The sequence below is a fragment of the Dromiciops gliroides genome, chromosome 3 (genome assembly GCF_019393635.1).
Source record: "Dromiciops gliroides isolate mDroGli1 chromosome 3, mDroGli1.pri, whole genome shotgun sequence".
In the NCBI taxonomy this organism is placed as follows: Eukaryota; Metazoa; Chordata; class Mammalia; order Microbiotheria; family Microbiotheriidae; genus Dromiciops; species Dromiciops gliroides.
In genome coordinates, this window is record NC_057863.1 from 30,992,626 (window position 1) to 31,265,007 (window position 272,382).

The 272,382-nt window shown below is 41.5% G+C and overlaps 6 protein-coding genes and 1 non-coding gene across 12 annotated transcripts; 4 read left to right on the plus strand and 3 right to left on the minus strand.

The window, feature by feature from the left end:
* Positions 1 to 13,970: 13,970 nt before the first annotated feature.
* On the minus strand, positions 13,971 to 19,984 carry ACTRT3 (actin related protein T3). Its single transcript, XM_043991276.1, has 2 exons — positions 19,782 to 19,984; positions 13,971 to 14,889 (listed from the first exon to the last, which is right to left on the minus strand). The coding sequence occupies exons 1-2, from the start codon at positions 19,982 to 19,984 to the stop codon at positions 13,971 to 13,973; spliced, it is 1,122 nt and encodes a 373-aa protein (XP_043847211.1).
* A 10,968-nt stretch (positions 19,985 to 30,952) lies between these two features.
* On the plus strand, positions 30,953 to 31,025 carry TRNAV-AAC. The gene has a single exon. It is a non-coding gene; the product is annotated as a tRNA-Val (tRNA).
* A 5,304-nt stretch (positions 31,026 to 36,329) lies between these two features.
* Positions 36,330 to 74,351, plus strand: MYNN (myoneurin). 5 transcript variants are annotated; one of them, XM_043991507.1, is made up of 9 exons: positions 36,330 to 36,478; positions 37,448 to 37,748; positions 45,212 to 46,011; positions 46,686 to 46,845; positions 49,735 to 49,913; positions 50,898 to 50,981; positions 51,710 to 51,796; positions 62,988 to 63,207; positions 70,802 to 74,351. In XM_043991507.1, exons 2-9 carry the CDS (start codon positions 37,483 to 37,485, stop codon positions 70,833 to 70,835), a joined length of 1,830 nt encoding a protein of 609 aa, XP_043847442.1. In that variant the 5' UTR covers positions 36,330 to 36,478; positions 37,448 to 37,482; the 3' UTR covers positions 70,836 to 74,351. The 5 variants fall into 5 exon arrangements, with proteins under 5 accessions (XP_043847442.1, XP_043847439.1, XP_043847443.1 ...); XM_043991504.1 differs by lacking the exon at positions 70,802 to 74,351 and having other exon boundaries at positions 36,332 to 36,478; positions 62,988 to 63,298; XM_043991505.1 differs by lacking the exon at positions 70,802 to 74,351 and having other exon boundaries at positions 36,385 to 36,478; positions 37,407 to 37,748; positions 62,988 to 63,298.
* LRRC34 (leucine rich repeat containing 34) lies at positions 70,894 to 101,407 on the minus strand. 2 transcript variants are annotated; one of them, XM_043991511.1, is made up of 12 exons: positions 101,323 to 101,407; positions 97,875 to 98,004; positions 96,802 to 96,923; positions 96,648 to 96,712; positions 95,079 to 95,162; positions 93,658 to 93,786; positions 92,806 to 92,901; positions 91,235 to 91,389; positions 89,981 to 90,136; positions 88,692 to 88,818; positions 84,131 to 84,348; positions 70,894 to 71,032 (listed from the first exon to the last, which is right to left on the minus strand). In XM_043991511.1, exons 1-11 carry the CDS (start codon positions 101,405 to 101,407, stop codon positions 84,145 to 84,147), a joined length of 1,353 nt encoding a protein of 450 aa, XP_043847446.1. In that variant the 3' UTR covers positions 70,894 to 71,032; positions 84,131 to 84,144. The 2 variants fall into 2 exon arrangements, with proteins under 2 accessions (XP_043847446.1, XP_043847447.1); XM_043991512.1 differs by lacking the exon at positions 70,894 to 71,032 and adding an exon at positions 77,263 to 77,380.
* Positions 101,408 to 102,006: 599 nt separating this feature from the next.
* On the plus strand, positions 102,007 to 138,530 carry LRRIQ4 (leucine rich repeats and IQ motif containing 4). Its single transcript, XM_043991509.1, has 7 exons — positions 102,007 to 102,095; positions 105,928 to 107,002; positions 112,418 to 112,591; positions 119,561 to 119,699; positions 121,625 to 121,821; positions 124,063 to 124,318; positions 138,466 to 138,530. Exons 2-6 carry the CDS (start codon positions 105,965 to 105,967, stop codon positions 124,216 to 124,218), a joined length of 1,704 nt encoding a protein of 567 aa, XP_043847444.1. The 5' UTR covers positions 102,007 to 102,095; positions 105,928 to 105,964; the 3' UTR covers positions 124,219 to 124,318; positions 138,466 to 138,530.
* LRRC31 (leucine rich repeat containing 31) lies at positions 128,303 to 150,361 on the minus strand. The gene is made up of 10 exons (XM_043991510.1): positions 150,321 to 150,361; positions 146,618 to 146,908; positions 142,614 to 142,733; positions 138,482 to 138,649; positions 137,002 to 137,169; positions 136,658 to 136,825; positions 134,098 to 134,265; positions 132,619 to 132,786; positions 130,628 to 130,795; positions 128,303 to 128,634 (listed from the first exon to the last, which is right to left on the minus strand). Exons 1-10 carry the CDS (start codon positions 150,328 to 150,330, stop codon positions 128,303 to 128,305), a joined length of 1,761 nt encoding a protein of 586 aa, XP_043847445.1. The 5' UTR covers positions 150,331 to 150,361.
* Positions 150,362 to 213,436: 63,075 nt separating this feature from the next.
* Positions 213,437 to 250,517, plus strand: SAMD7 (sterile alpha motif domain containing 7). The gene is made up of 8 exons (XM_043993323.1): positions 213,437 to 213,537; positions 216,218 to 216,348; positions 217,996 to 218,074; positions 219,524 to 220,154; positions 228,276 to 228,342; positions 228,916 to 229,037; positions 232,027 to 232,137; positions 250,422 to 250,517. Exons 1-8 carry the CDS (start codon positions 213,437 to 213,439, stop codon positions 250,515 to 250,517), a joined length of 1,338 nt encoding a protein of 445 aa, XP_043849258.1.
* Positions 250,518 to 272,382: the final 21,865 nt, after the last annotated feature.

Consider the following 272,382-nt stretch of genomic DNA (forward strand, 5'->3'; position numbering starts at 1 on the left):
TGGGAGATGCCCCCACAGATACTTAAATGATATCTGAATGAAGATTAATAGTCTCGGACATCATTATCATATTAATTTAGGAAATATACGCTGCCTTTTTATGGAATGGAAAACTATTAAAGTCTAAGTTCACATGTGTAAATATTAAGTCTTACTTTTTGGTGATCATACACCCTTGGGAGTACTTGGGGTGGCTATAGGATGTGTTGAGACAAAATACATTTTGGGGGGGGGATTATTTGGCAGCTAGGTGGTTCAGTGGATAGAGCACCAGGCATGGAGTCAGGAAGACCTAAGTTCAAATCCAGCCTCAGACACTAGTTCTGTGACTTTGAACAAGTCACTTCACCCTGTTTGCCTCAGTTTCCTCATCTGTAAAATAATCTAGTATCTTTGCCAACAAAACCCCAAATGGGGGTCAGAGTTGGACAAGAACAAGGAGAAATGATAGTTGTGTTTGAGTCTTAGAAGGACCCCCTAATGTGAGGGTTAGACCTGTTCCATTTGTCCCTAAAAGGGTGGCAAGTTCAGAGGCTTGAGAACAGGAAAAACTAATCCCGAATTTGGGATGGGCTTGCAGGTTCCCTCCATGGAAAAGTCTCCAAATGATACCTGGGTGACCACTTGTTATAGTATTTAGATAGTACCTGTGTGTCAAGCACTCTGCAGGTGTCACATGTGATCCTCACACCTGCTGCTTGAGGCAGACCATAATATTACCCTCATTTTATAGATGAAACTGAGATGGACTGGTTTAGTGACTTGCCTGGGGTCACACAGCTGAGAAGTGTCTGACGGTAGATTTGAACTCAGGTCTTCCTGATTCCAAGTTTGTGCCCTGTCCACTGGGCAACCCTATTGTAACATTTCTTTTTGGTATGGGGTAGACTAGATGGCCCTTGAAAAGCCTTCATTTTACAGAGGAACAGCTTCTCAACAGTGAACAGTGATCTGCTTCTATCATCCTCTGTAACTGGAGGTGGGCAGCATGTTTCATAAATTCTCTATGAAAGTGTTGGGGGCAGTTAGGTGGCTCAGTGGATAGAGCATCAGCCCTGGATTCAGGAGGACCCGAGTTCAAATCCGGCTTCAGACACTTGACACTAGCTGTGTGAACTTGGGCAAGTCACTTAACCCTCATTGCCCTGCAAAAAACCAAAACAAGACAAACAAAAAGAAAAAAGAAAGTGTTGGGTCTGTCTAAGACCAGCTCACTTCCAAACCTTTGTAAAGCTCAGTGCTACTGTGGGCTGATTCAATCCCCCAATGACAAGACTTCATCATTCATCCTGAATGAAGCACAGGTGAGTTATGACTACTATGGCCAAGGGCATTCCAGAGGAGAAATCGTTGACCTTGATTACCTCAGTTTCTTAGAAGAAGACAGGGTTGAACTAGGTGTTCACCAAACCCACTTTTGGGTCTATGATCCAAATCTCAGGGTGAACCAATCAACCAACCTTTCTGTAGGCAGGTGTAATAAAAAGTTCCAAGCAAATACATGTCCTTTAAACACAGATAGCATGATGCACCTACAATTCGCCAGGCATTCCTAAGTCGTAGATAAAGAGGAAGACAAAGAGACAGTCCTTGCTTGAGTTCATAGTTTTTTAGGGGAGTCAAAAATGAATTCCTTTCTATGACTAATACAGAGATATATCAGAAATCACTTCTCACCTCAGAGTCTGAGCTGTGGGGGGCTGGGGGAACAAGATCCCTTTCAGGACTTCTACTGACCAGATCACAGAGAAAGGTTCTGGAGTATAGATTCTAGAATGTTCTCCCACTATAGTGTCTTTTACAAAAGAATAGATACTGAGAAACTATAATAAAGAATAGAAGCAGGGGGGGGGGCAGCTAGGTGGCACAGTGGATAAAGCACTGGCCCTGGATTCAGGAGAACCTGAGTTCAAATCCAGTTTAGACACTTACTAGCTGTGTGACCTTGGGCAAGTCACTTAACCCCAAATGCCTCACCCCCCCCCAAAAAAAAATAGAAGTACATACATTTCCCCAACTGTCAGAACCAGCTTATAAGGTAAGCTTTGAAAAGGAGGCAACAGTGAGCTTTCAAAGTGCAGTGGTGAGATTCTGGCTAGGGTTTGCTACTAGGCTAGCACCCAGTATAGTCCATAAGGCTAAGAGCTAGGTCTAGAGGGTAACTGAGACACTCACCCTTCTACTATATTGAGAAGTAAACATGGTGGGGAGAATGCACCCTCTTCCCTATATTGTTTCCATCTTTGGGAAGGGTAGGTTCAAATTTAAAGTATTTTTTTTTTCTTTTTAAACCTGTAGTATCACTCTGAGGGCAGCTTAAAGCATTCTCTCCAAGTTTAGTGGAAGTTTCTGGAAGCTCACTGGTCCCTTTTTTTTTTTTTTTACTGTTCCCTTTTTTTCAAAGCTGACTTTATAAGCTGGGTCTAACAGTCCAGGGCTCGGGAAGTTTTAGGTTTGATGTGGAAACAAAATGAGACCTGCCAGTCAATTCAACATTTAACAAAAAGAGGATTGTTTAGCCACAGCAGGAAGGCATTCAACTGAAACAGCCAATGAGGACACCTCAAATTGGTCAGCTGCCCTAAACCTAGCCAGCTTTATCCCCCTTTTTCTACCAACCAAACCTCTGCACCCCCACCCCCAGCTCTTCAGTGAATGAGGAAGGAATGTCAACAATCTGAGTCTTTTGTCCCCTGATCCCATTAAGAATTGTCTTATTGTCTCTTAAGGAAAAATTCCCAAACTACGGGTAAAGTAGTTAAGACACTGTTCCTACCACTGCTTGACAAGGTAGCAACAGTCTCCTGTACTATTTCCCCAATGCAAGAATGAACAAATAAAAAGCAAAAGACAGAGGCGTGTGTTCACAATCCCTGTGTTGCCTTCTGATCTGGAGGACCAAAGCCTTGCCTCATCTCTGAGTCTCTGATGCAGCCAGGAAGGAAAGAAAAGGCTTACTCCTTCACTTGGATTTTTGTTTGTTTTTGAGCAGTTGGTTGGAGTGTCACAGGCCCTTCACAGACCCAATCACTATTAACTGACAACAGCTGTCACCTGGGTCCCTTCACTCCCCAGGCAGACCGTTCTATTATTGTGTCTTTGGCAGGAGGTAATTAATGGACGTCATCTTCAGTCTTCTGGATACATCCAGATGTTTCTGGATACGAATTTGTGCCTTGATCAGAGTTCTGGTGTCTATCAAGCTTGTTTTTCTCCATGTGAGCGTATTCACTCGCTTCACTCATTTCAAAGGCCTTCCCACTTTCCTCTGAACTGTGCATTTTGTCATTTCTTTTCTTTTTTTTTTTTTAGTGAGGCAATTGGGGTTAAGTGACTTGCCCAGGGTCACACAGCTAGTAAAGTGTCAAGTGCCTGAGGCCAGATTTGAACTCAGGTACTCCTGACTCCAGGGCTGGTGCTCTATCCACTGCGCCACCTAGCTGCCCCTCATTTTGTCATTTCTCATGGAAGAACATTCCATCATATTCACGTGTAATTTGTTTAGCCATTCCCAACAGGAAGAAGCTCCCTTAATTTCCAATTTGGGGCTACTACAAAAATAGTTATGATGTATCTGGACATATGGATCTCTTTGGGTAGGGTCCCAAGAGTGGTATTGCTCAGAAGTAAGTAACTTTGGGGGCTTTAGAGTTTGCTTTCCAGAATGGGAAACTAGACCATTTCACAGCCCCTCTGACACTGATCATTTTCTACTTTTGTCCTCTGCCAGTGTGATAGGTGGAAATAAAGCCTCAGTGTTGTTTTAATTTCCATTTCTCTAATTATAAAGCCTCAGTGTTGTTTTAATTTCCATTTCTCTAATTATTAGTGATGCATCCAAATATGAAGATGCTGTTGTTCCGGCTTTAGAACTCAGCATATGTGGCCCACAACTCTCCCCAGTTCAGCCTGAATCAGATTAAAAATGTGGTTGGGAAATGTTTAATGAATAAAAATACAAGAAAACATGTCTATATGTGACTTTCTCTGTCCATCAATATGCAGCCCAGAGGGATCTTTAACGTAGAGGTCACTGGTCCCATTTCTGTTTGAGTTTGACCCCACTGCTTTAGAATATTCACACAAGTGCTAAGGCAAGGAAGGCAAAATAATTAATTTTTTAGGTTTTCCTTAGATGGGAAACATGTATTTAACCAGTGGTAGAAAGGGGAGGCCTAAGTACCAATGGTTCTTGAGCATGATGTTCTTGGAATCTGGCTCTAAGACACCTATCAAGGTAGTCTGCCAACAGAAGCCTTCGAAAAGATGCCTGGGCCCTCAGAGGGCTACCCAGACAAGCAGAAGGGTGTAGCTCAGGGACCTCAAGGACTCATTAAGGGAATCTCCCAAGCATTCTGTTCTTTTCTATTAGCTTTTCCTCCCTCCTTGGCTCTTCCCACATTCATGTGCAGCCTAGTCCCTGTTCCCAGCCTCACATCCCCACTGAATACAATTGTATTCCCCACTGAATACAATTACCCCCTAGAATCTTGACAGCTCCATGTTTCTCTCCCCACACACATACACCCAAATTGGGATGACTGCCAATCCTTTTTTTGTTTTTGTTTTTGTGAAGTAATTGGGGTTAAGTGACTTGCCTAGGGTCACACAGCTAGTAAGTGTTAAGTGTTTGAGGCCGGATTTGAACTCAGGTCCTCCTGACTCCAGGGCCAGTGCTCTATCCACTGCACCATCTAGCTGCCCCAATGACTCCAATTCTAAGAGCAGCTCAAACACAAACACAAACACCCTCCAGCTCTTACACACAGAACCCGAGGGATTTCCTAACTCTCCGGTCTAGAACAACCCTACTTTGATCTCTTCCCCCTAGGCAATTTCAGACACACTAAAATTCTCTTATCTCCCCCTCGGCCCCCAATCCAGCTTTCTATAGACCTTCCCTATGACTTCTACATACAACATACCCATCAGTTACCAACTCTGGGAGGTAGGTGCTATTATCCCCATTTTACAGTTGAGAAAACTGGAGCCAAGATGAAGTGACTTGGGGGCATCTAGGTGGCACAGTGGATAAAGCACTGACCCTGGATTCAGGAGGACCTGAATTCAAATTTGACCTCAAACACTTGACACTAGCTGTGTGACCCTGGGCAAGTCACTTAACCCTCTTTGCCCCACCAAAAAAAAAAAAAAGATTAAGTGACTTCCCCAGGGTCACACAGCTAGTCTGAGGCCACATTTGAACTCAGGTGCTCTTAACTCCAGGACGCATGACTTATCTTAGCTGCCCCAATGGCCACTCTATCTTGAAAGCTGTCTCCACCATCTTAGAGATTTATAACCAATACAAGATAATTTGATAAAACTATCAGAAGAGATACATTTTCCCATAGGAAAAAAAAAACCCAACCCAACTGTTAGCAACTCCTCTGCCAACGATTGGCTATATACTCTTCAGAGATCTAAAAAGTTATAAAGACCCAAATTATTATACCCCAAGAAGTTGAACCCACCACCCCAAACGATTTTCCTTAGGGTGCTAATAAATATTTTCCTCCATTCTAAATGCCCGCTTTTAGTCTCCCAGACTTCATGCTGGGCGAGACCAGCCCAGGAAAGGCACACAGAAGAGGCATCTGAAACCAGCTTATTAGATTCCCAAGCCCTATCAAATACACACTTATTTGGCACTTGATGCCTTGGCAAGATGGCTTCAACTTACTTTCTAGGCTCATTACAAGTGTCAAACTAGCTTTCTGGGTATCCTCCCCACCCCCATCCCCTTTAAAATACATTCCTTTACTTATGATGGAAAATGTTCTCCAGAAAAAAGAACTGAGGAATCTGAATGCAGATTAAACCATACTATTTCTACTTTGTTTTTCTTTTATGAGGTTTTCCCCTTTTGTTCTGATTCTTCTTTCACAACATGACTAATATGGAAATACGCGTAATGTGATTGTGTGTGTGTGTGTGTGTGTGTATATATTGGATTTCTTTCTGTCTTGGGGAGGGAGGGAAGGAAGGGAGAAAAATTTGGGACTCAAAATATTATAAAAGCAAATGTTGAAAATTATCTTTACATGTAATTGGAAAAAATACTATTAAGACTGAAAATAAAATACCTTCCTTTTCATCACAGACTCCTAAAAGCTGTATTTTTTTCTAAAGCTCCACTCAAAACTCCATCTTTTACAAGTAGTTTTTCCTGATCCCAACAGTTGCAAGTGCCTCCTTCCCTCTTCTCCCCAAATAATTACCCTGTTTCTGTGTATGCTAATATATCTTCTGCCCCACGGAATAAAAGCTCCTAGTGGGTAGAGACAAGTTTCCCCCTGGTAGTCTGGTATCTCAGAACCCACCCACTAGTAGGCACTTAATAGTGATGCCTCCCACACAAAAAAGGGAATTCTCGGGCCTCGGCTGTGGCCATTTAGCCCTCACAACAAACACCCGGACACCCTCCAGCTCCTCCCCACACTTGGCACACCCTCCAAGGGCTTACTTGGCCCTCCTGACCTGGGCCCAGGGCCCCATTCCGAACCCCCATCCCTTAGGGGCTTCCAGCTGTCCAGTGATCCCAAAGCCAGCTGGTCCAACCATCCCACGTACACCTGGGGGAAGAGATTTCTTAGTTCTTCAGCTCTGGGAAAGTGACTCCCGAGGTCGCCGAGACAGAGTCACGCCCTCGCCACCATAAGGGATGTGAGAGGTTCCCTGGGAAGTCACGCATTTGTCCGCCTCTGCCTCGTGTGTTAGGGATGCCCAGGAGGCAGCTCCCACTGGGTTCCACGGGCAAATGCAAGATCAGCTGGGGGCGTCCCCGGTGGGTTCGGGCAGTGGCTGGGCAGTGACGAGGCCGAGGGGCCACAAGCTGGGCTGTGACTGACGTTTTTAGCACGCTCCTGCGACTCGGACCCTGCCTCCTCCTGCCCGCTGAAAGTCAGCCACAAAAACAGCGAGCCCGGGCAGCCGGGACTTTCGCTACGTTGGAACCGAACTGAAAACGACAGAGGCTACTCGTCGGACAATCCCCAGGAGGGCTGGCCACCTCCCACCATGCCAGTTCGCCCCCTTGCTGAGCGTTGGGGGCGAGGTGGGAGGGAAGGAGGGAGGGAGAACCGGAGGAAGGGAGGGAGGAAGGAAGGAAGGAAGGGACGGAGGGAGGGAACGAGACACCTGGAGCAAGGGTACTCGGTGTTCCATTGCCTGCCAAAGAGTGCAACGCAAGGTCGGAGGGAAAGATGCTTGGGGTTCGTCCTACCCGGAATTATCGCACTTGGGACGCACCTTGTTGCAAATTGAAGAAAGGTTCAAAGCCCCACCCCTCAGTTTGCTTATCTGTAAAATGACAGGGTTGGGCTAGAGGATCTCTAATGTTCTTTCCAGCCCCACCTCCTCCGTCCTAGGATATATTTCACCAGGGTCAAGGGCTCCTCACCCAAGAGGGGAATGCAAAATACAAAAAATAACAGAAATGAAGGCAAAACCCCCCCAGCTCTCCCAGAGGTTCCTTCATACAATAAATCTATAATCCTGGAATTCTGAATTCATTGATTGGGATCATTCACATCTTTGCAGGCTGACCTTCCTAAAATAGCTCTTTCTTCAGATACCGCTCCAGCTCAAGAACTTTAAATGACTCTCCGGTGCTTTCAGTCTAAATCTAAACGTTTTTGCCTGAAGTGAAGACTTCCTAATCTGACTTCAATTGATATTTCTACTCATAATTCTCACTTTAGGAATGAAATACTTTATGTAAAGTGAGAGAAATGAAATTATGTCACACCAGAAAAATGTTATCTCAGAAAATGAGACAGCGATGGGAATCCGAGTAAGAAAGGAGGATTGCAGAAAGAGGACCTCCAGGCTAAAAAAGACAGTCTTGCAGGTGTCTGAAAGTGATGTGGGATGGCATTTGGGGTCAAATTGATGGTGAGTCATCCCAAAAGAATTACAAGACTCAGTGACTCAGTTTCCCAAGTTTTATTGCAATACTCTGGGTGACCACAGGGAGAGAACCAGAAAAGTGGAAAGGTATCTCTCGAATAGTGAAAGAAAAGACAGTTATGTTTATAGTATGGATAAATTGATTATCAGTCTCATAATAATCTCCACCTTGGAGAGGTATAGAGGAGGGCTTATCCTAATTTGGAGTTCCTGGGGTCGGTCCTAAGTCAACCCCGGAGATGAATACTTTTTTTAGTGGAGGTGTGTTTTGGGGGTTTGCTTGCCATAAGGGGAATCTGGGGACAAATTTGGCCTTTTCTGGGCATGTCTCTTTCTGGTTCCCATGACTAGTTTCAAAACATAATCATTTTTCTTTAGAATTTCTATACCCTTGTCATTTCCTTTATTGTTATTTGACCTGACCCATTATGGTCCCATTATGGGTACTGATCACTGTGGGTAGGATAACCTAGCATAAGTTATCCATTAACTGGTGTCTAACTCCCTGTTAGAGCTAATATCTGAATTAGAGCTTGGATCTTAGGTTTTTCTATTAACCCGTTTTTCCTCCTACATCAAAAGTAGATATTTTTGTTTTTGTTTTTGTTTTGTGGGGTAATGAGGATTAAGTGACTTGCCCAGGGTTACACAGTTTATAAATCTCAAGTGTCTAAGGCCGGATTTGAACTCATGTCCTCTATGAATCCAGGGTGGGTGCTGTATCCACTTCACTGAGTAGATGCCCCCTAGAAGTGGATCTACTAGAGAGCTTTAAAGCTAGTAGTCTAGCTAGTCCAAGTATGCCAAAGGTTAAAGCTAATTTATAATTCGTTTGTTTAATTAGCTCATGCATATTAACTGCCAACACCTCAAAGTCGGAGACTGCAGACATTTTCAAACATGTGACGTATGTAATAGGAGCGGGAACATGTTAAGGGGAAATATGTAGAGGTGTTCCAGGAAGATTGTACACCTTTTAGTCCTCAACCAATGAGATGAAGAGGGGAGGGACCTTTGCAATAGGATTAGGGATTAAAAAGAGTAGTTTGCTGTGACAAAGCTTGCCACTCTTCTGTAGTGTGTGCCCATTCTTGCAAGAATGTAATAAAGCCTTCATATATTCACCAAAAAGGGAAACTCCAATATTTTAATTTCTGACATAAAGTGCTTTACATAAGTACTTTATAAAGCACCACATCAATGCAAATTTTTATTACTTGCATATAAGAACCTTAGGGTCAGCATGGTATAATGTAGTGGTCTCCAAACTTTTGGTCAGTTAGACCTCGTCACTTGTGCATATTAATTACATATTTATAAATTACATATAAATACAATTGTACTAATTTATGAAGTACATTACAAAACCAGATTAAAATGGGCATCTCAAGTGATGAGATAAAGATGAAATTATTTAAATTTTTAATTTTCTTTGTAGATTATAAAAAAACCCCTTTTTTGCTCTAGCAATATTTTAATTAATAACTTTTAGCGAGAGCAACATGCCTGAATATGCTTTTTGTCATTTCCTTGTGAAAGTCCTGAGGAATAGGGAAAATTTGTAGTAACAGGAAAAATAGCTCGTTATTAATTCATTAAATATAATCAATGTAGTTTAGCCGGAAAGTTTGTCAGAGGTTCTTTCAGGTGAGTTTTATTGAAAGTCGTGCCATGTAACAATCAAATAGGTTGCTAAGTCAGTGAAAATCCAAGGTTTTCACTTTGAATTATGTGTCTATTTGTAGAAAAATTAATCATTTATCTTGTATTTCTTGCCCTCTCCATTGGTAGAAGAGAAGCAGGAGAGAGAGAGAGAGAGAGAGAGAGAATTTGGAACTGAAAATAAAAATTATAATTAAAATATATTCATCACATACAGTGCCAAAACAAGCAAAGGTGAAGTTTCTCTGATTTTTAACTCAAGAAGAGTCTCGGGGAAATACGGGGAAATGTATATGAACTGATAAAACGTACAGTAGACTAAACCAGGGGAGGAAATTATATGCCTAATGATTCCAACGTAAATGCAAAAAACAAAAATTGGAAATCAATGCTGTAATTATAATAGCAGCATTTATATAGCTCATTAAGATTCACCAAGTGTTCTCTTCTTATCTCATTTGATCTTGGCAACAGCCTCTTAAGGTAGGGGCTATTATGTCCATTTTTTCAGACAAAGTGACTTGCCCTACCCCGGGTCACTCATCCAATTAAGTGGATAAACTTAGGATCTGAACACAGACTTTCTGGATTTGAAATCCAGGGCTCTAACTACTCCACTACCTAGCTAATTATAGACGTGGAACACAGATTATATTGTCACTTTATTGATTTTAATTTGATTGAACTGTCATTTCTCCCCCTTTTACTTTTGTTCTTTTGATCGATTGTGATGGAGGGAGAAGGGATCTACTAGCAAATGAAAGTAACATCAGAACAAAAGGGAGCGATGATTTTTTTTTAAATGAACATTACTCAGAAGTTCGATAGACAGTGTGGTTTCCCTCTTCATTTGGAGATATTGGAGCAGAGGCTAGACGACCACTTGTCAGGGAGGTTTAAGAAGGGATGTTCAGCCAGGTAGGTGACCTCTGAGTCATCCCATAGGTCTTTATCAACACTGACCTCCAAATCCTCTGCTCTTACCCAGACACCATGACACCTTCACACTAGGGCCCCTGGCTAGCAGTGAGGTCAAGGTTATGAAGGTCTCCCCCAGGGGTTCAGGCCACAATCAGGGCCACGGTGTAGGAGACTTAAGATGTGAGGCAGACCCTGCTTTGAAGTCTGTCCTACCTTCCAGGGCCCGGGGGCTCCACCTGAAGATTGATTTGGAATTGATTGGATCGGGTGAGACTGAGAGACTGACTGAGAACCTACTTAAGAATGATTAAATCAACAAAAAACCCATAGGGGCAGCTAGGTGGCACAGTGGATAAAGCACCGGCCCTGGAGTCAGGAGGACCTGAGTTCAAATCAGTCCTCAGACCCTAGACACTTACTAGTTGTGTGACCCTGGGCAAGTCACTTAACCCCAATTGCCTCACTAAAAATAAATAAACAAGAATGATTAAATCCAGACCACACCTGGCTGGCCCTGAGTGGCCTGTTGTTCTCAGAGACTGGAGTACACCATCAACAGGAGACCACCCTCAACCAATCAGCTTGAAGGACCTCCCCTTTTGGGGAGGGAGACAGGAAACAGGAAGGTGAGGCTTGCTCACTGGATCAGCCTCAAAGCCCAGGTTTTCTCTCTGGCTATCCCGCATAGATCTAAGCTAGGGTTTTCCATTATATAAGAGATCTGTTCTCACACTCTCTCTTCACTAACTTCTAATACACTTTAATAAATACTTAAAAGCCTAAACTCTTGCTGAATTTATCAGTAAATCTTAGCTAGTTTTCCCCCAAAAAAAACAGGGTGGGGGGAGGGAAGGACCCACATTAGATTTTTTTTTTTTTAGTGAGGCAATTGGGGTTAAGTGACTTGCCCAGGGTCACACAGCTAGTAAGTGTTAAGTGTCTAAGGCCGGATTTGAACTCAGGTACTCCTGACTCCAGGGCCGGTGCTTTATCCACTGCACCACCTAGCCGCCCCCCCACATTAGATTTTAAACATCACAGTGGTTAGAATTTATAAAGTGTTTTAATCACTTTACAAATACCTCATTTGGTCCTCACAACCACTCTGGGAGGTAGGTGCTATTATTATCCTCATTTTCTACAAATGAGGAAACTGAAGCAGACAGTAGTTAAGTGACCTTCCTCATCATACAGTAAGTATCTGAGGCTGGATCTGAGCTCAGGTCTTCCTGACTCCAGGTCCAACACATTCTCCACTGCTCCACCCAGCTTCTGCCCATGGCTTTTATTACATTATTATAACAGGGGGCAGCTAGGTGGCGCAGTGGATAAAGCACCGGCCCTGGATTCAGGAGGACCTGAGTTCAAATCCGGCCTCAGACACTAGACACTTACTAGCTGTGTGACCCTGGGCAAGTCACTTAACCCCCACTGCCCCCGCAAAAAACAAACAAAAAACCCCATTATTATAACAGTTTGTTGCAAGGTGGCCTGGAATCTTAGTGGATTCTGAGCATTAGTAACCTAGAACTGTACTAAGACTTTGGACATACCCTGTTTTTTTTTTAAATAATAAGTTATTTCGGAACTTGTCATATTGGACAAGCTGGTTCATCCAATAATATCCTGGACCTGGAGATAGGAAGACTTGAGTTCCAATTTGGCTTCAGACAATTACTTGAGGCGTAAGTGCAAATACAAGAGTGTTGGGGAAGCAGGAACACAGATCTGCCAAAGATTCAGGGAGAGATCCAAAGTGAGCTGAATGAAGACCAGACCCCATAGAGTGTCAACTCCTTAAGGATGGAGATTTTCTGTGCTTTTTCTTTTTTTTTTTTTCATGCTGTGTATAAGACTTCCAAGAGATTCTCAACTCTTGAGGTAGGACTATGAGTCTAAACTATTATATTATCCTTAGGGAGAAGGAGACTCACAGAAGGGGAAATGAGGATTGTTTTCTTTTTTCAGTTGTAAAAGGGTATTATGAGCCCTTTATATTGTATAATTGTGGTTGTTTATCCTTCATTCATTCTCCCCCCCCCCTCAGGGCAATAAGGGTTAAGTGACTTGCCCAGGGTCACACAGCTAGTAAGTGTCAAGTGTCTGAGGCCGGATTTGAACTCAGGTCCTCCTGAATCCAGGGCTGGTGCTTTATCCACTGCGCCATCTAGCCGCCCCCATTCATTCTTAAATAGGACCATGACATCTGGGTGATGTTATGACTAGCACTTAGCTGGATTTAGGTGAGGGAAGGCTGTGCAAGGTCACCATTCTCTCTCTCCTCCAGAGCCATCTGGGGTCAGTGGCAAGATATATATCAGGATGACTGGAGATGGCCCTGGATGTTTAAGACAATTGGGGTTAAGTGACTTGCCCAGGGTTACACAGCTAATAAGTGTCTGAGGTGAAACTTGAACTTGGGTCCTCCCAACTTCAGGGTCAGTTCTCTATCCACTGCATTCCCGAACTGCCCCATATGATATAATAGTCCCTGAGGTAAAAATCAATGCTGTTCTCTGTCCCAAATACATGATTTGGGTACATACATACCAGCTGAGATTATTTTAATGGCCCCTGGGAAGACCTAGGTTTAAGCTAAACTCTGACATTCTCAGGGAAACCTGGGATGGAGGAAAATGACCCAAAAAGTAACTTGGAGACAGTTCCCCATGCTTGAAATTATACATCCATGTAAACCCAGAGCTTGGAGTGTTGGACTATCAATTACATGTTGGACTCATATTTGCAGCCTGAAGTTCTAGCCGTGATGTCTAAAATCTGAGTAGTCGCCTTAAATTAGAAGCTTTAGCAAGAGCTTAGCCTTCTAAGTATTTATTAAAGTGCATTAGATGTTAGTGAAGAGGGAGAGAGAGAGAGAGAGAGAGAGAGAGAGAGAGAGAGAGAGAGAGAGAGGCGTAAAACAGCCTTCGTCTAGCTTTCTCTAAGAGCCTGCCTCCGACCTCCCTCCTCTGTGGCTTCTCCCAGAAGCCTCCTGTGAAAAAGAAAACTGGGACATCCACACTTAAAGCTCTAAGCTAATTGGCTGGTAACACTGATTGACAGGACCCATGGGCAGTAGACGTCACTTCCTGACGCCAATCTAACCTTCCAAACCCCAGAAAAGTCACTTCCCTTCACTAAGTCACAGGCGTTCTTTTCATGGTGGAGCTTCCCTGCAATATCTTTCTCAGCAGGTTGGTGGCGCTCTAATCTTCACACAGAGTAGGTGCCCAATAACTATTTGCTGATTAATTATTCAATAAATAGTCATTATTTTTCCCTTTTAGTGTTTTATTGTGGAACTGGAGCAAAAACACAGCTAAAATGTGTTCTGTTCTTCCATAAAAAATTAGTAAAATCTCTCCTCTCTCCCCTCCCTTCCTCTCTCTCTCCTTTCATCTTTCTTTTTCACATATCCTTTCTTCCATGCACACACACACATATTTTCCCCCAGGCATCTTATCAGTAATGGATCTTCAGAAGCATCGCTGATGTACTATATTGGCTCCAACCTCTTTAAATTCTGCCATGGTGATCCACATATCCTGAAAGGCAGACAGGGAAGCGAGAATGGAACCTCCCATCCACACGGATATTTTCCTGTCTGGTGGGGTAGAAACCCTCACAGAAGTGTTGGCAGGCACCATGAGGGCCAGTTCCTTTACTAGCCTCTTGTCTAAACCAGGAAAACAGGTCGATCCTCCAGCAAGGACAATATTGGAGAAGAAGGTACTCTTTAAATCTGTGTCACACTTCATTATGCTATTGAAACAGAGCTTGTCAATGCCAGGAGCCTCCAGATTCAGGTGCCCTGGAAGAAAAAGGCTCTCTGGGCATCGGAACATCTCATCGTGGAGTTTGATGATCTTCCCATCAGGCAGTTTGTAAGTTTTCTCCAATGTGGCGGGATTCTTGGTCAGTTCCTCTTCAAAGTTGGCAGCCAAGTAACAGTAGTTTTCCTTGATGTTATTGACAACCTTTTTGTCCGATTGGCTGAGCAGCAAGATGCCGTGGTCTTGGAGGAGTTTCGTAAGGTACTGGGTGAGATCTCGTCCAGCCAGGTCCAGTCGAAGGACGCCATGAGGCAGGCAGTAACCATCAAAGATGGGCGCACACTGGGATACACCAGCGCCTGAATCCAGCACACACCCAGTCGTATAGCCCGAGGCAAAGAGAGCCAGGACAGGCTGGATGGAAACATAAAGAGCCGGCACCTCAAAACCCTCAAAGAATAACTCGGTCATCCTTTTCCTGTTAGTCAGAGGGTTGAGTGCTGGCTCTGTGAGCATGACTGGGCTCTCGTAGGCTTTCATTTTCAAGTTCTTTTCATAAACATTCCTCCACACGGCCTCCATATCTCCCCAGGAGGTGACAAGGCCCCGTTCCACCGGATAGCTGCAGAGAGGACAGTAAAGAGTGGCCCCTTGGTTTTCAACTCCTTTCCCTCCACCCCTGAAGAGTTCACCTTTCCCCAAGAACACAAACCCAACTTGAAGGCACTGGGATCCCATGTAGGGAATACCCTGTCTCACTGAAGCCCTTTGTTACCAGCCACTAGTGCCCCTAAGATCTCTTCTCTTTCTTTGGCCCTTCCCATCTTGCTCTGTCTTATTTCCCCCAGCTTCTGGATTTTCTTCCCTCCCTCCAAGAGAGATGGTAGTGAGGGAGAAAGAGCATCACATCCCCTGGGTAGAAGTCTACCACTTACTATCATCCGTTCCACCTTAGGCAAGGAGAAGGCAATAGCTAATGTTGATATAGTGCCTATTGTGTGCCAGGCACTAAATCCTTTACAATTATTATCTCATTTGTTAAAATATTAGAGGGAGCACTAATAGTAGCCAGAATTTATATAATATGTTTTGTTTGTTTTGTTTTGGTTTTGGTGGGCAATGGGGGTTAAATGACTTGCCCAGGGTCACACAGCTAGTAAGTGTCAAGTGTCTGAGGCCAGATTTGAATTCAGGTCCTCCTGAATCCAGGGCCAGTGCTTTATCCACTGCGCCACCTAGCTATCCCTGAATTAAGTTCTTAAATGCCCGCTTTATCCAAGACCCAATGCTGGACCCTGGAGAGTAGAAGTATAAGAATAAAGGGGATCCCAGAAGGCTTGGCAGAGGAGGTGAGGTTAAAAACAGAACTTTCAGAGGAAAGTAGAGGGTCACATGCATCCCAGCCTGAGGCCAGTTTGTCCTAATGCAAAGAGATGGCAGATGGAATGCCAAACTCTGGGACCATCCAATAGTCCTTCTGATGGGACTGGAAGAAACACTACATGTGACAGAGTGATGGGAAATGAGGGAAGATCTTTGACATAGATAAATGTATGTTTTGGCAGCCATGGGGAGTGCAGATTGAAGAAGGAAATGAGTGGCAAATTAGAAGGCTATCACAATAGAATAGGTGAGAAGGGTTCTAGCTAGGGAGATGGCCATGTGATTTGAGAGGTAATAGATGCTAGTAATATAGGACAGCTAGGTGGCACCTTAGATAGAGCCCCAGCCCTGGAGTCAGGAAGACCCAAATACAAATCTGATTTCAGACACTTACTAGCTGTGTGACCCTGGGCAAGTCATTTAACTCTGTTTGCCTCATTTTCCTCATCTGTAAAATAAACTGGAGAAGGAAATGGTAACCCACTCCAGTATCTTTGCCAAGAAAGAAGAGTCAGATATGGCTGAAACGACTCAAAAACAACACAGATGCTAGTGCTATTATCAAGACAAAATCCACAGGACTTAGCATGCCCTATAATTAGGATGGGAAAGTCCCAGAAATACTCCAAGATCATGAACCTGGATGAATTTGAGATCCTGGTGGGGGGAATCTAGGAGGAGTTCTCCAGCAGGTGGTAAAGTGGATGTGGGGGTCACTGTGAGGGCTAAATATAAAACTTTGAGAAATATCTGCATAGCAGAAATATCTGAACCTCATGAGATGACCAAAGAAAGAGTATAGAGTCACAAGGGACCAGAAAAGAGCATCAAGGGGGCAGTAGATGGATGATGAACAAGTAAAGGAAACCAGAGAAGGCTTCGTTAAACATGTAAGAGGAGAACCAGACAGCCTGGAAGCAAAAGGAAGGGAAAGTAACCAGAATGTGTAAGGTCAGTTATCTGCACCTAAAACTTCAGAGATTCAAACTTCTTTCAGTACTATAGACTATGGTCAAGGCTCAAGATAAAAAAATGGACTTCAGCAAAGGTCTGCTTCATCCACAGTACAGTAAGTGTGGTTTCGTGATGAAGAATTAAGGAATATGTGCCTAAGAAGTCAAATAGGATGAAGATTAAAGAAAGACCATAAAATCTGGCAATGAAAAGATCCCTGGTGAGCTTAAAGTTATTTATTTTTCCACATTCTTTTCTTTTCAAATTTCGAGTTCCAAATTCTCTCTCCCTTCCTTGGCATCCCCTAAGCATTGAGAAGGTGAGCAACATAGTATCAATTATATACATGAAATCAACCTCTGAGAGCGCACTTTCTGTGGGGTGGTGAAGTCAGAAGTCAGACTGCCAAGTGGCAAGGAGGGACAGGTAAATACAGTCTGACTGACGCTAAGAAGGGGGCAGTAGAAGATGGAAGGCATATAAGGCTACAGTAGGTACTTGGACCCAGATATTCTGGTTCCAGGGCCAGCAAGCATTCTTTGCATACATTCTTACTTTTTTTTTTTTTTGGCAGGGCAATGGGGGTTAAGTGACTTGCCCAGGGTCACACAGCCAGTAAGTGTCAAGTGTCTGAGGCTGCATTTGAACTCAGGAACTCCTGAATCCAGGGCTGGTGCTTTATCCACTGCGCCACCTAGCCGCCCCCCTTTGCATACATTCTTGCTGCATCCAAGTTGCTTGGTTTCAAGGTGTTCATCATCTCTAAGCCTTTGAGCCTCATCAACTGCAAAGTGAATCATGGATTAGGAGCTAAGAGGAAATTTAGGGGCCACTGAGTCTAGTACCCCTATTTCACAGATGAGGAAACTGAGGCTGAGAGAAGTTAAATAATTTGCATGGTATCACATAGCTAACAAGTGTCTGAGGCACAATTTGGACTTGGGTCTTTCTTTCTTTTTTTTTTTTTCCTTAGTGAGGCAATTGGGGTTAAGCGACTTGCCCAGGGTCACACAGCTAGTAAGTGTTAAGTGTCTGAGGCCAGATTTGAACTCAGGTATTCCTGACTCCAGGGCCGGTGCTCTATCCACTGCGCCACCTAGCTGCCCCAACTTGGGTCTTTCTGATTCTAAGGCTAATGCTTTACCTGCTGCCCTAGCAACCTGTCTAATCTTTGGTGCCTAGTCCCATCCATAAATGACATGTGTTAAAGTGTTTTATGTGAGATTTTATTTCATGCCCATCAGGAGTCATTAGGTGATAGAGGGGATAGAATATCAGGAAGATCTGAGTTCAAATCTGGCCTCACAGACTTATTAGCTATGTGACCTTGGGCAAGTCACTTAACCTTATTTGCCTCAGTTTCCTCAACTGTAAAGTGAATTGGAGAAGGAAAAGGAAAAACACTTCAGTGTCTTTGCCAAGAAAACCTCAAATGGGGTCACAAAGAGTCCAACACAATTAAACAACAATAACAATTTCACACCATCAAATTATTGAGATGATAATGAAGGAGCTACAAGAAAAGGAATATCTTAATGCTATGTAGGTGGAACTGTGAATTGATCTAACTAGTCTAGAAAGCAATTGGGAACTATGTCTAAAAAGCTATGCATACCCTTTGATTGACCAACACTCCTCCCAGGCCTATACCTAAAAGGGATCAAAGAAAGAAGAAAAAGAAGTATATGTTTGCCCCGTTTTGTATTGGTAAAGAACTGGTGACTAAGGAGATGCCCATCAATTGGGGAAGGGCTGAACAAATTATGATATATAATGTTGCACCATAATAAAGGGACTGATTCAGAGGAACCTAGGAAGACTAGTATGAACTGATACAGGCTATGAAGACCATTATTTGAGTAACAAACAATTTTGAAAGATTTAAGAATTCTGATCAATGCAGTGGCCAACCTCCCTCCATTGGATAATGAAGTATGCTACTTATCTCTTGACAAAGAGGTGATGATGGACTCAGGGTATAAGAGGAAACATATTTTTGGACAAGTCCAATTCAGGGATTTCTTTAACTTAACTATGCATATTTGTTACAAAGGTTTTTTCCCCTCTTTTTTCCCAATGGGGAGAGGAAATAGGAAGGAGAGAAATTTGTTTTTTGTTTTTTTGTTTTTTTAGTGAGGCAATTGGGGTTAAGTGACTTGCCCAGGGTCACACAGCTAGTAAGTGTTAAGTGTCTGAGGCCGGATTTGAACTCAGGTACTCCTGACTCCAGGGCTGATGCTCTATCCACTGCGCCACCTAGCTGCCCCGAAGTATCTCTCTTGCCTTTTTTTTTTCTTTTTAAGGGGCAATGAGGGTTAAGTGACTTGCCCAGGGTCACACAGCTAGTGTCAAGTGTCTGAGGCTGGATTTGAACTCAGGTTCTCCCAAATCGAAGGCCAGTGCTTTATCCACTGTGCCACCTAGCTGCCCCGAAATTTTTTATTAAAAAAATAAATGAATTGTAAAAAGAAAAACTTTTATAAAGGGTAAATATGTCATGGGGTTATTTGTTTCTCTATTCCTTTATTTTGCTTAATTCCACTACCTTTATTCTCCACCCCCCCAAAAAAATAAGGAAACATTCTCCTTACTATCATTTCTGATTTTTCTCCTGACTTTTTGTTCCTCTAATTCTAAGTTTCTTTTCATAGGCTTATAGGATTTAGAGGTAGCACTTAGAGATCATGTAGTTCAAGACAAGGCAGCTAGGTGGCACCATGGATGGTGCTGGGTCTGAAGACAGAAAGATTTAAGCTTTGTAGACACTTCCTAGCTGTGTGACCCTGTACAAGTCACTTGATCCTATTTGCCTCCATTCCCTGTATATAAAATGACCTGGAGAAGGAAATGACAAACCCTTGCGGTATCTTTACCAGGAAGATTCAGACAAGACTGAACAACCACAAAAGTTCAAGGCTCTTTGTTTTATGGTTAAGTAGGCTGAGGTCCAGAGAGGGTGGCCAGGTCAAAGTCACTCCAGGTAGTAAAAGCAAGGTTGGAATCTGAACTCGGGGCACATGCTGAGATTTGGACCCAAGTGCACAAACTTAAAATCCAATTTCCTTTCCATATTTTGCTAAGCCTCAACTCCCTTTATCCTTTCCCTTCTATCTCCAATCATCTTCTCTCCTTTTTACACCCTGACCCTGCCCCCCTGAAACAGAAAAAGTTGTTTACCTGATGGAAAGGGAACTTCTCCTGGTCTGAGCTTCCTCACCCACAAAGAGATCCCTCGGGGAGCTTTCCGAGGCCCCCACTTTGCCCTTGGCCCGGCCTGTGATGTTGGCATAGATGAACTGGGGTTCCTTGTTCCCTGCCAAGCCTGCCTTCAGCACCGCAGAGCCATTGTCTATCACCACAGCAGGGGGGTAGTTACTCATCCTTTTGGCCCTAACACCTCCTTCCTTGTCAATGGTGGGGCCGCTAGCATGCTCCCTAGACCCCACTGGCTTCTCTTTGGCACCAGTCAACTCTTCCCTCACTTCGTTGTCCTCTTTAAGGTCTCCCCGCTAGGCCAAGGCCCCTTAAAGTATGTATAACAATGTTCCCTTTATGATGTCACCTAGAGGGTCTGGTTAAAACCCCTCCACCCTTTCTTTCTGTGTGTGTGTGTAGTCTGAACACCGCATGCACATAAACTAGGACAAAGTAAAACAAATTATTGACTTACAGGAACCCTTACAACTTCTTACAGCTTAAAACAATATTCATTCTATTATTTTGCCACATTTATTTGTTTTACATGATTTTGCATTGAATTCCCCAAACTTTGACACATATTGCTCAATTCTTCATCATGAAACCACGCATCCCATTGTATGTTATGTACACCTTTGGTGGACGCTTCATTTTTCTATCCCTGATGATAACCTGTAGGTTTTCAATGGGATTTAAATCAGGTGGGGTCACAAGCCATTCAGGCATGGTTAGCTCTATCTTTTGAACACACACACACACACACACACACACACACACACACACACACACACATGGGGGGGGGCAATGAGGGTTAAGGGACTTGCCCAGGGTCACACAGCTAGTGTCAAATGTCTGAGGCCGGATTTGAAATCAGGTCCTCCTGAATCCAAGGTCAGTGCTTTATCCACTGCGCCACCTAGCTGTTCCCAAATACATTTTTAACCTTTCATAATGTGATACAAGGTTGGGTTACAGTATTCCATCTCCACTTGGAGATTCTGCAATAGTTCTGCTTCTCAGTATATAAAAATATTCTCTCCATGGGGACTGTGAGAATATCATTATTAATAATGAATTTCCTGTGGGAACTCAGAGATCAGTTTCGATCCCTTCTCTCCACCATTGCAGCCCTACTCCAGAAAGTCCAGAAACTTCAGTAAATCTTGCTTGGGACAAGCCCAAGGGAACCAAAAGAGGTGGAGATTGATTCTTTTGTTTAGCTAAGTGAACTTATGGGATCAAACTACATCTAGATACTAGATTTCACCTTTGCCCTTCTCAAGGGAAGGGTCTATTTGCATACTTTTCCCTTATGTCATCATAGAGTTCATTTTAATTTGGACCACCCTCAAGTAGTGTCAACAAATGGAATTAAATGTTGCTAACCAATTACGTTGGATCAATGAATAATGACCCACCTCTATCAAAAGAGGATAAAAACCCTTGACCACCGCAGGGCAGGGGCTCTTTTGATGCCGGTTCTTCCTCAGATCTGGGTATGTTTTATAAGGTCTTCTGAACTCCCTTTGAGACCTTGTTCTGTCTGAGGACTTTTTTCCTGCTTGTGCTAATTGCCACACTGTCAATTCTTTACTGGTATATATGATATGATATGATATTAATTGTGATATTAATTAATAAATGCTTATTGACAAAACAGGTGCAATAGCCATTAATATATAAATAGCAATAATTAAAAAAAACACAGCAGTAGCAAATAATTTTTAAAAACACAGGACATGACATCCAGGCCTACTAGAAATAAAAGACCATTAAACATTTTGGGGGGTGAAATTTTACACGTCACAAAGAAGCCCAGATTTTATTGAGTCACCTGAACTTTTTCTGACAATATTTTTGGTAGAGCCTTGAATGTAAAAGTGAGTTTCATCAGTGAAAATCACCTTTTCTACACTTCAGTCTTCTAGTCTTTATATTGTCTTGACCATGAAAAAGTTTTTCTTAAAAGCTAAAGATTTTAAAAACTGGTTTTTCTTTCTTTTTTGGAGGGGGGGGGCAATGAGGGTTAAGTGACTAGCCCAGGGTCACACAGCTAGTAAGTGTCAAGTGTCTGAGGCCACATTTGAACTCAGGTCCTCCTGAATCCAGGGTCAGTGCTTTATCTACTACGCCACCTAGCTGCCCCCTGATTTTTCCTTTTTTAAAAAATATTTTTTCAGTTACATGTAAAATTTTTTTAACATCATTTTTTAAAAATAATTTTTGAGGTCCAAATTCTCTCCCTCCTTCCCCTTCCCCTTCCCTCATTGAGAAGGCAAGTAATTTGATTTTGGTTATACATGTGCAGTCATATAAAATATATTTCTATATTAGGTTATAAAAGAAAATAATTCGGGGGCAACTAACTAGGTGGAGCAGTGGATAAAGCACCAGCCCTGGATTCAGGAGGACCTGAGTTCAAATGTGGCCTCAGACACTTAACACTTACTAGCTGTGTGACCTTGGGCAAGTCGCTTAATCCTCATTGCCCCACGCCAAAAAAAAAAAAAGAAAAGAAAATAATTCACAATCATAGTACAATATTACTGTGTACAGTGTTCTCCTGGTTCTGCATAAGTTCATGTAAGTTTGTTTGGTTTTTTTTCCAGGAGTTAGAGAGAAAATTTATTTTATTTTTTAAATTAAAAAAAATTTTTTTTAAGCAATAAACATTTTTATTTATAGTTTTGGGTTCCAATTTTTATCTCTTCTTCCCTCCCTCCCCTCCCCCTTTCCTTCCTCCCTGAGGTGGTAAGCAATCAGATATAGGTTATACATGTACTATTATGTAAAATATTACTCTGTTAGTAATTTTGTATAAGAAAACTTGAATAAAAGAAAACAAATGAAAAAAAGTGAAAAAATAGCATGCTTCAGTCTGTGTTCCATCAGTATCAGTTCTTTCTCTGGAGATGGATAGTATGGTTCAACAGTCCTTTGGGATTGTCTTGGATCATTGTATTGTTGACATTAGTTAAGTCATTCACGGTTCTTCATCAAACAGTATTGCTGTCTCTGTGTACAATGTCTAGTAAAAGTCAAATATTGGGACAGCTAGATGGCTCAGTGGATAGAACACTGGCCCTGGAGTCAGGAGTACCTGAGTTCAAATCCGGCCTCAGACATTTAACACTTACTAGCTGTGTGACCCTGAGCAAGTCACTTAACCCCAATTGCCTCACTTAAAAAAAAAAAAGTCAAATATTAGTCAATCTAATGTCAGTAGAAGCACAAATTCATGATTGCCGCTGTAACAAAAATGAAAACATATCAAAATTATTGCTTGGCTCAAGTCATTTGAACACATCTATAGTCTATTAAATGTCAAGGGGTGCAGTGTCCCTTAAAATGGAGAATGAGTGTTTTCTTGCCATATTCTGGAGAATACAAATGTAGTATCCTACAGGTAATTCCCCCAACTAGGTATAGGCTTAGTAATGGTATTTCTGGGTCAAATAGTATGCTCAATTTAGTATCTTTTGTGGCAAAGTTCCAAATTATTTTCCAAAATGGCTGACCTAATCCACAGCTCCACCAATAGCACCTAACATTCCATAGCCCCACCAACATTTGCCATTTTGGTGGGGTAAATTATGTCAAACTGATGGGTGTATGGTAGAACCTCAGAGTTGCTCTAATCTGCATTTGTCTAATTATTAATTATCCTGAGCATTTTAAAATATGCTTATAGATAGCTTGTATTTCTTCTCTTGAAAGCTGCTTGTCCATGTCCTTTGACCATTATTATCAATTGGATATGAAGCTATTTTAAAAAATGTATTGATAAGAATAGAAAGATCAGGAAAATAACAGGCAATCAGGACAGCTTTGAAAGTCACATGTTGAATTTATCATATATTTGTTGTATTTATGTAACATTTCTATATTTAATGTATATTTAACATTATATTTGTATACCATATACAATCATATGTGATATATAATACATAATATAGAAATATATAATACACAATATAGGTTATATTTAACATCTATATAAAACATATATTTATATATTTAATATATATTATAAACATGTATTTATATATCTTCAATAATAAAGCAAACTATACATAATCAAGACTGAATTTCCTCTACAGTCTTTTTCTGGTCTACTGTGTTGTATAAGTGCCACAAAATCCAGTCCAATTCCCTACATTGTTCCTTGTGAGGAAAAATCACTCCTCAATAATTTCTGGAACTCAGCAGTGGTGATGTGTCAAAGGCTCATTTATTGTCATTCTCGTCAGAATGGGCCACCCTGTGTCCAGCTGGTGGGTGACCAATGTAACGATTGGAATGACGCCACCTGCTGGATACTTACTGTAGAAGAGTTCTGCCCATGAAGCGAAGGTCTTTGAGGGCAAGACCAGGAGTCTTTTCTTTGGTGGGAGGAAGTGAGCGGAGCTAGAAATGTGCTCTCCCTTTAATAGATAGGAATCTAGGCCTTTCTCTCTCTTTACCAAATTCTTGTTTTCCTTAATAAATGCTTAAAAGCCTAACTCTTGCTAAAGTTTATAATTTATTGGCGACCACTCATTAGATATTTTAGACAGTTTAGCTAGAATTTTAGCCCTTAACAGATGGCGACCATGAAGGGATCTGTTAAGGGCTAAAATTCTAGCTAAACTGTTTAAAATATCTAATGAGTGGTCGCCAATAAATTATAAGCTTTAGCAAGAGTTAGACTTTTAAGCATTTATTAAGGAGAATAAGAATTTGGTAAAGAGAGAGAGAAAGGCCTAGATTCCTATCTATTAAAGGGAGAGCACATTTCTAGCTCCGCTCTCCACCAGAGTCCAAAGGAAAGAGTCCCAGAGTCAGCGCCAGTCTCTTCCTTCCTCCTCCCACTAGTCCGCGTCACTTCCTCCCGCCAAAGAAAAGACTCCTGGTCTTGCCCTCAAAGACCTTCGCTTCATGGGCAGAACTCTTCTACAGTAAGTATCCAGCAGGTGGCGTCATTCCAATCGTTACACCAAAAAAATGGAGGCTCTCAGACCTTTTATCTCCTAATCCCTAAAGCAAAATGGCCCCTCCCCTTTTTCATCATTGGTCTGATTACTCAAGGGTTACAATCTACACACAAAAACTAGCTAATCAGAATGCAGTATTTCTTAGCCAATGGGGTAGCTGATACAGGGACAATTCTTCAATTCCTCCCTTATATGGACATAGCTCAGGAGTGGACTTAATCTGGACCAGCTCGGGGTTTCCCTGAACCATGTGATTTTGTTTGTTTGCCATGGGGGTGGTGGTGGAGGAGACCTTTTTCCTGAAACAGGTCTGGATTAAGAGGAGATCAATCCCTATTTCCTCACATTCCCCCCATCCCCCATCTTTCTTTTTTTTTAATTAAAAATTTTTTTTTTGGTGAGGCAATTGGGGTTAAGTGACTTGCCTAGGGTCATACAGCTAGTAAGTGTTAAGTGTCTGAGGCTGGATTTGGACTCAGGGCTTACTCCAGGGCTGGTGCTCTATCCACTGTGCCACCTAGCTGCCCCAATCCCCCATCTTTCTAATGCAGTAGAGCCCCCAACTCCAGGCTTTGAAGTCACCCAGTAGGGCAGATGCCAGTCCTGCAGGAGCAAAAGCCTGCTGGGAGCCACAACCCTGTCGCACCAACATCATCCAGCTCTGAACTGTTGATGCTAGACCTGAGAATTGAGCAGCATTGGAAGTGGAACAGGACACTGGGTGAGGACACCATCTTGGGGCATGGGGTGGGGGTGGGGTTGGAGTGGTGCTGTGACACAGCCTGAGGGCACAACATTCGGCTTGGGCCAGTTCTGATCACCCAAAAGTCACTTGGGGCAGAGATCTAGGCTTCTGAACCATAAATTACCCAGTGAGAGAAGGGGGCCAAGATGCTTTGAGATTCAGCCCCCAAAGAAACTACCATTAGAGCCAGAGTCAGAGAGCGAATAGGGGGAAAGGGCTGGGGGTGGGAGTGGGGAGTACATTTACCAAAGATCCCAGGAAGAAGAAAATTCAAAGACTTTGAACGGGAGCAGATAGATAATTATGAGCAATTTCATCGCATAAAATAGAGTAGTGGAGGGTTAAACCTTTCTTTCTTTCTTTTTGCAGGGTAATGAGGGTTAAGTGACTTGCCCAAGGTCACACAGTAAATGCAAAGTGCCTGAGGTCAGATTTGAACGCAGGTCCCCTTGAATTCAGGGCTGATGCTTTATCTACTGTGCCACCTAGATGCCCTGGGTTAAACCATTCTAAAGAAAGCCTGGCAAAATATCCCAGTATGAAAAGAGACCATTGTGGGTACTGGGCCCATCATCCCGTCACTGGATAATTCCCTCTTACCTTCCCATCACCCCCCCTCTCCATTGCAACTATTGTGCCCCCTGACATGATTCCTGATTGAAAAGGTGAGCTGCTTTGAAGATGTCAATAGGTCTTTTTGATTGACTGAAAATCTCCCTATTCATTTCCTGGGTGTGCCTTTTAAATACAGACTATATAGGTAGTCTTAAAACCTCTATTCACCTCCTAATATTTTGTTCTTAACAATTGGAAACAGAATAAGACCCAAATAAGATTTTATGCTGATTAAGGAAATACTAATAACCACAGACCTATATACCCACTTTCTCATCTACACAAAATCTTTATGAAGGTCATGCATCCATGACTTCAGGGTATCTCAATTAGGGTATTAGCTGTGAACAAGAAGACTTTCATAAACAATATTTAACAATGGACCAAATGGACCATCTAATGGACCACCAAAACTCTTATTGTTTTGTCCCTTTTTTTGTAGTTGTGGTCTTTGTCTGTAATGTTTTTCCTGGTTCTGCTCTCTCCTCTTTGTATCATTTCTGTGATAAAATAATGGGATTTGGCAGACACCCAGAGGCCCCACCTGAGGATTGATTTAGTGCTGTTTGAATTGGGTGAGACTGAGAAACTGACTAAGTACCTACTTAAGGGTGATTGGATGGAGACCACACCTGACCAGCCCTGAGTGATGTGTTATTTTCAGAGGCAGTGTACTACTGACACCAGTAAGAGACCGCTCTCAACCAATCAGCTTGAAGGATGTCCCCTTTCAGGGAGGGAGAGAGAAACTAGGAAGCAGAGGTTAGGGTGTTGCCTCTTCCTTTTTTTTGTTGAGGAACTGGTGTGTCGGGAGATGGAGAACAGGAGGGCCCCTCTTGGTCTTTCAGACATCAGCTTGGTGGTGAGGGATTTCACATGGGCTGCTAGGAAAGGAAGAAGGTTTCTTTCTCTCTGGCTATACCCCATAGATCCAAGCTAGGATTTCCATGCTATAAGGAATCTGTTCTCAATCTCTCTCTCTTCACTAACTTCTAATATATTTTAATACATCCTTAAAAGCCTAAACTCTTGCTGAACTTATCAGTGATTTTAGCCAGTTTCCCCCCCCCAAAAAAAATTGGGGAGGGCAGATTAGGACCCACAATTTAGATTTTAAACAACACAATTCATATAAGTCTTTTCCTGTTTCTCTGTATTATTCACAGTCATTTCTTACAACACAGGAACACTCTCTTTCATACAAGTAAGTAGTCACAGTATTTTTAAGCTATTCTATATTAGGAATACATTGTGTCTAATTCTTTGCTATTGAAAAAAGTACTGCCAAAAATATTTTGGTTTATATGAAGTGTTGCTTTTTTGGTCATTGACCTCCTTGGGATACATGCCAAACAATGACAAGGTATGGTTATTTTAGTAATTTTCTTAAGAAAGGGGTTTTTGGCCTTGTAATCTGGTGAAGCCTTTGAATGCCTTCTCAGAATAATGCCATTAAACACATAAAACAAAATGCATAGAAATAGACAGGAAGTCAATTATTTTGAATAGGTTTTTTTTGTTGTTTGTTTTTTTTTTTTGGTGAGGCAATTGGGGTTAAGTGACTTGCGCAGGGTCACACAGCTAGTAAGTGTTAAGTGTCTGAGGCCAGATTTGAACTCAGGTCCTCCTGACTCCAGGGCCGGTGCTCTATCCACTGCGCCACCTAGCTGCCCTTGAATAGTTATTAATATATTTTTAAAAACCAAGTTCATGGACCCTAGGTTAAGAATCCCTGCTCTGAGACTATTGGTAAGGGTAGGGATCAATTGGATAAATAAATCAAATCACCCTGTTTGGGGGAGACTTGCTACCTGGACCGGGGTGTGGGGGCTAGTTCACCCAAAGAATTGGAGGTTGATCACAAATCTTGTAAAATAAAAAGAGATTTATCAGGAGAGAGAAATATAAGGGGCAGCTAGGTGGCACAGTGGATAAAGCACCGGCCCTGGATTCTAGCTGTGTGACCCTGGGCAAGTCACTTAACCCCAATTGCCTCACACACACACAAAAAAGAACATAATCGTCACCATTCAAATTATACTCCTCCAGACCTGTTTGAGGAAAAAGGTCTCCTTCTCCTCCCCCCACTCCAACAAACAAAATCACATGGTTCAGGGAAGCCCTGAGCTGGTCTCAATTAGGTTTGCTCCTGAACTATGTCCACATAAGGGAAGATTGAAGAATTGTCCCTGTATCACCTCCCCCATTGGCTAAGAAATACTGCTTTCCAATTAGCTAGTTTTTGAGTGTAGATTGTAACCCTTGAGTAATTGGACCAATGATGAAAAGGGGAAGGGTCCATTTGAGTTAGGGTCTAGGGGATAAACTGGGCCTGTGAGCCTCCATTCTTTGCACCCACCAGCTGTACACTGGGTGACCATTCTCAGGAGAATGACAATAAATGATCCTTTGACACGTCACTGACACTGAATTCCAGAGAATTATTTACATTATATGATAAATTAATGAGGTAAGAACATGTTTCAATCAATAAATCAAAGACTTTAGATTATGTTTGGCAAATGACACTGTGCAAGAGCCTATTCATATTGACTGAAGAAACTTATGGTTGCCTAAAAAATACCAAGCCAGTTTGGCCAGAGAGATTGGAGTGAAGTAGAGCCAAGAAAGAATATTTTAACAAAACCATTTGGGGGGGTGGGGGAAGCTCTCAGCTTTATCTGGATCCTTCCTGCCCTCCTTTCCCTCTTTGCCTTAAGGAATACTTTTTTGAACTTTAAAGAATCTGGAAGAGTTTGGACTTTCCATCTTCCCATCATCCCCCAGAAGAACTCAGCAAAGCAATTATACCATGTCAAAGGGGAACTTCTTCAGCATCCCACCAAGAGGAGAAAAGACTACCACTAACCTGGAGTTAAATTATCCCCTTGCCACATGTGTTGTCTAAGCTTAAGCCCTCTTTTTCTGGACTCTGTATATATTTGTGTGTGTGTGTGTGTGTTTTTCTCAGGGCAATGAGGGTTAAATAACTTGCCCAGGGTCACACAGCTAGTAATCTAGTAATTGTACTAAGTGTCAAGTGCCTGAGATCAGATTTGAACTCAGGTCCTCCTGAATCCAGGAGCCCCCAGGAATAAATCAAGAAAAAAAGGTTTCTTGGAAAACCACCAAGCCTTTTCCTGTTGGTTGTAGGAAAGGAAAGGGAAATGCAAAAATAAATGAAAATTGAGGGAATTTCTCCTGATCACATCAGTGATCTTAGTTGCAGGTGTAGCTTATTAAGTTTGGGGAGGGGGTTGGAGCCACAAAAAGCTGAGTTCAAGTTTTGCCTTTGACACCCCTGGCTGTGACCTGAAACTGCTGCCTTCCTTATCCAGAAAGTTCCTTTACAGGAAGGAAATTGAAATGCAATCCATCCCCCTTCTGTATCCATTAATGCACTTTAATTTTGTGGTCCCTTTTCATATTGCAGATAACGGATATTGCAGATAAACTGCTGGCCAGAGAAGTTAAGCAACTTGCCCAAGGTCACCCAAGGAGGAGTAGTTGTACGTGGTGCAGAACTGGGTCCTGCCACAATTTTCCCGGCACCACGGCGGCTAAACTTAAAAAGAAGTGGCCTCAGTTGTTTGTTTAAATGTCCCAAGATACTGTGTATCTTTGAAAAGGGCAGTTTATCACCACCCCCCTCCCCTCGCCTTTCCTTGTAGGCAGGCTGACACTCTGCTCCTTCTGGGATCCGCTTGCTTGGGGGCCACAATGGAAGTAGCCCAAGCTGGCCTGAATCCCTAGTGGGCTTCCCATCAGCCCACGGGTGTTTTAGTGGCATCCATGGGTCAGCAGATGGCATGGACTGTATTGGAGGGGGAGAGGGGAGGAAAAGGAACAGAAGGAGAAGCGAAAGGGGGGGATGGAGAAGAAAAGGGACCAGATGGAGGAAGAGTAGGAGGAGCAATTGGGGGGGAGGGGAAAAGGATGGAGGAAGGAGAAAGGATGAGGAGTGGGGGAGGGGTAAATGATGAGGAGTGGGGGAGGGGCAGAGGAGTGGGGAGATGAAAGAGGAGACTTGGGGACGGGGAAAGAATGTGGGAGGAAGAGGCTCATAGCTCTTCTCTGCTTCCTTATCTTTGCATCAGCTGGGATGAGATTTATCCTTTTAATTTTAAAAATTATTTAAAAAAATTAACAGGCATTTATTTTCTCTCCCTCTTCCAGCCCTCCCCCCACCAGAAAAAAAGAGAGAAAGAAAAGCAAAGCCCTTGTAGCAAACATCCTTAGTTTAAAAAAATAATAATAAAATAAAAAATCGCCTCTTTGGCCACGTCCAAAAATGTGAGTCTGATTCTTCATAATTTTTTTAAATTAATAAGGTATTTAATTTTTTTCCCGTTACATGTAAAGATAGTTTTCAACTTTTGTTTATTCAAGCTTTCCAATTTCAGATTTTTCTCCCTCCCTCCCTCCCTCCCTCCCTCCTCCCCTAGACAGCAGGTAATCTGATATAGGTTTTATATATATACATAATAACATTAAACATATTTCTGCATTAGTCATGTTATAAGAGAAAAATCAGAGCAATGACGAAAAACCTCAAAATAGAAAAACATCAGCACCAAAAACAAAAGAAATAGTACGGTTCATTCTGATTCTGCATAATTTTTGAGAGTCGTGACCCCATCCCGTCTCCCTAAAATCCCTTCCGGCTTTTCGCGTTCTCCCAGGGCTCTCAGAGGCCCGGAAGGAAGGACGAATCAGTTTCATTTCTATTGGTTTAATTGAAAAAAGGCAAGACCAAAGCCTTGGGAACGCATTGCGACCTTATTATCAGGGCCTTTCCAAAAGCTCGCGGCAGGCAAGTTTCCGTAGTGTAGTGGTTATCACGTTCGCCTAACACGCGAAAGGTCCCCGGTTCGAAACCGGGCGGAAACACTTTTAAAAAATTTCTTTGTTTCCTCAAATTTCGCTATTTATTCCTGCATTTCAGAAGAAATTCATTCACTCGTACACATATTTTACAATTTTTTGAGAAAGATCTTCAACCTCTTTCCCTGTGTGTCTATTTTTGCCTTTGGCCTCAGATATTGCTTCTAGAGGTTAAAGGCATTTAAAAATTTTCTCTAAAATCAGTAGGTTTAAAAAGTACGTTTTTCTTCCTTCACACCAGGTAACACTGATTGCGGTTGTGCTACCCCGCCCAACAGCTTTGATGCCAGCGATGCTGCTGTAGAGTACGGGCTGATAATGTCTCTGATACCCCCTTTGCTCAGCTGGGACTCAGGATGGAAGGTGAGGCAGGGGACCAGCCCAGGTTGATGAGAGTGGAGTAAAAGAGAGGACAGAAGAAAGGGGGAAGGGGAAGCCTCAAAATCGGCTTGCTGGTGCCAGGAAACAATGTATACACTAACAGCAACATTATACAGACACTGACGATGTCAAGCGCTTTGAGAGCCTTAGGCTCCCTGACAAACGCAAAGGCCAGCCGGAGTGCTGATGATGAAAAGGATGCTACCCCAGATCCTGATGGGGAGGTGAGGGACTCCCGATGCTGAATGAAATATTTATGTTTGGACAAGGCTAATGTGGGAATTTGCTTTGTTTGTGAATATTTTCCACAAGAGCTTTGTTGTTATTGTGTTCAGTGGTTGGGGGGGGGGGAGTGTGGGAGAAAGAGAAAATAAATGCTTAATAATTTTTTTTAATTATGGGGGCAGCTAGGTGGCGCAGTGGATAGAGCACTGGCCCTAGATTCAGGGGGACCTGAGTTCAAATGTGGCCTCAGACACTTAACACTTACTAGCTGTGTGACTCTGGGCAAGTCACTTAACCCCAATTGCCTCACACACACAAAAAAAGTACAAAAAAAATTGTGCCCACTGAAGGAGACTGAAAATAAAAGAATCTACGGGCCTTTTTGCTTAGTACACACATGTTACTTTGAAGAGGGACAGGGAAAGGAAAGAATGAAGGAAGAGACGTGACCCAGGAAAGCAAAAATCTTTCTTTGCCTAGCACAGTCCTGATTGGTCGATTGATTGATGTGCCCTGGTGAGGGCCCGATGGATAAAATCTATTTAATCTGTTTTAGCCTCAGTTTCCTCATCTGTAGAAGGGCGATAATTGCACGTGTGTTCCAGGGTTTTTGTGAAGGTCAAATGGGATAAATACTTTGCAACCTTAAATTGCTAAATAAATGCTTGGATATTCCAGTTGTCAGAACAAAAATAAAACTCAGGTGTTCAGTCGAGAAACATTGATTAAGCAACTACTAAGAGCAAGGCAGTATGCAAAGCTCTGGGGATACAAAAAGAAGCAAAAAGTCCTCTCTGCCCCCTAGGAGCTCACAGTCTAATGGGGGAGAAGTAAGCAAACAAATACATATAAACAAATTACATACCAGATAAATAGAAAATAACAGAGGGAAGGCACTAGCATTAGGAGAGGCTGGGAAAGACTTCCTGCATTCTAGATGGGCCTTAAAGAAAGTCAGGAAAGGCAGTAGGCAGGGATAAGGAGGGAGAGCATGCAGGGGGACTGACAGAGGAAATGTCCAGAACCAAGAGATGGAGTATCTCGTTTATGGAACAGCCAGGATGCCAGTGTCACTGGATCAAAGACTACGGGTTAGGAAGTAAGGTACAAGAGGACTGGAAAAAGGTACAAAGGGGATTTGAACAACAGAGCATTTTGTATTTCTTCCTGGAGGCAATAGGGAGCCACTAAATAACAGCTAGATTAAGAGCCTGAGGGACTGGCAGCTTGGTCTTGCCCTCTACAGTAACAGGGAAGGTAGGAGAGGGGGAGGGTTTAGGGAAAAAGATGAGTTCAGTTTGGGACATGTTGAGGTCCCCCCCCTTTTTTGTTTCTTTTTACCCCTTTTAAACAGTATTTTATTTTTTCCAATTACATGGACAAGCAATTTTTTTTAGTGAGGCAATTGGGGTTAAGTGACTTGCCCAGGGTCACACAGCTAGTGTGTTAAGTGTCTGAGCCAACATTTGAACTCAGGTACTCCTGACTCCAAGGCCAGTGCTCTATCTACCGTGCCATCTAGCTGTCCCCACAAGCAATTTTTAACATTCTTTTTTAAAATAAAATTTTGAGTTCCAAATTTTCTTCCTCCCTCTCTTCCCTCCCCCTCCCTAAGATGGTAAACAGTTTGATATGTTATATATGTACACAATCATGTAAAACATACTGTATTTCCATATTAGTCATGTTGTGAAAGAAACAGAACAAAAGGGAAAAAGCATGAAAAAATAAAGTGACAATACCATCCTTCGATCTGCATTCAGACTCCTTCTGTTCTTTCTCAGGATGTGGACAGCATTTTCCATCATGAATCTTTTGGAATTCTCTTAGATCATTGTATTGCTGAGAAGAGCTAAGTTAATTATAGTTGATAATTGCACAATATTGTTGTTACTGTGTACAATGTTCTCCTGGTTCTGCTTACATCATCAGTTTGTGTGAGTCCTTCTAGGTTTTTCTGAAATCTGCCTGCTGATGATTTCTTATTGCACAACAGTGTCACATTCACTTGTTCAGCCATTCCCCAATTGATGGGCATCCCCTCAATTTCCAAATCTTTGCCACTGCATAAAGAGCTGCTATAAATATTTTTGTACAGGTAGGTCCTTTCCCCCTTTTTATGATCTCTTTGGGATATAGATCTAGCAGTGATATTGATGGATCAAAGGGTATACACAGTTTGATTGCCCTTTGGGCATGATTTCAAATTGCTCTCCATAATAGTTGGATCAGATCACAACTCTACCAACAGTGCATTAGTGGGACATGTTGAGTTTAAGATGTCTACTGGACATATAGTTTGAGATGCCTGAAAGACAGTTGGAAATGTAAGATTGGAGATCAGCAGAGAGGTTAGGACCAGTGTAGTAAAAATTATTGGTGGTAAAAAATTATTGGAGTTTTAGCTGACTCAATTGGGTGGGGCCACACCTGGTCCACCGTGAAGTTATGTATGCTACTGAAGTCAGAAGAAGAACTCTCCATAGGCAGTTTTTGAAGGACCTCCCCTTTTGGGGGAGGAAGATTGAACACTCCCTGAGGGCAGGCTGAGGCACTTCCAGATGCTAGCTCTCTCTCTGGCTTCTGCCTTTCCAGTGGCGTGAGCAACTGTAGACTTTCCAAGTTTTGGCGAGTGAACACAGAAAACCCTAAATTCCTTTGAATTAGCTTAATTGGAAATGATCTGGGGATTGCATAGGCTAAGTTTAGAGTTAAGAGAATTTTTCTGCATTTCTTTTCCCTATTTCCTTATCTTTGATTTTTATTAATTTCACCTCTGTTGTTTAATTAATTTCCAAGTAATAAAATCTGATCCTTTTCTGAATTAAGGCTGTAAGGCTCCGTTCTTGTTGGTCTGAGAGAAATATCTAAAAGGGCAGTTCAGAGAGGAGGGAGCTTTGAACCTAAAGGTCCCTCATATTTCTGTGACCCCAATATTTCGGTGAATCACCCAATTAATGCTCTGTATATTAAATTTCGGCCCTCACATCAGATAGGAATATTTAAGAATCCTCAACATACAGATTAATCCACAAGAGCTGAAGTAGTATAGGGGAAAAAGAGAAGAATGCTCAGGCCAGAATTCTGAGAGACACCTACAGTTAGAGGTTCCAGCAAAGAAGAAAGTCAAGCAGGAGAACCAGTAGAGAGTGATGTCCAGAAAACCCAGAGAGAAGACAGTATCAAGGAGTGACCAATGGTGGCAAAGGCTAGAGGTTGAGAAGAATGAAGATTGAAAAAAAAATCCACTGGATTTGGCAATTAGATCTCTGGTAACTTTCATTGGAAGGATGAGATTCCACACCAGGCTGTAAGGGGTAAAGAGGATAGTGATAGCAAAGGTAACTGTTGTATAAGGGCCTTTTCAAGAAGTCTAGCTGCAAAGTTAGTGGGGATGGAAGGATCAACTGAGAATTGTGTGTGTGTGTGTGTGTGTGTGTGTGTGTGTGTGTGGCAATTGGGGTTAAGTGACTTGCCCAGGGTCACACAGCTATTAAGTGTTAAGTGTTTGAGGCCAGATTTGAACTCAGCAACTGAGAATTTTTTGAGGGTGAGAGAGACATAGGCATGTTTATAAGCAGTAGGGAAGGTGCCAGTAGACAGGGAGAGATAGAAGATGAATAAAAGAGTGGGGGTGACAGAGAGGGGCAATCTGTTGGAGAAAATGAGATCACTTAAGGGGGGGGGCTTAGCCTTGGTAAGGAGTGAGGCTGACTCATGTGAGACAGGGGTGAAGGAGATGGTGGCAGAAGGCATCTGAGTGATAGAAGATGAGGAAGAGGGGGCTCACAGTGAAGGACTTCATTCATTCATTTATGGTAAAATATAAGACAAGAATCTCTGCTGAGTGGGAGGGTAAGAGGGGGGAACCACAGAAGGTGTGAGGAGGGTTAAGAATTTTCAGAAGGCTCAGTGTATAGAGCATGAGGCTTGGAGTAAGGATAGACCTCAGTTCAAATTTGACCTCAGATATTTATTAGCTGTCTGTCCTTGGGCAAGTTACTTGACCTCGTTGCTTTAGTTTCCTCATCTCTAAATTAGGGATGATAATACTTACCTACGTCCCGAGGTTGTTGCAAGGCTCATATGAAATATTTGTATGTAAATAATGTTATAAATAAGAGGATGTCCCAAGAGTCAGTTATCTATCCATCCATTTTCTTATATCTATATACAGGACACCCCCCTATATATGAAGTAAGTTTTGGGGGAAAGGAAAGTAGCAACTGTGGGGATTTTTTTTCCTCTTTATTGTTTCCAAACACGGATTGCTGCCATGGGCTATGAATTCTTCCCCGTACCACTTTGTATTAGAGTGCATCCATAGAGATACAAATAGTCTCCTCCCAGTTAGAATGTGTGGACCACAAATCCCAGCATGCACTGCTCTATCTGAGGACCCTCGCCTTCCGGCCCGCGGGCAGTACCGTGCCCAGCCTCTGTCGAGAGAGGCAGGCCAGTGTCTGGGACCCTCAGGCCGGGAAAAGAACCGCTTGCCGTGGAGCAGGAGCGGCCGAGGTAGGGCCCGAGACTGGCTGCGGACGGACTACAATTCCCAGAAGGCAGAGGGGCCGCAGTGGCGAAGGGCCGCCGGGCGCAGGGCATGCTGGGATCCGTAGTCTTGCTGGCGGGCGGGGAGGCTCGGTCGGCTCCAAGGCCCCGCGGCCTGGGCCAGGCCAGGGCCCGGACCGCTGGGGGCCCCGGACGTTGCTAGGGAACGCCCGCAGACCGGAAGTGAGCTCGGCAGGCGCGGAAGCCGGGGGCCGGGGCGCCGGAGCACGGCGGGCGCGGTGACGTCCCCCGACATGGCGTCGAACGAGTGAAGAAAGTGCCTCCCGGGTGGGTGCCGCCAGGTGAGCAAGTGCCCGCGCGACCCGCCCCACGCCCCGCGCCCGGCCTGTAGGCGGGGGAGGGATGGAGCAGGGCCCGCGGGGCGGGGCGGGCCTCAGTTTCTCCCTCCTTGGAAGCCCCTCTGCGGGCCGGCCCTTTAAAGTCGGCCCCCTGGCCGGTGTAGACGCGTCCTTCGGCCTGACGGGGCCCAGAGCGTTTCTCCCCTAGGGCTCCGGTGGAAGAGGCGGCCGCGGCGGCCCCTCGGTGCCGGGGCGGGGGCGGGGGTCCCTCCTACACCTGGGCCGGCCCCGGGGGCCCCTCAGGTCGCATCCATTGGTCTCACCCTCCCTCCTCCCCTCCCCCGCAGGGGTCCGGCTCGCAGACCCCCCCCCCCAGCCCCGCGGCCAATGCAGTGGGACTCCCGTGCCCCCTCCCCCGCCCCCCCCCGACGCCCCCTCCCCTGCCCCGTGCCAGCCCCCGGAGCCTCTCGGGCCGCGTCCAGGGGGTCTGACCCCCGCTCCCCTGCCCCGTGCCAGCCCCCGGAGCCCCTCGGGCCGCGTCCAGGGGGTCTGACCCCCGAGCTTCCCCTCCTTCCTCCTGGAGGCTGGGTCCTGTGGGTCTGACCCCCACTCCCCTGCCCCGTGCCAGCCCCCGGTGCCCCTCGGGCCGCGTCCAGGGGGTCTGACCCCCGCTCCCCTGCCCCGTGCCAGCTCCCGGAGCCCCTCGGGCTTCGTCCTGTGGGTCTGACCCCCGCTCCCCTGCCCCGTGCCAGCTCCCGGAGCCCCTCGGGCTTCGTCCTGTGGGTCTGACCCCCGCTCCCCGTGCCAGTCCCCGGAGCCCCTCGGGCCGCGTCCAGGGGGTCTGACTCCCTTGCTCCCCTCCCTTCTCCCCGGGAGGTCCGGCTCGCAGACCCTCCCCCTCTGACCCCCGAGCTTCCCCTCCTTCCTCCAGGGGGCCGGGTTCGGTGGGTGTGACCCCGAGGCCCTCCCCAGGCAGCCCGGCTCGCAGCCCCCCGCCCGCCCCCAGGATGCGGCCGTCGCACCACTGCGGGCACCTCCTGGAGCGGCTGAACGCGCAGCGGGAGGCCGGCTTCCTGTGCGACTGCACGGTGGTCATCGGCGAGCAGCAGTTCCGCGCCCACCGCAACGTGCTGGCCTCGTTCAGCGAGTACTTCGGGGCCGTGTACCGAGACTCCCCGCACGGCGACGTCTTCCTGGACCAGAGCCAGGTGAAGGCCGATGGCTTCCAGAAGCTCCTCGAGTTCATCTACACGGGCACGCTGCACCTGGACAGGTAGGGCGCCCCTCCCGGAGGCCCCGCCCTCCCTCGGCCTCTAACTCTAACCCCATTGCTCCCCATCTTCCCTTTGCGCCGGAGTCATCTTCCCAAGACCTCCCGCCCCCAGGGGGAAGGGTGAATCAGGGTTCTCATCTGAGACTGCGTCAGGCTTTGGGGCGCATGTGGCATCTTTAGTCCATGAAGTCCCCTGGCTTCTGCTCTGTGCACTGATGTCTGGCTGGGGTCCCTTGGGCACAAGAGCGGGTCTCTGCATTTAGCAGCACTGCATTTCTTCATATTTGATTTGGCCTCTTTTCCCAACTGTTTGAAATCTTTTTTCACCCCAGTTTGTATTTCCAGACTCTTGTCATCTGGAAATTTGATAAGTATGACTCACATGAGGCAGAAGAAAGAAGGGGTTCAGCAGTATGCCAGCCCAAAGGAACACAAAGACCGAATATCTCATAAGTTTAGCCTGGAATTAAGTTTGTTTCTGACTCTGCTCTGTCAACAGAAATGAGCCAATATAAATTTTAATGTAAATAATGGGAGAGCACAGACAAAATCCAATTGAGCCCCAGATTTCTCTCTTTCTTTTCTCCCTTTGGGACAGAATCAGTCGGTGCTTTTGGATGGTTTTTGTTCTTCCGGGCTCCCTGTGTCTGTGCTGCCCGGAAATGCTTTCTGTACGTGGTGTTCTAGAGCTTGGCACAGGATTGCCCTTAGTGCCCACTCCTGCCACCTTTGTGTCCACTGACAAATGTTAAGTGTCAGAAACAAGGACAAAGAATGAAGCAATCCCCGTCCCAAATTAACTGACATTCTGTCGGGGGAGATTTTTTCTCATAAATATAAAGGTAACAAGTGTGCACGTGTGTATATACGTGCGTGCACACACGCACGCACACACACACACAGAGATAGCAGTTGGGGTCAGCAAAGGCTTCCAGCAGAACAGACTGCAGGCCTCTCCGAGGAGGAGCAGGACTCTGGCTGGGCCTCAGGCCAGTGCCTAGGAGATGGGCAGTGGGAATGGTGAGAGCGAGGAGCTGAGAGACGGCCAGTTGGGCTGGAGTGCAGGTGGAAGGGGGGTGACAAAGTTCAGTGAGATGGGGGTGGGAGGTTGAGGCCAATCTTGTAGGACAGAGAAATGTGTGTTTTGTTCTTGGAGTACCAGGGAACCCCCGGGGTTGGCACTCCTCTGGTAGTAGCCTGGAGGAGGCTGCTACCGCCTCAGCAAAAGTAAGGGCCTGTGAGTGAGTGGGGAAAGGGGACTACGGGAGCAAGGCCTTGTGAAGGGCCCACTGATGGGGTATGTGGGGGTGAAGAAGAGGGCCAGGGGCCTGAGGCCCTAGAACCATGCAGGGAGCTTGGGCAGAAACAGGAAAGTTTGGTTTTGCTTTCATTTTTTCTTTTGGCAGGGCAATGAAGGTTAAGTGACTTGCCCAGGGTCACACAGCTAGTAAGTGTCAAGTGGCTGAGGCTGGATTTGAACTCAGATCCTCCTGACTCCAGGGCTGGTGCTTTATCCACTGCGCCACCTAGCCGCCCCATAGTGGCATAGTGCCTCCTGTTTGCTGGGTGCTGTACCAAGCCCTCTACAAAGAACATCTCATTTGCTTGTAGACAGGTTGAGTTTATGATCTCTGAGACATCTGGTTTGAAATGCGACTGGGCCGGGGTGGGCTGGGGAGCCGCCCACAATGAAACTGCTGTCAAACCCATGGGGGTTGGGGGAAGAAAAGATGCCTAGGATGGAATGGAGGGAGGTTCTGAGGATGAGGGCCTGGGAGGGGGCCGTGCGGGCGCCGGGGGAGGGAGCCAGCAGAAGCCAGTATTGAATTGCCTCCATTTCTTCAGTAAAGTGGACGAGGTCCTGATTGGGGGGGGGGGGGTTGGGGAGGCTTCTGAGGGGAGTGAGATTGGGAATCAATTTGGGAGGCCCTGGGGGGATTGGAGAAGGTGAATTTCTGATGTGCCCGGGCAGCTTGTGAGGAGGGGGAGTAGAGGAGGCCGATTTGGGGACACCGACCTTGGGACTCCAATGGGGGGGCCCAGATTGCGGACAGTGGCGAGTTGAAGCGTCTCATTGTCAGGGTGAGGTATAAGGGAGGGTGTAAGGTGTGGGAATGTGGCAGCAGGTGTGGGAAGGAGGTAAAGATCAGAGTAAGGAAAGTGCTAATGGCTGGGCCTGCTGTGGGGCTGAGCCAGTGAGAAGGCCTAGGCCATGGGGCTTAAGGCAGTTGGGGAGGCGGGAGGTCGGGGAGCTAGAGGGAGTGTCCCTGAATCTGTTCCCGGTAAAAGGGCAGGAGTTGCGGGGAGGGGAGAAGGTGGTGAGAAAAGAGGAAGGATGTCCCAGAGACAGGGTGTATGGTTGTGGGGGGAGGTCAGCAGTCTATGGCAGCCATAATCTTGAGTGAGTGGACTTCAAAGGAGGAGGGATTACTGAGGGAAAGGACAAAGGACGGAGGAGTATTCGACTCTCGCTCTGAGACCAGGGTGGGGGTGGGGAGGCTGTGTGTGAAAGAGAAGGGCTGGGCAGTTTAGCCAGGGGTAGGGGCTGGGGCCTGGGCGTCACCACTTCAGTCTGTTTGAAAGATGCTCATATTCTTTGTGTTGTCTGCTCCTTCACCAGTCGCAGAATGTGGATCGTAGTTCTTGGAATCTGCCTCTGTCCCTTTCTCCTTTTGCCACCTGTTGATTCTAAAAGAGTTTCTTTCCTCCAGGGTTTATTGAAGGAAAGAATACAGTTTCAGGTTGTTGTTTTTGTTTTGTTTTTCTTTCTTTACGATCCCTGAAACAAACCCTGGAAGTTTGCTAACATTTTTGGTGGTTTTGTTTGTTCGTTTGTTTTTAGTGGTGGTTGTTAAATATGTTAAAAAGGAGGTTTCTCCGTTAATGCACTCGTCTGTAGGAAAAATTGTACCTCTGTGCTCATATAGAGTCTTAGGGTAGAGGAGGAATCAAAGGAGAGGGTAAATATCTTTTGATTTCATGTGAAAAGCCAATCTGTGCTATACTGGGTATTTCAGCATTATATAAACTAGCTGCGTTTAAAAGAAAACCTTTTGTAAAGTAAATTTTCATTTATCTTGTTTTGTATAGTTGGATTTTTGTATGTGTCAATTTGTGATCACCACCAGCCTTAGATAGGAGTGATGGCAAGGGTTATAACCAAATTATAGAAAATTAAAGGGGCAGCTAGATGGCGCAGTGGATAGAGCACCGGCCCTGGAGTCAGGAGGACCTGAGTTCAAATTCGGCCTCAGACACTTAACACTTACTAGCTGTGTGACCCTAGGCAAGTCAGTTAACCCCAATTGCCTCACCACAAAAAAAAAGAAAATTAAAATTAATTTACACTTGAATTTAGAACTTATTTTAGATTGAAGGTTTGATATTAAATATGCCTCATATAGGAATTGATGATGCTTCCCAGAAAGGATTCTTAGCTAACCTTTGTATAAAACTTGAAGGTTTACAACTTGCTTTACATTAGATATGATCTCATTTGAATTTTACAACAGCCCTATGTGGCATTACAAGTCTTTATTTGATAACTGAGAAGAGTGTCCTCTAATTGAGGAAGACAGTGCCATCTACTGGAGTGAGTCAGGGAGATCTGGATTCCAGTCTTGCCTCAAACACATACTGCTTGTGTGACCCTGGCTGGCTAAGTCCTCCCATTAACCTCTCCATATCCCCAGTCAACTCTCTAGGACACCAAGTTGCAAAACAGGTGTAGATCTGTTTTGGTAGAGGGATTTTTCTCATCTGGAGTTCCTAGATGAATGAATTACAGGACTGATCTAAAAAAAAGCCCAAACTCTGTCTCTCTCTGTGCCTGTCTCTTTTTCCATCTTTGTCCTGTGCGAGCATGTGTTTACACACACACACACACACACACACACACACACCCAAGATTTTGTGGCGTGATCCTCAGTCTTATACTTTTTCCACGAGACCACACTTCTCAGTAATAAAGAGCATTGAAGGCCTCACTGTCCTTCACCCAGCTGCTCTAGGTTCCCTCTCCAGTCTTGTAATAGAATGTTAATACCATAGTTTGTTCCAGAAAACAAACAAGCAGCCCAAAAAAGCCAGCCCTCAAAAACTGAAAACATGAATGTAGAGAGATGTACTTTCTTCTAACTTAGTGTTTTGTGCCTTTCCAGGGTCAAAGAATAAGTTGTTTATTTTGGTTCAACGCAAGCTCTAAGAAAATATTTTTTAAAAACTCATAGGGTGGCTAGGTGGTGCAGTGGATAAAGCACTGGCCCTGGGTTCAGTAGTACCTGAGTTCAAATCCAGCCTCAGACACTTGACACTTACTAGTTGTGTGACCCTGGGCAAGTCACTTAACCCCCATTGCCCCGAAAAAACCCAAACCAAACCAAAACCTCCTAATAGTTCTTTTTGTGTAGTTAGGGTGGGTCATCATCCCAAAGTGGAAACAAGATTGTCCAGAAGAGAAATGACTTAGACTAATAACTATGAAAGTAGAGGATCCATAAGAATGGCGTGAATGAATTGTGTAAACTTTTATTTTTGAATATCCAAAATTTCAGCATAGCAGAGGCTGGGATCATGGCATTTCACACTGATCTTCAAGGCTGCCTGCATCAGATTAGCCATCCTGTGGTTCATTTGGTAGGATGTGCAGGTATAATTTTGTCTGTCATAGGAAGTCTGACAAATGAATCATATTTTCATTCACCCGACCACTAACTTACTTTGCTGCTTGGATAAGAGGAAATTCACCAAGCCTGAAAGTGACGATGATGATTTGTGAATCTAAGTGTTACTTAACAAAGGGCTGCATACGTATTAAGATAGTTTACGTTAAAAGTACACAATTTTTAAAATGTCTTTGGCATCTCTACTGTTTTAAAGCTTACAATTACTTTACGTACAATAATTTTTTTTTTTTTTGCGTGGCAGTGGGGGTTAAGTGACTTCCCCAAGGTCACACAGCTAGTAAGTGTCAAGTGTCCGAAGCCGGATTTGAACTCAGGTACCTGAATCCAGGGCCAGTGCTCTATCCACTGTGCTATCTAGCCGCCCCCCCCAAACGTACAATAATTTTTCATTTTAAGTTCCAGAGGCCTAACCCTAGTCCATAAGGAGAAATGAGTTACCTTATATAGTCTTTCTGCTTCCACAGAAAATCTCCAACTTGCACAAATATATTGGAATGTCATAGCATCCTCGCCTTAGAGCCCATTGAGTCCAGCCCAGTCATTTTACAAACAGAGAAAGTGAGGCAGCGAGGCCTGAGGTGGCTTGCCCAGGGTCCACAGCTAGTAACTATCTGAGGCAGATATAGGCCCCCGTCCTTGACTCCAGAAGTAACACTCTCAACTGTAGGGGGCTCAAATTCTAGCTAGTCTATCTAAAATATCTAATAAGTGGTTGCCAATAAATTATAAGCTTTAGCAAGAATTAGACTTTTAAGCATTTATTAAGGAGAATAAGAATTTGGTGAAGAGAGAGAGAAAAGCCTAGATTCATCTATCTATCAAAGGGAGAGCGCATTTCTAGCTCCACTTTCCACCAGCGTCCTGATGAAAAAAAAAGTGAGGGAGCAGCTAGGTGGCACAGTGGGGTAGAGCACTGGCCCTGGATTTAGGAGGACCTGAGTTCAAATTCGGCCTCATTATTAGCTGTGTGACCCTGGGCAAGTCACTTAACCCCAATTGCCTCACCAAAAAAAAAAAAAGGCGAGAGAGCCAGCCTCCCCCTTCTTCCTCCCACAAGCAAAGTCACTTCCTGACGCTAAAGAAAAGCTACAATGGCTTTGCCCTCGGAGGCCTTCTCATGGTGGAACTTTCCTACAGTAAGTCTCCAGCAGGTGGCGACATTCCAATTGTTACATGACTGCCCGCACCTTCCCTTGGGAAGTTAGAACAGATTCTGGTTTTCAGGCCATCCCACAAAAGGTTACTTAACCCATATTAGGGTGGAAATACAATATATTTATATTGAAAGAATCTTAGAAAGCAGTAAACAAAAAAGAACACATTTAATGACGGTTTGTTTTGATTACTGATTTTGAAGGAAAGTAGGTTTAATTAGAGAAAGACAAGAAGGGCAATAATTTCAAGTATTTTAGTATTTGGCACTTTAAAAAAATAAACCTAAGGATTTCTTTTTCTTTAATAATCCTGCTTATAAATGGAGAAACAAAGAGGGGGAGATTTTCCTGAGAGTTGAAAGGGGAAGGGGACCTCAGAAAACCCTAGAAAATGTTTGTGGGAAAGTGATTGTTTGAGATGTAGGGGACTTTAGAGCTTGTCTGGTCCGACCCACTGATTTTACGCTAAGGAAATAGACTATGAAAAGTTAAATGACTGTCCCAACCAAGGTCATAGAACTAGTTCATTAAATCAGGGACTACAAGGTTCCAAGGTTGTGGTGAACATGTCTAGTACCTTCTGGAAATGCTTTACACAGTGCCATTCAGTAAGTAATTGGTGAATTGGTCACCAGACCTCCAGCACACTGCTCATTCCCCTACACAGTTGCTTCTAACCACCTTGCAAGCAGTCAGAGGGAGTGCCTGACAGGTCTGTTTTCCACCCCTGTTCCCCTCCCCTTGCTCCCAAAGGGGAAGAATAAGTGCTGGGAAGACTCATGAGGCCAGATCCTTTTTGGTGCTGGCAGCCAGTGACTGACTCCAGCCGGTGGGTATGTGGCTGTAAACCTGTGAATAAGAGGGGAGACTTTCTTTGCTTGTCCCCAGAGATAGAGATAGAGCTAGAAACAGTGGGAGGCGTTTACAGAAAGAGCAGATTTAGATTCATGAAGCTGGCCCCTCCCAGCATAAGTAGGCTTTCTCAGGAAGGAGTGTGTTCCCTCATAGCAGCGGTCTTCAAGCATCGGCTGGATATGTTATACCAGGGATTCTTGGTCAGCCATGGGATCTGTTATGATCCTTGCCTTCGGTGACTCTGGGACCAGCATTTTTTTACTGTGTGAACAGGATACTGGGAGGACAATTGTTTATAACCTGGAAGGCCTGTTATGGACCCCCCCCCCCCCTTTTAAAAAAGTGCCTAGTGAAGGGGCAGCTAGGTGGCGCAGTGGATAAGGCACCAGCCTTGGATTCAGGAGGACCTGAGTTCAAACCCAGGCTCAGACACTTAGTAGCTGTGTGACCCTGGGCAAGTCACTTAACCCCCATTGCCCTGCCAAAAAAAAAAAAGTAAAAAAAAAGTGCCTAGTGAAATGCTAGTATTTGCTATACGAATTTGTGTTGTGGATAGGACCTATCTTTGCCTGTTTATTGATTTGTGTTGTCAATCCCTATAAGGTGGAGGTTATGATTTTGTATTTGTACCTTGTTTTAAATTAATTTACTGATATATTTATTGATCTGTGTGTTTGTTCTTCTATGTCTATAGATTACCTGGCCTATTATCAAAAATAAAAGGTTTTCTTTGATCAGAATATTGTCATTTAGCCTTGTTTCCTTGCAGTTGGAATGTTAAAGAAATTCACCAGGCTGCAGACTTTCTCAAAGTGGAAGAGGTGGTCACTAAATGTAAAATAAAGATGGAAGATTTTGCTTTTATTGCTAATCCCTCTTCTTCAGAGGTATCTAGTATTACTGGCAACATTGAGTTGAACCAACAGACTTGCCTCCTTACCCTTCGAGATTTTACCCCCCGGGAAAAACCAGAAACTTCTATTGATTTGGTTCAGGTACATGCTAAAAAGGTAACTTTAGAAACGAAGCCCCCTCAAACTAAAAAGAAGAAGAAGACTTTCAATTCCCAGAAAAACGTGCAGAATAAACCAGTGCAATATTCCAATGACATTTTAGAGAATTCATCTGTTGACATGTTCTTAGATATAAATAAATTGCCTTCACCAGTAACAGAACAAGTTGCACAAGGAAATGATACCTCGGAACTCCAGCTGACTTCAGTTGTGGGAAAGGATAATTTTACAACACAAGATATCATTTTGCAAACAGTGGCAATGAAACAGAAACGGGGAAAACCCCAGCCAAACTGTGCTTTGAAAGAGCACTGTATGTCTAATATAGCCAGTGTCCCAAACACTTATGAGCTGGAAGCCTCTGGAGAAGACCTCGATCCAAGGTACTCGAAGAACAAGCCGATGTGCAACACTTGTGGCAAAGTGTTTTCAGAAGCCAGCAGCCTAAGACGACACATGAGAATACACAAGGGGGTAAAGCCCTATGTCTGCCAACTGTGTGGAAAAGCATTTACCCAGTGTAACCAGCTGAAAACACATGTCAGAACTCACACAGGTGAGTGCGGTTTTTTAAAGTTACTTTTTCCTTAGGTGCTGATGATTTGCTGTTTGAAATCTGCATATTATATACAGAAAAAATGGAAAGTATAAAATTGTTGAAATATTGTTAAATGTGTATTTCATGATTTTCATGGTTTATTACTGATGCCCAGAATACACACATAATATACTAATTCTATAACTTCTCCGAATTAAAAGTTAGCTGTTCAATTTGGTTCTTAGCCTGCTAGTTATGAAAGAAGCAAAGATTTTGAGGCTGTTATAAAGGCCTTCTACAAATTTCTCTGACCTATTTCATTTGCCAAAGCTTCTCTCAGTCTACTTCTCCCTTTAGCTTGTTCAGCTTCTAGGGCTTTACTACTGTTTTCTTTGGAGTAAACCAGTGCTTGCCTTTCCTTTCTCTACATCCCTTTATCCTGCTGGTACTTGTACTGATGAATATTCACATTGCTATTTTCATGTATGTTGAATTCAGTAATTCTGAGACATAGACTTGTCCCTCAATCTTTTCATCTAATGAATCTGGAGAAAGGTCTGGTTGCTTTTTAGGCACATCCTCTGTACTGATAACTAGGGAAATGAAGAACTTGTTTACCTTTTTGTATTAAGCAGGTACAATAGAAGATTTCCTTTTAAATCTGAATGCTTTCTTTTATTGTTGTTTTTTAGGGGAGAAGCCATATAGGTGTGAGCTCTGTGACAAAGGTTTTGCTCAGAAGTGCCAGCTAGTTTTTCATAGTCGCATGCATCATGGTGAAGAAAAGCCCTATAAGTGTGATGTATGCAATTTACAGTTTGCAACTTCTAGCAATCTCAAGATTCATGCTAGGTAAGAAAAATCAATACAGGGTAGCTATCAGTGTTATTGGACATAGACTGTTTGGGGAGCTGTGGTTCACATCTGGATTCCAATCTAGACATCGACTTCATGACAGTTTCTCCAGTGTATCCATCTGAACAAATGGTCAAATGCCCAATCCCCCTCTACTAGGTCATTGTGAGGACACATGAGATAATAAGAACAGGTAAATTCAGGGTGCTCTTGTTCTTAGAGGGATATGGATAGTGCTTTGAGACTTTACATCTTTTTTTATGGACCATTCAAACTGAGTCTTTTATTCAGTCTGTTTTTCCTTCCTTCCCCTACAGCACGTAGAACCTGCAACATAGTAGGTGCTTAATAAATGTCTTGACCGACAGTGACAAAGGAGGACTTCTGACATAGCATGAGTATTTCCTAGCTATTGACATAGTTAACTGAAGCTTCCACAAAAGGAGAGTTTTTTTTGGAAAGGAGGATAATGGTCTCCAATTTCTGCTGCCATTAATCTTGATCAGCTAGTAGGCCATGAAGGGGTGAAGTGGCACACCAGTTGAGTTGTCCTCATTCCTGAGTTGGTCACTAGGCAGCACTCCCAGGTCCTCTTGGGCGAGACAATCAAATATTGCTCTGAAGAGTAAATCGTCGTGAGAATTAATTGCCAATTGAGAGGCTGCATTTTGATGTTTATTAGTAGCTGATGGGACGTAAAATTTTTTTTATTGCCTTCAAGCGTTTATTCATTTGCTCATCCATCCAATTATTTATTTGATCACTTATGTATTTATTTTTTATCTAGCTCTTTATTTCCCCGGTCTTAATGGTGTTTTATTTTTTTCCAGTTAAATGTAAAGATAGTTTTCAACTCTTTTTGTTTAAAGGAACTAAAAAAAAATTATGCTTCACTCTGTATTCAGACACCATCAGTTCTTTCTCTGGAGATGGACTGCATTTTTCATAAGTCCTTCAACATTTGTTTTTATAAGATTTCCAATTTCAAATTTTTCTCCCTCCCCTCATCCTCCCCTAGACAGCAGGTAATGTGATATAGGTTTTTTATATATATGTATATATATGAAATAACATTAAACATATTTCTGCATTAGTCATGTTATAAGAGAAGAATCAGAGCAAAAAAGAAAAACAACAGCACCAAAAACAAAAGAAATAGTATGGTTAAATCAGCATCCATATTCCACAGTTCTTTTTTTTTTTCCTTCTGGATTTGGAGAGCCTTTTCCATCATGAGTCCTTTGGAACTTTCTTGTACTGTTGTATTGGTGAGAAGAATCTAGTCCATAACAGTAGATCAACACAAAATGTTGATGATACTGTGTACAATGTTCTTTTGGTTCTGCTTATCTCATGCAAGTCCTTCCAGGTTTCTCTGAACTCTTCCTGCTCATTGTTTCTTACAGCACAGTAGAATTCCATTACATTCATATACCACAACTTGTTCAGCCATTCCCCAATTGATGGGCAGCCACTCAATTTCCAGTTCCTTGCCACCACAAAAAGAGCAGCTATAAATATTTTTGTACATGTGGGTCCTTTTCCCTTTTTTATGATCTCTTTGGGGAAAAGACCCAAAAGTGGTATTGCTGGGTCAAAGGGTATACACAGCTTTATAGCCCTTTGGGCATAATTCCAAATTGCCCTCCAGAATGGTTGGATCAATTCACAGCTCCACCAACAATGCATTAGTGCTCCAATTTTTCTAGTTTCTCCAACATTTATTATTTTCCTTTTCTTTCATCTGATAGGTGTCAGGTGGTACCTCAGAGTTGTTTTAATTTGCATCTTTCCAATCAATGGTGATTTAGAGCATTTTTTCATATGGCAATAGATAGCTTTGATTTCTTCATCAGAAAACTTGCCTGTTCATATCCTTTGATCTCAACATTTGTTTTTATAAGATTTTGAGTTCCAAATTTTTGTCCCTCATTCCCTCCCTTCCTCCCTCCCCAAGACAGAAAGCAATCTGATATAGGTTATTTATGTACAATCACATTAAACATATTTCTGTATTAGTCATGTGAAAAAAGAAGCAGAACAAAAGGGAAAAAACCTCAAAAAGGAAAAAAAAACAAAAAAGAAGTAGAAACAGTCTGGTTCAATCTGCATTCAGATTCCGCAGTTCTTTTTTCTGGATGTGGAGAGCATTTTCCATTATAAGTCCTTTGGAATTGTCTTAGATCAGACATAAATTTTATTTCTATATTTAATTCCCGCATTCATGTGCGCACAGCGTCACATAGTGTAGTTGATAGAGAGCCAGCCTTGGAGCCTGGAAGACTTGGAATCCAGTCCTGCCAGCCCCAGGACCCTGGGAAGTCATTACATGTCCCAGTGTTCTAGGCTGCTTTTGGAACCCACAAGCTTCAGAGAAGGTGCCAGTCTCCATTGATAAAGGTATTTTCCTCACCTGGGAGTTCCCTATTACTGTGGAACCCCTGGTCCAGAGCTCCTGATACACCCACACATATATTGATGTTGTACATACTATACATGGAAAGCAATGAGAAACGGGTTTATCAAGTATACAGCCTAAGCAAAGCAAGCACCATAGAATGAGGATGGCTAACCTGACTCCATATGTGGGGTTTGGGACCTTTACACTAAGAAGCCACTTGAGCGGTGCAGATTTCTGGTAACAGGACTTTTAATTTTAACTGTCATGAAAATGTTGGGCAGAGTTTTATCTTTTTCCAACCAGTACTGAAGCCACTGGAATATGGCTTCTCTTTAGAAACGCGTACCAGTCAAATGAAAGCCAATTTTGGCAACCTCTTGACCTTTGAAGCTGCTTTGGAAGCTTAACCAGGCCAGAAGGCCAGTGTCCCAGGGCTGGGCCCAAACCCTGTGCTGGTCTCTAACTGTGCATTTCTTTGTTGTCAGAAAACATAGTGGAGAAAAGCCATATGTATGTGACAGGTGTGGACAGAGATTTGCTCAGGCCAGCACGCTGACTTACCATGTTCGTCGGCACACCGGAGAAAAGCCTTATGTGTGTGATACATGTGGGAAAGCGTTTGCAGTGTCTAGTTCCCTCATAACTCACTCTCGGAAACATACAGGTGAGAATTGGATGGAAAAGTGATGTTTGAAGGAGAGGGAGCCTTGAACCAGAGGAAGGAGGAGGAGGGGAATGGGAGTAGAGAGATCAAGGCAGTGGCTCTGGGCAGAGGTGGAGACTGGTCCTGTACTAGAGGGTGGAGTGTAGACACCCAAAAAGCATTCATTCAGGTGTACACTTAAACATAAAAGCCAGATTCATCTTGGGGTCCGTTGTCTCAATAATAGGTACACGGTATTAGTTTGTCATACAACCTATAAACTGAAAAAAAATCTGTAACAGTGATGATGAGTTGATTTTTTTTTAACCCAACTTGGAATGTCAACTTATATAATTTATCTTGAATCTTACAAAGAAGGTCCTTCACATTCATAGCATTTAATTTGAAATGTTTTGCAGGGTTGCTTTCTGTAGTACTGTTTGTAATGAGTCTTAATTATGTAGTCTTATTCTCTTCTGTGGATAACCTTATTTCTAGGGCTGCTGCTTTTAATGGTTGATAAATGTAAATGAACTTTTAAAATTACATAAAAATCAAATTTAGAGGGGGCAGCTAGGTGGTGCAGTGGATAGAGCACCGGCCCTGGAGTCAGGAGTACCTGAATTCAAATCCGGCCTCAGACACTTAACACTTACTAGCTGTGTGACCCTGGGCAAGTCACTTAACCCCAATTGCCTCACTAAAAAAAAAAAAATCAAATTTAGAGCAAACTTAGGAACAACTTGTTTCTACCAAAGTTTATAGAAATGAAACTTTATATGGAAACAATCAGCTTCTATGAAACATATAAACATATACTAGTTACTAACATTCATGAGGTTGGATCACTAAAAATAAATACTTGCATACCTCTAAAATATTTTATGAGATTAGAGGTTTTGATTGAAATGTTATTATAGAATAGTTTATTTGAGGTAATCTGTAACTGACACAATATTTTACTGGTATAGTACACCACCTCGCTATCTTTTATTTTTCATCTAGGTGAAAAACCATACATATGTGGTATTTGTGGGAAAAGTTTTATTTCCTCAGGAGAACTCAACAAACACTTTCGATCCCATACAGGTCTGTGTTTAGGGAGAATGTATTATTCTTTGTTCTCTCTTTCTATAATTTCTTTTGATGTCAGTTTTAACCCAACTTTTGGTACAAAGAGTTGTAAAAATAGACTTTAAAGAGACATACTCATGTTATCATAAGCAGTTAAAATTAAATTACAATGAATATTGACTGCTGTAAAGGGTGAAATCAGTAAACCAATGAAAACAACACTGATGGTTGTTGTTTTTATTACCTGAGAATGGCTCCTTCCTTAGTACTAAGTCTAGGAAGTGCCTGATAACATTCTCCATTTGCTCATTTGTTTGACTTTAAACAGTAAGCCTACCCCCAATGCCCTTCCTTATTTAAATAGAACTTATGTATAATATTGGCAAGTAAGGACATTTTCTAACTAGTAAAAAATATCACTTTGTAGTATTATTACTTTGTTGAATCAAAATTTATGGAAGGAAAACGAGGAGAAATTTTGTGGTATTTGAAGATATTTAAGTCATTTTCCTTTTAGAAGAAAGGAGTTCCTATATGTTTTAAAATCAGACTTTGTGGAACTTTTTTGTTGTTTTAGAATTGGAAATATTTTATATATATATATATATTTATAATTATATTCAAGAGCAGTATAATATTTAATCATATTAAGTTCATATACGTGTTGATACATATATTTTTGCTTCAGCTATCAACCTATAGAAATGCTGGGATTTTTAAACTAAACTTTTTTTTCACCCCAGGGGAAAGACCATTTATCTGTGAATTATGTGGAAATTCCTATACCGATATAAAAAATTTAAAGAAGCACAAAACAAAAGTCCATTCTGGTAAGTTCTGAATGCCATATTGACATATTTATGCCCAAAGGAAATAATTTCATTATTCTCTAGGTTTGCTCCTGCCTTGAAGACTTGAGATTTATGAAGTGGCTAATGTTGAAGTCAGTGCTCCTTAGTGTGGAAATGGGAGGGTTGGCAGATGTGGCCATCCTCTTCCAGCCCCTCCTAAGGGGGTGAGGCTCACCTTGGGCTCTCAGGCCGAGCCAGCAGGGCCCAAGCCAGAGCACATTCTCCTGGACTGTGGAGGCTGCAGATCTGGTGTCAGCCTCAGGCTCTTTACCCCACTAAGGCTGCTCTGTGAGTGTGTGTATATGTTTGTGAGACAGTACCGGTAGAGAATGGATCAGAGTTCAAATAGAAGAGTCCAGCTTCTACCTCTCCCAGGGGCCCTCCTGAAACTACCCAGAAAAGGGTCACCTGCATTAGTTTGAAGATGGCTAATGAAGAAGTACTGCCTGTCTCCCCAGACAGCGTATTCCACTGTTGTGTGTCTCATTAAAGTTTTTTTTTTCAGTTAACAAGAATTCTTTCCCTTCTTTACCATAGCCTTGTAACAAATATGCATAATAAAACAAAATAAAATAAATTCCCATATTGGCCATGTCCAAAAAATGTATGTCTCATTCTTGAATGCCTTTAGTTTTTAAGTCAAGCCTAAATGAGAAGACCTGACCTACTTAATTTTTAAAAATACATTTTTGGTTGTTTGTTTTTATATCTCCTGTAGTTTGTCCTACATCCCACTTCAGTCCCTCCTGAAGAGCCGTCCTTTATGATAAAACGTTCTTTTAAAAGAGGAAGGAAAAAATCCCATAAAACTAGCCAACACTTTAAAAAGTTCTGGGATTATGTGTCGTATTCTGTACCCACGGCTCTGCAGAGAAACAAGAACACAACGTTGTTGATACTGAGTATAATGTTCTGGTTCTAGCAAAGTCTTTTAAACAGGGATAGTTGGGAGGAGGAGTATCAAATAAAGCCTAAGCCTGGGTTTGGGGCAGACGGGACAGTGACGAGAGAGACAAGGCAGAGCTCCCTTGTTCTTTTTTTTTTTTTTTTTTGTGGGGCAATGGGGTTTAAGTGATTTGCCCAGGGTCACACAGCTAGTAAGTGTCAAGTGTCTGAGGCTGGATTTGAACTCAGGTATTCTTGAATCCAGGGCCGGTGCTCTATCCACTGCGCCACCTAGCCGCCCCGCTCCCTTGTTCTAATTGGATTCTGTTCTTTCTGCCAAGGAGAGGGATCTTTGGAATGAAAAGGAGGAAATAGAATTGGCAGGTTTTTTGTTTGTTTTTTGAAGCAGAGGTGGCAGTTTGGACCTGTAGCAATAACTGTCCTTCAGCTTGCAGTATTAAAGAGTTACTTAGGGGTACTGATAGGGTGAGTAACTTGCCTAGGGTCACACAGCTGGTATGTGGTAATGGTGGAATTTGAACTCAAGCTCTTCTGATTCTAAGTCTAGCTCTGTATTCACTGTGCCACACTGCTTCCCAGAGGGAATCGATACTCACAGTAAAGAGATGCTGAGAGCTTTGTTTTTAACATGTTTATTTTTTGAAGATGTCCCTCTTCTTTCCCTACCCCCCAAACCATCATTTGTTAGAGTTTTATTTTTAAGAGGGGCAAAAAAAGTAAAAAAACAAACAGCATGGGGCAGCTAGGTGGCACAGCAGATAAAGCACCGGCCCTGGATTCAGGAGAATCTGAGTTCAAATCCGGCCTCAGACATTTGACACTTACTAGCTGTGTGATCTTGGGCAAGTCACTTAATCCTCACTGCCCCACCAAAAAAAACCCCAAAACAAACAGCATGCCAGCCAAATTTTACCCCTAGTCTCCTATTTTGGCAAAGAAGAGAGGAAGCTGATTTTGCTCTACTTTCTGTAGATAGTCTGTCTAGATTTTAGCAAACAGATTGAAAGATGCGGGCTAGGATAATCAAATAAATTGGATTCACAATTGGTTGAATAGCTAGACTTTCAGGAGTTCACCATAAGGATGAATTTAGAATGAAGTCTCTAGGGCAGTGTCCCAGAGAGTAGTTCTTCATCTTGTGTTTTTTAAATTAATTGTGTTTGCACAGGTTTTGGCAGTAAGCATTTCTTTCTTTTTTTTTTTTTTTTAGTGAGGCAATAGGGGTTAAGTGACTTGCCCAGGGTCACACAGCTAGTAAGTGTCAAGTGTCTGAGGCTGGATTTGAACTCAGGTCCTCCTGACTCCAGGACCGGTGCTCTATCCACTGCGCCACCTAGCTGCCCCTAAGCATTTATTATTAATATTAATGTTACATATCAGTAAAGGATTGATCACGTGTCTCCCAAACTTATGGTCTCAGGCCAAGTGGCAGAGAAAGAGTGTGCCCAGAGAGAGCTCGTGGCTTTTTCCAAGAGTTTTTCTCCTCTTTTGATAGTCATTATACATCTATCAAAGCTAATTGGTTAGCATCATCTAATTCCATTGGTTGACATAACTCGAGGGTGGTCTATGTTAAAATGAACTCCACAGATGACATAAGGGAGAAGAAAGTAAAAGACCCTTGCTGAAGGGCAAAGGTGAAGTCCACTATCTAGATGAGCTAGACAAAAGAATCTATCTCCATTTATTTTATTCCCTTGGGTTTGTCCTAGATCAAGGAGAACAGGACTTTCTGGAGTGGGGAGGAGGTGGGGAGGGGGAGAGAAAGCACTGAGAAGCTGATTTCTGGATCCCTCCTAAGAAATCCATTATTAATAATTATTTTCTTACAGTTTTCTGTTTTAACATTTTCATAAGTGGCTTGGATAAAGGAATTGATAACATGCTATGAGATTTGCAGATGCACATTGGGTATCAGATTAAGATGATCCCCAAAGATCTTAACAGCTTACAACTTTAATATCTAATGAAATGAAATTGGATAGGAATAAATTTATAGTCTTACAGTTGGCTTGAAATATCAAATTCATAAAATGTAGGCAAAAGCATGTGAAAAAGATTTGGGAGTTTTGGTGAACCCTAAGACTGATATAAACAAACTGTGTGATATTCAAAAAACCTTATTTGAACTTAGGCTCCTTCGAGAGGGGCAGGAAGGTGATGGCCAGACTTCATCCAGGATATTGTGTTTCACTAGGGACACCACATTTTAAGTGCCCAATGATAGGCTTAACCCAAGTTTGGAGGGTTTTATTACCCATGGTCTGGTTGCTTGTTGATTATTTGGCCATGGAAAGCCCTGTAACAAAAAGAAAATTCAAGTGGCCCACATTCTTTTGTTATTCTCTTATTCTTTAGCAGTGATGGCTAATGCTAGAAAAAGGAGGGAGAAGGTGTAAATGTTCTGTGAACATTAGCTGGGGTGTTCTGATGTGAGATCCTTGTTTTTTGAGCACTGCCTCAACACACTAGTAGAGGAACTGATTTCTGCCAATCTTGACTTAGCAGCAGGCAAAGTCAGAAGACAAAAGCAAGTTGCAGCTAAATGGAGGGATGTTGGGGCAGCTAGGTGGCGCAGTGCATAGAGCACCAGCCCTGGATTCAGGAGGACCTGAGTTCAAATCCGGCCTCAGACACTTGATACTTACTAGCTTTGTGACCCTGGGCAAGTCACTTAACCCTCATTGCTGCCCCCCCCCCCCCAATGATGGAAAATACAACTGCAGTAAGGAAGAGGTCATATATTTATACACCATACAGAAACCTCGTGTATTATTCTCTGGATTCTGGTGTTCTAGGTATTTTTGTTTGTCATAGTCTTCTAGGAGACCTAGGATCTTAAGCCTGCCTTCAAGATCAACAGTTCTGGCTTTTATAGAGATCATTTTTTTTTTTTAAGTGACTTGCCCAGGGTCACACAGCTAGTGTTAAATGTCTGAGGCCGGATTTGAACTCAGGTACTCCTGACTCCAGGGCCGGTGCTCTAATCCATTGCGCCACCTAGCTGCCCCGAGATCATATGTTTTTAATGTTGTTACCTTTTCCTTCTCTTCTGCAAGATTTTGTTCTACTTCACTATTTTTTATTCCAAATCTATTTCTTTACTTCTTTGGGGAAATTTTCTACCATGGGTTAGCTCTCTCTTATTTTTATAGTCTTCTTCTTTGAGTTTTTAATTACTGCATTGAGATTTCTAACTTCTGATTCATATTAATTTCTTTATGAATTTAATTTCTCTCTGGAACTACTCTGGAATTTCTCATTGGTCCATTTTCTTTTGGTATTTTACAGGATTCTCTGTTTCATCAGGCGTTGGTTCAGTTTGTTTTAAAATATTTTAAAAGTTTTGTAATTTCTCTGTGAGTTTAGTGCTGATCCTGCTTTTTAAAGGAGTCCCTATTAATAAACATACACAAAACACACTATTATTTGTATATAGAAACTCCTATGGATTTCTGTTGGATTTTCTTTCCCTTGAAATAATCGGTGTGCTAGTCTTTTTTTCCCTTTCTTCCGTTTATTACCCCATCACTCACTTTCAGCCTCTACCTCTTTTGCTGGTGGGTATGCCCTCAAGCCTTGACTGCAAAGCTGCCTTAGCCACCTTCCCCATTGGGGACTTTAGGCTTCACTGAGTTTGGTCCCTTTTAGTAGCCTCTGAGATGACAGGACTAGCTAGCTCCAGATGGAATTTAGTCTTATTTTTTCTTCAGGCCCAGCACAGCCACTCACTTCAGTTCCTTATCCTCGTACCTCCCTTAACTCTTATTCTTTCCTTCTCTGGATTCACTGAATCAGCTACTGTTGCTTTTTTGGAGGATACCTACAGGGTATAAGTGCCAACCATAAGGATGCAGTTCTCCAGGAAAGAAGTAGCTTGAGGGTAGAGTTTGGGTTTTTTCCATATAGGATATAGAAAACTTCTTTTCTTACCAGTTTTTCCAGGAGGTCTGACCTAAAACTTAAAATTTAATTTTATAGTCATGCTTGGGTCTGGATCTCTCAGGAGACATTACTACTTTCAAAAGGGGCAAGTATAAATCTGCTCAGTCAGGAATTTAAGGTCAGTGATGAAAAAGAAATGATTGGCCTTTTTAAAAAACCCAAAACCTTAGATTTGATGCGCACATATACATACGTGGTTCCCTCTTTTTTTTTTTTTTTAAAGTGAGGCAATAGGGGTTAAGTCACTTGCCCAAGGTCACACAGCTAGTAAGTGTTAAGTGTCTGAGGCCGGATTTGAACTCAGGTACTCCTGACTCCAGGACTGGTGCTCTATCCACTGCGCCACCTAGCTGCCCCTTCCTCTTTTTTTTTTAACTAAAATTATACAGTGTTTTCTGTATATTTATATCTGTACATATATACACATATGTACAGATATTATTATACAGACATTCATTTATATAATGTGTAGCAATCAATTTATGTTCTTTTAAGAGCTGCTTAGTAAAAATTATTTCTAAGCAAGAAGAATGATCATTTCTACTTTTCCTTACATTTTGAATCTAGACCAGTTTAACAGAAAACAAAATGAAATTTCTGTAACAAAACAAACTGAGCAAGCAGGGATTTTTTAGAGTTTTTACCTAGGGACATGATTTGATCTTACATTTACCAGCAGGGGTTTTGCATCCAAAGCAAAGTTAAATTATATACATATATACATACATGCTCACATATATTTATAACATACAGGTAGCACAGTTATTGATTTATAAAAGGGTAATGCAGTAAAGTCTTTTAATATCCCTTTCTGGGTAATAGCTGAGGATAGGTGACCACAGACTTTCAAATAAAGTGACTACTTTGTCTAGTGCTTTTCTTATAGGATAGAAAAGACTGTTGATAAACATTTCCATAATTATCTTAGAAAAGCTTGAATATCAACCCTTCTTCTTCATTATCTTATGCTATTGAAAACTGAATATGAAAGAAAGAATAGAACAAGCTACCCCCTGTACTTTTATTAAAGTGAAATAATGATTACAGTAGATTAGGCTAGATGGGTCTAGAATATGAGAGGAGGGCTTTATTTAATGACATCTTGAAATAAGTCAGATTAAGTGGGAGGCTTTTCTTAACTCATTACCTCAGTGTCTATTTTTGAGACCTGGAATGTAGAACTCAACTTGTCACCAGAATTGAAAAGTTAAAATCATGTAGAAGAGATTACACAAGGTTTATTTTAATTCTTCATGTAATAGGTTGTGTTGCATTTGTGCGAAAGATTGGCAGACAAGTACAGAAGCTAAAAAAGTACCCATCTGGCACAGTGACAGTGATGGTCATGATCAGCCAATAATAGCACAAAAAATGAAATGGATTATATCTTTACTGATAGGAAGTGTCTCAGTGCTTAGGTGGGAGTCATTCCGGTTTTATCTTTTTGTTCAGTTAGACCACTGACTTGGAGCAAAGATAGAAATACAAAGCTAGAAGGAAAAAGTAGGAATGAGAAAATGATGTGGCATACACTTAAAACAAGTTATTTAAAGAATGTCTATGTCAATTATAATTTCTTATAGAAAGTTAAGTGATATAAAACAGTTGTCATAAAAAAGATACCAAAAGAACCAAAAAACACTTTAGCAAGAACTTGACTTATTTGCTAAATGACAGCCAAGGACACCACCAATTTAGCCGGTAAGTTTGTTTGTAAAATCTTACGAAAAAGTAGAAGATTGTGATCATCAGTGTCTCATAAAACAGTAAGAAGCAGTTGAAGGAAAACCAGATTAAAGAAAACTAGATGACAGCCCCAATTAATAAAAGCCATTCTAAGGACATTTGAGGATGAAATAGGACAATGAAGAGAAAAGATGGAAAAAAATCTGCAGGGTATTTTTATAATATTGTAATCAAGGAATAATGGCAGAAGCTGAATGAAAGATGCTATCAAAGATATATGTGATTGAGGGCAGCCAGAAGGCGCAGTGGATAAAGCACTAGCCCTGGATTCAGGAGGACCTGAGTTCAAATCTAGCCTCAGACACTTGGCACTTAGTAGCTGTGTGACCCTGGGTAAGTCACTTAACCCTCAATGCCCCGCAAAAGAAAAAGAAAAAAAATAAAGACATGTGATTAAAAAATAAAAGTCTGGTTGTGTGGCAAAAGCAAGGACTTAACCTGCCTTCTCATTCTCCATTGGTGTTCTCAGGATGTCAGTGTCAAGAAAAGCTTCCCTATTGGGCCCTTTTTTAAAGACCTTAATAAAAGTTGCACAGAATTGTTAGGCATAGATATGGCGTACTCTGTATTACTGGAGGATTACGCGTGGACTTGAGTGCTGATGAGTGTCTCCAGGATGTGGAATGACACAGAGGTTATGCCACATGAGAATTAGGTGAAGCATGTTTAGCTTAAGACCTGATGATTCTTGGGGGCAGCTAGGTGGCGCAGTGGATAGAGCACCGGCCCTGGAGTCAGAAGGACCTGAGTTCAAATCCAGCCTCAGACACTTAACACTTACTAGCTGTGTGACCCTGGGCAAGTCACTTAAGCCCAATTGCCTCACTTAAAAAAAAAAAAAGAAGACCTGATGATTCTTTTCTGGCATTTGAAGGAACGACATAAGAAAGAGGCATCAGACCTGCACTTCTTGGCCACAGAGGATGATGAGTAGAAGTTTCAGTCCAGCTGATCAGACTGGACGTACACATGGCTTCAGGGAATTGATCTTTCTGTGTTGTTCCTAAAACATCTCCTGCTGACAAGTTTCGTTAATGAGTAAAACATTTTTCTTTTCAAATGGATTCGTGCGATCTCCTTAATTTGAATGCTGTGTCCTTTGATACAAATAACCCACCCATCCATTTGCCCATTTAATGTATTGTTCTATAACCATATCCCCTGCCACCCCCAGCTCTAGAAAGAAGTGAAAGAAGGTGCCTTTTCATCTCTATTCTTTGGGACTAAAGGTAGTCATTAGAATTTCACAGTGTTTAGTTGGAGTTACTTCATTTTTGTTGTTCTTTCCATTCATACTGTTATCATTCTGAAGAGTTTTCCTGGTTTAGCCTCACTTTGTGTCAGTTCATATAGGTCTTTCCATGCTTCTTATATTAATAATTTCTTATTGACTTTGTTATTCCTTTTTTTGCTATTCCCCAGTGATTTGTTTCTATGTCTTTGCTACTACAAAGAGTTCTGTTACAACTATTTTGTGGATATAAAAGGTCTTTCTTTTTGCCACTGACTTTTTGGAGGGGGGGCACGGCATATACTTATCAGTGGAATCTCTGGGTCACAGGGTATGGACAGTTGAATTAATTTTTTTGCATAATTCTGAGTTGTTAGAGCAACTCTCAGGGACACAAACAATACATAAGTGTACATGTCCTTCACAATACCCCACCATTGACTATTCTCATAATTTGTTCTCTTTGCCAATTTACTTAGTGTGGTGAAACCCCAGAGTTGTTTTAACTTGCATATCTCATTTTTTGTTTTGTTTTGTTTTGTTTTTGCGGGGCAATGGGGGTTAAGTGACTTGCCCAGGGTCACACAGCTAGTAAGTGTCAAGTGTCTGAGGCCGGATTTGAACTCAGGTACTCCTGAATCCAGGGCCGGTGCTTTATCCACTGCGCCACCTAGCCGCCCCCACATATCTCATTATTAATGACTTTTTACATGGTTGCTGATAGTGTGCACTCCTTTTCAGAAGTGTTTATTCATATCCTTTGACCACTTATTTATTGAAATGGCTTTTGGTCCTATAGATATCTGTGTAGTGTAACGATTGGAATGACGCCACCTGCTGGAGACTTACTGTATAAAAGCTCTGCCGTGAAGTGAAGGTCTCTGAGGGCAAGACCATGCGTCTTTTCTTTGGTGTCAGGAAGTGACAATTGCTTGTGGGAGGAAGAAGGGGGAGCCTGGCGCTCTGACTCGCTCTCTTTCCTGTGGACTCTGGCAGAGAGTGGAGCTAGGAATGCTCTCTCTCCCTTTAATAGATAGGTGAAGCTAGGCCTTTCTCTTTCTCTTCACCAAATTCTTATTCTCCTTAATAAATTGGCTACCACTCATTAGATTTTAGACATACTAGCGAAAATGTTAGCCCTAACAATAGATAACTATCAGAGATATTTGACACAAAGTTTTTTGCCCCCCCCCTATCTGTTTCCTCTGCTATACCAATTGGATTTATTTATGTATTTATTTTTAGTAAGGCAATTGGGGTTAAGTGACTTGCCCAGGGTCACACAGCTAGTAAGTGTTAAGTGTCTAAGGCCGGATTTGAACTCAGGTCCTCCTGAATCCAGGGCCGGTGCTCTATCCACTGCGCCATCTAGCTGCCCCTACTAATTGGATTTTGCTCATGCAAAAGGTTTTTAGTTTCCTATAGTTGAAATTCCATAATTGCCCGTATCCTTTGGGTAAGACTTCACCCCCTACACAGAGCTGCAAAAGCACTTTATCTGATTCTTTTTAAAAAATGTTTTTTACTGTATGATATTGAATATGCAGGCCTGTGATATTCCTTTTCCGTTCTTTGAAGGCTAGATGATATGACAGCATAATAACTGTAATAGTTTGCAAGCTTCTAAAATGTTAATAATAAGTTTATAAGGTACTTTCCTAAAAATAACCAGTAGCCATCAGTTTAGATGGGGAAACTGAGGCTCAGAGAAATCGCTTGTCTGTGACCACACGGTGTAAATGGCAAGAGTAGTAGGAACTTCAGTTGGGGGGACTTGGTTGGAGAGATTCTCTGGTTTTAGACTGACTGGATTTGTCCTGCTGCTACGGCAACCAGCTGGAAATAAACGTCAGGTATCAAAGATCCATTTACTAAGGTTCGATGGCTAGGAAAATAGAGGAGCCCCAGAGTGTTACTGATGAGGATTTAAAGACAAGGTTATTAGGACTTGTTCAGAGGACTCTGTTACACTCTATTTTCTACCCACTGAAACTGAAGAGCTTGGACATAAAAATCACTATGCAGACAAGTGAGAATCTCATAACAATAACAACATGAATAATAAAGTGTGACTATTCATTTCCTTATGGCAAAATACTTTACATGTATTATCTCATTTGGATCTTGCAACAACCCTTTGAGGTCGATGCTATTATGGGCTCCCTTTTACGCACTAGGAAACTAGGACCTGGGGAGATGGTGATTGGTCTTCATGGTCACACCGTATGAGTGTCTTAAGCAGGATTTGAATTCACGTCTTCCCAGGACCACTGCTCTGTTTGCTATACCACAGTGTCTGGAGAAATAATGAATAAGGCAATCTCTGCTCTCAGTGAGCATACAGGTGGGTAGTTACCAAGTACCATGAAATTAGCTGCCACTGCTGAATTGCCAGGAAGAAAAGGGTAACTTGGAAAGTGCTTTGTTGTCGTTTGGTTGTTCTGAGTTGTGCCCAACTTTTTGTGACCCCATTTGAGGTTTCCTTGGCAGAGATCCTGGAGTGGTTTGCCATTTCCTTCTTCAGCTCATTTTATAGATGAGGAAACTGAGGTCAACAGGGTTAAGTGACTTGTCTAGGGTCACACAGCTAGTACATGTCAGAGGCTGGATTTGAATTCAGGAAGATGAGTCTTCCTGGCTCCAGGCCCAGCTGCTTAGAGACCTTGTTAAAGTGGGGAGTTTGGGCTCTTTGGGCCATGGGCTTGCAAGCTATTATAGAAGTATTGCACTGTGCTAAGGAGGAAAACAGTCCCTACCCTTAAACACTTACAGTTTAGTAAGGAACATAGTTAAGTGCTAAATGAATATTGACATACATGCTAGGTATTCCTAAAAGAGATGCTGGGGGCAGCTAGGTGGCGCAGTGGATAAAGCACCATCCCTGGATTCAGGAGGACCTGAGTTCAAATCTGGCCTCAGACACTTGACACTAGCTGTGTGACCCTGGGTAAGTAACTTAACCCCCACTGCCTCGCAAAAAAAAAAAAGAGATGCCACAAGATCATGGTATAACAACACTGAAAATCAGCTAACTTTCATAGGTTGCTTTAAGGTTTGCTAAATGCTTTACACGTTACCCCATTTGATCCTTAAAACAACCTTGGGATGTGGGTGCTATGATTAACCCCATTTTATGGATAAGGAAATGGATCGTAATAAATGTCTGGGGCTGGATTTGAATTTAGCTCTTCCTGACTCCAAGAATGGGGAGCACTCAGATGAAAAAGCCACTTAGGGAGAAAGAAGAGCAGGAGCAAAAGCATGGAAGAGAAGAGGTAGATTAATTTTGGGGGCAGTGAGTAGAACTCTGAAATAAAGGCTTATTTTGTTTTTTCCTTTCAGGATCTGAAAAAACTCTAGATTCCACTATGGGGGATAACACTTTTAATGACCAAGATCCCACGCAGAAAAGTCCATTGTCAGAACCTCTAGATGTGAAACCTTCTGACATGACTTTACCATTAACTCTTCCCCTCGGAACGGAGGACCACCAGATGTTGTTGCCTGTAACGGATAATCAGTCTCCATCATCAGAAACGTTGTTGAGATCAACTGTAAATGGGTATTCAGAACCACAGTTTATTTTTCTGCAGCAATTATATTGACTTGATGAGCAATATGGAATTTACTAAATAAATAGCTCTGGTAGTGAACATAAACCTCTCTGGCAAGGTGAACAATCTCACTCACTATCATTTGGGTTGTAATCATTATTTTTTCATTCCGCTAAGTAAAGGCACCTGATCCTGTATCTTCAATGTGCACTACTGCTTGGTTTTTGTTTTTGTTTTGCTTCAGAAATCTGGAGTGTATGCACACCATTTTGGAAGAATGAATTACATAGCAAAATGGCATTTTAAAATAGAGGGGGAAAAATAATTTTTATCAGTAGTCCTGCAGACTGCGTTTTTGTTTGTTAGAACCACCCCATAATTATTCTGATAGAATTGATCATTTCACCAAAGGAAACGATGCCCTCCTGATTTTTTCCTTTTTTCCCCTGTCATTTAAAAGAATAAATTCATTAGCTTTAGATTTTATCTAAAATTAAGAGTTCATATTTCTGTCCAGAAAAAATCAAGGGGCAAAATTATACATATTTTTCTCTACTGATATTCATATCTATTTTGGGGGAAGCAGTCCTTTAATAATAAACAGAAGGAAAAAGTCTATCATTAACTGCTATAAAATTCTATTTATTTTTTCCCCTAGAATACTTCTTTTTCAGTAGTCCATCTCAAAGTAACCTAGCAATAAATGTTTTATCAAAAAGCAGTTTCACAATTTGACCCCCTTTGACATAAGCTAAGGAAAAATTGTCAAGTGCATTTTTGGTAAGGAAAGTATGCAGGCTGAGTTTTACAGTGGCAGAAAAGAAAGATACATTAATTTTGTCTATTTTTCACCTATTATATGCACAACTTTAAAAACTAAGATTAAATCCTAACAATGAAAAAAGTTGGGGGAAAAAACCCCCAAAACTACAAGTTTAAAACAGACTACAAATAACTGCAGAAATCAGCCACCAGCTATTACATATATTATTGTAAGGTGTCGGATTTCTATATTTGGAGAAAAACTAAAACTTTAAAAGCCCATTTTTTTTAGAACTACAAATGAATATAAATCTTCACCAATAAGGCATCCTTTTCAGAGTTCTCTCACTCCTCTAACCCATGGCAATAGGTTGCTTTGGTAGCTTTATAAAAGTCCTTGTCAACCTGGATGGGCAAAAGCAGATTATTTTCATATTTATTTTCCACGAGATAGCTCCTATCCTGATTCTCCGTCACCAAAATGGGTTTTTGTGGGGTTTTTTGTCTTTTTTAACTGCTCTCTGGTACCGTATGGTTAACAGCATTTCCAGCCCCACAAAGGCAGTTTGCGTCCTCCTGATTAAACACACTCTGATTCCTTGATTCTGCCAAGCAGGCCGCAGCCACAGATTTTTCTCAAACTGCTTTTGTAGTAAATCCAATGCGTTTCCTATGGATCTTGAGTTCCCAATTATATTTTTCTGTATTTGGTGCCTAGGTCACAGTGAAGCCTTGTATTGACTCTATAATACAGTATAGTACAGTAGAGGGTAGTAAAGCTTGGTAACTGATGTGAGAACATCCCTGACCTCGCCACATCCTTCAATTCAGTGACTGGGTGGACTGAATACTGAGGTCGAAATATTACTTTGGTAATTTTTTTTGGTACAAGTACTTTTGTGGAACACAAAGGCAGCATTTGATTACAAAACAAATTAATCACTAACCCTAAAACATACATTTTTGTTGCTCAGATGCATTGATTGCTCTCCATTTCACCAGTAGAGTTCAGAACAAAATGGACAGTGACTAGCCCATTCAGAGTCCATTCTTGTAAAATAACACCAGAGAGAGCCTGGGTTTTCTAATGGATCATCCTGAAATCAAACAGCACATTCTAGACTCTCTTCTCAGAGTAATGATCATCCCTCATCAAGGGTCGTGGCATGAGGTGGTAGATAGTTTTGTTCTGTGCTCCCCCTTAATGCTAGTGAGCTTCTCAGTTCAGTTACATGTTTTTGATCACATATCATTTGTTTCATCATTTAATATTTTATTTTTATTAGTCATTCTAAATTATTAAATTACTGCCTGAGCCTGTTCTTACCAGCTTTTCCAAAGCAGCAATATAAAGAGAACATAAAATCCTGCGCCTTCCTGGGAATGTTTTTTTAATAGTTGGATTCTCTTATGATATGCATATGTTTTTCTTGTAGCTGATACTATTTAGTGCTCATGTAAGACACCAGACTTAAAAGAAACTCTGCGTGTCACCCACATTGAGATGATTTTAGATTTCCTCTTTTGTGTCATTTTATGGTTTCTTTTGGCAACTGGCAATTGAAAAGTCCATCGTAAAAGACATGGCTCTGAATTTGTATCATATGGCCCACTTTTTATAGCTTGACCTACTTAGGTCATTTATTTTTTCCTAACCAAATCTACATCATCGTTTTCAATCTGTGTCCTAATTTAGTATACTGTTTCATGGTAGACCTTGCCTATCTAAAAAGAAAACATTAACCCATGTGTCAGATAATATAATTAAACATTTTGTTAAATTCCCCTTTAATTGTTAAACTAAATACATCTATGATATGCTGTTGTGGGCAGAGATGACTTGTTCTTTTTAAATGAATTGATTATTTACATTGAATTACTGAGCAAGTTACTTCTAAGAGCACACTGAGAGGTGGAATGTACTTTCTATGTGAATTTGTTTTGTACTTGTAATATTAGATTATTTCTACTGTATTCTTAGATTTCCAACTAAAAAAGCTTAGATTTATATACCAGTCATTTTAGATGTTTGTAAATAGCATTTGTTTGGTGTTCTTTATTTACAGATTATTTTTAATACTGATTTTAAAAGGTTATTTTAGCCTTTTCGGAGTCTGATATAGTTCTATTGCAGCAATAATTAAATAGTGGACCCTACAAATTTCCTTCTATATGCTCTGTTTACAGAATTCATGAAAATGACTACACTTGATATACTTAACTGTGTTACACTAAATTAATGTCATGTATACTAACTTTTAAATCATTGTTCTTCCACACATTTCTTGGCTTTTAAGCATAAGAGATGTTTTCATGTAAATTTTCCACCTACTTTATGAGATTTTTTTTACAAGTGTCTGGATATTGGCTGTAGCAGAAAAAGCTGTTTTTACATGATTTAAGTTAATGCCTTTTAAAAATAATTTTCAAATGTTACTAAAGTTTAGTCAGTGTAAGAGATTTTTTTATTTTTACTCAGGTAATTCTTTATACGTCCCTTTCTATTTAGGAGAGTTGTTAATTGAAGGAGTTTTGAACATATCAGAAAAATTATGGTATGAACAAAGAACTCTTCTAAAAATAGAGCAGTAGGGAAACTTTTTGTTACCTTCAAGAACAAGGTTGCTAAAATGGACACCATGTGACCAGTTTTTCTAATAATTACCTGCTTTTGAATATAGGCTGATTGTGGAATTCATATAGCACTCACTGCCTATAGTCATTCCTTTGAATATGACACCTGCTGAGCTTCTGGAATGATATATTAATTTCTACTTGACATTTTTGAAGCCAAGGTAGGGTGTGACATTTGGTTTCCAATAGATTGTCAGAGTTGGAACTCATGAGAGTGTTTTCTCATGGTCTGCCACACTGCAATATGGCGATTTTGTATTTATCCACATAGCTCAAAATGAAGTGATCAGCTTAAGGAAAGAAGTGGACAGAGATGGGTGACTCTCTAATCCCTGAACCAGTCAGATCACTGAGGAATCAGCAAGTAGTCCCCCCTCTCTTTAAAACTTAAAATACAGATTGACAGTTTTGACCTGAATGATGAATGTTCACTGAGTTTCAAGGGAAAAATCCTTGGCAGGTTGGGCCAGTGAGCAGTGTGCAAGCAGGGCTTTAGGAAAGGACCAGCCTGGCCGAGTCAGCCTCATCTTAAGGACATGTGGGAAAAAATGGGGGGGAAGAGTGACCCAAGACGGATCAGGAGCTGAGATGATGGATTTGGTTATTCCATCCTGTGGAGAAATGAGGCTACTTCCTTCCTTACCTCCCATAAGAGATACAGCCTGTGACTTGAATTGTGCTCAAACAAAAGCTTCTTAAAATTGAAAAGGTGAAACTCAAGCCATAATCAGTCTCCTTCATAAGAGCTATTTAGAAACAAAACTCAGTATGGAAAATGATGCGTAGACACAATCCAGTGTCTTATTCCTTGATGTAACTATTTTATTCTATAAGTTAATGGAGATTATGCAGTTCAGTCTGCATTGATCTAAAATGAAGGAGGGAAAGCCTGTTGTAGAATTGGAGGAGTAAGAAGTAAGTCAGGGGATTGATGCATATCGTAAATACTTTATTTCTGAAACACAGACAAAAACACTATTTGCTTTACCTAAACTGTGCATCCCACCTCAGTCCCTTAATGGCTTTGGGACTCAGAACAAATCACTTAATTTCTTTGTGTTCAGTTTCCTTATCTGTGGGTGGAGACTAGATAGATCAAAGGGCCATTATGAGGAAAACTTGGAAGGTCACACGGTATAACAAAGAATTCTGGGGAGGTCTGGGTGGCCTTGGAACATTCACTTAACTGCTCTAGACCTCAATTTCCTCTTCTGTGAAATCAAGGGGTTGGGCTAGACCTGTAAGTTCCATCCCAGCACAAAATCTGGATCCTTTATGTGTCAAGGTACTCGGCTAACCTTAAAGCATGATCGTATGCTTTATAATCATATGAATTCTTGTTATGATTAACACATAGTAATGAGGATATTTGCATGTATTATATATAACTTATATTTATATCCAACTTTAAAGTTTATAAAGCAATTTGTATATATTATTTCGCTTGTGTCACAATCCTTGAAATTGGTACTATAGTTAATACCTTATGAGGAAACTAAGGCTAAGAGGTTAGGAAGTGTTAAAGGTGGAATTTCAACTCTAAGTTATCATGCCATAAATAGGTCAATAACATGTATGAAAAAGGACAACTGACTTTTTCTGCAAAGGAATAATATAGTTTATGTTACTGATGTTTATCAATTGTTTAATTCTTATTGGTAAGTGTACGTATGTGTTGTTTAACTTCATACCAAAATTCATTTTAGTGTTGACATATTTTGGCACATGAAAATTTCTTGGTGTTTTATATGTATTTTTTGTATGTTGAATTCAGTAATAAGTGAATTTCTTATCATCCACTGTTATTACATGTGATCTTTTTTTTTACATACATTCTGTAACATGAGGCATTTGATAAAATCGAGGGAGAGAGATGGAGAGGCAGTTGTGAGAAATCAGCACATGCTCTCTAAAGCCCCATCTCAGGTGCTTCCCTGTGTTCCCATTTTCTGTTAAAATGTAAGCTCTTGGAGGACAGGGAGAGATTCACTCACTTATGGCTGTATCCTCCATAGTGAGCATGGGGCCTGGCACATAGTAAGTGCTTCATCACCAAATGAGTTTGTACTCATTGATGCATTTTCTGTCATGTGCTAAACCCCAGCATTTAGCCAGCTGTTGGGTTTGTGGTGTGCCAGTGTCATTGGGCAGCTATGAGTCTTAGTTTTGTTTTCTCAAGTGTTTGTGCTTTGTAAATGTTGATGCGCGTTATGTACATACATTCTCATGGTGTGTACCAGTCATCTGAATAGCTTTTGTTAGTGCGTCAATCACCTGGATGGTTTTTCTTATTTATGTGGCGGGCTAAGTTGTAAATCTCAGATGAAAGCATACTTGTCTAATTAAGAAAGCACAAGAACTCCATTTGGGTTCTAAAACAGGTGCATAGGATAAGGGTGAGTCTTGGGTCTCTCACTTATGTTAAGTCACTAGTATTAGGGTATGAACTGGCTTGATGCCTGGCTCTGTTTTTATGCTGCTCACAGTTCCTATCATTTGAAGACTCAATTCAACCAGTTGCAGTTTTTGTGTAAATATGTCAAGGATTTTCTTCCGAGTTAAAATATACCATACATTATCTAAATCTACTAGCTTTAAGACCTATTTGGTACAGTGAAGAACTGCTTTTATTACTCACCAGAAACTTGAAACAGTATCGTGATTGATTATAATCTGAGGTTCCAAAGTAGGAAACCAGCGAGGGTAGAGAGTGATTCCTCCGTGTGAAATGACTTTCTATTCTCCTTGAAAAACAAAAGCAGATCAAATGACATTGTTCACCATCCAATAGTCATACTGAACTTTTAGCTTCTAGACTGAGGGTGAAATCTCCTGCAAGAGGGCACCAAAATATGTTCCGAACAAGAATTTTCTCCCGTGAATCATTAAAGATCGCCAGTCTCCTTGGCATGGCTATGGGGGGCAAAAGATTCCTGTGCTTTGGGATTGCAGCTGGGTTTAGCACTGCTCTACTTTTGAATCAGATAACAGGAACAGGAAAAACAATGCACATCAGAAAGCACGCTTTCCTGGAAGAAAAGGACTGACTAGAAAGAAAAATGTGGTAAGGAACCACCAATTAGGTAAGAAAGGGTTCTTACCACTGATGAATAGTAAATTTGATTCAGTGAACACATTTTGTCAGGCAATGGATTCAAATGGTTATAGAGGTTGGAAAACTGCAGGGCAGAAAATGAGCAAAGATATTGTCAGAGGCTCCAAAAGCCTACAAAGTTAGGGCATGCAGCAAGTGTTCAGGATTCATTTCTTTTAATCGAATTTAGACTTCTTCCAGGAAGACCTAGGCATGGGAAACACTTCTGTTAAGATACTGCCAATGTGCAAAGTGAAACTAGGGCATGGGGAGTCCAAGTATGCTGGACACCTACTGCAGGCTGCTAGGGAGGGATGGTTCATTGGCAAGGACGACAGAAAATCATAAAGAGCCAAATTCTAGACGAATTAAATGGGCACAATTTTAATTAGCACTTTTTAAAAGTATAAAACTGATTCTTAGGAAAACATTGAGAAACAAAAACCTGAATGAAGCTATATTTGAAATAAGCACCAAAAATATGATGTTTTATTTTTACACATGTGACCCAAAATACCTTTTGTTGTCTGTTTTTAACCGGCTTTAGTTTTTTAAAAAATAAGTATTTCTTCATATCTTTTATTTTGATATGGATTAGCCCTATGATTTCATCGGTATAGGAACCTCCAGGTGACAAAATTACTTCTGCCAGTACAGAGCCATGTGGTTTTGTAACTTATTGAATTCCCTTGAATACTGAGAGGACTGAGTAACCTGTCCTGCATCATTGCAGGAAGCCAGTTCCACAGGCAGCTGCCTTTCAGTTGCCTTTGTTTTAATATTGCCTGCATTTCCCAGTCTGTTTCTCCTCCTAACCCTTCCAGGGAGCTGAGGAATAAAAAAGTTTCTGATGTTATATGTTATGTCCCAGAGGAGGGTGTTTTTCCATACACTTCTTCGGGGTATGTGTAGCTCTTACTTACCTGTAGCTGTTTTGTGCCTCTGCAGCTGTCACTTTGAGGTTAATCTGTCGACAGTGTACTTGATGGAGTCAATATATAAGACCCAAAACAGAGTTCTACATAGCCATCAAAAGAAAAGCACAATGAGTCTTAGAGTCACAATGTCTCAATCTGTAAATTGATAAAACAATTTTCTTTCATTGCCTGTAGAAAGTGGAGACGCCAGCTAAGTCTCTCGTCTTGATTGACTTTCACACAGAGGGAGGTGTTGAGGCTATAAAAGATCTTCATGATGAAAATATCCACACTTTCCTCAGATTCTGGTGTTCTCAAGAAAAGAGAAGCTTCAGGGAGGCTGAAGACCAAAGGAGTCAAGGAGCCTTGAAGGTCGGGCATTTCTTAACGAAGCTGAATTGTGTGAACAGAAGACTTGGAGAAGACCTGGAACACAAATGGGAATGCCATGATGAGCAGAGGCCCAGCCTTGGAGGCCGTGCAGGGCTGAGACCAGAGTTAGGTCTAGGTCAGAAGAGGCTGTGTTACGCCGGACAAGCCTTTTTACTTGTTTGAGCCAGTAGCAAATAAGATTGAAGTGCTTGGCTCATAGGGCTGGGATCAAATGAGGTCATTATATAAAGGGCCTTGTAAATGTCTATTATCACCCCTCTGAGGACTGCTAAGGAATGAAGGATTTCAGTAAATGCTAATTAGGTGCCAGTTCTCCGTAAGTTGGACCTAGAAGGAATCTTGACGGTCACCTGGTCCATCTCCCTTATTTTACAGATGAGTAAGTGGAGGGTTAGAGGCATTCAATAACTTCAGCTAACTGCAAGTCTAAGCTTTCTGACTCAGAATGCAAGGCTTTTCCCTCCGCATTGTACTGAATACTCTCATACAGATTAAGATGGTGCATAAGAGACTCAGTCCTGGAAGAGGGTGAGGAGAGAGAGATCCCTTTGGAGCGGGGATGGATGGGGAAAGATTTCATGGGCATGGCATTTGAGCTGGGTTTTGAAGAAACAGGGTTAGTGTTTCAGTAAGAGAAACAGAGACAAAGACAAAAAGTCGTGGAGATGAAAGCTGCAAAAGACAGTGAAAACCTGGAATATCCTCTGAGTTACAGCATGCTTAAGAGAACAATAATGAAGAAGAGTCTTTAAAAAAATTTAAAAATATATATAAGGTTGCCATCCATCCATTGATTTTATATGTGATTTCATGCACATATCTGTATATGCATATACATATACATATGCTCTTTAACAGCTCATACATTATCATATAAAGAAAATAACACTCAGCTTTAAGTCCAAAGACCTGTGTTCATAACCTGCCCTATTACCACCTGTGCCATCTAGAGCAATCATTTGGTTGCTTCCACTTAGATTTAATTGATTTCAATACCTTCCACTTATTTAATACCTATTCTTTGCCAGGAAGTGTATTGGCTGTATGGAATACAAAGACAAAAATAATAAGGGCAGACCCTTAACAGAACTTAACATAGTGGGAAGCAATTTGTGCATTAATAAGAATTTGCAAATGTATACAAGTCACTTAGCCTCTGTGGACCTCAGTTTCCTTATTTGTAAAAGGAGATGATTGGACTAGACCTCCTCCAAAGTTATTAAATTCTAAGTCCGTGATTGTATCAGTGCAGGGAAGCCACCCCCAGATTTGAAAGAATTAATCTCTTGAAGTACTGTGCTGAATTAGATAACATTTGCTCACAAAGTAAACATCAGCTGACAAAACCAGCCAAGGACCAAAGTTAAGGATCACCATTATTCTAGTACAGAGTTCTTGGACCACCTACCAGGATTTTCTTCTCCTTTGGATAGGGGTGGATGGGTCAAAGAATGATTATGGACTTCCATTCGATTTTGCTCTGTTTTAAAGGTAATCTTCAGCTTGAGATCTTAAAATGATTTGACTTGTGAAAAGGAAATTTATGAAAATTTATTTTTATTCGTTTCACCACCTAGCACGGTGCCTTGCATAAAACAACTGCTTCACAAATGTTAGTTGAATTGTCTTGATCATTTAAGGAATTATAAGCAGGAACATGATTCTGATGAAGAGGAATACCTCATAGGCCATCCATCCTTAAGTATGAATCTCTGAGATATGATATTGGTGGCAATGATGATGAGATTTTGCTTGGGTGCTTCCACTCTCCAGACATTCCTCTTCTTTTCCCATTTGTCTTCTTTGCTCTCCTTTACTAGTCGCTATCCAAGAAAATTGATGAAGGAGGAAATCGTGTCCTTTCTGAAAGTTTAGCCTAAGGGTACAAAATGTCAGGTTTTTGCTAATGAAAGCATATTCAGAAGTTTACAGATTTTGCCTGGTTCAAGGTAATATCATTGAAACTTGCTTTCACCGCATTTTCCCTACTCTGAAATATTGTAATATTGATGCAATTCCATGAAGAAATGCAACATATGACAGGAACAAACACCTTGAATCTCTTACATTTTTGATGTCTCTCAGTGAATTATGTGATTGTGAAGAGAAAAGATTTTGGGCGCAGAATCATAGAATTTTAGAGTTGGAAGGGACTTTAGAAGCTATTTAACTCAGTCCATATTTGTACTAGAACCTTCTCTAAAATGTAACCAATAAGTCATGAACAATTTTTTACTGGAAGACTCCTGATAAAGGACCTGCAGTACCTTCTGGGGCAGCCCATTCTACTTCCAGGTAGCTCTCTCACCTCTTTGCACCATTGATCTACCGCTTCTAACCTAGGACTGAACTATCCTGATTGGTGACTGAGTGAACAGGGCAAACTCACAAAGCCCGCTATTTCTAGGTGGTTTTGGATCAGACCAGCCAGACCATTCCTCACATCCTTGTCTGGCTGTCCACACAGTTAGTGTGCTGTCTGCCCTGCCGCTGCCCTCTCTAGACACCATGCCCTGGGGGGACTTGATCCAGTCATCTTTGGAACTTCTTTCTGCAGTCCATCTATCTTCTTTTTTTCTTTTTTTTTTGGCGGGGCAGTGGGGGTTAAGTGACTTGCCCTGGGTCACAAAGCTAGTAAGTGTCAAGTGTCTGAGGCCGGATTTGAACTCAGGTCCTCCTGAATCCAGGGCCAGCGCTTTAACCACTTCGACACCTAGCTGCCCCTGTCCAGTCCATCTATCTTGATTGTTGAGCTCAAACTCACATCGTGCACCACATCATAGCCACTATACCAGATCATCCAGCCTCTCTGCTTCACAGCCCAGCCACCCATTCCAGCTGTCTCCTTGACAAGACCAGCTGAGCACATGCTGCTTCTTTACCAATGGAAGGCTCTAGTGACTGCAAGAACACTCCATGACAAGAGGCAGAGGCTGTTTCTGTCCAGGTGTATGAATGAGAACAGAGGAAAGAACTACACAGGGTACTAAGCATGGGACGTAATGACTCTGAAGGAAAGGGCACTGAAACCCAACTGGAGCCAATCCTGTCTCCTTCAGAGTATTGGGCAGAAACCCAGACTACTGAACCCTGTATATCCCAATATAAGGAAGCTGAGTCTGTCTTTCAGGCTAGCCTTAAAGATCTACTCTGCAGCAAAGGAAGGTCTTGAAAGTAAGTGATGGAACAAGACCAAAAAAAAAAAAGGATTGACATACCAAAGGCATTAAGAGAAAAGTTCCACCCACTATTTGTTTTTCCGTTGCCCTTTTGAGTCACTTTAGCTATGTTTCTTTGTTCTTTTTTTTTTTTTTTTTTTTTTTTTTTTTTTTGGTGTTTGTGTGAGGCAATTGGGGTTAAATGACTTGCCCAGGGTCACACAGCTGGTAAGCGTCAAGTGTCTGAGGCCGGATTTTGAACTCAGGTCCTCCTGAATCGAGGACCAGTGCTTTATCCACTGCACCACCTAGCTGCCCCTGTATTTCTTTGAAGATGGTGATATTCCATGAATCAAGAGTCATAGTATCACTAGGGAAAGCCTATTGGTGTTGAAAAGATGAGCTTTTGCAAACAGGATGCAGCCTGGGATCACTGTAAGCATTGGATATTTTCCAAATGTATTCTATCTATTGCGGTCTCATTCTTTTTAATTCTGTATTCAACTAATGGTCTCCCATTACATAGTGTGTGCCCAAGATGTGTACTTGGACACATTCAAATCATTGTTTATCTGATGCATGTTGCACAATAAGCATTTTTTGTCAGCTTATTTTCTCCTATGTGCTGAGATATTTTTTCTCTGGCCATGGAGCTGATGTGTCCTATTAGGGCCTTCAAGCAAGAAGTACAATTCCTTCCCCAAATAGATGCATCTGGAGAATATCACCATGTAGGTTGTTAATCAGTCTTCTGTTTGATTTTTGTGCAGTATTTTTTTCTGTGGGGTACTGTAATGTGGTGAAATAAGTTACTGGACTTGTTTAAATTCCATCCCTGACATGCAGGAAATTGACCTACACTCTCTAAGCCTGTTTCTTCATCTATAAAAATAATGCCTGTTGTGTCTAACTCACAAAGTGGTTGTAAGGATAAAGTGATATCAAGCACGTCAAGTCCTTATAAACATGAAGGTGTGTCAATGTCTGTGATTATTTTCCTGACATTGGAGAATATCTTCAGCAAACATGTCTTCCTATTTTATGCCTCACTTGATGGTGATACTCAAAGATTCTGAAACAAATTCATCTCTGGTTGCAAAGATAACTGAAAGATTGTTGTTACATAAGCTGTAATTGTTTTTCTGGTGGTCTTACTACCTGTACTTACCATGAGCCCTGCAAATAAAGAAGTCAGTGTCCCATAAAACACTGGTCCTTCTTGTCTTTGGGCATACAAGGAAAGCAACTCCATTCACTAATGTAATTCTTTGAGCCTTCCTTCCTTCCTTTTTTTTTTTTTTGGTGAGGCAATTGGGGTTAAGTGACTTGCCCAGGGTCACACAGCTAGTAAGTGTCAAGTGTCTGAGGCCGAATTTGAACTCAGGTCCTCCTGAATCCAGGACCAGTGCTCTGTCCACTGTGCCATCTAGCTGCCCCTGCCTTCAATTTTGATACAATTTCTTCATTTCTTCCTTTGACTTAAAATATGAATATCAGTAGGAATATAGCTCAGTTCCTCCCATACACAGTGCATCAATGTGTTGGTAACTATAAATTCAGCTGCTCCTGTGATACAGTGCTGAACCTGCTCTTGCAATCTTATATATTTTGTACCAGCAGTTTGATGTTTGTAGGCAATCTAAAACTACAGGACTTGAAGCACCTTTTGCCCCTTGTCTGCCACTCTACTGTATTCTGAAGAAATGGCAGTGGTTCACACAGGGATTCTGTTATCTATTTTATGAATTCACAGGCAAAGATTTAGTCACCCAACAGTCAGCTGCTGGGGTGAATCCTCCCCATTTCATGTTTGTTCCCCATCTATTGCTCAAATCCTTTCTAGTTTGCAAGAGAGCTTATACTCCATTGGCATTTCTTTTGCATACTGGCATCACCTTGGTCCCCGAGGAGGGAAGCATCAAAGGAGGGCCTTAGTGGAAGATAACATGAAATTAAAACTGTGATTCAAGTAATTTACCTGGGCTTGATTTTGGAATGTATGGGTCTGTGTGTGTTTTGGAGGAGAAGGGAAATGGTGGTATTGGAACTAGTGAGAGAAGTCTATCGGTTCTACCATTGAGATAGGAAATCTTAGTTGTGATGAGGGAATGTAACTATAATTACCTGAGATAAGAGATGATAGGTAAAGCATTTATTAAGCATTTATTACATGTCAGGCACCATGTTAAGTATGAGGGGTATAAATACAAGCAAAGAGAAAATCCCTACACTCAAGGAGGTGACATTCTAGTGGGGGAGGACAACACTTCAAAGGGAGCAGAAGGGGTGAATTCCACATGGGCATAATGTGGCAATGGCCAGGTGGAGAGCAATAGTGAGGATTTCTTGTACCATTTGGATATGAAAATGTTTTTTCCAGTTACACTTGAATATTACAATAACTTGGAAGTTCACAACATTTCAAAAAAAGTAATAAAATCCTGTGGTATTAAGACTATCCAGAAAATTTGAAAATGTGTCTAGCTTCTTTCTCTTTCTGTGCTTATTTTGACTTTTGATTTCCATTTGATGCTAGAGATGGACAAACAGCCTCTGCAGAACTCCGTTAAGCCAAGCTCTACTCTTTAAACTTTCTGTATTTTTATTTAATAGTTTCCCTCGTTTAAGTAAATGCTGATTTTAAAAGTTTCCTGGAGGTGGAGGCAAGATGGCATAATATGAAGACAGGCAGCCAGGCTGCCTCATGAAACCTCCACAAAGCTCTAGAAAGTGCTCCAGACTGATCCCTCATTGGGAAATCCAAGAAAAAGTCACAGTGAATCATTTTACCTTCCCCAAGAAAGCTTAGGGAGACAAAAGAAGCCTGTGTGACATGGAACTGGGTCTGAAAAATAGCCCCAACTGGGCATCAGGACAGGAAGCTCCCTGAACAAGCACAGGATGCAGGAATGGGTATCTTCTGGCAGTTCTTTGCACCGTGGTTGTGTACTGGGCAAGGAATAAGTTCAGAAACAAATGGTCATTGTACAGGGTGGAAATCTGTAGTGGGACAAACCGAAGGGGAGCCTGCATTTCACCTGCAGGGTTTCTCAGCAGTCTCATAGTGACTGTCTTCAGCAGCAGGCTATTGAAACACCCAATCAGGGACAAACCAACAGACCCAAAGCTGAGTCAGGAACTTGTAGAGCTTGGAGAGGAAGGCAGAGAGTAGACTTCACCCCAGATCACAACACTTTGGGAGCACTGACAGCAGGCTCCTATCCTGCATTGTGAAAAAAGCAAAGGAACTAAAGGAAAAAAAGCTTAGGCTTAGAAAGACTCTCCCCCTAGAAATGTGCATAGCCCAGCACTGACACAACATCCAAAATTGGATAGAAAAATAAAACAAAACAATCCTGCCATAAAGAGATAGTGAGGTGACAAGGAAGCTCTAGCAGCAAACTCAGAAGAAGAGAATGATTTTAAAACATCTACAAACAAAGCCTCAAAGGAAAATGCATCCTGGCAACAGGTTCAAGAATTCTTAGAAGAGGGGGCAGCTAGGTGGTACAGTGGATAAAAGCACCGGCCCTGGATTCAGGAGTACCTGAGTTCAAATCCAGCCTCGGACACTTGACACTTACTAGCTGTGTGACCCTGGGCAAGTTAATTAACCCCCATTGCCCTGCAAAAAAAAAAAAAAAAGAATTCTTAGAAGAGTTAATGCAAGAATTTAAAAAGAGCTTAAAAATCTTAAGAGTCAAATGAGAACAGGAGAAGAAAAAAAAGAAAAAAGAAATGAGAGCTATGTGCAAAGAGCTTGGAATGAGGTACAAAACCTTATGCAAGAAAACAATTCCTTGAAAATTAGAATGGCCTATATATACTAGCTGTGTGACCCTGGGCAAGTCACTTAACCCTCATTGCCCCACAAAAAAAAAAAAAAAAAAGAATGGCCTATGTAGAGAAGCTACTGAGAGCATGAGATAGCAAAAAATATTAAAAAGAAAGTCAAAAGACTGAAAAAAAAGAAGAAAATGTGAGGTATCTAAAAAAAAAAAAAACAACTGACCTGGAAGATAGAATGATGAAAGAGAATTTAAGACTACCTCAAAGCTGTGACCTAGACATTGTATTTTAGGAAATCCCAAAAGAAAACTGCCCAGATCTCCTAGAACTAAAGGGCAAAGAATAAATTGAAAGACTCCAGTGGTCACCTCCTGGAAGAAACCCCCAAAAGAAAACTACCAGGAATATAATAGTTAAAATCCAAGACTCATAAGTCAAAAATATATAGAGATATTTCTATATCTGTGTGTGTGTATGTATGTATACTGCAAGGAGCTAGAAATAAAGAATTCAAGTTCTATGAAACCATAGTAAGGAACACATAGATTTTGCTGCCACTACCATTTCCATGAAAGCCTGGAATATGATAATCCAGAAGGCAAATTATCTCATCTCACAACCATGGATAATTTACCCAGAAAAAATTAATGCAATTCCACAGGAAGAAAAGTGGATTTTTTAATGAAACAGAAGACTTCCGAGTATTCTTGATTAAAATACTTGAGCTTCATAGAAACTTTACATGCAAACACAGAATCAAAAGGCATCAAAAGTTAAACATGAAGGAACAATCATGAGGGACTAAGCAATGTTTCCATTGTTTATGTAATCATGATAAACTTTATATTCTTTAATGGAGAGATGATACATATATACCATGAGAACTTTATCATTAGCAGGGACCAGAGAAGGAGTCTAATTGGATAAAGGGCTTTTGTCATGTTTTGATAATTTTTTTTTTTTTTTGGTGAGGCAATTGGGGTTAAGTGACTTGCCCAGGGTCACACAGTAAGTATCAAGTATCTGAGGCCAGATTTGAACTCAGGTACTCCTGAATCCAGGGCTGGTGCTTTATCCACTGTGCCATCTAGCTGCCCCCAAAGAGAGTAGGGAGCTTCTTTGTGTGTGTGTGTGTGTGTGTACATATATATATATATATATATATATATATATATATATATATTTTTTTTTTTTTTTGGCGTGACAGTGAGGGTTAAGTGACTTGCACACAGCTAGTGAATGTCAAAGTATCTGAGGCTAGATTTGAACTCAGGTCCTCCTGAATCCAGGGCCGGTGCCTTATTCATTGCACCACCTAGTTGCCCCCTATGTTTTGATAATCTTAAAAAGAATGAAATGGGTAGGGAAGAGTAATATTGGGAAGGGGGGAAGGAAGAGGAAGAATGGGGAGATCTATCTCATGAATGCGATGCCAAAGAAGTCAGTGCAGCAAGGAAGAGAGAGTAGAGGGGAGGCAAGCAATACTTGGCCTTTGCCGTTATCATAGGAGAGAAGAATATACACATACAGGGTTGGGTACAAAAATATACTTCATCCAACAGGGAAACAGGGAACAGTTTAAAGGAAGGGGAGAGAGAATAAGAAAACAAGTAGTGTAAATTGAGGAAGGGATTAGTCAGAAGCAAAACAAATTCTTAAACAGAGGGCAAGAAAAAGGGGAAAGGATAAGACTAGGGTGGAGGAAAATAAACAGGAATCAGAACTGAATGTGAATGGGATGAACTCACCCACAAAACACCACAATCGATTAGAATCCAACAATTCTAATGGATTAGAGAACTACTTGAAACAGAAAAATGCACATTTAAGATAAGGAGCTAGAGCAGACTCTATTATACTTCAGCTAAAATAAAAAAACCAGGAATAGTAATCATGATCTCACAGGAAGCAACAGCAAAAAATAGACCTGAATAAAAGAGAGGAACAGATACTAGATTTTGCTTAAATGTATCAATGAATTAATATTAATACTAGACATAAAATGCACCCAATGGCATAGCATCTAAATATTCAAAGGAAAAGTTAAACGAATCATAGGGAGAAATACGGTAAAGAAATACAATAGTGGGGGAATTCAGTTTATCCCCTCTGAAACCTAGATCAATCTACCGATAATAACAAACAAAAACAAGAAAGAAATTAAGGATCTAAATGGTAATTTAGAAAAGTAAGATATGCTGTCCCACAAGAGAATACTGAATGAGAAAAGAGGACTACACCTATTTTGCAGCTGTTTATGGCATCTTCACAAAAATCAACTATAGAGTAGGGCTTAAAAGCCTCAAACAAATGCAAAAATGATGAATATTAAACGTGTAATATGCCACTCATTTAATAAAAATTATATCCAGTAAAGGGCCATTGGAGGAAAGATTAAAAATTAGTTGGAAACTAATTCAGTCCGAGTGAGTGGATAGGACAAAGAAGAAATCGGAATTGATCAGTAATTTCATTAAATGTAATGAAAATAATGAGAAAACGCACCAAACTTGGGAGATGCAGCCAAAGCCATACTCAAATTTATGTTTAAATGCTTGCTTTCTTCAGGACAAGAGAAAGAGATCAATGAATTGTCTATGCAACTAAAAAAACTAGAAAACCAACAAATAAGCCTCCAATTAAACAACAAAATAGAAATCTTGAAGATCAAAGCAAGTTTAACAATATTGAAGACAAAAAAAAATAAAACCGTGAGCTTTGGAGGGAGGGGGTGGAAAGTGAATAAAGTAGGTAAGCTATTAGCTAACTTGATTTAAGAAAAAACCAAATTACTGGCATCAAAAATGAAAAAGGTGGATTCACAATCAATGAAAAAGAAATAATTAGAACTTTTTTGCCATCATGTGTTAATAAAACTGATAAGCTAAATGAAATGGGTGAATATTAACAAAATTATTAATTGCCCAGATTAACAGAACTGGACATGAGTCCTTAAATAACCCTATATTATAGAAAGAAATTGGAACAATCCATAAATGAACTCCCAAAGTGGGGGTGGGGGAGCCACTTCAGGATCACATGGATTTAAAAGGAATTCTACCAAACACTTAAAGGATTCCAATACAATTTTTTAAATTCCAGTACTACATAAACTTTCCCAAAAAAGGAAAAGGAGAGGTCCTACCACATTTTTGACATAAATCCCTAAACTAGAGTCAAAATAGAAAACCATACCAATTTCTTTTAAAATTTTTAAATTCATTCTAAACTTAAAAACAAAAAGACATAATATTTCCACATACCCAGCAAAACATCAAAAGAGGATTAAATACAAAACCATGAATTTCCATTTCACACTATTTACTTTTTTGAAAGTAAAATATAACAAAATATGTGCCATTTTCAAAGCTACACTACTTTTCTGTGCTTCCTTCTAAATTTTCTTTTGTTCTCTGTTGTGCACTCATTTTTCTTCCCTCTCTCCCCACCCCACCCTTTTTCTAAAATAGGTTTACTTAGATATTCTGTTTCCTTTTCTGCATTTGTAATTCAGGCTCCTATATCTCCCTCCATTCACAGACCCCTGTGGGCCCCTTCTTTGCACCCCCTCCCCGCCCAGCAGGAAGTAGATACAGAAGAATTGGCCATCATCCTTTTTGAAGGATAGAATGATGTAGAAGGCAGAAACCTACGGTCTAAGCTCTAATTCAGATGTGAGCTCTAAGAGGGATTCAGACCCCAGTTAATGGATAACTCACAAGTCAGCATGCTAAGCTCTCTTACCCACAGTAATCAGTACCCATAACGGGAACAGAGAGAGCTAGGCCGGGAAGGCCTAAGAATATAACAATGATAAAATTGACTCAAACTAGAAATAAATGATAAATGAAGATGTTTTGAAACTAGTCACAGAAAAGGCCAAATTTGTTCCCAGATTCACCTTATGATGTAAACCCCCAAAACATATCTCCATAGAAAAAGGTACTGCCTCAGGGGTTGGCTTAGGACCCCAGGAACTCCAAATTAGGATAAGCCCTTCCCTGTACTTCCCAAAGGTGGAGATTATTATGAGGCTGATAAATTAATTTATCTATACTATAAATATAACTGTCTTTTCTTTTATTATTTGAGAGATACCTTTCCACTTTTCTGGTTCTCTCCCTGTGGTCACCCACAGTATTGCAGTAAAACTTGGGAAACTGAGTCACTGAGTCTTGTAATTCTTTTGGGACAACTCACGATCAATTTGACTCCAAAATCGATCCCACATCAATATTTTCCATTGAGTTTTGGTCTTTTTGTCACTAAACAACTTTTTGACCCAGCAATACCATTACTAAGTCTATACACCCAAGGATATAAAAGAATGAGGAAGAGGGCTCATATGTATAAATATATTTATCATAGATATTTTGTGGTGGTAAATAATTGGAAACTAAAGTGTTATTTATCAGTTGGGGAATGGTTGAAGCAGTTATGGCATATGAAGGTAATGGAATGCTATGGTGTTAGAAGTGATGAAGAACATGGTTTCAGAGAAATCTAGCTATTTATGAACTGGTGCAAAGTTAAGCAAGCAGAACCAGGAGAACAGTTACTATTGCTGCTACTAGTAGTAGTAGTAGTAGTAGTAATAATAATAATAATAACAACAACAATATTGTAAATACAAACAATTTTGTAAAACTTAGGAACTCATCAACATAATGACCAACCAAGATTTCAGAGGACTCATGAAAAAATATGTTATCTACTTCCAGAAAGGACGGATTCAACATGAAAACAGAAGCATATTTTTTATGGGACAAGGATAACATGGGAATTTATTTTGCATGAATATGAATATTTTAATGGATTTTGTTTTTCTTGTTTTCTTAATACGTGAGGAAGGGAGGGAGGGAGGGAGGGAGTTTGGAACTGAAAATAATGTTGGATTTAAAAGGAAAAAAAAAGATTTCCTGGTGGGGCTGTGGATTCCAGCCAGTATAATAAGACCTAGTGAAATGTCTGTCAAATTTCCTTGCTGCTTTTAGCTGTCTGATGATGAGAAATCAAAGGCAAAAAAGAATTTTCTTAATCCTAGTTACTATTGCTGCTAATTCATTTAAACTTGCATGGCATATTCCAAAAAGAAAAAGCCGAATCTTTATTAACTCATGGTTCACTGAAAGCATTATTGGTCGAGTTTGTCTGTCTGTCTGTGTTGTGTGTCAACATAGTCCTTCCCTTGGATTGCTGATAACATGACAGTGCTGTAGGAAGTTACACAGCTAAAATGATTGACCATTCGTCCAAGTGAAATTATAGCTGGGTGTCGCCACATTAGAATGGCTTTTGGTTATAATTGATTAATGACATTATACAACACTTGGCCAGGCAGTGCCATGGAGGGCACGTGTTTGGACATGAATGTAGTGGGGAACTTGGTGGTTTCCCCACAGGCTGTCCATCATTTTGGATAGAGGTGCCCCTTTTCTCACCTCCAGGCTTCCAAACTCTGACCATAACCAGTGATTTCTGTAACCTTTCGAGCTTCTTTGCCTCTTAAGTGACTTGCCCAGGGTCATACAGCTAGTAAGTGTCTAGTGTCTGAGGCCGGATTTGAACTCAGAATCCAGGGCCAGTGCTTTATACACTGAGCTACCTAGTTGGCCCCTCTTGTTGGTTATAAACAGAAATTTTTATCTTCTTTTATCTCTTGCTTTGGGATCAGCATGTAGTCTATCTGTGTTTGCAGTATTTATATGTTGTATATATGTTTACAAGGGGAAGAGGTCAAGATTTTGTGGTGTGCATGTATGTATGTATCTACACACATAAATATACATACACACATACTTACATGTAGGAGTATGGGGAGAGGAGGATGGTCAGACCTGTTGCTTCATCAGTGTGAGAATACTCTCCGTGTGTTCTTTTGGATACTAATAGTTCAGGTGATTTGCCCAGTCACCAGCTAGTGTCAGAGGAGCAGTTTGAATCTGTATCTTTCCTGATTCTATGGCTGGCCTTCTTCCCAATGAGTGTTTTCTTGTGCTTATATTCATTCATTTTTTAAAACATGTTTCATTTAATATTTGTGGAAACCTAAACAACATTCATTCTATTTGTAGCCTTTTAAAGCATGATGTATATCATTTTGATCAATTACAGGAAATAAACTACCCGAAGTAACATAGTAAATCCACGACAGTGGTACAATAAAACCATAGAAATGACTTACTTAGAAACTTGTTTTCATAGATTTTTGGCTGATGGTGCAATAGCAAGACCCGCATTGGCTGAAGCACCGTCGACCTCTCCATAACTGGGTGTCCAATAATAATGTTTTTTAATGCCATGAGAGAGTTCGGCAAGGTACACAGAGTCATCCACCATGTAAGGTTCCACGTCCGTGTTTTCTTGTCTCAGACGGCCTGATGATATTAAGTTTGCAAATGCCTAGGGTTTCCAACAAATAGTGTTTTCAGGAGATTAATAGCGTGGTTCAAGTTTAAACATTTTAATTTCTACCACATTTTATATCAAAATGTAAAATTAAGACTGAAGTTTTATAGGGTTGCAGACTCTATAGGAGTAATTCCTTTACTTGTTTAGCATCATACAATCAAAGGTTCCAAATCAGACTCGTTCATGCTGGGAAAGGTATTTCTCGATATCTCACATTACTTTTCCTTCTTTATCTTTGGAACCCCTTCAGTTTGATGGTTGGTTAACAATTCTTTGCACCGTTCATTTTGGTGCATGAGCCCTTATCCCGTCATTCAGCAGCCCCAGCATTTAGGAGTCCACCGTTTGACTTCCATATTTCTTTTAAAATCCCATTAGTCACCAGATGGAGTCACCAGACCAGACTCCTCCCTTTGCCACATACCACTCTTGTGACCTTAGGCCATTGACTTGACTTCTTTGACCATAATTTCTTCATCAATAAAGGGGGTGATTTCTAAGACCCTTCCCCAGAAGGGGGGAGGGGAGAGGGGGAAGGGAGAAGAATTTGGAACTAGAAATCTTATGAAAACAAATGTTGAGGACTATCTCTACATGTAACTGGAAAATAATAAAATGCTTTTATGACTAAAAAGAAACATTGTCAGTTTCAGCCTTAGCAAAAGAACAATTACTTTTATATATTTTGAGGAGTATATATAATATCTTGGAAATCAGACCTTTATTAAAGAATCTTGAGGCAAAGATTTTTTTTCCCTAGGCAGTTTCCACTTTTAATTTGAACTAAGTGTTTTAATTTGTTTGTTTGTTTGTTTGTTTTTTGGCGGGGCAATGGGGGTTAAGTGACTTGCCCAAGGTCACACAGCTAGTAAGTGTCTGAGGCCGGATTTGAACTCAGGTACTCCTGAATCCAGGGCCGGTGCTTTATCCACTGTGCTACCTAGCAGCCCCCCTGAACTACGTTTTGATGTGTACAAAAACTTTTCAGTTTTATGTAAACAAAATTGTCCATTTTTTAGGTGCTATGATCATATTAATCCCTTTGTTTGATAAAATACTCTTCTCCTGTCTATGAATGCAAAAAGTATCGCCTGGGGGAAGCTAGGTGGTACAGTGGATAAAACACCAGCCCTGGATTCAGGAGGACCTCAGTTCAAATCCAGCTTCAGACACTTGACACTTATTAGCTGTGTGACCCTGGGCAAGTCACTTAACCCTCATTGCCCTGCAAAAAAAAAAGTATCTCCTTCCTTGCTCCTATGCTTATGATATGACTTTATATCTAAGTCATGAATCTGTTTTGAGCTTGTTGTAGAATACAGTGTGAAATGTTGGTTCTGCCAGACCACTTTCTAGTTTTTCCCAGAAGTTTTTGTTGAATAATGAGTCCTTTCTGCAGTAGTTGGGGATCTATCTCTAGGCTTATCAAATACTATGTTACTATTATCATTTAAATCTTGGTCTTATGTTCTCAATCTGTATGTATGTCGCTGTTCAATCCTTCTTTGTCCAAATCAGATGAGAGATATTTCTGTGATGCCTGCTTCCCCAAACCCTTTATTCTTATATTTTTCACATACATTTTAATTATGAAAAAGTATGTGTTAACCCCTTCATTTCTTTCTTAGCACATTCCCCTTTCTCTTTTCTTTCTTCTTTTATGGCCATAAAAATAAAACAAAGTCAATTCCAGTCCCTCTGTCTTATCAGTTCCTTCTGTGTCCCTTGACATCATTAGGGTTTAGAAGTGACATATCAGCACTTCATCATCATTTAGCCCCTTCCAATAGTTAAAATGCAATTTATCTGTATATGTTTCTCTTGACTCCTGTATTTATATTTTCAAGCTTATACTTGTCTTTGGTCTTTTCATTAGGAATTCTTCAAAGTCCTCTATTTCATTAAAGACCCATTTTTTTTCCTTATAGGATTATACTCAGACTTGCAGGGGCCATCATTCTTTTTGGTTGTAAGCCTTTTGCTTTTTGAACCATTGAATTCTTTCCTTTTGGGGGGCAGAGCAATGAGGGTTAAATGACTTGCCCAGGGTCACACAGCTAGTGTCAAGTGTCTCAGGTCAGATTTGAACTCAGGTCCTCCTGAATTCAGGGCCAGTGCTTTATTCACTGCGCCACCTAGGTGCTCCCCATTCAATTCTTTCTAATATATATATTTTTAATGCCTTTTGGGGGGGGGCGGGGCAATGGAGGTTAAGTGACTTGCCCAGGGTCACACAGCTAGTAAGTGTCAAGTGTCTGAGGCCGGATTTGAACTCAGGTACTCCTGAATCCAGGGCCAGTGCTTTATCCACTGCACTACCTAGCCGCCCCCTCCAATATTTTTTTTCCTTTACAATTGCAGCTTCTAGATCTTTTGTGATACTGACTGTAGTTTTAATGTTTGAATTCTTTCACTTTTTCTTTGATCTGGAAGATTTGGAGTTTTGCTATGACATTTCTAAGGGTTCATTTTAGAGGTTTTTTTAGGAAATAAGGCTTTTTTTTCCTGACTTACTTTGATGTCTGGTTCTAATAAATCTCATTACTTTTCATTTATGATCTCTTGAAATATGGTATACAGGCTTCTTATTTTGGTGATGTTTTTAGGGAATCTGATGATTCTTAAATTGCTTCTCCACCTATTTTCTTTTTTGTTGTTTTTGTTTTTGTTTTTGCGGGGCAATGGGGGTTAAGTGACTTGCCCAGGGTCACACAGCTAGTAAGTGTCAAGTGTCTGAGGCCAGATTTGAACTCAGGTACTCCTGAATCCAGGGCCGGTGCTTTATCCACTGCGCCACCTAGCCGCCCCTCCACCTATTTTCAAGACAGTTGTTTTTAACAGTATATACTTTATATTTTCTTCTATTTTTCCTGTTGTTTTGCTTTTGTCTTCATATATCTTGTTGTCTCATGGAATCACTGAATTCTGCTTGATCCATTCTGTTTTCATGGGTTTTCCACCTTCTGTAATAAGCTATTTATTCTTCCTTCTAGTTCTTTCCTACAGAGCTTATATGTCAGTATTCAGTTTAAAAATCTTTTATTTCTCTCAGGTATTTTTCTAGTTCTTGTGGTCAAGCCATTTTTTATTCTGATGTTCTGCATAATTATAGTGTTTGTAGAGCAGGGGTGTTAAACATGTGGTCTTCAGGCCTTATGGGGCTCACAACACTGCCAAGTATGGCCCAAATCAGATTAAAATGTAATTGGGAAATATTTAACAAAATAAACAAAAATACAGTAACACATTGATAATGTTAATGTGTGATTTTCTAAATCACTATGTGGCCCATAGGTATCCCTATGTACAGTTTCTTTGTGGAGTATAGTGGCCCCCATTTCCATTTTAGTTTGCCACCACTGTTGTAAAGTCATTCTTTTAGGTGTATCTGGACCCCTAATATTTATTGTGTTTGGTGCCTTCTTCTGTTTACTCATATGTCTACCCACAATTCCTGATCTAGGCTCTGTTCCTTCCTGTATGCTAAAATGGGGTTGGTCAGGCCCTGTTTGCTTCTGTTCTTGTTTTCCTGGGCTCTTTTCCCTCCTGTTTGTGCTGAGTTCCCTAATAGACTTCAAGTTCCCATCAGAGCTTTGCAGTCGCTTGTCCCAGGTTGGGGCATTGCCATGATCTTCTATGCCTCACGGAGCTTCCTGGTCTATTCTCTTTCATGAGGTTCCCCATCATCAGGCATACTGGGATTTTCTTTTGGTTGCTCCTTTCCCCATGGGTTTCCCCAGTCAGGGTGTTGCCACTGGCTTCTGGCTTCTTAACCAGCACCTGTGCTAGATTCTCTGCAAAGAGGCCTTCTGTGGTTTTCACAGCTTCTGTCTGTCTTGCTATGCAGTCCTAGACTGGAAAAAGCTATTTATTTCTGTCTCTCTCAGGATTTTTTGGTCATTGTTCAAACTGGTGCTCTTTTCATACATTTAGGGAGCACAAGTGGGAAGCTCTTCCATATAACCAACTTAAGCAGAAGTCTGAGATTTCTAACTTCTATTTGTTTTTTTCAATTCTTTACAAGCTTGGCATCCATAACCATTTGTTAATCGAATGTGAGGGAGGTATTGTCCTAAGTGCAGGGGAAACCTATCCTCAGGAGGAGAGACTATATGAATGCCAAAGTATGCATCAAGATCAAAGAACTCAGCTATCAGTCACAGAAGTCACCGAGATAAACAGGTTTTAGAACTTCAGATTTCTCACCACAATTTTTAAATCTCACAAAGGGAGTCAGAAACAACTCTAATGAGATGCTGGCAAAATGTGTTTGACAGGAGTATCTTCTAATAAAGAGGACCCTAAAATGCAAATAGTGAAAAAAAAATACTTACCACACATGTTTCACTATCAAATTTGTTTCCCCAGATGTAAATATTAGTAAGTGTGGTATTTGTTTTCATTGAATCTGAAAAAGCAGTAAGTCCCTTTCCAGTTATGTTATTGCTCACTATAGATAACCTAAAGAAAAAATTACAATGTATTAGGTGCATGGAAATCCAGAGATCCACGAGGAATAGCAAATTCATGATTTATGAAATCTGTTGCCAAAAAAATGTTTAATCTAATAAAATCTTAGCATTTGTCTTTAAAGTGTTTTGTAGTTTGTGGTTTATAATTTATTTCTAAAAATGTAAGAACTGAAAATCCCCCACAACTGGATGCTTCAAAATATGCCTTTTAACTTTAAGTCTAGCGTGCCAGCCTATTCTTTCAATAAACTACAAATAAGTTTAAAAAAAAACAACAAAACACCTGACCTTTTTGTTTGAGCATTATGATCGAAGAGTTATGTACAGTTAAACCTATTTTAAAGTCCTTCAGGTGAAATGAAGCAGGGACAGATGGAGGGAAGGAGTATCGTTAAGTGGGTAGGGCACTGCAAGACAAGAACTTGATCAGATGAACTGACAAACCAACCTCCTGACTTCAAGAAAGCCCAGGTGGTCACTGACCATGGGGGCGGAGCTAGAGACTGAGCCTTGAGAATAACTCAGAGTTCCTTCTGACATGGCAAATACATTCTCCTTCAATTTAGTTTAACTATGCTCCTATATAATGTTAAAGACATTCCTGGGAAGAGAGTATCTTTAAGGATACTTCTGGTTTAATTCTTGAGGAGGACTTACAACTAGAATCAAATAAAGATTAATTTAAAAAATAATCTTCAGGGGGCAACTAGATGGGACCTGAGTTCAGATCTGGCCTCAGACACTTCACACTAGTTGTGTGACCCTGGGCAAGTCACTTAATCCTCATTGCTCCACAAAAACCCCCCAAAAAACAAAACCAAAAAAACCCCTTCAAATCCAAGAACAGACTGGAATGTATTTTCATAATTTGTGAGGGGGTGGAGGAGCGTCTAAGTATTCAAAGCTATATGATAAACTTTTGGACAAAGAGGAAAACCTAACAACAGCATCGTCGTCGCTGTCGTCATCATCACCACCACCACCACCATCATCATGGTATAATGGTAATAAAAAAGTACTACCCAAAAAATTCAAACTCAGACCTAAAGTGGGCATCAACATTAGGGTCCTGTTACTATCTTCTATGAGTAACAGGTTTTTCTGAAATTAAATACATTTTAACAATTTTAAAATTTTAAATTTATACTAACGCTTTCAGACTTGTGTTGTAAAAAGCCAGGGCTTCGGTCACATACATGGAGCCCTCATCTTCAATTCTGTTTGAAGAAAGATCTATTACTTCTAATACATTATTCCTTTTTAATAGCTCTCCCATGTATTTCATAGCATCACGAGTTATTCTGTTGCTAGGAAAGAAAAAAATGAATTGTTTTTGAAATATGGTCACGATGCTTCTTATTAAACAGGTAGAAATAGGTAGGTTTAAAAAGGGCACTTACTGAGCTGATTCAACCGTTCTGTAGAGCAATTTAGGATTGTGCCCACAAGGCTTTAAAAACCATGCATACCCTTTGACCTAGCAGCACCACTACTAGATCTGTATCCAAAAAGAGATTAACAAAACAAAAAAGGAAAAGGACCTATATGTACAAAATATTTATAGCAATTCTTTTCTGGTGACAAAAAATTGGAAATTTAGGGGATGTCCATCAATTGGGGAATGGCTGAACAAATTGTGGTATATGATTATAATGGATTGTGCTATTATATAACACGTGTTGAGCAACACGCTCTCAGAAAAAACCTGGACTTATATGAGCTGATACAAAGTGAAATGTAGTATGTACAAAGTAACAGCAATATTGTAAGATGATCAGCTGTGAATGACTTAGCTATTCTCAGCAATATGATGATCCAATACAGCTCTTAAGGACTTATGAAAAATGCTATTTATCCTCAGAGAAAGAACTGATGGTGTCTGAATACAGGTTGAAGCATATTTTTCAAATTTTATTTTTCTTAAGTTTTTTGTCTGTTTTCCTTTACAACATGATTAATATGGGAATGTTTTGCATGATTGCAAAAAAAAAAAGACAATAGGTAGCAGTAGATTTTATTAGATGAATGAATGCCTTCAATTAGTTTCTGAGAAAGCTATGTAAAACTAGACTTTAAAAATTAAGTTTGTTCCCAATTTATAAAGTTTTTATGACATTATATAATTTTATAACAGTAAAAATTACCCACGTAATATCATTCTCATATGCTTCATATATTGAAATTATATCTCTAATGCCTCATGAAAATTAAGAAATGTTAAAACTTTGTAAAACATTCAAATGTTACATACAAGAGGCTATTGAACTTTCCAGGCATTAAAAAAAATAAAAATAACTGCCAAATTATTCCAAGTATTATATTTGACATACATTCTGCATAGGTTTTTCCAAGAGGAATATACTTAAGTAAATTGTTTCAGATTGTATGGCTAAATCTTCTCTTACCAGCTGACATCCAGGTAACGTAGACCAGTGTTTAGATAAAGGGCTTCACACAACTGCTGCATACCAAAATTTTTAATATCATGCTTACACATGTGTAGTTCAATAAGACTTGAGTTAACTTGCAACATGTGGCTCATATGTACAGTTGACTCTTCCTAAAAAAAGACTTTGTTTTATTTATGTTCTCCATTCAACATAAAAGCTACCAATGGCTGAATATTAACTTGTCCCGTTCTAGAGTGTCTGCTAAACAGAAACTAAGTCATTTTAATTTAGCAATCATTGACCAAGCACCTTTTACATATGGTATCTTCCAAACAGACAGTGAGTCGTTGTTTGCAAGTCTTCTTCCCCATCAGACCGTGAGCTCGCTGAGGCAAGTATCTCCAGCTCTCAGCCCATGCATTATTGAAGCAATCAGATGTACCTGTGCCTAACATTTTTTTTTTTTTTTTTGCGGGGCAATGGGGGTTAAGTGACTTGCCCAGGGTCACACAGCTAGTAAGTGTCAAGTGTCTGAGGCCGGATTTGAACTCAGGTCCTCCTGAATCCAGGGCCAGTGCTCTATCCACTGCGCCACCTAGCTGCCCCGAGAAATGATTGTTAATAACCAGTATCTTGGGGAGATTCAGAGCTTCCCCCTTCTTCCAAAGGCCTGATTTCAAGTCCAATTTTCCTTCAGGACATCACTGATGATGAGATTGCATTGACTTTTCCCCCGTCTGGGTCAGACTCCACCCAAACTTACAAGGAATTTCATATGGGGGGGGAGGGGCGGCTAGGTGGCGCAGTGGATAGAGCACCAGCCCTGGACTCAGGAGGACCTGAGTTCAAATCTGACCTCAGACACTTGACACTACCTGTGTGACCCTCACTGCCCAAAACAAAACAAAATATAGGGTGGGGAATCTCATTGTATTCTACTCAAACTTGGGTGGAGACAGACCCTTTGTCTAAATAGCTCAAGGCTGGGAGTGGTCCGGTACAGAGATATTTTCTCTTTCCAAGGGTGACAAGGTGATGAGGTAACATCAGCCCCTATTTGGAAGAGTATATAAACTCTGAGCCCGCAGCCATGGGGCCAAATGACCATCTTTTTATTAATAATCTGCTGCCTTTGTTAATAAAATGATTAAATTACCCAGAAACTATATCTAACTTTTTAATTGTAACAAGGGAAACACTTTGCTAACTTTAAATGCTATATAAATATGAGATTAAAAAAATTATAGCCAGGATTGATGTAGGATGTTTATTTTAAATAAAACTGTTGGGGGCAGCTAGGTGGCACAGTGGATAAAGCACCGGCCCTGGATTCAGGAGGACCTGAGTTCAAATTCGGCCTCAGACACTTAATACTTACTAGCTGTGTGACCCTGGGCAAGTCACTTAACCTCAATTGTCTCACCAAAAAAAAAAAGAAAACTGTTTTTCTTTGTAGCCTGGAGATAACAGAAGATAGTTTGTATTTAACCCCCAAAGCTTTTCAAGTCATTTATGAAATTAAAAAAAACCTTTTGATATTTTATTCATGTAATATTATTTGAATGAACTACTTAGCAAGTACATACCTCTTCACTCTTCAGTAGAGGGCGGTTTAAGTTGATTCCTTTGATTGATTTGTTTTTAGTTAGTACAGTTGCTATTGCTATCAAACTCTGCATCCCCTGAAAACAAGTGAATTCTTACTGAGTTACAAAGAGCAAAGACAGGTTTTTTAATTACATAAAGCATAAATGAGAATAAAAAACTGATGCTTGAGGAAAAGATTGTATCCAGGTCAAGGTGATGGCACACCCAAGCCAGCCAGTGGCCCACTTGTTTCAGGCTTAGCTCTCCACAGGCAGGACTTTCACAGGTCCTGGGGGGAATGACTCTTCTACATCCCCCCAGATTCCCATGTGTTGAGCTAGAAGATGTAGGTAGAACAGAATAAAGGTACTGGTTCGCACTGGGAGGCCCCTCATTCTTATCACAGAATAAATCCCATCTCAAGGGTGGCCCCACAATTCCCTGGCCCCCTTTCAGGTGGCCCTACTGGATCTCCTGAAACTAATATGACCTGGAGAAAATTTACCAGGCTTACAACGATCACTGATTGGGACCCAGGTAACTGAGACAACCACCAGAAGCCACATCCCAGGGACGGGAGGAGGAGGAGGTAAGAGATGGGCTCCCAGATGGGGGAAGGGACAGTCCCTCTGATACTCTGAATGCATTGCTCTCTATGGCAGCCATTAGGGAACAGGATCCAAATGACAACTGCAGAGTCAGTCCTCCCCTGTATAATCTGGAGGTGGCAAAGTTATTTTTAAATAAGTTTCTTTATTCTCCGAGATATGTTCCACTCATGGGCCAACTTTCCTAATAAGAGAATGTGGTTGTAATTTATTCTTTTGATAAATTAGTGCTATTTTACTCACCAGATCACAGTCTCCCAAATCTAACTTTTCTAACGATGAATTAATTTGAAGCATTGTGGCAAAAAACATTCCACCTTTATTTTCAATCTTGTTCCCAGTCAATCTTAGGTGTTTGAGAGTTTGATTTCTCTAAGCAGAAAAAATGTCAAAAGTTAAATGTTTAAGTTTTTTAAAGTTACATAATTCCCCTGAAAGGGTTTGGCTTGGGATTAATTATTTATTTATTAATTTAATTAATTATTTGAAAAATACAGGAATCTTTAATATAAAAATGAGCTCCTATAAAAGAGCTTGTTTAGCTAATGATTTATACTATCAGACAGCAGTTGTATGAAGTGGTCTTGGGTAAGTCACTTAAGTTCAAAGGAACATAGATTTAGGATTTTTTTTTGAGAGGCAATGGGGGTTAAGTGACTTGCCCAGGGCCACACAGCTAGTAAGTGTTAAGCATCTGAGGCTGGCTTTGAACTCAGATCCTCCTGACTCCAGGGCCGATGCTTTATCCACTGCGCCACCTAGTGGCCCCTAGATTTCGAATTGAAAGGGCCCAAGAGATCATCAAAGGCAAGTTCCTTTTATAGATGAGAGAAAACTGAGGCCAAGAGGAGGGGAGTAATTGCGCAGGATCTGAATTTAGGTTTTCCTGATCCTCAGTGGAGAGTCCTAGCAAATGGGCCCCCTGGAAGATGAGGAGTTAGACTGGACCCTCTTTAAGGCCCTGTTCAGTGATCGCACAACTTTAAGACCATCACTGTTATTTCTGTGGTCAGAAATTATGGCAGCTCCGTCACTTGTACATTTTATTTCTTTCCTTTGGGGAATTCCATCCGATCTGTTTTCCTATTTCCCTAAATACTTTGCAGGCTTGTCTCCAGGTGCTGTATAGTTTTAGCGAGTCCATTACTAAAAGCAGTGTGCTGTCCTGAACAGAGAGCTGGCCTTGGAGACACTGACACAGACGGACTTCGACTTGCTGGGCAAGTCCCTTCATCTCTGTGTCCCAGGCCATAAGTCATAGAGAACAGGCTCCTTTTATCTGCGAAATCAACAGGCCATTCTTAGCCACCTCCCTTCCTCCCACCTCCTATACACTACGGTGTAGAACGGTAAATGATTCACTGAAGAGAACGCCCAGGTGTCCAAGGAATCCGCAAGGTCTGAAGAACTAAATAACTGCCATGGTTCCCTGAAACGCAGGTACCTCGTTTTAAAAAGAGACCACGGGGGGGAGGGGGGGGCCGCTAGATGGCGCAGTGGATAAAGCACCAGCCCTGGATTCAGGAGGACCTGAGTTCAAATCCAGCCTCAGACACTTGACACTTACTAGCTGTGTGACCCTGGGTAAGTCACTTAACCCTCATTGCCCCGAAAAAAAAAAAGAGACCATGGGCCTCTGTCCTCTGGTTGGGGCAGATACTTACATGGAGTGCTTTGGCTATCACCTCTCCCCCGTCAGTCTTAATGTCATTAAACATCAGATTTAGGTAAGTGATGCTCTGGATTTCCTGGAATGAAGAGGGAAAAGGAGCTTGTCACTGGCGAGTTTTTTGGAGTTGGGCCAGGAAGGCATCTTTTTTCCTGGAAAAACCTGAGTAGATCTATTTGTTTAATAGAGATCCTGAAACATAAATAGGGCAAGAAATTCCCTACAGTCAAAGTAATTCTCTGTCCTAGGGCACTACTGGAGAAGGGTGCTCACCTTCTTTGTAATTTTGTTGCTTTTTCTGATCTTCAGAGTAAGGTCATATTTAACCTTCCATAGTCAAATGGCCTTTCTTCACTCAACTACAACAGTGTCCTTTTCCTGCTCATACAAATGGTCTTTTTTTCCCCACCTGAGGTCTGTAAAATGAGTTATTTGATCCAAGAGTCCATAATGAATTTTCCTTGGCCTTAAGTAGATCATTAAACAATGGGTTCGGATCATAACATGTCATAGTTATGATATCTACTTAATCCAAATATCCATTGGTTTTCATTATGCTAAGTTTGGAAAGCAATTTCAAAGAAGACATCTTTTTTTTTTTGTGTGTGTGTGTTTTTTTGGGGGGTGGGGGTGGGGCAATGAGGGTTAAGTGACTTGCCCAGCATCACACAGCTAATGTCAAGTGTCTGAGGCTGGATTTGAACTCAGGTCTTCCTGAATCCAGGGCTGGTGCTTTATCCACTGCACCACCTAGCTGCCCCCGCAGGCATCTTTTTAAAAAGAGGTTCACTCTGGGGCAGCTAGATGGCGCAGTGGTTAGAGCACCGGCCCTGGATTCAGGAGTGCCTGAGTTCAGGTCCGGCCTCAGATACTTGACACTTACTAGCTGTGTGACTCTGGGCAAGTCACTTAACCCCCATTGCCTTAAAAAAAAAAAAAAGAGGTTCACTCATTTTATATTATTTTTAATTTTTTTTTGTGGGGCAATGGGGGTTAAGTGACTTGCCCAGGGTCACACAGCTAGTGTCAAGTGTCTGAGGCTGGATTTGAACTCAGATACTCCTGAATCCAGGGCTGGTGCTTTATCCACTGCTCCACCTAGCTGCCCCCCACTCATTTTATTTTTAAAGGAGTTTTTCTTAAGAAAGTCTTGACAACTGAAAAGAAACGCAACTGGTACAATGCTCAGTTGAATTCCATGAAAAATGCTAAGGACATAAGAAGCTGGGCCCGTTAATTTAAACCTAATCACAGTAACTATTTGAAAGAGGAAGACTGTGGTTGTGGTTTCGATGATGATTCGGCCACTTGTATGTTATGTTTTGTTGTGGTTGTTGCCATGAGGTATAAGAAGCTTGCAAGGGGTGATTCTGATATTCTCACGGTGAGCTATGCTCTCTGAGACTAGATACACTTGAAAAGTTTCCAAATGTAATCTCAGATTGTAGATCTGGCTAAAAAGGACAAGATTCCTAGAATTCTAGAAAGACGGTGTAGTCTATTAAGGCTAAGTGGTATCACCATAAACAAAACAAACATTTGAGGAGTAAAAATATTATAATACCTCAAGTAGTTTTGCAACATGCTTTGCTCCATCATCAGTCAGGAGGTTATATCTAACATCCAAACCTACAGGACACAAATTAATACATGACTGACTACCTTATTGATACTTAAATTCTGAAGAGAGTAAGACATGATTAAGTTAAAATCAATACCTGTAACATTTTTATGTGGTTTTAAGACATAGACAAGAACTTCAAAATCGTCATCTACGAGTCTCTGCACTGGTATCAAGCGGTTATTACCAGCTATTTTTATTGTTATTTCATCTTCAAATCTGAGTAATAGAAAATATTTTAAAATACGAAGAAGCAGCTCAGTAAAGAAATCAATACAGTTTTTATTCATATACAAAGTTGAGTGGAAAAAGTCTCATCAAGGGTAGCATCTGGGGGCAAGTGTTCAGAACAAGGTACCAATCTTGCAGGGTAAAACATAAAATAAGAACAGTGATATCTAACATCTGTATCATGGTCTGCAGTTTTTAAAAAATCTCTTACATGCATTTTCTCATCTGGCCTTTACAACTGAGGGTGCCAGCATTCTTCATCTACAGACATATAAAATGAGTCTTAGAACGCTTGATCAACTTACCCAAGTTCAGAAAAACAAGAGCAGGGTTGAGATAGGGACTAGAATCCAAGCTCTGCGATGTCTTTTTTTTTTTAATTGCATTTATTTATTTATTTACTTATTTATCTATCTATCTATCTATCTATTTGCTTGTTTTTTATTTATTAATTTATTTATTTATGTGAGGCAATTGGGGCTAAGTGACTTGCCCAGGGTCACACAGCTAGTAATTGTTAAGTATCTGAGGCCACATTTGAACTCAGGTCCTCCTGAATGCAGGGCCAGTGCTTTATCCACTGCACCACCTAACTGCCTCCAAGCTCTGCAATTTCTAAGACAATACACCTTGTCTCCAAAATTTAAAACTGTCATGAACATATACCCAAAAGATGTGTCCAATTTCTAATGATTTTTTTTTTGTGGGGCAATGAGGGTCAAATGACTTGCCCAGGGTCACACAGCTAGCAAGTGTCAAGTGTCCAAGGGGGGATTGAACTCAGGTCCTCCTGCATCCAGGGTTGGTGCTTTATTTACTACACCACCTAGCTGCCCCTCTAATGAATTTTTCAACAGCTGTAGCATCTCTCCATAGTTCTTAGTTTCTATGAAGATGATTTTCAGGGAAAAGAGACACAATGCAGTATTATTTTCTTACCCTTTTTTAGTTTTTCTGTATTCTTTTTCTAGGAGCTTAAGTGTTTGATATAGAAAAGGATTGTGATTCCGACTGAACTGATTACACATGTCCAAATAATTTTGTGGGAGAGCATCAAATGTTTCTGAAACTATAAAGAAACAAATCCAGTGAGAATTCCTTGCATAAGAGCCATTCAGAAGCACATTACATGAACAGGAGGGTCTTAGACTTTGGCGGGAGGGGTGGGGGGGGGAGAGGTCCAGTTTATGTATGCATGACATAACATATATCTACATATCAATGTCTTACTATTTTAGGGAACTGGGAATCTAGTATAGGCGTAATTCCACCAATTTGGAAGCTAAAATAATTAAAATGGGAGATGAGATCAGGCTAGGGGTGTTTAACTTGGGGCCCATAGACTGAGAGATTTCAGGGGTCAGATGCACATAGGTGAGAAAGAAATTACATCTTCACTTCAATATGTTTTCTTTATCATTTTATGTATTTGAAAACAACTTTTTTTTTTTTGGGTGGGGCAATGAGGGTTAAGTGACTTGCCCAGGGTCACACAGCTAGTAAGTGTCAAGTGTCTGAGGCTGAAATTGAACTCAGGTCCTCCTGAATCCAGGACCAGTGCTTTATCCACTGCGCCACCTAGCTGCCCCTTGAAAACATTACTTAACCTTCTTTGTGTCATGGACCCATTGGGCAGTTAGTCTGGTGAAGCCCATGAACCCCTTCTCAGAACACTGTTGGAGAAGGAAGACTGGGAGTACTTATGCTCCAGACCTGGAGGGTAACATTCTCCCCATATACTTATGGCCTAAAACAAGGCTTCTTTTTTTTTTTTTTTTTTTTTGGCTATTGGGGTTAAGTGACTTGCCCAGGTTCACACAGCTAGTAAGTGTTAAGTGTCTGAGGTTGGATTTTAACTCAGGTACTCCTGACTCCAGTGCCGGTGCTCTATCCACTGCGCCACCTAGCTGCCCCTAAAACAAGGCTTCTTAAACCTTTGCCACTAGTTTTTCACCTGAGAAATTTTTATATCACCCTGGTTATATATAGGTATATAAAATAGGTATACATAACCCTTTACTGTTGCCACATTTTTCTCGACCTCCACATTCAGTTACGTGACCCCATTCAGGGTCTTGACCCACAGTTTAAGGAGATAGGGCTTAAAAGACAGTCATGAATAGCAAATATTTCTCCCAGGGAATGATAAACACTAAGAGGGAAGCCAGGAGAATACATCAGGGTAAAGGAGACCCTGCAGTTAGGGTGGGAGATAGCATCTTAGCTCAGTGACAAACTGGCTGTATTCTTCCTAGTCTCTGGGGGTCCAGATGCTGGGAGTCTAGGCACACGGTGGGGTGCTGTCTCCTCCCCACATGCTGAAGGCAACGTTTTCACCTTTTCCTCTCTGTGTCTGTTTCTCCCTATCTCCCTCCAGCCAATCAGGAGTCATGTCATGCCGCCTGGGGTGTGCACAGTGTCACTGCAGAGCTCCAACTACTCCTGCACTTTAGATACATGTGTGGGGACTGTTACTTCTTTGCATTCTTTGTATTCCCAGTACTTGGCACAGAGACTGGCATGGGCAGTAAGTGTTTGTCAAGTAATTGACTCCCTCCCTATCAACTAGGAGTGAGTGGAGTTTTCATCTTCACTTCGTGTGCTCCTTATACATGATTATCCATCGGGTAACTTTATTGAATGATCCTGATTATCTCAAGTGAGGCAGAAAACAAAACCCCATGCTTTTGCCAAAAGGGCCCACCACAAGGAGGGAAGATGGCCTCCATTGAGGCTGGGTGGAGGAGGGCTTCTCTCCCCGTGGGGCTGATTCCTCAAGGCTCATCAACGAGAACCGCAGCCTCTCCAAAGTTTGGCCTGACCAGATTCATGGGAAAAGCCAAATGGATTAGGGAGGCCTTTGTGTGGACTAGCTAGCCTCAAACTGGATGGAGAGCCCACTGAGGCAGGTGTCAGTCCAAATGTCCTAGCCAGGCCCTACAGTTGGGCACTAGTCTGTGCTGAGGACCAAAGAGGAAGCAAAACAGGCTACACTGCATTTGGAAGCTGAAGCATTTCAATGATTCCAAGTGACTCCCTGACACAAGACCCATTCATTTCTCCTTTCTCTTTCTTTCTTTCTTTCTCTTTTCTTTTTTTTAACACCCATCTTTCATGTTTTAAGAAAAATAATGAATGGACCAATGGCAGAGACTAGGAGATGGATCTGTGATTTCACTGGATTAAGGAACTTCCAGGTAACTAACTCTCTCTCCCAATTCAGGCTGGTTTAGCCTTTCTAGTCTCAGAGAATCTCAGAGTTGACTAGAGCAGTGATAGTGGTATTAGATAGCATATTGATTTAGAAAACCACATATTAACATTATCTATATTTTATTGTATCTTAATTAATTTTGTTAACTTTTTCTCAACTACATTTTTTTTCAACTACATTTTAATCTGGGGTAGGGGGAGGGTTTGGCACTGAGGTTAACAGAAGAGCCCAGTATGTGAAAGGCAGAACTTGAACCCAGGTCTTTGGGGGACATCTTTCTGACCACCATGCACGAAGAATTTTCATTCAAGTGAGTACACACTTAGCACCGTGCCTGGCACACAATGGGCAAATCACAAGTGCTTGCTCACTAAGAATGAGGGTAAGGCAGGACAATTCACCTACAGCCCAAGCTGTCCATTCCGAATTTTCTCCTTTTAAAAAGTTCTGCCTTCTTTACAATAACATATGATTAAATAATTGTAATAAACATTAAGCACTTGCTAAGTGCAAGGCCCAGCTGGTGCTGGGATACAAAAGGCTAGAAGAGATGAGGAAGAATTGTGGAGAGCCGAGGCTGGTGATGCTCTGTGGGCAGACCCCCTGGCCCTGAAGAGGCCTGGAGGGAAGACCCAAAGAGTGGCCCAGGGCGGGGGGGGGGGTAGTCCTCACGGTGAGATCACAGAGGACCAAAGACCCTTTCCCAGGAGACACGTTAGCTTCGCCCAGGGATGGCTCAGACAGAGCGGAGCTCGGTCACCTTGGAGCATGGCACAAAGTCGGGGAGAGAAGACTCATGGCATCCTGGGGTGTTAGGAGCTGCCTGGAGACACGGTGGGCTATCCGTGACCCGAGGCGGGGGCGCTGACCAGGGCGGGGCCCCGCGGTGCTCGCCGTCCAAGGCTGGACCCCGACAGAGGACCCCGGGGGTCCTCAGGGACACAGCCCCACTCCATCAAGTGCACCGGCCCTTATCAAGCACCTACAAAGTGCTCAGCCGAGGGGGGCGCAGAGGAGATGCCAGGTCTCCGCCCCCCACGACCTCACCATCTCGCTCAGGAACATTAAGGGGTTCGGCTAAGGCCAAGGTCTCCAGCTGTTCCTCCCTCCCCACCCCAAGCCCCGGTCTGGGTTTGCAGGGAAGGAGAAGGGCTGGCTTCGCACTCTACCTACCCGCTACTGGCAAAGGGCTGAAGGAGTTGAAGTTCTCCATTATTTTCTCGGTCTGCCATGGCTGGAGGGCATCGCCGGGCACCATGGCAACCGCCACAGTAACTCCGCCCCCCCCCCCCCCCCCGGCCGGAGAGGGAGAACTCTCTAGTATCCAATCGTGTCCTCGGAGCCCGTGGAGGGGCGTGGCCACGTTCGCCTAGGCGATAACTGGGGAAGACGGGCGGTTGTTATGGCAACCCGGCGTCTGCACACTTTCCTCTTCTCCGCAGCCCCCCCACAGAGGGGCGGAGCCACGTGCTCCAATGAACGTGGCCTGGACGGAAGCGGGGGTTACCAAGGCCCCAGGGCCAGGTCCTTCCGCAAGCGCGCGGGAGTCTCGCCGAAGGACGCTAGGGGCGTCCTTGCGTCCCGCCCGCCGCCCGCTGCAGAGGCTCCTCCCACGAAACACCAACACTCCGCCCTCCCCCATCCTCCCTCACCCTCAACTTGCCTCCTGAGCACTGAGCCTGCGCACCAGCCGCTTACAGCTCGGTTAGAGCCGCGGGTGGGGGGGGGGGCGGGAGGAGTGAGGAGTAGAAGAGGCGCGCGCCCCGCCTCCACCCCTCCACCCTACCCCCGCCACATCCGGGTCTGTGGCCAGAGGCCCTGGGGGAGGGGCGGAAAGGGCGCGTGCGCGGCGCCTGGCCGCCAGCAGGGAGAGCAGCAGGGACGGCCGGGCGCCCTCTAGGGGGTCGGGGGACGCAGCGCTCGCTCTCGCAACCCCCAGGCCACAGGTTCGAATTCCCGCCCCCCTCCTCCCCCCCACCCCACCCCCACCTTGGAGGACGCCTGGCCTTCCTCCTCTGGGATATGGATTAAGTAATGGAGACATATTGTATGCGGTAGGATGGCGATGGATAGGCCCCCCCTCCCCATAGAGCACCTACTATGTGCCAGGCCTAATCCTCACTACGATATTAGCCCCGTTTTATCGATGAGGAGACTGAGGCAGACAGGTTAAAGGACTTCTCAAGGTCACCCCGCTAATAGCAACAATAATGATAACAGATATAAAGCACCTACTGTGTGCCAGGGACCTCGCCATATCTCCTCCGACCCTCACAGCTCTATTAGCCCCGTTTTATAGATGAGGAAACTGAGGTAAGCAGGCTCAGTGACTTACCCAGGATCACACAGCTAACAACAACAGCCACAATAGCTAACACTTATGCACCACCTACTGCGTGCCAGGCACTTTGCTGAGTGTTCTACAATTATTATCTCCTTTAATCCTCACAACAACATTGGGAGGGAGGGGCTGTTACAATTCCCATTTACAAATGAGGAAAACCGAAGTTAGATGACTTACCCAGGGTGGCACAGAGCTAGTGAAGTGTCTGAGGTCAAATTCGAACTCACATCCTCCACATGCCAGCACTTTATCTACTGCATCTCCTAGCAGCAGCCCCGTGAAGGGGCCAACAGTGTTCTTGTCTTCTCCCCACTTCAAAACTGCTTCGCATTCATTTTGTTTATATCCTGTATCTAATCATCTGCGTGCCTGTTGTCTCCTCCATGAACGTGTAAAGTCCTTGAGGAAAGGGGCCGGGGGGTGTGTGTATAGCTTTGTGTCAGTGCTTAGCATCTTGCCTGGCATGCAGTAGATGCTTAATAAATGCTTGTTGACTTGAGTTCTGATTTGTAGGAAGAGAGACCAATGGTAATAATGATAGCTAACATTTATATAGGCTTTAAGGTTTGAAGCAGGTTAGATAATGAGAAGAACTACAAAGATAGCTAGATGAAAGATGGAGAAAGGCTATAGACAGACAGACGATTGATATAGATAGATAAATAGATATGGATGAATAGATATAGACAACGACAGGTAGATGATAGATGGAGAAAAGTATAGATACATGATTATGATGGACAGATATTCAGATGGATGGGTAGGTGGGCGAGTGGATGGATAGACGGCTATTCAGAGATAACCTTAGAGAGATGATAGATGGGTAGATAGCTGGAGCAATTATCAAGCACTTACTATTTGCCAAACACTGTACTAAGCACCCGTGATACCAACACAAGAAAGCAAGATGAGATCTTTCAGGAGTGTTAAGGAATCTCTATTCTGATGAGGGAAAACCACACATAAAGGGATTCTGGAAAAGAGAGAGCCTGGAAGGATATCTGTTCAGGGACATGGGCCAGGACATGGGTGTGGGGGCCCTTGCAAAATAAGGAAAGAGCTCACTGATTAAAGCTAGAGGACCCAGGGGCAGTCTAGATACTGGTGGAAGGAGGGGAGTGGCGCAGACAGTGGTTGGAGTAGAGCAAGGCGGGGTGCAAGAAGTGAAGTTGCTTCCCATATGCATTGATGAGGGGAAGGTGGGAAGGATAATTTCTCCATTGGTTTGCGTTCCTCTTGTCCTGTTGAAATGCGCAAATGTGGTCACTGTCTTCAAGTATTTGAAGTGCTATCAAATAAAGGGAAGAGAATTAAGGCTCCCAACACCAATCTGACCTCAGAATCTTCTGTAGCTCACTCTTGTCCTCTGGAGGAATCACAAACTCCTCCCAGGCTCTGAAAGCCATCCACAGTCTGCCTGCAACTGCTCTTCCAGGGAGGGTCTCATTTCACTCCTCTGACCTTCACACTCTCATTTCCAGCTGGCCACACTCTGGGACAGCTCTTCTTCCTCCTCAACTCTCCCTCTCCCATGTTTCTTTGTGTACACAGACATACCTTCTCTCCTCATCTCTGCCTGTTGAAGCCCTTGTCTTCCTAGGCAACAGATGACTCAGACCTGGAGTCAGGAAAATGAGAGTCCAAATGGGGCCTCAGATGTTCACTAGCTGTGTGACCCTGGACAAGTCACTTTGTTTGCCTCTGTCTTCTCTACTGTAGAATGGGGATAATGACAGTAACTCTGTCCCAGGGTTGTTGTGAGGGTGAAATGAAATAATATTTGTAAAGTGCTTAGCGAGCAGTCAGGGCTATAGAAATGTTTAATTCCTTCTCTTTAAGGCCCCGATCAGGTGTCACCAAAACTGTGTATCCTTTTTGAGGGCTTAGCTGAAAGGATTTTCTCTTCTAAAATTCTCCTAGTTCATCTGGTCTCAATGTCTCCTTTGCCCTCTTTGCTCTCTTCCTTGTTTTATACCCATCAGTATACATACTATCTCTCCTTACCCACCCCCAGTAAATTGTCTTTGGGTGCAGGGTCTGGATCACTGTTGTCTCTGTATCCCTAATACCTCACCCACCCAGGCCTTTGTACGTTGTTGTTCTTTAGTCATCTTTCAGTCACATCCAACTCTTTGTGACCTCATTTGCAGTTTTCTTGGTGAAAAAACTGGAGTGGTTTGTGAGGAAAAAAGGGTTAAGTGATTTGGCCAGGATCATTTAGCTAGGGAGTATCTGAGGCCAGATTTGAACTCAGGAGGATGAGTCTTCTTAAATCCATACCCGGCACTCTATCCACTGCACCACCCAGCTGCCCTTGTACATAAGTAGGCCTTAATAAATATTTGTTGAATTTGAATTCATTGGTCCATCATCTTTCTGCCAGCTGACCTCACAGAATCAAATTCTGTGACTTACTATGATTTTAACAATCAGCCAGTGGACTGAATTTAAATTTTTCTTTATTTAACATTTAAGTCAATGGCATTGAAGAAGCATTTATTAAGCACCTACTATATGCCAGGCAGTGTGCTAAATTCTGGGAAAAAACAAAAGCCCCCAAGGATGTTAAATTAAATTGGTTGGATATAACTTCTCCATGTATTAGGAAATACAAACTAAGCAAAAAAAAGTACAACAGAATTTGGGGGGGGGCAAAGGGCGAGATGAGTTTTAACAACTATTAGGAAGGTGTCTGGATGGAGGTGTCACTAAGCAGAACCTTGAAGGGGAAGAAGGTCCCAAGATGTGGAGATAAAAGAGAAAACATTTCAGGTGTGTGTGGGGAGTGCAGCAAGTGGCCAGGCTGGCTGAAACATGAAATCACAAGTCCTGTCCCCATTTATATAGAGTGCTTGGAGGAAAGTGCCAAGAATGCTGTATTTTTATGTTTAGATATGGAAACAGATTCTTTCAGTGTGGCTCTGGAGGTCAGGGACATTACAGATGGGTGCAAGGGATGTGGATTTTGGCCAAACAAAGCGTGCAAAAAAGGATAAACATAAGGTAGAAGTGCTTAATAATTAGAGTTCTCAAAAATTAAATTACCTGCTTTCTGAGTTTTATTATTATTATTAATAATAACAGTAATATGTTTTAAGGTAGGCAAAGCACTCTACATGTTATTTCCCTTGGTCCTGAGAGGATGAGGTGCTGTTGCAATCCCGATTTACAGATAAACTGAGTCTGAGAGAGGGGTAACTGACATGCAGAGTCACCAACTCATAAATATTTGAGGCAGAATCAAACTCAGGTCTATCCTGATTCCTCATCCAATGCTCTCTTCCATACACAATGAAATCTCTGTCTTGGGAAGGATGAGACAAGCCCAGAAAGCCTCTTTTGGGGAATGTTTTTGGATTGTTTTCTGGAGTGCAAAAGTCTACTGCAAGCTAAATTCTGGTTTTTTTTTTTCTTCTCATCTTACAATACTTTAGATTCTGAAAATTTGAACTTCATAATTCTGCTACCAAGATGTTTGCAGACCATGTCCTCAAACTTTTGTCCCATAAACAAAAAACATCTATATCAAAGACTGCAGAAACCCCACCAGAACGAGTAGGTGACAAAAAATATTTCATGGATGCTTCTAATAAAAATCTCACCTTTATTCCATCTTCCATCCTGGAACTTTGGGAACTGGAAGAATTACACTTGGAAAATAATGTGCTTGAGGGAATTGCTAGAGAAATCCGTAATCTCTCCAACCTGAGGATTCTCTACCTGAACCACAATGACATAAAACTTATTTGCAAAGACCTCGGGGAGCTCACTAATCTTCAAAGCCTGGACCTTAGCAGCAATCCCCTTGTTCCCAGCACTTTGCCTGTCCTTTCCCATCTGCGGGGACTCCGACAGCTTCGGCTGTATAAAATCCAAATGGAGAATTTCCCCATCCAGATCTGTAAGTGCCTGCACCATCTAGAACTGCTGGGACTGTCTCACAACCATCTGAAGTCTCTGCCAAAAGAAATCGTCAACCAGACCAAACTGAGAGAAATCTACCTGCAGAACAACAGATTTGAAGACTTTCCGCTGGAGCTCTGCATCCTTTACAACCTGGAGATCATAGACTTGGAGCAGAACCAAATCACTGTCATCCCAGACGAGATCAGCGCGCTCAGGAAGCTGGAGAAGTTCTTCATCGCTTCTAATTGTGTGTCGCTCCTCCCTGACACGCTGGGGAGCTGTAACAAGATGACAGTCTTGGACGTCTCCAATAACTTCCTGCACAACCTCCCCTCGACCCTCAAAGAACTGACCGAAATTACGGAGCTGGGCCTTTCGGGGAACTGCATGGAGAAGGTGCCCAGGCTGATCTGCAGGTGGACGCTGCTCCATCTCCTGTACATGAAGAACACCTGTCTGAAAACCCTGCGCCGCTCCTTCAAGCGTTTGCTGAACGTCACACTCCTAGATCTGAGTCAGAATTACTTTGATTTTTTCCCTCTCGAGATTTGTGCCTTGAAAAACCTGGAGATGCTATCCCTGGATGACAATCACATATGTCAGGTACGGATTTCTTATTTGCCTAAGACCTCCAACGGGTTCACCATGCCATGGTTGTATCCACTGGATTGTCCATTCAGGGCTAAACAGGGACCCTGGCGTCATCTAGACTCAGTCCCCCCCTCCCCGGACCCCCCCATTTCACAGAGAAGGAAGCTGAGGCCTGAACCAGGCCTCGTGACAGAGTTCAGATTGCAACCTGAGCTCTGTGACCTCCTGATATACCCCATCTCCTGTCCTTTGTTACCAGGCTGACCGTGGGCCATCAGTATAGGTGGAGGGGGATTCTGGTCAGTTTTGGCCCATGGGGTTTGGGTTGTGAGTCACATGTTCTGAGCTATGTTCCTTGCTAAAAATAATAAGATCCAAGGCGTTAAATGACTAAAATACTCAATATGAAATGATGTACTTAGAGTTTGATATTGATGTCTGTCTGAAAGGCTCTGTCTTGGATCCTCTTCTTTCCCTACAACTCTCTCACTTGGTGACCGCATCAGTGTCTGACGGATTCCATGGCGTTCTCTTTGTAAATGACCCCCAGGTCTTGGCATCCAATCCCTGTTGCTCTCTTGCCCTCCAGCCCTGAATCACCAACTGCCTCTTGGGAATCCCAGAATGTTTAAAGCTCCAAAGTTTTCAGTGTCCGTAGTGATTTCTGAGCCATCATATTATGAACCAACTACATCTTTTTTAAACCAATATCATGCATGGCATCCGGGGTGTGCTGGTAAATATTTAACAACCAGCCCCCCCCTCCCTCTGCAACATACTTTTCAGATTAATCTTCATTTTCTCTATCACTTTCTTACGTCTAGAAACCCACAAAGTGAGGACACCAGCCCTGCATTGTAGTGTTTGCTGATTTCTGAGGTGTCAGTGTTCATCCAGAACATTTAACGATCAGTTCTGAGCTGGTTGGCACCCATATCAGATCTGCTGATGGCACAGAGTTGAGGTAACCAAACACAGTATGGCAGGGTTAGGTTTCAGAAAGACTTTGGCTGGCTAGAAGAAAGCACCAAGTTGATGAATTACTAAAGATCCATGTAAGGTCCTTCCCTTGGGTTCCAAAAATCAACAAGTACGATATGGGAGAACTAGGGCAGGAGCGTACCTCCTGGGGAAGAGATCCAGGGGTTCAGAGGATTGGAAGGTCAATGGGAGCCAACAGTGCTGATGTCCACCTCCCAAAGCGGCTAATACCAAGAGACACGTGGCAGTGATGGGCACTAGGGAGTACTCTGCTCTAGGCAGAACATATCAGGAGTATTACGTTCTATTTCAGGGGCCATGTTTTAGACCAGCCATGGATCATCTGTGGTGGGGTGATCTAAGGTTGGGCGTCGTGCTGTAGGAGGACTGAGGTGGGACACTACATCTGGAGTCAGGAAGACCAAGGTCAAATCCAGGGTTAGGCACTATGTGACCTTGGGTAAGTCAATTCTGTCTCCTCATCTGTGAGATGCGACCCACCTCCCTAGGAGGGGAGGATAAAATGAGATACTATTTGTAAAGTGCTTTGCAAACCTTAAAACCTTACAATAATGTTAAGTATTGTTATCAGTTGATCTAACTAGCTATGTTTATCCTGGAAAAGAGAAGATTTGGGGTGGTATAATGGCTATTTTCATGTATTTGAAAGGTTATCTTAGAGCAGAGAGATTAGGTTTATTCTGTTTGAAGGAGGAACTTGGGCTGGGTGAAAGTTATAGGAAGGGAAGATTTGGTCTTTTTTTTTTTATGCATTTTTTTTGGGGGGGAGGGTGAGGCAATGAGGGTTAAGTGACTTGCCCAGGATCACATAGCTGGTAAGTGTCAAGTTCTGAGACTGGATTTGAACTCAGGTTGTCCTGAATCCAGGGCAGGTGCTTTATCCACTGCGCCACCTAGTTGTCCCCCTGGTTTGGTCTTAATGTAAGGGAAATCTCTGACAATTACAGCCCTCCTAAAGTAGAGCAAGCCACCATTGGGAGGTCAAGGACATCCTGTACCAGACGCCTTTAAGGGAAGGCTGGATAGCCACTTCAGAGGGGTACACTGGAGGGATTCTCAGTAAGGTCTAGGTTAGACCTTTGAGGCTCCTTCCAACTCTAATATCCTGTTCATCTGTGACTGGCACCTTGTTCCGTGTTGGTGATGGTGGTGGTAGAAACAGCGTGGGTATTTCTTCTCTCTTCACACTTGTGTGTGTATTGGGGTTGGAGGGAGGTAAACTAGCCAGTGTCAAACGCACATAAGGTTTGGGGTGGGGTATATTTATTCAAAAAGGATTAAGGCAATACCTGTAAGTTGTGCCCAGCACATAGCAGGTGCTTGTTTATTGATGGATGGATTGTGCCACCTCCTCAAATCTGTATTTAGATCTACAAACTACATTAGGAGAAGAAGGCTACACTCTATAAAGTGATCTGTTTTCTTTTTTCCTCAACTTCCTAGTAAAAATCCCTTTTAAAACATTCTAATCTTTCCTCAATTGACCTGAGAGAGAAAAATTTTTAACACTCTAGCCAGGATGAGGATCCAAAAAGAACACTAAAGTTTGAATCTAGGATTGAATCTCAGCTCTGCTCTTTGGAAGCTATAGGACCTTGGGAAGGTCACTCTCTGGGCCTTAGTTTCTTCACCTGTCAGATGAAACGATTGGACCAAATGATCTCTAGAATCTTGTAGCTATAATCTTTTGAATTTCAGGTAACTCAGGACAATGGGAAAGGTGTGGCAGGATTGTCCTTGAATAGTCAGGTAATGGGGGCAGCTAGTTGGCACAGTGGATAGAGCACCGGCCCTGGATTCAGGAGGACCTGAGTTCAAAGCCGGCCTCAGATACTCGACACTTACTTAGCTGTGTGACCCTGGGCAAGTCACTTAACCCTCATTGCCCCGCAAAAAAAAAAAAAAGAAAAGAATAGTCCGGTAATGGGATGGCAGCTATCATCACAATTCAACATCCCTGGAAGAACCCAGAAAGCTGGAGAGGGATAAAGAAGGAAAAACAGGCCAAGGGCAATCCAGGACAGCAGTCATATTTGATTTTTTCCTTCTTATCTTTTTTCCTTGCAAGCACTATTTCCCAAACGATTTTTAGCATTCATTATAAAATTCTTTGCCTAAGGCACTCGCCTTTTACAAGCTGTTTTGTAATGGGGAGTTGAGGCACATCTACAAGTTAGCTAAGGTTAGTTAGTCTTTCTTTATGAAAATGGAGTTCATCACAGAGTAGGATGGAGGAAAGGAACAGGGGGATGTTTACCTTGGGAGACCTACTGAGGCACAATAGCTGTCTTCCAGTTTAAACGAGGGTCCTTGAGATGAGGGATTTATTCGCTTTGCGCTGCTTAGCCCCACAGGGCAGAATGAGGGGCACTCAGCGCCCGTGGTGAAGAGCCAAATGGAGACTGGGAAGGAAAAAATTCCCAGTGAGCAAAACTGTCCCCAAATGGAGTCGGCTTCCTCTAAATGTGTTCTGTTTCCTCTTGTTGTAGCCTCGGATGCAGAGGGAGTTTTGTCAGTAGAGGTTGGATTGGATCAAAGCCACAGAGATCCTTGCCATCTCTGAAATTCTGTGAGCCCGAGAAATATAGAGATGGGGTAGGCAAGCTGGAGCGAGACAGCCAAAATGTAACAGGCAAAAGCCCTGGACCAGACTCTGAGCCTGAAGGTTATTAGTGGTTCTCTTTTTACCCCTCAGTTCAATAATAATAATAGCGAGGGGGTCCTCTTTCTTTCTTTCTTTCTTTCTTTCTTTCTTTCTTTCTTTCTTTCTTTCTTTCTTCCTTTCTTTCTTTCTTTCTTTCTTTCTTTCTTTCTTTCTTTCTTTCTTTCTTTCTTTCTTTCTTTCTTTCTTTCTTTCTTTCTTTCTTTCTTTCTTTCTTTCTTTCTTTCTTTCTTTCTTTCTTTCTTTCTTTCTTTTTTTTGTTGGCGGGGCAGTGAGGGTTAAGTTGACTTGCCCAGGGTCACACAGCTAAGTAAGTGTCAAGTTCTGAGGCTGGCTTTGAACTCAGGTCCTCCTGACTCCAGGGCCAGTGCTCTATTCACTGGGCCACCTAGCTGACCCAAGGGGGTCATCTGTCATAATTTTCTCCTGAACAGCAAGCATAGCACCATACACATAATAGGGGCGTGCTTAAATGTGTGTTAATTGATTTTAACTTAGTCTTTAGAAAACAGCAACAAGAAATCCTAGCTTAAGGTTAACAACAGCTGAGAGGGAAATCTTCTAGGGCAGGAATGATGGTGCCAGCACCATGCGCAGTGGATAGAGGACTGCCTAGGAGTGAGGGGACTTGAGTTCCAATACCGCCTTGGACACACACTAGCTGTATGACCTTGGGCAAGTAATGTACCCTCTCAGAGCCCCAGTTAAAATGGTGGTTATAACATTGACAAGCCACACACCACAGGCTTCTTGTGAGAAAAGGAATAAACCTTAAAGTGATATATATATATATATATATATATATATATATATATATATATATATATATAATACACACACATACATATATATGTAACCTATCTCTTCTCCATCTATCTCTCCATCCTTTCATTTATCTCTCTGTCTATCCATCAATCCTATCTATCATCTATCAATCATCTATCTACCTATCCGTTGTTCATTTATCTATCCATCCATTCATATATCCCGTCATCTATCTCTCTATTCATTTATTCATTCAACCACCACCACCACCACTACTACACCTTTTAAAAAATTGTCATTAATGCCTTTTGTTTTTATAGCAGAGTCATATTCAGAGACATATGCCATTGCCGTCAACAAATTAGCCCTCTCTTGGACCAATGAAAGACAGTCAAGAAAAACCAGCTGACACAGTGTCCATGTCTGACAGTCTATGCCCAACATTTCGATCCATAGTTCCCCAACTCACTACTGCATGTGCTTTTTACAAAATTTTTTTTTTTTAGTGAGGCAATTGGGGTTAAGTGACTTGCGCAGGGTCACACAGCTAATAAGTGTTAAGTGTCTGAGACCAGATTTGAACTCAGGTACTCCTGACTCCAGGGCCGGTGCTCTATCCACTGTGCCACCTAGCTGCCCCTGCATGTGCTTTTTTAAAAAAACATTTTTCATTCCATGATCCTCAAGCTCTTGACCATGTTAAGTTTGTTTTTGCCATCTTTTTTTTTTTTTTAACAAAATGTTTGGTGATTGACCTTTCTAGGTTACTCTCTTACAGTGCCATAAATCAACTTTCAAGACTGCTAACTTTGCATTCCCAACTCTGTCCAACTTATCCCATGGAGTTTGCAAACATGATTTACCCAGGGAGATACTGAATGGCCTCTGAATTCCATTGATTAATAATAGTTTCTTTTGAAAGTAAAGCCCTTTTGATTTTCTAATGTGTTCAAATAATGTTGACACCTTCACTCTTTTTATTTTTTTAATACCTCTAGGTCCCTTCAGAGGTGTTCAACCTGGTCAAATTGAAGGCACTTGGTCTAACTGGAAATAATTTCACTATATTTCCAGAGGAAATCTTGCAAATTGAATCTTTAGAAAAACTATATCTGGGACAGGACCAAGGAACAAAACTAACCTATCTCTCAGAAAACATCCTGAAGCTAACGGTATGAATTCAAACTTTATATGATGAAATATTCACCAAAAATACTCAAGTTTTGGGGCAGCTAGGTGGTACAGTGGATAGGGAAGGAAAATCTGAGTTTAAATCTAGTCTCAGGCACTTGTGCTATTATGTGACCTTGGGCAAGTCACTTAATCCTGATTACTTCCAAAAAAGAAAGAAAGAAATGAGAAAATACTCAAGTTTTTATTGGTAGACTTCAAAACTCAATGGATCTGTGATGTAATGGATCTGGGCACGTTTTCCATTGCTAGAGACTGATGGCCATGTCTTTCCAAAGTGCCTCCACAGAGAGCTCACCCAACATTTTGGAAACCTTTCTTTAGGTTTTGTTCCATTTTGACAGTACCAACGGAATGGTGGCACAGAGGATGATGGCTGGGCTTGGAGTCAGGATCACTCATCTTCCTGAGTTCAAATATTGCCTCAGACAGTTACTGGCAATGTGACCCTGAGCAAGTCACTTAAACCTGTTTTCTCCAGTTTCCCTTTCTGTAAAATAAGCTAGAGAAGGAAATGGCAAATCACTCCAGTATCTTTACCAAGGAAATCTCAAATGGGGTCATGAAGAGTTAGACATGACTGGAAAAAGGCTGAATGATACCACCACCAATGGAATGTTCACACTGACCAACTGTTATCCCTTTCTCATTCTTTATGGCTGGCCCACTTTGTTTTCGCAGTCCTATATTTCCTCAATAATATCCCTACTTCCACTTCTTGTGTACGGGCCAATGTTGGAAATAGTCTGCAATTTACCTGAGCCCACCATTCATCCCTCCATTGTCCCTGCATAAGCCACAACTTGAATTCTTTGGGGATTGTGGTGTTCCAAAATTCAAAACCACAGTACATCTCTGAGAGAACATTTCTGTTGAAAAGATGAATGTATTAACCTGGATCTAAAAGCAAATCAATGCTGCTTAGGTTTGGGTGAAGAAGAACAGTAGATGACTACCCTAGAAACTTACAGTCACACAGGGAATCAAATGAATTAGAAAGAAGCTAACAGTTATAGAATGAATTAGAAAGCTATACAGACTGGGCATGGGATTTGGCATCCCCTTTCATTAGTCAGTGTAATTGCAGCAGGCCCTGAAGTGGCTGCCCAAACAACCATGTCTCACCTTGGACTCCCAGGTTCCTCATTACTGGGGACATGGTGAGTCTTATTAACAAAACAACTGGGAAGTGCCCAGGAAGATCTTGGGATTGGTAGCCAATACATCAAGTGATTTGGTGCCCCTTGGGGCACGGGGTGTGTTATAGCCTAAAGGAAGACTTGGTAAGAAAAGGAATGGCAGTTTCATTCTAACATGTCTCAGGCAGTCTTTTACAAGGAAATTCAAGGGAAGATATGGGCTAGTGGGAATTTGAGAGAAATAGGAAAGGACTTTCTTCTGGAAAAAGGCTGGAGAAGGCAAGGGAATCCCTGGTAAGCAGTAACTTAAGTGACAAAGCAGAAACTTAAAGCTTTGGGGATTTGACCACAATAAGGGTAGTTGGTGGAGCTAGTTCCTGGTGCCCCCCATATGTGGGCCCCCAGTATTAAGGCAGACTATGGGGTAGCACCCACTCATGACCCCCCACTACTGGGTTTCTTCTTACCAGACAACTAGAGGAAATATTAGTTCAAAACAAAAGAGATTTAATCAATTAACAAGAAACATTAAAAAATGTTTTATCTTATTTTTCAATTAAAAGGTGTTTCTTTTCTCTCCCTCCTACTCTCCTCAGTTGAAAAAAAAATAAAGACAAAACCCTTGTAATAAATATACATAATCAAGCAAAATATATTGTTCATGTCTCATTCTACATCCTGAATCCATCCCCTTTCCATTAGAAGGTGGGTAGCGTACTTCACCACTGGGACTCTGGAATGCTAGCTGGACATTGCAGTGATCAGAACTCTTAAGTCTTTCAAAGTTGTTTATTTTTACAATGTTATTGCATAGTAAATTAAGTGATAGTAGTAGCCTCTTCCGTGCCTCGATTTGGTACACTCACTCACAGATTATCATGTCATCAATGATGTGGCACACACACAGAGAACATATGTGACCAGGGAACGTAGGTGAAGGGACACACATACCTGTGTGACCAGGGCTCATGAGTAGAGGAAACATGTATAGGAATGTGGGTGGCCAGGGAATATCCATGCTGGGGAAATTTATAACCCCTACTTTGCAGAACCACTTATGTCTTCCATTGCTGTCGTCTCACTGCTCCCTGCCAGCCATCCCATTAGGTGCCACATCTACATTCTCCACTGGGTATCAAGTAGTCATACTGCCCACTGCATCTCTGCTTCATCTTGCAGTCTCTGTTGGGCATCTCCACTGGTCCCATGATTGCTGAGCTATTCTCTGCTACCATCTGCTGGGCTTTGGCGATTCAGTCTTTCAGGCTCTCTGCTGTCATCTCCAGGGTTTAGTAAGGGAGAGAGAAAGTTCTTTTGAGGTGTAGCCTTGGGTTATGAGCCACCACACCCAGGCAGGCAACCTGAAATATAAAGTAGAGGTCCCCTGGTATCAGATCAAGTTTATTCTACTGACTCCATTTTCCTGGTGCCAACTCTACAGCCCTGGCCCAAACCAACCGTTTGATTTCAGGTAAGAAAATCCCTGTTAATTCTTGTTAAATCCTTGAGTGTCAGTCAATATTCCTAAAACTCATTCTAAGCACTGCACCCAACAAAACACAAAAAGACCTATGTAAGAAATAGGGAAACAAGGATACCTTCAGTTCTTATAATAGTCTCTGATTGAAATGCAAATAAATTTAGGAGCAAGAACATGTGAGACTAATTGCTTTTTGAAATAAAGAAGCAATTGGTGCTTGTTCTTCTTGCTCAAAGAGAGCAAAAATGATATTACTATGTCGGGGTCAAGATAGATTGTGATTGATCTGACTGGCTGCTCAGACCAACACAAGTTAGGAAGGCTCTGCTGCAATTTGGACAAAATAGTCCATATAAACATTTGGAATAGAAATGGCTCATGTTTATTTTGAGCTACTGCAATTCCGATCAAGGGGAATGATATCCTTATTCCTAGACTAAGAGATCATGGATTCATTTGCCTTTTTTTTTTTTTTTTTGTGGGCCAATGAGGGTTAAGTAACTTGCCCAGGGTCACACAGCTAGTAAGTATCAAGTGTCTGAGGCCAAATATGAACTCAGGTCCTCCTGAATCCAGAGCTGGTGCTTTATCCACGGCACCACCTAGCTGCCCCCATTGATTCATTTGCAGTACAAACTTTCATTAATCTGTTGTTGGTTTTGCTTTTTTTTTTTTTGGTGGGGCAATGAGGGTTAAGTGACTTGCCCAGGGTCACATAGCTAGTAATTGCCAAGTGTCTGAGGTCTGATTTGAACTCAGGTCCTCCTGAATCCAGGGCTGGTGCTTTATCCACTGCACCACATAGCTGCCCCAAGCTTTCATTAATTGATTCTATCATTTGTTCATTCGCTGTGCAGATTTCTCTGCTCCTCTACTGGCCTGTCCACCCCAAAATGAAAGGGATAGATAAACCCTAATAACAACAACACCTATCTCTGGATGGAAAAGGGATGAATTCAACATGCAGAATGAGACATACATAGTTGGACAAGGGAAATATGGGAATTTGTTTTGATTAATTCTGTATATTTGTTCCTTGCCAAATGGAGGGATATCTCAGCCAAGGGCAATACTCAATTTAGTATTTGTAACCCCTTTTTTTCTGCTACTCTCACACTTCGCACTTACGTTCAGAGATTGGGTCCCACAAAACATGAGTACTCTCAGGGTTCACATATGCCTCCACTGTTCTAAAACTATGGCTCGTGAGCCCCCACCAGTGTTTCCAATTAATGATTAGCCAATTGTCTCAATTAGCTCTTAGCAAAGGCATTTACTCAAATGGCACAGTAAGAATAGTTACAAAACATTCCCCCTACAAACCTGAAACCCACACTCCTACAAATACATACTATGTACAGGAGAAAAGTGGTCACAAACTTCAAATACAGTGAGAGTGAGGAATATTTGTAGGAGCACATGTAGCAAAGACAACTCACAATCTGGAAATGCAGTGCCTCACTAGATTTTCCTCATAAAAGTCTTACAATATTTATTCTTGGGAATGGGGTCTGTTTTAGATGGGACTTGACTGGGCTTGCTCCTCACAGAGTTGGGTGGGTTACTCCACTGCTAGGCTAGGCATCCCTGCTGGAAGGTGGCTCACCTGGATTTTCTCTCCCAGGTAATGGTGTCTCTGCTGTACAGGTTAATCTGCCAGACTTCTTGAGCTTGCTCCCACCTGTAGATTCAGGCTCAGCTGTAGGCCTTGGTTGTGGTACTGCCGTGCTCTTCCAGAAAGAGCAGAGATCTTAAGGCTTGGCAATCAGAGGTTTTTGGTCTTTCCTTTTGCTCCCTTTTTCCATCTGGGGACTGCATCTTTTTTTTTTTTTTCCTTCTGGTGAGGCAATTGGGGTTAAGTGACTTGCCCAGGGTCACACAGCTAGTAAGTGTCAAGGGTCTAAGACTGGATTTGAACTCAGGTCCTCCTGAATCCAGGGCCAGTGCTCTCCACTGCACCACCTAGCTGCCTCCAGACTGCATCTTTTCAATGAGAGGTGTCACCCTTGCTTATGATGACCATAAATGAGCCCATCCAGAAATTTATGTCTTTTACAAGGTATAAAATAATCCACTCCACATTTTAAAGAGAATCACCCTCTGCAAGGTAAAAATATGACTGAAGATGATTTGGCTTTCCATCTTATTTTCTCTACAATTTACCTCTTATGATCTGCACATTTGCTGAAGTCCGAAATATTACAAACATTGAGAAAGGAAATAAACATTTTCCAGGCACTGTGCTAAGTATTTGCAAATATTATATCATTTGATCCTAACAACAACCTTGCTATGTAGGTGATGTTATTATCCCCATTTTCCAGTTCAGGCAGCTAAGGCAAACAGGTTAAGTGACTTATTCAGGGTCACACAGCTAGTATGTGTCTGAGAGCACATTTGAACTCAAGTCTTCTTAACTCCAGTCTCAAGACTCTCTCAACAATGCCACCGTGCTGCCTGTAATTTATAGTAGTGACTAAAATTTTACAGATGGTTGTGAGCTAGAAATGTGCTCTCCCTTTAATAGATAGGAATCTAGGCCTTTCTCTCTCTCTTCACCAAATTCTTATTCTTCTTAATAAATGCTTAAAAGTCTAACTCTTGCTAAAGCTTATAATTTATTGGTGACCACTCATTAGATATTTTAGACAGACTAGCTAGAATTTTAGCCCCTTATAAAACAGTGAGAATCAGTGGAAGGTGGGAATTAATGAAAAAACAAGTGTAAAGATAGGCTGGCAAAAGATCCAACTTTGTAAAGTCATCCCAAGGGCACTTAAAGAAAAATATAGGAAGACAACTAAGACCAGAAAATGGAAAAATCTGCAAATATTTTTATGATAAATTCTTCCCACCTTCAAGGATCAGGGAGCCATAAACCACATTTGTACTTTAAAATTATATATGGTCCTTGAGGAAGTGGAAATAGCACTGAAGAAAACAAAGATGGTGAGAGCAGGCAATTCTTAGACCATGTTCATTCTGAGGAAATCCACACTAGGGAAGACTCAATTTTGAGAGAATTTAGGGAAGATATTAAAGATACAGAAAAAATCTTAGATCTTATTATTACCTTTTTTTGTGTGTGTGTGTGTGCGGGGCAATGGGGGTTAAGTGACTTGCCCAGAGTCACACAGCTAGTAAGTGTCAAGTGTCTGAGGCCGGATTTGAACTCAGGAACTCCCGAATCCAGGGCCGGTGCTTTATCCACTGCGCCACCTGGCCTCCCCCTTATTATTACCTTTTTGAGGATGAGATTTTTACCATTTGCATCAAATCTGGAAACATCACAGAGCCTACTGACTGACATCTACAGTCACTCAAGAGATTTTGACCTAACCATCCATACAGGAAAAACCAAGTGGATGAAGATTTATCTATTGTCCAGAAATTATTGTATGCAGTTGGATGGACAATCTAAATAATTCACCCACATATATATATATGTATCTATATACACTTACATAGATGTATGTGACATATGGATAGCTATCCATATTTATTTGTCCATCCATCTATCCATCCATCTATCTATCCCTCTATGACAGATACTACAAATGGACTATGTTCTGTACCCAGAATTGAGCCAGAAATAGAGAGAGGGCTGGATAGTCTTTGAGAAATTGCAACATTTTTTTAATGACCCCAGACTTCTCTCTAAAACAAAGGGCCATCTTTTTTAACAGCAGTAATATTATATGGCTGTAAGTCTTGGAACACTACATTCTCCAAAGAACTAAAATTTGTGATTACCCAGAGGTGAGTGGAGAAGGGCAGGGGTTTTGTAACACAGTTTTATATGCAGTTACATAGCATAAAATATATTTTTTTAAAAAAGTATGACCAGAAAAAAAGATAGGCCAGACATTGATGAAGACATTCATTCCTTTCATGGGAAGCTAAGTGGTGCAGTGGATAGAGCACTGGCCCTGGAGTCAGGAGGACCTGAGTTCAAATCTCACCTCAGACACTTAGTAGCTGTGTGATCCTAGGTAAAGCACTTGACCCCAATTGCCTTAAACATCCACGGTCATCTCCAGTTGTCCTGATACATCTTTTGCCACTGGACCCAGATAGCTCTGGAGGAGGATGGTGACCTTGCACAGCCCTCCCTCACTTAAATCCAATTCCCTGCAAGTCACATCACCTCCTGATGTCATGGTCCTTTGCATGAAGGAAGGACAAACAACAACATTCCTTTCGCACTAATCAGGTGGCAGAGCTAATGTTTGGGGTTGGGGGTTTGTTTTTTATCCGTATATAAGGGGGGAGGGACTTGTAGATGAGTCTGGGATGAATTCATCTTCCACTGAAGCTTTATTTTATTTCAGAATCTGAAAGAGCTATATTTTGAGAACAACAGCCTGGAGTATTTACCGGAGGGCATAGGGTCACTGCCAACCTTACAAATATTGGATTTTCACAACAATCAGATTAAGGAACTTCCAGACACAATATGTCAATTAAAAGGTAATAAGTCTCCTCCCTCCTGTCCTCCACTCCCCACTCCACCCTTTTGTGACAAACCTGTGATTTCACTGGTCTAGGGAATGCTCGGGGAGATGACTTCTCTCAGTAGAGGACAGTGGCACTTTCTGTGCAATGAGAGATCAGATCCAGCATCAAACAGCTACCCTATGTCAGAGCAGGACTTGAACCCAGGTCTTTCTCATTCCAAGGCCAAGGTCTTACATTTCATTGTGCCAGTGTCCAGTCCTTTCATTTGACAGATGAGGAAACTAAGACCCAGAAAGGTTCAGGGATTTGCCTGGGGTCATGGGGGTAATAAATAAGAGAGCTAGGTCTTCTGAATCCAAATCATAGGACCCTGGATTTAGAAGTGGAGACAATTAGAGTCCAACCAGCTTAGAGGGAACTGAGATCCAGAGAGGTCAAATGACTTGCTCAGGGTCACAAAGCTTATGTGTCTATGGCAGGATTTGAACCCAGGTCTCAAGTTGAGTGCCCTATCCCCTTTCCATCATGATGATTTGACCTAGTCAAGTCAGTAACCTTTTATGAAGCACTCAATGTGTCCCAGGCATGGTACTAAATGCACGAATAGTTTCTACCTTCAAGAGCTCACATTCTAATGAATCCATAGGAAAAGCTCACGTACAGTAAACATTTGGTAGAGTCAGTTTCAGGCCTGGAGTTAGGAAGACATGAATTCAAATCCAGACTCAGATACTTCTTATGTGTGACCCTGGGCAAGTCACTTCACCTCTGCTTGCTTCAGTTTCCTTGTCTATAAAATAGGAATAATAATAGTACTGACCTCCCAAGATGGTTGTGAGGATCAAATGAGATAATATCTGTAAAGACTTTGCAAAGCACTGTATAATTGCTAGCTAAATTACACATAGCCCTATAGGGTAAATTCTCTTCAGCCAATCAAAAAGTAATTCCTGTGTTGTGCCAACTGTTCTCACCCAAAGATCAAAGCATTTCACTCCTTTAATTGATTAAGGACTGCGTCCCACTTCGTTTATACCTTTGGTTAGTCAATTCTATGACGACATTTAGGTCTCAGTGTTTACACTATTTGTGGTGGGTTTCTACCCCAAATCTTACAAACTAGTCACCCACAGGAAATGAAAGGAATGACTTCTTCTGGACACTCAGTTCTACGCAAGCAACTATATGATGAGTTTATTCTCAAAGTATTTTACTTACCCCGTTTTTAGGGATCGAGAAAGGACCAGGACTCGATCCAAACATCTTCGCATAGTCTGTTTTCTTCATTGCGCGTCCTTTTTTATCCTTAGCTTAGAAACTCTCACTGGAATGAACAAAGAAGTTAGGCTTGTGTCTGTCTCTCCCATCAAAGTAAAGGGGAATATAACTCTCTCCACCCCCACCCCAAGCCCCTGCCAACACAATAGAAAGTCTTTGATTACTCTCGGTAAGAGACCTGGTAAATGCTGGTTATATTGAAAGGTAATCTTTTGGTTCCACTCCCCCACCTCCATGTCTCTTTTTTTTTTCTTTCTTTTTTTCTTTTCTTTTTTATTTTGTGTGTGAGGCAATTGGAGTTAAGTGACTTGCCCAGGGTCACACAGCTAATAAGTGTTAAGTGTCTGAGGCCAAATTTGAACTCAGGTCCTCCTGAATCCAGGGCTGGTGCTCTATCCACAGCAGCGCCACCTAGCTGCCCCACCTCCATGTCTCTTAAAGAAAGTAAGCTTCCTGAGGACAGGAGTCATCCCATTTTATCCTTGATTCCTGGCACCTGGCACAGTTCCTGGTATATAGTAGGTGCTTAATAGATGTTAAGGGAATTGAATTGAACTCATTAGGTGACAGTAAAGGAAGGTGATGTTTCAAGTGGCTGACTTTTGCCTGACTACTAGTCATTTGATTTTTGAAAAGGTCAATCCTCCCTTTTATTTTAGGGTTGAAGACATTGATTCTTGAGAACAATCAGCTGTCTGTACTTCCGGAAAGAATGGATAGTCTGCAGAACCTCCAGGTTCTCAACCTAGAAGGAAATCCCATGGAAGACCCTTCCCAAGAAGTGTGTAGAATGGGCATTCCAGAGATATGGCGCTACTTACAGGAAAAGAGATACAGGGATATTATGGCTACGAAGGTAAAACCAGTGAAAACTCCCAGGGATGCACATCTGTGTGTGCTTGTGTGTGCATTGTGTGTATCATGTGTGCGTGTGTGTGCATGTGTGTGTATGCTTGTGTGTTGTATGTGTACTTGTGTAGTGTGTGTGCTTGTGTCTGCATTGTGTGTATCATATGTGCGTGTGTGTGCTTGTGTGTATGCTTGTGTGTTGTATGTGTACTTGTGTAGTGTGTGTGCTTGCGTGTTGTACGTGTACTTGTGTAGTGTGTGCTTGTGTCTGCACTGTGTGTATCATATGTGCGTGTGTGTGCTTGTGTGTGTATGTTTGTGTGTTGTATGTGTGCTTGTGTACTGTGTGTGCTTGTGTGAGGGGAGATACTAAGCACCTCAAAGACTTGTTCAGGGCCACTTCCCTTTTTGGGTGTCTGGACTCCAGTAGAAGTCTGAGAAGCTTATGGACCCCTGCTGAAAGGAATGTTTTTAAATACATAAAATAGATAGAATTACTAAGGAAATAAATTATATTCAAACAGCCTTCAAGATATTTTTAAAAGTTTACAGACCCTCGGTGAGGTGCCTCAGCTGTTGGGGGGTGCTCGCTACTCTGGAGCATGGGGGATGTCCAAGAGTATGTGCCAACATCTTATTCAGCATTCTGCTGGCTCCTTCTCCCTGCCCACTTCGTTTCACTTTTCCTTTCTCTTGACCTGACATGTTTGTGAAATTGGAAGAAAAAAAAAAGCCCCAAACCAAAAAGAACCAATTGGGTCAAAACCCTGTAAATTCCAGAGGTGTGTGTGATGCCATTACCAAGAAGCTGGCTTCTGACATGAAAGAGTCACATTGGTCTGGGCAAGTCACTTAACCTCTGTGTGCTGTAGGCAGTTCTGCAGAACAGGGGGCCCGCAAACTTTTCTTTAATATTGTATTGCGTATAATTGGTTTCCTTTGTGATCCTATGAATTCCGTCTTCTGTGGTTAAAAACATTATTCTAAGAAGGCTCCGTGGACCCATGACAAAGAAGGTGACACGACAAAGACTTACCTACGTGGTCCTGGATAGTCTGCTGTCTGTCTAGGTGCAGGGAGCGCTCACAGCAGGATTCTTCGTGAAATAGACATGTTCAGATATAACATTATAGGCTATTCACACAAAGGCTTAATATAGGGCCCATTTGGTCAGTGGGTCAACAAGCATTTATTAAGTGTTTACCCTGCAGAGTTCTTTACTAAACGCTGGATAAGCTTAATATTGTTACACTATTTGGGCTTGCCTTGTAGAAATGGACTAGGCATCGGAATGCCTATAATGGTCCTGGACCCAGCTTTGCCCCTGACTCAAGATCTAGTTTGAGAGCATTCATTCAACTGCCCTGTTCTCACACTTGTTCCCCTGCCACATGAGCATCTTCCCTACCTTGGGGGTGGAATATTGGGAGGATAAACGGCAGCCAATGGGAAGAGCTCTGAGATCACGGAAAAGCGAGGCTCTAGGATGGACTACAAAGCACACATAAATATGAAATGTGGACTGGAGCCTCGCTTCTGGGGAGCTCAGGACTCTTCTTATCGACCATTTCATTTATCCTTAGCTGTTTTGATTTAAAGCTATGCTGCATTATGAAAAGCTTGGCCGTAGTACACAAGTAAACATTCCCCACTTGACTCCACTTCTCTACATTGCTCTTCCTTCTTCCTGCAAGATCACTTCAGCTCTCTCTGTGTGTCTCTTTCTGTCTCTGTCTCTGTCTCTGCCTCTGTCTCCCTCTCTCTGGAGCACACCTCACACGATTCCCATCTAAGGACGGTGCTCAGGTTAGCCGTCTCTTCATTCCCCACCTGGCCACACACCTCAGGGTTTCTCCATCATGCTCTCACTTTCCATACCAAGAAACTTTCCCCATTTCAGCTGCTTTTCGACTTCCTGTTGTATATTGTCTTCCCCCGTTAGATTGTAAGATTGAGGGCAGAGGTGGTATTTTGCCTTTGTGTTTCCAGCACTTAGCACAGAGCCTGCACTTAATAAATGTTTCTTGATGGCCTGATTCCAGGAGGTAGATATAAAGAAGGAGAACATTCCTGGGAAAATAATCTCTGGAAAGGCATTTGGCCGGGGGTGGAGGGGTGGGGGCTGGGGGTAGACTGTCCTATCACGGGGTCCTATTTGCCTCCCTTTGTTTCGGGGATGCGATTAGGTCAGGGCTCCTCTGCTTGGTCGTCCTACTGAGTAAGGCGGGACTCGATTTTCTCTTTCCAGCTTCAGGCTTGGTACCGAGGAATGAGGGTGAGGAAAGGGCTTGGGTCAAACGAAGAATTGTTAAAAATGCAAAAGAAAGGAAAGACATCGCCCAAAGACAAGAAGGGAAAGAAAGGGGAAAAGGGGAAAGCAGCGCCCAAGGGCAAAAAGAAATAGTCCTTTCCCTTGATGGACTTTTGCCAAACGGATCATGCGCTGAACGCGATCAGACGAGAGGAAGACACGGCTGCCGATCACTGGACTCTTGAACACGGTGGTAAGCATTAAAAGGCTTTCATACCAACCTACTTGTGCTTGTCTCCAGGATGTTTAATTAGTAAACGTCTCGTGTTAGATTGTAAGCTCTCTGAGGGCAGGGATTAATTTTCTTCTTTGTATCTGCAGGGTCTAGCACAGGGGCTTTCACAGAGTAGGCATTTCCTCAATGCTTTGGAGAAGCGTCCTGGAGTGATGGATGGCGCATTAGACTTGGAGTCAGGAGGACCTGAGTTCAAATCCAGCCTCAGACACACACGAGCTGTATGACCCTGGGCAAGTCACTTCACCTCTGCCTTAGTTTCCTCATCTATAAAATGTTGATAATAATAGCATCTACCTCCCAGAGTTGTTGTGAGGATCAAATGAGGTAATAATTGTAAAGGGCCTGGCACTATACAAGTATTAGATATTATTTTAATTATTATTATTATAAAATTTACTTGGTCCTGTTTTCATTGACAGTAGCTATAAAACCTATGGAAAGAAACTATCCCGCCCCGCCCTCTCTCCCCCCCCCCCCCCCCCCCCCCGCCCCGAAAGCAATTTTATTTTTTTTAATTTAAAAAAAAAAGGAAGGAAATTCAGTCTTTTGGTTTCATTGCCACATATCTTTGGAGGGTTGGCTACTGAAGATATCCCTGTGCTCATGGAGAAACCTGTGGTAGGGTGGGAAGAGTGTCGGACCTGGGGTTGGGGAGTCCAGGTACTTATGGGCTGTGTGACCCTGGACAAGTCACTTCCTTCTCTGTAAAATGAGGGAGGTTGAACTAGTTGACTTTTAAGGTTCTTTCTATGAACTGTGATCTAAGCTTTTAATCTATGATCTCAAGGCCTGATGTCAAATCTTAGCTCTCCACTTATTGGCTGGGTGGCTTGAATCAAGTTAATTCATCTCTCTGGGCCTCAGTTTCCTCCTTTGTAAAATGAGGGGTGGTGGTCCAGTTGACTTCTTTTGTTTTGTTTTTGCAGGACAGTGAGGGTTAAGTGACTTGCCCAAGGTCATACAGCTAGTAAGTGTCAAGTGTCTGAGGCCAGATTTGAACTCAGGTTCCCCTGAATCCAGGGCTGGTGCTTTATCCACTGCACCCCCTAGCTGCCCCTCTAGTGGACTTCTAAGGTCCATTCTAGCTCTAGATATTTATTTGATTCTAAGGCCTGGCTTTGTTTTGTATTCATTGTGTCACCTCTCTTTTCCTTTATCTTTATCTGTAAAATGGGGGTGCTCACCTATGACTTCTTTGGTTTACTATGAGACTCAAATGATAACAATAGTTGAAGTTCCCGTTTATATAGATTTCTTCATTTGAGGTTTAGAAAGTATATCCAAAACATTATTTCCTATGAGCTTCACACTTTCCCTCTGGGGTCAGTACTTGCCTAAAATGTCCCTTTTAAGAGACAAGAAAATTGAGGTTTACAGAAATCTAGAAGTTTTGTACATCCTGAAGAGTGAGTCTTCATGTAGCTCTTGACCAGTAGTACCTCATTTGATCCTAACGACAACCCTAGACAAGGGAGGTGTTGCTATTATTCCCATCTTACAGATGAAACGGAGGCAGACAGAGGCTAAGTGATTTGCCCAGGGTCATACAACTAGTTGGTGTCTGAACCCAGATTTTAACTCGGGCCTTCCCAACTCCAGGTTGGGAAGTGCTCTATTCACTGGGTCCTCAGCTGCCTGGAGAGAAGCCTAGGAGAGCAGAAAGAATTGACTCAGAAGACCTGTGTTTGAATTCTATTTCTACCACTTACTCACTTGGTGACCTTGGGGAAGTCACTCAACTTTTCTGGGACTCAGTATCTATAAATGCAGAGGGTGGACCAGATGACCTCTGAGGCCCCTTACAGTGACAAAGCTACTATGGTAAGTGTGATTCAGTGTGACTTTCCAGTGCACAGCGTAAGACTGGGGGCATTCCAGATTTCTTGGCAGAATCTCCAGGACTACCTGGTGTAACTTGTACCATGACAGGAGTCCTCTTAGAACCCCCTCCCCCCCACTCCAGTTGGTTCTATCCTACTTGAAGATATCCAGTAATGGGGTAGCCACTGCCTCCATGAGGTGGTCGTTCTAGTTTGGGACAGTTTGGTTAGTAAGGCTTTTAAATTTTTTTCTTTTTATTTTCATTACTTTTTAAAAAAATTCAATTTTGTTTTCAGTTTTGATTTTTTTCCTCCACCCATTAAAAGCTAGAAAAACAAACCCATTATAGATACATACAATTCAGCAAAGCAAGCTCCCGCTTCAGACGCATCCCAAACCACATATATGCTCAGGCTGCCCTCTGTGGTAAAATAATGGAATTTGGCAGACTGATTGGGATGGGCCACACCTGGCCTGTCCCGAGTGCTGATGTCAGCAGGAGAAACCACTCTCCACAGGCAGTTTGAAGGACCTCCCCTTTTGGGGGAGGGAGAGTAAACGCTTGCTGAGGAGAGCTCAGTCTCTTTCCAGAGTCACTTTCTTTCTGGTGGTGTGAGCTGCAGGAGCCAGCAGGAAGAGGTTTTTTCCTGGCAGTTTGTCTTGTGGGCCCTGACTACAAAGCTGTTTCCCATTGAAGCTGTGGTCCCCAGGTGGTGACTTAACATACCAGCCCTGCTCTTTTGAATTAGCTGAACTGGAAGCGAGTTCGGGGATTGTATAGACTTAGGTTAGAGTTAGGGGGATTACCCAATTTTCTTTTTCCCTATTTCCTTGTCTTTGATTTTATTAATTTCACCTTTGCTGTTTATTTTATTCCCATTAATAAAACCTGATTTGTTTGTGGAAAAGAGGCTGTTAGGCTCCTTTCTTACTGGCCTGGGAGAAATATCTAAAAAGGCAGTTCGGAGGGGAGGGAGCTTTGGGCCTAGAGGTCCCTCATTATTTCCGGGACCCCAATATTATGGTGAACCACTCAATTAACTCTCCCTATATCAAATTTGGCCCCAACACCTCTGCACCCATCCCCTTCCTGTCTGGAGGTAGGGAGCAGATTTCACAAGGCATCCTTTGGAACTGTGGCTCTTCATTAATTACTTTCTTTCTTTCTTTTTTTTTTTTGGTGAGGCAATGGGGGTTAAGTGACTTGCTTAGGGTCACACAGCTAGTAAGTGTTAAGTGTCTGAGTCTGGATTTGAACTCAGGTCCTCCCGAATCCAGGGCTGGTGCTCTATCCACTGCACCACCAAGCTGCCCCCATTAATTACTTTCAATACTCAAGTGGATCTGCATTCCTTCCATGTGGATGTTCCCTCCAACAGGGCAGATTTCCACCACCCCTGTGTCTGCTTGTCCATGCCTCCCATAAGTTTGCCATGGAAGGCCTATTCGGCATGCCAGGGGAGGCTCTCACATTCCCAGAGGAGCACATGGCTGGCCTACCATTTATCCGAGCTGGTCTTGGATTCAGGAGGACGTATGTTCAAATCTTTCCTCTCACCAGGATGGGTGACTGTGGACACAAGTCATCCAGCCCTCACCAGCCTGTTTTCTCTAAAATGTGTCTTACACCTGTAGTACCTGCTCTGAGGGTCATTGGGAGTCATGTCTGTAAAACACTCTGCAGATTTGAGAGCACCTTGTACCTGTTAGTTATTATCATTGCCACACAATGTTCTTTGCTATTACTCCTGCACACGTTATCTTCCTGAACCTTAAACCCCATTGCAGAAGCTCCAAAGTTGGTTCTAATCCGATTGAAGTGACGTTGTCTCATGCTAGAGTCAGCGGTGGTGTAAACACTGATAAGAACCCTGGATTAGGAGTCAGGAGACCTAAATCTGAGTTCTGACTCTGCTACTTATTAGCTGTGTGGCCACAGGCAAGACACTGAACCTCAGTGGCCCCTTCTGGAAACAGGCAGAGGAATAATTGCATGATGTCCCTCCCAGCATCAGTGTAAGGAAAGTGGTTTGTAAACTTCCAAGTGCCACATAAATAATGTTATTATTATTAATAGAGGAGGTGTTTTGTTTTGTTTTAGCTCTGGGATAACAGATGTCATTGGAATCCACCATAGTCAAAGTGGATGCTTCTTTTGTGATTTCGGTTAAAATACTCCAGGTCTTCCTCCTGAGGTACTGGGATCCTCCATCTTCGGATTCCTAGCTCAGAGAGCATAGGCAGTTTGGTCAGACTGTTTAGCAAGTGTCCAAACCATGGTCCGCATTCCCGAAAATTGGCCGGCCGAAGGCTGATATCCAACAAGGTCAGTTCCTTTAAGAACGGCACATTTTGACAGAAGGTAGCCCAACCTTCATCTGAAATGTTGTCATTATAGCTTAGATCCAGCTGTTGAAGTTTGCTAAGGTAACCGGTTTGTATAACAGATGCTGAAAAAACAAACAAAAAGTACTGTGAACTTGGCGAGGGGCATCTGGAAGGCATAGGGTCAAGCTTAGCCTCTGACCCATGTAAATTATGACACTGGGCAAGGGTCATCTCCCAGGGTCCTAGGAAACTCTCTAAGACTCTTGTGTCAGGATGTGCCAACTTGCTTTGCGAGAGGAAATTTCCTTATCTGAGAATCGTCTATACCAGTGAAATGACGGCTCTTCCTGTCTATCTCTGCTCTATGTCAGGTGCTGTACTTGGTGCTGAGGACACAATGCCCCAAATGAAACAGTCTCTACCCTCAAGAAACACATTTTTTTTTAAAGAAAAATTTATATTTTTTCCAATTAAAAAAATCTACATCCTTCCTAATTCCTTATCTCCCACTGGAAAAAATAAAAATTAAAACAAGGTCCTTTTTAACAAATATGTGTGGTCAAGCAAAATAAAACCCTGAGTTGGGTATGTCTGAGAAATATATGCCTCATCGTGCATGCTGAATCTGCCCCTTCTCTGTCAGGAGGCAGGTATTAGGCTTCATCCTCAGCCTTCTGGAGTCATGGCTGCTCATTGCACTGATCGGAGTGCTTAAGGCTTTCTACACGAGGTGTTGCATAATTGTTCCCTGGGGTCGTCTCACTTCACTCTGCATCAGTTCATCTGAGTCTCCCCAGATTTCTCTGAAACCACTCCTATCATCATTTCTTATAACACAATAGAATTCTGTTAACACTCATCTGCTATGATTTTTTCAGCTATTTTAAAATTGATGGACACTCCTTTATTCTCAGTACTTTGCTACCACCAAAAAAAAAAAAAGATCTTTGTAAATTTGGGTCCTTTCTTCTTCCTTTGATTTTTTTGGCTGTCTAGGCTTAGTCGTGGTATTGCTGGGTTAATGGGCATGCCCAGTTTATTTACTTTGGGGGCATAACAGGAAGTTTGCATGCTATCAATGAAGCCAGCAGATATTATATGTATAGATCTATATAAATGTATATATGTATGTATACATACATATACATATACATACACACACATATGAGCTAGGTAGCACAGTGGATAGAGTCCAGTGGCTTGGAATCAGGAAGATTCATCTTTATGCGGTCAAATCCAGTCTTGGATACTTACTAGCTCTGTTACCCTGGGCAAGTCACTTAACCCTGTTTGCCTCAGTTTTCTCATCTATAAAATGAGCTGAGAAGGAAATGGCTAAACACTCCAGGATCTTTGCCAAGAAAACCCCAAATGGGGTCACAGAGAGTGGGACATGACTGAAAACTAATAACATATATATGTATGTATGTGTAAAAAAGTGTGTTTTATGTATATGTCTACATATATAAACATATATGTATGGATTGTGTATATATGTATGAATATACTATATATGTGTGTGTATATGTGTGCTGCTTTTGCTGCTCACTTTACCCAGATTCACTTTTTTTCAGATTCATTTGTTTGTTTGTTTTCGGTGAGGCAATTGGGGTTAAGTGACTTGCCCAGGGTCCCATAGCTAGTAAGTATCAAGCATCTGAGGCTGGATTTGAATTCAGGTCCTCCTGACTTCAGGGCCGATGCTCTATCCACTGCACCACCTAGCTGCCCCTTCAGATTCATTTTTATAAAAATATTTTGATAAGAAGGAAGAGAGCAGTTCATCTGGGAACATAACCCCTCTCTGTGGCAGCCCCCTCCCCAACTCTGCTATTTTTCTGCATATACACAACACACATATCAGACATGTTCTGGGTGATAGAGACACAAATCAGCTGAGTTTTAGAGCTAGAAGGGACTTTAAAAGTATTTTAGTTTAAACCCTCCATTTTACTGATGAGGAAAGTTGAGTGACTTGTCCAAGGTGACACAGACAGTAAATTGCAGAGCCAGGAATCACACCTGTCTCCTTTGACTCCACACTCAGTTCTATTTCCACATTAATTCCCACATTATTGGAATGCCAAGACTTCATTGCAGCTGGCAAATACACACCCAGGAGAGCCATATCTTCGGTGACCAAGGAGCAGCTTCTCAGTCTTAGCACTTGGAGGGCAGCTGAAAGCTTCAGAGTCTCCAAAAGCAGATTTAGGTTTCCTCCAACATACTTATTCCAAGAAAGGTCAAGTATCTTCAAGGCAGGGAGATACATGGAGGCTTCAGCTAAAAAGGTAAACATGAACAACTTCTGTTTTCTTTCTTTCTTTTTTTTTTTTTTTTTGGTGAAGCAGTTGGGGTTAAGTGACTTGCCCAGGGTCACACAGCTAATAAGTGTTAAGTGTCTGAGGTCGGATTTGAACTCAGGTCCTCCTGACTCCAGGGCCGGTGCTCTATTCACCGTGCCACCTAGCTGCCCCCAACTTCTGTTTTCTTAGAGAAAATATAATGATTTGGTTCCAAGGAAAAACAAATGGAGCTTGAGTTAAATAAGTGTGCTATGATCTAATAAGTTAACCTCTGTTTTTCCTCTTCTGCAAATATTTGCTCCAATTCAAGGTTTTTATTTTGATTTAGAAATATTAGGAAAATATCAATGTTTGGGAAGCCTCAATTAAATAACTCTTCTCCCAGGATTTATTTTCTTCACTATTCTTTTGGGAGGAAGAAGCAAGGGCCTAGATAACACATTTATATCAGAAATATTTTGGAAGACGCAGTTCCTTGAGGTTTTACCTTAGTCAAATCTTCAGCAATTTGCTGTCCTACTGCTAATAACAAGAACAAATATGTATTTCAATATGGCAACACTGAATCAATCTGTGGTAACATGCACGTAACTGTACAAACAAGCAATATACAAGATAAATAGGAAAGAATTAAGAAAGGGTAGGCCCTAGCATGGAGAGGGATTGGAAAAGACTTCCAAGAGAAAGTGGAATTTTAGCTAGGACTTGAAGGAAGCGAGGAGGAAGAGATGATGAGGAAGAACATTCTAGGCATGGGGGGCAGCCAGAGAAGATGCCTGCAGTTGGGAGATGGAGTGTGTTATTCAAGGAGCAGCCAGTACGGTGATGTCGCTGGATTGAAGAGTATGTGGGGGTTAGGCTGTGAGGTGTGAGAAGACTGGAAGGGGCAGGGCAGGTTGTGAAGGGTTTGAATGTCAAACAGAGGATTTTATATTTGATCCTGCTGATGATAGGGAGCCACTGGAGTTTATTGGTGGGAGAAGAGTTTAATGTGGTCAGACCTGGGCTTTAGGAATATCAATTTCATAGCTGAATGGAAAATGAATTGGAAGTGGGGAGAGTCTTGAGACAGGCAGACCCAATGACACTAGTCCAGGAGTGGGGTGATGAGGGCCTGCACCAGAGTGGGAGTAGTGTCAGAGAAGAGAAGGGGACATATTGGAAAGATGTTATGGGGCAGCTAGGTGGTACAGTGGATAGAGCACGGGCCCTGGATTCAGGAGGACCTGAGTTAAAATCCAACCTCAGACACTTAACACTTACTAGCTGTGTGACCCTGGGCAAGTCACTTAACCCCAATTGCCCTGCCAAAAAAAAAAAAAAAAAAAAGGAAAGATGTTGCAAAGGTAAAAACTGATAACCCTTGGCAACAGCTTGGATATGGGGGAAGAGGGGTGAGAGATAGTGAAGAGTCCAGTATGACTCCTAGATTGTGAGCCTGAGGGGTGGGGGGATGGTATTGCCTCCACAGTCAGAGGGAAGCTGGGAAGAGGAAAGATGATGAATTCAGTGGGTGGATTGGGGGCAGAGAGGACAGTCGGCCCCTGCCAGGTGCAATTGCACCAGGAAAAGAACGTTTTAGCAGGGAAAACAGCCTCAGTACGTGTGGCATAGCTAACCCCCAAGTCCCCAGGAGAACGCGGGGAGGTAGAGGGTGATGGCAGGAGGCAAATGGTAAATGGACTGGTAGGGTAGTATCCATTTTTGATTTGATACAGCTTATGAGGAAAAGAACATCCTCACATTAGAAAAACAAATGAGATTCCCTCTCTTGGGTATCTATGTAGGGTCAGCTCTTACCGAGAGCTGTGAATGCATCCTTTCCCAAGGCGCAGCCATGCATGACTAAAGTTGCCAACTCTGGTAAAAACCGCAGCCTGCTGAGGAGATTTTCAGAAGAGCCGCCCACGTTCTTGTTGGCCGATAGATCCAATTCCTGAAGACTGGAGAGTAAAGGGATGACCTGGGCTTTTAAAACATCACAGAGTGACATACTCATGAGTGGGCTAGAGATGAGCATGGAGGTCTAATACTGCCCTATGGCTGCAAGTTCCTTAGGACCCTCCTGAAAGATCAGAGCAAAGAAATCACCAGTAATTCTTTTTTTTTAGTGAGGCAATTGGGGTTAAGTGACTTGCCCAGGGTCACACAGCTAGTAAGTGTCAAGTGTCTGAGGCCGGATTTGAACTCAGGAACTCCTGAATCCAGGGCCGGTGCTTTATCCACTGCGCCACCTAGCTGCCCAATTGCCAGTAATTCTGCCTTGAGTTGGGAAGACAAGGTTTATTTTTATCTCCTCTGAATTTAACAGGATGAGATTAAGATAATTTTTTGTGGTTGCTTTCCAACAATTTTTCATCTGCCAAGGCGGTCGTTCATCAGAGATGGTGTGGAGAGAGGATGAGGATAAAATTCTCAGTATGCTGCTGAGAGCTAAGACCTCCTCTCTCTGAAACCTCCTCCTTATGAATAAAATGAGAAGATGGTTATGATGATTTTTATCTAAAGACATTCACTAGTTGTAACCCTGGTCAAGTCAGTGAAGTGCTCATTCTGCCCCTCAGTTTCTTCATTGGTAAGATGAGTTTTGACTCAATGGCCTCTAAGATTCCTTTCAGTTCTAAATCCACGATCCTATGAAGACCTGAGTTCAAATTTGGCCTCAGACACTTATTAGCCGTGTGACCCTAGACAAGTAACTTAATCACTGTCTACCTCAGTTTCCTCATCTATGAAATGGGAATAATAATAGCATCTGCCTCCAGGAGTTGTTGCAAGGATCAAATGAGATAATATGTGTAGGGTGCTTTGCAAACCTTAAAGCACTATATAAATGATAGCTATTGTTACTGGGGGAGGAAGAATAAAAGAAAGAAGGGCAGGCTGAGTGAAGAGAGAGAATGCAAAAGAAAAGAAGATCGGAGGCTCAAAAGACAAACTTTTCCCTCCTATGGGATTTAAAACAGGAAGAACCTTTCTAACCTTCATTTCAATCCACCTCATCTTACAGATAAGGAAATCGAAGAGAAGTGATCGGTGCAAGGTCACATGGGCAGCAGAACAGGATTCAAAGCCCAACTCTACCTGAGATACTTCCACAGTAAATACCCTTGCCTCAGGATCCCCTTGGCTCTTTCTTAATTTGGGGGCCCATCCTACATGCGCTAAGCGCATGGCTGCCATGGATCGGGGCAGCAGAAGGAGGAAGTTCCAATGTAGAAATGCAATTGTGTGGTCAGTGGTCAGTGGCCTACTTTAGTGGACCTTCTCAGCTCTTACTCAGAGATGCTATGTCCTCTTCTGATAAGGAACACTGGTGAAGGTCCAGAGCTTGGAGCTGCTTCAGATGAGCCAAGTGGGCTGCAGCGTCTTTAAACCCTCCCCCTGCCTCCTTGTTGCCGGATAGGTCCAGCTTCCTTAACTCGGGCAGATATCCAAAAGCAGCACCTGCCAAGGAAAGGAGAATCCCTTTATGAACTCCTGTAAATGGTGGGAAAACGAAAAAATATATTTTGTTCCTCATGACAGAAAAGGAACTAGGAACTTCTTGCTTTTAAGACTTCATGGAAGGGGGCAGCTAGGTGGTGCAGTGGATAGAGAGCACCAGCCCTGGATTCAGGAGGACCTGAGTTCAAATCCGGCAGCCTCAGACACTTGACACTCACTAGCTATGTAACCCCAATTGCCTCATCCCCCCCCCCACCCCCGCCAAAAAAAAAGACTTCACAGAGAGCTTCCTCTCTCACTGCAGTGACTTTTTATTTAACTCCCTCGAATCCTGTAACCATCCAAAAACTGTCCCTGAGCATCAGGCTTTATTCTTTGACTTCAGGTTTGTTCAAGCTGCCGGCCTGGAGGGACACAATTGTCAGGACAGGAGGCAGTGGGGATTGGGGTCAGTTTTTACAGTTGTAATCTGTGCAGGCAAGTGACGGTGGGATGGAAAGGGCCATTATTCCTTGGGTAGAATAAGTTAGCTTCACCTTCCTCCTCTATAAGAGGAAGGCAATGGACTCCACCATCTCTGATACCTCTGTCCTGTTTTACATCCTGCAGTTCGTTTGGTGAACTTCATTTCCTATAAGTCACTTAGCATCAAGCTGCTCTAGGTAGAACGTGAATTTTAACCTGAAGTAGACGAAAGAGCCACTAGGTGGGGCAGAGGATTGAGCTCCAGGTCTGGAGTCAGGTAGACCTAAATTCAATCTGGCCTCAGCACTTACTAGCTGTGTGGTCCTGGGCAAGTCACTTAACCTTGTTTGCCTCAGTTTCCTCATCTGTAAAATGAGCTGGAGAAGGAAATGGCAAACCACTCCAGGATTTCTGCCAAGAAAATCCCAAATAGGGTCAAAGAGAGTCAGACACAACTGAAAAGACTGAACAACAAAAAGACCTCCCCCCGCCCCACTTTTTTTTTTTTTGGCAGAATTGGCTCCATCCCTCCCACTACTGAATAACAATGTTGGACTGGTCCATGATTTCAGTGGTATCAAGAGCTCCTGAGGAGGAGACCACTTCTCCCAATGCAGACTGGTCACTGCTCTGCCACTTACAGCCTTAGAGAGTGATGTGTGTCCCTCCAGGCTGGCAGCTTGAACAAACCTGAAGTCAAAGAATAAAGCCTGATGCTCAGGTGGGACATTGAGATAGAAAATGTCATGTCCAGGGTCACAAAGCCCATATGTGCCAGAAGCCAACCTTGAACTTTTGGCTCTGGGCTGGTTCTCTACTGTGATTGGCTCTCTAAAGCCAGGTGGTACCCCCCTCTCCCCAAATTGTGCCCCTCCTTGGTGGCAGCTTGAGCAAACCTGAAATCAGAGAATAAATCTTCATCCAAAGGGGAAGTTTTGGTTTGTCATAGGATTCAAGGGAGCCAAATAAACAGTGCCAGGTCTAGAGTCAGGAAGACCTGAGTTCAAATCCAGCCTCAGACACTTACTAGTCATTAAACCTGTATTTGCTTCAGTTTCCTGAACCGTAAAATGGGGATAATAATACACCTAGCTCCCAGGGTTGTTATGAAGATCAAGTGAGATGATATCTGTAAGGCACTTAGTGCCCGGCACACAGTAGTTGCTACATAAATGTTAGCTATTATTATCACATAATACTATCAAACAGAATGTTTTTGAAAGCAACAGTGAAACTGGAGGCTCCATGCCTTTGGCTCCTTTAATAACATTGTTCACCTAATTTCCCCAAATATTTATTAGTTTTGTTACTTACAAGGCATAAGAACAGGACCTGTGATTTCACAGATAAGGAAACTCCCTCTCCCAATAGAGTTTGGCATCTTCTCAATAGCTGCCTAAAGCTCTGAGAGGTTCAGCCCTTCCCCAGCATCCCACGGACCCATATGTGTCAGGGGTGAGACCTGAACCCAGTTCTTCCTGTCTCCAAGGCTGTCTCTCTGTCCACTGGGCCACTATTTGCAAGGCCTTCACTAAAATCTTCTTGGGATGCCTCACCCTGGTGTGGAGGTGACTCTCGGTTCCTGACTGGTACACAGCAGGCTTTTAATAAGTGCTTATTGCTTGCTGAAAGCTATGACCTTGGAGCATGAGCTCTGGCAAGTTTGGAAAGTATGGACCCTGAGGTGGCCTGCATGTCTCCTGTCCAAGGACCAGCCTCTCTTAAGGTCTGAGAGGTTCATCCCCACTTGTTACAAGCAGAGATGAGGAGGGAGCTGGTTCCTCACATGAGAGAGAGCCTATGCAGCAGACTTGGGGGAGAGATTGGAGATCTGGGAACGACTGCTGGGGGTCTCAGACCTCAAAGGTCATGACCTATTCCAAGGATTCCATGTAAAATGTAAAATGGTTCAGCCATTTGAACTCACCTACAATCTGAATGCTGTCTCGAGTTAAGCCACAGGTATGTAACTTTAATACTTTCAGGTTGGGGGTATTTTTCAGCCCCTGCATGATACTGGCTAGACTGCAGCCAATGTTTCTGTTTATAGAAAGATCAAACACTTCGAGATTCTGCATCAGGGGTAGCACCTGACCTGGAAAAAATGGGGAAAATACTAATTATAAAACTACTTGGAATAAAGCAATAATAAGAAGCTAATTATATTTTGAATTCAGGGAGGAGGAGTAAAAACCTGCTGGATTTCTTCTGATCAGCTACCTAATCCTGGGAGCTCTCCCACCTTAGTTTACCTTTCCCAGGGTCACTTACCTATCGAGGCTGCATCTTCTGCTGTGAGGTCGCAGTCCATAAACTTTAGGATTTGGACCTTGCTTCCCTCTTGCATTCCCTGCATGATCTGTCTCAGGTTTCCTCCCACATTACTGTTCCAGGATAAGTTGAGTTCTTCTAGGTCTGGGGTAGTTTTAAGGGCTTCTCCTATAACAAATTGGTTGTAAGTCCAAGTCAACTCAGTATTCTACACAGCTTTGTGGGGAAATGGGAAAAGAAGCCCCCAGAAACTCTGTTGGGTACTTCTTTGAGTTGCCAGGATTAGAAATAAGACAGGACATTCTGTTGGCCCACAGAGAGATTTAGCCTACTTTGACTCCATGGATACCATGCTTATCTGAGCCAACAGAGACAGAATAACAGAATATTAGAAATGAGTAACCTGACAGCAGAACGGTGCTGTGGTCGGGGGAAAATCTAGACAGGATGCTTAGAAAGCTCCTGACCAGCCAGGAGAACAGGACTGTGGAGAGGGTGATGAGACAGAGAGGGATTCCTAGGCCTGGGTGGGTGAGAGGCCAAAGATCATTGAAAAAGGACTTCTCAATTGCCAGGGATGGGGTAGTGAGGGAAGAGCAGAGGGAGCAATGAGGCAGGCAAAGATTTTTCCTTGATGAGTAGAGGCCATTTCAGCAAGGGAACTTTAAATTTATGAGCCTATGCAGACTCTGAAGAATATGGGACAGTTATTTTTTTGACAGGGGAAAAAGTAAATAGGATAGGTCTGACATATGGAGCCCCACCAAAGGAGGGCAGACAGAACCAAGTCCAAATCATGTGGGTACAACCAAGGGGCATTGAGGGTCTGGGGGTCTCCAGAAGAGGGCATAAGTGGTAAAGAGTCCTCCTTCTAGGATTTCCCTAAATCAAGGAAATATTAGTTACCATCTTGTTCTTTTATACTTTGTATTTACTTATCTGTATTGACATTGTAACCCACCAAGAGAACAGTAAGCTCCCTGAGGGCAAGAATGATTTCATTTTTGTCTTTGTAGCCAATTCTTGGCACAAAGTAGGTGTTTGTTGAATTGAACTGAACCGGATGATTTGCTTTTTTATTAAGCTTGTTTCAGTTCCCCCTCAGCCCTAGGACCTTGATGACCTATGCAGTCATTGTCTTCAAATGTTTATTATAGTTCTTTGTGTTTCTTTCATATATCCCCAATTAGAAGGCAAGCTCTTTGGAGGCAAAGACCCTGTCTTTTTTCATTGTTGATTTTCCTGAAACAGTGCCTTGTTGAATAAGTAGGTGCTTAATGAACTTTCCCTTAATTCCAATCCATTATTTTTGTTGTTGTCATTAGGGAGGGAAAGTCTGGTAAAAACATGGTAGACATTCTGAATGTTTCCTGGTCACATGTAATGTATAGACATTAGAGCTCTGTATCCATGATTTCAGGCTGTACTGTCCCTAACTGAATTTCCCATACTCCCTCTTTCAAGAAAACATACATCATACCCAATGCTAAGACATCATCGGTTGTGAGTCTACAGTTATTCAGTCGGAGGATTTTTAACTTGCTGATATGATGAATTTGCAACATGATTGGCCTGAGAGCTCCACCTATGAGGTCATTCCAGGAAACATCCAGTTCTTCCAGGTCTGGGAGAAGAGGCAATAAAGCAACTAGAAGGAAATATAAGACAACAGGCATGTGCATCAATTTCATGGGTATCACTAGATAGTAATTTTTCAACTGTGCATATGTGCTGCTGGGCTAGGTTGACCTGGTTACTTTTCCTCAGCTGCCTTTCTGGGTGGGATGGGGGGGGGGTGAGGGGAAGGTATACACTGGGAAGTGAAGGTTATATAAAAACAAAAGATAAAAATTTTTATTAAAACGAGTACTTGTTCATTGCTCACTCTGGCTTTTCTTTTCTTTTGCATATTTTGCAATGCAAGGTAAAGGAAGAAGGGTGGGGCCTGCTTTTATTTCTTGCTGTACTAATAGGGTGTTTACTCTGGATTGAATTCCTTGAGCAAATAAGCATAATATAAAGTCCCTCCAGAAGATGTGCATGAACGGTGAAGAAAGCAAAACCGAGCTACACAGTGACTACAATATTGTAAATGAAAACAACACTAAAAGTCAGCTGAACTTCAATAAAATGCAATGACCAATTTTGGTCCTAGGGAACAAATAAATGTTGAAACATACTTGTCCTTCCCTCAGTATAGAGGTAAAAGACTATGAGTGAGGAAAATTTCAAATGTGGTTGTATTCATTGGCTAGTCCCTTATTACACTACCATATTAGGTCTCTTTTTAAGTTGTTTTTTTTAAAAATTATTTTAAAAAGTTAAGAATTTGACAAATACCATCAAATATGACATTGCCATATATGAATATAGGACCCCTTTGGCCAAGGATTTGGAATTAATAAAGATGATGGTAATGAGTCAGGGCAGAAAGCTCTAGTGTTCTCTGATTCAAGAATTAAAGGAGTTAGGACTGTCTGAAAAGACAGTCTGCTTTATCCTAAAGGGGAGGGAGAGGTGAGAAGTAAACAAGTGCACTGTGGAGGAAACAGAGTTCTAGCAGTATTGGAGGGAGAAACAGCAGGGAGATGGTGTGAAGAGGCAGGGACTGCTTTATGCCCAATGTCATGGCCTCCTCAAACAAGCAACTTTAGTTGAGACATTTGGGGAAGTCAGGATAGGAGGACATTGTAACTCCTACACAAGGACTGTTTTTTGGGCTGAGTTTAAGGTGGATAGAGCCACGTAGAGTGCTATGTGACAGAGACAAAACTCACTATTTCTATACTTTGCCTCATTCACTTATCTTCTTGTGCTTTCTTTAGGGAGAGATAAATCTTCTTTACCAGTTCTTGTTCACTAAGACTTTGCTTTCTGTTTGCCACTCATTTTAAAAAGAAGCCTGTTTGTCTAAGACTGTCTGTTTGTCTAAGGCTGTCCGTTCCAATACTGATTTGTGTGTATCCTTCAGGTTTAAATATAGCTGAGAGAGAGGCAAGTGAGTGACAATATATATCCAGGGAGAGAGATCGATTTTCATAACTGCTAAGAACATTCTGAACATTCAAATTGGAATTAGATAGAAAAGAGATTTTTATTGATTGATATTTTTATAACTTCCCCAAAACAAAGTAAAATCAAATGAATCCAGAACAAAAGAAAACTGAATCTATAGTAGTCCTTGTGGTGAAAGTGCTGGAGTGAGCTTTTTAAGTTTGGGGGGAGCTAGGTAGCTCAATGGATAGAGCTCAGGGCCTAGAGTCAGGAAGAGTCATTTTCCTGAGTTCAAATCTGACTTCAGACACTTACTAGCTGTGTGATCCTGGGTAAGTCATTTAACCCTGTTTGCCTCAGTTTCCTCATCTGTAAAATGAGCTGGAGAAAGAAATGGCAAACCACTCTGGTATCTTTGCCAAGAAAATCCCAAAGGGGGTCTCTAAGGGTTGGGCACAATTGAGAATGACTAAACAACAAACTTTAGGTATCTTCAGCACTTTTGTTTTCCCCACACAGATTAAAAGACCTCTTTCTCTCCCACTTCCCTAAAGAGGAAGGGTGAGGAAGAGCTGAGGTCATTGGCTAAAGAGAAACAGTTGACTGGAAGAGTTTGAGGGTGTGGCCACAGAGGGTGCTGTCATCTGGGCCTGATTCAAGGCCATCTGGTGCTTCATGTTTGTGAGTGGAATGAAAGGAGAAGCTCATAGAACATTGAACAGTTAGCAATAGGAGCTCGATTTAGCCATAGAATGGAAAGGACATCTAGCACTGACTCAGTGGAACCCAGCTGCCCTGCTTCTTGCTTCTACTGCCACCCTGCTGGGCCCATGTCAGGCCTGAGGGAGAGCATCTCTGGCCTCCACGTGGGCTGGATTTGGAATAGGACCTGAGCCTAAGTCCCCCACATCAATTGCATCTCTTTTTTTCCTTTCTTTTCTTTCTTTCTTTTTTTTTTGTGAGGCAATTGGGGTTAAGTGACTTGCTCAGGGTCACACAGCTAGTAAGTGTTAAGTCACTTAACCCCAATTGCCTCACTAAAACAAACAAACAAACAAACAAAAATGTTTTATCAATGATTTTTTTTGGCATCACTCTCACTCCTCCCTACAGCTACCCCTTGCTCCCTAGGTCTGTCCTTGTAACAAATAAGTATAGTGAAGCAAAACAGAACCATACATTGGGTGTCTGAATATGTATGTCTCATTCATCTTTTGGGGTCATGGTTGGTCATTACATTGATCAAAATTCTTAAATCTTTCAAAGCTGTTTTTCTTAACCACAGTATTGTTATCGTAAATCTGGTACTTCTGGTTTTGCTCACTTCACTCTGGATCAGTTCATATAAATCTTCCTTGGTTTCTCTGAATCCATCTCTTTCATAATTTCTTATGTCACTTTCAGTTACTTTGGCAGACCTCCTTTTCTTTATTGCAAGGAAGACTTCAATGAATGGCAAGTAGTGATTATGTTATGAAATAATGGACATAAAATTTAAAAAGCATTTCCCAAATTCTGAATAAAATCAAAAGGCAAAAACAGTATAATGTTTCCTTCAGCAGAAACAATGATTCACATTCCATAGGGGCAGAGAAAAATTATAATGTTATAGCAGAAAGAGCACTAGCCTAGGAGTTGGGAGACTCATGCTCTAGCCCTAACTTGGCCACTAATTAACCGTATAAACTCAGGCAAATTGCTTCTATTTTCTGGACCTTAGCTTTCACATCTGTAAAATGAATAGGTTGAAGTAAGTTCATTCCAGCTTTAATATATGAGTTTATGATATTTAAATTTAAAAGTTGCTTTTCTATAGGACAATTGATGGTTTTATATGAGACTGTAAAGGTATCCCTCTCCCAGATGAGGCCCAAAAAGGGAAAATGACTTGCTAGAGGTACCCAGGTCACACACACAATGACAGGTGCTGTATTGGCTAGTTATGGTGGCATTGCTACTAAAGTCTCTTTTTACTTTGAATATGTGACATGACACTTTAGTAAAACAATGACAGCAACAACAACAAAAAACCCTCCCACCAAACAAAACCTAGATGTGTTCTTTTAGTTTGTAGATGTTACGTGCACATTATTCCCATGTCAGGATAGACACAGAGTTTAGTTAAATGAATAATTCTTAGAGGGAGAAAGCAAGGTCATATCTCTTGCCATCCAGGCTCAAATTTAGGCCAAGCAGATGTTTCTTGCTGATAATGCTACTTTTTTACTCCATGGGTAATTAAAAAGCCACACATGCCATGCCTTCTGGGGCCTAGGCAGGGCTCCAGTTTATTGGTGTGTTCTGAGGACTCATTTAATCTGCAACAGCAGATGTTGTCTATGGAGCAAGAGGCAATTAGAGGCTGGTTGACACCACCAAGAGGAATCAGGAACCAAAGGAGACTTTCCTATAACTCAACTCAGACTCTTTGAATCTAGAATAAATATGTAACATATGATGTGATATATGACAATAATACAAATATTATTGTTATTATTAATTATTATTATTCTCATTTTAGATGTGGGAAAGCTTAGGCTCTGAGGTTTTGCCTCTTGTCTGTATTCCTCAGGCTAATAAGAGTTCGATCTCGGCCCATTTCTCTTGTATATACCCACCGAGTTCAGCAATGTCAGTTGATGTCAATCCACAGTTGTTCAGATCGATGCTTCTGCTGTTGGGTTTCTTTCCCATCTTCTGCAGGAACTGTTCTATTTTAGCTGTATTGGATCCTAAATCTTTTTCTGTACCAAGTGACTGAGATTCCACTGTGGCATAAAAATAAAGAAGGATCTACAGTTATTCAAAAATTCATTCCTTCACTTCATTGGACACTAAGGCCTTATGTTGTACAAGACACTGTGCAAGGTACTGGGATAATACCAATAATAATGGTACTTTAGTGCTTTTTTGCGTGTGTGAGGCAATTGGGGTTAAGTTACTTGTCCAGGGTCACACAGCTAGTAAGTATTAAGTGTCTGAGGCCGGATTTGAACTCAGGTCCTCCTGAATCCAGGGCTGGGGCTCTATCTACTGTGCCACCTAGCTGCCCCAATAATGGTACTTTAAAGTGTGCAAAATGCTTTACATTTATAGCACCCTGGAGCCTTCTCACTTGTAGAAGCTCAGAAAGCTAACCTAGTTTCTAGCTACTTTGTGGGCAGAATACTCTCCATACCATGGCTCAGAAGCCCCCATCAATGAGCTTACTTTTAACTAGAAAGCTAGAAGACACACTTTGTTCAAAAGCAAAGGAATTTAATGAAATAGAATAACAGTGGAAAAAAGCAACAACAGAATAGCTTCCTCCTACCCTTTGCCTTTAGACTTGTTGCTCACTCTCCCACAAACTGGCTTTTCAATAGGAAAGAGGGACATGTAAAGCACCACATGTGGAACATATACACATAGGGAATATGTGTGTTCGGGACACCCAGGTACAGGGGCAACTCATTTATCCAGTGCTGCAGAACTGTCAGTTTCCTTTGGTGATGTCATAGCACTGTCTCTGCTGTGCTTGCTCCTTAGTGAGTATCACTAAACACTGTGCTCTGTTAGGCATCTCTTATCCACTCCAGCTGGTCTTTAGTTATCTCCAGGGATGCCTAATACTCTGTCTACTATCCACTGGGAATGTCATGCTTAGTAAGGCTCTGTGATGGGAAAGCTGCAGCTCGTATAGCCAATGATTTGGAATCTCTTCCCCTTTGATTGCACCAGAGGGTAGCAATGCCCAAGCCAAGATCATATTTACTCTATGAATTCTGTTCTTTATCTACTTTTTCCTCTCACTCCTTCAGTTCAACTTTCATCTGACTTATTGTCAGGAATCTGCTTTGTTTTTGTTTTTTTGTGGGGCAATGGGGGTTAAGTGACTTGCCCAGGGTCACACAGCTAGTAAGTGTCAAGTGTCTGAGGCCAGATTTGAACTCAGGTTCTCCTAAATCCAGGGCTGGTGCTTTATCCACTGTGCCATCTAGCTGCCCCCCTCTGCTTTGCTTTTAAACATTTTTTATTGTAAACCCATAACTGAAGAAATCTCCCCATGGCTCTACTTTCTAAAGTAGGAAAGATGATGAGTTAAATTGTGGTGAGGAATTACTTTTGATTTCCACCTATCATCCTCCTTCATTCTGTGCAAATCACCCAAACTTGGTTAGTTGGAAAAGACTAGTGACCTTTTATCCTACCCACCACCACTACTCCAGCACCTCATGGTCTTTCTTCTCTTTAAATTCTTTACCCAAGTAAATAGTTTTCTGTTTTGGAAAGTTACATGGTGCTACATTTAAACGTCTGCAACATAACATCATTAGTATCCTGATACGTGTCAAAATGAATATATAACACAGCTGCTGGTAATTTTCTCTAAGGTACTGTCATTAATCACATTTCAAATGCATGCAATAAACAGGAGTTCGTGGCAGTGGAATATTTAGAATACAATAAAAAGCATATATAGTTAGTAGTACAAACATTTAGACCAAAGCATTGCTTGTGCAATAAAGAATTCTTAGCATATATTAGCAGTAATACATATATAATATTATATTTTACCATAGTGGCAAAGTTATATATATATATATATAAACATATAATGCAATATATTCATACATCTACTGGATGTAGGTATGGATATATATAAAACATATGTGTGCATATACTATAGAGAGTCATGATAACTAACGTGCTGTTCATCCTTCATTTTCTTTTTTTTTGCTGGGCAAGGAGGGTTAAGTGACTTGCCCAGGGTCACACAGATAGTAAATGTCAAGTGTCAAGGCCAGATTTGAACTCAGCTCCTCTCATCTTTCATTTTCAAAGAGGACCAATGACTTCATGGGTGATGTCAATAGTATAACCATGGTAGCACATAATATAACAAATCATAACTTTTATTAAACACATGAAAATATAAGTCATAATTCTTTACAAAGCGCATATAAGTAGTCCAACAATGAACATCACCTGGCTATGCAGATAATCATGCCTCCATTTTTTTTTTTTGGTGGGGCAATGAGGGTTAAGTGACTTGCCCAGGGTCACACAGGTAGTATCAAGTATCTAAGACTGGATTTGAAATCAGGTCCTCCTGAATCCAGGACCAGTGCTTTATCCACTTCGCCACCTAGCTGCCCCGCCAATGATCTCTCTCTTTTTTTTTCTTTTTCTTTTTGGTGAGGCAATTGGGATTAAGTGACTTGCCCAAGGTCACATAGCTAGTTAAGTGTCAAGTGTCTGAGGTTGGATTTGAACTCAGGTTCTCCCGAATCCAGGGCCAGTGCTCTATCCGCTGCACCACCTCGCTGCCCTCAATGATCTCTTAATTGCCAAATTTGATGCTATTTTCTCAGCCCTGAAGTTTTTCAACCAATTTTGGAAGTCCTGAGTTTGAATCCTGCCTCAAGCATGATACCTGTGTGACCCTGGAAAAGTCACCTAACATCTTTGAGCCTTGGTCTCTTTGTTTATAAAATGAGGATTATAATAGCAATTACTCCACAGGCTGCTGTGAAGATCAAATAAGGTAATATGTGAACAGTACTTCCCAAACCTTAAAGTGATATGTGTGTATGTATGTGTGTGTGTATATATATGCTACTTCCTTCTCCTCCTCCTCCTCCTCTTCTTCCTCCTCCCCCTTTTCTCCTTCTCCTTGTCTTCTTCTCTCTTCTTCCTCTTCTCTTTCTTCTTTCTCTTTTTCCCCTTCGTCATCATTGTATCACCATCACCATCACCAGCAGCATTGGACACTGTTAACCACCCTTTCCCAGAATACATTCTCTCCTTTGTGGGTTTTTGTGATGCTATTCTCTTCTGGTTCTCTTCTGTCTAACAGATCATTCTCTCACTCCTTTGCCTGTCCATCCTTCATATCTTGTCCCCTATCTGTGGGTGATCCCCAGGGTTCTGTCCTGGGCCTCTTACATTCTTTCTTTGGGTGACTTTCCCTCAGCTAAACATGCCCAGTTGCTTCCTAATATGATCCCAATATGATCCCTCACCATGCTGATTGCCCGCCTGTAGATTCCCTCTAGGTTTTTACCGATGTCCTTCCCCAAGCTGAACACAAAACTCCAGATGTGGTTTGACCAGGGCAAAGTCCAATGGAAACTTCACCTCCTAATTCCTGGGAGCTATGTCTCCTTAAGGCAACCCAAGACTTCATTAACTCTTTCAACTGCCAAAAATAGAATAGAATTGCCCCAGTCACCAGGCTACCTTCTCTTAAATCCAAGGTTCTTAACCTATGGTCCATGGATGGATTGTAGGGGTCTGTCATCTTAGATGTGGAAAAATTTACATTTTCAATTTTGCTAATTTCTAAGTGAAAGTGAGCATTTTCTTCAGTTATTTAAAAATATTACTTAGACAAGGGGTCCATAGGCTTCAGCAGATGCTGCCGTAGGGGTCCCCGACATCAAAAGGGTTAATTAAGGATCTCTTTTATATAGGGACACTTCATTCTAGCTTCAAGACTAAGATGACCCAAAAGAACATATTCCAATAGAATAGAAGAAAAATCTTCCACGGTTATAAGGTGGATTCTTAGTACAATCCTTCACATTTTTCAGAACTAAGTTGTCATCAAAACAACAACATAAAGTTAGTCAGAGGTTACCTGTTTCTGAGGTGGTTGGTGTCTTGGAGCTGGTCTCAGTTTGGGTTTTGATCCCGGCCTCAGTCTCCATCTCATTATCAGGTTGAGAATCAGTTGTTTCCAGCTCACTGGCCTCCTTTTTAAGGTCAGTTTTGGGAGGATTGGGTTTAGACCCCTTGAACAATCTGCTGACCAAGGAGCTCTGGGATTTCCCCTCTTTCTCAGAGGATTTTTTCCCCTGTAGCTGATTCATGAACAAACTAAAGGGGGATTTTCTCGAGCTGCCTCCTTCTGGTTTCTCCTGTTCGGATTCTGGGAGGAAAAAAAAAAGATACTGCCCAAAGGCTTTAAGTCATCCATCCCCCAAGAGCCTCGCTTCTGTCCCTCCACCATGTCTCTTCATTTTTATCACTAGCATTGTCTGAGGCAAATAAGGATGTAATTCATACAGGCTCTGGGAACTAAGCCTGGGTCAGGCACAACCAAATCTAAAGTAAACTTCCCTTTTTAGCTTTATTCCTAATGTTGCATCAGTTGTCAATGATCCTAACCTGGGCAAGCAACATAGGTCTGTGAATCTTTTTTTTTTTTTTTTTGGTAGGGCAATGAGGGTTAAGTAACTTGCTCAGGGTCACACAGCTAGTAAGTGTCAAGTGTCTGCATCCGAATTTGAACTCGGGTCCTCCTGAATCCAGGGCCGGTGCTTTATCCACTGTGCCACCTAGCTGCCTCCCTGTGAGTCTTTTTAGAAGTACTCCCCAGGCCACGACTACATCTGCCTCTCTGGACCTCAGTTTCCTCATTTGAAAAATGAGCAGGTTGAGCTAGATGATGGTTCCTTCCGGCTCTAGATCCAGGATTCTAGTAAGGAATCAAAAAAAAAGTAATTTCTTAGGGGCTTATTATGTTTGAAGTACGAGGCTAGCCATTAAGACCCTTTATTTTTATTTTCACTTCATTTCATCTGGGGGAGGAAGGGGAGTGGCCATCCTTGAAAATCCAAATTCAGCTTTTGAAGAGTTAAAAGGAAATGAAAAGGTGTAGCAGGATGTGGTCCTGTTTACAAGGGAAACCACGCCCACCCACCCTGTGGTCCTGGGCTAAGCCCAGAGGTAAATGATGACCTCATTGTAGAGTACAATGGGGGTGGAGCCAAGGAGCCTGAGATTTTAAACCTTAAAAACCCTCTGTCCTAGCTCCGTGGATTGGCAAGTGAGGAAACTGAGTCAGAGATAGGAGCAAGAAAAAGATAAATGCGGTAAAAAAACCCAGAATGGCCACTGATAACAAGGAGGAAATGAAAGGAGAAGAAAAAGGAATCGTAGAGGCTGGGGAAGAAATCATCACAGAATTTCTGACCTGGAGGGGACCTAATTAGGGAGTCAATGTGTCCCGATTCCTCCATTTATAAAACAAGGAGGAGACACCAGGTAATATCTTTTTTTTTCTTTTCTTTCTTTTTTTTTAATGGGGCAATTGGGGTTAAGTGACTTGCCCAGGGTCACACAGCTAGTAGGTGTTAAGTGGCTGAGGCTGGATTTGAACTCAGGTCCTCCTGAATCCAGGGCCAGTGCTCTATCCACTTCGCCACCTAGCTGCCCCTCACCAGGCAATATCTAATGTTCCTTCTGGCTCTAAATGAAATGAGTATCCATGAATGCCCACCATATACCTGTACTTTTCCTTCCCTTCTTCCATCTTAGTGGCTCAACAGTTACTGTTTTTATAGGAAGGAAAACTGAGGCACACAGATCAAGTCCATTTAGTTACACAAAGTGAAGGGGATAGGTTGCATAGACCTTTAGGCACCTGGACTTATAAAAATGCCTTTTCAAAGAAAAACTATTTTTAATTAGACCAACAATAATTGGTGGCATTTCTAAAGTATTAACAACTCGCAAAGGAATTTTCCTTGCAAAAGCTCTGTAAGGAGATAAATTAGGTATCACAAGCATTATTTCCCCTGTATCACAGAAGTCGATGTAGGGGTATTATTGAGGAAATATATGATTGAGAAAACAGTGAGTAAGGGATAACCATTGGTCATTGTGAATATTCCATTGGTGGTGGTGATGTTCAGTTGTTTCAGTCAAGTCCAACTATTCAGGACCCCATTTGAGGTTTTCTTGGCAAAAATACTATAGTGGTTTAGCCATTTCCTTCTCCAGTTCATTTTATAGGTGAGGAATCTGAGGCAAGCAGAGTTAAGTGACTTGCCCAGGGTCACACAGCCAGTAAGTATCTGAGGCCAGAGTTGAACTCAGAAAGAGTCTTCCTAACGCCAGTCCTAGGCACTCTATGCACTATGGTGCCACCTTGCTGGGTACCGAATAGGTTTGGTTTAAAAAAATTATATATATGTATGTATGTATATAAGTTCACAGATGAGAAAGAATGGAAAAACACAATCTTGTAGGATAACACATGAAGTGAACTATCCGGTAGATGTTTCAGGTATTCATGTATGTGTGTTTTGTATAATAATACTTGGCTGAGTTTGTTTTCTGAGCTGACCTGGTATTTCTTGCAGATGAAATAGCACAAATGCAAAGTGGCAAAATTCATAAAATATCCTCAAATTGTTCTCTACCATATCAACTGTATTGGAACAAATTTGCATTTTGAAAACAAGCATTGTATCAGACCTGATCGTATAGATCTGGTATGTAGTTGGTTACTTGCATACTATCTCCTCCATTGAATGCAAGCTCCTTTTTTTTTGGTGTGGTATTAGGAAACTTAATGCAAAGTGAATGCCAAGCCATTGAAATGGTAGCAGATGAATGTTCATAATATTATCATGGTGAAGCACGGAGGTCATATGGACTGGTGCAGAGTGAAGAAAGCAGAGCAGGAGAACAATGCCCATGATGACTACAGCTGAAGGAGAGCTATATTTGGAGTTAGAGAGGAGAGAGGTTCACATCCATTTTCCATTTAATGCCTTGGGACCTGGTCACTTTCCTTCTTTGGTCTTCAGTTTATTAATCTATTAAATTAGGGCAGTTAAACACTAGGCTTTCTAAGACATTTTCCAAGCCTTCAATCTCAGATCCTATGAACACATGATGAAGCACATCCCTTCACTCTGTAGGGAGGTGGCGGTCTAAGGGAACAGATTGCATCATACACTGTCAAGCACAATCCAGCAATTTTCCCCCAAATTATATTTGTTACAAGGGAAAGTTCCACATCTCGGCCCCCAGGGAGGGGGAATGTCAAAATCACTATGGTGTAAAAACAAAAAACATGGTGGCAGCTAGGTGGTGCAGTGGATAAAGCACCAGCCCTGGATTCAGGAGGACCTGAGTTCAAATCCTGCCTCAGACACTTGACAGTTACTAGCTGTGTGACCCTGGCTGGGCAAGTCACTTAACCCTCATTGCCCCGCAAAAAGCCAAAAAAAACCAACCAAAAAAACCAACAAAAATCCCCAACAAAATAGAACAATGACTAGAACAATGAAAAAACCCAAAGAGCTAACATTTCTGCTAGTTTGCTTTGTTTTCCAGAAATAAAATGCTAAATTTCAATAGATAAACTTTTTGATGAGATAACATCAGAATAACATATTTTAATCAGTAATTTTCCTTGCACAGAAGATATCATTCTCTGTCTCTGTCTGCCTTTCTAATGGTCTCTATCTCTGCCTTTCTGTAGCTCTCTGTCTCTGTCTCTTTCTGCCTGTCTTTGTCTTTGTAACAGGCAGGGAAAAATGACTTACCTTTTTCCATCTTCTGGGATGTGTCAGCAAGTCAACAAGTGTGGTTTCCGGACTTTGAAAAATGCCTATCCCAGCTTCTGGGATAATAATGTGTTTTTAGAGTGGCTTGTCTAAGAGAGAATGTGTTTCCTGGATGTTTCCTTTCTTCCCAAATTTGACCTCAGCAGTTCAGTACCAAAGCTGCTGGGCTGTCTGTGATCTGCACCAGCTGGGCTTCAGCAGCCTGGCTCGGTCCACTAGCCTTGGAAAAAAGACAGAAGGTATGACTGCACACAGGTCCTGAAGTGGGACTTCTCTGGAAGTCTTCTGACTTTGATCTTAAGGGGAAAAAATCCCTTCTCTCCCCTCCAGGAAGTGACAGGGGCGTGTGGCTTTCCTACCTGCCAAGGATTGCCAAGGGAAGGTGGGAACCAGACTGTCCCATGAAGATGAAGTCCCCAGGATTCCTGAAGGCTGCCCGAGGAGTGAACCTGTTGTTCTTCAGTTTTCCACCTTGCCACCAGCCTTTGGAAGGCAGGTGACAACTGTGAGCCCTGCCAGGCTCCTCTCCACAAGGAGATGTGCAAACAAAAGGGTAGCAGCAGGTCTTTAGGTCAATTATATTCTTATGGAGAGAGCAGGGTGGAGAAGTTTACTGGTGTAATAAATGTTGTTGCACCTGTAAGGAATGAGGAATATGAGGAATTCAGAAAGACCTGGGAAGACTTGGATAAACCATGCAGAGAGAAGGAGGCAGACAAACAACAAACAGACTCAAGGACCTAAGTCATACAAATCTAAAGGACAACAAAAGGAACCCTACTGCTTTGCAATCCATTTTTTCCTTTTCAGGAAAACCCTGAATTTAGTGATCACCAAATAAAACGAGCATTTCCATACACATTGCAGAGCAGGGGGTGATTTTGCATGAAATTGCAGATCTCTATTAGGTACAAATTGCTTTTCTTGTGACTATATACAATAAAACTCTATCTAGAAAACCAGAAGCTTCTTCCATTTACTAGTCTGGGAGATAAATTAAGGGAAAAGTTAAGTAGGGGAGATTTATGATCTAATATCCAATTTTAATCTCACACTTTTAAAGACATTCAGCATGTCACTTTCAGAGCTATCCAGCCTGTCTGTGATTCCTCTGACCTTGTTTCTGTTCCCTTCTCATTGTTTTTGGGATGCCCTATCCTAATCTCCCTCTCCCTCCCACCACCCTTTTCCCTGAAAAAACAAACAAACAAACAAAAAAACCCCCAAACACCCTTGTAGCAAATATATATAATCAAGCAAAACAAATGAACAGATGGGCCACGACAAAAAACGAGTGTCTCCTTTTTCACCTTCGATCGTTCGCATCTCTGGGCAAGAGGCAGTTCGAATGCTTCCTCACTGGTCTTTCTATCATTTCATCCATCAGAGTTCTTGAGTTTTTAAAATTGTTTGTCTTTATAATGTTATTATAATTGTATACAATGTTCTCCTGCTTCTTCTCACTTCATTCTGTATCCATAATTGCTACAAGTTTTTCAAGGCTTTTCTGAAGCTGTCCATTTAATAATGATAGAATGTCACAATTAACATTCCATCACATTAATATACGATAATTTATTCCCCATTTGAATGGCACGATCTTAGTTTCCAGTTCTTTTCTACTTCAAAAAGAAATGCTGGAGGTAGCTAGGTGGTGCAGTGGATAAAGCATTGGCCCTGGATTCAGGAGGACTTGAGTTCAAATCTGATCTCAGACACTTAACAATCACTAGTTGTGTGACCCTGGGCAAGTCACTTAACCCTCACTGCCCTGCAAAACCAAAACAAGCAAACAAAAAACCCATCAACAAAAAAAGAAATGCTATAAATATTTTTGTATAGGGGTCATTTTTCTTTTTTCTTTTTATTTCTTTAGGGGTATAGGTCTAGTAGTAGTTTCATTGGTTCAAAAATACTTGTTTTCATGACTTTTAGGGCATGGTTTAAAGTGTTTTCCAGAATAGTCGATCCAATTCATACTAATATCGTATTCATGTATCCACAGTTTTTCCATAGCTCATCTTCATCTTTTGGACCTCAAGTCAAGAAGACCCAGCCATTTAAAACCATCTCTATGTAGTCTACTCTAATTAGAATTTGAGCTCTTTGAGGGTAGGATTTCTTTTCTTTTCTTTTTTTCTTTTCTTTTTTTTTGCGGGGCAATGGGGGTTAAGTGACTTGCCCAGGGTCACACAGCTAGTAAGTGTCAAGTGTCTGAGGTCGGATTTGAACTCAGGTACTCCTGAATGCAGGGATGGTGCTCTATCTACTGCACTACCTAGCTGCCCCCAAGGGCAGAATTTCTACCTCTGTCTCTAGCATTAAGTAAGCATTGAATAAACGCCTTTTTTCCATTTCTTCATTCACCTGAGGGACCTGCTATTGGGGGAGGGGGAAGAATAGACATGGCTGGAGCTGATGTGGGCCAACCCTTTCCTTTTTACACATGAGGAAGCTGGGCCTACGGAGGCCCAGAGTGACACAGCTAATATGAAAGAGATGAGATTTGAACTTGGAACCTCTTTCCCAATCCCTCTGAGTTCTAGTGCCTCCCCTCACCAATTGTTTCCTATTTTTCTATTGTATGTGGTCATTTGCATGTCTTCTCCCTCATTGGTCTTGGCACAGTGCCTGACAGATTAAGTAGGGGCTTGATAAATGCTTATTGACTGACTGATTGACTACCACACTGCTCCTCACACACCCTACAGAATGAGTTCCTTCAGCTGAAGGGACTCCATGCCAAGAGAGCTCATGTGGATGATTGCATTTCTGACCACACCCTGGAGGGTTTGAATACTGGAGTTTTTATCCTTTCTGTCCCAAGGAGAGGGGTGAGGCATGTTCTGTAACACTAAGCTTGTAAGCTAAGCCGCACACCTTGCCTTATCTTCTGTCCAGAGATTAACTTAGAATTTTGTACTTTGCCTCATGGTGACTTCTTAATACAGCACAGTTTCCTGGAGAATCAGACCATTACGAGATTAGTGTGATAAGTTGACATTGGCGATGGTAGGGGGGTCACGAGGAAGAGAGAAAAAGGAGGCAGTAGACAGAGCCCAGAACTGCTCCTGGGAGCCATAAATCATGTCAGGATTTTCTCTTGTGTTTTTTGTTTGTTTGTTTGTTTGTTTTTTTAATAGGGTTTATTCTAAAAATGGAAATATGAGGGTAAGCATTCTGGTGTAATGGGGAGGATAATAGCTACAAGGTCTACCTTACAGGGTCGTTGAGTGGACCAAATGAAATAATGTTTGTAAAAGTGCTTTGGAAACCTGAAGAACCTGTAGAAATACCAACTAAGGACAATAGCAATAGCAGCACATTCAGGGAGCACCTTCGAGTTGGCGAAATGCTTCATGAATGAGTGGTTTGGATGAGATGCATTTGGTGCTTTCTTCATCTATTTCAATTTATATTTTTTGTTTTTTTGGGTTTTTTTTGTTTGTTTTTCCAGGGCAATGAGGGTTAAGTGACTTGCCCAGGGTCACATAGCTAGTTAAGTGTCAAGTGTCTGAGGCTGGATTTGAACTCGGGTCCTCCTGAATCCAAGGCCAGTGCTTTAAACCACTGCGCCACCTAGCTGCCCCTCAATTTATATTTAATGTGGAATGTCTTGTGAGTTTTAATTCCCAGAATACGAATGAAATTTTGATTGAAATTTAGAAGAAAATAATGATAAATGCAGTTTTGATGCAGCACAGAGAACTTGGAGTCAGGAAGATCTGGATTCAATCCTGCCACAGATACTTGCTGTGGGCAAATCACTTATCCTTTCTGGGTTTTAGTATCCATGTCTATAAAATGAGAGGCTGGATTTGATGCCCTCCTAGGCCCCTTTCTGCTTTAAATCTATGACCTTATGAGTCAAGGACTGAATTTATTATTTTTGTTTTTTGTTTTTTTCAGGGCAATGAGGGTTAAGTGACTTGCCCAGGGTCACACAGCTAGTAAGTGTCAAGTGCCTGAGGCAGGATTTGAACTCAGGTCCTCCTGAATCCAGGGCCAGTGCTTTATTCACTGCGCCACCTAGCTATCCCCTCAAGGACTGAATTAAAAAAAAAATCAAATTTCACTTCCTTCAGAGAAAATGTTTTATTCTATTTTGGTATAGAAAGCTTTAATGTGTTAGTATTTTTTTTTTTAATTTGCGGGGCAATAGGGGTTAAGTGACTTGCCCAGGGTCACACAGTTAGTAAGTGTCAAGTGTCTGATGCTGGATTTGAACTCAGGTACTTCTGAATCCAAGGCCGGTGCTTTATCAACTGTGCCACCTCGCCACCCCAATGTGTTAGTATATTAAAGTAAGTATGGGTAGAGAAATTGATTTAGAGACCTTAATGCTAGAAATAACAGCTCAGTTTGTGAGGACAGCTTTTGAGAACTAGAAAATAATAATTGGCTGAGTTTATGTAGAGAGTTAATCCACTCTGGCTTGTCATTTACTTGAATGGTCAATCTGTTGAGTTCACCAAGGGCCTATTAGCCTAATGAGGAAGTAACAACAGCATTTTATAGGTAATTGTAACCCTGCACCATTTGGTATAAGAGGTATTGAATACTATGACCTAAGAAATTTTGTGTTGAAGAAGCCTATGGGAGTCCCAGGAAGAAGAGCATTTCAGTGATTCCTAGGTTTTGAGGTTAATAGGGAAGGGGCCTTAGAGATGATCTAACTCAACCTCCCTGTGGCACCATCACTTTAACTTGAACCCAAAAGAGACACCATATTCTTTCTTTTTTCTTCAGGGCAATGAGGGTTAAGTGACTTGCCCAGGGTCACACAGCTAGTAAGTGTTAAGTGTCTGAGGTTGGATTTGAACTCAGGTCTTCCTGAATCCAGGGCCGGTGCTTTATCCACTGTGCCACCTAGCTGCCCCAAGAGACACCATATTCAAGATACTTTGTGGGTCCAGCTGCACTCACAACTGTAGCTCATTAGCTCCCATCACTTTGTTTACTTCTGTTAGACAGAGGAAATAATTTGTTCAAAGAAAACGTATTTAATGAAAGAGCAAAGTAAGAAAAATAACAATATGGCACAATGTCCTACGAATTCACACATAATTGTGCAGTGCACATACATAGGAAATACACATTTGGAAAGTCTGGGGGCATGTCTAGCCAAGGCACACAAGTAGAGGCTCATATAACTCTTTACTCTGCAGGTGCTGGCTTCTCATTGCTCCCACTAATCTTGTGTTTAATGCTGGGCATGAAGTCTCTGCTGGGTGTTGCTCTGTTGATCTCATGGTCCCTGCTAGAAACATTATTAGTTTGTAAGTTCCTTTTGTATTCTTAGAACTTGGCACATAGCAGGAGATTAATAAATGCTTATTGATTAATTGATGATTGCAGAGCTTGTCTTTGCTAGTAGCTTCTGGCTTCAGAAAGAATCCTCAGTTGAGGTACTCCTTCCTCATAAAAAGAAGAGCAGGCTCTGTTATCTCACTTTTAATTCAGAGCCCTAACATTTCTGTTCCTTCAGTGAGAAAGGAAGGCTGTTCACATAAGGACAAGGCAAATCACTTTGGCTTATTTTTCTTACCTAAATAGAGGGACCTGTGAATACTCAAAGTCAGATTATGCAGAGGTGAGTTTTTCATACACAGATCTGCCAGTCATAAAAGTAGAACCTAGAGTCTACTTTCTGTCTTTGAACATTCTTACTCTTGCTCATCAGCATCAGGGTTTCTGTTCCAGCACTCTATTTGACTTAGGATTAGGAAACCCTCATAACTATTCTTTTAGTTCTGATTGCCAGTCTGTTTCCCTTCAAAGGAATTTCAAGGGCTACCTTCCAAGAAATGGAAAAGGGTCAATCTAGGTCTTAAGAAATGGATTTTTAAAATTCCTCCCTTCTCTCTACATCTTGCAGATCACTCATGGAATAAAAAGGGGAGAGAATAGGAAGACCAAATATAGCAAATGTCGTCTCTATAAGATACCACCTGTCAGATCAATCTTTTGTTCTAAATTCTTGTCTTTATTTTATATATGAGAACAGCGACAAGCACTTTAGCTATCAACTGTTCTTTACCCAGACTTAGAAACCCAAGCCCAAATACGTCGTGACTTTACCTATCAGAGTGGCAAATACAACAAAAATGGAAAAGATTGGATGTTGGAGGAGATATGAGAAAGCTGAGACACTAATCCACTGTTGGTGGAGTTGTGAACGGATCCAACCATTCTGGAGGGCAATTTGGAACGATGCCCAAAGGGCTATAGAACTGTGCATGCCCTTTGATCCAGCAATACCGCTGCTAGGTTTATAACCCAAAGACATCCCCAAAAAGAGAAAAGACCTATTTGTACAAAAATATTTTTAGCAGCTCTTTTTCTGCTGGCTAAGAATTGGAAATCAAAGAAATGCCCCTCCCTTGGGGAATGGCTAAACAAGCTGTGGTATATGATGGTGATAGAATATGATTGTGCTATAAGAAATGACAAGAGGATGATTTCAGAAAGCCCTGAAAAGACTTGTATGAACTGATGTATAATGAAGTGAGCAGAACCAAGAGAACATTGTGTACAGAGACACCAATATTGTTTGATGAAGAACTGTGAATGACAACTATTCTCAACACTATAATGATCTAAGACAATCCTGAAGGACTATTTTTTTGGCAGGGCAATGAGGGTTAAGTGACTTGGCCAGGGTCACATAGCTAGTAAGTTTCAAGTGTCTGAGGTCGAATTTGAACTCAGGTCCTCCTGAAGCCAGGGCTCGTGCTTTATCCACTGTGCCACCTAGCTGCCCCCCAGGTAATTTATTCTTTTTTTTTTTTTTTTTTAGTGAGGCAATTGGGGTTAAGTGACTTGCCCAGGGTCACATAGCTAGTAAGTATTATGTGTCTGAGGCCGGATTTGAACTCAGGTACTCCTGACTCCAGGGCTGGTGCTCTATCCACTTCGACACCTAGCTGCCCCGGTAATTTATTCTTACATACCAAAAGGAAATGCTAAAAACATGACATTTAGAAGAGGACATTAACATAATCAAGTAATTTAACTTACAACTACTATTACAATGGAGTAAGATGCTAATAAAGGGAGGTAGATGGTTCAGCAGATAGGGCCTGGAGTCAGGAGGACCCGAGTTCAAATATGGCCTCAGATATATACAAGTTGTGGGACTGTGGGAAAATCACTTAACACGGTCTGTTTGCCTTAATCCACTGGAGAAGGAAGTGGCAAACCATTGTAGTATCTTTGCCAAGAAAACCCCTTACAGGGTCAAGACTGAACAACAATGTACTTTAGGGGCCGCTAGATGGCGTCATAGTGCAAAGAGCATAGCAGGAAGATTTATCTTCTGCATTCAGATCCAGTCTCAGATGCTTCCTAGCTGTGTGACCCTGGGCAAGTCATTTAACCCTGCTTGCCTCAGTTTCCTCATCTGTAAAATGAGCTGGAGAAGGAAATGGCAAACCACCTCAGTATCTTTGCCAAGAAAACCCCAAATGTGTCATTGAGGGCCAAAAATGTCAGAACAACAAGAAGATGCTAATATTTAAACATTAATTAGAACCGTAAGCTGTTTTGTAAGACAGTCCAAGTTTTGTCTTCTCCAAGATCTTTCCTTGGTCCTCTCAGCTGAACACCATCTCTCTCTATCCCCCAATCTTCTTAGACCATTTTGTGCTGTTGCTATAAGTATCTTCCCCACTATGCAATCATAAATTCTTTGAATCCAGGGATTCTGTAGGTTTGCCACAATGATTTGAGCATTTTAAAGTACTTTCCTTTCATGAAATCCTTATTCCAGACAAACCAAACGTGGTCTCATCCTGTTCTCCCCTGCCTCTGTGAAGGCGTGCGGGTCTCTTGGTCCATACCTTTAATAACATACACAGAGGACTTGGGTTCCAGTCCCAGCTTCACCATTTCTTAGCCTCCATGATATTGGGCAAATAACCTAGTAATGATAATGTAGACATGGCTAGGCACGCTCTGCAGATGATGCAGTCCTTTTCCTTTGTCTCCAGTATTTCTTTCTTTGATGGTGACACTTCACTGACTTTGACAAGGTGTGGATTTGCTTTGTGCTGGTTGATTCTACATTGATGATGACCTCCATATGCTGCCTCTGGGGTTGCTGAAGATGAGTCTGACACCAAACTATGACACAACATCATTACTGCCTGACCCCTTGGTATATGCTGTACCCCAAATTTCCAGCAGCTCAGAGTACAGGCGAAAGTGCCAGACTTTCCCCAGGGACATACCCAAAACAGAGAAACACAATACAGACAGACACCCAGGGGAAATTACCCAGGTAACCAGACTCTCCAGGGCTACACTGCTCTTCCCCAAAAGGGACTCCCTGGGCAATATTGCCGTTGCTTCTTCCAAAACACTGGAATCCCTGGTAACAGTCTAAGCAACACCAACCTGGGTTCCCTCTGCTTTCCACCCATCACCAAGTGACAGCTGGAAAAATGCTAGTTTCAGAGTCCAGAAGGATTCAGTTTCAGTCGTGCTTCTGATATTCCTGACTGTGTGACCGTGGTCAAGTCCTTCTGAGTCCCATTTCTCTCCCTTGTAAAATGAAGATCGTCATAAATACTCTTCCAGGGCTTCTGGAAGATCAATGAGATACAAGTGCTTCTCAGGCGTCGTTATGGCTGAGGAAATTCATCACCTGGCCACTAGGTGGCGAGCCTCGGTGTGTTTAGGTAAGCTGATTCTTAGATGACGGGAAGGTCCCCGGCCAAGTCGCTAACTCCTGCCAGGGTTTGAAGTTGGCTGGCATCATGTCTGAGAGACCAGGCGCATGTGTTTGCTTGGATGAGGGACCAGAACAAAATGAAATAATACACACAATTCCCTTTAGGGCGTTTCAAGCACTTTATAATGAGGCAGCTGTTAAGATTCCATAGCTGGTCAGCAGTGCCTCACTGGAGAGAATAGTCTTCATGCCAAGGAATAAATACATTGGCTATAATGCCTTTGCTTCACTGAGTAGAAATTTCAGACTGTGGGCCTGCCAGGCTCAAACTGTTCTGGACAACCTCTGGAGCATAGCCAGAGCCCGGTCGATAGACGTGATGCTTCTGATTTGGAAACTAGGCAGATTTTTTTCTTTCTGGTTGAGATGTGATTTTTTTTTTCTTTCTACAGAAGAGGATAGTTTTATTTCTGGAACGTCACCCTCCTTGCACAATAGGGTCATGGATTATCACAGAGTCATAACGAGCGATTTTGGTGACCAGGGTAGGCAGCACAAAATGCACACTCAGTTCACTTAGGGGGTGGGGGAAATAATGCAGTCCAGAAAAAGAATATGAGATGATCACAAGAAAGGAGGAGCAGGATGAGATTAGACTGGAAAGCAGCTCACCTGGAAGAGTAAAAGGCTCCCTGATAGTTTAACTATTCTTGCTAACTTAAGAATTAAGCTCAGTTGGTACCTAGCTGAGTACTAAGGAGTTTCCATGCTGCTGAAGTGATTCTGATACCACTCTGGAACAAAACCCTGGTCACCCCGGGCTAGTTACTGATCTGATTTATTGACATACAGACTGTACTCTGAGTTTAGGCCTCATTGAGCAGCCAGTCTCCCATCTTTCTAAGATAACCTTGTGTTCTTAAATGTGAGATTGTTATTTTTGACTCGTATCCAAATGTTTGTACCTCGTATTTTTTCATATTCCTACCCACAAGGTGTACAATATGTGCATGCTTTAAATAAATAAAAACAGAAGGAGCTCCTCAGGTCTTCTAACTCAGCCTCTGTTTAATATTTAGCAGAATAGAATCCAACATCAGGGCCAGCCTGAGGCAAAATTCTGAAATAAACTCTGGCTTTGGTCCACCTCCTTTTTCAGTGCCCTTCTTTCTCCTTCTCTCTTTTTTTATCTCCTTCCCACCTTTCCAACACACACACACACAATTCATGTACCTGTTCTCTGTTAAATTTTCAGAGGGTTTTTGTCTCAATGGTCCAGCAGCTCATCTTCATAATCTGTTACTTTATAATGGCTTCAAGAGACAGCATATTGGATAGACTGCTAGTCCTAGTATTAAGAGGACCTATATTAAAATCCTACTGGTGAGGGGCGGCTAGGTGGCGCAGTAGATAAAGCACCAGCCCTGAATTCAGGAGTACCTGAGTTCAAATCTGGCCTCAGACACTTAACCACTCACTAACTGTGTGACCCTGGGCAAGTCACTTAACCCCAATTGCCTCACCAAAAAAAAAAAAAAAAAAGAATTAAAATATCTTTATCCGGCCTCAGACACTTGACACTTACTAGCTGTGTGACCCTGGGCAAGTCACTTAACCCCCGTTGCCCTTAAAAAAAAATTCTACTGGTGATACTGACCAGTTGTGGGACCAGAGGCCAATCTCATACTTCTTTGAGCCTTAGTTTCTTTATCTACAAAACGAGGTGGTTGACTGGGCATGGTGGCACCTTGCCTGTGACCCCTTTTGCTGAGGGTGATCCATCTCCTGAGCTCAGAATTTCTGAGCTAGCATAGAGTTAAAGGGGATCAGGTATTGGCATTCAATCTAGCATCTATATAGTGAGCTCTCTCCCCCCAACATCTCCCAGTAGTGTGAGGGGCATCCAACTGGCTCAAGTCATAAAAATGGATCATATTAAAGCTTCTTTGCTGAATCTTAGTGGGATTAGGCCTGTATCTGAGCAGTTGCTGCGCTTCCAACCTGTTTGAGATGGGGAGTCCTGTTTTCTAAAATAAAATAAAAAGAGTGGGTTCTATTAGAAAGTCTTTAAGGTCCCTTCTAGCTCACTATAATTCAATGACTTAAAATTCTTGGGGTATACTCATTTTTAATGTCCTTTAAAGTCTAAATGAATGAATCTCTGATGGTGAAATGGTAGGCATTAGAGTTGATATTTGGGTAAAAGGATGCAGCCTCACGCTCCTTTAAATCCCATTACAAATGGGTTTCAGAGGATTCCTCTCTGGACTCCACTCCAGGCTCTCTGGACTTCCTCTACCACACCCCCTTTCAATACTTTCATTCCCACCCCTAACCCCTTTTCTGTTTCCTTTTCTGTGTGCTCCCTGAGGGCAGGGACTGATGTTCCTTCTGACTATATTCATATTCATTTCTAGCATTTAGCACAGCACACAGCAAGTGCTTAATAATTGCACATTGACTTGTCTACTTGTGATGCTCTATCCAAGATAATAAGTGATTCTTGGAATGATGGGTTTTGAAATACCGAATGTCTAAAAATACACCCTGAAAGAGATGGGTGCATCTAAAGTATTAACTAAAGTAACAACTAGCTCCTAGCAGTACACCTGAAAATGGAGCTGTGGCTTAGAATATACTCTTTAGAAATGTAGCTTTCACAGAGTTACTTCTCACCAAGCCTCTGTTTCTTCATCTGGAAATAAGAGGATTGGATTGGGTGATCTCTGCGGGCTCTAAGTGCTGTGATCTTACTGTATTATAGTACAAATCCTCCCCAGCCAATGCCTCTTAGCAGCCTCTGGGCTCAGAACACCAAGCTGCTCAGCCAATGGGGATGTGGTGATACAGCACTTAACGAGGTCAGACATGCCCAGAGACCTCCCCCGAGGAGAACTGTCCAAGCAGCACCTTGCAGGAAACACAAAATTAACAACTCCAGAGGAATTCAGTAGTCACTATAGCCCTGACCTTTTCTCGAATCTCTGGGATCTTGTTGTTGTTCAGACCCATTCAACTATCTATGATCCTATTCCAGGGTTTTCTTGGCAAAGATACTGGAGTGGTTTGTCATTTCCTTCTCTGGCTCATTTGACAGATGAGGAAACTGAGGCAAATGGGGTTAAGTGACATGTCCAGGGTCACACAGCTAGGAAGTGAGGCTGGATTTGAACTTAGGTCTGGTGCTCTATCTAGCGCACCACCTACCCTAGCCCAGGTTCTTATTGCTGAAGATCACACTTCATGGAACTTGGATCTGAGAGACCTTTTAGTCCAACCTCCTTCATTCGACAACAGTCAAAGTGCAGTGACTCACTCCTCTTCCAGGTCCCTGTCCTCCATGTACTGTTCTCAAGCCACCTGTGCACTCCTGCCCCATGAGTCACAGCTGGAGGTGACACCAGAGCACGAGACAAGGAGGGAGGTTGCTCCATCTGCCCCAATGCCCGGCACACCATCTAAAATTGTGTGATCCTCAACAAGACAACAACAAGATTTTGTTACCTGCTTACCAAGTCCTAGGTACTGGGCCACATGCTGGGAACACAAAAACAGGCAGAAAGATGATCTCTGACCTCAAGGAGTTTACATTGTAATGGGAGAAGACAACAGCTAAAAGGCAGCTGGGTGGGCAGGGAAGGGAAGCACATGGTGGGAAAAGAAGTGTGGACAGTTAGGAGCAGGGACCAGAGAACTGAGTGAGCTTGGATGGCTTGGAGTCCCCTCCTTAAAATGGAGGTCCTAGAAAGACCCAGCCAATCAGAGGAAGGGGCCACATAGCATGAGGAACTCCCTGGGTGAGAGAAAAAAGTCCAGAAGAATTCAGAATAGAACCCAGAGAGGAAGGGAGGGAGTTCTTATAATGGAGGTTCTAGGGAGAATGACCATTTAGAGAAGTCCAAGGCATCTTCCAGTGTGAGAAGACCGAGTATTCACCCTCTGTGTCCTCTCCCCATTTCTAACTCTCACTGAAGACCACCCCAACCTTCAGCACCATTTTGTATTTCCATTGGTTTCATGGGTTGCCATGGTCAAATAATTCATCACCAAGTAGTCAACATTTATTGATCTAGAGCTGAAAAGATTATGTAGTCCAACTCACTCACTTTACGGAGGAGAAAACAGAGGTCTGGGGAGGTGCCCCCGGTTACACAAGGAGCAACCAGCAGAAATAGGACTCGAACTCAGGTCCTCTGATTCCAGAGCTGGTGCTCTTTCTGCTGTATCATACCATATACAGGCAATGCGCTTCAATAGAGTTAGCAGGGTTATGACTTAGATAACAGGTTCGTGTTGTTCAGAGTCTAAATGAAAGAGGGATGTCCTCTAAGCGGGTAAGGTTCTCCACACACTCCCCTGGGATTCTCTTGCTCATCTGTGACACACAAACCCATCCTTTGAACACCGGCAGTCTTCCATTGATGCTCGATGTCCACCTGCCATTTCTGAATAGTTGATACTGCAGGCAACCTAGGAGGCAAATGGAGAGACACACAGCGGAAGCAAAATTGCTACAGTAGATTACCTGACTTGCTTACAAAAAAGTGGCCAAGAGGATCTCATTTGGGAAAAGTATGATGGTAGAAGGAGGGAGGCTGGTCCTGAAGCAAGACTGAGGGATAAGACAGTAGGTGGCCAGTCCAAGTATTATATCTGTGCTAGTGCAGTATTGGTATGTTAAAAATGGAATGGCAAATATTGAAGGAAGGCTAAAAAGACTAACAGCAGGGACTGTCTTTCTTTTTCTTATTTATATGCCTGGAGTTTAGTACAATGCCTGTCCCATGGCAAGTTCTTAATCAATGTTTCTTGACTATTACTATGACACTGGATTTCCAGGCATCAGTGCATTAGCATTGTGGCAGCCCACTGAAGTCTCTCCTCCCTAGCTGATACTGGTCTTTGGACTCTCATGTACTCAAACTATTGTTGTTTGTCCTTCATTCTTGAAGAGGACCATGACATCAGGAGGTGATGTCATGAATTGTACTGAATTGGATTTAAGTGAGGGAGGGCTGTGCAAAGTCACCAACCTCACTCTGTCCCCTAGAGCCATCTGGGTCCAGTGGTGAGAAATATATAAGGATGACTGGAGATGGCCCTGGATGTTTAAGGCAATTGAGGTTAAGTGACTTGCTCAGGGTCACACAGCTAATAAGTGTCTGAGGTGAGATTTGAACTCAGGGTCTCCCAACTTCAGGGCCAGTGCTCTATCCACTGCCTCACCTAGTTGTCCCTGTACTCAAACTATGGCATCCTTTAGAGACTGTCCCTTTTCTGAAGCAAGAAGCAGTAGGATTCTGGTCCAGTTATAATCAAGTCTAGGCAGTAAGAAACATTACCTTTTTTTGTAGTTATTTGAAGGACTCTTAAGCTAGTATTTCCTGCTTCCTTACAATTAGTGCTGGGTATAATCTGTCCCAGATCAGTTGGGAGGTGATTTGACTTGAGTCTTGAATATTGGAAGTCTTTCCTATTTATTGTTCCTTTTTGCTCTTTACTCAGCATTGTATTTCAAAAAATTGTTCTTTTTCAACACCATGTTGCATGTGGTATGATTAATGATGGGAGAAAAATGAGGGAAGGGGAATAGGGACTTGGAACAGAATTTAAAAAAAATTTCAGATATCTTTTGTGTTTGCACCATCAGCATTTCTATATTTTCTCCCCAGTAAAACATCTCTTGTAACAATGAATTAAATGGAGAGAAGGGAAAAAAGCATTTTAACAAAACTAGGTAACACATGGATTGTGTCTGACAGTATAGGATATGTTCTCTGCCTACAGTCCCCGACCTCTGCAAAGAAAGTAGAGAGGGTGTGTTTTCTCATCTTTTCCAGAGGGCCAAACTTGGTCATTGTAATTATACAGGGTTTGACTTCTTGGTGTTTTCTTAAATTCTTTTGATTTATATTGTAGTGAGTGTGTGTGTGTGTGTGTGTGTGTGTGTGTGTGTGTGCAATAGGACTGTAAATCTCCCACCATCTCTAAGGCAAATAGGATGGAACTGCCCCAATCCCCTTTTGATGTTTAGCTGAATGTTGACCCTTTGGGACCTCATTTCTTTTTCAAAAAGGCACTTGGTGCTCATTTTAAACTAATTTCTTCTATGCAAAACTGTCTGGTCTGGGGAGTTCATGCAGAGTGCTTCATTATATCCAATACACCTCTCTAGGGGTAGCTTGGCTCCTGGGCCAGCCGAGACTGACTCATCTATAATATTACTTCATTAATTCAAGGATCTATGATTTCATCTGCCTGCGTTCTAGTCCCACCCCACCATGCCTCAGTAGACTTCCTTCATGAGATGTTGATATTAACAAAAAGAACTCATTACCTTTGGCTTCCATTCCTATTCTCCTCCCCCACCCCCACCCAGGGATATTCTGGACGCTCGGAATGTCCCAGATTTATGAATTAGGAGGAGGTGGAGCTGTGCAGTTGGGGAAGTTGGCTAGACAGCCATGCCCATACCACGAAATGTCAATTACTTAGAAACAGCTCCAGTAGAAATTTTCAACCGAAGAGCCTGATTAAGAGTGTCCAACTCCCCTCCTGAGACAGTTATTTAATTCAGCAAGACAGGAATAGTCACCAGTCGGCTGATTAACAGAAACCACTTTTGGCAGCAACAAACTCTACATGTGTCAAAAATTGAGGAATAACACAATCCTTGTCCTTGAAGAGAGCCTGCTTTAAACCCCCAAAGGGAAGGGTGAGTCCCTTTACATATTGGGTTTATTAAGTAGCACAAATCAATACTCCCCCAGTCTCATTTTGGCAAAAAAAAAGTTTCATTTTTGCCAATAGTCCTCCTACCTCCCCCTTTCCTTTTGAAGCCTGTTTTTATTTGAAGAGAAATTTAGTCCTTATGTTGCTGATTCATTTACACTTAACTCATCGAAATGTTTTATGATGGAAGCTTTTGGAATGTCTTTTTCCCTCTTTCAAGTCTTTACAAAAAAAAAACCCTACTAAAAACAGAAAGAAGTCAGTTCACTCACAACTTTCCATGATTTCCAAATTCCAGCCTGACTAATCCAGCTTCGGGTCATAAATAACTAATAATGTAACATTCATACCTATCTGGAAGTGAAGTTGAATGGAAAGGGGAAAGGAGAAAAATACTCCCTCCTCTCTTGTCTAAATACAAGCATTGCCAGCTAGGACCAGATGGCACCTCCTCCACTCTCCTCTGGTTAGGTAATTTCTGCTGCCTAGTCTTCACCTGTAATTTCATTCCTCTAGAGTTCTTTCTGAATATGTATGAGGGCAGGGAAGATGGATAAATGAACCGGCCCTAGTGGAACCAAGAGTTTAGCCCTGTCTCAGGCAGCAAAATGGCACCTTATGTCATTTTGGCTTGAGGATCAGAAGGAAAGTCCCAGAGCCAGTGTAGCTCTACTTTGGGGAATTTTACCCAAATTTAATAAAGTAAAATCATATGACTCCGCCTACTTTAGCTCCACTCTAACTAGGAAAAAGCTTGGTCCTTTCTGTATCCCTGTGTATCAAAACCAAACACTTTTCGTTCTTCCTGTAGCTTCTGTTTACGAGTAAAGACACACCAAAGATCTTCTGGGATCTTTAAGAGCACACTATGAAATAGTCCCACCCCCACATCCCCTTTAAAAAATATTTTCTCTCTCATATTCTCAGCCTGGAGTCTAACAAGGGTGAGAAAAATTCCCTCCCTTGCTTGCCCCCAGGAACAGGCAATGGTGACTTGCAGGAGAAGCCCAGGATATCTGATAACAACCACGATTATATGACTCTTTATGGTTTGAAAAGCACTTTCCATATAGTTCCTTATTTGATCCTCAGAACAACCCTGAGGTAGGTGCTATTCTTTATTTCCTCTTTTTTTGAGGGTCAATGAGGGTTAAGTGACTTGCCCAGGGTCACACAGTTAGTAAGTGTCAAGTTTCTAAGGCTGGATTTGAACTTAAGTCCTCCTGAATCCAGTGCCAGTGCTCTATCCACTGTGCCACCTAGCTGCCCCCGACTTTGTCTTCTTTTTAAAAAAATGTTATATGTGTTATTTGTCCATTAGGTAAAGCTAGAGGTAGCAACCTCCATCAATTCCCAAATGTCTACGTGCAAGAAGGGGCAACTTTTGTGGCCGGGAGCATCTTCCACCACTAGAAATGCTACACTCTGGTCACATAATTAAATTAGTCTGTTGGGTTTTGTTTGGCGTCTAGGGCTATGTTCCATTCACAGTGGGCACCCAATGACTAACAGTTTCTGGCCATGAAGGCACTGGAAACTGTTTTGTCAGTCAGGAAAAAATGTAGTCATCAGACCTACTCCAAACCAGCTATTGAAACTTCTGGTCTGTTCTTTGAAGTGTTCCTTTATCCAGAAGAAGTTTTTCTCTCATCATCAGGAGACATTTTTTCAAAATATGGTGTTCGATTCTTCCCCCCCCCAATCTTAATAGTGTTTCATTTTTTCCAGTTACATATAAAGATAGTTTTCAACATTTGTTTTTATAAGATTTTGAGTTCCAAATTTTTCTCTCTCCCTCCTTTCCCTACTCCTTCCCCAAGACAGCAAGCAATCTGATATAGCTTATGTATGTACAATCACATTCAACTTGTTTCCACATTAGTCATGTTGTGAAAGAAGAATCATAACAAAAGGGAAAAACCTCAAAAAAGAAAAAACAACAAAAAAGTGAAAATAGGATGGTTCAATCTGCACTCAGATTCCACATTTCTTTCTTCTGGATGTGGAGAGCATATTCCATTATGAGTCCTTTAGAATCATCTTGGATCATTATACTGCTGAGGAAGAACCAAGTCTATCACAGCTGATCACCACACAATGTTGCTGTTACTGTGTACAGTTGCTGTGTTTCTCCTGGTGTTAGATTATTTTTTTTTATTTAGAATTTTATTTTTCCCAAACTACATGTAAAAACAAATTTTAACATTGATTTTTAAAACTTTGTGTTCCAAATTTTCTTCCTTTCTCCCTTCCCACCCCCATAAGAACTCAAACAATTCAATATAAGTTATACATGTGTAGTCATGCAAAACATTTCCACATTAGTCATGTTGTGAAAGAAAACAGACAAAAAACTTTAGAAAAAGGAACTAACAAAAAAATTATGCTTCAATCTGTATTGATACCATCAGTTCATTCTCTGTAGATGAAGTGTATTTTTTCTAAGTCCTTCAGAGTTGTCTTGGATCATTGTATTGCTCAAAATAACTAAGCCATTCATAGCAGATCATCTTACAAGATTGCTGTTGTGTACAGTACATTTCACTTTGCATCAGCTCATGTCAGTCTTTCCAGGTTTTTCTGATAGCATCCTGCTCAGTTAGATAGATTCTTAAGGAGTTTCTTGGGAAGAGTAAATCAGGTAACATTGTTCCTCAGGCAGTAAGATCATGTCTCAACTTTTAGTCAATCTGATGCGGCCCGGAAGTCCTCTTCTCAGATAGTCATGCACTGGTTAGAAGTTCCCTTATAGAGCTTGAATTAGTTATGACTCCAGGAGGATGAGGGAGTGAATGGGCCCTTCTCAATGACCAGGGTCATTCCAGCTGTGGAGGATAGTAGCCTGAGTGACTTTATAGTCCCCCCTGATGTCCATCTCCTGTTCTTCCCACCACTGTAGAGATTAAGGAAATCCCTCATTCTTCAATTTCTATCTCTCAAGAATCAGCTTCACTGAGTTCTTGCTTCATAGGAGAATATAGCTAGAACTGGGAGGGGCTTCAGACCCTATCAAGCAGTAATAATAGCTAGCATTGTTATGGTGCTTTAAGGTGTACAAAACACTTCACATATGTTGTCATATATGATCCTCAAAACAGTCCACTGGGGAGGGTACTATGATTACCCCCATTTTATAGAGGAGAAGACTAAGAAGACTAATACAGAAGCTCACACAGCTAGTAAGAGCCTGAGGCAGGATTCAAACACAGCTCTTCCTGACTCAGAGTCTAAGACTCTACTCACTGCTCCACCTAGCTGCCAAATCTACTCCAGTTCCTTCATTTTATTTATTTTTAATTTTTTTGGCAGGGCAATGCGGGTTAAGTGACTTGCCCAGGGTCATACAGCTAGTAAGTGTCAAGTGTCTGAGGCCAGATTTGAACTCAGGTTCTCCTGAATCCAGGGCCAGTGCTTTATCCACTGCGCCACCTAGTTCCTTCATTTTACAGATCAGTAAACCAGAGCCCAAGTAGGTCAGTTTGCTCAATGCCATAGTTAGTAAGACTAAGAGGCAAGATTTGAACCCAGGTCCTCTGACTCCAAAGACAGGTTTCTTCTCAATGTCCTGTGTTCCTTCCCCACTATATTCTGCATGGCTATCCTGGGAGGATATTATAATATAATGGGTAGAAGGGAGAGAAGGAGAGTGGGGAGAAATTCTTGCTGTGTCCATCCTTTTTTATTTTTATTTTTAAATTTATTTTTAATTTTTATTTTTTTTGGTGGGGCAATGAGGGTTCAGTGACTTGCCCAGGGTCACACAGCTAGTAAGTGTCGAGTGTCTGAGGCTGTATTTGAACTCAGGTCCTCCTGAATCCAAGGCCAGTTCTTTATTCACTGCGCCACCTAGCTGCCCCTATTTTTATTTTTTAAAGGATGGGTCTCCCTACCTCATCCAGGCTGGAAGTGCAGAGGCTGCTAATTGACCAATGCAGGAGCTTTGTTCCAGTTGCAACCTGGGTTGACTCACCCCTTCCTTAAGCTCCTGGGCTTCACATTATTGCCAAACTTAGTGTAGATAGCCAATGAATTCCAGACAATGTAGATGCCCAATGGATACAACCCACTGAGCTCAAGAAATCAGCCAGCCTCAGCTTTCCTGGTAGCAGGGACTACAGCCAAGTACCACCCGTGCCAGGCTTGGGTCAGGACTTTTCACCTTCACTCTTTCCTCTGCCTGAGAGGATTTTTTTCATTGACTCAGTACTGGGCCAGTACTGTCTTAGCTCATTCAAATTAAGGAGGAGTTGGGTTTAATGGAATATGTTTGGAAAAACTGCTTCTGGGATATGATGTGAAGTCAATAAGAAAGAACCAAAGGTGACGCTGTAAGCACTGAAAGGCCCAGTAGAGGTTGGAGGCCATACTGATCATAGCCTCACTCTGGTTTTGGTTCTGGCTCATGACATAAAGACATTTGTCAGTGGAATAGAGAATTCCTGTTTGAATGACCGATTATTTGTCTCAAGTTCACCTTCACTTCCCCTTCCTCAGTGAATAATGTGATGTCATATGGCTCATTCTCCATCAATGTTCTACCTTGATGACTCATTGTAGTGTGAAGATGATTCTAGATCCTTCAAGTTTCTGCTTGTGAATCACAAGCTCTAGAGCTCAGAGGTTCTTGCTTTTTTGTATTCTGGATCGCTTTGGCAGCCTGATAAAGCCTATGGACTGTTTCTCAGAATGTGGCTTTTCAATGCATAAAATAAAATACAGAAGGTTAAAAAAAACCCAATGACATTGAAATAGAGCCATCAAAATATTAAAAGTTCTAGGTTCACAGACCCTTTATCTGTAGATCCCAGATTAAGAACCATTCCTCCCATAGGTCCTTCCAAGCTAGAAAAATTTTGATCATGATGATAGTCTGTTGTCCAAATCAAGATAAATTTTTAAGTGCATTTAAAAAATCAATGAAAATCCACCTTTTGCTCTCTTACCTTCTCCCCGCCCCCCCCATTAAGAAAGAAAAAGAAAACTCTCATTATAAACATGGATAGTAAAACAAAACAAAGTCCTAACTTGGCCTTAGCCATAGAAAGTACGCTGCAAACTGCACTCCGAGTCCATCAACTCCCTGGCAGGGGCTGGGTAGCATATTTCATCATGAGTACCCTGGAATCACGGTTAGTCATTGCATTAATTAGGGTTCTAAGTCTTTAAAAGTTGTTTATCTTTATAATATTGCTGTTATTGCATAAGTTATTCTCTTGGTACTGCTTATTTCACTTTGCATCAGTTCGTATAAGTCTTCCCAGGTTTCTCTGACACCATCCCCTTTATCCTTTCCTATAGGGCAATAGTATTCCATCACATTCATATACGATAACTTGTTCAGTCATTCCCGAATTAATGGGCACCCCCTTCATTTCCAATGCATATCCAGTGCAAAAAAGAGATGCTATAAATATATTTGTACATATGGATCCTATTCCTCTTTCTTTTATATCTTTGTGCAAAAACTTTTTAAATTTTATATAATCAAAATGATCTATTTTGTTTTACTCTCTATATCTTCTTTGATCCTAAATTCTTCCTCTGCCCATAAATCTGAGAGATAAACGAATCCATACTCTCTTAATTTTGCTTATGGTATCATCTTTGATCTCTTTGAAGACCAGTTGAATTTGAAGGGTCTTGCCACCAAGTTGCCTACAGGGAGAGATATTTTTCAGCAACACCCACTATTAAGACCACTTACTATGTTGTTGAAGGTTATGATTGGAGTTGGCTGAGTCAATACACAAGTGATAAAATAAGACATCTTTGAAGTATTGAATTCAGTTCAACCAGTATTCATTAAGTGTCTCCTTTGTGCAGGTACTGTGTTAGGAAATGAGGCTACAAAGACAAAAATGAAAATTGGTCCTTGCCCTCAAGGAACTTGAATTCTCTTGGGGGATTCAACTTGTAAACATCAGTAAATGCAAGAGGATAATTTGAGGAGGAGGAGAGACCACATTTGTATTATTCACTAGTCACAATACCTTTTTTTTAAAAGCTGTAGTTTTATGGCTAATGCCCATTCTAAAGCTGCCTCCCTTTCAGAAGCAGATAGGAGTAAAGTCTTTGAATACTTGTTAAGAACCTACTTTGTAAAGTTTTTCAGAAAACCCAAGGGATGAAAATTACTTTAGAAAGGCAATAAAGGTAAGCCTTTTAACATTAGGAATTTGTCAATATTTCCCCTGATCTGTCACTATTTCTATAGTTTGTTCCTCCAGAACAGGGCTCAGCTTTTCCTTTTCCTTGGCTTTCCCCCTGCCACTGTCCTTGTCCGTATCCTCATCACCTATTGCTAAAATTCCTATGAAAGATTTCTTACTGGTCTCCCTTCTTTCAGGACCCTTTCCTCTCCTTAATCTATCTATTCTGCACAGAGCCACAAGACAGCTATCTTCAGAGTCTTCTCCCCACAGTGGACAGCCATAGCTCTGTCCATCAACTCAACGAAGAACAACCACCATCCACTGAGATGGAGATGTTACTGAGGAAACTCTCCCTGGTGGAGAAGACCTCCAGCTCTCCTTAGTTAACTTTCCCAGCTCTTGCCCTCAGCCAGGTTGTCCACAGAAGGGAACAAATGTTCAAAGATCACATTGACTCTTTGAGCTACTTCATTCACTGCCTCAGATCAACCCCCACCTGGATAGCAGTCAAAAATCTTTTTCAGTTCTTATGTTTTATCATACCCTGCTGGCTGGTGCTAAGTATTCCCAGGATTCTACTTCCTCACACAGAAAAGGAACTGAAACTGTGATGAAGAAACTGGTTTTTTAATCTCCCCTATCATTCTGGTGCCATTCTCCCTATAAAACCATTTCTTATGGAAGTAGCCAGTGACTACCATTACTTTCCAGCACATTTCCCGTGTTCTAGTAAGGCAAGTTTCTCTTTGTCTCAACTCAAGAACACACAAACACACACCACTATGACCTGTCTTCTTTCCTTCAAGTTATACATGTCTCTTTCCTACAACACTTCTCTTGTATGACATGGAACTTAATTCCTGCCTTTATTTATGGTATTGTTCTCTATCTACAATACCTTTTTTTTTTTTTTAAGTGAGGCAATTGGGGTTAAGTGACTTGCCCAGGGTCACACAGCTAGTAAGTGTTAAGTGTCTGAGGCCGGATTTGAACTCAGGTATTCCTGACTCCAGGGCCGGTGCTCTATCCACTGCGCCACCTAGCCGCCCCTACAATACCTTTTTAATCCTTTTAATCTTCCATTCCCTTCTAAAATTTGACTAGATCACTTTGGATATCTATAATCCTGCTAATCACACTGAACCTTCAATCATACCTGACTGCATCATATTTCTCCATATGTGTATGGCATTCTTCCCATAAAATTGATTATATGGTTTTGAGGACAGAGACTGAATTCTTTTTCTTTTCTCAATAGTATTTTATTTTTTCCAATTAGATATAAAGATAGTTTTCAACATTTATTTCTTTTCTTTTCTTTTTTTTTTTTGGTGGCAGGGCAATGAGGGTTAAATGACTTGCCCAGGGTCACACAGCTAGTGAGTGTAAAGTGTCTGAGGTCAGATTTGAACTCAGGTCCTCCTGAATCCAGGGAAGGTGCTTTATCCACTGCGCCACCTACCTGCCCCTCTTTTCTTTTTTAAACATATTTTAATACAGGTGGAGCAATGGATGACTCTTTCACTTCAGCTCCTTCACAACCAAACCAGGAGGCAAGGACTGTTTATGTTTCTCTGCCTTCTCTTTGTGATGACCAAGGTGTACAGGTCCCTGCTGTGGTGAACCTTAAACTTCACATTGTCCTTGTTTTTCTTGATCTTGACAGATTTGGCATCCTTTCGCCTGGCTGTGAGCAAGAAAATTTTTGTTTCCTTGATTTTTCAGTCCATGGTGGTGGTGGTGGGACGAGGGGGCAGCACAGGGGCCTGAGAGATTGAGCCTGTAAGAGAGGGGAACATGGCGTCAGCCTCAACATTCATTAAAAAAAAAATTATTTATTTATTTAAAGTTTTGAGTTCCAAATTCTATCCCTCTCTCATTCCCTCCCTACCCTCCCCTCTCTCTGAGGTGGTAAGCAATCAGATATAGGTTATACATGTGCAATTATATAAAACATTACCATATGAGTCATTTTATATAAAAAGACTCAAGTAAAACAAGAAAAGAAAATGCAAAATAGCTTGCTTCGGTCTGTGTTCAATCAATATCAGTTCTTTCTCTGGAGGTGGATAGTATGCTTTATCATTAGTCCTTTGGTATTGTCTTGGTTCATCTCAACATTCGTTTTTATAGTTTTCAACATTAACTTTTTTTTTTTGGTGAGGCAATTGGGATTAAGTGATTTATCTAGGGTCACATAGCTAGTAAGTGTCAAGTGTCTGAGGTCACATTTGAACTCAGGTCCTCCTGACTCCAGGGCCAGTTCTCTATCCACTGCACCACCTAGCTGCCCCTCAACATTCACTTTTATAAGATTTCTATTTTCAAATTTTTCTTCCTCCCTCCCTTCCCTCCCCCCTCCCCAAGACAGCTAGCAGTCTGATATAGGCTAAAACTCTTAATAATAATACAAAGATGTTTTAATTTTTTTTTTGGTGAGGCAATTGGGGTTAAGTGACTTACCCAGGGTCACACAGCTAGTAAGTATCAAGTGTCTGAGGCTGGATTTGAACTCAGGCCCTCCTGACTCCAGGGCCGGTGCTCTATCCACTGTGCCACCTAGATGCCCCAAGATGTTTTAATTTTAAAAACAGTAAATATCAATAGACATCATTAGTGTACAAAATATATTTAGGATTCTTAATAATTTTCAAGAGCGTAAGGGAAAGAAACAAACATTTATTAAGCACCATTTATTAAGTGTGCCAGGAATGTGCTAAGCACTTTACAATTTATATCTCATTTGATCCACAAAACAACCCTGGGAGGTGGGTGCAATTATTATCTCCATTTTACAGTTGAGGAAACTGAGTGAGGCAAATAGAGGCTGAGTGACTTGGCCCAGGGTGGCACAGTTAGTAAGTGTCTGAGGCAGGATTTGAACTCAGACCTTCCTGACTCCATGTCCAGCACTCTATCCACTGTGCCACCCAGCTGAGAACCAAAAGTCTGAGAACTGCTACATGGCATCAAAATTCCTCTCTTATGGTTATTTATGGGTGATATCGAAAGCTTCCTGAGGACAGAGATCACATGTTATTTCTCTTTGAATCTCCCTTTGGCTACTACCCAGGAGCATTGCACACAGTGAATGTAAATGTTTGTTGAAAGAAATGAATGAATAAGAAAAATGTGAGATTATGTGAAATTGAGACTGTGATGTTATTATAAGAGGAATAGAGGATGTGTTAAGATCAGCCCTTAGAAGCTTGTACAACATTCTTGCTGATGCAATACCCGAGTGGAAGAGCCAGGGGAGTTGGCTTCTGTAAAGGTAGGATGATTTATAATGTAAGATTCCTGCTTCCTCATTCAGAGGGGGCCCAAACATTCTTTTTTTTTTTTTTTTTTTAGTGTGGCAATTGGGGTTAAGTGACTTGCCCAGGGTCACACAGCTAGTAAGTGTTAAGTGTCTGAGGCCAGATTTGAACTCAGGTCCTCCTGACTTCAGGACCGGTGCTCTATCCACTGCGCCACCTAGCTGCCCCTGGGCCCAAACATTCTGTACCTGGCTCTGGAATGATAACCACACGGTGAAGAGACATCCTTTCCATTGGCTGCTGAGCTGGGACTGCGGTACATTCAAAAGGCAACAACCAGCCAAAGGGAGCCTCTTTCTTTGCTCCCCAGAGTGCCGCCTGTTGAAGTATCTCTCCCAGAGTCTCTTGAACCTTATGCATCTCCTTCCAAGAAGTTCTGGCACCAACCCTGCATCTTACAGAGCTATGCAGAATAGTCCTGGCTATTCTTAGCTAACCAGAAATCATATTTCCTTCTTTGTGTGCAGGCTGTATGCCAGATGCCCAAGGCTTGGTTGGAAGGCTGGTGACATTCCTCCCTGGGCCAAAACATCTTGCAGCCCCTTGCAACAATCAGCGAATGGTAATCTTGAATCTTTTACCTTCACAGAACAAACACAAACGTCAGTGTTTTAAAGCAACAAGGATGATTTTCTTGGTGTTACAGGGAACAGACCAGTGTCAAAAATAAAGAAAACACGCACATTAATACTATTAACCTGGCACGCAGAAAGTGCTTCATCAATGTTTGTTGGATGACAATTCGTGATTCATGTGATATTCATGGCACACCTGCAGTGACAACACGCCCAAGTTACATACCAGATTTGAAACATGCACACTTCAGGAGTTCATGAATATCCATAGTACAGAGCAATTAATTATATACAACAAAGCAAAGCGTGGCCAAGAAAGCAGAGCTTGCTGGTTGTAACAATAACCCTATACCAATAGGCCTACATAAAAATACCTCTTAACTATAAGCATTAGTCTTGCATATGTAAAATTATTAACAAAGTCGTTACTATAATGTAAACATAAGACAAAACAGTCGAATGAACATGATAAACAAACATACCCAGACATGCAATTATAGGCAAGTCATCACCTGCGCATTCTCTGACATTGTTGCCTAGATACATGTTTTTCTTCAGGTGTTTTTATAACATCATAAATTAGTCAAATGAGTTGTCTGATAGGTCTAGTTTCTTTGTCCCTGATTGATCTCTCTGTTCTTATACTAGTGTGGGCTGACCATTAGGACCATTATAGACTTGTAGATCTACACTTGTTCTGGCAGAAGGGTAGTTGGCAATCGGCATGTTTTTTAATCAATCAATAAATAAATCAATGATCCAACATTTATTAAGTGCCTACTATGTGCCAGTAACTGTCCTAAGTGAAGGGGATACAAAAAAAAGCAAAAGACAGTCCCTGCCCTCAAGGAGCTTACAATCTAATAGGGGAGACAACATGTAAAAATATATACAAAATAATTTATATTCAGATAAATAGAAAATAATTAATAGAGGAAAGGCACTGGAATTATGAGGTATTGGGGGCAGGCTGTAAAAAATGGGCTTCACTTGGGACTTAAAGGAAGCCATTAATTGGGGAGGGAGAGTATTCAAGGGATGGGGGGCAGCCAGAGAAAATGCCCAGAGTTGAGAAATGAAGTATCTTGTTCAAGGAGCCCCGAAGTGGTCAGTGTCCCTGGACTGAAGTTGCAGAAGTAAGATATAAGAAAAGTAGTGAGGTTCAGGTTATAAAGAGCCTTGAATGCCAAACAGAGGAGTTTATAGTTGATCCTCTTGGTGACAGGGAGCCACTGGCATATACTGAGTGTGTGTGTGTGTGACATGATTAGTCTCGTGTCTTAGGGAAATTGATCTAGTAGCTGAACAGAGGATGGACCAGAGTGGGGGAAAAGTTGAAGTAGGCAGACTCACCAGCAGCTATTATAATAGTCTGGGTGTGAGGGGATGAAGGTCCACACCACAGTGGCAGCGGTAACAGAAGAGAGAAGGGGCAGTGGTGGAGAGATGCAGCAAAGGTGTCCTCCACAGGCCTTGGCAGTAGCTTGGATATGAGGTGAGAGACGGTGAGAAATCCAGGATGACTCCTAGCTTGGGAACCTGAAGGACTGGGAGAATGGTGTTGCCCTTTACAGTGACAGGAAGGAAAAAGGGTGGGGAGAGTTTGGGGAAAAGAATGGATTCTGTTTTGGACGTATTAAGTTTGAGCTGTCTACTGGACATCCGCTTTGCAATGTTTGAAAGTAATTGTAGATATGAGGTCGGAGGTCAGCAGAGAGATTGGGGCAGGAAAAGTGGATTTAAGGATCATCAGCATAGAGATGGTAATTAAACGCAGGGGAGCTGATGAAATCACCAAGTGAAGTAGTACAGAGGGAGAGGAGAAGAGGGCCCAGGACAGAACCCTGAGGGACCCCAAGGTTAGAAGGAGTGATCTGGAGGAGGTTCCAACAAAGGAGACTTAGAAGGAGCAGTCAGAGAGGTAGAACAGAGAGAGAGAGAGACACATACACACACACACACACACACACACACACACACAGACACGGAGTCACACAGAGAGACAGAGACACAGAGAGAGAGAGGTGTCCCAAAAAACTAGAGAGAAGAGAGTATTGAGGAGGGAGTGATTGACAGTGTCAAAGGCTGCAGAGGTCAAGAAGAATGAGGATTGAGAAAAGACCATTAGATTTGGCAACTAAGAGACTGTTAGTAACTCTGGATCATTAGTTATTGTTTTTTTTTTCCGTTTGTTTTGTGGGGCATTGAGGGTTAAGTGACTTGCCCAGGGTCACACAGCTAGTGTCAAGTGTCTGAGACCAGATTTGAACTCAGGTCCTCCTGAATTCAGGGCCGGTGCTTTTATCCACTGTGCCACCTAGCTGCCCACTCTGGATCATTAGTAAACATGCCAGTTCTCCATGGATTTCATCAGTTCCCTGGGCTTCTCTGTAGCCGTCCTAGCTAAGAAAGGATTGGCCTCTGGGCTCAGTCCTGCTGCCTGGCCATGGTATACATCGTCTCCTTCACTGGAAATGTCACTTTCAAAGCTTGTATTTGGGTCAGAGAGTTTTGGCAGAGCTGTCCTTTTGCTGAGCATTTGTCCAGTTGGCAGTTCTCTCCACCTGCTCATTAGAAAGTCCAACTAACTCTGCTGTGCTTACAGTAAACAGTTTATAGTATGTTTGTAATAAACAGTTATCATAACCACCGTCACCACCCTGTATTCTCTGGGGATGTTTTGTAAACAGGCCAGGGATCCAGTCTCTCCAGAACTCTGTATGGGTTCGCTTTCCATGGATCAATTACCTTGTGAGTCTCTCGAATGCCAAGGTTTCCCCTTTTACACAAGAAACAATCTTTAGATTGATTGATTCCATCTTGGGTGTGTCCTGTCTCTAGTCTCTCCTTTCATGGAGGAAATCATTTAATACCATTGCTCCACAGAAGGTGTTGGGGCCTTAATGTGTCTCAGCCTCAGTAGCATCTGTATTTTGTTAAAGGGTGACTTGGAGAATCAATACTTAACACAAGAGCAATGGATCTTAATGCTGGAGGCTCTGAAGGTGTGAGTGTAAGCCATCTCAAATTCCTCCACGTAGGCTTTTACCTTCTCTAACCCTTCCTTCCCTGAATGGTGGTTTCCAGGCTCAGGGCTGCAAGTGGGGTGCCTCTGCTTGAGGGTTAGGGTGTTTTGAGCACCCCAGCCCTGAGGCAAATGCTTCTTGTGTGAATGGGGCAAAGTGTGGGATTGTGGGATCCTGGGATCGATGTGGAACAAAGACCAACCTCGGTCCTCGTCCTGTCTCTGCCCCAAACTTCAACAGAAACTTGGGTAAATGAATCCTCCATTTCCTCTTTGGAAAGATGAGAGAATTAGCGGAGACGCTCTCCGGAATCCTTCCGGCTTTAAGAATGAGGATATTTCCGTGACATCTAAGAGCTGAGCAAATCTCTCCCCCCTCCCCCCATCTCCCAAGGTCACTTTCTTTCTCTGTAAAAGGGAGTTGGACTTGCTGTTCTCCAAGATTCTATGCGTTTAGCCAGATTTGAACTCATGACAGTGAATCTTCACTTAACGCTGTTGGCCTCAGTTACCTCTTCTGTAAAATGAGCTGGAGAGGGGAAAAACCACTCTGCATCTTTGCCAAGAAAGCCCCAAATGGGGTCGCAAAGAATCGGAGGCACCTGAACAATTGATGCTTAGCTCTCTAAACTCCTCTCAGGTAAGTAGCCCCTCCCTTGCTGGGGGAGAGGGAAGGAGGCAGGATTGGACTTTTCTGGCCAGTGGTTTGGTGGGGGCTTAGAACAGGGAGGAAGAAGACGAGGCGGCAGTCCCTGGGTGGCAGTGGTTACAGCCGCCCTGGCCCCAGCCCTAACCTCCATCCCACCCTTGGTGGTCTCTGTAGGTGGTAGGGTTGGCACAATGCCCAGTGCAGGGTCAAACTCAGGGGCCACCTCATTTGCCAGCACTGTGGGCGGGTGGGTAGCTGGTAGCCCCGCTTAAGTCAAGGCAGCGGCCTGGTGGCTCAGCAGGAAGGGAGGGAGGGGGAGGGGGAGGAATTGGGGTCCTGCCTTCAGCCTGATCGCAGGACAGCAGTGCCCAGGACCTCGGAGAGTGGCTACCCCCCTGGTGGCTCCTCTGAGGAGGGGGCAACACCAACCTGGCTCCTGGGGGGACACGTGAGTTGCTCCCACTTTTCCCAACTTGGCTTCTGGGACTTTAGGGATCTGTCCAGCTTGCGTGGGAGGCTGTGGAGGGGTTTAGGGGGAAGAAAAAAAAAGGCACTTCCTGACCTCTCCAAAGCCTACCAGTGGGGCCGGATGAGGAAAGGTTGCCTGAATAGTGTGGGTTGTTTTTAAAACAACAACAACAACAACAACAAAAAACAATAAATTCAGAGGCTAGTAAAGATGAAAGGGACCTTAGAGATGACGCTATTTCACCAGGAAGTCAGCTGGCTCTACAATTCCAGGACTTGGGTTCAGATGCTACCTCTTAGTATACTTTCGGACCTTGGACAAGTCACTTCAGCTCCCTATTCCTAAGTTTCTTTAACCTCAAGATTAGGGTGTTGGGTTCGATGGCCCCATCCATCTGGAGATCCAGATCTTCCAATCTTCCCACAGATAAGGATATGAGGACGCTGAAACCCGGAGACCTGAAGTGACTCGCCCAAGGTCACACAGAAAGTGGCAGGGCTAGTACTTGAACACAGGCCTTCTGGATGCATTTCTTTCCTCGCAGCCAAGGAGAACACCAATAGTCCTTTGTTTAAAGCCCTGCTGCCCCTGGGTTAGTGATATCAGTCTCACTCACTGCATGTCTATCTATATCCTTTGGTAAAACATCCATGCCCTCTCTTCCATGGAAGGAGAGACTAGAGACAGGACACACCCAAGATGGAATCAATCAATCTAAAGATTGTTTCTTGTGTAAAGGGGAAACCGTGGCATTCAAGAGACTCACAAGGTAATTGATCCATGGAAAGGAACCCATACAGAGTCAAATGCAATCATTAAACCCACCTCCTGCATCATTGTGGTCACTCTTACCTCAGGAAAACCACAGAAGCAGAGAAAATGACTACCTTGGGAGCTGCCTCACCCTGGGGCTTCTTAACCCAAAATAGAAAGCTCTATTAAGTATTCAACACAGGAACTATGGCATTCAGAAAGCATTATTGGTTTTCTTGTCTCTGGAGCATCCCCATCTGCTCTGGATACACAGCACCTTCCTGATGAGCTGGAGGGAGTATTACCAGTATGAATGTAATGGCTAGCATTAATATAATAACAAGCATTCACCTAGAATTTAGTGCGGTTACGTGATTCAGTGGATAGAGCACTAGACTTGGCATATGGTAGACTCACCTCTGTGAGTTCAAAGCCACCCTCAGACGCTTACTAGCTGTGTGACCCTGGGCAAGTCATTTAACCCTGTTGGCCTCAGTTTCCTGATCTGTAAAATGAGCTGGAGAAGGAAATGGCAAACCACTCCAGTATCTCTGCCAAGAAAAGCCCAAATGGAGTCACAGAAAGTTGGACATGACTGAATAACAACAACTTAGAATGTAAAGTTGCAAAGTGTTTGATATGTATTTCAAAGGCCCAGTTTTTCAAAGGCTACAAGTATAACTCAAACAGCTCTCTCTGGATTGTCTACTTCACTTAGAAAATCCTAAGATAAATTCTTCACTTTTTTTTTTTTTTTGGTGAGGCAATTGCGGTTAAGTGACTTGCCCAGGGTCACACAGCTACTAAGTGTTAAGTGTCTGAGGACAGATTTGAACTCAGGCCCTCCTGACTCCAGGGCCAGTGTTCTATCCCCTGCACCACCTAGCTGCCCCAATCCTTCACTTTTTTTTTTTTTTGTGGGGCAATGGGGGTTAAGTGACTTGCCCAGGATCACACAGCTAGTGTCAAGTGTCTGAGGCTGGATTTGAACTCAGGTACTCCTGAATCCAGGGCCTGTGCTTTATCCACTGTGCCACCTAGCCGCCCCCAAATCTTTACTTTCGTAAAGAGGAAACTGAGACCTGAAGTTCTCATAATAAGTAGCAGAACAGGGTATTCAAACCAAAGTCCTCAGATTCCAAATCCACTATGCTACTGTCTCTAAAGAAAAGAAACAAGACAGTGAAATGTGGTGGATATTCCGCATGTTAGACTTGGAATCAGAAAGACCCTCTTTCAGGGAAGTACTTGAGGCAGAAGTGGCCAGATTGGCTTAATTTTCAGGGAGAGCATTTACACATTTCTATAAATCAGAATTTGATTTTTTGTTTTGTTGATTGTCTAGACTTAAGCAAGTGTTAATAATGCAGATTAATTTTAAGTATGTGTGTGTGCCCTCGAACACCCCTAGGGAGTCTGATTGTTAAACATTTACTAGCACACCCCTGCCTATATTTAGGTTCTGCCTCTGACTATTAGGCCAATGAAAGCTCTCTGAATCTCCCACAGATCTCTAGTACTGCTGAGTAATGAGGGGAAAGTCACTCAAACCCACTTAGCAACAAAAAACTCCCTCTACTTGCTGTGGGACCTGAGGAAAGTCACTCCCCCTTTCTAAGACCCAGGCATATCTCTAGAGGTATGAGGGCTGTGATTGGCCTCAGTGGAAGTAGTACATGCATGAATGGGAAAAAATCCAAATGTTTAGTGATTTGAGGGGGAGGTATTGGTATTTAACTTTTGTAAGAGCCTGAAATTGGAGGTGATGTGCTTCAGGGATGCGGGTTTGGGTCTACCAGGGCATGGCTCAGAATATACGGTCCAGATGAACTTTCATAATCTCGTGATTCGCATGATCATAGCTCCAAAACTGGGAGAAATCTCAAAAGCTCTCTAATCTGGGGCAGCTGGGTGGCACAGTGGATAAAGCACCAGCCCTGGAGTCAGGAGGACCTGAGTTCAAATCTAGCCTCAGATGCTTAACACTTACTAGTTGTGTGACCCCAGGCAAGTCACTTAACCCCAATTGCCTTGCCAAAACAAAACAAAACAAAACAAAAAAGTTCTCTAATCTAACTCCCTCATTTTACAATTAAGGAAACTGAGATCCAGGAAGTGTTGCTGAAGGTCTCACAAAGGAAGTAAACCCGTAGAGGAGAGATTTGAATCTTGGTCGTCTCAGAAGCCAGGCCTCTTTCTGTTTAATGGATAGAGATATTGGATTTGGAGTCAATAAGACCTGAGTTCAAATCTTCCTGTGGACACTCAATAGCTGTGTGACCCTAGACAATTCATTTAGCTTTTCTCATCCTCATTTTCCTCCTCTGTAAAATGGAAATGATAGTAGACCTTATCTCCTTAGGTTGTTGTGAGGACAAAGGCTATAACATATGCACAATACTTTGTAAACCTCAAAATAGAAATATTTAAACATTTAATACTATACATTAAATATAAATTAATATATAAAATATGGAACACATGATATTATTGTATGGTATAGTATAATAATATAGAAATTAAAATATATTATATTAAGTATTTTGTAGATATATTTATATAAATATGTAAATACTAGCTGCTGTTATTATTGTTATTATACATGATAGTGTATTATGTATATTATATTATGCATGTAATAATAATGTTGTTGTTATGACCAAGCTGCCTCCTAAAGTCTTCTTCTGCATTTTGGAGGTGACCACATGCTCTCAAAGGCTTGGTCAGTAAGGCATAAGCTCTACGGGGTCCTGCCTGGTTGGAAAGGCTTTGCATAGGGTTCTCACAGAGGATCTCCTCTCTGTTGTCAATGCCCAGGTTCAGGGAGGCTCAGTTCCAGGTTGGCCTCAGGGGGATGAATTTTTGGCCACAGTAGCTCTCAAAGACGATCCACAGATTTTCAAAGGCTCTTAATCTAGGGTCTGTACATTCATTTGTTTGTTTTTAGCATTTTGGTAACTGTATTTCAACATAATTGGTTTCTTTTGATTCTGAGAAGGGGTCTCTGGGCTTCATCAGAATGCCAAAAGATTCTGTGACACCAAAAAACAAAAACAAAAACAAAACAAACCCCAAAGAATCCTCGCACTAAAAGGTAGGGGGATGCCATTTAAGTTAGGGAAGGGAGCACCAGACCCAATAAAATGACCGATGTTTGAAGTCATCTCATAAATCTGTCTTTATCATGTTTGAACACCCAGAGTTCACTAACAATATCAACCATTACAGGGCCTCCCGGTGCTCTGGGGCTTTTATTGTACAGATTAAACACATTCAAATAACTTTGATCCTTTCTATCTTGGGGTTTGTGAACCAAGAAAATAAACAGTAAAAACATGTTAGAAATGCTAACTATGTCGAGCAGGCTTCCAGCAGTGGGTATTATTTCTTTGATTGCTAGATTCTTGATGAGCGGATCCTCGATTAGAAGGTGACATCAGTGGGGTAACATCCTTCCAAAAAGAAAAGCAAATACCAGGAGCAATTTTTTTTATTTGAACACCTGGATGAAACAAAAGCTCCCTGGGAACTAAAAGATGCCTTTTGGAAAGGTGGAAGAAAAATTCACCTCTTAAGTAACAATGTCTGTCTGTTTCTGACACCTTCTGACCCCTGATGTTAGTTTTCCTTTGCATGCTGAAATCCCTCATGACTGGAAGATGTCTAAGGGCAGGCACTGCTTTTTTAGTTTTGTCTTTGAATCCTTAGCACCTAGTTCCCTACCTGGCACACACAGTAGGCACTTAATAAATGCTCATTGATTTGAATTAGATGGAATGCAATAGTATATAAGGTCCTTGAGGGCAGGCACTGCTTTTTGGGTTTGTCTTTGAATCCTTAGGATCTAGACCTAATGCTTTGCACATGGAAGGTCCTTAAAATATTTAGTGAATTGAAATGTTTGTTGAACAAGCCTTTTTAAAAATGAAGAATATATTGTATATGGTTTCAGGTTATTTGCCTGATGCCCAATCTCTGTCTACAGTTAGGTGGAGCAGTAATTAGATTGCTGGACTTGGAATTTAGAAGACCTGAGTTCAAATTTTGACTAAGACACTAGTTGTGTGACCTTGGGCAAACAAATCACTTAACTTCTGTTGGCTTCACTTTCCTCAACTGTAAAATGGGGATAATAATAACAGCTACAGGGGGCAGCTAGGTGGCAAAGTAGATAAAGCACTGGCCCTGAATTCAGGAAGACCTGAGTTCAAATCCAGCCTCAGACACTCGACACTTACTAGCTGTGTGACCCTGGGCAAGTCACTTAACCCTCATTGCCCTGCAATAATAATAATAATAATAATAGCACCTACCTTTCAGGGTTGTGAGAATAAAATGAGAATGTGTGATAGCCAGTAAATGCCAAAAGTGGGACTTGAATCCAGGTCTTTTTGACTTCAGGGTCTGTCCTTTATTCATTATGATTCCTGACAGTGATTTAATAGCTGTTTGAATTGATTTATATTATCACCTGTCCTCCTCATGAGGAAGACCAAGTTGTTAGCCTCACTCTTGCTTCCAGAGTCGTCATCGTCCAGTGGCAAGGCAAAGTCAGGATAACTGGCGATGGTCTAGGATGCAGTGGATGTCCTTGGGTGTCTGACTAAGCTCTAAGCACTCCAGCCACCTTCATGGCCGTTGGAATAAATTGTTCTCATCTGGTCATTGCACCTGGGGAAGTCTGCACATGCTTGGGCTAGACATCTCCCTAACTCACTGATAGGTTTGCTGAGGTGTGGCTGCTGCACGTGTTACAGCTGAAGCTGACACTTAGTAGACAGGTAACCATGGGCAAGTCATTTACTCTGCCTGAGTTTCAACTTTTTCATCTGGAAAATGGAGATAATAACTATCACTAACCTTACATGAGTGTTGGGAGACTCACAGGGCCCAGAACTTATGTAAGGTGCTTTGGAACTTTAAAGTGAAGCCATAGAAATATCAGCTGCTGCACTTGAAAAATACTCCTCTTCTTCTCCTTGTATCTGTTCCCCTTGGCCATGACTTGGGATATGTAAGTGGCCATGAGGTTGTTTCTATGTACTGACTGTTAGATTGTAAGCTGTTTGAGAGTAGAGATGACTTCATTGTCCTGCAAAAAAGAAAGAAAGAAAGGAAGGAAGGAAGGAAGGAAGGAAGGAAGGAAGGAAGGAAGAAAGAAAGAAAGAAAGAAAGAAAGAAAGAAAGAAAGAAAGAAAGAAAGAAAGAAAGAAAGAAAGAAAATGCACAGAGTTGAGATGGAGGAATAGCAAAGAGACCAGTCACTGACAATAATCTGAAGGAACTATCTAATTGGAGGACAGCAGTAATAGCATGCGGCTATTTGGGGAATGGCAGGGGATAATGAAGAGAAAACTGAGCTGGGCGCAGACTGCCAAGCGACAGAAGTAGCCTAAATGTGTGTCCGGCAGCAAACCATTTAGAAGGAAAAGAGAAGTCACCCCCATGACCATGAGCCTTGCTGGCTGCTTCCATAGAAGGTGCTAAGGCTGATGACACCTGGGCAGGAGAAAGGCATGAAGACTTCACAAGACATTGTCTTGGAAGGTTTTGAAAACCTTCAGAGATGCACTGAACCTAAAAGGGACTTTGAGGGGCTTTTGTGCCCCAAATATTCAGAGTTTGTGACAATCAGTCGGGCAGCACAAACAATAGCAGTTGTTCTGAATTTTGGATGCTTTGGCTGATTTAATGTTTTTCTTGAATGACCCATTGTGAACCTGGTGCCGATTTGGCTTTTAGTTCCATTAGACATCACTTTCTATCTTTATTGACCACTTAAAGTAAATTGGACGCGCCTCTTTTATCTCTACAACTGTGGGTGTATGGAAAGAACTCTAGATTTTGAAGTCAGTGATCTCAGTCAATTAAATATGTTCCTGATTAGCTGTACCATCTTGGACTAGTCATTTAATCTCTTTGTGCCTTAGTTTGCTCATCTGTAAAAGAAAAGATGATACTACCTATATTGCTTGCAGACCTAGAATTAGGACAGGGAGATCAATCAATCAACAAACATTTGTTGAGTGCCTGCTGTGTGCCAGGCACTGGGGATACCAATTCAGAAATGAAATGGTCCCTGGCCTCGATAGGCTTACATTCTAATGTGTGTGTGTGTGTGGGGGGAGATAGTGCATACTAAGTGAAGTATTATACAAAATACATACAAGTCAGATACAAGGGTAACCTTAGGGCAAGGCAGAAGTAGCTGGGTGTAGGAGAGAAGGACAAAGAAAGACTTCATGCCTAAGGTGGTAGTGCTGAGGGAAATGCAAGATTCCAATCAATCAATCTAGAAGTATTCAAGTCTTTTTATTGGGGGGGGGGGCAGGCAATGAGGGTTAAGTGACTTGCCCAGGGTCACACAGCTAGTAAGTGTCAAGTGTCTGAAGCCGGATTTGAACTTAGGTCCTCCTGAATCCAGGGCCAGTGCTTTATCCACTGTGCCACCTAGCTGCCCTGCAGAAGTATTCATTAAACATCTATTACTTGCAAGGCATTGTTCTTGATGTTGTAGATATGAAGCAATAAATGAAACAATCCCTAGCCCCAGGGAGCTCACATTCCACTGGGGAAGACCACAAGAAGAGATATACAGAATCTGTACAAAGATAGTAAATACAAAGTCATTTTATTTATAGGGTCCTAGCAGGTGGGAGAGTCAGGAAAGGCTTCAAGCAAAAAAGTGAAGCTGGAATTGTTTCTTGAAGGAAGAGGAGGCTTCTGTGAGGTGGGGTGATGACGGAGCACCTTCTCGGAATGGGGCATAGTTGAGGAAGTGGGAAGTGGATTGTCACATCTGAGAAACAGGGGAGTATAATTTGCCTGGATTTCAAGGGTAGGGTAGGGGTGTGATATATACTGAGTCTGGAAAGATGTTGGGGCCAGGTTATGAAGGGGAGTGGAATTTATGAGGGGTGTGCTGTTTTGCCTGTGTAGGTTATGTTTGTCTGCGCTGCTCTGTCTAGATGTGATTCAATGAGAGGCAAGGATAGATATCTCTATTGTCTCTTTCCCCCACCCTTCTCCAAGGGAGGCTTTGATTTCTACCAGAAGGGAAAGCAGGAGTTCGGAGCCAGAGCCTGGTCACTCTATTCTCTGAATGAGGGGGTACAAGGCTAGAATTACAACTATCTGCTTCCTTAAATATTGTTATTGTAGGGAAAGAAATTTTTCGGTTCAGCTTGCTTGCTGATTAACAGGGTGGGAGGATTCCAACCTTTATATGCAGGGCTTGACCCCCTTCTCACCAAATGCCAGTTCCACAATGAACATATGTAGCAAATAGTGAATTAAACCCATTTATCCGAATAGACAGCAAAACTGAAATCAGAGAAAGTATACATATGATAATATATGCCAGACAGTGCAAAAAGGGAAACAAATTTCTCCAAGTGGGAGTGAGATAACTCAGCTCAATTAAGAGAAAGGGTCCCAGATCTAACCCAAGGGGAAATTCCCCCACCTTTCTAGTATAGTGCACTGGGGCTAGGTATATGATCTAAGTGCTGACTCCTCTATATGGTGGCTTCTTTCCAGAGTCTTTCTCTACCTTCAGGAACCTGTAAAAAGTCACTTGACTTTCTTTCTTGCTGCACAGAGGATGAAGTTTTCTTGGTCTGATGGTTTGGACATTTTCTCATTAATTGATTTGTATTGTTGCTTTCTTTATGCCCCCAAAGAGAACCTAAGGGGAGGACATATATACCTAGACAAGGGAGGGCCAGGACAAATATGACCAAATGCAGGCTGATGCCTGTGTATCTGAGCATCCTGAGTGCTGAGCTATCCCTCTTTTTTTTTTTTTTTTTGGTGAGGCAATTGGGGTTAAGTGACTTGCCCAGGGTCACACAGCTAGTAAGTGTTAATTGTCTGAGGTCGGATTTGAACTCAGGTGCTCCTGACTCCAGGGCCGGTGCTCTATCCACTGCACCACCTGGCTGCCCCTATCCCTCTTTTAAGATGTTGTGTCCCACATACATTCTTGAACTTTCCTTCTCCTCACATGGTTTTCCAGACATGGAGCCAAACCCACAAGGTCTTTAGCCGCCCTTCTTCTGGGTAAGCAGTCATGAGAAAGGGAAAACTTCCAGTCTGAGAGAGACATGTCACTTTTCCCATAGGGTGGAGAAGGAAGGAATTTTGCTGGAAAGAAGCCCAGCTCCCAAAGAAGCAATAAGATTTTGCTTGAATCCTTCCTGTCTCAGCTTTTGCTTTCAGAATTAAATGACCTTCAAGTACCTGAAGGATTGTCGAATGAGAGAAGGAAGCCCCTTCTTGGGCTGAGCTCCCGAGGGCATCAATAGGCGGGCTCACTCCTCCTGGGAAGTGGGTGGAGTCACTAACGATAAGGCAGGCATTGGGCTAAACTCTGGGGATTCTAAGAAGCCGAAAAGCTTAGTGCCTGCCTTCCTGGAGCTTACATTCTAATAGGGAAAACAGGCAAATGACTGTGTACATACAATATGCTCTCAAAGTAGATGAAGGTGATCTTAGAGGGAAGGCACTAGCAGTGAGGTGGGAGGGTTGGAGAGAGGCAATAGGAAGGAAGGCAAGATGTGAACTGAGCCCTACGGTAAACCAGCAAAGTCAGCAGGCAAAGGTGAGGAGGGAGAGTGTTCCAAGCATGAGGGCTAGCCAACGAAGAGGAACAGAGTCCTGTGAGGAACAGTAAAGGAGCCCCGTGTCACTGGATCGGAGGGGAATAAATTAGAAGAACATTCAAGAGGTGGGAAGGACTCGTGTTGTGAAGGACAGACAGAAGATTTTATATTTGCACCTGGACAGGAAGTGACATGGTCAGGCCTCTGTGCTTTAGGACAATCACTTGGGCAGCTGAGGAAGGGGTGTTGGTCATGTTATGAAAGAAGACACAGACCAAAACAACAACCACCACCAAGAAAACAAATTCAGTGAGAAATAGCATGCCTCAATCTGCATTCAGCCCCCTCAGTGCTTTCTTTGGAGGCAGATAGCTTTTCACCGCGAGTCCTTTGGCATTGTCTTGGATTATTGCTGAGAATAGCTAAGGCATTCACAGTCGATCATCCTACAATATTGCTCTTACTATATACAACGTCCTCCTGCTTTTTCTCCCTTCACTTTGCATCAGTTTGTATAAATCTTTTCCAGTTTTTTCTGAAAGCATTCTGCTCATCATTTCTTATAGTACAATAGTATTCCATTACAATCATTTACTATAACTTGTTCAGCCATTCCCCAATTGATGGACACCCTCTTCAGTTTCTAATTCTTCCCCCCCCCCAATACCATATTAGGTTGTTCATTGTTCATCCTTTTTTTTTTTTTTTTTGAGAGGCAGTGAGGGTTAAGTGACTTGCCCAGGGTCACACAGTTAGTAAGTGTCAAGGGTCTGAGGCCAGATTTGAACTCAGGTCCTTCTGAATCCAGGGCTGGTGCTCTATCCACTGGGCCACCTAGCTGCTCTGCAGTAGAATCTTAATCTGTGAGATTACATTGACAATTATACATTAGGCAAACTTTTGAATACTAAAATAAGAGTTGGGGTTCTGGGACCCTAAGTTTTGTTTCTAATACTGAATAATAATAGCTGGTATTTATATCATGTAGCCATTTTCTCAGTCAGTTCATCCCTTATTCCAGCCTTCCAAGTGTCTTTCCCCCATTTTACAGTTGAGGAAACTGAGGTTTATCAAAGATAGGGATCTCTTGACTAGGAAGCATCAGAGGAAGAATTTGAAGGGAAGTTTCTTTGGACCCCACATCCAAGTCTTTCTACTCTTGTGTGCTGTCTCTGTTACTTTTACCCAGCCTTCTGTGCTTCTGATTAATTCATTATCCCTCTTTGTAAAAACTGGGGAATTTACACCCAGGATGTGAGGAGGTTCAGAGTTTCTAAAACTACAGTGCTTCTCTGTCTCAAAGAAAATAAAGAAAAGTCTTATCATTGTGCTTTTTCTCATTTCTGGCAGATTTCATCAACCTTTGCAAAGAAAACTGGCACACAATGGGCCTGGGCTGGATATCTCTAACCCTGGGAGGTTTTGTTCCCCCCACAGAGGGGAACAATGTTTAGTTTCCAGCAATCAATCTTAGAAGGCCTGCTTTTTATAATTGTCAAAGTCCGTCATTAGCAGGATTTATTTTTGGCACTGGATGCTGGTACTTTGGCTAAGAGCATTCATTTGAGGTCACACTCAAAGTTGTAATTCTAGCTTCATCTTCCATCTGTTCTACTAAGAGTCAAAATAAGACCCTTTGTAGTGGTTGGCCATGAATCATAGTTCCGCCCTGCTAAAGAGCCCATTGTCTTATCCTTCCCATTAGATGATGGGGACAATCAGTAGCTGGGGGCCATATTTGGGCAGAATAAGGTAGGAATTAAAGGGATATTTCCCATTTCTTATTGTTGTGTCCAATCCTTCATGACCTCACTTGGGGCTTTCTTGGTAAAGATACTAGAGTAGTTTGCTGTTTTCTTCTCCAGTTCATTTTACAAATGAGGAAATTGAGGCGAACTTGCCCAGGGTCCCACAGCTAGTAAGTGTGTGAGGCTGGATTTGAACTCAGGTCTTCCTGACTCTAGACCTGATGCTCTATCCACTCTGCCACTCAGCTGCTCTCCTTTCTTCCTAGGGAGCCCCTTTCATACCTGTGAAATTGCCAGTCAAATCATCTTAATAAGGAACAACAGTGTAAAAGAAGGATTTTGTTAAGACCAGAGCCTTTGACATGAGGGAGGTGAGGGGTGGAGGAATGGGGAAGTGGTGGACACCAACATGGAAATCAAATTAACACGTATCTATTAGGCAGTGACTATGTACCAGGCATTGTGCTAAGACCTAGGGATGCAAAGAAAGGCAAAAATAATCCCTTCCCTCTAGAAATTTACATTCTACTGGGGGAAACTTGCCTAAGAGAGAGCTGCTGCCCAGTTGGCCATTCCCTAAAAGACTTGTCCTTGAGTCTATAATAAAAAATAGACTCATGTGACTTGTTTATTCATCTGTTTGATCTAATGATCTTTGTGCATTAACTTCTTTCTTTTAGAGCCCTGGCAGGATCTGTCCTTCAGGCTCCCTTCCCGGTTCATCTGCCCTGTACCAGCACCTTCGGCTTCTTTTCAAGCTTAGTCCTTGAGGTGAATAAGCAATAAGGAAAGGAACCAAGTGGGGTCAGTGACTGGTGGGTTCATGGTAAAAGAAAAAAAGGAGGCAACCAAGTGGAATAGTGAATAATGATGTATTTGGAATTCAAATCCTGCCTCAGACAATTGCTGGGCAAGTCATTTAACTTCCAACTGCCTCTGTTTCCTTATCCCTCACTTGAATCCAGTAATTCAGTGCAAGTCATATCATCACCCTGATGTGTCATGGTCCTCTTTAAAGGACAAACAACATACTTAGTCAATGTTTTCCATTGAATTGAATATCTTTGGAGTAAAAGGATCCTTGTCTACCAGTCTAGTTCCTAGTTAAACCTAGTCATTGAGGATGATGGTGATGCTTTCAAGTCGTTTTTTCTTGATGCTATATAATTCTTGAAGAATGCTAGCCACCAGTATTTATTTCTTTGTCAGTTTTGGAGAAGGGAAATTATGGAAAACAGTACACAAATTTAACTAGAGATGAGGCAGTATGGTGTTGGTAAGAGATTTGGAGTCAGAGGAGAAACCTAGTTCAAATCTCACCATTGCTACTGGGCCACATACAAGCCACTTCACTTTTCTGAAACTCAGTTTCCTCATTTGTAAAATTAGGGGGTTGGATCAGATGACCTGTCTATGTTCTGTCTAAAAATCTAAACTTAAATATATGATACAGTTAATTGAATTGAATTCAAAGTGGATCCATGATTCCAAAACACAAGGACATGACTAACACCTTATGCCAATGTTCAAGACTGATCCATACAAATGCACACAAAAGACAATTTGAAGAAGAAATTTTCAACACTCTACAAGGGGCAACTCTCCAGGGTTTGTCTGATCAGAATCACAACAGAACTTCCCCTTTATGGCCATCTTCCTTGAAAAGGAGAAGAGAGCCAATGGGTGGGAGAAAGAGCTAATATGTTGTTTTTAATCATTCAATAAACATTCATTGGATGACAAAACAGGGTTCTGAAAAGTGCTTGGCAGGCTGGAGTGATGGGCTGAATCTAGTATGATGAGTAAGTCATGATAGACTAACCTCCTTTCCCTTTTTGACAGGGTTACTAAACTGGTATATAAAGGGGATGATATAATAATTTCCCTTAATTTCTGAAAAACATTTGAGAAAGCCTCAGATGCTATTGTTGTGGAATAGATGAAGAGATATGGAAGAGACAATAATACAGCCAAATGTAATCAGAACTTGTTGAATGGCCAGACCTAATGATTCAATATTAGCTTAGAAGTATATCTCTGATAGAATGTCTCGGGAATCTGAGTTTGGTCAGGTGTTCCTTAACAATTTTACCAATGATGTGGATAAAAGTAAAAGTGGAATGAATGCTTATCCAAGTGGAAGATGACTCACAGTTGGAAAGGATTCTATGAACGACAGAATCAGTATGCAAAAAGTCCTCCACAGCATGAATGTTAGGTCAAATGGAAAGAAGAAGACATTTGTATTTAATATAACCATTTAAAATAAATGTTTTAATAATGCTTTTTTGTTTTTTAAATCTTATTCCACAATAACATTCCTACCAGGAACCTCACTCAACGAGGAAAAGCAACCAACACATTAACTGCATTTGATATGAGATGTACCGTTCAGTAGTAGTAGTAGTAGCAGTGACAGCAGCAGCAGTAGTTCTCTAGTCCCTACCATGGGGGAAAGATGTATCAGAGGAGATTCCAGTGAATAGCATCCGCATGGAGCAGGAGGTGTGGGCCTACTGTGGGAAGTGAGGACCTCATAGTGGCTTCAAAATGGAAGAGTTCGAGCTTTGGAAGGTTGATTTCTCTGAAAGAGACCTTTGCCTCCATGGGCAACATCCCACCCCAGAAGAAGGGATATGTGAGTTGCCGGGGGCAGCTGGCACCCGTAATTCTGAGTGGGTAGGGGGAGAGAGCTAGAGGTGACATTACTCCTTCCTGTTTAAGAATATGAAATTAAGTAAGGGTAATTGTAAAGTCTTACACCCTGGGTCAAAAAAATCAATTTCTTATATATAAGATGAGGAAGACATGGTTAGATTGCAGTTCATCCGAAAGAAATTTGGGCATTTTGCTAGACTGCTTGCTCAATATGGCCAATGTGATTTTATGCTTCATTAAGACAGATATAGTACCCACAGCTTCGGAGGTAATAGGTTCATTGTACTCTGCTTCCCCAGTCAGACCATATTTGGATTACGTTGTGTAGCTCTGGGCACCACATTTTAAGGACTTTGGTAAGTTGGAGATTTCCCAGAGTAGGGTGATAAGGATGGGGAAAGGCTTCAAGAGTCTGGCATATGAAAACTGGTTAAAGGTCCAGGGGTTACCTAGCAAATGAGGAAACTTAGGGAGGACGAGATGATATCTGAGGAGAGGAACAGCTGAGTATTTCAAGGCTGGCCTATGCAAGAGAAATTAACCTTATTCTTTTGGTTCCAGAGGCAGTAGCAATAAATAGAAGTTACAATGAGGCAAATTTAGGCCTAATGGAAAAAAATTCCTAACAATAATAGCTGACATACATAAAATGCTTACCATGTGCCAAGTGCCATGCTAAATGATTTACAATGATGATTTCATTTGATCTTCACAAGTCTGTGAGGTAGATGCTATTATTATCCCAGTTTTACAGATGAGGAAACTGAGACATGCAGAGTTTCAATGACTTGTGCAGGATCACACAATAAGTGTCTCATCTAGAATTCAAATTCAGGTCTTCCTAACTCTAGATCAGGTGGTCTATGCCATGTGCCACCTAGTTGCCCATAGCAACAACTGTCCAAACATGGGAAGTAGTAGACTTACGCTTAATTTGGGTCTTCAAACAGATGTCGGACGATTATTTCTTTTTCTTTTCTTTTCTTTTCTTTTCTTTTCTTTTCTTTTCTTTTCTTTTCTTTTCTTTTCTTTTCTTTTCTTTTCTTTTCTTTTTTTTGCAGGGCAATGAGGGTTAAGTGACTTACCCAGGGTCACACAGCTAGTAAGTGTCAAGTGTCTGAAGTCGGATTTGAAATCAGGTCCTCCTGAATTCAAGACCAGTGCTTTATCCACTGCACCACTAGCTGCCCCAGGATGATTATTTCTTGAGTATGTTGTAGCAAGGATTCTCCTTCAGGTCTGATATGGATGTGGTGAGCTCTGAGGTGCCTTCTAAGTCTCTGAGATTCAGGGGTTACTTGCTTCTAAAAGGAATAAAGGCAAAGTCTTGTACATGCATTTTTAAAAAGGCAGCTGAATAAGCACAAGGAAAAGGAAACATGGCTAAAGTGCAGTTAATGTGAAAAATATCCAGTGGTTTAGTGGACTTCCAACTCAATATGATTCTACAGTGTGACATGGCAACCAAAAAATGCTAATGTAAGCTTAGGCTGCATTAGTGGAAGTATGGTGATTAGAGAAAGGGAGGTGAGAGTCCCCCTGCACTCTGCCATGGTCAGGCCACAGCTGGAAACTGTTCAGCCCAGGATGTCACATTCTTTTTTTTTTTAATCTTTCTTTCTTCTTTTATTTATTCGTGCTTATATTTATTTATTCATCCATTAATTTATTTATTTATCTATTTATTTATTCATCCATTCATTTATTTATTTATCTATTCATTCATTCATTCGTTTGTTTGTTTATTAATTAATTAATCAATTTATTGATTGTCAGGCAATGACAGTTAAGTGACTTGCCCAGGGTCACACAGCTAGTAAGTGTCAAATGTCTGAGGCTAGATTTGAACTCAGGTCCTCCCTGAATATAGGGCTGGTGATTTATCTACTGCGCCACCTAACTGCCCCCTAGGGTGTCACATTTTAAGAGGAGCATTAACAAGTTGGAACATGTCAAGAAAAGGGAACCCAAGATGGCGAGTGCTATTGAAACCATGTCCTAATAGACACATTTAAAAGAACTGGAGATGTTTAACCCAGATAAGAAAAGTCTTCAGGAAGATGTGATTGCTGTTCTCATCATTTATAATGTTGTCACATGAAAGAGAAATTAGAGAGATTGGTCCTAGAGGAAAGGACTGGGACTAGTGGGTGTAAATTTCAAGGAGGCATGTTACAGTTTGATGTGAGAAAGAACTTCTCAATAAGTAGAGCTGTCCCAAAGGCAAATGGGCTCCATGGAGAGTTAGCGATTCCCCTATAAGTGTAGGTCTTCAAGCACAGACTGAATAACTACTTGTTAGAGATGGTGTACAGGCTGTCACAAAAATCTCAGTGCAGTTTCGAAGCTGTTAAAACTCAGCTTTTCCTGCAAGTTGGCAAATCATTTAAATGCTCTGAGACTCAGTCTCCTCCTCTGTAAAATGTGGGTGTTGGACTAGGCTCCTTCTACTCCAAACCCTATGAAGCCTTATTTCAGAGTAGAAGTAGTGTCTCCGTTGATTCAGGAGATAAAATTTCTCTTTGACCATCTAAGAGAAGTCAATGGTAACAAGTCAGTAAGAGTACTGAGTTAGACACTAATTTTTAGAATGGCATAAGGTAGTTTTCATAGAATTTTAGAGTTGGACAGGACCTCAGAAAGTGATCTAGTTCAAATCCTTTAAACAGGGTGTCCCCAAATGCTTTTTTTGTTGTTGGGCAATGGGGGTTAAGTGACTTGCCCAGGGTCACACAGCTAGTGTCAAGTGTCTGAGGCCAGATTTGAACTCAGGTCCTCCTGAATCCAGGGCCGGTGCTTTATCCACTGTGCCACCTAGCTGCCCCTCTCCCCAAATTCTTAGTGCAGTTTTAAATTTTAACAGATTTTTAAAAAAATAGAGATTTTTAATCTTGATTTTTCTTTTGTAAACATTTCAAGCAGTCCGATTTCACCTCACCCCTTTCCAAGTGTCAAATCAAGGCAAGCAAAAATGGAGTGCGAATGAGTATTTATCAGCTGGCAACAAGTCCCATAACCCAACATTATTTTATTCTCTAAGACCCTAAGTTACAGCCAAATTGCTAATATGTTATGTTTCCATTAAAGCTGGCCTCCACACTGTGTATAGTACAGAACATTCCATCTCTCATCTACACACTTTTACATAGACTGTTCTCCCTGGGTAGAATGTTCTTCCTCTTTACCTCTGCCTCTTGCAACTGGAGTAGCAAACTTATCTTTAAACCAAATATCGTTTTCTTGATTGCTATTCTTTCTATAACAAATGGATGGTGAGGAGGAAAGGAAGGAGGGAGGGAAAGAATGAGGGAAGGGAAGGAGGAAAGGGAGAAAAAAGGAAAGCTGGAAGGAAGTAGGGAAGGATGAATGGATAGGAAAGAAAGAAGGGTAGAAGGAAGAAAGTAGGAAAGAAAGGGAAGAATGAAAGAAAGGAAGGAAGGAAAGTAAATGGGAAGGGAGAAAAGAAGGAAAGAAGGAAGGAAGGAAGGGAGGAAGGGAAAAGGGAGGGAGGAAGGAAATTTGACCATATTTTTTGAATTCCATTTCTTGATTTTGGTATAACTGAGTTGTGCAATTATTACTAGTTATGTGCAATGTTAAATGTTAATCTCACCCAAAACTCTCTTTTAAGAGTTTCTCACTTTTAAAAATTGTAGCCTAGGGGAAGCTAGGTGGCGCAGTGGATAGAGCACCGGCCCTGGCGTCAGGAGTACCTGAGTTCAAATCCGGCCTCAGACACTTAACACACACTTACTAGCTGTGTGACCCTGGGCAAGTCACTTAACCCCCATTGCCTCACTAAAAAAAAAAAATTAAAAAAAAATTGTAGCCTAGCTTCTGTTCCTAGGTTCTTTTTCCTTCTTTTCTTTTTTCTTTTTTGCAGGCAATGGGGGTTAAGTGACTTGCTCAGGGTCACACAGCTAGTAAGTGTCAAGTGTCTGAGGCCGGATTTGAACTCAGGTACTGCTGAATCCAGGGCCAGTGCTTTAACCACTGCGCCATCTAGCTGCCCCAGTTCTTTTTCTTTTAAGTCCAACAACAAAAATAGGGCATATTTTTAAGGTTTAAGATTTCATCCAGGAACAAACTACTATTCTTTGTTCCACATTTTAAGGTAGTTTGTTACCATGCCTTTAACTTAATCCAGAGAATCCTCAGAATTCAATTAGCAAGGTTCCTGTTAGATGGAATGAGATTCCATTGCCAAACCACTGGTTTTCCCCAAATTCTGCCCTTTAGGGAAGCAATATAATACTATGGGAAAAGAACTGGCTTTGGTGTCAGAGGACCTGTGTTCAAATCCTGACTTCCCCACATTTACTATTTGTTTAACATTGAACAAGTCACACCCTTTGTGGGCCTCTGTTTTCTCATATTAGTTGGATTCAATGATCCCTAAGCAGGTCCTTGAACAATTCACGAAGTATAATCTCAGTGAAGATTGGAATTAGAGAGTAATTGTCAATTTTAGGAGTGAAATTCCTGAGCCCTATGTTAGTCTTACAATGTGCTTAATGGTATTTTGGTCTTTAACTGTCTGTTGTTGTCCCATTGTGAAAAATAATTCCTTTTCCCTCCTCTATTTGGGAAAACCAAAACAAACCTCATATAGAACACTCTCTCTCTCTCTCTGACACTGCCTCTAGCTAATGTGAAAATTTGTTTTGCATGATTATTCTTTTTAAAAACTCACTACTCACTTCCTCTACAAATTTGTAGAATTTTGTTGTTCTAGCAATGGTTTAGGTCCATTTGAAACAAGCACATTATTCGTTGCATGGCCCCATGCAATGTTATTTTCCTTTTGTATCAAATTGAATGATGACTTTAAGTGAATACACAAAGCATCTTAAAGGCTAAGGAAAGATTAGCAGGCTAAACTTTGGAATTGGTTTATGGGTTCTTCATGAGGCTTTCCTTGTAATGATATTTTACAGCCTGTTGGGAAAGGAGATCAGACAAGCAATAATGATGTCACAGTGGGAAAGGTTTAAATGCAAGAAGGGACAGGAGTCATGATAAGTTGAATTTGCTTTTGAAGCCAAATTAGCCTTAACCATGGTAGTTCTTAACCTGGTAATCTTAGTATGCTTAAAATTGTAGTCATTTGACTCCAGATCCTTGAAAAAGACTCTTGGTCAAAGCTCAGAAATCTCCAGAATCTTGTTTTTCTTTTCAAACTGTCAAATTCAAGAGGTCTTCATGATGAGTGTAAGTATACGACTAGCTTGTAAGCAAGAAGGATAGCTGGATACTTTAAGTAAAATGTTTGTCTTGTGACATTGCATGTCTTCTGTCCTTTCTGTTAGAAATTAGGAAGCTACAAAGTGGGGAAAGTGACATGCACTGTCAGTTGCAATGATATAATTAGATGGTTTTGCTCAACTGTTCTTGGGAAATATTCTTTGATGAGGGGTTTGTTGGGGGCATTTACTGAGAAATGTCTTATCAAAACATAATGAATCAACACATTTTGAAAATGGAATAAGAAAAGGAAGGAATATTGGATATTTGTCATGAAAAAGGTAATTTAACATAAAAAACAACAGTTAAATCTCTAAGAGTCTGATGGTAAGGCAAGGAGATTAAAAGTATAGCATTGTCAGCCCATTGTACAGGACTAAGAAGAACATGACTTTCTAAGATATGTAAAGTACTTTGAAAATAGAAATGTATCTAGAAGTGATAAGCTGTGTTGAAACATTTTTCCCTGAGTTCTCTTTATTAATTTAATGTTGGCTAGCAGAGTGGGCTTTTTAATCTTATTAAAGAATCCCAAGAATAGAGAACTACATCTAAGTAAATTCTATTGTTCTTTGGATTCTAAATGGAAAGAAAAAATTGTCATAGCAAAACAGAAAATCATTGCAAGTGTATGGCTAGCATTATGATCCAGTATCCAATTATTATCCTCAAGCTAATATATTTAGCACTCATCTATCTACCTGTGACTATAAAAAAACATTGTTTATTTTGCATAAAGAGCTTCCATCTCCCATACAACATATCATTCTCAAAGTTATTATGATGTGAGAGGTGTGGGATGTCAGAGCAGCAGAGTTATAACCATGATGGAGCAAACAAGGCTTTTCCATAGGCCACTGATTCTTGGTAGGATGGATCCTCCCTGTGTTGACTTCCTCCCGTGCCTCCCTTCCTGGTCGTCTGTCCATCTGTGCTTCTCTGTGACACAGCCAACACCCTAAGGCTCCATTGCAAGGATGCCCCTTTCCTAACCCTAACCCTCCTAAATATTATACATATTTTTTTTTTCTTAATTAATTAATTTTTTTTTTATTTTTGGTGAGGCAATTGGGGTTAAGTGACTTGCCCAGGATCACACAGCTAGTAAGTGTTAAGTGTCTGAGGCCGGATTTGAACTCAGGTACTCCTGACTCCAGGCCAGTGCTCTATCTACTGCGCCACCTAGCTGCCCCCCCTTTTTCTTTTAACAATGAGTAAATTGAAAATCGGCCACAGCGGTGAGGGATAGACAAAACATCTCTTACTATAATTGCACCTGTGAAACCCTCACACCGCAACCTCATGTCAATGCTTTTTGTCTCAGGTTTTTAAAAATCTAATTACAGCTCTACAGAACAGAAAGTTTTGGAAGCATCTAATGTTCATCTTAATGAAAAAGAAACTTCTTTTTTTATTTTGTTTTTGTGGGGAAAGGAGGGTTAAGTGATTTGCCCAGGGTCACATAGCTATTAAGTGTCAAGTGTCTGAGGCTGGATTTGAACTCAGGTCCTCCTGAATCCAGGGCCAGTGATTTATCCACTGTGCCATCTAGCTGCCCCTGAAAAAGCAACCTCTTAACCAAACCTCATGCACTGGTAAAAATTATTTTTCTTTCTTTTTTTTTTTTTTGCGGGGCAATGGGGGTTAAGTGACTTGCCCAAGGTCAAAATTATTTTTAAATAGTCAATTATTAGTGAATTATAATATAGGACTAGGACAGGGTAGCCCAGTGGATAGAGCTCTGGACCTGGAGTCAGGAAGCCCTGAGTTGGAATCTAGCCTTAGACATTTATTAGCTGTGTGACCCTGGACCAGTCACTTAACCCCTGTTTTCCTCAATTTCCTCATCTGTAAAATGGGGATAATAAGGCCACCTAACTCAGAGTTGTTATGAGGATCAAATGAAATAATAATTGTAAAGTGCACTGTGCTAAGCACTTTACAATTATTCTATTATTTGATCCTCATAAAAACCCTGGGAGATAGATGCTATTATGAACTCCATTTTATAGATGAGGAAACTGAAGCAAACAGAGATAAAGTGACCTGCCCAGGTCCACTCAGAAAGTAAATGTTGTCTCCTGACTCCACACCCAGCATATCTTCTCTGCAATTTATAAACTAAGAATTGCTTGCAGCATTGAAAAATCTCTCAGCCAATCACCCAGCCCTAGAACTTGTGACTTCCAGCACCAAAGCCAGCTCTCTACCCATTACACCAAAATACCTCTGTAAAAAGAATTATCATAGAATATTGAGATCTCAAATCCGGAAAACCTAACTTTCAGATATTTACAGCTGTGTAGCCCTGGGCAAGTCACCATATCCTAGCCCGAGTTCCCTCTTCTGTGAAATGGGAACAGTAATGGCTGCTACCTCACAGGGTTCTTATGAAGATCAAATAAGATGATATAAGTAAAGTGCTTTACTAACCTTAAACTGCTGTATAAATGCTATTAATTATTATTATTACTGCCATATAAAATGTAGGGAGTGAAAAGGTTTGGAATTTCCATTTGAACCTTTCAAACCCATAACTCATGGGCTGGAAGAGACCTTGGAGATCAGATGAATATAGATGAAGAAATTAAGACCTGGAAAGGCTCACCAATTTCCTCAAGATAATTGATGCCTGTTTAATGAGATAGACTTTCTTTTTTCTATTTCCAGTATAGCAATTCTTAGATGTGCCCTACCTTCTAAATAAACTTCAGGACAACAAGGAGAGGTCAATTCATAATGAGCTTCTGCGAGTAAAAGAGGTGAGTAGAGGAATAATGTTCTTTCCACATTAATGAATGTTTAAACATAGCATCTGTAAAAAAAACCCTCAAAACAACAACAAAAACCATAGCATCTGGCTATTTTGGAACAGTCTATTTATTTACTTTAATGTATGTCATCTTCACTAAAGTCTTCCTCCCATGCCACATCCCAGTGTGGAGATGACCTTGAATTCTTAAAGGCTGACAGCAAAGGAGAAGCTCTGGCAGGTCCTCCTGGGCTGGAGATGACTTTGAACTGGGGCCCAGAGATGAGCAGAACGTGATACATTTCTTATAACATATGATATATTTGATCAAAGATTCAAATGTCTTAGAGATCTTGTCATTACATTAACAATTGGCAATTTAAAAATAATTTTACCAGTACACAAGTTAAACTACAGTAATAACTCAATGTTCACATAACCTTTGTGAATATTCTAAACAGATGATCAATTTAGTTTGTCACATTTTAGATGTACCCAATGAAGATGTGGATTGAAATGTCCTGTAAACTTAGACATTTCCCACACATTTAAGAAAAGTCTGGTCTAATTTTGGGACCTTCTGGTCATCTTACCCATAAGCTATATACTTATCTGTAGTGTCTGGGAAAAGCAAGAATTCAGCTTTTTTATTGTTGTCAATTAGTCTTCTGTACTTTATCCCTGCTAATAAAAGTATTTTTATTTGAGAAGTCAAATATCTTTCTCTTTTTATTTCTTCTCTGTCTCTTTTTTAGTTATTTGGCAGGAAAGCTGATTTTTGTCACATTTCTTTCTAATTATAGATGCATGAAACTAGCATCATTGCTGAGCATAAAGCACTGTAATTATGAAGTTGGTTTTGGGTGCTTTTCTAGCTTTATCTTTTTTAAAAGGGAGAGATCCCATTTTTAATGTGTACAAAACAAAAAAATATATATAATTGCAGAAGCAGTGAACTTTAGAGATGGGAGGGACCTTAACAGCCACTAATCAATCAACAAGCATTTATTAAGCACCTACCACGAGCCAGACATTGAGCTAAGTGCTGGAGATAAAAGTACTAAGAATCAAACAACCCCTACCTTCAAAGTGTCATGGGAGGATTATGGACCCCGGTTACCCCAACAGTTCTCTGGGGAGTTCAAGGAACTTTTTTCTTTGAAACCTCAGGGGTTTTCCCTTGAAATCAAAGATAGCTTACATTCTAATGGGAGAGAAGAGAACATATGAAATATCTACAGTATAAATATAAAGTAAGGGGCAGCTAGGTGGTAAAGTAGATAGAGCACTGGCCCTAGAGACAGGAGTACCCAAGTTCAAATCCAGCCTCAGATGCTTACTAGCTGTGTGACTCTGGGCAAGTCACTTAACCCTGATTTCCACCACCGCCCCCCCCCAACAAAAAACCACACAAAATAAGTATAAAGTAAATAAAGTGCAAATTAGTTCAATACAAGGAGGGAGAGCACTAGCAGTTGGGGATTGGGGATCAGGAAAGGCTTCATGTAGAATGTCCCTTGAGTTGCATTTTAAAGGAAGAGAGGGATTCCATGAGAAAGAGAGAAGGAAAAACATTTCAGGCACAAAAGACAGCCAGTGCAGAGATGCAGATGAGAGATGGAGCGTGAGTGTAGTTAATGAAGAGAAGACCAGTTTGACTGCAGAACAGAATGTAAGAAGGGAAGTAATATCCAGTGAATCGGGAAAGAAAGTTTGGGGCCAGGCTGCAAAGGGCTAGGCTAAACAGAAGATTTTACTATGGCCAAAAAAAAAAAAAAGTCATGGGGCACCAGAAACAATTCTCTGCTACAACATCCACTACAAGCAATGGTGGAAGATCACCAGAGATGGGGAATTCACTAACTCCTGAGGCAGCTCATTGCATTTTTTTAGATAGTTCAAGGGAGTTAGCAAGCTTTTCCTAAGACCGAGACTAAATTTGCCTCATTGCTACTTTTACTCTTTGTTACTACTTCTTTCCTTGGGGAGCAAACAGAAGTATAATCCTTCCTTCATTTGAGAGCTTTTAAAATATTTCAAGATAGTTTAGCATGTCCCTCCTGAGTCTTCTCCACTTTCTCCATATATCTCCACTTTCTTCTGGTGATCCTCAAATGATATGGGCTTAGAGGTCCTAGAAAAATATGAATATGTAAGATAAAATATCAATCAGCGTTTTTAGTTGATGAAAAACCTTACATGAATGTATAGGACTTATAATAAAATTATTAGTAAGTCATACATTTAGACATAGAAGGGAACTTACAGGTCATTTAACTCACTTCTGAGACTCAGTGAGATTCAGGGACATGACAAAGGTCACATAGATATTAAATGAGGATTCAAATGTAAATTCTCTAGTTCAGGGTCTTCTATTTTGGTACTATTATACTATGCTGCTTCATCTTTGAGGCATAATTATGTCACAAACATCTTAAATTAAACCCCCTTAAAATTGTCCTTCCATTTCCTTTCTTTTTTTTCTTTTCTTCTTTTTTTTGGCAGGGCAACGAGGGTTAAGTGACTTGCCCAGAGTCACACAGCTAGTGTCAACTGTCTGAGGCTGGATTTGAACTCAGGTCCTCCTGAATCCAAGGCCAGTGCTTTATCCACTGTGCCACCTAGCTTCCCCTTTCCATTTCAATATTCATTTCTCAGAGCTGGGAAGATCTAATAAAAAGATAAGCAAAAGGGAAAATAGAAAGCTGAAAAAACATTTGAAGAATTTAAAGCTGACTTTTGGCATCTTCAGAATGGAAACATTGAAGAATCTACATATTTCTCAGCATCAAATAGTACCTTTAAAAATAGGCCCTGGGGGGCAGCTAGGTGGTGCAGTGGATAAAGCACCGGCCCTGAATTCAGGAGTACCTGAGTTCAAATCCGGCCTCAGACACTTGACACTTACTAGCTGTGTGACCTTGGGCAAGTCACTTAACCCCCATTGCCCCCCCCCCCCGCAAAAAATAGGCCCCTTATGGGGCAGCTAGGTGGCGCAGTGGAGAGAGCACCGGCCCTGGAGTCAGGAGGACCTGAATTCAAATCCGGCCTCAGACATTTGACACTTACTAGCTGTGTGACCCTGGGCAAGTCACTGAACCCCAATTGCCTCACTAAAAAAAGAAACAAAAAACAATAGACCACTTACTAGGGCTCGGAAAAATTATAAATAAATGTAAAGGAGCAGAAATGTTGAATGTATCCTTTAAGGACCATAATGTAGTCGAAATAGGAATTGGTACAGGAAGCATAAGCAAGAGGTATAGACTTAAATGGAGACTTAATAATGACATCCAAAATACTTAATGTATCAAAGAACGAATTGGAACAAATAGGTTTCTATGTGAAAGAGAACAGTAGTAATGAGACAAGAAAATTGTTTCCCTTTAGTTTTTGTTTGTTTTTTTTTGCAGGGCAGTGGGGTTAAGTGACTTGCCCAAGGTCACACAGCTAGTAAGTGTCAAGTGTCTGAGGCCGGATTTGAACTCAGGAACTCCTGAATCCAGGGCCAGTGCTTTATCCACTGCGCCACCTAGCTGCCCCCTCCCTTTAGTTTTTTTTTTTTTTCAGGGCAATGGGGGTTAAGTGACTTGCCCAGGGTCACACAGCTAGTAAGTGTCAAGTGTCTGAGGCCGGATTTGAACTCAGGTACTCCTGAATCCAGGGCTAGTGCTCTAACCACTGCACCACCTAGCCGCCCCCTCCCTTTAGTTTTAATTTACAAATTTGTGCTTGTTTGCCTATGTCCCAAGAATAATAGAACTTCTAAGAGCTATTGTGATGTTTTCAAGTACAAATCAGAATAGCAGGACTCCAAGGTCCTGTCCAACCAACTCTGTGACTGTGGTACTCTGTGAGATAGCCACAGTTTTAAAATGGATGTCACTGTAATTCTGTAATTCCTGAGCAAAACTCAGCACAGCTGCCCAGGTCTTCTAAATATGACTGCTTAGATTGGACCTTGGCCATGCCCAAAGCCAGACTGATTTTGTTGAATTGTCTCAGTACCTTGCAATTTTAGCTAAAGTCTGAAGTGAGTCAGTCAGACACCAAGATGTGAATTTATTTATTAGCAGCTACTTTTAGTCCATGAAGTTTGCATCCTTCCACTTCTGTCTTAATTAGTTGAGACAGAATTAACCTTGGTTGAATCCTTCTATCATCTGCCAAAAGGGGTTTGTTGAGGGTAAGGCTTTAAAGACAGAGATTAATTCCTCTTCATCCTCCTAATGTGCTGTACATCCCAGATTTGAGACCTAGGGTCAAGGGAAGCCCTATGCAAATGCAGTTCAAACAGCTGGCCCAATTCCCTTCAAAATCCACCCATCTTCCTAACTTCCTATTTCTGTCAAGGGCATCACCATCCTTCCAGTCTCCCAGGTGCACAACCTTGATGTCATCATTAGAATGTAATGTAAGCAGGGACTATTTCTTTCTTGTATCTATGTCTCCAGAGACTGGCATATAGTTGGTGCCTGATAAATCCTTATGGATTGATCCTCAATTTTTCACTCTTTATAACTTCCCATATGTCCAAACAGTTGCTAAATTATACTTTCTACCTCTACATCTCCCCCATCTTTCCCCTTCTCTCCATTCACGTGGAGTTCACCCCCTTGTTCAGCCCCCCATCTCCCCTTTCTTGTTGTACGAGGAGCTTACTAATTAGTCTCCCTGTCCCCAGCCTCTCCCTTCTCTAATCCATTCTCCAGATAGCTGCCAAATTGATATTCCTAAAGCACACATCTGACTGTGTACCTCCTTTAACAAAGAAACTCCAGTGTTTTCCTGTTGGTTGTAGGACAAAATAAAAAAAATTCCTCTTGCATTTAATGCTGGCTCCAACCTCTTTCCAGATAGATAGGAGCATCTGGAAATGTATTTTACATGACTCCTGCCAAATCCACTTTATGTTCTGGTCAAACTGGCCAACTCTCTGTCCCCCTATACATAACATTCCACCTTTGTACCTTTGCCCAGGTTGTGCCACATTCCTGGAATGTACTCAAGCCTCTGTCTCTTAGAATGTCAAGTTTCCTTCAAGAATAAGCTTGAATGTCATCTCCAACATGTAGGCTTTTCTGATCATCTCAGCTTTAAGCAATTTCCACCCCCTTCCACAAATTATTTTTGTATTAATTTATCTGTAATAAATAGAATGTCAATAGAATGTAAAGTCCTTGAGGGCAGGGATTATTTTCATTTTATCCTTGTACCATCAGTTCCTGGAACATAGGAGTTGCTAATCCAAATGCCTGTTTGGATCCATTTGAATTCCTTCACTTTGGGATTTGTGAGACAGGTTTCTGTCAAAGGCATTTTCCCCCTACAGCTCTCAAAGTGCTTTTGGTTGCACATTAATATTCCAAAAATCACTGATTGCCTAAAGCTGGCTCTGGTAGCAGTGGGGAAGAGTCCTCTTCTGCTCTCAAGTGTAGCAGAGCATGAACTCCGAGGAACAGTGGGTTTGTGGGAACCTTGATTTGGAACTTGAAGGGCAGGAAAGAAGGCTAATTAAAAAATAAAAGGATGATCTTTTATCCAAGGGAATATTCCACAGAGGAGTCTGGGGAAAGAAACACAAGTTTTCTCCAAAATCTGGGTGACTTGATTTTTTAAAAAAAGGTAACATGTTTAAACTGTCTGGCCAAACTAGTCTCTTTTTCCTGTTTTTCACACATGACAATTCATCTCCCATCTCTGCACTCTTTATCCAGGCTGTTCCCCATGGCTGCAATACACTTCTTCCTTGAGTCAGCCTCCTGGAATCCTACGTTCTTTCAAGGCTCCATTGAAATTCTGCCTTCTATAGGAAGACTTTCCTAATGCCCTAGTCACTCTCCCCAACTGCTACTCTCACCCCCCCCACCCGTTATTTCATAATTATTTTTTATATTTGTATATATGTATACAATGTCTCCCCTGATTGAGTGTTAAGTAAGCTGCTTGGGGGCTAGGACAGTTTCCTTTTTGTCTTTGTATGCCCAGCACTTAGCAGAGTGCTTGACACATAGTAGGTGCTTAATAAATACTGATATGCTGATTTATTATAGATTCAATTCAATTCAACGAGCATTTGTTCAAAGCACCATGCTAGGCAAGCTGAACACTCTGACCCAGAACAAGAAACAAAGTCGGGATAACTATTGATTGCATACCCAGAGCTATCTCTAGACCGCCCTGTCAAATAGGGACAGTTTGTTTTGGATTCCCACCTATGTCCCCCAGTCCTACTTAATAGTGTCCCAATCCCTGACTAGGTTCTGCTTCACCTGATCTCATGTTTATATTACCTTCCCTACAGTAGGATTTAGAAACATGCTTTGGAAACTTAGAATGATAGTTGTAGAAGTGGGAGAAACCTTGGAAGCCACCTAATCTAATCCCCTCATTTTATGCCTAAGGAAACTAAATCCACTAGGAAACACAAGCATCAAAGGCAGGACCTGAACCCAGGTCCTCACAAGAGACCACAAGGCTTCAGGCTTTGGCTCTGATACTTATTAGCTGTGTGACCTTGAACAACTCATGTCTCTGAGCCTCAGGTTTTTTCATTTGTAAAATGGGAACAATAAAACTTGCACGATCTGTCTTATGGGATTGTTGTGAAGAAAGTCCATTGTAAACCTTAAAGTGCAATATCAATGTGAATTGTCATTAAATTCACGACTAGTATGATCTCACTTTTCCTTGTATCAGTTTTTGTGTGTATTTCTCCCCTCTCCTGTTAGATTGTAAGCTCCTTCAAAAATGGTACTGCAAACAGAAGCAATGCAGCCAAAATTAGAAGGGAGGCAGAAAGCTGGGAAACAATTTTTGTGGCCAGTACTTCTGATAAAGGCCTCATTTCTAAAATATTTAGGGAATTAAATCAAATTTATAAGAATCCAAGTCATTCCCCAATTGAGAAATGGTCAAAGGATATGAACAGGCAGTTTTCTGATGAAGAAACCAAAGCTATCTCTTCCCATATGAAAAATGCTCTAAATCTCTAATGATTAGAGAGATGCAAATTAAAACAACTCTGAGGTACCACCTGACACCTATCAGATTGGCTAAAATGACAAAAAAGGAAAATAATAAATGTTGGAGAAGCTGTGGAAAAATTGGAACACTAATGCATTGTTGGTGGAGCTGTGAACTGATCCAACCATTCTGGTTTTTGGGTTTGTGTGTGTGTGTGTGTGTGTGTGTGTGTGTGTGTGTGTGTTTTGCAGGGCAATGAGGGTTAAGTGACTTGCCCAGGGTCACATAGCTAGTTAAGTGTCAAGTGTCTGAGGCAGGCTTTGAACTCAGGTCCTCCTGAATCCAAGGTCAGTGCTTTATCCACTGCGCCACCTAGCTGCCCCCTGATCCAACCATTCTGGAGAGCAATTTGGAATTATGCCCAAAGGGCTATAAAGCTGTGCATACCCTTTGACCCAGCAATACCACTTTTGGGTCTTTTTCCCAAAGAGATCATGAAAAGGGGAGAGGGACCCACATGTACAAAAATATTTATAGCTGCTCTTTACGTGGTGGCAAGGAATTGGAAGTTGAGGGGGTGCCCATCAATTGGGGAATGGCTGGACAAGTTGTGGTATATGAATGTAATGGAATACTATTGTACTGTAAGAAATGATGAGCAGGAGGAGTTCAGAGAAACCTGGAGGGTCTTGCATGAGCTGATGATGAGTGAGATGAGCAGAACCAGAAGAACATTGTACACAGTATCATCAATATTGTGTGTTGACCTACTGTGATGGACCATATTCTTCTCACCAATGCAATGGTACAGAAGAGTTCCAGGGAACTCATGATAGAAGAGGATCTCCAAATCCAAGAAAAAAAAAGAAAGAAAGAACTGTGGAGTATAGATGCTGATTGAACCATACTATTTCTTTTGTTTTGGGTGCTGTTGTTTTTCTATTTTGAGGTTTTTCATCATTGCTCTGATTTTTCTCTTATAACATGACTAATGCAAAAATATGTTTAATGTTATTATGTATATGTGTGTGTATATATATATATATATATATATATATCTCAGATTACCTGCTGTCTAGGGGAGGGGGGAGGGAGGGGAGGGAAGGAGAAAAATCTGAAATTGGAAAGCTTGTATAAACAAAAGTTGAGAACTATCTTTACATGTAATGGGAAAAAATAAAATACTTTATTACAAAAAAAAAAGAAAAAATGGTACTGGAAAGAGAACTGGATTAGTCCAAAGACTTGCATTCAAATCCAGTCACTGCCCATGTGACCCTAGGCAAGTTACTAAAGCTCCCTGTGCCTCAGTTTCCTCATCTGTAAAATGAGAGAGTTGGGCCAGATCACCTATAAGGTGCTTTCCAGCCCTAACTCTCCTACCCTATGGGTCATATCCCATTGCCCTGTGTGTGACCTTGTGCCCAACCTGTGGTAGAGTCTTCTGAGTTTGTATTGGGCTTATTAGTCATGGTTGGACACATTGTACCTTGACTCCAGCACCTACAGTGATGTCATTTTGGTCCTCTTCTACAATGAAGGTCAACAGCCAACCAATATAAATTGTTCTGGTTCTGCTCATTTCATTCTTCACCACTTTATAAAAATCCTCAAAGTTGTTTATTTTTGTAATATTGATGTTATGGTATAAATCATTGTGCCTTCCCAAAGATTAGCTAGTCTGATAAATATATACTAAGGTACCAAGGAAAGAAAATGAAAGAACCCAATCACCCTACAAATAAAATTTGTGCTTATTGTTCTAGAGATAATGCCCACTTTGGGGGTGGGGGGTACTCAGGGAAGTGCCATGGAAAGGTATGAGATGAGTAATGAGTGGGTAGTGACAAGGGAAATATTGAGGGGGGAAGGAGGTGGTCTATTCTGTGCCTATTCATCTCACACAATGTGGTTGGCAGCCTGATAGCATGTTTTAAGTGGTTGTGTCCCTGGTTCTATATATGCTGGCAAATTCTGTACAAGCCTTGGTTTCCATGTGGTTTTCAGAGAAAGAATGCATTGGAGACCCACCATTAATACAGTTGTGTTGTGAAGGAATGAAATACACTAAGTGGTTTTCATTCTTCTATTGAGTCCTTACTGACTTATTAGATTTATTGATAATCTCAGGGGAAAATCTAGATGTGGCATTACCCAAAATGACTCCTGCAGAGCATCTCAGAAAGCTGTCTCTTCTTGGGGAATCTGGGACATTAGAAGAAAAGAACTTGTATAGATTAGCAAGTAGGATGACAACAGGAGGTAAGTCTAACATCTTAGCGATCCAAATGGGCTGACCCCTGACTGATTTTTATTGATTTGTTTTCCTAGTGTACCTACCAGCACATAGGTGACTTTTGTTTCTTGATGGGCTACTCCTCTTCCTTTCTCAACCTCTTCTCCTTTTGCCTTTATTTTACTTTTTTTGCAGGACAATGGGGGTTAAGTGACTTGCCCAGGGTCACACAGCCTTGCCTTTATTTTTAACATAACCTGATGTGTGGGCTAGTGAATAGAAATCAAACCTGGGAGTCCCTTGGGTTCAAGTCTTTTTGATACACAGTGGCTATGTGCCCCTGTGCAAGTTACTGAACCTTTTGGCATCCCAGGTAACTCCAAGACTATGCATTGCAAAATAGTGGGTAATCTGTACTAGTATAGGAAGTAGGCTCATGGGTAGTTACCAAACAAGGTCTTATTTAAAAAAATAAATGTAATGCAACACAATTGTATTTTAAGTTTTTAGGGGTCTTGTGGCTCTAGCATATGGATAAAAAAAGTAAATATTCTACTAGTAGTGATTCTCACATGTACAAAAGATTCTATTTAGCATGGCATAGATGAGAGCCGAATAACTTTTCCAAAATGGCGTACCAGATTGCCAACCGCTATCATGTTGTACGAGGAGAGGTGGGCAGAGGTCAAGGTTTTCTTGGGGAAGGGATTTACAAGGGCAAACTTTCTTAGTGATTTAGATAGAGTGCTCTACTTGGGGTTAGGAATACATGAATTGGAATCTTGCTGTGTGACCCTGAACAAGTGATTCATCTCTCTGATTCTATTCCCTGATCTGTAAAAGAAAAACAGTAATGCTTATAAATGAAGCCCCCACTTCATAAGATGATCATGGAATTCAGACATGATAATCTATATGAATCCCTCTTCCTGTCCCTGTCCCTGTCCCTTCTCTGTCCTTATAGGGATTCATACCCTTACCTGCAGGTGCTCTGCCCGAAGGAATATGTTTTGATTGCTGAAACCTCATTGGATGATTTGGGGCTCATGGCCATGATTTTTTTTAATGGATCATGCCTTAACCCCAAGTTACTTTGACTTTCATAGATTGTCCAACAATAGGTCCCAGGACAAGCCTGATTGGCTTGTGAATAGAAAAATTAGCCAGTGAATACAAATAGCAACTGCTTCTGTTTTAGCCAGAAACCTTGAGAGCCTTTCCCTCCCAGACTTTTCCTTCCTTCCTTCCTTCCTTCCTTCCTTCCTTCCTTCCTTCCTTCCTTCCTTCCTTCCCTTCCCTTCCCTTCCCTTCCCTTCCCTTCCCTTCCCTTCCCTTCCCTTCCCTTCCCTTCCCTTCCCTTCCCTTCCCTTCCCTTCCCTTCCCTTCCCTTCCCTTCCCTTCCCTTCCCTTCCCTTCCCTTCCCTTCCCTTCCCTTCCCTTCCCTTCCCTTCCCTTCCCTTCCCTTCCCTTCCCTTCCCTTCCCTTCCCTTCCCTTCCCTTCCCTTCCCTTCCCTTCCCTTCCCTTCCCTTCCCTTCCCTTCCCTTCCCTTCCCTTCCCTTCCCTTCCCTTCCCTTCCCTTCCCTTCCCTTCCCTTCCCTTCCCTTCCCTTCCCTTCCCTTCCCTTCCCTTCCCTTCCCTTCCCTTCCCTTCCCTTCCCTTCCCTTCCCTTCCCTTCCCTTCCCTTCCCTTCCCTTCCCTTCCCTTCCCTTCCCTTCCCTTCCCTTCCCTTCCCTTCCCTTCCCTTCCCTTCCCTTCCCTTCCCTTCCCTTCCCTTCCCTTCCCTTCCCTTCCTTTCCCTTTCCTTCCCTTCATTAATTTGTTACTGAGACTTGGGAAGGACCTTAGTTTAAAAGGGCCAGGGTCTCCCACTACATCTGGGGCCATCTCCAGTCATCCTGATCTATATCTTGCCACTGGACCCAGATGGCTCTGGAGGAGAGAGTGAGGCTGGTGACTGCACAGGCCTCACTCATTTAAATCCAATTCACTGCAAGTCATGACATCACCTCCCAATGTCATGGTCCTCTTCAAGAATGAAGGACAAACAACAAAATATATGAAGTCATTGTCAGCTAACATTTTTATTGAGGATGGCTATGTCATCAGGAAACATCCAAATTAAAAGGGGCCCAGGTGCCATCCTCAGCACAGATGTCATGCTCATTGCATAGAAGAATCAGCAGTTTCAAAATTATAGCCAGCACAGCCATTTGCATTGTATTCTTACTGTGGACAGAATCGTAGTGTGTTTCTAGTGGACTCTGCAGAATGCCAAGGGGAGAATTAAATCTTGGGATCTTTAGCATCTTTAAACTGATGAATCATACAACATCCCAAGTGCTTGCTATCTAGCTTGCTTGGAGCAGCAAAAAGCTATTTCATACCTAGTCTCTAAATACAGAAGCTTCTCCTTGCATCTGAAGGGAATGGGAATGGAAGGCCAGATGGTAGTTATTCTTCTTGGGGTGGGTTTTTTTTTTTCTGAATAACAACCTGATTTGGTTTCTACTAGAATTGCACCAGCAACAAGAGGTGTTGATGAGAAATCCCTTGATGACTGTTAACCCGTCATTGATAGGGTCGGGACCACAGAGAATCCAATCTGTTCCCTCACAATTTGAAGCTCGGTTTGTGGACAGGTATATTTTTCTCCACTATAATCTTTCATCTAAACACAAGCTAGCATGGTTCTTGAATATGTGCAGAATTTCAGGGTCTTAGATTTGGAAGGGACCTCAGAGGCCATCAGCTCCAATTGGCACCTGAACGAACCCCCCACCCCAGTTGTCCCTAACAAGTGGGCATCCAGCCTTTGAAGTCTGGAAAGGGGAAATCTACTTACTTACCACTTTGAAATAACTCTAGGGGGCAGCTAGGTGGCACAGTGGATAAAGCATCGGCCCTGGATTCAGGAGGACCTGAGTTCAAATCCAACTTCAGACACTTGACACTGGCAGTGTGACCCTGGGCAAGACACAAAAACCCCACCGCCTCACAAAAAAAAAAAATAAGAAAGAAAGAAATAGCTCTAGTCGTTAGAATTTTCGCCTGATATTAAGCCAGAATTTACCTCTTTAAAATTTATACTCATTGCTCTTTCAGCCCTTAGGGACAAAGAAGAATCAGCTATTAAAAAGCCTTTGTTAAGTTGCTATTATGTGTCAAGTACTATACTAGGCATTGAGGATGTCACCAAGAGTGAAATGGTCCCTTCCTTTAAGGACCTTGTATTCTAACAGAATACAGTCTGGTTCTCTTCCTCAGGGCCCTGCTTCAAATACTTGAAGACAGAACTCTTTGGCTCTTTTCTTGCTTAATATTATTTCAATTTCATTTTGGCCTCTATGGCTCGTTGCTCTGCTAGTGATCTACTTCAAAGCTTCATCCCCAGATGGCAGTGACCCTCGGTTCTTAAATGGTCAACTGCCCACAGAGCATGAAAGCCCAGAAGATGCAAAAAAAAAACTTGTTTAAGTTCATTGCCACTGGACTGAGCCATTGTCTATTGCCTGAGGGCCAACCAACTGTGTTCAGAGGGGCCCATCCAATGACTGGCTAGCTGCAAGGGAATAAATCTGGGGCTGTAGAAACTATCAAAAAGCACTTACCAAATTAGAGAGGGATGGGGATCTGAGCTGGTGGAAGGAGTATTCACACTAAAACACTGAAGGAAACAGGTACAAGGACAGCATCTATGTCTATCAAGGTCAGATATTACCTGCATGATTGGGGGGGGTGATCAAACACTTCTCCCGAGGTACATCTCTGGTCTCCATGGCAGCAGCTGTTGGAATTGACAAATTTGACATAGTGAAGTGTTCCATTCGTTGCACCTTTAACACTCCTCACTTTTGCTCCCTCAAAAGAGAGTAGAACTCATTCGATGAATCAATATGGACTTAGCAGTTAGTCAGTCAAGTGGCATTTATTAAGCACCTACTTTGTGCCAGACACTGTTGGGTCTTCACATTTGCTGATATACATAACGTATGATAGACATAAATATGTCATGTATTATATATTTCATATATGAGCTATCATATGTTTATGAATGTATCATATGTGATACCTGTTATGATATACAATATATATATGGTATATTGTCATATTATTATACTCTGCTGGGCTTTCAGCCAAGCTCATATGTATCAAATCTGTTAAGCCCATGGTAGGTGCTTAATGAATGCTAGTTGACTTGTACATGTATATACAGGTACACATACATATATATTTAATAAACATTAGTTTGTATCTATCTATATATATATATACATATATACCCAGACACATTTGTATAGTTATACACATTAGCTATATATGTGTATGTATATATATATATATATATATATATATATATATATATATACACACACAGTTATATTTATATTAGTAGGTCTATCAGTAGACTTGATGTGGATCAGGTTTCCATATCACCTTCTGGCTATTTCTTTCTTTCTTTTTTTTTTTTTTTTTTTGGTGAGGCAATTGGGGTTAAGTGACTTGCCCAGGGTTACACAGCTAGTAAGTGTTAAGTGTCTGAGGCCAGATTTGAACTCAGGTCCTCCTGAATCCAGGGCTGGTGCTCTATCCACTGCACCATCTAGCTGCCCCCTGGATATTTCTAATCATGCCAACCTGCCAGCCCCCCAAGTTTCCAACTCCTGTTAGGAGCTCCTTTAGGCATGTGAGTTTGGTTTGGACACCTCTAGGAAGTGAGGTGGTGATCTGATCTTTGGCAAGATAAAGCAAAAGTAAACCCATTAGAGCCCAGGACCTAGGAACAGAGTCCAGGTGGCTCCATTGGGAGGGGTTTGACCAGGATGACCAGACTGGGGATCACATGGGCTTTGATAGCATTGAGCTTGAACGATGCCTATAATGGTCTGAAAAACAAAGATACAGGTGCCGAGAGAAAGCCTGGGAAAATAAAAGAGTTAGTGTAATCAATCGATCAAACATTAGATCCAGGAGACTATGGTACTGACGTGTAGTGAAATGATGTCTGTTAAATAAGGGGTGGGGGTGGGGGGGAATCCTGCAGTTATAATAATCAGAATAAATCTGATTAGATGTTCTTATTGATAGGTCCCGGAATGCTGCCTCCCTGCTCCTCCCCTCAGCTACTTTCTATACCAAGTTCATCCCTAAATGAGGGCTTTCTCACTTCAGACCTTCCTCAATAGATTCCTTTGTTAAACTTAGGAATCACAGACATTCTTGCACTTCTGATGAGGCAGAAGTGCCCTAAATTGACATAGAGCCTAATGCCTCAGGAACAGCAAGACCTGCATCTCATCTTAATTTCCTTTCTTCCCCTAGAGATTCATTGCCTTCAGCTGATGTGATGGCTCCGCCTGACCTTAGACAAATCCACATCGCTTCCCGCTTGGGAGCATCGGTTCCCCCTCATGTGAATATGCCCCACGTTCTGTCTAACACTGTTTATCCAGGTCTGAGCACTCAGGGATGTGGTAATATTCAAAGGGACTGTGGGATCGCGCCTATTGGTTACCAGGGTTTCTTTTTCTTTTTGGTTTTGTTTTCCCACGGTTTTCAATGGTTCAGTGGGCTTTTTCAATGGTTTTTAATGTTGTTTTTTTTCTTATGGTTCAATGATTTCAGTGTTTTCCCCCCAATAGGGAGTTGGTGGGAGGAGGGAAGTGATGATAAAATACATGTTTATTAATTATAAAAAAATCAAATCACAAAGTATCTGTGGAATGTGGCTGCTTAGTCTGAGCCCACCGAAGGTTGTTAATAACAGTAACTATACTAGCTAAAGGGAAGGGAAAGACACCATTGCCCCTTTTGTCCTTGTCTTGGAACTTGATAACTATATCTGATACCTAACATCCAAGTTCCTTCTCTTATTATTAACTAGAGAGGTTATTATGGTCACTGGGTCAGAGAGACAGCTTGATGTAGTAGATAGAGCACTGGACTTGGAGTCAGGAACACTTGGGTCCTGAGTTTGAGACCCTGGGCAAATCACTAACTTCTCCTCAGCTGTTTTCTTTTTCTTTGCAGGGCAATGAGGGCTAAGTTACTTGCCCAGGGTCACACAGCTAGGAAATATAAGTGTCTGAGGCTAGATTTGAACTCAGGTCCTCCTGAATCCAGGGCCAGTGCTTTATCCACTGCACCACCTAGCTGCCCCAAACCACTAACTTCTCTGTGCCTGTTTCAGCTCTTAAACGAGGGAGTTGGATTTAATGATTTCCCTTCTAGCTTTAAATCTATGATCTCTTGAACAATCGTTAGTTGCTATGGGCTCCAACCTCTGCCACTGAAGGATGAAGGTCCACCTGGAGAAACCTTTTGAATATTTTCCCATCTGGAAAACTTCCATTTTTGTCAATTATCAGGTGTGCCTATAGAGCAAGAGAAGTAGATTGCTTTTTTTTTTTAGTGAGGTAATTGGGGTTAAGTGACTTGCCCAGGGTCACACAGCTAGTAAGTGTTAAGTGTCTGAGGCTGGATTTGAACTCAGGTACTCCTGACTCCAAGGCCAGTGCTCTATCCACTGTGCCATCTAGCTACCCCAGTAGATTACTTTTTAAAAATTTTCTTTTAATGATCATGAACTACCCCCTCAGACTTCAAAGGTTCCTTTCACCTTTTTTGCCTTTTGAAGGATGGAGGGAAAGCTCTTTCTAAGAAAGGAAGAAAGACAGAGAAAGAGGGAGAGAGGGAGGGAAGGAAGGAAGGAAGGAAGGAAGGAAGGAAGGAAGGAAGGAAGGAAGGAAGGAAGGAAGGAAGAAAGAAAGAAAGAAAGAAAGAAAGAAAGAAAGAAAGAAAGAAAGAAAGAAAGAAAGAAAGAAAGAAAGAAAGAAAGAAAGAAAGAAAGCAGAAGAAGAGGAGAGATGTCAGGCAAGGCAAAGGAAAGGAAAAAAACTGAATTTATCCTCCTGTCTGTTGCATAGCCAATGTGATGCTAAGGGCATCACGCTGCTTGTAGGATGGCCTACCACATTGTTTGGCAGACTTTGGCTTTGTTTCGGTTCACACATCACAAGTTGCTTCTGCAGCCAGATTTCCTTTTTGCATGTGCCATTGTGTATTACTTACTTTGGGCTTGACCTGGTTTTGCTTTTCAGGATACAGCTTTCTGCAGCCTGAATCCATGGAGGCAGTGGCCAGAAGGCAAGAGCTGGTTCAGAAACACAATCTAGCCAGGTGGGTTATTGAATGGTGGTGCTTGTGAATCTATAGGTTATAAGGAATGCCCCTGCCCAAGGTTGGTGGTTACTCACATGAATGTAGAATTGGAAGTCCCAGTTGCCTTGGGAGGGAGTTACCCTGAATGACTTTGCAATTCATTTGAACACCTCAATTTCAAATGATTTTTCTGTCTCTCAGCAATGTGCAAAGCTTGGCAATACCTCTTCAAGCCTAAAATGCTTCAGGAAGATCTGATTTCAGCCTAGAAGAGAATGTCCCCTGGTTCCCCAAAGCCCCTCACTGAAAGACAACTGAGTCTTAGTCAAGGGTAGTAGTTCTCAAAGTATTGACTGGCCACAGATGAGAGGAGGCCACGTCATGCCTTCACTTGACTCTCAGGAGCCCAAAGGAATGAATCCTGTGAAAAATAGAGTAAACCAAAAAAATGCCATTTTCCCCACCCTGCTCACAACTGGAAGATTGTGTTCTTTTGGCTTTTCATTAGTATTTTGTTGATTAATTAAGATTCTTACATTTTCTACAAATAACTTTTAAAAAATTTCTTTTATTTCAAAAATTTTGTTGATAGCAAGTACTCTGGAGCTTTTGCAACTCATTTCTTGTCCTGGGATTTAATTCTTCCCTTGATGTACTGAAAAGCCTGCTAGAAAAAAACACAAAACTGACTAATGTAGAGAAACTAAGTCTGACAACATGTACACCATTCTGTACCCATAGGTGCCCACCTTCTACCAAGAGGAAGGAAATAGGCTTCATCATTAGTTCTCTGGGGATTTAGCTGAGTCATTAAGATTAATCAGAGTTCACTTATTAGCATAATGATCAACAGCAATTCTAGAGGATAAGGTGAAACATTCTACCCACCTCTTGATAGAGATGTGATGGAGTCAGAGAACAGACTGACATTTGGAGGGGATGTGCAGAAGAAATACATGGTCAATATGAGAATCTGTTTTGCTTGATCACACATGTTTGAAACAGGAATTTGTTTTTTCTTGCCTCCTCATTGCAGGGAGGGGGTGGGGTGGGGAAGTAGGAAGAGAGAATGTACATCTAAAATACAAAGAATTTAATTTAAAAAATAACACCCACTTCCAGCAGTTTTAAAACTTTGAGAGAGTAAGCTGTGATAATGATTAATCCCTAAACCCTATCCTCATAGTGCCTGCAGTTCCATGCCAATAGTATAGTCCCCACAGTCCAAGAGATTGTCTTGTGATTCCCCAGTGAAATCCATTGGAAGGATTCCTCCCCTACGACTCTTTTGGGGCTTAGCTTTATTAGGATAAAGTTTAAGTAACAAGGAGAAGGCTCCCAGATAGGACCTTATCTTGGGAGGGTTAGATGCTCATAGTTGGGATGAGCAGTTGGTTATTCAAATTCCCTTTCTAACACGTTCTGTTGGTTTGTGTATGAGTGTGAGGTTTTTTCTTGCATCTTTAGGATGGAGATGGAAATGGGCACCATTTTTCAACAAAGGGAGATAGGAAAAGCTCAGCATAAAGGACTGATGGGTTTGGGTCTGGAGACATCATTCCTATACCAACATGGTATCCCAACAAGCTCCGTTTCATTCCGAGGAAGGAGCAGACTTCCTGAAGTACATCTTCCCAATGACCTCTATGTCCACAGAAGCTCTCTGGATGATCTGCATAGCAATACCGGGTTAATAACAACTGGTCCATACCCACCAGTTAGTAGCTGGCAGAAAGAAAAGGGTCGCCGGCTAGGGAGAAGAATGGGAAATCATAAAGCTTCTGGTTGTAGTACCAGGAGTTCCAAAAGCCAAGAGGAGGATAAAAATCCAGATCAGAGTATCACAGTTTCAGCTGCAGAAAAAGAGGACAAGAAAGATCTTGACATTGAACCACACCCTAAATATGAGCCAAGCCAGAGCGATGGGGAACCTACCGTTTCGCCCACCAAGAGCCTCAAGGAACATGAGCACGGCTCCCAAAAACCCTGTGAAGAGCATGGTTGGTCCATTGGAACAAATGACAATGGTGGTGGGAATGGGAAGGATTCCTGTCATTCTTCATCAGCCTCTGATGGAAAATATCTTTTCCACTCTCCAGTCTCCTTCCCTTCCCTGCCATATGGATTGCCAGCATTCAACAACAGCTCATTCCTCCCTCCAGGTTTGTAAGTCCCTTCAATTACAGTTTGAGAGCACTGTAACTCTGCTTTCCTATTTCCTTTTCCTAATCCTATTCACGTAGTCCATTCATGAAGCAAGAGGAGCTGTTCAGGCCACCGAGCATTTGGGGTGGGTTCTTTAAAGCAGATTATGTGAAATTCAATGAGCTCTCGAGTCTATTATGTACAGTTACAGTGATTGCTTCTATTTCCCAAACCTATGCCAATAAATGGTTTCATAGTATTTATGTGTCATGTAAGGCAGTCCAAGATAGCAGTGGAGAGAATAAGTCAGAGAAGGGCTTCTTAACCTGGAGTTAACCCCTTAGAGCATCTGTAGATAGATTCCAGGAGGTCTCTGAATTTGGATGGTAAAAAAAAATGCACTTGGGGGCAGCTAGGTGGTGCAGTCGATAAAACACTGGTCCTGGATTTAGGAGGACCTGAGTTCAAATCAGGCTTCAGACATTTGACACTTACTAGCTGTATGACCCTGGGCAAGTCACTTAACCCTCATTGCCCTGCGCCACCCCCCCATGCAGTATTTTTTTTACTACTTTTGATTTGCTTCGTAATTCTATATATTTTATTTATTTAAACACATTTAAATCAAATTTAAGTTAAATTTTAAAATGAATAAATTTGAATTTAATTTGAATTTGAATTAAATTAAATTTTTTTTTTAATTTTGAGAAGGGATCTACAGTCTTTGCCAGACTGCAAGAAGGGTTCAAAAACAGGTTAAGAGGGGCCAGCTAGGTAGCACAGTGGATAAAGCACTGGCCCTAGATTCAGGAGGGCCTGAGTTCAAATTAGGCCTCAGACACTTGACCCTTACTACCTGTGTGACCCTGGGCAAATCACTTAACCCTGAATACCTGGTTTAGAGTCTGAAGACCAGGTTTGAACTCTGGCTCTGCCAGTGACTATTCATGTGACATTGGGCAAGTCACTTCCCTTCCCCAGACCTCGGTTAGATTGAGAAATGGTCAGGGACCTTAAAGACATTGAGTCTAACCCACTCCATTTTTTTTTTTTTTGCGGGGCAATGGGGGTTAAGTGACTTGCCCAGGGTCACACAGGTAGTGTCAAGTGTCTGAGGTCGGATTTGAATTCAGGTACTCCTGAATCCAAGGCCAGTGCTCTATCCACTGCGCCACCTAGCTGCCCCTCAAATTTGTTTTGTTTTGTTTTGGGTTTTGTTTTTTTCTTTTGGTTGGGCAGTGAGGGTTAAGTGACTTGCCCAGGGTCACACACAGCTTGTGTCAAGTGTCCGAGGCCGGATCTGAACTCAGGTTCTCCTGACTCCAGGGCCGGTGCTTTATCCACTACACCACCTAGCTGCCCCTAGCCCACTCCTTTTACAGATGAATAGCTGGCCTACATGGCTTTTCAAGTTCCCTCCAGCTCTCCTCTATCCATTCTATGACCAATGTGAATAAATAAAATTAAATCTACTGGAGATTAGGTTTTTGTTGATTGTACCTAGGGATCCTACCCTGTAATAACCTTCCCCAATGGGTGCAAAATGTTTATCAAGGAGGCGCAGTGACTATTTAGTAAATAACTATATTGTCCTATTGAAATTAACCTCATTTTATATATTTGCAAATGCACAATAAACTCTAGAATTTACTTCCTTTTATATTGAATTAAAAGTACACTAAGATTTACTCAAAGCCATGGAATACAGGGGCCAAAAAAGGTTGGAGACCCCTGGATTATCCTGATTCCCAATCTGGAGTCATTCTTTCATCTAAGTAGAGAGATGCCTTTCAATAGTGATCTAATAAGCTTTGCCTATTCTGGTCCCAATGGTTTACTCCCTCAAAATTCAAATTAGGCATAGGTGGTTCCTTGGTTTTTTCCCCATTAAAAAAAAATAAACCTTGATACTATTTAAAAATTAAGAAGCTATGAAATCCATTTCCTTGATAGAAAGTGCTATCACGCTCATGTATATTTTAAATGAAGAATATGAGAAGAGATAAATGCAGCCTAGACAGGGGTTACAATAAAGCATAATCAGAATTCTTCTCTTGTTTTCTGGGTGAGTAAGTGACTTGCAAGTCCTGAAATTCTAAGATTTACTGTGAGGGAAGAATATTCACTCCTTCAGACAATACTGCTCCTGCAGTGCACAAATAAATACCAATTGTCCCCTAAGAGAGAGGCAGCATGGATAGATGGGAGAATTCAAGGTTTGGAGGCAGGAAAGAACAGAGTTTGCATCCAACTGCTGCTGTGTGGTTATCAGTCAAAGATTCTTATTTTTGTGTGTGTCCTCATTCCCTTGGGAAGTCTGGTCAAGCCTATGGGTTCCTCAGAATAATGGTTTTTAAATGCATAAAGTAAAATATACAGGCAAACAAAAGAAATCAATTATATTGAAATATAATTATCAATATATATTTTTAAAAACAAGTTCATAGACCTCAGGTTAAGAATCCTAATTATAGGTAGTAATGAATGTCTTTGAATCTTAGTTTCCCCATTTGATATATGGTAATAATAGTGCATACCTCACAGGCTTATTATAAGCATCTAGATAAAGTAGCTACCATGACCATAAAGTAATCAAACATGAGAGGGAGTGGGGAGAAATGCTGCATACACTTTTAGATTCATTTCATGGTTTGATTAGTTGTGTTGAATTAATTTTTAGAAATTCTTGGGGGCAGCTAGGTGGTGCAGTGGATAAAGCTTTGGCCCTGGAATCAAGAGGACCTGAGTTCAAATGTGGCCTCAGACACTTGACACTTACTAGCTGTGTGACCCTGGGCAAGTCACTTAACCCCAATTGCCTCACCAAAAAAAAGAAAGAAAGAAAGAAAAAGAAAAAAGAAATTCTTTGTTATGATCAGTGGCTCTCCGTGGAGGAAAGAAGAATATATTTGGAAATGCAAGTGGTGGGGGGAAAAAGATCTATTAATTATTGTTTAAAAGAGATAATGAGCCTATGTATCAATAGAAATCAATTTAGACATTAGAATAGGTACTTTGTTTGGGCTTGTTTGTTGTAGTTCTCATCTCTGAAGTCTTCTTTATTTAGTTAATATTTGGGAGAGCCCCTTTTCCAGGCACTAATCACCAAGACAATTGCTGGCATTTTTGTCTTTCTCCAAAAGTCCAGAAAGTTAGTAGACTAGCTAAGTGCTACTGAAAAGCGGGTTTCATCCATTATCTTAGACACACACTGAGTTTCCTAAGGTGAATAAGGCAACTCAGGGGCAAGGTTCAGTGCAAAGATGCTTGATACGGTGGATTCAGACTTCACTCATATAAAGCTTTGTTTTATCCCTTTATGGAAGATGTTTTTTGGCCCATTCCTTCACCTAGAAAACAAGCTGTCAAGCAGTCAGTCAGTCGGTCAACTAGTATATTGATTAATCTCCTACTATGTGACAGCTACTGTATTAAGGGCTGGAGACATACACACACAAAAAGGCAAAAGAAAATCTCTGCTCTCAATTAATGTTAACTGAGAGATGGCAAACTACCAAACAACTCCTGCCTAATGAGGACCTCTGAGTAAGGCTGATGTGTTATAATGACTCATCTGTTTACTTATCTCTTCAATTGAAAGGGTATATTCATTTAATTCAGTATAATTCAGCAAACATTTCAATATGTTGCCACAGAGAACAGAAGTTGTTGTTCAGTAGATTCTGCCATTTGGGGTTTGGTTTTTTTTTTTTTTTTTGGTGAGGCAATTGGGTTTAAGTGACTTGCCCAGGGTCACACAGCTAGTAATTGTTAAGTGTCTGAGGCCAGATTTGAACTCAGGTCCTCCTGAATCCAGGGCCAGTGCTCCAGTGCTCTATTCACTGTATCACCTAGCTGCCCCATTTGGGGTTTACTTTACAAAGATACTGGAGTAGTTTGTTATTTCCTTCTTTAGCTCATCTTGCAGATGAGGAAACTGAGATTCCCCTCCCCCCCAAAGTCTGATGCTTTGAGTAAGGTATTAAAGAATGGAGTGGGGTATTAACAGTCCGAGATGGGAGCATGGAGAGAATTACAGGAAGAAGAAATGATGTGAACAAAGATGCAATGATCCAATTTGACTGGAGTTTGGAGGAGAGGAGAGCAGCAGTATGAGATCATGTTGGATAGGTAGACTGGTGTAGGACTATGGGCATCGAATGCCAGCCTAAAGAGTTGGAATTTTTTCAGTAGGAGATAGGAGGCCACTGAAAGATTTTGAGCAAGGAAGTGACATGATCAGACTGATGTATAAACAAAATTAATCTGGCAGTATTGGAAAGTACGGATTGGAGAGGGAAAAGACAAGAGGCATTAAGGCTAATTTGGAGACCATAGTAATAGTCAAAGTAGGAAGAACTGGAGGATTCACTAGGAAGGCAGAGGTAGAAATAGAGGGGGCAGCTAGGTGGCACAGTGGATAAAGCACTGGCCCTGGATTCAGGAGTACCTGAGTTCAAATCCGGCCTCAGATACTTTGACATTTACTAGCTGTGTGACCCTGGGCAAGTCACTTAACCCCCATTGCCCTGCAAAAAAAAAAAGAAAGAAAGAAAGAAATAGAAAGGAAGGGATAGATGGCAGTGTAGTATAGAGAATAGAGTGCTGGATTTGGAGTCTGCAAGACCTGGATTCGAATCCTGCCTCAGACACTCAGCAGTTTTGTGAAACTGGGTACACCAATTAACCCCTCTAGCCTCAGTTTCCTCATCTATAAAATGACGGCTTTAGACTCTATGACCTTCTAGTTCTAAATCTATGACCCTATGAATATAGGGTGTGAAGAAGAGGGAAAAATAAGAAGAAACACCAAGGTTTTAACGTGGGATACTAGGTAAATTGTGGTACCATTAAAAGAGATCAAAAGGTCAAAAGAGGGTAGAAATTCAGGGATTAAAAATAATTAGAGAAGTATAGAACTAAAGCAGCAAGGAACCTTAGAGATCACTTAGTCCAATCCCTTCGTTTTGCAAATGAGAAAACCAAGGCTGTTATAGTAAGCCCCTTACCCAAGGGGTAACATCTCTAGCAGGCTGCTGGAAGTATAATTGAGAACCGAAACCAGGCCAGCCAGTGGGATCGCCAGTTGAATTCAGTTCAATTAAGCACCTACAGTTATCCCTTCCACATCACACCTTTCCCTCTTACAGTTTTGAGATATAAAGGGTCAGCATGAGAAATAAAAGGGAAATTTGGAGGGAGTTTTGTGGAAGCCACAGACTATGCATGAAGGCTGGCAGATGACACAAAAAAGGTTTAGAAACTCTGAAATGCGTAAAATATGTGTATAGTATTGCATAATATCGACCCAAATTTGACAATAAGGTACTGTAAACATCCCATAAAAGAAAAAGAAAAAATTTAGACTTCTTCCCTGGTATGAAGAGAGGGCCAAAATATTTGGGGCAGATTTTCCAGATCACAGGGCCCTTAACACTCCCACGCTACCCTTCCCCCATATGGAAAGGATAACTGGACCATCTTCCAGGCTAGGTCCTGGTGATGCCAAGCCAAAAGCCAAACTATAGTCTACCCTCCAGCTACTTCCATTGTACTGTGAGGAAACAGCATGCACACAGATAAGTGGATGCAAGATGAGTGCAAGATGACTGACGGAGCACATCCAGGAAAGGTAGAGGGAATGGCTTCTCACAGGAGGAGACGCCTGAATTAATTCTTGGAGGAAGACAGGTATTCCAGCAGTCAGAGGTGAGAGAAGAGAGCCTTGTACACTTACAGGGCATTTTGTGCAGATATGGAGGTGAGAGATGGACTGACCTTGACAGGGAGCATCAGAGACGATTTATTGCCTCCCCCTGACGCTGACGAGGCCAGGATCAGACACCATCCAAAGCTGCAATAAATGGGCTCCAGGGTGTTGATGAAACCCTCCCAGGTTTGTGGTGGCCTGGCTGGAAGCCAAAGGGTTCCTGCATGGGCAATCAAGTCAACAGGCATTCATTAAGTGTTTACTGTGTTCCAGGCACTGGGAACACAAATAGAAGCAGACAGTCCCTGCCCTCAAGTTTACATTGTAACTGAGAAAGACAACATGTAAAAGGAAACTGCAAGACTGGGGAGGCCAGAGGGGCAACTAGGTGGTGCAGTGGATAGAGCACTGGCCCTGGAGTCAGGAGTACCTGAGTTCAAATCCAGCCTCAGACACTTAACACGTACTAGCTGTGGGCAAGTCACTTAACCCCAATTGCCCCACTAAAAAAACAAAAAACCTGGGGGGCAGAGCTGGGGTTCACTCTTTCAACACTAAATAAGTGGACAAGGTAGATAAGAGATGCCTCAATTTGTTATTGGATAATTTAAATAGTGTTTCCCACATAATAAGAGCTTAATAAATGGTTTTTACATTCGTTCATTCAATTTTTCACTCTCTGTGGTCATGTGGTCACAGCTACCTTTCAGTTTCTTGTGAAGAAACTAAAGACCCTTGGTCAGGCTGACCTCCTTGATCTCCATAGCAACAGTGACATCCATATAACATGGTGGGGGGAGAAAGAGACAGAGAGACAGAGACAGAGGCAGAGAGAGACAGAGAAAAGGGTGAGGGGAGAGAGATGGATGAAGAGAGAAATGAAGAAAGAAAGAAGAAAGAAGATGGGAAAGAGAGAGGGAGGGAGGGAGAGAAAGGAAGACAGAGAGAGAGAGAGAGAGAGAGAGGAGACAAGGGCTGAAAGAGAGAAGAGACAAGGACTGAAGTGGAGGAAAAAGAATGCTTTTTGGAGAAAATTGTGTAATGGGCATACACCAAGCAGAGAGCAAATAATAATTTTGGCAGTGGGTAGAGTGGAGAGGGAGAGGGAGGTTCTGCCTCTGACACATACCAGATGGGTAATCCTGGACAAGCCACTTAACCCCTGAGTGCCCTGGGCCACTCTCTAAGATAAGGGTTCTCGATGTGTGTGTGTGTGTGTGTGTGTGTGTGTGTGTGTGTGTGTGTGTGTGTGTACAGACATATATACACACAGAGAGACAAAAGGAATACAAGGTGAGTTTTTTGAGGGGGGAGAGCACTAGCAGCTGGGAAGGTACGGAGTCTTTAATCCTTAAACTGAGTCTTGAAGGAAAGCGGACATCAGAAAAGGAAGAGGTGAGAAGGGAGTATATTCTAAGTGTGTGTGGGGGGGGCTTTCTGTACAAAGACAAAGAAGTGGGAAATGAAGTCCCATGTGTGAGGAGCATCAGGTAGGTCAGCATGACTAGACTGTAATGTACAGAAGGGAAATTGATGTGTAGAATATTGGAGAGGTAGAAGGGGGCCATTGGGCAGCTAGGTGGCGCCATAATGCACAGACTACCAGGCCTGGAGTCAGGAAAATTCATCTTCCTAAATTCAAATCTGGCCTCAGACACTTACTAGCTGTGTGAACCTGGGAAAGTCACTTCACTTTGCTCAGTTTCCTCATCTGTCAAATGAGCTGGAGAAGGAAGAGGCAAAGCACTCCAGTATCTTTGCCAAGAAAACCCTAAATGGGGTCACAAAGAGTTAAAAACAGCTGAACAACAACAGTAACAAAAGAAAAGGGTCAGGTTGTAAAGAGCTTTAAGTGCCAAATAAAAGACTGCCCACTCAATCCTCGAGGTAATAGGGAGCCATTGTAGTTTATTGAGTAGAGGGTTGTAATTGCACTATTCTAAGCAGGGGTTAATGAAGGACTGACTAAGGTGAATTAATGAAAATTATGAGGGGACATCCTCCAAGAACAGTTGTAGGGATGGAATTGATTTAAAAAAAACCAAAAAACAAAAAAAACCCCTTAATATCTCAGTACTTGAGTCAGGTTAAATGTAGGGTTCTACATTTAGATGACCATAGATGACCATAGGGTGAAGAAATTTTTGGCCATGGGTGCTCTTTAAATCATTTACTAAATCAGAGAAGGGTTGAGATCTGTAGTAGTAGAGAAAATAGCCACACCACCAAAAACACAGTGACTTGGTATTTTAAAAGAGGAATTCTTAACCATAACTCCATGAATTTAGTTTTTCAATCTTTTCACTGTGTTTCAACATAATTGGTTTCCTTCATAATCCTATTTGGTTTAATTTATGCATCTAGAAATATTATTCTGACTTGAGAACCACAGGCTTCCAGATGGCCAAAGGGGCCCATGACACACAAAAAGGTGAGAACTCCTATTTTAAAGTATGTGAGACCATAATGATAGTACTGAATGAGGTGTGTATACGTGTATTTTTTTTTTTGGTGGGGCAATGGGGGTTAAGTGACTTGCCCAGGGTCACACAGCTAGTGAGTGTCAAGTGTCTGAGGCTGGATTTGAACTCAGGTCTTCCTGAATCCAGGGCCAGTGCTTTATCCACTGTGCCACCTGGCTGCCCCCTATACAGGTACTTTTTTAAAAAACCACTATGCTCAACTATTTTCCTTATTAAACATATCTTTTATCACAAAATAATGTCCTTTTCATTTAAGTGTTATTGATAGTTTTTATTTGCTACGCTGCAGTTATTTTCTCAATATGTCCTCTTCTTCATTTACATCTTCCCAAGTAATGAAGAAAACTGGTTAATCATTACTAACAAAAAAAAACCCTTCATCTGACAGCATATGTAGTGAGTCCCTCCTGAAGCCCCTCAACTCTCTACTAAGAGGGGGAGTATATTTCTTGTATCACCATCTGTTTTCTGGGACCAAGATGGGTCATTAGAATTTCTTTCTTTTTCTGTTCTCTTTAAAGGAACAAGTGACCTATTTTTAAATGGGGAAGATCTTTCTTCTGTTGAAGATATTCGGAAATGGGCCGTAGACGATGTGTATGACTTCATTACTGGGCTCCCAGGTTGTTCAGATTATGCACAGGTGACTTACTTTCTTTATTAAAATAAACTTAAGTTGGGCATAAGGGCACATGCTTGTAATCTTTGCTACCAGGGAGGCTACTAGATTGCTTGAGCTCAGGAGTTCTGAGACACAGCAAAGCTAGTTAGTTAATCAGGTCTGCACTGAACCCCATGCCAATATGGTTGAGTTTCCTGGGAGTGAGGCTATTGGGCCAGCTAAGGTGACCAGTAGTGTTATCAACTAATATGTAGCCATTGAATTTCCAGCCTGGGCAAGATAGGGAGACCCAATCGATAATCAACCCATCATTCAATTGGTAAACAGATAAAAATGAACTCAAATGCTACCTAAAGATTAAGGAACTTTGAAATATATTTCTGTTGACTTACATGTCTCTTAAACCCAGGATGTTAGAAAAAGAAAAATATATCTTTTCAAAGACACTTTTAATTATAATAGGAGTAGGTTGCATTAAATGATCCAGGAGACTCCTTCCAGTTCTAAATCAATGATCCTATGAAATGTAGGCATTACAATTTATTATAAATTTGATTCCTCTAATTACCCAGGAGGCTGTGTAAAAGCTGAGGTCAACAAGGTTATCACTCAGGGAAGGTAGCTCCCAGGTGCCCATTGTTGATAAGCTTACTTTCTCACTAGTTCAAAGTATCAAGCTTTGTGTTATGTCATGAAACACAGCAGGGTAATGTGTAACTTTGGAGCCACTCAGAGACTCAAATGGAATTGTGGAATAGCTCATTTAGTCTGAAAAAGAAAAGAAAGCTTTGGCAACATGGTGGAGGAGAAACAAGTCAGATTCTCAGTCAGAGAGTTGGCTGAGCATCTTGTCTCTGCTACATAAAGATCACATGAGCAAGTCTCTACTCCTTCCTCTGGGCCAATGATATCTAAAATCCCCACCAGCTTAAAATCCTATAAAACCTATATAAAGGCAAATATATGGAATACTCATTCATAAAAGACATTTTTATTCAGCAAAGAAACGAAAACTTAACTAAACTTTAAAAAAGTTAACAACTAAACTTTACTTAATTTTTAAAACTTAGCCTATGATTGTATCAGTATAGGAAGTTCCCTGTGAGGAATTCCCTCTACTAATGCTTATTGTAGGAACTTAATAAAGTTGTTTTTTTGGTGGATTAAATACAAGTTGATATCTTCTCTGCAATTTACAATCTTAGATAGTTACCAGGGCTTTGAGAAGTTAAATGTCTTGCCTGGAGTCACAACCAGTTATGTGTCAGAGACGGGACTGGAACCCACGTCTTTCTGAACCCTGAGGGCCAGGTCTCTAGCCATGGTGCTTTCATAGTTTAAAAAAACCACAAACTTTAAGAAATGGGACATAAAACACTAAATTTTATGAGTGTGCCTAAGGTCATATAATTATGAAGAAGAGAAAAATGCCTCCCAAACTACAAGAATTGAAATATTATTTTATATTTATTGATTTCTGTAGAAATGAGTGAGATCTCTTCATTTTAATAGTAACGATTGACACTTATAGAATCCTTTTCAAAATACAGCCATCCTTCTTTACAACAACCCTCTGAGACAGCCAGGACTAATGTTGTTACCTAGGTTTTCTAGCCAGATAAACTGAGTCTTTTTCTTATGCTAATAATAAGTGGTGGAACTGGATCTTGAACTTTGGTCTTTTGGCACGGTGAGGTGGAATGAATTCTGGATTCGGAATCAGAGGTCCTGAGTTGGAATGCTGGCTCAACTACTTATTACCTGTATGACCTTGGACAAGTCATTTCATTGCCCCCTGCCTCAGTTTCCTTGGTTGTAAAATAAGGCAATTGGATGTGATGGTCCCTTCCAGCTCTGGACTTGATAATCTCTAAAATGAAGATGTTTGGCCAGATCACCTCTAAAGTCCCTCCCATCTCTAGTTCTAGGATACGATCCCACCAAGTCCAGTGCTTTTACCCTACCCTGTGATACTTATGGCTCACAAAGCTCATTTCTCAAGGCTTTGATCACAGGATGACGCTAACAGTGTACCTTCTCCCCCAGCACAGCAGGGAGGAGTGACTCCTTTGATGTCTGTGGAGCATTCAGCCCTGCAGCTGTCTGCCTTGTTTAGAGGAAAATAGGAGGGCCATGTCCACTTCAAAGAGAAATTAACTAGGCTGTTTGGAAAATCACAGAGAAGCCAGTTGTGTGAGTCAAGTCAAGCCAACGAGCTTTTATTGAGTACTTACTATGTGCTAGGTACTACACTAAACACGGGGAATGCAAAGAAAGGTAAAAGGCAGTCCCTTCCTGTAAGGAGCTTGCAGTATAATGGGACAGACAACATGTAAACAACTAGTGATGGAAGAGATAGATAGATAAATAGGTAGGTAGAGAGATAGAGAGATAATGAGAGAGATGATTGATAGATGATGGATGGATAGATAGATAAGTAGGTAGGATGATGGATACATAAATAGATGACAGAGAGAGAGATGGATAGGTGGATGGATGGATAGATGGATGGACAGGTGAATAGACAGATAGATTAATAGGTAGGTAGGTAGAGAGATAAAGAGATAATGAGAGAGAGAGAGATGATTGATAGATGATGGATGGATAGATAAGTAGGTAGGATGATGGATAAATAGATGATAGAGAGAGAGATGGATAGGTGGATGGATGGATGGATGGATAGGTGAATAAATAGGTAGGTAGATAGGTAGATAGTATGGATGGAAGACACTCCGAGGGGGGACAAAAGGATGAATAGTCCTCCCCCACCCCCTGGATGACTTCTTCCTTTCCCACCTGCTTTGGAAATGCCCATATGCCCAATATGATGAGCAGAAAACACTGAACAGCAGGAAGTAAACCAGAAGCCATTCTTCCTTCTGTTGTTTGGAGGAAATATTGTCCTTGTGGTTCCCAAAGATGGAAATTACAATGAACAAAACAAAATGGCATTAAACAACACAAGAGGCGATTGGACAGAGTAACATGCATTTCTTTTTTTATTTCTAAGATATTTAGAGACCATGCAATTGATGGAGAAACTTTGCCCTTGCTCACCGAGGAGCACCTTTTGGACACTATGGGCTTAAAACTTGGGCCAGCCCTAAAAATTCGTTCTCAGGTATGGTCACTTAGCAACATGAAATGTCCAGTAATGAGACTTGAAGGTTGTTGATAGTGGTATCCTTAAGGCAAATGCGACTTTTCACCCTTCATGTCTCATGGAGGTTAGCTTCCTATCAAAAGCCTTAGAAATCCATTGTTTAGCAGATATAAGATCTACTTTGAGAGGTCTGGCTTGTTTTTTCAAAGCTATTTGAGAATATGGCACTTTCTGCTTTGAATGTTATCATACACAAGCCATCTAACATGTTTCACATTTGCAAGAGAGCTGATAAAATTTCTAATTTATTATAGGATAGTTAACTGACATTGTGGTATAACTTATAGAGAGGTGGTGTCGATGCCAGGAGGACCCCGATTCAAGTCTTGCCTCTAACACATATTAGTTCTAGGATGCTGGACAAGTTGATTATTTCCTTGGTGTTTCAGACAACTGTTTAAGACAGGAAAAGGTACAACTGGCATTGGTAGAGGGAGTTTCCACACCTGAGAGTTCACTATGTCAGAAAAATCACAGATTCAGCTCCTTATCCTCATTCCTAGTAGGGGATTAGCACAAGACAACTATTACATATAGAACATTATGTTATATAATTACATGAAGAAATGTGTCTATTATATTATAGAATCACTTTTCTATAATAATGACTATAAGGGCAGCTAGGTGGTGCAGTGGATAGAGCACCGCCCTGGATTCAGGACTACCTGAGTTCAAATCCGGCCTCAGACACTTAACACTTACTAGCTGTGTGACCCTGGGCAAGTCACTTAACCCCAATTGCCTCACTAAAAAAAAATATAATAATGACTATAAGGTATCACGGTTGCATGCATAGTAGATAGAGTGTGGGGTCCAGGTAGTCAGGAAAACTCAAGTTCAAATACAGTCTCATACACTTATTAGCTGTGGGACTCTGAGCAAGTCACTTAACTTGTCTCAGTTTCCTCATCTGTAAAATGGGTTTAATGATAAAGCAATACCTCCCAGAGTGGTTGTGAACATCAAATGAGATAATATTTATAAAGTGACTTTGTAAATCTTAAAGGGCTATATTGGACTTCATTAAGCCAGGAACAATAACACAAAAGTCTTGCTATATATAGCCAGGTCAGAGCAAATCTGAATAGGGTGTTCAGTTCTTGGTGTCAATTTAAAGGATGAGATTGATAAATTGGGAAGTTTGCAGAAGAGGATGAAGAGGTCTGGAGCTCATGCTATATGAAAATTTATTGAAAGAAATAGTATATTTAGCCTGGAAAAGAGAAATCTTGGTAAGGATATGATAGCTGTTTTTTTAATTATCCAAGGGTTAGTAGCTAACTATCTAAGCATTGAAATAGCTTGTATTATAGCTAAGGGTCAGGGGGTAAAGATTAATCCTGTGTTTTCTTGAGTAATAATAAGGGGTTTTTTAGAGTAAAATGAACCATTAATTAATATAATTGATAGGAGAATAATAGCTAAGGTAATTTTACATGAGATAGTCTCTGCTTCCCCATAGAAAAGAGATTCAACTTGTATTGCTTGGTCCTCAGAGATCAGGACTAGGCACAGTGAGTGAAAACTAGAAAGAGGCAAATTTATGCTTGATAAAAGGAAAAACTTCCTGACAATTAGGACTCTTCCAAAGTGGAACTGGCCTACTCAGGAGGTATTAAGTAGGTTTCCCCTCACACTGGGACTTCAAGCAGAGCTAGATGAATCCTTCCTTGTTGGATATGTTGTAGGGGGTTTCTTTTTTCAGATGTAGTTGTACCAGATGGCTACAGAGATCCCTTCTGACTCAGAAATTCCATCATTCTGTGATCTGCAAAGATGATACACAATTGGAGAAATTGAACCACATCCATTTGTTATATTCTTACTACAAATAAAAACAGAAGACTTAAAGAAGATGTAGAAAAATAAGTGGAACACTCACAGACCCTCCTCACAAAGGCAGATAAAGGACTGAGCAAAGATTATGGAGATTCATTTTATTATGAGACCAAAGACAACATGAAACAATAGTTTCCTGGGCACTAGCTCAGCTTCTTTTGCAGTGCTTGTAAATGGTAATATATGCATATGGACCACCATGATGATTATAAGCTTATAACTTCAGAGACCGAAGGTATGTTAAAGGCCATCTGTGGTAAAGAATGAAGTAGCAGAGATTCTACAAAGAACTTGACAGAATACTGAAAGGTAAGTCAATATATGGTGTAATAGTCAGCAGTTCCATTGCATAAATGGAAAGGGGGAAGATGATGAAAACAATCTTGGAGATTATTAAATGAAACAGGTCAAAGGTTGATTGACTACACAGAAGCCTAATGTCCATGTGTCATAAATATTCTCCTTAAGAAGAATATTGGGGGGGGGGCAGCTAGGTGGTACAGTGGATAAAGCACTGGCCCTGGATTCAGGAGGACCTGAGTTCAAATCTGTGTTGTTGGTTTTTTGTTTGTTTTGTTTTGTTTTGTTTTGTTTTGGGGAAGCAATTGGGGTTAAGTGACTTGCCCAGGGTCACACAGCTAGTAAGTGTCAAGTGTCTGAGACCGGATTTGAACTCAGGTCCTCCTGAATCCAGGGCCAGTGCTCTATCCATTGCACCACGTAGCTGCCCCCTGAGTTCAAATCTGGCCTCAGACACTTGACACTTACTAGCTGTGTGACCCTGGGCAAGTCATTTAACCCTCATTGCCTCACGCAGTACAACAAACAAACAAATAAATAAATAAATAAGAAGTGTATTAGAAGGCATTCAATATGGCTAGCACCAAGCAAAACCACAAAAAGTGATTATATATGCAGATTTGTGTGTTTTTAATGAACAGAAATTTATCAGTTACATTATATTTTATTACCAACAGCAGTTATTTCAGAATCAGTTGTCTGTGAATGTCAAATTGAGCAGTGGTTGAAATCAATATCAAATTAGGGGGGAAAGGATAAACACAAGAAAACAACACAAGTTGCTAGTTATTGCAACTCCAACCCAATCTGTTCAAACCAGCTCTTGACTGGAAAATATTAAAGGAAAAAAGTAAAGACATAATCTAGAAAATGCCTTCAATATCTCAATCCTCTGGAGGCAGCGAGGGCGTACAGTGGATAAAGCACTGGCTCTGGATTCAGGGGGACCTGAGTTCAAATCTGGCCTCAACCATTTGATACTAGCTGTGTGACCCTGGGCAAGTCACTTAACCCTCATTGTCCCACAAAAAATCTCAATCCTCAGATATCCCTTAATATTGTCTACTAACATTTCTCAGAGAAGTTTAATCAATAGATGAAAGTTACCATAGCAACAACACCAAAAGAGCCTCAAAATCCAAGCCAGCAAACACTTGATCACTTCGCCAAATAAAAGGACATGGAAGCCAAGTGCAACAACAATATAGAGTAGAAGCTCTTTGGTAAGACATTGCAAAGATGGAGGATGGAAGATTACAGGCAGTATTGCCAGTAGAAAAAAAAATGAGAAGAAAACAATCCTATGATGAAAATTTGACATGTGACTTAATAAGCCAGATTATCTCAATATCATATGTAGTTAAAAATGGAAGGATAGCAAATAATTGTGTAATCGAACATATCTTCTAGCATTTTTACCATGATCTAGCTCATTGGTGATTATAATAAAATGATTATATTTGGAATCTATCTCCTCAGTAACCAATGTACTCTACTAAGAAATGTTACTTGGGCTAAGAAGGTGTAATCAGGAAGTAGACCTGGACCCAACCAAATGTGGATAACAGAAGAAGTCTGTGTTGGAGGCAACACAATTTTAAAGGCACTCAGGGATTGACATCTCATGATTTCAGAAAGGAGAGGGTTACAAACAAATGGAAAAGGGGCAGCTAGGTGGTGCAGTGGATAGAGCACCGGCCCTGGATTCAGGAGTACCTGAGTTCAAATCCAGCCTCAGACACTTGACACCTACTAGCTGTGTGACCCTGGGCAAGTCACTTAACCCCCATTGCCGCACAAAAACAAAAACAAAAACAAAAACCAAACAAACAAAAACAAACAAATGGAAAAGGTCACAACTTTTCCAGAGTATTTTCTTTTTTCTTTCTTTGTTTTTTCTTTGGGGGGGAGTTTTTGTGGGGCAATGGGGGTTAAGTGACTTGCCCAGGGTCACACAGCTAGTAAGTGTCAAGTGTCTGAAGCTGAATTTGAATTCAGGTCCTCCTGAATCCAGGGCCGGTGCTTTATCCAGGTGCCACCTAGCTGCCCCCCTGAAGAGTATTTTCTATAGGAGATCAAATCTTTACATTCACACAACTGAGTGAGAGAGGCTTAAAAAAAGAGAAAATGGTCAAAGATAAATACATTATCTTGGGAGGTAGTAGAAATTCCATATATTTACATGTACATGTATATTTGTTACCATACAGAAAATGATTTCTTACATTATATTATATTGCCAACTAAGCAGCCATTTCAGAATCATCTGTCTGAGTGTCAAATCAAGCAATGGAGATTTACAAAGCATATCTGGATGGCCACTTCTTAGGTTGTTATATTCTTTTTCAAGTACTGATAGGACTAGATCTAAAGTTCTTCCTGTAGTGTGATTCTGTAAACACCGGAAGGAACTTTGCCTGTTGGTGATTGATTTGTTTTTTTAAACATTTGACTTAGAGGAGTAAATATAGACTTGAGTGGTATACTCAAATAATATGTGTTTCCTCTGTGCATTTTAATATAAGGGAGGAACAAAGTTGAATGTGTGAATTGGTCTAACCATTCTAGAAAGTCATTTGGAACTTTATTCCCAAAGGAATTAAAACCTTTTGACCCACAGATACCATTACCAGGAATAAATACTAAGCATAAATAAATCAAAGACAAGGAAAGGACCTTATGTACAAAAATATTTATAGCAGCACTTTTTTTGCAGCTAAGAATAGGAAACAAAGTGGATACCTAAGGGGGTGGTACAGTGGATAAAGCACTGGCCCTGGATTCAGGAGAACCTGAGTTCAAATCCAGCCTCAGACACTTGACACTTACTAGCTGTGTGACCCTGGGCAAGTCACTTAACCCTCATTGCCCTGCAAAAAAAAAAAAGTGGATACCCAACAACTGGGGAGTGTCCGGACAATTATAGTATATAAATGTGATAAGATGATTGTGCCATAAAAATGATGAAAGCGATTGATTCAGGGAAAATGGGAAATAATTCAGTAAACTGCTATAGGATGAAGGGGACAGGAGCAGTAGAATAATTTCTATAAAAAATTATAATATTGTGGAGGAAAATAACTTTAGAAGACTTAAGAACTCTGATCTATGCAAAGACCAATCATCAATCCTCACCACCTAGGCAGCTAAATGGTACTGGACTTGGAGTCAGGAGCTCTGAGTCTAAATCCCTGCCTTAGACACTACCTAATGGTGTGATCCTGGACAAGTCACTTTGCCTCAGTTTCATTAGCTGTCAAATGGGGCTGTTGTGAGGATAAAATAAGATAAATGTAAAGTGTTTTGAAACCTTAAATTCACTATGTAATTGGGAGCTTTGATGATGATGATAATAACCATAATGATGATGCTGATTCCAGAAGACTGATGATGAAATCTACTTCCTACTCCTTGACAGAAAGATGATGAACATGACCTATTCATGAATTTGTTTTGTTTGGATATACTTATTTGTTACAAGCAAAGGTTTTTATTTTTGGCAGGGAGAGTTGTGGGGAGAAAGTAGAGGAGGCTGGGAAAACAATTCCAGAAAGAAGAAAAGAACAGTAAAAAAAAGTATTGAGAAAATACACAGAAGAGGTCAGAAGGAAGTTCAGCAGATAGAAATAAGCAGGGAAGTGTTGCTACTATTTATAATCTGGCCCTCCCACTGCCTGTCCCCATTTAACAGGCAAAAATAAATAAATAAAGCCCTTATTATAAACATTCACAGCCCAGCAAAACAAATTCCCACATTGCCAGAAATACATGTCTCTGCATTTTAAATTAATCATTGCTCTGGTGGGAGGTGAGTGGCATGTTTCATCTTTGGTGTTATCAATCTGTGGTTTGTCATGCTATTTATCCGAGTTCTCACATCTTTCAAAGTTGCTTTTTTCTCTATAATGTTGTTGTGGTAATATAACTTGTTCTCTAGTTCTACTGATTTTTCTCTGCATCATTCATAGAGGTCTTTCCAGTTTCTTCTAATACTATCCAATTTGTCATTTCTCATGGCACAATAATACTCCATTACATTGATATACTATAATTTGTTTAGCCATTCTTTAAATGAAGGGCAGCCCCTTAGTCTTCAATTTTTTATTCAGTCATTTCAGTCATATTTGACTCTTTGTGATCCCACTGGGGGTCTCCTTGGCAAAGATACTGGAGTGCTTTGCCATTTCCTTCTCCAGCTCATTTTTACAGCTGAAGAAACTGAGGCAAACAGGGGGAAGTGATTTGCCCAGGTCACACAGCTAGTCTGAGGCCAGATTTGAACATGCAAACATGGGACTTCCTGACTTCAAGACTGGCACACTATCCACTGTGTTCCAAATTTCTGACTGTTATGAAAAGAGCTGCTATAAATATTTTTGCCTTCATTGGTCCTTTTTTATTTTTCTGATCTCTTTGGGGAGACAGACTTAGTAGAGATATAGATGGGACAAAGTGTATGCATGGTTTAGTAACTTTTTTAGCATAGTTCCAAATTGCCATCCAGAATGGCCAGGCCATTCAATAGTACCACCAACAGCACAATACTGTGCCTAATTTTCTGACCACCCCCTCCAATGTTTGCAATTTGTCATCTTTTTCAATCAGATGGGCATGAGGTGGAACTTCCAAGTTGCTTTAGTTTGCATATCTCTAATTATAAGTGATTTAGAGTATTTTTCTTTATATGGTTACTGACACCTTAGATTTCATACAATCATTTCTTCTGTTCTTTGTATATGAAAATGTTTGTTTATTAATATTTATTAAGTTCAGAATAAAACAAGAAAATGTACAAAATAATGTTTTTAAATCACAAGAAATTCTGTGCCAGATGTGACCACTGAGATGACTTTGTTTAATGATTCATTGAATAACAATGTCAAACAAGGCATAAAACAAGGAGACATATGTTCACCTGAGCCATCTGAGACTTCCAATTAAGATTACAGCATGGAAGGTCATAGAGAAAGTCAGCTCTTCTACATATACTCCCATCCAAATAGAGGAAATGATAGAGATATAATAGAGAAAAGCAAAGAGAAGTAGAAGAAAGCTTTGCTTTCCAATCCAGAACTACACAAGAAGAAAATCAGAATCTACTAGAGTTGGGTACAGGGGAAGCCAATGAGGGTTCATCTAAACAGAGAAGCCAGTATAAGAGGAAAGAAGGCCAACATGAAGCCAGCATACAGGCGTTATGAACAGAAAGGTCTGAATTAATCATGAGTTCCAGTAATTGAGGATCTGAAGCCAGATACGGATCTGAACATCCCAGAACAGAAGGAAGACCAGAACCAGATCCTATAGATCACTGCACAGGGAAGCAGTGCTTAATCAGGCACAGGAAACCATAGAAAGAGATAGGACCAATTCAGCACCTGGATACTGGCCAGCTCCAGGGAGGCTATGCAAGAGGCCTGAGACTATTATGATAAACAGAAATCTTTCTGGAAACCTGTCAAGGTCCCAGCAGGGGGACAAAACCAACTCTGGATTAGAAATAGTGCAAGAAGAAGACTGTGTCTAGCTGAGGACAAACCCCACAAAGGACCACCAAAAGACTGAGACAGAAGCCAGGGATTGAGGCTGAGAGGAAAGGAGGCATAACCTAATGCCAACTGCCCAATCCAGATCAACAGAAGTGTCAGCATCCAAATTGGGAGAGGGGATAAGATCAAACAAGGCATACTCAACCCATGCAAGAGGATAAGAGAGGACTGTCTTGAGCACAAAATTCCAAACCAAGAATCAAGACTGAAATTATGAGCAAACAGAAGAAAATACTAAGCACAATGAACTAATACTATATGGTTTAAGGTGAATATTATGGCACAAGAGGTTAACCAAGAAGAGAATATCCCCATAATAACTACAAACAGAATCTTCAAAGAGAAAAAGACTTAGCTAAATGAGTGATTGAAAGAAATAAAAAGAGATGAAAATTAAATTTAAAATTAAATTAGTCTGAGAAGAAAAAAATAATAAATAGCTGAGAATAGAAGGTGGAAAACCTCTCTCAAGTAGTGAAATTCCTGAAAAAAAATAGAATGAAGCAAAAATCTTCAAACATAGTCAAAGTATTGAAAAAATAAAAGAAAATTTAAAATATCTTACCATCAAGAACAACTAACATGGAAAACAGATTAAGAAGAGGGAATTTCAGAATTATTGACTCTCTGAAAATCATGATCAAACATAGAACTTGGACATCATATTTAAGAAATCATAAAAGAAAACTAGTTATATCTATTACAATCAGAAGACAAAGTAAAATAGAAATAATTCATCAATCATCCTGGGGAAAAACAACCCTGAACTAGAATTTTAAGAAATGTCAGGGGGTGGCTAGATGGCACAGTGGATAAAGCACTGGCCCTGGATTCAGGAGTTCCTGAGTTCAAATCCGGCCTCAGACACTTGACACTTACTGGCTGTGTGACCCTGGGCAAGTCACTTAACCCCCATTGCCCTGAAAAAAAAATGTCATAACCAAAATCTGGAGCTTCCAAGTCAAAGAAAACTATATTTCAAGTTGTCAAAAAAGAAGGATTTCATGTACCAAGTATTACAGTCAGGATCACATAAAACTTGACAGCACCTACTAAACAGGAGAGATAATCTTGTACTATAATATTCCAGAAGGCAAAAGATAAAGGTTTACAATCAAGAATGATTTAGTATAATCTGACAGGGGGAAATGAATCTTTAATAGAATAGCCAATATTCAAGAATTCCTCAAGAAAAGCCCAGGGATGAGTAGAGACTTTGAAAAGCAAACAGGAGTCGACATCTAAAAAGGTAAATATATCACCTTCAAATCAATTCTGGGAGACCTGAATTCAAAGCCTGCTTGTAATATACTGGATGTGGAACCCTAGTAAATTCACAACCCAAGGCAATTCTAGAAGACTACAAGTTCCAGAATGGATATTAATTTATATAGGAAGAGGGGGTTTCTTCAGTAGGAGATTCAGTGAAATCATTGATCTATTCTAAATTCTTCTTCTCCCCTTGCCCTCCAAAAAAAAGACCCACCCTGTGAGATTGCACTATTTCCCTCGGAAAAGGCATTTTTAAAATCTAAAGCTTTCTCCAAGTAAGGAATGACTTTACTCAGTTGTAAATATATCTTTGTAATTAAAATCCACTTCATTCAGTGGATTCTGCCTTCAGGAGAGATGGAGTACTGCTCCCTATGATATCCCTTCAGTCATTTATAATGTCATTCAGCAGTGTTCTTTCCTCCAAAATAAATAATTTTCATTCTTTCAAGGTTTCCTCACTGACCACAACTATTTAAATATATTCCTTGCTCTCATCTGAAACACTTCTAATTGTAGTCCTTATAACAATATAGATGCAATATTACAGTATCAGACTAACCTAAATTTCCTGTTTTGTAAAGCAATATATTTATGGAGGTTTTGCTTTTTGTTCAGAACTTTAATTTCTTTAACATAGAGAATTCCCAGGGAGAAAATAATTAGTCATGACCCATTTATTAAGTGCTTACTTTGTTCCAGGCATTGTGCTAAGCACCAGAGATATAAAGAAAAGCAAAATCAGTCCCTTCTTTCAAGGAGCTTACATACTAATGTGAGAGACAACACTGAAATAACCCAAGTACATAATATATACACAGAGTAGATGGACAGAGAGGAATCTCTGAGGGGAAGGAACCAGTACCAATGAGGACCATAAAAGGCTTCCTGAAGAAGGTGATATTCTTGCAGAAGGTGACACAGGTGACCTGAATCTTGAAGAAAATGAGGAGAGAGAGAATTCCAGACTTTGGAGACAGCCAGTGAAAATCTGCAGAGTTCAGAGCAGGAGTGTTGTGTGAGAGGAATGATAAAAAGGCTATGCCGTTGGATTGTAGAGTGTGCAAATGGAAATAAAGTTTAAGAAGCCTGGAAAGGTAGGAAGGGACCATTTTGTGAGGAGTTTTAAATGCCAGAGGACTTTGAATTTGAACCCAGAGGCCATAGGAAGCCACTAGAATGTATTGAGCAGGAGGAGGGAGGCAAGACATCATCGAACCACTTCAGTACAGTAGTTGAGTAGAGAATGGATTAGAGTAGGGAGAAACTTGAGGCAGAGAGACAAATTAGGCAGCTATTATAATAGAAGCACCCTCTGCCAATGTAGATCAGCCACCGTTCTGCAATTTTTTATTGTTTTAGAAAATTGCCTGGAGCACTGAGAGATTAAATAACTTGTCCAGGGTCACTTATTGTGTTAAAGATGGAACTTGAACCCAGGTTTCTAACCACTCTGCAATGTTCCTCATTACTTAGAGTAGCAGTATGATTACCTTTTGTGAGATTGTATTCAGTTCTGGGCATGTGTTTCAAGCGAGGCATTAAACTGGAGTATTCCAAGAGAGAGTAAATGAGAGGGCCAAGGAATTTGAAAACATGGAGTAACATATTGGAAAAGACTCTGGATGTGGAATTAAAGAGCATGGTTCCAAATTTTTTCTCTGCTTCAAATTTCTTATGTGTCTTTGGACAAGTCACTTAACTTGTCTGGGCCAGCGTTTTCTCCTCTGTAAAATTACTGATCCCTCATAAAAATGGATCCTTTGTCTAACTCTGAAACTAATGATACTATACAATAATCTCATGATAGAACCAAAGAGTTTTAACCCAAAGAGACAAGAGCAGCAGAGTAGTGAGAAGAAGCCATGGGGAATGAATGCTATCTTCAAATATCAGAAGGGGTAGTCTTCTTGGTCCCAGAGGAAAGAGTGAGGACCAAGAGTTGAAGTTATAGGCAGGCAGATTTCAATTTAGTATAAAAAGAAACTTTCTAACAAGGTGTTAGAGCACTGAATTTGGAGACAGAATAGTTACTTTCTGACCCTCAAGCAAGTCACCAATATCTCTAAGCCTAGACTTCTTCATTTGTAAAGTAAGAGGGGTGGACTTAATTGATCTCTCGTTGGAGCTATCCAAGATTCAAAATGAGTTCTCAGTCACCATAAATCTTTGGGTAAGGGCTAAATGGCTATTTGTTGGTAATATCTTAGAGGTGACACATGTTTTAAGTAGCAGTTAGAGAAAAAGACTTTTAGGATTCCTTTCAATGATAGCAATGTATGATTATAAGATACAACTCTATCTTAAGTAAGAAATTGTAGCACTACAGGGGATTATTGGGAAATTTTTCAATTATAAATCAAACTCTTTCCCACAATCCTTTTGACCATATCAGTTTTCTTATTTTATCATATTACTTAGGTTTCCTTTATGCTTTGCAGTTTCTTAGTATTTGAACTGTTCTTTGGGAAAGAAAATAAAGATTTCTTATCTGTAAGAAAGAAACATAGCTAAATGGATTTTTTAATTTAATTCTGTTTTTTTTCTTTACCTAGAATAACATTTTGAAAATGGAAAAAGAAAATTATTAGTCAGCTTGAATTCTCAGTGGATTCTCCAATCTCCTTTTAGCTAAATCAAAATTATTTTTCACTGTTTTTCTAATCGTACTTTCAGCGTTTGTGTTTAATATGAATCATGGAACATGCGCTACTTCCCTTGAGATACTACCAAATATAGAAGACTCATAGTTGAAATTTTTTTTTAAGGGCAATGGGGCTTAAGTGACTCGCCCAGGGTCACACAGCCAGTAAGTGTCAAGTGTCTGAGGCTGGATTTGAACTCAGGTACTCCTGACTCCAGGGCCGGTGCTTTATCCACTGTGCCACCTAGCCGCCCCCAAGTTGAAATGTTTTATTGGGTTCCCTTGCCTCATAATGAGTATAGGTTTCCTTGTCTTTCATTTAATATATTAATTTGGATTCCTATTTGTTGTCTCAGCCCAGGTCTTCATTCTTTCTCCATTTACTTCTTGTTTCTTTCCTACTTCTTTTATTTCTAGTTTTCCCCATATATTTGGTCATTTTCAGTACTCCCATCAAATGCGATGGACATACACAAAATCAATAGGAGGGGCTCGGCATCCCACTGTCGGTACCGTGGTCAGCGACTTTGGTGAAATTGAACAGCCACCTGGTTTACTGCTAAAGAAATGGTAGCCACTGTTCCACCTTTGCAGTCAATGTAGGAATAGTGTGACTGGGGATATTAAAGGAAGAGGAAGAGTTGTTACAAGAGCTTGTACATTTTATTAGACTTGCCAAAGTTGAAATCTTTAGGTGGTTTAGGATAGCCTCAGAGTGAGGTTAAGATCCAGGTAAGGACACTGGCCATGGGAATGGTACCTTACATCATGTGAGTTTCTTCAAGGAGAAGCTTTCCTGGAACTGGTATATATTTTTATCTTTGTCCTGGTGTACTAATCCAACAATCAAAAAGCACTTGCTAGTCATCAACCAAGTGCTGGGCACTCTGTTAGAAGCTGGGGACATAAAGACAAAAAAACCCCAATCCCTGTTTTCATTGAATAAATTAAACTCTATCAGAACATAGTAACTGATAGGAAAACAGCTTGGAGGGAGGATGTGTGCCTGGATGTATATTCCCTAGGTGTTTGGCATTTTGTGGAAGCACTTGGTACTGCTTCTATGTGACAAGGAGTCAGTGTTTGAGTAAAGGTTGCTTCTATAATGAGCTTCTGAGAGAGAGAAAGAGAGAGAGAGAGAGAGAGAGAGAGAGAGAGAGAGAGAGAGCGCATTTTGACTGCGTTTCAGTTATATTAAGTGTTTTGAGATTTCTACCTATCACCCTAAGAGTATGTTTTAAGAGACACCTGGGTATAACCCAAAGAAGAGAAATACTATTTCTATTCTGAATGCAGAATTCAGTGTGCTAGTTTGCTAATAGTGGAAGATGAAGTTGAGCCTCACCACAACTGGAAAGGAGTATTAAATGATGAATGAAGGAATGAAGCATTTATTATGTGTTTACTATATGCAAAGTATTGTGCTAAGTGCTGGGAATACAAATCAAAAAGTAGGACAGTTCTTGTTTTCAAGGAACTCACATTTTAATGGGGGAAGACAACATAGGTGGTAACTTTCAGCTGCTAGTCAGCAAGAAAGGATCCAGGGTCCTTAGGGTACAGTGGCAAAAAGTTAATGCTTCTTTTTAAAATGCCATTTCCATTTATTGAATCATATCAGTTTTTGTTGTTGAACCGTTTTACAAAGACCTTAGGTGACAAGAACTTTCTTTTCTGAGTCTTCAAAAGATATGGCTATAACTCCTGTGAGAGTCATTCCTAGACTGTATCTTTACATGGGTCACTTCCCATGATGATCGCAGCAGACACTAGGCTGAGGTCATTGCCATTCTCAAGGCTTCTTGGTTCAGGATCCTGGGATGTCTCCATCAGCATCTAAGGGAAGATGGCAGGCAAGGTGGTGGCAGTGATTTAACTCACTGGGCACATTCTGTCTCCTGTTTTACTCCTACGGTGTGCCACTGATAATTGGCACTTTGAGGAGAACAGTCATTATGAATTTCCACTACCCATTCTTTTTTTTGGTAAGACAATTGGGGTTAAGTGACTTGCTTAGGGTCACACAGCTAGAAAGTGTTAAGTGTCTGAGGCTGGATTTAAACTCAGGTCCTCCTGACTCCAGGGCTGGTGCTCTATCCACTGCACCACCTAGCTGCCACACCACTACCCATTCTTTTTTTTTTTCTTTTTCTTTTTCTTTTTCTTTTTTTTTTTTGCGGGGCAATGAGAGTTAATTGACTTGCCCAAAGTCACACAGCTAGTAAGTGTCAAGTGTCTGAGGCTGGATTTGAACTCAGGTCCTCCTGACTCCAGGTCCCGTGCTCTCTCCACTGCGCCACCTAGCTGCCCCTACCCATTCTTAACAGTCACAGATATTGAAAATATGTCCAGTGAAATAAATATAGAACAACTCACATTTTTATATCACTTTAAGGTCTGCAAAACCCTTTCTCTCACCACCCTTGTGAGGTAGGTATTAGAAGTATTATTACCTTCATTTTACAAATTAGAAAACAGACTTTGAGAGGTTAAATGACTGGTCTTGGGTCACACAGTAAGTGCCCCTCTAGCTTTTAAGCCAAACCTCTTTTCATTTGACCTACAGTGCTTCTCAATGAGAGGGAAAAGCAAATGCTATCCAAGGCATGGCCCCTGTAACTATGGATCCCGTAGTAAATTAATCTCAGACCTCCAACTCAGGGTTTGAAATTGTTAGCGTTATTGAATTGTAATCATTTCTCTCTTCAAAGGTATCTCGACGTCTGGGAAGTATGGTTTACATGACAAGTGTTCCTCTCCCTCTTTCCTATTCTTCTTCTACAAGAAAATCATCAGCTCCCCCGCCAGGTACAACATCACCTCTGAATTGTACCAGTGGTGCCGTGTTGGACATTTCTTGCTCCCAGGAAGTGGAAATTCCTAAAACAGGAAAAGAGATAGTGTCAGAAGCCAGAAACAACCCAGGTGTCCAAACAAACTTACAAATAATCAGTTTTCCAAAGAGCTAAAGATATTCAAAATAAAATCACTATAAAATACCAGATGTTTCTTCCTTTCAGTTATAATTGCCTCAAGTTATTAAATAACCAAAATGTAGACTCTTAGAATAGTAAATATTATGTGCGTTTTATTTTTGTATTCACCAGGGTATTCAAAATTTATATAGCATAGGCATATAGAGTTTTCTGTCTTTGCTTTTGTAGGTCATCCATTTTTATGCATTACATGGATAAACATGACATGACATGAGGCTCTTTCATTTATAGAAAGGTCTTTAAGGTCACACTTTTTTGAAAGTCTCTTTATAAATCTCAAGAACAAAAGAAGCAACTGCTTCCACTAGAGTAATAAGGCATAGTATGTGTATTTGTTTCTGTTCCTTTCCTTTTCTGTCTTTATACAGATGAGGAGGGTATGCATAGGGTAGATTGAGAACTGGGGTCGTTGAGTCCAATCTCCTCATTTTACAAATGGAAAAACAGGGGATTTAAGTGACTTGCCTAGCACCTACTAGGTGCTATATAAATGCTAATTCCTTTGCTTATTCTCTTTCCCTTCTCTTCCCTTTTGTGGCCTAGGGTCATAGTAAGTGTTTAAGACAGGCTTTGAACCTTGGCCTTTCTGACTATAAGTCCAGTCCCCTATCCAGTAAGACATTCCCAATGCATTAGGAGCATGTAGTTCTTAATATAGTATGTTGCACATAGTAGGCACTCATTAAATGTTCATTGAATTAATTTGAATTGTTTAGCAACTTTGGGCCATTTGGGGGGGGTAATGAGATGTTTGGCTATGCTGGATATGGAAAAGAGAAAAAAGATATTACCTGTTCTTTGTCATTTTTCTTTCTTCTCTACTCCTGGATCTACCCCATTCCCCTCCCCATCAATTCCACTTCCCTCTTGTTTATCAGGGGAAATTAACTTGAAGAAATAGAAAAGAAAATTGTGGTGAAACATGTCCCTCCTCCAAAATCATATTAGAATTGAGAGGATCACTCTGGGACCAGAGTGGTCATAATGTATGCTGGGAATTCAAAATACTAATGGTTGTTCTGAAGAGACATGGGACCAGGAAGGGGTACCTGCTATAGTAGACATTGCAGGATGACTGTAGTGAGGCAAGATGGAAAGGCTTGAATACAAGAGGGGATTCATGTAAAGGTAGAAAGAAGCTGGAAGAGAAATGAAGACTTAGTGGGAAAACAGAGAAAGGAAGAGTAAAAGGAAAACATTTAGAATGTAAGCTCCTCAAGGGCAGGGATTGTTTATTTTTTTTTCTTTGCATCCCCAGTGCTTAGCACAGGGTCTGCCATATGCTAGGCATGTAATAAACACTTGCTGATTGATTGGTTGACTGGTTGATTCATTTGGAAGAACTAGAGCACAAGTAGATGATAAATAGAATCCACTTCCCTTCTTTTGGGGGGGGGGGCAATGAGGGTTAAGTGACTTGCCCAGGGTCACACAGCTAGGAAGTGTCAAGTGTCTGAGGCTGGATTTGAACTCAGGTCCTCTGAATCCAGTAGTGGTGCTTTATCCACTGCCCCACCTAGCTGCCCCCTTAGAATCCACTTTCATAGAGTGGTTGTTATAACACAAGAAACTGGAGCTGACCCCAAACCAGTTCAACTAGGAAAGAAAGAAACTAGGTGAAGATTTTTGGAGTAAAAGTCCAGGTTAAAATTACTTAATCATCATGTCATTTGGCTATGAGGAGAGAGGTTTCAATACCTAGTAAATGGGGGTAACAATAATATTACTGCCTTCCTTCATGTAGTTGTGAGGGAAATACTTATAAACCTTAAATTGGTATATAGGATCCTAGGTTTAGAGGGGGAAGCCATCCCAAAGGCTGGCTAATCCACCCCCCTCATTTTATATATGAGAAAACTAAATTAGAAAGACTTTTTTTAGGTTATATATATGTATATATATATTTTTTTTTACTTAAAAATTTTTTTTAATTTTTTGAATAGAATTTTATTTTCCAAAATATATGTAAAAAGACTTGCTCAAAGGTAGTAAGTGGCAAGGGAGGGATATGAACTCAAGTCTTCTTACCCCCTATCCTTAGTACCATGATCCCTCTCATAAATATGGACTATTATTATAGTGCAACTTCACCTGACATATTTGGGGGAATGATGTGTTCTAGATGTCGGGCTCTAATGCTCACAGGATCAGATACTGTACATAGCCCCAGGCTGATTCTTTGGAACATATCTCTTTGATGTGCTCTGTGCTTCAGACTTGGAGAAGCACCAGACCTAAGGAAGAACTCCCACGAAGGCAACTGGGAGAATGTACAAACCACATGAGCTCCTGGCTGCTTCTCCTAGAGAATAAACAAACAGAGCCATACACAATGGGGAGGAGCACTTGGCCACTTAAGGAGGGCATTATAAGCCACTGGGGGCTTCCCTAGCTATTCACCTGGACAAGTTCCCACACTATATATACTAGAAGTCTCAAAAAGATGGGCGGCTTTGGAGAATTCTATGCCAGCTTTGACCTTGCCTAAAGACTCTGTCTTCTTTGACAGAGAGAGGTCAGGGCCAAGCTACAAAGATCATCTCTAATGCAGAGCCCCAGTTAATTTGCTTATGTACTTGTCCTTAACACCAATCAAGTATTTTGTGTAAATGAGAGTTACCACCATTTTTCATGACTGCATTTCTTTTAGAAATGGATACTGGAAAGGGTGGCTGTTCTGGTGCTAATGCTATGGAAGAAAGAAGAGGAAGAGAGAGGTAGCTCTTATCTGCTAGACCATCTTTCCTGGGAAAAAGAGATTCCTGGGAAGACTGGTTCTTACTTAAAAGTGGCCTAAATTCACTAAGGTTATATTCCCCTGGTCCCTGCCTAAACAAGGAACCCTCGTCTCCTCCTCCCCTCAACTTGGAAAGCACCTTTTCCTTAAGCTTCACGGGAAAGTAAACTCTCCTGTGCCCATAGGAAAGTCAGGGTGGTTCTGTGGAACTGACCTTAGAGCCTGAAGTATCTAAGGTCCAGTTCTGTTTCTGACACGTGCTAGCTGTATGACCCTGAGTAAGGGTACTAAACAGCATTGGCAAAGGGCATTTCCTCCTCTGGGAGTTCCTTATACCAAAGAAAGCACAGGTCTATTCCCAGTCCAATTCCTGTTCTACCACATAGATATGTTTCATATAGATTTCCAAATTCTAAGGGATAAGAATATGATAAAATAGACATAATGCTTAAAAGGCAGTGGGAATAATTTACCCCTTCCCTGCTAATTCAGAAGATTATTCTGGGTCATTTGATAGCTCAATTCATCATTATCCACATCAATTGGCATTGTATGGGAGTTATGTGGAAGTGTGACTATTTTGATAAGTAGATTCAAAGATTACAGAATATTTATTGTATTTTTCTGACTTCCTTCTCTCTGTTACTCAGTCCTTGATTCACCCTCCTTGGCACATGGGCTACCAACACAAGATCTTTGAACACAATTTCGATTAGCCACCAGATGTCATTGTGGAGCCAGGAGAGGGTAATTAATCTTCGAAGTCAGACAGCCTCAATAGCGCTGGCTGTCATTTGTAAAAATCTGAAAATGTTTTGGCAATGCATATATTAAAAGCCCAAAGTTTCTGAACTTCTTCGTACAACTGACTCACTGTCACTCATAAGTTATTGTGTTTTTGACAGGAAGTAATGTTCCAGTTTGAGAAATTGCATTTTACCAAAATAGAGACAGCTTGTCAAGAAGACCTCAGTTCAGACCCTTCTCCCAACACTCAGTAACCATGTGGCTATGACAAGTCATATAACAGCCTCTGAGTCTGTGTCCTCATCTACAAAATGGGGATTGATGATTCCCACATCACCTGCCTCATAGGGTTGTTGTGGAGGTCAGATGAATGAAGGTATATTAAGTACTCTTTGAACATTAAAGCTGTACATAAATGTGTTATTATAGTTCATGACAGATACTTATAGATCTACCTTCTCCCCCTACACTAATTCATTTGGTAGTCTCATCAGCATGGACTTAATTACCATCTCTGTGTTGATGATTCTCAAATCTACCTTTCCTATACCAGGTCTCTTCAATTGCTAGTCTTGCATCTCCAATTACCTTTCAGACATCTCAAACTGGATATCCAACGGACATCTTAAACTCAATATGTCCAAAGTAGAACTCATTGTCCTTCCCTGTAAGTCCTCCCTGCCACAATTTCCCTATCACTAGAGAGAGCACCACCATCCTCTCAGCCTATCAGATTCCAACCTAGGTGTCATCCTGAATTTCTCCCTATCTCTCACTCTTCATATATCCAAGCTGTTGCTGGGGCCTGCTGATTTTACTTTTCCAGCATCTCTCAATTACACCCCTTCTCTCCTTTGACACTGCCCCCATCGTGGTACAGGCCCTCATCATCTCACACATGAGCAATTGCAATCACTTGCAGGTGGGTCTGCCTGCCTCAAGTCTCTCCCCAGTCCAATCCATCCTCCATCCAGCTGCCAAAGTGATTTTTCTAAAGTTCGGGTCCAATCATGTCACTCCCATCCCTACTCAGTAAATCTCAGTGACTCCCTATTGCCTCCAAGATCAAATACAAAATGCTCTGTTTAGTATTCAAAGTCCTTCAGCCCATAGCTCCCTCCTACCTTCCCAGTTTTCTTACATCTTACTCCCCACCGTGTGATTCTCAATGCAGTGACATTGACCTCTTGGCTGTTCCATGAACAAAAGACTCCATCTCTTGGGTCTGGGCATTTTCTGGGGCTGTCTTCCATGCTTGGAATGCCATTCCTCCTCTACTCTGAATGTTGATTCCTTTGGCTTCTTTTAAGATGCAACTAAAGTCGCATAGGAAGACTTTCCCAACCAATTACAGTCCCTCCCCTTTGTTAATAATCTCCTATTTATCCTCTGCATAGTTTGCTTTGTATGTATTTGTTTGTATGTTGTTTCCCCATTAGAGTGTGAGCTCCTTGAGGGCAGGGATTGTCTTTTGTTACTTTTTTATCCTCAGTGCTTAGTACAGTTCCTGGCACATAGTAAGACCTTAATAATTGTTTATTGATTGATACTGATTGATACATAATAAATGCATCACAAAATCTGAGCTCTGGAAGGGACCCCAGTGACCATCAAATCTGACACATACCTAAAAAAGAGTTCGTAGTCAAATAGCCAACAAATGGTTATCTTACCCCTGACTCAAGAGCTCAAGGAGGAATGACTTTGAGCCTTTCGAGTCAACTAATTCTACATTTGGACAGCTCCTTTTGCCTCTTGACAACTCCCCTTTCTACCATTTTCTCCTCCACTCCATTTCTTCTGGTTCTATCCTTTGCGTCAAACAGAACAGTCTAGTCCCTCTCCTATAAGACCATCATAGATATCTATCATGCCCTACCCCCCGAATGCTTAATTAATCATAGTTTTACTCAATGCAAGGATTAAATGACATGTGTACTGCGTTGGAATACTACAAAGAGGTGTTGTTCACCATATCCCTTTCCCTCCCAACTCCTTTCATTATACTGGGGGACTTCCCATACATGATGATACTCCTTCAAATACTCTAACCTCCAGTTCTTTAGTCTCCTTAACTTCTATGATCTACTCCTCCACCCCTACCTCAGCTACACACACCCTTTGTGTTGCCATCACTTGCAAGTGTTCCACCTTCATAATCAAGACTTCTGAAATTCTTTCATCCAATCACAATCTCCTAGTTGCCCCATCTCTCCTTATGTGTTACTCCTCCCAAACCTGTTCTACATCTTAACTATGACCTGCTATCTCTCAACCCTTCAGTATTTTGCCAGGCCATCACTCCCACTCTTGCTACACTCTGATCTCTTCTCTGTCTTGACCATTGGGTGAACTGGTTCAACTATCCACTATTCTTTCCTTTTGAATCCCTTGCTCCTTTGCCCTATTGTGACTCACACATTGCCAAATCCCAACCCTAGGCTGACACCTCCAACTACCCCCTCTACTCCTACACTAATGCCATTGAGTACTGCTAGTAGTCAAACAACTATGCTAACTGGGTTCACTAAAAATATATGTTCTCTATTCTCAACTAGACCCTCTCAACATGGGAATTCTTCCACTCTTCCCTGATTTATTCTATTATACTCCCATCGGCAACTGTTCCAAACCTTCTCTTCTTACCTTAAACCACCTATAACATTCCTTTCCACATACCTCTCAACAAAGAATTATCACCTCATACTTTAACCAAGAACATAGATAATGTTGAAATCTCCTTCTTCTCCCTGGTGCTATACTTCAAATCTCCTCAACATATGAGAGGAAAAATATCATAGAGGAAAGAGCACTGACTGGTGCCAGGAAATCTGAGTTAAAGAACCAACTCTGATTTTTACTACCTGTGTGACCAGAAGCAAATCAATGAACTACACTAAGCTTCAGTTTCCTTATCTATAAAATGAAGGGGTCAGATGAAATGGGTTCTTCAGTCCCTTCCAGTTTTAGGTCTATGATTCCATAATCATCCCCTATTCTTTGCTACAGTTTCAAAGGAAAGGGTAGCCCTTCTACTTCCCAAAGTCTACTTTGATTCAGTGTCCTCCTTTTTCCTCCAGGAGTGTGTCCCTTTGATCATCTAACCTCTAGTTCTCTAATTTTCAATCTCTCTTCATCCACTTATTCATTCCCCCATTGTCTACACATCTCCTACATTCTTTTTTTTTTTTTAAGTGAGGCAATTGGGGTTAAGTGACTTGCCCAGGGTCACACAGCTAGTAAGTGTTAAGTGTCTGAGGCCGGATTTGAACTCAGGTACTCCTGACTCCAGGGCCAGTGCTCTATCCACTGCACCACCTAGCTGCCCCATCTCCTACATTCTGAAAGAGGCTTCACTTGGCCATGCCATCCTCTGAAGCTATAATCTCTTCTCCTCTCCTTCACAGCCAAACTCCTAGAGAAAGAAAAACAGCTTTCCTTCAAGTCTTCCCCACCCATTCACTTCTCCTACCCTTATAATCCGGCTTCTCACCCCACTACTCAACTAAAATGCCCTCTTCAAGGTTACCAGTGATTGATTTATTGAGCATTTGACACTGTTGACAATTCCTTCCTCTTGGACGTTCTTTTCTCCCTGGATCTTTATGACCCTGCTCTCTCCTTGTTTTCTTCTTACCTGTCTGCTCCTTGTCCTTTCCTGAACCAACATGCACATCATCTCCCCTAAGCATGGGTGAAATCCTGGGCGCAATTCTGCTATCTCTTCTCTTTCTATGTACTCGTCTTTTCTCAGTGATCTCATCAACACCCATGGATTTTGTTATCATTTCTTTTTTTGTGGGGCAATGAGGGTTAAGTGACTTGCCTAGGGTCACACAGCTAGTAAGTGTCAAGTGTCTGAGGCTGGATTTGGACTCAGGTCCTCCTGAATCCAGGGCCGGTGCTTTATCCACTGCGCCACCTAGATGCCTTATTTAGTTATCATTTCTAAGCAAATTATTCCCAGATTGCTATATACTGCCCTAGTCTCTTTCCTGAGCTCCAACTCCAGACCACCAACTGCCTATTGGATATTTCAAGTTGGATGTCCTATGGGCAATTCAAATTGAATCTTTCCCAAACAGAACTCATTTCCCCTCCAAACTCACTCCTCTTCTGAATTTCCCTACTTCTGTGGAGGGTACCACCATTCTTCTAATCACCCAGGTTCACAACTTTGGTTAGTCTTCCCTCTCTTGGACTCATTTTATCCAATCAATTGTTAAATATTGTTGATTCTACATCCACAACATCCTTTGCATCCACTAAAATGACCACCACCTAGTTCAGACCCTCATTGTCTTTTGTGTGTGTGTGTGAGGCAATTGGGGTTAAGTGACTTGCCCAGGGTCACACAGCTAGTAAGTATTGTAAAATTGCTATCTAACTATATTGTCTAAAAATCTAATGAGTGGTCGCCAATAAATTAGAAGCTTTAGCAAGAGTTTTAGACTTTTAAGCATTTATTAAGGAGCATAAGAATTTGGTGAAGAGAGAGAAAGAGGCCTAGATACTTATATCTATCTATCTCAGGGAGCCAGCATTTTTGCTCCACTCTCCACAAGAGTCCTAACAAAAGAGCCCCTTCTTCGTCCCACAAGCCTCCTGTCTCAACTGGAAATATCAAACATCACTTCCTGATGCCAAGGAACTGATCTCCCAAGCCACATGGCTTACCCTCAAATGCCTTCTCCTCATGGCAGAGCTTTCCTACAGTAACTCTCCAGCAGGTGGTGTCACTCCAATTGTTACAGTGTCAAGGGTCTGAGGTTGGATTTGAACTCAGGTCCTCCTGAATCCAGGGCCAGTGCTCTATCCACTGTGCCACCTAGCTGCCCCTCTCTCATTGTCTTTTGGCTGGACAATTATAATAGCTTCCTAATTAATATTCCTACCTCTAACCTCTCTGCTTTTATTTTTCTATAACTTTATTAATCACTCACTGTTTGTCAAGCATTATGCTAAGCACAACTGGAGATACAAAGAAAGGTAAAAAACACATATAGCCCTTATAAGCTCTGAGAATCCTTAGCCCAAGCCCTGCTCTGGTGAATCAGATTCCACAGAGCAAAGCTATCATGGAACCCAGAGGGGTTCTTCTGATTCTGCTCTAATGCCATTGGCTCAAGCCCCCATTATCTGCTACCAGTTACAAAGAATATTTCCCTTATATCACAGATACCCTATAGTAACTGGGGCCCCAGTGTCATTTAACCAATTAACATCTCGTTTTTAAGAAGGAGTGTTTACTGAAAAGATATAGCAAGAGCAGAAAGTATACAGCATTATACTCTCTCATAGGCCACCTCAGTCCCTGGGGGCCTCTCTCCTCTCCCATTCATATTCCACACAATGGCTAAATCAATATACCGAAAGCAAGGGTATGACTAGTGGGCTCTTTGCTTTAAAAGCTTCAGCGGTTCCCTGTTACCTCTAGGAAAAGATACAGATTCTTTGTTTGGCCTTTATTGTCTTCACGATCTGGCTTTAACCTGCCTTTCCAGGCTTATTTCCTGTGACTTCCTCTTTACATGTCTATTGGTCTACTTGCTGTTCCTTGTAGGTAACATTCTATCTCCTGGCACTGTTCCCTTTTACAGACTGTTCCCCATATCCACCTCACCTCTGCCTATTGGCATCCTTAACTTTCTGCCTCCTACACGTGACCTTTATTACTGTTCAATTGTTTCAGTCAGTCTGACTCTTTGTGAACCCATTTGAGGTTTTCTTGGCAAAGCTGCCATTTCCTTCTTCGGCTCATTTTACTGAAGAGGAAACTGAAGCAAACACAGTTAAGTGACTTGCCCAGGGTCACATAGCTTGTAAGTGTCTGAGGCTGGATTTGAACATGGGAAGATGAATCTTTCTGACTCCTGGGCTGGTGTTCTATCCACCAAGCCACCTACCTGCCCTTTCCTATCCTACTCAGTTATTACTGTTCCCCCCTACCCCAACATTATTTTTCATCTCTTTCATCTCTTTTGTTATTTTTAATTTCAATTTTATTTTCAGTTCCATATTTTCTCCCTCCCCACTTCTCTCTCATCCATTAAGCAGTTAAGAAATATAAAACCCATTTAAAAGATACTTAATCTATTTTGTATTTTGTACTATTGTGTATATATGTTTTATCACCCAGGAAAATGTAAACTCCTTGAACACAAAGATTATTTCAATTTTGTCTTTGAGATTCCTGAGCCTAGCATGATGTCTGGCATATAGTAAGTATTTAATAAAAGCTTATTGGATTGAATGTGGAACTTATTTCATTTATTTTTGCTTGGGAGGGAAGTTCTTGGAGGAGATGACACCTTAAGCAGGCTCAGAAGGATACAAACAGGATCGTCAGGCACAGATGGAATTGGTGGGAAGGCTAGGTCATATCATTCATTCTTGTCATAGCAGATGGTATAAGTGAGGATGGGCAGGACCAGTCCTGGGAGTGGTTTACTTTGGTTTTGCCACAGCATGTGTGGCACGGGAGTAGAGTGAGGTAAGAATGAAATGCCAGATTGAGGAGGGTCAAGAATGCCAGACAGGACAGTGATAATACTGAATAACAAGGGCAGTGATGACTACACCCTCGACAACACTTTTTTTTTTCTACTGCGACTGCAGAAGTTAGGGGACCGTATTATCAGAAGTGAAAGGACCCTGAAATTTACTACAGATGTCTCTCATGCCTCAGAATACCAGAATGTTCTTTGACTTTTGCTAGTTATCTTCCGGATTCACTACTTTTTAGTGTCTATGATATTATACAAGGATGAGGCATTGGGGAATGTCAACCAGTTTGGAATCCTCAAAATGGAGCTTAGCTCATGCAATCATATTGGCTTTTTATGCTATCAATGAACTCCTACTGGTTTATCATTAGAACTGTCCATGCAATTTAGCAAGCATCAGACTCCTCAGAGGGATGATTCATCCCTGTGTGGGAATCTGTAGACTGGATCAACAAACAGCAGCGATGACTTCTTGGGTGTGTATTGTGAGAAGACTCAGAAATTCACATGACTGAGTCTCTATAGACTATGTTTCTGGTGCCTCAGAGCATGCAAGAATCTTGTGGTTTTACTGATGAAGCATCTGGTACTCTAGCTATGAAAACAAGCACTGCTACCAGGACTGGTGGTATGGAAGGAATCAGACAAACCATTCAACAGCCTTCCCTGATCACCTGACGTCTGCTCACACAACAGCTACTGACCAAGGGCAAGGATTGTTTCTTCACACCTTGCTCCTCATTTGGAGGCATTTCTGACTTGAGATTACCTAATTAAAATGTTTGCTTCTTCTAATTGTGATGAATAATCATGGAGATAACACAGTACAGTGGAAAGAACACTGGTTTGAGTCAAAAGACATGAGTTCAAGTCCTGACTGGACTTTTTATTACCTGTATAACCTTGGGCAAGTCACTAAAACTCTTTGGACTTCATTTTCGTTATCTGTAAAATGAAGGATTTGGACGATGTTGTGGCTACAATCCCTCCCGGCTCTGAATCTATGATCCTTGCTGAAGGCAAACAATGTATCTCAACCCACATCATTGAATGCACCGGGAGTCAGGAAGGAAGGTCATGTTTCTTTTGTCTGTATTCTTCTGTTTTTCATTTTAATTTCCTATTTCCTCTATATGCCTTCTCATTCTAAGTAACTTTCTATTTTTGTTTTTTGTTTTTTGTGGGGCAATGAGAGTTAAGTGACTTGCCCAGGGTCACACAGCTAGTAAGTGTCAAATATCTGAGGTCACATTTGAACTCAAGTCCTCCTGAATCATGGCCGGTTCTTTATCCACTGCCCCTCTAAGTAACTCTTTCATTCCCTGGTAGATACTGGATAAATGTTGATTGAATGAGTTTAGACAATTATATGGAGCAGTGAATAAAGTGCTGGACTTCAAGTCAGGAAGACTCTGACTTCAAATCTTACCTCAGACACACACTTAGCTGAACAGAGGCATATGTCTTTTTTTATGTTGTTGTTGGTTTGTTTTTTTGTCAGACACATATGTCTTAACCCGTCCCCCATCTTTAGTTTCCTCATCTGTAAAAATGGAGATGATGACAGTACCTGGTTGTCATTATTCATTCAGTCAGTCATTTCTGACTCTTCCTGACCCCCTGGACCACAGGACACTAGTCCATTCTATCCTCCACTATATCTCAAAGTCTGCCCAAGCTCCTGTTCATTGCTTCCATGACACCTTCTTTCTATCTCTTCTTCTACCATCCCTCTTTCCTTTTGCCTACAATCCTTGCCATCATCAGGGTCTTTTCCAATAAGGCCTGTCTTCTTGTTATATGCCCAAAGTATTCAAGCTTCAGCTCTGGTATTTGACTTTCCAGTGAATAGTCGGAATTAATTTCTTGAACTATTGACTGATTTGATCTCCTTGTTATACAAGGGACTCTCACCAAAGTCTTCTCTGATACCACAATTCAATAGCATTGATTCTATGGTGTTCAGCTTTCCTTACAGTCCAACTCTTATTGCTACTGGAAAAACCATAGCTTTGACTATGCAGACCTTTGTCAGCAGAGTGATCTGCTCTTTTAGTATACTGTCTAGATTTGCTCCTTCCAAGGAGCAAGCATTTTTTAATTTCATGGCTGCAATCATCATCTACAGTGATCTTTGAGCCCAAGAATATAAAATCTGACACTGCTTCCATTTCTTCTCCCTCTGTTTGCCGGGAAGTGATAGGAACACTTGCCATGATCTTGGGTTTTTGTTTTTTTTAATGTTAAACCAGTTTTTACACTCTCTTCTTTCACCCTCATCAAGAGGCTTCTTAATTCTTCTCTACTTTTTCCCATCAAAGTGGTATTGTCTACCATTTTGTCTACCACTCAGTCTATTGACTGAGATTATTGATATTTTTCCTGGCAACCTTAATTCCGGCTTTTAATTCATCCGGCCTGGCATTTCACATGATGTACTCTGCAGATGAGTTAAATAAATAAGGTGACAATATACAGCCTTGTCACACTCCTTTCCCAGTCTTAAACCAATCAGTTGTTCCATGTTCAGTTTTAACTATTGTTTCTTAGCCAACATACAGGTTGCTCAGAAGACAAGATGGTCTGGCACTCTCATCTCTTTAAGGACTTGCCACATTTTGTTGTGATTCACACGATCAAAGCCTTTAGTGTAGTCAGTGAAACAGAGGTAGATGTTTTTCTGGAACTCCCTAGCTTTCTCCATCATTCAGAAAATGTTGGGAATTTGATCTCTAGTTCCTCTGTCTCTTGGAAAATCAGTCTTCTCTTCCAGTCATTCTTGGTTCACATAGTTGCTGAAGCTTAGCCTGCAGAATCTTAAGCATAATCTTTCTGGTATGGAAGATGAGCACAATTGTTTGGTAATTTGAACATTCCTTGGCATTGCCCTTCTTTAGGATTGGGAGGTAAACAGATCTTTTCTAATCCAGTGGCACTGTTGAGTTTTCCAAATATGATGGCATATTGAGTGCAGCACTTTAACAGAATCATATTTTAGGGTTTTAAATAGCTCAGCTAGAAATCTGTCACCTCCACTAGCTTTATTGCTAGTGATGCTTCCTTAGGCCCATTTGACTTCATTCTCCAGGATGTCTGGCTCTAGATCAATAACCACACCATCATGGTTGTTGGTAACATTAAGATCTTTCTTATAGAGTTCTTCTGTACAAGCTCAGAGCTTCATTGGACACAAGCCCCTCCACCATGATAAGGCAGAGATCCAGGAGGGGATAACAGTAACTAGTTCACCTTAATGTAAAGATCAATGAGATAACATGGATGGTACTTTGCAAAGACTTACATAAATACTAATATTATTATGAAAATCAATGAAATAATGTTTACATGTAACCTATGAAATAAATGTTATCGTTATGAGGATGGCTGCAAAGTACTATATAAATGCTATTCTTATTTTAAGGATTGAATGAGACAGCATATGCAAAATACCTTGTTTGAACAGTGTTGTTTATTGTTGTTGTTGTTATAAGAACTTACGTCCAAAAAAGAGGAACAAAGGGCCGAGTCAAACTATATCAGCCATGAGACATACTATTTTTTTTTCTTTTTTCTTTTCTTTTTTTTTTTTAAAGTGAGGCAATTGGGGTTAAGTGACTTGCCCAGGGTCACACAGCTAGTAAGTGTTAAGTGTCTGAGGCTGGATCCGAACTCAGGTACTCCTGACTCCAGGGCCGGTGCTCTATCCGAGACATACTATTAATGTCTCTTCTGGATGTTAATTCAGGGAAAGGAAACACTGGATGATGAAAATGTGCTGATTCAGTCAATAGATCCACAGAAAATTCATTGAGCACCTACTATGTGCTAGGCATTGCTTGCCCTTACCAAATAATAATTATAACAATAGCTAGCATCTGTATGATGCCTTAAGGTTTGATAACCGCAGTATGTACATTATCTCATTTGACCCTTCACAAATGTCATCATAGCTACATTAAAACAAGAAGGTGGGCTGCTGATAATTTCATGCCATTTACATCATGGAGCCTTTTATTAAGAATGGTTAAGCAAACCCCTGGAATACACTAGATAAGCAAGAACTAAAAGTAAATTTTTGTATCTTTTTAATAGGCCCAGCAATATAAACTACTGTAGAGACTTGTTATTTCACAAGAACTGCTAGGAAAACTCAGAAACTACTTGGTAAAAAACAAAACAAAACAAAAAAAGTTTAGATCAGCATCTTACAGCTTCTATTTCAACAAAATCCCAAATGGATAATAGAGCTCATTAAAAACTCACATCAAAAAAAGCTAAACATGTTTATAACTATCTAATTGATACTTTAAAAATATTTTTCTCCTTAGTATGTAAGCTCCTTGAGAGCTGGCACTGTTTTTTCCTCTTTTTTATCCCAGCACTTAGTAAGTGCTTAATAAATATGTATACTGGTTTTTCTGGTTCTGCTTTCCATATTTCTCTGTATTTTTTCAACTTGGTCCTTCTTAATTGTGTTATTTATCCATATGCCACAGGATGTGATATGTTCTTTAGAATCTCAAGTGACTTACTTTTGATACTTTGGGGGAACCAGGATTTCATCAGCCTGAGAGAGTGTACTCCCTCCTAAACCTCTCACTATGTGTTTGGATTCTCATCCATGTCCACGACAGCATGGAATGCATGCCTTTTGAGTCAGAAAGGCCTGGACTCAGATCCTTCCTCAGACACTTTCTAGTTTTGCAGATCTCAAGCTCTCTGAGGCTCAGGCAGCTCTAGAAAACAAGTTTTACAGGTGGAGGGAGTTCCCACGCCAAGAAAATCACAGATCCTTGAGCTACTAATGCATAGAGAATCTTCTAGGGATGGAGCAATGAATGAGGTAAGTAACTGAGAAATAAGATAGCCTGGTTAAGTACTGAGATGAAGACAGGTGTCTGTGGCCACACTAGATTGGGGTCCTCTGTGGCTCCATTTATTTAATTTTAAACAGGAGATTAGTGAACTACAGAGTGTCTAAGTGAAAGCAGTCAGGGTGGTGAAGGCCTTAACTTCATGCCAAAAGTGGATCAACTAGGGGCAGCTAGGTGGCACAGTGGAAAAGCTTCCAGCCATGACACTTACTAGCTGTGTGACCCTGGGCAAGTCACTTAACCCCTGTTGCCCTGCAAAAAAAAGAAAAAACAACAAACAAAAGTGGATCAACTAGAAGAACTGGGAGTGTTAAGCCTAGAGAAGACTTAGTTGGGGCACAATGATAGCTGTCATCAAGTATTGGAAAGGCTAACTTATGGAGGAGGGGGTAGCTTATTCTAATTATGAACACATGCTCAGCCCCATCAGCCCTGTTAACCATTGTCATCTTGTTTCTCCCAAGATCGTGGCATCACTGTGACTCCCAGTCATCACTGGGAAAATATTGGTGGTAAAACGACAGGCTTTTGTTATAGTGAATGGCTTGGCACCACTGAAAACACATCTAGTTGGTGGCAGATCTGGGACCCAAACTTGGCAATCACACTGCTCCATATTGTCTGTGTGACCTTGGTCAAATCACTTTACCACTTTGGGCAATGGGTGTGGAGGTGGTAGGACTAGATGACCTCTAAGGTTCCAGTCAGTTCCAAATCTATGGTCCTTTGAAACTCTATTATCTTCCTTAGCTAATAAGTCAATGGTCATTTGTTAAAGACTCGCAATGTACCAGACACTGTGCAAAGTGGGGAGGGTAGAAAGAAAATGGGTGGGGAGGGGGAAAGGACATCAAAACAGCAGGACAGGGGCAGCTAGGTGGCAGTGGATAGAGCACTGGCCCTGGATTCAGGAGAACCTGAGTTCAAATCCGGCCTCAGATACTCGATACTTGCTAGCTGTGTGACCCTGAGCAAGTCACTTAACCCTCATTGCCCTGCAAAAAAACACCACCCCAAAACCCAAAAAACCACCAGGACACTGGCTTACCTGCTCTGAACCATACAATAAGATCTGATGGAAAAAGTTAAAATTAGGAGGGAAGGCCCTGATCCCTCATTCCTGTTCTCTAGTCTAGGGCTTCTTAAACTTTTTCCACTCACAACCCCTTTTCAACTGAGCAATTTTAACACACCTCCGGGTATGTAGGTATATCAAATAGGCATACAAATCAAAAATTTACTGTCAAATTTCGGGTGACTCCTCATGACCCCATATGGGGTCACCCAATTTAAGAAGCTTTGCTTTATACCACAGAGAGCTAGAGGTAGAAGGCTCTTAGTAGTCATTTAAGCCAATCTCCTCATTTGATAAACAAACAAACTGAGACTTGAGAGGCCACAGAATCACAGAGTGACAGGCTGAGAGGTAAAAGGCACCTGGGAGGTCATCTGGCTCCCTTTTACATAGGATAAAGCTGAGATCTAAAGAGGGGAAAGTGGTTTATTTAAGATCAGGGGATGTGGCAGAGCCAGGCCTCGACTGCCCATTTTCTTTTTTATTTTCTTTTCTTTTTTTTTTTTAGTGAGGCAATGGGGGTTAAGTGACTTGCCCAGGGTCACACAGCTAGTAAGTATTAAGTGTCTGAGGCCAGATTTGAACTCAGGTACTCCTGACTCCAGGGCCAGTGCTCTATCCACTGCGCCACCTAGCTGCCCCCCAGAATGCTTCTTAAAAATTCATAGTTGAAGGAAATTAGACATTTCTGTTAGAGATGAGTGAAAATTGAGATGTGTTTTCCCCCATCCAAGTTCCCACTCCTGAAATCAATCCACAGACTCCTGGGGTGGGGAGTACAGCCTGAATAGTTAGAGCCCCTGAAAGTGGGTTAAGGGAATAAATATTTTGCTCCCAATATACAAATAAATGCTCTTGAAAACTAAAGACAAAGCCTGTGTGTTTTACTTAAATACAATAGAACATTGACATGACCTGCTACAAAGTTAAGTAAGCAGAGCCAGGAAAACAATATACACAATAATTATAATCATGTAAATGGAAAGAACAACCACAAAACAATTGAAACTGAAAGTTTCAAACTTACAAAGAACAAACCCGGCCTGAGAAACAGAGATGAAAAGAAACCTCCTTTACCTCCCCTCCTTTTTCTGAAGGAGGAGTGGGGGTGGGGATGGGGGTGGGGGTACAAGGTTAGGGAACATTTCATATACTGTTGGACTTTTTTTGATGTATTAATTGATTTTGCTCGATTTTTTTTCTGTTCTTCCATTTAAAAATTCTGTGTTATAAGGAAGGGCTCTCTGGAAGGGAGGGAGGCAGGAAAGAAAGAAGGAAGGAATGGAAGAAGGGAGGAAGGGAGGAAGATAGGGAGGGAGAGAGGAAGGAATGGAAGGAAGGAAGGAAGGAAGGAGGGTAGAAAGCAGGGAAGGAAGGAAGGAAAAAAAGGAAGGAAGGAAAGGATACTAAGTAGATGAAAAATACCAATAAATTCTATTTTAAAATATGTGTGTATATATACATATATGTGTATATATACATACATAAATATATAAATAAAATGGAACAAGTTGTTAGAATAAGTAAATCTGAGAATAAGGGGAAATACTAGTTATGCTGAGACTCTGAATGTTCTGTTCTATAGTTATTTCCTAGACTCCTCGAAATGGGGAATTAGCAACTTTCTAAAGACGATTAATAAATATACTCATTATATATTATAAATAAGCATGTTTTTGTAAATGATGATGTCAATCCATTCCTTTTAACAGTTGAAATGGTTGTCCAAAGCCCACCAGAGATAGTGCTTCTTATATTTTACATAAGTTTTGATGTAATTACAATTCAGTGATTCATGGTGGTTGCTTACTTATTTGTGTACATAGAAGTCACTGATCCTCAGTTTTTGTGAAAATTTTAAAAAACCCAACATGGTCATGAATTTACAACGGGAAGGAGGCCTTAGTCCAGTGGTCTAATTTTTCATGAGAAAACTAAGGCATAGAGAGATTGAATGATTTGCCCAGGATCACAGAGGTGACTACCTCTGTCTGTGGCTGAGCCAGCAGACCTTGTGTCCAGGGTCACAAGTTGAGTTAGTGGCAAGCCTGGAACAAGAATTCGGGTCGTCTGGCTCTGAGTTCAATGCAAATTATGCTGTATCCAAATGGACTTCTGGTCATGTTGTCTGGAGACATTTGAAATCAAGACAGCTAATTTGCACCACATTGAAACACATGAGATATGAAAGAAAAGGCAAGGGAAGGATGATAGACGTTTTGCAGCCACTGGGGAAAGTGCACTAATTAGGTTAGCTCTTTGATTATTTTTATAAATGGAAAGACTTGGGCTCTGAGCAATAGTCAAGTTGATAACAATAGCCAAGTTGCAGAAGCAGGTGCCTTTAGTTGGAATTGCCCAGTAGAACCAAATTATGATTTTATGGCACAAGGTCAGTTAGTCAAGAAGTATTTATTAGGCATCTTCTGTATAATCAGACACTGTGCTAAGTATTGGGGACACCAAGAAAGGCAAAAGACATGGAGCTCATAATCCATGGGAAAGGTGGCTGAGGACATAAAATCCTCCCAAACAATTCCCTGGGCTCACAACTAGGTGTTATGCTTGACTGCCTACTCTTGTTGTTTGTTATTGTTCAGTTGGGTATGATTCTTCATGACCCTTTGGTATGGGTTGTTGTTGCTGCTGCTGTTGTTGGCAAGGATATTGGAGTCTCCAGTGGACTAAGGTAAACAGAGGTTAAGTGACAGCTAGTGAATGTCTGAGGCTGGATTTGAACTCAGACTTTCCTGATTCCAAGCCCAGTGCTCTATCCACTAAGCCACCTAGCTGTCCTTATCCCCAACACATTCAATTTGTTGTCAAATCTTGTCCTTTCCACCTTTACAACATCTCTTGTGTTCATCCTCTTCTCTCTGCTCACAGTGCTACTGCCCTCTTTTGGGTCAAGTTATGCAAATATACAGGAGCAAATCAACACAGTAACCCAGTGTTTGATAAACCCAAATACTCTAGCTATCAGAGCAAGAATCCACTAATTCATTAACAAAAACTGTTGGGAAAATTATAGACTAGTATGATAGAAACTAGGTATAGACCATCAACTTACATCATATACCAAGAAAAGCTCCAAGTGGGTACATGATTTAGACAAAAGGGGTGGCACAATAAGCAAATAAGAGGTGCATGGAAGAAATTACCTATCAGTTTTATGGATTGGGGAAGAGTTCATGACCAAATAAGAGCTAGAGAGGTTCACTGGAAACTAAATACACAATTTTGATCACATAAATTTTAAAAGGTTCTGCACAAACAAAACCAATGCAGCTAAAATTAGAAGAGAAGCAGGAAATTGGGGGGACATTTTGTGCAGCAAGTTTATCTGATAAAAGTATGCTTTCTAAGATATAAATGGAATTGAATCAAATTTATAAGAATAAGAGCCATTTACCAACTGACAAATGATTGAAGGATATAAATAGGTAGTTTTCAGAGGAAGAGATCTAAACTATCTTTCTTTTTTTTTTGTGAGGCAATTGGGGTTAAGTTACTTGCCCAAGGTCACACAGCTAGTAAGTGTTAAGTGTCTGAGGCCGGATTTGAACTCAGGTACTCCTGAATCCAGAGCCAGTGCTCTATCCACTGTGCCATCTAGCTGCCCCAGAGATCTAAACTATCAATGGTCATATGAAAAATCCTCCAAATCACTATTATAGAAATGTAAATCAAAACAGTCCTGAGGTACTACCTCACATCCATCTGATAGGCAAAGTTGACAGAAAAGGAAAATGACAAATGCCAGAAGAGTTTGGGGAAAACAAGTATATTAATGTTCTGTATTGGTGGTGCAGTAAAATGGTCCAGCCAATCTGGAAAGCAATTTGGAACTCCTAAACTGTACTCATCCTTTGATCCAGTAATACTGCTCCTAGGTCTATACCTCAAAGAGGTCAAAGATAAAGGAAAAGGACCTGGACGTTCACAAACAATTAAGCTGCTTTTTGTGGTACCAAAGAAATGGAACCTTGGGAGGGTACAATTTGTGGTATAGGAGTGTGATGGAAAACTACTGTGCTATAAGAAATGATGAAGGAGATGGTTTCAGGGACACCTGGGAAGACTTCTCTGGACTGATACAAAGTGAAATGAGCAGAACTAGGAGAACAATTTATATAATAACTACAATATTATAAAGACAAACAAATTTAAAAGACTCAGGAACTTTAATCAACCCAATGACTAACTACAATTCCAGAGGACTCATGATGAAACACGCTACCTACCTCCTGAAAGAGAGATAATGGGCATGGCCAATGCAGAAATTTGTTTTACTTAACTACACACAAAAAAAAGACTATTGCAATAGTTCAAGTGAAAAAGGGCAAGTGGCCCAATACAGGGTGGTGGTCCAGTGAGCAGAGAGAAGAGGATAAAAATGAGAGATGTTGTGAAGGTAGAAATGATAAGATTTGACAACAAATTGACTATGTACATCCTGTGTTAATTCACGATTCTTCACGAAATACATTCCTCTTCCCTGAAACATTCTTTTAATTGGTCTTCATGCCTCAAGTCTTTCACCACTCCAATTCATCTTCCACTCAGTTGCTCCGAATAGATTCTTCCCCTTATCCCCAGACTGAGACTGCTGTTCATGCTACAAGTATTTAGGCAGGTACACTATTAATTCTGCAAGCACACATCACACATAATAGAGAAGCAACATAGTAGAGTAGTTGGAGCATTGGACTTAAAGTCAAAATGCCCTGGGTTTGAATCTTGCCTCAGACATATACCAGCTGTGTGACCCTAGTTAAGTAATTTCCTCAACTGTAAAATGAGGCTCAAAATAGTATCTACCTCAAAGGCTTGTGAGGATCAAATTAGATGTTTGTAAAGCAGTTATCACAGTGCCTGGCACACGGTATGCACCTGATAAATGGTGATTCCATTCCATTTTCAGAAAGAACATGGGATAAATACCAAAGGACAATAAAGGAATGAAGCTTCCTCCTTAGTTGTGAGTTCTCTGACAAGGCTAGCAACCTTACAGTTATCTGGTAGCCATTGGTGAGATGTCTCAGACATGGCTCAGAAGCATATGCTAAGTCCTTAACAACTACCTAATCACAAGTTGAAGGTTAGACAGTAATGGCATGTTGAAGGCTACCCTTTAATGTCTGATCTATCCCTGAAACAAAGAGTGAGCAAACAGCGAGCTCTCTGCTAAGTTTCAGGATGCTACAGAACATGGTGACAACCTCCAAACAAGTAATCAATCAAGTATTTTCTATACCCCTGCTATAGGCTAGGCACTATAATGGGCACTGGGGAATTCAAATATAAAGAATGAAATAATCTCTACTTGCAAAGAGATTCAAAAGGAAAGAGAAGGCTAGCACATCAAGTCTTCTGAGCTTAAAGGACAAGCTTGAAGCTCATGCTCACACCTCTATAGGTGAACAAATACTCTGTCTGTTCAAGAAGAGCAAGATCCAGACATTTCCTAATCATAGAGTCTCAGAGGTAAAAGGAACCTGCTGTCCAGCCCAACCTGTAACTCTCCTAGAAGCCCCTCTAAGTCATCCCTTCCAGCCTCTGCTAAAAGACCCCTCAAGAGGGGCAGCTAGGTGTCACAGTGGACAAAGCACCAGCCCTGGATTTAGGAGGACCTGAGTTCAAATCTGACCTTAGACGCTTGACACTTACTAGCTGTGTGACCTTGGGCAAGTCACTTAACCCTCATTGCCCTGCAATATAAACAAACAAACAAACAAATAAATAAATAAATAGGCCCCTCAAGAGGGGGAGCCCAGCACCTCTGGTAGTTCATTCTGATTATGGAAAGCTTTCATTATTACGAGGTTTACCCTTAAATCAAGCCTAAATTTACCACTTCCACTGGTCGCTCCTAGTTTTGCTATCTGGGGCTGAGAAGAAGCACAAGGCCATTCTCTCTTCGAAGCAACTGTCCTTAGGACACATGAGGTAGCTTAGGAAGTGAGCCCTTGGCATTATTAATTATCTGTCCTGTATTGGAATGCCCCCACTCAAATACTGTGAGAATCCTCAGCAAGAAAACGACAAAACACGGACTTCAACAACTGGAGAAGAAAATGTCAATACAGCTTATTGATCAGAATTAGATGAATCACTTTAAATGTCATAGATATAGGCCTGGCTGAGTATAACTGAGTCGAAGGGTCCCTGAGCTTTGGTAAATGTTTGTGTTTAATTCCAAAGTATTGTCTTTCATAAAGCAGCGCCTAGTAGAATGCTCTGTACACAGGAGATGCTTAATAAATGTTGTTGTTTATTAAATTTTTGGCAGCCCTGGAACTATACTCACCTAACTGCTAAGTATCTCTCCTTCATATGGACACCTATGGCCCAGTCCCAATTAATGCAAATAATGAATCCCTTGAAGTGGTACCATGTATTCTAATTCTTACTATTCAAATCTATAATTATGTAAATATAGTCGTTGGTTCCAGGTTAATGGAAATAGACAGCAGATAACTTATTCCCTCCCACCCCCATCCCAATACCCCTTTCAGTTCTGGAACCATAATCAAAACAGTTCCACCTTTCCTACTAGAAAAAAAAAAAGTTATTCTATTTCTCTGTGGCTACACTTCCCAGCCATCCCTATAACTTACCAAAACAAAACTTCTCTCCATGATCAATGCTCTTCTTTATGTTTTGTTTTCCCCATATTTGGGTTTGAAGTAACTTGAGGGTTGGCATTGCCTTTCTTCTACAATTGTATACCCAAGGCTTTGCACAGTGTTTGGCATATTGGAAGCATTAAAAGCTTTTCAGTGTTATGCATTCATTCATTCATATGAGCTTTAAGATTTCCAAAGCACTTTCCTCACAACCACCCTGTGAAGTAAGTAGTACCCCTATTTCACAGATGAGAAATCCAGACTTAAATACAAGCTAAAGTGTGAACAAAATGGAGAAAAGGAAAAGCAATAAAGGAAACTTTGAAAATGTCTTGGACTCCAGAGCTGGAAATTTTCTGTGGAGCCTTTGGTCCGTCCAACAGTCAATGAGCTGGTGAGCCTTCTGGCACTGTAGCAGTTGAGAGATACGCATCCTCAAGATTTTAGCTTTAGATCGGAGAAAGGTCTTTAGAGGCCAGATAGTTTAACCTCCTTATTTAAGAGATGAGTAAACTGAAGCCTAGACCCGTGGGGAAGTGACTTGACCAGGCTCACAAAGCTAGTCAGTGTCTGTGGCTGGTTTTGAGCCCAAGCCTTCCTGATTTCTTGACTCTTACTCTCTCAGTTACTGTGAATATTATCGTTGTTCCCCATACCTGAAATGAATATATGAATATTAGATTTAAAAACAAGCAGACTCCCTAAATTCAGATGTAAGTGGACTAATATTTGGGGCTGTAAAGAACTTTTCCACTGTCTTGGTACTGTTTTCCTTGAATACCTCTAACCAACTCTGCCACCTTCCTTCCCTCTAATTTTAGAATCCTCCTTAAAACACTTTCAACAGTCAGCCCCTAAAGCCTAGAGAAGACCCTGGGCCCTCAATATCCCTCTTGCCATATGGATTTAGAAAACCACAAATTAACATTATGTTGTACTATATTTTTATTTATTTTGTTATACATTTCTCAATTATATGTTTAGTTTTTTGGAGGAATGAGAATAAGGCATGAATGACACATACATTTTTGGACATGCCAATGTGAGAAGCTATTTTGTTTGATTCTCCATGGTTTTTTTTTTTCTTTTAAATGGGGATGGAGTTGGGGGGGGAGAAAAAAATTGCCCATTAAGTGAACAAATCAAATCAAATGAAAAAAAATCAAATAACAGTAAAAAAAAATCACCCCTTCTTCTTTAAGCCTCAGTTTCATCATCTATAAAATGGAAATAACATGTTAATGGTTTCAGATCATAGCACCTAGAACAGTGCCTTGTAATAGTGTTTCATCAAAGTTGACCAATTTGAACTATTTTCAATCAATCAATTTATTAAATGCCTATGGTGTGCTAGGCACTGGGGATTCAGAGCTCCGGGGATGCAAAGAGAGGCAAAGGACTATCCTTGCCTTCAAGTAGCTTACAATCTAATGGGGAGACGACATGCAGACAAATATATATGAAGCAAGCTCTAGACAATAGGAAGTAATTAATGGAGGGAAGGCACTGAAATTAAGAGAAGCTGGGAAAGACTTCCAGTAAAAAATGGGATTTTATCTAGGACTTAAAGGTAATCAGAGAACTCAGCAAGTCAGGTATGGGGAACAACCAGAGGAAATTCTTGGAGCTGAGAGCTGGAGTGTCTTCTTCATGGAAAGGCTATGAGGTCAGTGTCACTGGATCAGAATATGTGCTGGGGAGTTGGAGAAGACTGGAAAGGTAGAAAGGGGCTAGGTGATGAAGGGCATCAGTAACAGCAAAGTAGGAGTGGGGGTGATGATGATGAGTTCTGTTTTAGATATATTGCCTTTAAGATGACTGAGACATCCAGTTTGTGATGCCTGAAAGGCAGCTGGAGATGGGAGCTTGTAAGTCTGCAGAGAGCTGGAAAGGTAGATTTGAGAATCAGCAGCATAGACAGGGTCATTAAATCCATGCGAGCTGATGAAATTACCAGAAGTAGAACAGAGGTAGAAGAAAAGAGGACACAGGACAGAGCCCTGAGGACTACAATCAAAGGGCATGATATGGTGGACCATCCAACAGAGGAGACAGAGAAGAAGGAGGAGAAAAACCAAGGGAGATCGGTGTCCTGAAAACCTAGAGAAAAGAGAATCTCTATAAGAGAAGAATGAGGAAATCAGAAGTTGTATTGTAAGGGGTTAAGGAAAGATGAGAGGAAAGACTGTGGAAGCACCTAGTGCAGATGGCTAAGGAGTTTGGCTACAAAGGGCAGAAGACATAGGACGACAGTTAGCAGGGACTGAAGGATCAAGTGGAAGGTTTTACAAAATGGGGGAGACGTGGACACAGTCAGTAGGAAATGAGCCAATGGATGGGGAGAGATTAAAAATAAATGATACAAGAGAGTTCCAGGGGACTCATGATAGAAAAGGCTCTCCAAATCCAGAAAAAAGAAAAAAAAAACTATGGAATATGGATGCTGATTGAACCATACTATTTCTTTTGGTTTTGGTGCTGTTGTTTTTCTATTTTGAGGTTTTTCCTTATTGCTCTGATTCTTCTCTTATAGCATGACTGATGCAGAAATATGTTTAATGTTGTTATGTATATATATACATACATACATATATATATGTGTGTATATACATACACACACACACACATATATATATATAAAACCTATATCAGATTGCTTGCTGTCTGGGGGAGGGGGAGAGGGAGGGGAAGGAAGGAGAAAAATTGGAAATTGGAAATCTTTTGTAAACAAATGCCGAAAGCTATCTCTACATGTAACTGGAAAAGAACAAAAAGTTTTATTTAAAAGAAAAAAATAAAAATAAATAAATGCTAGGGTGGGGAAGCCAGGAAAGATACCCTGTTAGAGATGGGATAGAATGGGATCATTTAAACAAGTGGGTAAATCTTGCTAAAGAGCAAGGGCTTTTCATCCAGGGAGACAGGAGTGAAGAAGATGCCGTAGGAGGTATCTGAGCGATGAGAAAGAAGGAAGAGGGAACTCATGGCCAATTGCCTCCATCCTTTCTGTAAAATAGAAGACCAGGTTCTCATTT

What these genes read in the sequence shown, in the direction of transcription:
- ACTRT3 (XM_043991276.1), bottom strand. Translation starts at nt 19,984, where the DNA reads ATGAGTAACTACCCCCCTGCTGTGGTGATAGACAATGGCTCTGCGGTG. An exon ending in AGAAGTTCCCTTTCCATCAG is followed by an intron (nt 14,890 to 19,781) that starts GTAAACAACTTT and finishes TCCTCTCTGCAG; the next exon opens with CTATCCGGTGGAACGGGGCC.
- MYNN (XM_043991504.1), top strand. Translation starts at nt 37,483, where the DNA reads ATGCGGCCGTCGCACCACTGCGGGCACCTCCTGGAGCGGCTGAACGCG. An exon ending in ACATGTCAGAACTCACACAG is followed by an intron (nt 46,012 to 46,685) that starts GTGAGTGCGGTT and finishes GTTGTTTTTTAG; the next exon opens with GGGAGAAGCCATATAGGTGT. An exon ending in AATCTCAAGATTCATGCTAG is followed by an intron (nt 46,846 to 49,734) that starts GTAAGAAAAATC and finishes CTTTGTTGTCAG; the next exon opens with AAAACATAGTGGAGAAAAGC.
- LRRC34 (XM_043991511.1), bottom strand. Translation starts at nt 101,407, where the DNA reads ATGGTGCCCGGCGATGCCCTCCAGCCATGGCAGACCGAGAAAATAATG. An exon ending in TACAGAAAAACTAAAAAAGG is followed by an intron (nt 96,924 to 97,874) that starts GTAAGAAAATAA and finishes TCTATTACTCAG; the next exon opens with ATTTGAAGATGAAATAACAA. An exon ending in ACCACATAAAAATGTTACAG is followed by an intron (nt 96,713 to 96,801) that starts GTATTGATTTTA and finishes TGTGTCCTGTAG; the next exon opens with GTTTGGATGTTAGATATAAC.
- LRRIQ4 (XM_043991509.1), top strand. Translation starts at nt 105,965, where the DNA reads ATGTTTGCAGACCATGTCCTCAAACTTTTGTCCCATAAACAAAAAACA. An exon ending in CACAATATGTCAATTAAAAG is followed by an intron (nt 119,700 to 121,624) that starts GTAATAAGTCTC and finishes CTTTTATTTTAG; the next exon opens with GGTTGAAGACATTGATTCTT. An exon ending in GGGATATTATGGCTACGAAG is followed by an intron (nt 121,822 to 124,062) that starts GTAAAACCAGTG and finishes TTCTCTTTCCAG; the next exon opens with CTTCAGGCTTGGTACCGAGG.
- LRRC31 (XM_043991510.1), bottom strand. An exon ending in AACTGACATTGCTGAACTCG is followed by an intron (nt 138,650 to 142,613) that starts GTGGGTATATAC and finishes ATTTCCTTCTAG; the next exon opens with TTGCTTTATTGCCTCTTCTC. An exon ending in AGACAGCATTCAGATTGTAG is followed by an intron (nt 134,266 to 136,657) that starts GTGAGTTCAAAT and finishes TTTCCTTGGCAG; the next exon opens with GTGCTGCTTTTGGATATCTG.
- SAMD7 (XM_043993323.1), top strand. Translation starts at nt 213,437, where the DNA reads ATGAGAAATCCCTTGATGACTGTTAACCCGTCATTGATAGGGTCGGGA. An exon ending in GAAGCTCGGTTTGTGGACAG is followed by an intron (nt 213,538 to 216,217) that starts GTATATTTTTCT and finishes TTCTTCCCCTAG; the next exon opens with AGATTCATTGCCTTCAGCTG. An exon ending in GTCTAACACTGTTTATCCAG is followed by an intron (nt 216,349 to 217,995) that starts GTCTGAGCACTC and finishes TTTGCTTTTCAG; the next exon opens with GATACAGCTTTCTGCAGCCT.